Source organism: Camelus bactrianus, chromosome 23, assembly GCF_048773025.1.
Source record: "Camelus bactrianus isolate YW-2024 breed Bactrian camel chromosome 23, ASM4877302v1, whole genome shotgun sequence".
In the NCBI taxonomy this organism is placed as follows: Eukaryota; Metazoa; Chordata; class Mammalia; order Artiodactyla; family Camelidae; genus Camelus; species Camelus bactrianus.
In genome coordinates this window covers 1,296,932-1,546,201 of record NC_133561.1, presented here as the reverse complement: position 1 = coordinate 1,546,201, position 249,270 = coordinate 1,296,932, and the positions used below count along the sequence as shown (strand labels likewise).

General features: G+C 53.9%; 5 protein-coding genes and 1 non-coding gene across 14 annotated transcripts; 5 read left to right on the top strand and 1 right to left on the bottom strand.

The window, feature by feature from the left end:
• The first annotated feature begins 45,347 nt into the window (after positions 1 to 45,347).
• Positions 45,348 to 122,474, top strand: CAMSAP2 (calmodulin regulated spectrin associated protein family member 2). Its single transcript, XM_045517624.2, has 17 exons — positions 45,348 to 46,038; positions 62,570 to 62,829; positions 87,041 to 87,202; positions 88,339 to 88,422; positions 98,445 to 98,586; positions 98,874 to 99,013; positions 104,416 to 104,509; positions 106,156 to 106,240; positions 109,239 to 109,321; positions 109,588 to 109,657; positions 109,923 to 112,098; positions 114,230 to 114,366; positions 114,972 to 115,192; positions 116,732 to 116,804; positions 117,497 to 117,612; positions 118,908 to 119,026; positions 119,626 to 122,474. The coding sequence occupies exons 1-17, from the start codon at positions 45,900 to 45,902 to the stop codon at positions 119,929 to 119,931; spliced, it is 4,407 nt and encodes a 1,468-aa protein (XP_045373580.2). The 5' UTR covers positions 45,348 to 45,899; the 3' UTR covers positions 119,932 to 122,474.
• TRNAA-AGC (transfer RNA alanine (anticodon AGC)) lies at positions 106,318 to 106,390 on the top strand. Its single transcript has one exon. It is a non-coding gene; the product is annotated as a tRNA-Ala (tRNA).
• An 8,553-nt stretch (positions 122,475 to 131,027) lies between the features above and the next one.
• On the top strand, positions 131,028 to 133,741 carry GPR25 (G protein-coupled receptor 25). Its single transcript, XM_074351556.1, has one exon. The coding sequence runs from the start codon at positions 131,622 to 131,624 to the stop codon at positions 132,726 to 132,728; it is 1,107 nt and encodes a 368-aa protein (XP_074207657.1). The 5' UTR covers positions 131,028 to 131,621; the 3' UTR covers positions 132,729 to 133,741.
• Positions 133,742 to 147,494: 13,753 nt separating this feature from the next.
• On the top strand, positions 147,495 to 167,365 carry INAVA (innate immunity activator). 4 transcript variants are annotated; one of them, XM_074351552.1, is made up of 10 exons: positions 147,495 to 147,799; positions 153,431 to 153,579; positions 154,228 to 154,352; positions 154,793 to 154,909; positions 155,416 to 155,635; positions 160,514 to 160,567; positions 161,391 to 161,601; positions 161,758 to 161,931; positions 163,738 to 164,344; positions 165,634 to 167,365. In XM_074351552.1, exons 1-10 carry the CDS (start codon positions 147,639 to 147,641, stop codon positions 165,724 to 165,726), a joined length of 1,911 nt encoding a protein of 636 aa, XP_074207653.1. In that variant the 5' UTR covers positions 147,495 to 147,638; the 3' UTR covers positions 165,727 to 167,365. The 4 variants fall into 4 exon arrangements, with proteins under 4 accessions (XP_074207653.1, XP_074207652.1, XP_074207655.1 ...); XM_074351551.1 differs by having other exon boundaries at positions 147,511 to 147,799; positions 161,761 to 161,931; XM_074351554.1 differs by lacking the exon at positions 147,495 to 147,799 and adding an exon at positions 149,206 to 150,807 and having other exon boundaries at positions 153,516 to 153,579.
• Positions 167,366 to 172,562: 5,197 nt separating this feature from the next.
• LOC105070032 (maestro heat-like repeat-containing protein family member 7) lies at positions 172,563 to 194,835 on the top strand. Of its 3 annotated transcripts, XM_074351548.1 has the most exons (13): positions 172,563 to 176,387; positions 177,794 to 177,942; positions 182,739 to 182,883; positions 183,331 to 183,506; positions 183,899 to 184,036; positions 184,126 to 184,240; positions 187,637 to 187,777; positions 188,307 to 188,483; positions 188,815 to 188,973; positions 189,864 to 189,965; positions 193,073 to 193,175; positions 193,721 to 193,780; positions 194,568 to 194,835. In XM_074351548.1, exons 1-13 carry the CDS (start codon positions 176,283 to 176,285, stop codon positions 194,714 to 194,716), a joined length of 1,719 nt encoding a protein of 572 aa, XP_074207649.1. In that variant the 5' UTR covers positions 172,563 to 176,282; the 3' UTR covers positions 194,717 to 194,835. The 3 variants fall into 3 exon arrangements, with proteins under 3 accessions (XP_074207649.1, XP_074207651.1, XP_074207650.1); XM_074351550.1 differs by lacking the exon at positions 193,073 to 193,175 and having other exon boundaries at positions 194,568 to 194,703; XM_074351549.1 differs by lacking the exons at positions 172,563 to 176,387; positions 177,794 to 177,942 and adding an exon at positions 178,444 to 180,435.
• Positions 194,836 to 198,470: 3,635 nt separating this feature from the next.
• KIF21B (kinesin family member 21B) lies at positions 198,471 to 241,077 on the bottom strand. 4 transcript variants are annotated; one of them, XM_074351544.1, is made up of 35 exons: positions 240,734 to 241,077; positions 228,498 to 228,720; positions 228,090 to 228,272; positions 225,912 to 226,061; positions 225,698 to 225,832; positions 225,256 to 225,423; positions 224,863 to 224,978; positions 224,215 to 224,410; positions 223,000 to 223,189; positions 222,275 to 222,338; positions 222,002 to 222,202; positions 221,579 to 221,660; positions 221,146 to 221,245; positions 220,244 to 220,435; positions 218,373 to 218,572; positions 215,305 to 215,412; positions 214,743 to 214,811; positions 214,155 to 214,387; positions 213,855 to 214,026; positions 213,554 to 213,748; positions 213,363 to 213,464; positions 212,944 to 213,109; positions 212,711 to 212,762; positions 212,478 to 212,535; positions 211,567 to 211,772; positions 211,408 to 211,482; positions 209,788 to 209,898; positions 208,204 to 208,242; positions 206,481 to 206,617; positions 205,471 to 205,651; positions 205,087 to 205,251; positions 204,740 to 204,857; positions 203,737 to 203,907; positions 203,174 to 203,373; positions 198,471 to 202,141 (listed from the first exon to the last, which is right to left on the bottom strand). In XM_074351544.1, the coding sequence occupies exons 1-35, from the start codon at positions 240,772 to 240,774 to the stop codon at positions 202,087 to 202,089; spliced, it is 4,854 nt and encodes a 1,617-aa protein (XP_074207645.1). In that variant the 5' UTR covers positions 240,775 to 241,077; the 3' UTR covers positions 198,471 to 202,086. The 4 variants fall into 4 exon arrangements, with proteins under 4 accessions (XP_074207645.1, XP_074207646.1, XP_074207647.1 ...); XM_074351545.1 differs by having other exon boundaries at positions 213,855 to 214,002; XM_074351546.1 differs by lacking the exon at positions 208,204 to 208,242.
• Positions 241,078 to 249,270: the final 8,193 nt, after the last annotated feature.

The following is a 249,270-nucleotide window of genomic DNA, read 5'->3' as shown; positions in this document are numbered from 1 at the left end:
TATTTTATATATAGTGATGTGTGTCTGTTAATCCCAAACTTCTAATTTATTCCTCCCCCGCCTTTTCCCCTTTGGTAACCACCATTTGTTTTCTATGTCCGTGAATCTATTTTTGGTTTGTAAATAACATCTGTATCATTATTTTTCAGGTAGCCGTTTTTTAAAAAGTTCTTATTTTGTTACTGAAGTGTAGTCAATTTACAACGTTAGTTTCAGGTATACAGCAAAATGATTCAGTTATACATACACATACACATATATGTATATTTTCAGATTCTTTTCTATTACAGCTCATTACAAAGAATTGAATTTAGTTTCCTGTGCTGTACAGTAGGTCCTTGTTGTTTATCCATTTTATATATAGTAATGTGTATATCTGTTAATCCCAAACTCCTAATCTGTCTGTCCTCTGCCCCACCCACAGTTTGTTTTCTGTGTCCATGAGTCTATTAGTGTATTTTTGGTTTGTAAATAACATTTGTATCATTTTTTTTTAGATTTTTTAGATTCCACATATAAGTGATATCATATAATATATATAATATATATATATCATATAATATTTGTCTTTCTCTGATTTACTTCACTTAATACGATCATCTCTAGGTCTATCCATGTTGCTGCAAACGGCATTATTTCATTTTTTCTTAAGGCTGAGAAATACCCCATTATATACATATATATATACACCACATCTTTATCCAGTCACCTGTCATTGGACATTTAGGTTGTCTCCATGTCTTGGCTGTTGTATATAGTGCTGCTGTGAACACTGGGGTGCTCGTGTCTTTTTGATACACTTTTCCCCAGATATATGCCCAGGAGTGGGATTGCTGGATCATATGGTTTTTAAGTGTATGTTTATAAATAAGATGGACCTATAACTTTCCTTTCTCATGTGATTCGTGGTTATACAAGCGTCAAAGAATGACATGGGGAATATGGTATTTTTATTCAGTTCCAGGATTTTAAAATGTCTATTATTTCTTCTTTAAACAATGAGTTATTTAAAGACTTTCTTAATTCAAAATATATTTATATTTATGTTTTGTGCATATATATTTGTTGCATTGTGGCCAGAGAATCAGAGATCCTTGAGATTTGCTGTCCGAGGTAGTCCATCAATTTTTAGAAATGTTCGAAGCCAAGGAAGAATACCGATTCCACCATCAGGTAGACAGGCGCAGTGATGTACAGCAATAAGTCACACTTGCTGTTGAGATTTTCTGTCTCTTTACTAACATGCATGTTCAGAGTTGCCTGTCAGTATGCCCCTCGCCCATTAACAGAGAAAGTGGATCAAACAGTCAACCTGCCGTTGGAACAGTGGGTCTGCAGCCCTGTGGCCCCTCTCACTCGTGGGCCCCCTGTTGTCCACTGTCGTGTAAGCCAATAAACGCCTTTTCTATTTTTCAAAAAGAAAAAAAATGGTGGATTTGTCCATTTCTCCCTATAGTTTCAGCAATTTTAGTTATGCGTGTTTTGGGGCCATTTTATTTTGGAATCAGTATTTGCAAAGCAATCAGGCATTAATATGTCATAGAATCTTAGATTTGAATGCACGCAGGGGCCCAGGCACAGCCTGCACTCCCCGCAGCCAGGCAGAGGGGACTGTGCGCAGCACCCTGCTTCGGGGCCAGCTGACTTATTAAGTTCTTACAGAGGCAGCGCACTTCTTTCTTACCTTACAGGGCAGCCCCCTTCTTCATTGGAGACCTCTGCTTGATTGTAATTACTGTTTAATTAGACTCTCTAAAGCCAGGCGTTATGCAAAGCCTTTCACAAACTTGATCGTGTTTCATTCGTATAAATGGGTGTTTTATCCCCACTGCACTAATGGAGAAACAGGTGATTAAGCACCTCGCCCGAGGTCACACAGGCAGTGGTGCAACAGCAGGAGCTCACGCCCAGCTCTGTCTCCTAAATCGCCGGGACTACACTCCTGGGGTCTTTATGTTGGCTCTAAAACCACATCCCAGAACTTTCAATCAAGAGACCTGGTCCCAACCAGCATTTCCAGCGTTCCCAGCATGTCCTAATCCTTTGGAAACCGCAGAAATAGTTCACGCTGATACGTGTCCCAAAGCCCTACCCGTCTCTCGTCGGTTTCTCACAGGCGCTTTGGGGACTTGCCACGTACATGCCTGTTCTTATTATGACTTTCGGGAAACTAGTCTGTCTTTACACGTGAGATGCTTCATGCTTAATGTGCAGCCTAGTTACAGCCCGTACCTGCCTGTGAGTGAGGCACGCCAGAGGAAGCCTAATATTTAACATCAAGCCCTTCATCTTTCGAAGTTGGTAAGTCAGCCTCAGGACACCACACGCGTGTCCCATGTGGCTCCACCCCACCGGGTGCCCTTTAATAAGGAGCTCGGATTCAGCTTTCTTCTTAGGTCTCACCAGAACCCTGTCCAGTTAACCTAAGCTGCAGCTTCTGCCTTCTTCACAAGACATCTTCACCGACACGCTTTAGGATGGTTGTTTACCTGTGGGACCACGGAAACCCCTCGGACAGTTCACGCGGAGAGTGCAGATGGCGTGAGGAATGCATTGCTGCTGTGCACTAGGCTTTATGGCAGGGAGGGCCGGGACAATGCCCAGGGTGACTCAGTTAGACGAGAGCTGTGGAATGCATACATCCTGCGTAGTCATTCTGAAAGTCTGCCTTCTGCTGTGTCCAGGACCAGCAACGCCGCAGGGACGTGAACGGGCCTGCAGGCGCTTCTCTGGTGCGGCGGAGACACGTTCGGGAGTAGTCACGCCGTCATTCTTTCATCCAGGCCTGTCTGTCTCACACCTGGTAGTGAAGAGCTACCCCTTGCTCCTTTAACATGGGAGGCTGGGAGACCGCGCACACTGCCATCAGGGTGGAGACAGGAAAGCACAGGCTGACAGCATTCAGCTGCCGGAGAGATTTCCCCCCACCCCGCGTCATCACAGTGGCTCCGGCCACCACGCGGACCCTACCATGTTCTGTCTCCAGTGACTTTTTCTTACTAGTAGCATGACAAAGCCTTCGAGTGCTAAAGTTGAATATTTACTCACTGAGGGGACTTCTGGCAGCTATCACGTGGCAAGGCTAGGAATACAAAGACGAACAAGAAAGACCCCACCCCTGCCTTCACCCGGCCTGCTGCGGAGGGTGGAGACAGGTACGTGGTAAGTGCTGTGACAGGGACGTGTGCGAGGCCACAGGGACGTGGAGAGCGGGAACACAACCCAGACATGGGGAAACAAGACAGCCTTCCGGAGGAAGTGAAGCTTAAACTGAGACTGAAGGCTGCAGGGAAACTGGGGCCACCGAAACAGGAAGGGGAAGAGGAGGAGAAAGGCCGTTGTGAGCTTGGCACGTCCGAGGAACTGAAAGAAGTTGGGCGCTGTCTGCGTGGGCCGAGTTACGCCGTGGTAACAAAAGGCCCCACGTCTCAGGGGCACATGGCAACCATGGCTTACTCCTCACTCCTGCTGCCGTGTGGAGAGAAGACTCCACATGTGGGGGTAAGACTGAGGCAGGAAGCTGAGGCAGGAATCCAGGCTGGAGAAGATGGCGGCTTGAACTAAGGTGGCAGCCGTGGAGACACAGAGGAGTGACAGAATCAGGAGATGTGTAGGAAGCGGTGTTACCGGCTCTTCCTGACGGACTGGACATGGCGGGGAGAGGAGGCAGCTGTGGCTGACATGCAGGCTTTGCACTGACCACCAAACAGCAGGGAGAGAAAAGCTTTCGCAGGTGAACTTAACATGCACAATAGCATGATGCATATTTTATTATTAATTTCAGAAACATCTTCCTATGAATCTTGAACACATCATGGAGTTTATGATCTCAGTGATCAGTATTATCACTTCTGCCCGAACTCCTGCCACAGACGTATTCACAGAAGTACATAATTCTTGACAATGAAGGTTTTGGGACACCAAGTTAGGAGGTACCTAGTTAAGACTAAGTCTGTTTTACAACCTTACATTAACCCTAAAAGTTGAACTTACAATGATGTCATTGGATGGTTAGAAAAAAATAGACCAGTTCTGAGCTACTGTCAGAGGTGAAGACATTTTTCTCCACCCTTCTAGGCTCTTCTGGCTGGTCTAAGAATTAAATCGATGTGAAACAGATTAACAGGTGACAGGCAAACAAAGTTTAATAACATTTACAGATGGGAGAGACCCAGAGAAACTGAGTGACTCCCCAAAAGGGCCAAAACCCTTACTTTAAACACCATCTTCAGCTAAGGACAAAAGAAGATGTTGGCGGTAGTGTTCTGGGAATTCAAAGGGGAGGAAGTTAGATCACATGGCGATGGAAAAGCAAGTGTCAAAAGACTTTTGTCTATCTTTTATTTCTGAAAACGTAAGTGAACGTTTTATAGATGTGCACAAACAGCAGATCTGCCTTCTAGGTAGACAGAAGCACAGGACAGTAACTTCTGTCCGCTCAGCAACCCGTCCTGGTGCTGGCATCCCAGACACCTACAGTGGTCTTCACCCTCCCCCGTGCTCCCCTGGGCGTTTGTATGACAGCTCCACCTCCAGTTGACAAATATCCGAGTCGTTTCCACTTCTTTGCTATTGAAAGCAGTGCTGCAATGTACAGCCTGGATTTCAGACACTTTATTAGGCTTTTACAAGTTTGATCATATTTCAGTGAACCTGAAACCCCACTGATTGTAAGATGCACCATTACTTTATGTGGCACTAAAAAAGAGACACACCCTGCCAATTAATTGTAAGATGCAAGTCGATTTCAGAGATTTAAAGTGTGAAAAAAGTACGCATCTTAAGCCTGATGAAATTTAAATCTCATGTCACCCCCACAGCACCCCTAAGAGGCAGGTGCAGGGATCACCAGCTCCACCACGGAAGAGACTTCGTGTTTTTCACCCTGGTTCCACCCCCAAGAACTGTGCCTGGTACAAGTGGACACTTGATACACATTCGTTCACTAAATGAATGTGTCCCCATTTTACAAATATGGACACTCTGAGGAACAAAGTTTAATGCACTTGGCTGAGACAAGACAGTTGTTTACTGGTGGATCCTGGATCTGATCCAAGAAAGTCACGATTCATACCTGCCTCGTCCACCCTACAGGTTCATGATCAGCTACAACTGGATCCTCCAAAGCTCGGTTGCTTTTCTCTGGTCACTCGCACTTAAATTCACAGGAGCAACTACCCAAAGCATGACTCCTTCCGAGCCTCAAGGGCCCCTTCCCCCAACCTCCACTGCCCTGCCGGCGTGGACACCACGTCTGTGGTCTCTGTCTCATGGGCTGCTTCATGAGGTTATTTAATTTGAAATATTCTCTTTCAATGGCAGGTTACCTTATGAAGCAATACAAGTCAATACTTTATACAGGAAATGAAAATAACAGTGAACTTTGAGATTTTCAAGATATGGGGAAAAGATGGTTACTTGTCTTTAAGTCAAGCTATCAGAAAACTATTAGTTTTGAGATGTCCCTCTTTGTATAAGTCCATGTAAAAAGGGGATTAAAATTGGTGAAGACTTGACAATGACCATCCGCACCTGCAGGGAAGGTGTGGTGAAGTGAGGCCCTTGTGCGTTGTTCATCAGCCAGCACAACGGCCAGGTGTGTCAAGAACTTACACATATTCATGCCTCGCGATTCCCACTCTAGGTTTTCCTTATAAACTAAGTACTGATACACATAAAGGTATATTTTGGGGTTTTTAAATTACATATTTGGAAAAAATGTTATTGTGGGAACAGCCTAAATATTAAACAAAAGGGAATTAACTAATATTGTTTAATTAATGGAATAAAATTAATCAACAATGGAATAAAAGGCAGCCATTAAAAGTTATGTTGAATATTTATTGAAATGAGAGGATATTAATGATTTCTTTTTTAAAAAGTAAGTTAAAACCTGTATGGTTGGTATGATCCAATTATTTTGAAAAAATAATAGTAACAGAGAGGAAAAAATTTGAGGAAGGATTCATGGCAAATATTAACAGTACTTACATAGGATAGACTTACAGATCAGTGGAATAAAATTGGAAGTCCAGAAATAAACCCCTCCATTTAGGGTCAGTTTCTCAGTAAGGCTGCCAAGGAAATTCAATAGGGAAGAGAGTAGTCTTTTCAACAAATGGCGCTGGGACAACTAGATCTCCATGTCCAAAAGAACATAAGTGGGTCCCTACCTCACACCACACACAAAAATTCTCTCACCGTGGATAGATTCAAATATAAGAGTCAAAATGTTAAAACTCCTAGAAGAAAACATAGGCATAATCTTCATGACCTCAGGTTAGGCAAAACCTTCTTAGATATGACACCAAAAGCCCAAGAGACGAAAGAAAAAGTAGATACATTTAAAACGTTTGTGCTGGAAACGATGCCATCAAGAAAGTGAAAAGATAACGGACAGAATGGGAGAAACGACTTGTAATTCATACATCCGATAAGGCCTTATACCCAGAGTGTAGAAAGAAGTCTTACCACTCAATAGTAAAAAGAGAAGTAACCCCATTTGTAAAAGGTCAAACGGTTAAATCTTCTCCACAGAAGGCACACAAATGGCCAATAAGCACAAGAAAAGGTGCTCAGCACCACTAGGTATTAGGGAAACACAAGTCAAAACCACAAGGAGATACCATTTCACACCAACCAGGACGGCTGTTGAAAAAAAAAAAATTCAGATGTAACAAGTGTCCTGCAGGAGACCGAGACCTCCGCATGTCGCTGACGGGACTGTGAGGCGGTGCACAGCCGTTCTGGAGAACAGTCTGGCAGTTCCCTGAGTGTTAAGTGTAGCACCACCATGCAACCCAGAAATTCTAGCCCGAGACTCCAGGAGAATTGAAGACAGGTGCTCAAACAAAGACTTGAAGGAGAATATTCATAGCAGTGTTATTCACAGCAATCGGAAAGTGGAAACAACCCATCGTCCGCTAAGAACAGATGAACAACATGTGGCGTGTCCACACGCTGGAGGAGTATTCAGCCGTAAGAAGTCAAGTGCTGATTCATGCTACAACCTGGGTGAACCCTGAACACATTAAACCGAGTGAGAGGGGTCAGTCACAAAAGACCACATACTGTGACTTCACTTTGATGAAATGTCCAGAATAGGCAAATTTATAGATACAGGAGATGCGTGCTTGTCTAGGGCTGAGTAAGGGGGATGTGTGGTGTGGAAAATGGGAAGTGATGGCTAATGGACTCCTTTTTGGGGTAACGAAATGTTCTAAAATTATATTGTGGTGATGGTTGTACAATCCAGTAAATGTACTGAAAAATATTTAATTGCAGACGTAACGTGGGTGAATTGTGTGGTGTGTGAATCTCAGTAGAGCTTTAAAACGTGCTGCTAGTGGCTGTTTCTGGAAGGTGAGCGTATGTTGATGTTTGTCTTCTGTTCATCTGCATCTTCCACAGTGGACAAGTGTTTCTGGTTGTAAGAAAAAAGAAGCAAAGTTACTCGTTTAAATGGTTCATCTCAGCAATGGAACGTCTTAGAATTAAGCACAGAGGTTCATGGGCTTAAGACCTTTCTCAAGTTAAGTAAGTCACTGTCCCTAGAAGAAAACTGCCCAAATCTCCCGTGCCGTTTCCTGCACCTGCTGTAAAAGAGGGTGGGGTTTTTTTTTTTCTTTCAAGTAATGAAATCTGTGGGTGTTCTTCCTTTTTCATTTTGTGCGGTGATTCATTCCAGGCTGAAAGCCTTTCCAGTTTTGACTTTTCATTGTTTGCTGCATCACAAGAACCTTCTGCACTTTTAATCTTAATTTGGACGGTAATACATTCAGTGTGATTTCACAAACTGAGTTTAATACTTTAATCCACTTTAGCACATCATTCCCTTACTCCACGACCAGTTAGCATTTGGTCATAATCCCTTAATAGTAATAAATACAAGCAACAATGAATGCATTTTGCAAAAAAAAATCTTAAATTCAATTTGGCAGTGTAATGACATACTGTGGGAATTTAAATGATTGTGTTAAAATAGATTATAAATAGTCTGAAAGCTTATATAAAAGTATTTTAAAGAATTAGGGATTTTTCTCTTTATTACAGCATATGTTAATATGTTGAGTAATCCTTTGTTGCACGTGGGTGGGTCAGTCAGTAACAGATGATAGATAATAGGGCTTCAGGAAAATAACTATCAACTCATACTTGCTTAAAAGAGATCTACTTAGCAGAAAGCCTGCATTGCTTAAACAGCCAGAAAAGTCCGTGAATAGGTCATAATATCAAATGTTCTTCTTAGACATAGACCATGAAATTAGAAATGACTACATTAAAATTGGGGGCACACAGACCACAAAATCTGATATAATTCATAGAAAAGCACTACCCAAAGTTAAAAGTGTTATAAAATATGGTATTATTATTATTATGTGAAGCAAGAAGATGTATGTTCTTAAAGAGCATGAACATAAGCCTTCACAAGAAATGTCAAGTTTAAGGTTTTTGCTTATGTTTTAATTTTTATCCTTGAAGTCAATATTCTGAAAAACAGTAGGAATTCTGCAGAACTGCCTGGAAGTCGGGGATGTGGGTAGAAGCCTTCAGCTTTATACTGAAGGGTGATTTCACTTAAATACAGGGTCTGGGGCTAGAAAAGAAAAGAAAAGAAAAAAGAAAAAACTTGGAAACCAAAGCTGGTTTTCAGTGACCACTTACATAAATGTTTACATCTTTTCAATATTAACTGTGGGTTGTGACCTGCCCTGAACTCTCAGGTGGAAAAGTGACAGCCCCCACGTGGCGGTGCAGGCAGACCCACAGCCGGGCTACAGCCAGTGTCAGAGCGTTTACTGCGCGCCGGCCCGGATTTGTGCCAAGAGCCCCCTGCCCCCAGACTGTACTCAAGGCAAAAGCCTACTAGTGGTTGGGCCGGCGGAAATGGCGTCAGAAATAAAATATAACCTACTTGATGAGTTTCCTGAGCTCCCCAGTCTCTACACGTCTGATTCCTCAGAGCTGATCCCAGATAATATGTTGGTAGAGGGGACTGCGGCAGGCTTGGCCAGATTGGAGGCAATCTGGTTTTTTGTCTTTGGAGTGTTTGTTTGTTTTTTCTGCATGTTTTAATATAAATGACCAAGAGCTTAGAAGAGCAAATATTTCAAACCAGTGAAGCCATTTGGTGCAGTTTTGACTGCAAAGCAACAAGACAGCCTCCTGGTCTCCCAGGCTCACTCTCCAGATTAATGTCAAGCACTTGAAATCCAAAAGGAGGCAGAAAGGCGTAAGGCCCTTCAACAACATCCCTGACAGGTAACCATCCACTCTCTATCTAAACGCCTCCAGTAACAGGAAGTCCTGGCCCCGGTCCACACGTGGCCAGGTACAGTAGTTAGGAAGCTTTATCGTTGTCTCACCGGGAGCAATCTGCCCCATCTCCCAGGACGGCTATTCAAGTCTCGAAGGCCTTCGGTGCTTCACTGACGCCTGCCCTTGGGAGACGAGCCCGTGAACTCAGCGAAGTCTGAGAATCAGTGATCCGTGAGGTCTGATGTGCTGACTCTTAAATGGTGTTAACTGCAGGCGAGAGGGTTTAACTAAAAGGTACTCCTCTGTAATTACAATATTTATGCCAAAAAAGTCAGAGACGGGGTGGGGTCTGTGATTCTGTCTTTTCCTTTAGTAGAGACAGCCTTCTTAGCAGCTGTAGAATTAAAAAAAAATTTTTTTTTACAATCAGTTTAAGTCAAGAGCCAAATAAGTCTCACATATTACACTTGGTTTCTGGGTCTCTTCTACGCTGTGGGCTCCTCCTCTGCTTCTGTCACCCTCACTTTCTTCTCCTTGAAATGGAAGTCATTTTTTCCTGAGGGTTTATCCGCAGTCTGAACTGCGCTCACCGCACGCCACTGGTGTTGTTTAAAAAGACTCCTCTGTCACCTCTGTGGTCTGTAAACTCACATCCGCAGGCTCAGTCAGGCTTCGGCTCAGTTTGGTGTGACTACTAAGCGGCTCTGTGTGCTTCCGTCACGAAGCCCCAGTACCCGGGTGCCCCTCTCTGTGACGCTGGGATGGCTCCGCGGGGTCAGGCACTCCCAGGCTGGCCCGCCCTCTGTGAAGTCCTCCGCCAGGCTTTGCCCCGGGGCTTCCAGAGCCCTTAGCGGTCTTTGCTCACACCCACCTTTCACCGGAGGGGGAAGCCCTGCAGTGTCTGGCTCCTGTGGGCCTGCTTCACGGCGCAGCTGGACCAGCCCTACGAAGGGAGACCCTCTCATGGCGTAGCGGTTACCGTCAGGTATAGCACAGGAAAGACAGACGACTGTGTGATCCTTTTTAAGTTTTTAGAATTACAAGTTGGTTCCCAAAGGAAAAATGGGGCTACATCTCCCTCCTCACAGCACTTCTGAGGCCCGATGTGTGGGACTTTCCATCCCATTGAGTGATTCTGACAGTAGGTACCCAGCGTCAGTGCAGACAGGTTAGGGGCTCAGACCCCCAAGACCACCCCCACCCTCAGGTGCTAGTGGCCGGTCCCGGGTACCGGTACTTCTGTTCGCCAGCTCCAAGTCCAGGGCTCCCACGCCCTCTGCCCGGCTTGATAATTCACTCGCAGGACTTAGGGACGCGCTGACTATCACCATTTCTCACAAAGGACACGACTCAGGACAAGCCTGGCAGAAGAGACACCCAGGGCCAGGTATGGGGGGTGACGGAGCTACTGGCCCGCCACTCCTGTACCTTGATGTGTTCACCAACCCAGATGCTCTCCAAATCCTGTGTTTAGGGCTTTCTGAAGCTTCATTTGGTAGGCACGATTGATTTCATCACTGGCCACTGGTGATCACGTCCGTGTCTAGCCCCTCTCAAATTCCTTGCAGCAGGAACCCACATAGGTGGCACCAACCTTAACTTCCAAATGGAGCAGTACATCTACAAAAAAAAAAAAAAAAGTAAATAAATAAACCTAATTACCTCCCACCCCCAAAACAAGAAAGTTTTAAAAATTACAGACATACAAACTTATACTTGCCTATATATAGAAAGCAAGTGAGGAAAATCTGCACCCACCATATTCATTTGACTCAGGAAATGTGGCATCTTCACATTTCACAAAATCTAACCCTAATCGCTGAAATACCCAAATGCAAGTAACGTGTGTGAAGGACGTTTGTCCCTGGGTGCCTGACACCCATCCCCTCCACCTCCAGTCACAATTCTGGGTTTTATTTGGGAATCTAGTCTTCCTCTCAGTCCATGTGGTTGGGGCTGGGGTCTCCATTCTTGCATCCAGGGGCGACTTGTGACCAAGCCTAGCCAGCTATTCCTTGGACACCACATTCCCAAGACAGTGGTGACTGGTTCAGGGCTGGACACGTGGCTCATTCCAGCTACTAGAAAAGCAGCCTCTCCTTTAATTCTGGGGCCATCTTGCTACGTGGAGCATGACCATAAAATCTACTTTTTTTTAAAGTCTGGGATCCAGCCAAGTTTGGGGTTTCTTAGCTACAAGATCTAGTAAAGCCTCTTCTCCATTTCCGTTCTGTTCTGTTTTTCTCCTTACACCAGTTTGTAGTGGGTTTCCTGTGACTTGCAATAGAAAGAAACCTAAATGATACATTTGAAGCTATTTCTAAGTCCCCTAAAGGTAACACTACAACAAACAATTTAAAAAATTAAATAAAATAATTAAAAACCAAGTAAGCATCTGACTCGTTCATATATTTAAATGAATGAGCTATTATCAGACAGCCAAGACACACAAAGCATCGCTGTTCTGCACTGCACCAGAACTCTGAAGCACTTGTCTGATTACAGGCGTCAAGAATTCTTTGTCATGCATTGCTAAGTAACGACTATTACTGTAGAATTAAGAGCTTAAAAATTTGGTCATTATAGAGAACTCAGCCGTAAATCTTTCTGGAATGAGGTGGGAATATAAATAAGTTTAAAAAGGCATCAGGCACTTTCTTTCTGTTTGTTAACAGCTTCTTTTCTAGGAAGCCACACTCTCCTTTCTCAGACTCATAGTCTCACCCTGTGGTTCTTAAAAAGCACCCACAGTGCTTCTCCCCACTCAGAGTGAATAAATAATTCAGAGGAAGATGAAACCAGATGGAACACAGAGCCCATCAAACTTCCTCCAAGTCCCTTATGAAGTATTTTCAAAAGAAAACAGTGAAGGACGATTTTATGGATTACTGTATTGTTTCTAATAATATCCAAACAGTAAGAACGCTCATCTTTCACGTTGTCTGGAAAAGTCCCATCTGATCGCTGGTGTGAGCACACGACGTGAAGTCTCCTGTCTTGTCCCCAGTGAAAGGACTCAGGCCAGAGGCCCCCAAAGGGCCATCACATCCCCCCTCTAAGGAATGACCGCATCAGAATCACTTCATCCAAAGGCGGGCAGAGGACGGAGTTCCCTTCCTTGCTAGCAGCCCACGCAGGTATGCAACAAGCCTCACAAGAAATTCATGAGCTCTGTTTTATCCAAACCCTATGGGCTGAAATTCCTCTGTTCTCAGTGGAAATAGGAATCTGCTGCTGACTGTCACCAGTGTGAGACCCCCTTGTGTATTTGGACACTGTAATTAAAAGCTCTTCTTTGTGCTGAATATCTTAACTCCTTTAACCCAGTCATTCTCCCCGGGGGTGACTGTACCCCAGGCAGATTTTTTTGGTTGTTACAACCGGAGGGGAGAGGAAATGCTTCTGGTGTCCAGTGGATGGAGGCCAGGGCTGCTGCTAAACCCCCTACAGAGCACACACACAGGGACACACACACACACAGGGACACACAGACGGACACGCACACACCAGGGACACACACACAGGCGCACTCACACACAGACAGACACACACAAACGGACACACACACACATGGACACGCGCACACACACACAGACACGGACACGTAGGCACACTATCCTCCAAAGAATCATCCCAAACTATTAATAGTACCAAACCAACATCGATGAACTCTGCCACCTTTTAAAATACAGTCTTTAAAAAAAATTTTTGACCACATTTTGATTTGGCTCAGTGATTAATAAACAAAAAAAACGGGTTGTAGACAAGCTTGAAAAGATCCTCTCTCATCTATGCGGCGAACAAATGCGTGTTTGCACTTGTTAATATAGTCTTACTTTCCAGACCTTTAGTAATCATTTGAATTTTCTTTGAACCTCTTCTCAAACTCATGTTACTGCACTTGATGTGGAGTCATGACTTACATGTGAGCCTGATCGTTCCTGCAAATGAAGCAACAGCTACTCCGATTCCCCCACGGTTAACTCCCTTCGTCCATGACACTTAGGGAATAAGCTCAAGTGACATGTCCTGTGTGAAGGCGCCAGACACAGAACTCATCTGGGGATATAAATGACCAGCTTCAAATGCCTGCAGGCCTTTGGATGAGTGACCAGGGCCCCAAAGTTTTACTCCAGTAAGATTATGGGGGTGTCTGAGCCCCAGAGAAGAGGGGAGGGGCCGAGGGTGGGGGCAGGGAAAGGAAGCTCCCCCTGAGCCAGAGCCAGTGGAGTGAGTGACGGAAGCAAGGCAGAGGCCCCCCAGGCTCTCTCTGACAACGCTCTGCCCACCCCTCATCTCCCCATCCCTGCCAGGCTCACTCCATGACAACCAAGACGGGGGCTGGTGGGGCTCCCAGCTTCAGCTGCGTTTTACTAGGGACACTATTTCAGATCACTTTTGGTTAAAAAAAAAAAAGCACTTTTGGTAAGTTCTTCAACTTCTGTACTTTTCCAACGTTTGTTTACATTGAACTCCCCGTTACTCAACCATGTGGAACAATGGAAACCCATAAAATGAAAAGGCTTGTGTCTGGCTTCAAAAATGGCAGGAGTTTCTCCCTTTGAGGCTAATCTTGGGAAAAAAGGAGCTCTGGAAGAAAAAACAGCTGGTCATGGCTAAGAAGGTAGGCAATCTGGGGGGTCCTGAGATCTTCGAGAAGAAATAATACACGAAGGACTGATGCTGGGGTCAGAAAACGTGCTTCAAGTCTTCAGAGATGGATGCTGGGGCCTGCTTTACATGGTGCCTCACTCACGAGAGGACCTAATACACGGTTTTCTGATTTTGATCAGCATTTTGCTCTAGACTACTGCTCTTAAATTCAAATTATAGCTTTCCAGAGGAAAAAAGAAGAAGAAATATGCTGAGGTCTGCACAGAGATCAAATAACCACTCCATCCTAAAACCAGAGATTCTGCCATTTGCTCAGTTTCTAAGCCAAGTCTGACGTTTCTCATGCTTCATGTCCACATATAAACATTCACATTGGAGAGTCTGAGCAAAAGCCATTTGGTTGGTTTGAGTTCTGTAAGGAATGTATAAAATGTTCCTTGAAACTTTAATTCCAAGTATGTTTTTATATTTAGATGACTCACAAAGACCTTACTTGCACACTGTCCATTTAGCGTGAAAGATGATCTGGGTGAATGTGAAAAAATAATTAACTTCAACCTTCTGCAGGGGAGACTGCAGCGGACTGTCTCTCACACTCCCTCCACTACCAGCTGCATCTGCTGGGGCCACTCCGCAGGCAAGAGGGGAGAGAAACACAGGCCGAGTGTGGCACTGTCTTCACTGTGGGCAGGACGGGGGTCGGGGGAGGGTGGGACACATGGATGCAAAGACCTGACAATGGTGGGGTCTAGTAGTTGAACCCCCGATGGGGCCATGACAGTGGGCCTGCCAGCAGGTTGATTTCCGCCCCAAGTACTTGGTATATTCTCATTGACCCCAAGGAGCTTGGGAAGAACCAAACTGATGGAGACCAGGAGAATTTAAGGAGATCAGGGAGCAGAAGTCTGAACTCCTGTCTGCTGCTATGCCATCAGAAAACCAGAGAAGTCTCTCGAGCACCCATGGAAGACTCATCACGGTAGACCATAGCTTGGGCCATAAAGTGAACCTTACCTGACTTTAAATAACTGAAATCACACGGAGTGTATGCTTTTACCATGTAGGAATCAAGTTAGAAATCAGTAACAAATAGACAAAAGGAAAACCTCCAAACATGGGGAAATTAAGCAACATGCTTCTAGATAACCCATAGATCAAAGAGGAAGCCTCAAGGGCAATTTCTTTTTGGAGGTGGGGAGAGAGAATTAGGTAGGTTTGTTTGTTTGTTTGTTTATCTATTTATTTATTTTTAGAGGAGATACTGGGGATTGAACCTAGGACCTTGTGCCTGCTAAGCACGCACTCAACCACTATACCCTCCCCTCCAAGAGAAATTTTTTAAAATATAAGCAATGGAAAGAAGGTAAATATGTAAGACATCAAAATATGTGGGATGCAGCTAAAGCAGTGCTGGGAGGGAAATTTATAGCACAAAATGCTCACATTAGAAGCAAGTAAAGGTCTTAAATCAGTCAATTAAGTTCCAACCTTAAGAAACTAAAAGGAGAAAAACAAAATAAAGCCCCAGTAAAGAGAAGAAAAGTTTTTTTTTTAAACAAAAGGAACAAAAATTAATTGGAAATAGAAAAACAGAGAAAATCAATTTAAAAAGTTGGTTCTTAAAAAAAATCAATAAAAGTGATCATTTCTAGCAAGATTGACAAAGATAAAGAGAGATGACAAAACAGAATATTAGGGATGCAGTTACAAATCCTGCAGGGAATACCATGAACAGCTTTATGTTCATAAATTTGAAAACTTTAAAGAAATGAACCAATTTCTTAAAAACCACCAACTACCAAAATTCAGCCAAGACGTAGTAGACAAAATAAATCATTATATAACCATAAAAAAAATTAAATTTGTAATTTAAAAGTTCCTAAAAAGAAATCCTCAACCCCAGATGGCTTCACTGGAGAGTCTTATCAAATATTTAAAGAGGAATTAACACCAGTTTTACAGAGTCTTTTCCAGGAAATAGAAACAGAAGGAACACTTCAAAACTCATGTGTTATGAAGCCAGTATTACTTCGATATAAAATCACACAAAGAGGGTGGGAGGGTGTAGCTCAGTGGGACAGTGTGTGCCTGGCATGCACGAGGTCCTGGGTTCAATCCTCAGTACCTCCATTAAAAAACAAACAAATAAACCTGATTACCTCCCACCAACCTGCCCCAAAGAAAATCGGAGATTGATGGCCATTCTGACTGGGGTGAGGTGGTACCTCATTGTAGTTTTGATTTGAGTTTCTCTGATAATTAGTGACACTGAGCATTTTTCCACGTGCCTGTTGGCATGTGCACGTCTTCATCAGAGAGAACGTCTTTCCATCTGCTAATCTGACACTGTAGGTGCCCTTTAGTGACATGTTCATTCACGTCTCTGCCGATTTTCTAACTGGATAGTTTGTTTTTTTCATGTTGAGTTCGAGGGAGTCTTTACACATTCTAGATGCTAATCCTTTGTCAGGTATGTGGTTTGGAATTATTTTCCCCTAGTCTGTAGTTTATCTTTTTATCCTTTTCACGTGGGCTTTGGGAGAGCAAAAGTTCTTAAATTTTGATAAAGTCCAGTTCACTAATTTTCCCTTTGATGGTTTATGCTTTTGGTGTCAAGCATAAGAATGCAAAATGGTACAGACACTTTGGAAAACAGTCTGGGAGTTTCTTATAAAACTAAACGTGCAATTACCTTACAGCTCAGCAACTGCACCCTTGAGCACCCATCCCAGAGAAATGAAAACTCATGTTCACAGAAAAACCTGTGCATGACTGTCCGTCACAGCTTTCCCCAGATGGCCCCAAACCCGGAAGCAGCCAGACGTCCTTCAACAGGGGAGCGATGAAACGCACTGAGCGCGTCGGTGCTGCGGACCCCGACCCAGCAACGAAAGGGGTCACCGACCGACACGCGCAGGGCAGCTGGGCTGGTCCGCAGGGAGCACGCGGGGGCCGGGAGGCCAATCCCAAAATGGCACATGCCATATAAATTCGTTTCCATAATGTTTTGAAATGACAAAATTACGGTTTAGTGCCAGGGGTCAGGAATAAGTGAGGTGGGGTGGGCGGGGTGGTTATAAAAGGATAATATAACGGCTCCTTGTGGGGCTGGAACTATTCAGTATGTCCTGCCACCACTTTTATCGAGTGAGCACCTCGGCCGTGACGGCGGACACACAACTTACACATGAAATAACACTGTATGGAACGGGATACAACACACACACACACACACACACACACAAATAAAAACAAGCAACACTGGGGAACCCTGAGGACAAGGGGTAGATTTCACAACGTCAATACCCTGCTCTGATGTCATGCCACCGCTCGGCACGACGTCGCCGCTGGGGAAGCTGGGCAAGAGGTATACGGACTCTCTACATATTATGACTTAAAACTGCGTGCTCACCTCCAATGATCTCAATTAAATTTTCAATAAAAAATAATAGCTTCTAGGGGAGGGTATTGCTCAAGTGGTAGAGCGTGTGCTTAGCATGCATGAGGTCCTGGGTTCAATCCCCAGTACCTCCTCTAAAAATAAATAAATGAATAAACCTAAGTACCCCCGTCAAAAAAAAAAAAAAAAAAGAGGGTGAAAAATAACAGCTTCTAATTTTTTTTCAGGATTTCAAAGGGCACTAAAAATGAGAGAAATACGCATCAATCGTTATTGGAGATATATAGCTATGTATATATTTTAAAGGCATAGTGTCTGCATGAAGAAAGGTAAAAATCTTATTGAAACACCTACAACTGAACAAAATGGAACGATTTTCCATTTTCCAAGTCTTTGTGTGGGAAAGCATTTTAACGACAGATTTCTCAAAATTAAGATAGAAATTCAGTGCAATCCAATTTGAATTCTAATCAGGGTTGTGGTTGTTGTTTTAAATGGGGGTGAAAAGTGGGATCAAAAGACCTCAGTGCTCACTTGGAAGGGTAAAGCTCGGGAGCATATAACATGCAGCATATATAACAACAAAGTCTACCGACAGAGAACCAGCCTCCCGAGGTACCAGGATGCAGCCCCAAGGCCACTGCATTCAAATTTTCGTGCCACGGGTCTGCGACCAGACAGGCCAGGGGAGCACCCTGGAGTCAGGGAACATGATGTTAGGCAGAGATGGGTTTTCCATTTGGAGGAAAAGAATCATTTATTGCCATGTGGTGCCGGCATGACTGGTTATTCATCTGGAAAAGAACACCCCCACACTCTATGCTGCAGCAGGTAAAATTATGAAACAATGAACATTCTACAAGAATAGCTCTGGAGCAGTATGTGAGCTTAATGAGAACTTCTTGCCTGAGACAGGATGTTCAGTGGTGGGTTCCTTCTTTTCTTTTTTTTATGGAGGTACTGAGGATTGAAGCCAGGACCCTGCGCGTGCTAAGCACATGCCCTACCACTGCGCAACACCCCCACCCCCTGACACTGGTTTATAAAAAATACGAAAATTAAAAATGTTTGAATGGCAAGCTACATCAAACACAAACTTGACAAATAAATGGTGGAGCAGACAATCACACTCACAACGCTTACAACAGGAAGAGGGCTAATGTCTATAACATGCAAAGAACTATAACAAACGGGTAAGACACCCCCCACCACACACACACACACACACACACACACACACAAACTCGCAGTGGGCAGAGTACATTCCACTCAGAGAAGAGCAAATACAAGATGCCAAGAAATGGATGCAAAGATGTTCAGACTCACCAGTGGTTGGGGATGCAAATTAAGGTAAGCATTAAATATTCCATTCATCAGATTGTCAAGTTAAAAGGCATGATTACACCTATTTCTGGATGGGCCTAGGGGAAAGAATTATTTCTGGTGGAAATGTAAAGTCTTTTGGAAAGGAATATGGCAATATTTCTTAAAAGTAAAACTGTGCACGTCTTCAACCCTGCGATCCTTTTGGGAATCTATTTCTAGAAACAAGAGTTCCCAGAACATATGTATGATGTGCACTGTGACATCTTTCATAGTGAAAAAGATGTGAAGCAAAGTGAATGTTCATTGAGAGAGGAATGGGTGGATATGTTACATGCATCCACACTGTGAAATACTATACAGCCCTGAAGAAGAAAGCATTAACATTCTGCCAGTGAACACAAAGGGATCTGGATGAGATACTACTGCAGGATAAAACTAAGGGAGGAGAGCAGACTCTATAATACAATCTCCTTTTTGCAACACAAACCATGATTTAAGTCTACATACCTATGTACGGTTATGTGCGTCTGGAGAAAACCCAAATGTATCATCTGGTTCACACAAATTCCCTGCAGGAGAAGAGGGTGTGCAGAGGGCTAGGGGAGGAGGGGAAGAGAGAAGAGGGTGCAAATCAATAAATAAGGGGGGAAGACTAAACAAGGTGAATACACACTCTAGGATGTATTCTCCTGTGTAAAATAACGTGTGTGTGAGAGAGAGTGTGCTTGAAGAAATGAGAAAACAGGATAAATGGGGAGTTCAAGATGTGCAGATACTAACTGATACACATAAAACAGATAAACAACAAGTTCATGCTGTTTAGCACAGGGAACTCTATTCAGTACCTCACGGTAACTTACGGTGAAAAAGAATATGAAAAAGAATATATGTATGTTCATGTATGACTTAAGTATTGTGCTGTACACCAGAAATTGACACAACCTAGTAAACTGATTATACTTCAATAATAAAAAAGGAATTAGAAAGCATTTATAGATGGAGATCTACTAACTTGCAGAGGAATCTGATAAATGATTAGATGAGAAAAGTAAGCTGGATGCACGGCTGAGGGTGCTTGAGAGGAAGTCAGGATCCGGCACCAATCTCTGAAAATCTGGAGCTCTGTGAAGGGCGACAACAGAAGCCCCCTGACGCATCTGAGTACATATTTGTGTATTTGCGTACGTGTTAACAAGTACTCACAGCGCTTACCTCAGGGAAGCGGCAGGGAGCTGGTGGCGCTGGGGCAGAAGCGGGAAACAGGAGATCATTAGCTTTATCTTACATATGTTGGTGCCGTGTTACTTCACTTGTTATTAGACGCATGGGGTACTGCTATAATGTTCAGAAAATCAAATAAAAACTTTAGAAACATGAACCCCAAGTTTTCCCACACGACACCTCGAAGGTAGGCCGCAGCCGGCCGAGAGCACACCTCAAAGGAAGACACCACATACCGGTCCTGGGGCGGCCACGAGGGCTTGCGGCCCGACACGGATTTGCTTCAAGGAACGTACGTTAGGAGGGAATAACGAGGCACCCAAACTGAGGTGCATAAATATTGATTTGAGCTGATTTTGAAAGAATATTAGTAGAAAATAGAGCATCAGAAGGACCCCTGCCGCAAAGCGGGAAGGGCGGCGGCCTGACTGACGAGGCGGGCGCAGGGAGCCGGCGGCGCAGAGACAAACCCGCGAGCGGGGGCTGTGGGCCCCGGCAGCGTAGCCCGCGAGCCCGCCGGCCGGCCAAGGCCTGGCTGCGGCCGGTCTGCGGAGGCCCCGGGGCAGACCCGAGAGCCCCAGGCAAGTTGTAACGAGACAATCTAAGTGTCTTCCTCTTCCTCGGACTCCCCAAGCCCACGTCCGAGGATGCGGAAGGAGATTTTACCTCAGTATTTCAGCCAAAGCCTCAAGGCTCGGACAGCAGGTGACAAATGGGCCCCCAGTTAAGAAAGACGCTGTGAGGCGGGAAGCGCCATAAAAAGACCGGCAGGAGCCCTAGGCAGGGCCGCTGCTCTCCTCCCAGCACCCTCCGGTTCCCTGGCCCAGAGGCTCTATCTCACTTTCTGCCTCTAAAGCGGCTAACTTACACCTAGAATTCTATTGGTTCCCTGAGCTCACTTCTGATTGGTTGTTTCCTTTACTCCTGATTGGTTATTACTCTCACTTCTGATTGGTCCACTTCCCTAACTTCTGATTGGTCCATTTGTAGTACTTTATTTGCATGGAGCTCATTCCTGATTGGACTATTTCTACAAAGCTTGTTCCTGGTTGGTCAACTTCTGTTGTACTTTATTTGCATATGATGTTGCACAGGGTAAAACTGGCAGCCTATAAAAGGCCTGTGTAGCCATAACAGATGAGGCCTAAAGGTTGCGTTGTTAGGTGCTGTTTCCCTGTGGCGTAATAAATCTGAGTCCTTCGTTTCTCGGCTGGAGTTAGATTGCTGTCCCAACTGAGCTGTAACGTTTTTCTGCAACAGTTGGCCACATTTGTGCAGGACCGATGAGGAAGGGACCAAACAGACTCGTCAGTAGTCACCAACGCCCACCCCGCCAGCTCCCAGTATGTGAGAGGTTCAGTAAGGAGCCGCCGGGTAGTCAGCGAGTTCACGTGAGTGGAAAGTGCGTCTCCTCTCTCACCGCTAAGCCCCAGAGGAAGGGACCCCAGACGACTTGCTCGCAGAGATGACGCTGTCGACACTAGAGGGGAGGCTGGTGTCTCACTTCCCAGCTAAAAGTGTTGGCTAACACAATGAAACATAACATTTTGGAGTAGAAAATGTCCCCAGGAAATTGGATCACGGATGAAAGGAGGGCCCGATGTCTACCTCCTGCCCGGAAGACTCATGGATGGGGAGCAGCGCTGAAGCCGCCCCTGGAGCAGGGCAGGAGGCAGCCGGGGAGCAGCCCGCCGTCCCGGGGAGCTGTCGTCCAACTCGGGAGCAAGGCAGTGCAGTTTCCTGTGGACCCCGTGCGTACCACGGTGAGCAGCTGGGAAGGGACGGCCTTGGAAGAACCCACCCAAGAGGGGGGCCTTCCTGGATCCCAGCAGAGGGAGGCTGTGGGTGACAGACCGGGGGCTGGAGCTGTCAGGCCGGGACAGCCTGCGTTAGACACCCAGTGGGCGCACCAGAGACCTCCCTCCCATGCTGTGTGTGGACGCCCGCCGTGTACTAGGGGACGACAGAATTAAAAGCATGATCAGATGTGAGAAACAGCCTTTGCCTCTGTCCCTCTGATCCTTGCTCCACTGCCACCTCCAGGCCTAAAGAAGCCAAGGGCTGTGGTGGGGAGGAGGTGGAGCGGAACAGACCAGACCCCCACCCACAGCCAGCCCCAAGCCATGGGTCTGGCCTGAGTTTGAGGGCAAGGGAAGAGCTCTAAGTTGGATGGATTGGCATATTTATTTAGGTTTAGTAAAAGCGCTAAGTTTTTCCTAAAAACTATGGACACTGCTCCAAAAGTAACTTGGGGGGTGGAGAAGAGGAATCCTGTTTGGGGCGTGGTTCAAGGAAGTGGTCGTAAGTGAAATCACCTCCTAACTGCACCTGTCCAACTTCAGCCCACTCAGTACCCACAAGGCTGCGCGTCCCTAGCCGGCATCCAAGGCCCTCCGCCACCCGGTCCTGACCGCTCTTCGAGTTTATTACTCAACTCATTCCCTGTGTTCCAACCAACAGGAGGACACCAACGCCCACATGCACACCATCTGCCCTTCCGTTGTGGCGCCGTCCCTGCCTTCTTTCTGCTGGTCTGCACTCCGGTGTTCTGTGAAGGCTTCCCCTTCAGGCTGCACCTCCACAAAGTGTAACCAACCAGCCCGGATCCTTAAGAATCACCCTTTTCTCTGAGTTCCATGTTGCTGATCGGCAGTAAAATAAGAGATTCCATCCCCATGAGCACCGTTAGTCCACATGACCCGGATTTCATTTGAAACAGGCGGGCACCACACCCCTAGCCTTGCTAGCTCTGTTGTCAGCTACGTCGTGTTTGTGCCCGGCCCTCACTACCAGCCCCGAGGGTGGTGCGTGTGCCCTCGGTGGTTATTGGTTTGTCTGCTTTGGCCTTGCATCTGCACACTCGGCATGTGGCAGTTTCTCCGGGCGTGTTTGGTGGTGGTGCTGATGTTGGTGACGAGTCAGGGCTTCCCCGCCTCCTGGGGGCCTCCCTAAGCCCTCACTGCCCCTGCTTTAGCTTCCGGACCACCCAACTCTGAAACGCCCCAACACAAATCAGAAAACAAGGATCAGTCATTTCACAATCACTTCCAAAGGCTAGGATGACTCAACTGGATTTCTAATGAAGGAATTTCCCAGCTGAACACACCAAGCATTTCGACACAGGAGAGCCAGGAAACAGGAAAGAAGGCAGAGCGGCCGTCCGCGGGAGGCAGAGCAGAAATCCATGGGCTTGCTTCCTGTTTTGCCAGCGATCTGTGGGCCAGGTTTCTAAAAAGGCTTTGTGCCACTTTCTCTATTTCTGAGATGGGAACAACAATGCACTTCCCTCTGCATAACCAGGGGGCAGGTTAGGAGGCCCAAATGAGATGATGTGAACTGCTTTGCTCTTTAAATCTGATCACACATCACTAGCCCTTTGCACGATCTTTTTGGAGAGATGCAGAAATAACTGACCTAAAAGAGGATACTGGCTTCTCGAAGCCTGTCTCTTTGATACTGTTGACAATTTAGGAATCAAGATTGCAGCCGTTTAGAAATAAAACAGCTGGGCCGTGAATCAATGATGATTCATTCCAAAGATTTAAACAAGGTAAAGAAAACCTTAACCCCAAGGCTCCTCACTCTCTAAAGGTTGGAACTTGCATCCTGATTTCCGTTTTCCAATTCTTTCTCCATGAGTCACAAGGACCCCTCTATGCCCTATGATGGCACAGGCAGGTTAAGTGCAAGATCAACATTTGCTCCCACAAGAAGCAAATAGCTGTGGTTCATCTGTGAATCTACCAAATGAAAGAGGTTGAAATTATATGGTGGGTTTTCATTGCCTTAATAATTCTCTGGTTAATTCAGGAAGACAAACCCAGAAATAGAATTGTCTAGATTGTCTGTCATCACCTGAATCTGAGTTTGCTTATTCCACAGACAAGTCAGCCAGTCCGTTGTTCTCCCCTTGCTCGTTTGAAACTGGTTTGGGCGTTAAGAGCAACGTGTCCAATGTGTGACCTTTTCCCTGGTAGCAGGGGCCGGGCTCCAGCCTCAGCTAAAATCTCGGAGGGCAGAGGGTGCAGGTGAAGGGAACGGGGGCCAGAGGCCAGGGACCGATGCAGGGGTCCTGGGAGGAAGGCACCGACAGCAAAGCAAGATCAGTGCATGTGTGACGACGTTTCATTATCCTGAAGAAAAATTTTGGTAAAATTGGGGTGTCCTGTATTTCCAAATCTGGTGGTTTAGAAAAAGAAGCCCTGTCATTTCCTCAAACTTGCATTTAATCTTACATAGCGACAGTGATAAACCAACTCAAAAATTAATAGTCTCCTTGCTAAGAATTTGGTGAATAAAAACAAGAATTCCGAATTTTTTAGGTAATTGTCGAAAAAGTCAACCACACTCCTGAGGCTTAAGTCTAGTTGTCTGACACCACTGCGTAAAATTAGTGTCCTTTAACGCATTTTCAGGTTTGTACGGTAATTAAGTTAGAGGTGTAGAAATACAAGCTCGGGGTGAAAAGCAGCTATTTAATCCCCGTAGGCTGAGGATATTTTACTTTTATGTCTCATTTCTAAACACCCAACAGCACGGTGCGACCTACACACGTAATCTGAGGAAGTCTGCCTTGTCCAGGTGATTCCAACAAGGCCAAATTTTGCACCCAGAAGGCAGTGCCCCCTCCCTCAGTTCCCATTCACTGCTGATTGGACCAGAGGGTCACGCCTTTCCTGAACAGCCAATCAGGTTCTCTCTTTCAGAGATCTGGGGTTAGGACGCTGGTCAATCTGTCAGACACGTGTAATGAGACGTGATCTGGAGGCAGGGCTGGGAGCTAGTGTTTCCCGATGAGCACAAGGAAAGAGCTCTGCAGAGAGATGAGGAGCTTAGAGAACAGGGCCTGAGCATGAATGCAGAGGTTCAGTATTCTAATTCCTCGTGTTGCTCCATTCTTGGGATTCTTCATAATAAATCCAATTGCTTATAATAAACTCTTTGTATAGTACATTTTTTGAGATAGCTGGAGTAGATTTCTATTGCTCCAAACCTAAACAGATCTAATGAAGAAACCCTGCAATGTCACTGCAGCTGAGTATTTCAAAGCTGATTTCACCCATGACAGTTTTTAAATTTTTATTTTTATTTTTTATTTTTTATGGCAGTTTTTATTGCTGGTGTAATTGGACTTCAGCTCCTTCAGGGGTTTTGGTAGGCCAAGCTGTGTCTAAATGCAAGAATTGTAAATTCATTATTGAAAAGAATGATTATAATTTCACATATCTTATTTAAAAGACTTTTTATAAAATACTTGAATATGTTATTGATTTGCCTGTCAAAAATTTTCTTCTCTGAATATTAGAGCAGTAATTCCAAATTTCCTTTAAAAGACACTTTAGAATTTAGGGAAAACAATTATAATTGATATTTAATTTTTAGGAAAGAGTCACAAAATGCATTAAGATGATTTCCTCATCTGCCTCGCTCTATACTAGACGTTACACAAGATGAAAACCTTTTGACAAGGATTTACTGTCTAGTGCAGGAAACTTCTGTATCTTGTAATAAACTCTAATGGAAAAGAACTGAGAAAAGAATATAGATACATGTATAACTGAATCACTTTGCTGTAAACCTGAAACTACCACAATATGTAGGTCAACAGTACTCCAGTTAGGAAAAAAAGAAATAGAAAGCTTTCTTTTGGCTAATATTAGAGCAATAACGAGTGATCAGTGTTTCATGTCATAGTTGACTTGGTACATGTTCAAATTTTCATACCAAATTTATTAGGAGATATTTGAACGTTTCTGATAAATTCTCTAAATTTAAATAAATATAAAAGTAACCTTACATCATTTACCTTATCCTCTCTGCACATACTGGAGTTTTTCTCCAGGCTTTTGTAGGTGAACAATGCACCTGTGAGTCCGACTCAATATTTTGATAGAAATAACCAGGAAATGTTATACGTTTTGCCATTTTCTAGTTATTAAAAGTCACGGGGCTCAAACAGGTAGAACTGAAAGAATTTTTTTTCATGTCACCAAAGTTTGGGATAAAATAAGGATCATTTAAAATAAAAATAGGGATCATTTCAACTATCCGAGATATTAATGGCGGTAAATAAGGACATCAGTTAACGAGCGAAAAGTCTTTCTGATGTTTCTGCTGTTGGACCCCAGGATGATGAATTTAGGACATTTGTTTTTAAAAACAAGCTTCCTCTCTAACTAGAACACACAGTCGGGAGGGTGCAGCTGACGACGTACAGCTCCATGGGTTTCGGCACCACGAGGAGGCTCCTCAAGGAGCTCTAAGGACAAGGGACCTGGTGCACCAGGGGCTCCCACTGCTGCCATGGCTCTGACGCCTGCGGCCCCCCTCGGGCTGTACCAGTGACAGAGCACAGCGGGACAGCAGAGCCCGTCCCTGGGAGACATGGGCTCCCCGCCCGGCCCGCATGGCCAGCTGCCTGGAAGACTCGCCATCAGCCTGGTGGCTCTTCCTCAGCTCCACGGCCACCTGGGATGCCCCAGCAGCGTCGCTCCCGCTCTTCCCTCCAGTCAGACCTGCAGATGACGACTGTCCCTGTCTTCCCAGACAGCTCCCTGTTCTCTCTCATGGGCGTTCCCCTGATAAACTGCTCCTGTGTGTGTTTATTTCTGACTTGCTGGCTGCTTCTTAGAGAACCCAGACGAACACCACGTGAACCCACCACGTGGCCGGCCCCACGTGGCCAGCCCCAGATCAAGAAACAGAACTAAGGGGCCGAGAGACCCCCGTGTCTCTTCCTTCCCATCCTCCCCCTCCATCCTCCAAGGGCAAGCACTATCTTGACCTTACTTCCAAAGTACAGTCATTTTGGGGCTCTCAGTAAGTGGACCACACAGAACATACTCTTTTACGTCTGGCTTCTGTAATATAAGTTATGTTTGAGATGTTCATCTGTGCAGGTACATCTCATATACTTCAGAAAGATTTGGGGTTTGATTCATTCTAGTTCTTGATAGGCATGTGGATTTACCCCATCAAGGTGACAGTGACTGCTCCTCCCCGGCTCCTGAGTAAACAATCCCTACTTAGGAGCTGCAGCGCACCGGGAACGGATTACCTGGAGCGCCTCGTGTTAAGTAAATCAGGTCCATCCATGTCTTCCTCAACTTAAAAATTAAATCTCTTTGACCCTTACCTTTACATGCAACTAAATCCTTGGAGGACGAATGGCAGGGTGGGTGTCAGGGTGGGACTTCAACTAAAAACAAGATAGGTTTTTTTTTTAAATGCCCTACATTATATAAATACCCCAAATTTTCAATGCAGCATGATTTTCAGCAGCCTGAGTCTATCCCTCCAACCCACTAAAAATGCTCTCGTAAGGTTACCAGTGACCTTATAGTTTGTCCAACAGCTTTGGGTACTTTCCGGTCCTCATTTTACTCGACCTTCCTGCCGCTCTGAATACCACTGCCCGTACTTCTCCTGGAAGTGCCTCTCCGCTTCGCTCTTGAGAGACACACAGAGATGTGAAGGCGCAGGCTTTCAAGCCAGACTGTCTAGTTTTGAGTCCTGGCTCCAAATTAGACAGCTGTGCAACCTGTTTCAAGATAATTTGAACTTTCTCTGCCTCCATTTCATGACGTTCACCATGGAGATCATAACCCTGCCCACCTCAAAGAGCTGTTGTAAGATTCGCATGAATTAATACATGCAAGACCCTTAAAACGGCATGGACGCAGATCAGATAGCCGTGTCTGCTCAGATCAGTCATTTCCTATTTCTGGCTCATTCTGAACTCCTGGCTGGGCCTCAGTTGTGTCGCAGGCTCCCACTTTTCCCCCCTGATCCCCAAAGTTTTTGTTCCCAGCAATTCTCTGCTACACTTTCTCTCCTGGACTCTCTCCCCGGGGCCTCTGCGTCCACAGCTCAGGTTAAGTGAGCCTTCACGGGGTGACCTCCCTCAGGAGCTCCAGACTCACATTTTTTAACTGATAACTGAACAGCTACAGGTCCCACAGACACCCCAAGGTCATTATGCCAAAAAGTGAATCAATTCCGCCCTCGCCTCCAGCTTTCCAAACCTCCACACCTTTCCGTAACCAGCGGAGGAGCCTGGGAGCTAGGGCAGGGCACTCTTTCCACGGCTCATTTAACAGAAGAGGATACTGCGATGTTCACCCTGGCCCGAAGGATGGTCAGCAGAGAGAAGGTGCTTTTCAAGTTGTTTAAAGGGTAGAAATAGCATCCCTTGGAGGTCACAGGAAGGGTTTTGGAGCAAGATATGCGTGGCTGTAAGATACGCTTTGAGAGACTGAGAGGAAAAGCATATGGCGGGGAGAGCGCGAACCCACCCTTCTCTCCTCCTGTGCCCGGGGGAGCAGAAGCCCCTGCTCCCGGCAGCAGAGGCCAGACGGAGGAGGGGACTTGCCCGGAGCCGGGTCAGGCGAGGCTCTGCCACTCGCTGAACCCATGAGAGGACCTGATTCCTGAGGAAGGGGCAGCATGTTCCAGAAACAGGCGTGAAGACCCCAGAAGGGGGAAAGGGTTAAAAAAAAAAAAAGGACAGTGGGGAGAAGGGAGCAGGGCGGCCTTGGAAGGCGGGTCTGCAACCAGGGGTTCCCTGAAGACCAGGCAAGGGAAGTGGTGCCCTTGCTGCCTGACGGGGGCGGCAGGACGCGGGGCAGGGGCGCAAAACCCGTGCCACCCTCTGGCCCTGTGTGGTTTGGGTTTCTCGCTGGGGCTTTGTGTAAAGAACTACTGAAACGCTCTGCAGAGACCAGTGTTTGTTCACTTCAGGAAGCAGTTTTCCGAAACAGAGTGTGGAACACGTGAGGGACGGGCGGCCTCTCCCCCGCGCTGCCGGCAGCAGAGCTGGGTGCCCGCGGAGAGCAGCAGAGCTCCGGCTGCGGTGACCTCGTGTCCACGAGCCCGTCCCAAGGCCCTTGAAGAGGTGGCATGTGCAACTGGCCAAATGTTTTTGGGAAATGCAAAACAGACATCTCTGCATTCTTTCTCTGTGAAGCTTCCCCACTGCCCACTCCTGTAAAATTGCAGAAGCTTCAGCTACGTAAAACCTGAGTCAGACACCCTCCCTGACCCCAAAGCAACAGACTTCTCTTTTTGTTTGTTTGTTTTTTAACGGAGGGACTGGGGATTGAACCCAGGACCTCGTGCACACTAACCATGCGCTTTACCACTGAGCTCTACCCACCTCCCAGCAACAGGCTTTTAAGCATCAAGACAGACTAAGAAACAGAGGAAACACCAGCTCCCTGAGAGAAACGTTAGTCCCTAGAAACACGTCCCTTCTCAGAGAATGGCCTACAGACACATCTCCAGGGACAAAAAGAGAAAACAGAAACAGAAACACCCGTTCGTCCCGGGGGCTCCCGGACACTGGTTAGCGGCGCTGCTTTCTAGCCCATCTCCTCTGAAGGCCCTCCTCCGCCGCCGCGCCCATCCAGTCGTTCACTGGGCCTTGTCTGTCCACCCGAGACATGCACCCCCGCCTCTGTCTCCGTCAGGCTGACCGCACCAGGCCCCGTCCTCCCTGGGCCGCTCCATCGACGCGGGCTGCCATGCTTTCCGGAGCGATCCCGTGGCATGCCGTCCTCCAACGCGGTCTTCCCAGAGACAAGTCTGACTGTGTTACTGCCTGGCTTAAACGTGGTCAGTGGCTTCCAGCACCCACCGGTCAACCTCGTGAGCAGCCCTTCCCGGCCAGGTGTGCCACGGCTGACACTGGGGCTTCCCAAGCATACACAGGACGGTAGGTGGTTTTAATTAGCCGTCATGGGGATGAAATATTTCACTGTAATCATCATTTTCACGGTGTGTGCTCGGAAAGTAAAGCCAGCACATCAAAGCCATGATTTCTTGGGGATGACTGCTTACGGGGGGTAGGGGGGAGGCAGGCAGCACCATGGTAACCTGCCTGTCTCAGACGTCACAAAGCACAGACGTGCCTGTGTCACTGCAGCACGAAGAAAAGATGCTCAAAGTAACTGAAGGAAAAGATAAATTATACCCAAGGATGACAGACTAACGGCAAACTTCTCAGCAGCAGCAGCAGACGCCCCAACGCAGTGTAACGGTATTTCTGAGCTGCTGCGAAACCCAGTCAATCTAAAATTCTATATTCAGGTAACTATCAGGAGGGTGAGGGTGAAATACAGAATTGTTTTTTTCCCAGATGAAAACAGAATTAATCAATCCAAGAACCTCACTGGAAAAACCTATTATTAAGGGATGTCTTTCAGGCCAAAGGAAAGTAATCGCAGAAAGATCTACTTCAGTGAAAACAGAAGCGGCCAGCAAAGACGTTGGCCAGTAAGGAGCTAAGTCTAAACAAATCTGTTTCACAAAAACAACAGCAGTAATTAGATAAAGGCTAATTTAGGAGCATAAACACTGTGGAAATGAAACATTGGACAATAATGGCGTATAAGATGGGAAAGGGTTACCACGACTAACAGATTCTAAGGTACAGTGATCCAGAGAACAGGGGAAACTCGGGACACCCTTGGAGTTTTCAGTTAAAGTATGCACAGCTACTCCTTCACATCTGTGGGTTCCACACGCACGGATTCAAACAAGCGTGGATGGAAAACATTAAGAAAAATAAATTCCACAAAGTTCCAAAAAGCAAACCTTGAATTTGCTGCACACCAATAATATTTACATAGCATTAATATTATGTTGGCAACCATTCACGTAACACTTACAGTGTACGAGGTACTGTAAGTAACCTAGAGATGATTTAGAGTACGTGGGAGGATGTGTGCAGGTCACATGGAGGTGCTACACCGTTTTATATAAGGGTCTTGAGCACCCGCAGATTTTGGAATCTGTGGGGGATCCTGGAACCAATCGAGTAACATAAAGACAACGTGAAAACAAAATGTGCAAAGGATACTAATGGGCAAGTCACAGAAGAAATTCAATTAACATGAAATAAAAATGCTCCAACTCACTTGAAATCAGAGAAATGCTAATTGTAACAAAAATGAGCTAGCATTACTATATGTCAGACCAGAAAAAATGTGAAAGTCCGATGACGTCAAGTGCTGGTATAGACGAGGAATGGGAAACGCACGCTGCGGGTGGGAGTTCAAACTGGCACACTTCTGAGAACAATCGAGAAACAGACGTTTAGTTGAAGAGATGCGTCTTCATGCCGTCAGCAGCTCTCACACGTGTGCCCTGGGAGACAGGCGCAGCAACACGCACTGCGACACCATCTGCAACAGCAGACAAGCAGAAACCACCTAAATATCCGCTAACAGTAAAACGGACAAGCAGATCGTGGTACATTTGTGCAAAAGGATGCTGCACAGCATCAAAGTGAATGAACTTGAGTGAAGTGGGTCAACACGGGTAAATCTTAACAGTGATTGAAAGGGAGTCTGTCAATGTAAAATCTAAAAGCATATGTCGGTACTGTGTTTCATTTATTACACATTCATATGCAATAAAATTATAAAAAGATGCAAAGGGAAAAAACATTTGGTGTATAATAACGCATACGTGGGAGGCAGAGGGTGAGGAGTGGGATGGGGAAGTACACAGAATGTTTTAACTGCACCTGTAATTTTTATTTTTTAAAAGTTGAAGCAAATATAGAAAATATTCAGATTTGACAAAATTGGTGGTCAGTACTTTCTATCATTTCCTGTAACTTTCTGTAAAGTTCTTGAAGTATTTTAAGTAAGTTCCTTGAAATATTTTAAAGCAAAGTAAAACCAATCCTGCTTGATTTATACCTTCAAATAGTTGCATTTGTTGCTTAATCCAGTAACGTTATTCTAACATTTTGAACTTGAGTCGGAATGTCTTAGGATATACTGATTTAATACCAGCAGTTTTTGCTTATAACACAGCAGACGAATAAATCGTTTAAAATCATGCAGTGTTTTTCGAAATCACTTCACGAGGGTGAAAGAGTGAAGACAGTCGTGTTTAATAAAAATGAGGAGCTGTTGAAGGGAGAGTGAGTCAGGCAAAGGGGCACTCAGGGACAGAGAGCAGTTCGCTGAGCAGCCAGGTGGAGACGGGAGCCGGAGAAAAGGGAAATGAGGTTCAAACACACATTCCCAAGACAAGAATTAAGGGAGCAAAATGAAAAGTAATGGAGTGGACAACTCTTTACGTAATTACAGAGACTATTTGAAAAGGCAGAACTAGATGCCAAACGTGACTTCACTTACCTGAGGCTGTTCCCAATGTCATCTTCAATACCCGTTTCCGAGATGGGGAACCTGAGGAGGAAGAAAGCTGCCCGCTGGTCGGTGCAGGGCCGGCAGTAGGGCTCGTTGCCTGGAGGTAGAACGCACAGCGTTCACCCCCACCCCCCACCCCAGGGCACTTGGACGCAGGGATTCCTTCTCTTCTTTGCATCTCCTGACGCACCTGGGCCTCCACCTGCTTTGAAAGGGTGCTGGTGGGGGTGAGGTGAGAGGGCAGCATGGGGGACACACCCTGGGCAAGAAAAACCTAAAAGTGGTGGCAGCAGAGTGACACAGACAGACTGGGTTAGATTTTTAATGCCTGTATGGTGTTCCTCTTGCATTTTTTTTAAAAAAAATTTTGTTTATTATTGAAGTGTAGTTGATTTACAATGTTAGTTTCAGGTGTACAGCAAAGCGATTCACATACATATATACACATACGTACATATGTATACATACATATATATACATATGTTTTCAGATTCTTTTCCATTATAGGTTATTATAAGAAATTGAATATAGTTCCTTGTGCTATTGTTTATCTGTTTTACATATGGCAGTTTATGTCTGTTGATCCTTTTTAAAAACGGTCCATTGGGCATGCTTTTTCTGTTTTAGGTATTTTAATAGACAAATTATATAGAGAATTAAAAATGGGGAATTGAGAATGAAAAATGTTGAGAACTGTTATACTAATCCATTCTTATACTATTTTTATTTCTCTTTTTCCAGCAGAACATTCTCTGTAACTTACTCCTTAAAGTCCACTAGAGAAAGTATCAAAGAGGAATTTCTCTAATTAGGCCCTAGAATAAGTTTACAACCCGCAGAGGAGCTGGCTTATACACAGCTCTGTTATGATTACAACAATTTCCTTTTTTTAAAAAAAATAATAAAGTGCATTATATAAAATTTAAACAGTACACTGTGGTTTTTGATGGTTGTTTGGTCTTGACAGTTAGGAAGCGGCTATGTGCTTTAAGACAGAATATGAAATTAAAGAAAGGAAGCAAACAAAGACCAAATAGGAGCGTGAGACAATGAGTTTGAAGTTTCTTAGATTTTTGTTGAATGGCAAAAGGTCCTCATCAGCTGATGAGATACATGGACCAAAATAACATTTGGTCTATCAGAAGTCCAACGAATGGGCAGGTGCTGGTACATTTTAGCATGTTTCTTTCCATGCCTTCGAGTTTTCCGGGTAGACCTCACTAATGGCTCCAGCAGCCTTGTGTTTAGCTGGTGACAGACTGGAGCGTGGAGTGGCTGCGAGTCTCATGAATGGCTCTTTGTCTGCGTGGAGCTGAGCTGCAGTGACAGCTCCGTCCTGCCCAGCACTTGCCAGTTAAGCCTCCCTTTGCTGGGATTTATAACTTGGCTGGAACACTTTATTCATCACACAACTTTGTGCCAAGGGATTGTTGTTTTTGTTGGTTTTTCTTTTAAACATTCTGAAAACACACACACTAAGTAAAACAAACCAAGCATGTTATGTAGAGCCTGCTTTTCTCCCTTCATGAGCTGTGTTCTCACTTTTTACTTTAAGAAGTTTTGGGAAAGGATGCAATTAGGAAAGTGGGGTTTTCAATAAGACCTTTGATCAAAAACCAGTGAGACTGCTCTTGGCAAGCACTTTTTTTAAAACACAATGAAGTTTTAGTTCCATTTGGGATTTAGAAAGAACTAAGATATTTACCTGGAAAAAGTGTGGTATGCTGTTTACTTTTAGAAAATTTCCTCTGTGAAAAAGTACCTGGGATTCTACTGAATCAGGTGAAAAACACCCGTAGTAAAGACCATGCAGTGTTGTTCTGAACTACTATGGTTAATAGCGACATGTATCTTTTTTAACTTAATGCAATTTTAACCTAATGTAAATCCTGCTGGGTTTTCTTTTGGGGAGGGTAATGAAGTTTATTTATGTAAGTGTGTATATTTTATTTTCGTACGAATGTATTTTTAACGGAGGTGCTGGGCATTGAACCCAGGACCTCGTGCATGCTGAGAACACGCTCTACCTCTGAGATACACCACCCCACACACAAGAATTAATATATTTTTTAAAAAACAGTTTTTAAATGAAACTATGAGGGACCCCTGAAGTGTCGCAGAACTCAAGGACTGAACAAGGCCTCTGAGGCCTCTCAGTCCATCTTGCCACCAGGCTGGACTGCCCCTTCACCATTTTATTCAGCATTTTTGCTAGTCTCCTTGAAATGTCGAAAGCAACACAACATAGTCCTTTGAATTACAGTTGTTAGTCCAGCATTTCACTGAAGCAATGCTGAGTGACTTTACTAAATTGAACGCTGCTTCTAGTCTTTCTTAGGAGATTGAAAACCCAGGCAGTGACGCTGTTTTAGTGTTGGAATTCTGTCTGGGTGTGGGTGTTAGGCTGGTATGCAACGTACAGGCTCCACGGCACGAACGTTTCCTGTACTCAGTCATTATGTTTCAGGAGAGGGCGTTCTGGGTAGAGTCAGGCTGTAAGGAGGACCTGCTGTAACGCTATCATTATTCTGAGGTTTTGTTGCTTATCACGTGCAATTATTCCACGCAATGATACGCTCTCCTTTTGGTTGCTCAGTCGGCAGTGTCTGGTGGAAAAGTTTATCAAAGGAAAGAAATCACCTCAGGACACAAAACGTATCATAGCTGACGGGCCCAGAGGATCTTGGTCAAGAGACCTGTTTTTAATAAAAAACGTAAGAGGGAATTAAAATGCTTTATTTGTGTGAGTGACAGGCGTTCACGAATTGGAAAACTGGTTGTGACATAAACTACAAAGCACCCTCCGCCCTTCACAGACCCGCGCCCGGCCACGCGGGGGCTCCCGGCAAGGCCCGCTGCCCCGCCGGGCGGCTCTCCCGCAGCCAGGGGACAGGCCCGCTTGCTGAAGACCCGAGGCCGAGGGCTTTCAGTACAGCGGGCAAGTCTGCGAGCAAAGTCACCACTCCCAATGCAAATTTTTTAAAAAGTGGTACACATAGACTTGACGTCTGTGTTTTCAGCTGTCCGTCCCATCTCTGTCGGCAAATTTTCTTCTTAGCAAAAGACTGTTAGGGCTTATGGTTTCATGCTCTTGGTTCTGTTCATCAATGGAAACTAAGTATCTAATCCAACGACTTACCATCCCTATTTTTCTACTGCAGTTTATTTTAAACGTCCCCTAAGCGCTAAATAAAATGCGTATTTCCCAAACAGCTCCTTTGAAACGCTGCAGTGCCCACCCACACGTGGGTGGACATTTTAGGAGGATGGAGGGAGGGGTGCGGTAGGTCTCCACACACGTGAATCTGCACGGAGCAAGTGAAGGTTCTGTGGGGGTTACCACATAATCATTGAAGTTGTATTCTAACCAAAAATCTAGGATGGTTTATCCAGCGCTTCCCACTGCGACGTGATCGGGAGGATTCAAGGTGGGGGAAGGAGGACAAGGACAGGAGGGAGGCAGGTGGGGGGAGCACAATGCAGAGGGGGCGCTGGCTGCAGCATCGCTGATGGGGAGCGACTCGGGCCCAGGGGCCCTCCCCAGGAGTCTTCTCTGACCCCGGCCCCATTCACCATCACATCCACCATCACTACTGCTGCGTAACAAGTGGACCCAAACTATCTCACACACTTTCTGAGGGCCTGTCGTTCGCCTCCCAGGAGGCCGCCGGTCTCTTCCGACGGCTTTGCTGGGACTGAAGAACTGCTTCCAAGGTGGCCCGTCCACTTGACCAGCAGCCTCAGTTCTCCACCGGCTGGGCCTCTCTGTACCAGCCTGAGTGTCCCTACGACGGGCAGCAGGACTTCCCAGGGAAAGGGGTCCCAGAGCAGCCAGCAGGAAGCTGCGGCCTGGTCTCCAGGGACCGGGCGGTGGACGCTGCCCCTACCGCTCCTCCCGGCTTTTTAGACTCCGGTCCCTTTTCCAGCCCACACGCCGGGGAAGGGGATTCACACTCCATCTTTCCGAGGAACATCGGAGAATTTGCGGATGTGTTGTAAACCACCAGGTCACTTACCGCCCCTGGGCAGCGGGGGTGCTGCTGTGTTCTCCTCTGTGCTGCGGTGGGCATCGCATCCGTCATCCTCCTCCAGTCCTCATCCAGTTCACAGTGACGATCACTAATAGAAATAACCCACCGAAATTAGAGGCAACGGCCCAGACCGCATACAGTAAAAGTGGTAACAAATAAAAAGTTGCTTGGAGAATCTCATTTTTAAAACAAAACTAGGCGTATAAAAATGTGACCCAGGAAAGCTGAGCTTGTTAAAAACATAGGCCACAAAAAACTTGCAATAGCAGGCTGCTGTTAGAATCGGACATGCCCAAAGATGTCTTGCAGAAAATACATATATAATCTTGGTTGTAAATTTACAATGGAAAAAAATAATGCCAATAAAAATAACCTCAGTAAAACAGCAAAAGAAAGTGAAAAAGATGAGAGTAGTTTAACGGCCGAGTAGAGAAAATTGCTCAAAGATTTAAATTAGCCTAATGGCGCTCCCTTCACAGTCCACGTCACTGGTGTAAGGACAACTAAAATGCCTGTGTTGCCACATAGTGTAAAAATGTTCTTGCGACCAGAGCAGTGGAGTCTCACTATCTCTGCAGACAAAACACCCGTGACCGTGCACTTGCCACTCATATGTGCATTTTTACAACCTTCTGGGTTGGGTGGCAGTGGGGGAACAGCTTTCTTAAGTTTAACATCTGAGGCAGAAACTGGAAAAGAAAAGATTGACAGCGTTGATCACAGAAAAACAAATACATCAAAGAACGCTATGACTAACATTAAAAGAGAAATGATAAACTTGGAAAAATGACTGTACTTGATAGACAAAGAGCTAATATATTTCATATATAGTGTTTCCCACAAATCAACATGAGAAGATGAGTACACAAATGGCTAAGTGGGAAACTCATCCTGTAAGACCAAAAAAGGCAAATAAAATTATGAAGAAACGTTTACCATCATCGGTCAGCTGTGAAACGACCACAGATGGGAAACTAGTGTATGCTCCTGCATGTTGCCGGGATGGATGAAAACTGGTGCAGCTTCTCTGGAGAGCAGCATAGTGCATGCGTCAAAAGACGTAACAAAAATAGATTGACAATTCACATTCAAGAACTTATCTGTATCTAAGACTAATCAGGCAAAGACGGCTGTTCAAGAACATTCTTTATGGCGTTATCATAAAAACAACAATATAGAAATAAAAATTTCCTATAACTGGGTTTGCTTAAAAACAAACAAAAATAACGCATCCAAACAAAGAAATCCTACTATGCATTAAACTGATGTTTTAGAAGAATACTTTCGCATACTATTATGTGAAAGGTACAGGTTATAAATGAGACGTACAGTATGATCTCATTTTGGTCCAAGATAAATGAAAGGATATACACAGCATATCTCCAGGTGGTGAAATTATAGGTGTTTATTTTTTCCATTTGCTTTTCTGTATTTCCTAAATTAAAGAAGCAAATACAGATTGCTTTCATCGTGAGGAAAAAAAACTGTGTTTTAAGGGTAAAAATATATACTCAATTGCAATTAGGAGAATAGGTTCTAATTTGTTTTTAGTACTAATGTAGGGATCTTTAGGTAGTTTGTACTGTTTTCCCTCCTCCTAGTGAAAACAACATACTTTAAAAAGTGCTGATGAAGATTTAAGAACACACCATAGCTCCACCTTTTTCCGACCCCACCCGCACATCCCTGCGGCACCTCTCACCCTTACTCTAAAAAGTTAACCAAATGGCTAAGTGGCCCATGGACGGTAAAGGATGAAATTCACTTCAAATGAAGTAGAAAGCTAAATGATGCCGTGGTGTTGACGTGCTTGAGCGGCGCCCCGGGAACACTGATGTGGATGTGCCAGCCCAGCGGGGAGAGGACGGCTTACTGTGTGCACACGTCCAGGTACTTCCTAGCATTTCTAACCTTATTTACCTACAAATTGAAATCTGGTTTTCTTTACAAATCGTTGTTACTATTCTGAATGGTGTCCACTAATGTAACAAAAAAATTTGAAGATACAGTAAGAAATAAGTTTAAGTAGATTTGAAAAGAATTAAAGCAGCCATGTGTTTCTTCTGTCTTCAGGGACGTTGCTCGTGTCTGGGAATTGTGGAGGTTGAACCTGGCACGTTTTTAGCCCACTGTGCCATTTGTTGCTTTTTTTCCTTTTCAACTCCTTTCATTTGGAAGAACCTAAATGCAAAGTGTTTCTTACACGGCAAAAATAATGCTCTGAGTTATCTAAGTCCCATGAAGAACGTCATTTTGGAGGCCACAGGCTTTTGCCTTTTCAAATTCTCAACCTCAAGCTGTAATTTTCTTCCTCTAGTTTTATCCAGAACCTTTAAATTAACAACAGAAGAAACTAAACAGGAAGCTGCATTTCTCTGATCTAGAAAATGAGGAGGAAGATGGGGAACAGATGAGAAAACTAAACCAGGGGAAGGAAGCTACCCTATTTTGTTTCTGTTAATCAAAATCGTATATTCGCAATCTTCCCAGGATTCCCTGACCCCAAAGATCAAACATCAGAGAGAGGGGCAGTGTATTTTTCCAGCTGTCAATAGGTCATAATGAAAGGAATGGCCATTTCCTACATCCAGAGACAGTTCAAAAATCTGTTTAGAAAGAGGGTCGCAAAAGTTTCAGCACAGCCCCTAAGCAGTGCTTTAGAGGAAGACTGGATTTGCATTTTCAGTGACTAAAGGAGGAGAATTTAGCCCAGACGCCATGACTTGTTCAAATACCAACATATCTGGAATGACAGTAATAACTGTTTCCATAGCAAATATGATACACAAAAATAACAGTGTTTTGCTTTGTTTTTCTGAATGTTATTTGGAGCCAGGTTGTTTAAGAAGCTAATCAGGACTGATTCACTCGGCTCAGCTGATTAGAGCAGAGGCCTCCAGGCGGGGATGTCACCAGCAGCGCTGGTTCCCAAGCCAGTGAGTAAGTCCCTTGGGGAGGAGTGGACGTAGGGCCGCCAGCTTTTCATTTCACCAAGTGAGCGTACGTAAAAGCCCAGCCGTCACCCATAATCACCGTTACTTCATACAAGAAAGGACATTTTAACAGAAAAAAATCAGGAAGGGAATCATCCCATAATAAAAAAGTCCTTCAGATAAAAAAAAAAAAATTTAGTTTATGGAAAAAATTACTACACTTTCTCAGTGCAAATTCTAGTAAAACATAACAGACTAGTACTTAGGAACCACTGGAAAACACGCAGTATAGTGTTAAGGAGATCAGCTTCCCACTGTTAATTCCCACAAAAGCTGGTTAAGTCACACCGATCTGTCTCCCGGCCCTAGAATGTGCGTTAACGAGTTAGCTATTAGTTCGCCGGTTCTTCTCTTCAACAACCTCTTCCCGTGGCCTGTTATGGGTTAGGCCGTGGGGACGTTATGAAGCAGAATTGCCTCTTCTCTTACAGAAAGAGTGATTACAGTTCAAGACAAAACTACCATTAAGGCGCACAGACCAGGGGAGCCCAGGGCAGAGCAGCGAGTGCTTCACGGAAGAGGTGGCATCTGAGGCAGATGTGAAAGATGAGAGAGTTTCGATAGCTCGTGTTGGTCTGGTGGAGGGTGTTCTGGAGGGAGGTTAAAAAAACATCCAAACCAATAAGCCTTGGAAAGGATTAAATTCAAGGTCTTGGGAGTAATTCGGCTCGATACATACTGGGGAAATACAAACACAACGATGGGCCATTTTGCAGAAGCTCCTCAGAGTCAAGGCAAGTGTCGAGACCACACTGAGTAAGCCGGGCAGGGCCAGCAGGCAGGTGCGTGGGCGTGCAGTTTCCTGACCCGGAATTCAGGAGCCACGAGTCCGAGTGTCAGCTCTATTCTTCCCATGAAACCTTGAGGAATTCTCTTAAATCTCTCTGAGCCTCCATTCTCCAGCTGTAAAACGTGATTACTACCCCTATTATGTGATGTTTTATTATTCAATTAAATAAGATGCAGTATATGAAAGGCCCAGGACACTATTGGATCCATAGTTTGAAATCAAAGTTTGCTGGTTGCAACTATTTGTTAAATCATAAAATTCAGGTTTAGGAAGATGATTGCGTTAACCTGTGGGTCAGAAAGTGAGAAACTGCCGGGGAGTGGACAAGAGGAAGTTGAAGGGAGAGATGTTTGGATGGCTTGGGGAGGGGGAGGAGGAGGGCTCAAGGATGATGATATATTTTAAGCAGAGAATGGTGTGGTTAGCACAATTTGGGAGTCAGAGGCTGAGATATTCATTAGGGAGTCACTGGTACTGGGATGAGAAGGTTGAAGCCATGAAGACATCCTCGTGATGCCAAAAGCAGGAGTACAGGAAGGCCGGGCCCCAGGGCTGAGCTGTGCCCGGCTCCTCTGCTAGGCAGGTGAGCAAAGGCGCTTGGAAGGGCAGTAGAGAGAGCAGGGGCACTCGTGAGCACCACATGCCACAGGGGCCAAAGAAGCAGGACCACAGCAGTTGCGACAGGAGCTCGTGAAGGACTTTTGTGAGCATGGGTTTAGTGGTGCGGCGGAAGCCGAAGCCGCATTGCCAGAAAGGAGCTAAGAGGTGAGTTTAAAATAGATTCGCTTGTATTTTTAATAAGTGAATATGCATATGAATCGAAAGCTACCGAAGCACATAAAGAGAAAACTAGGTCTCTCACCTACTCCTGCATTTTCTTGTGCATCCTTTCAGGAATATCCAGGGAGAGCTCATGAGTGTGTATGTGTTTTAAACACCACGCTGAAACCCACTGCTCGGGACCCCTCTTTCTGCCTGACCATCTGATGTACTGGAGATCTCACCATACAATTGTAATGAACAGAATAATTTATTTGATCAGTTTTCTTGACTGATGGTTATGTGCATTGTTTCCATCAAGCACTTGATAAAAAAACCAAAATCTTCATGATGGACGAAGTGACGCTCTAAGACTCTAGACCTTGATGGTGTAAGGGGTGGGGCTCCTGCAGTTCCCCACCGGTGGCTGCTTCTGCCCCTTCCCTTAGAGCTCTTCCAGCTTTGGTTTGGTCCCTGCCTTCCCTGGAGGACCTCATTTCCGGCTCTGTAACCTCCCCTGGCCTTTCCACACAATCCTATTGTAATGTTTTCCGGAAATAAAGAAGTAACTTCTGCTCTAAAGATTTAAATCCTGAACCCCAGTTAGCTGACTGATCTAACTTTGAGTTATGACCTGATAAACTATAGAGATGTCACCCTCCCCTTGCCGACTGCTGGCATGGGAAGTGCCTTCGAGGCTGCCGAACTCCACCCCTTGGTTGTACAGCAGTGGAAAGCAGAGAGCAGAGGAGTGACTTGTGTTCTCTCAAATCACGTGGCCGAACGGTACTGGGCCTCAGGGCCCTCACTCCCAGACCAGTGTTCCTTCTGTTCCCTCCAACCCCCTTACCTGCCGTCAGTGATTCTGAAAATGGTGGAAGCTTTGCCCATTATTGGAGACTCAGGGACCTCAGTTTGAGTCAGAAATAAATAAAGGAAAAATGTCTTAGGGAGTCCTGGGAAGCTGAGAGCCAGGCTCCACCATTCTGTTTAGACACTGACTCACCGTGCGACTCTGGGAAGTTTCGTGGCCTCCCTGGTTTCCACTGCTCCAGCCCCGGGCTTGGCATCAGACCACACAGGCCTTGCTGGAATGGTTGTGAAGGTTGATGAGGTAATCCTTATAAAACTCTGCTGGCCATGCAGATGAAAGCCGCACTGTGTCTGGAATGACGGGGTGCCAGGTATCCCACCCACACTCTCCCACCCTAAGTTGGTTTATCAGATGCTGCTATGGTTCAGCCAACTAAACATCTTGTCATCAGTTAGCTAAGCATTCTACCCGTGCCCCCCCACCCCCGCCCCGGTCGTTCTTAACCTGGTTGATTCAAAGTTCACTTATTCTAGTTCCTTGAGTTTTAAAATAACGTAAAGTCTTCACCATGTACTTAAGTCCTCTGAACCTTGGCTTCTCCATCTGTCAAATGAGGAAGACAGGGCTGTGGTGAGAGTTGAGCCAGTTAATATATGTGGAGCAGGGCTGGACACGCAGAAGTGCTCGGTAAGCAGGAAGTATTGGTGTAGCCGACTGCAAGTGGGCAGCGGCGTATGAGTACATGCATTCAATTAAAGAAGTAACTGGTGTTCTTACTGTAATGCTCCGCGCTTTAGTATTTCTTTGTTTCCAAGGAAACGCACTGAAGATTTCTGTGGGTGATGTACCAAGGCTTCTAGCCTGTGGAGGTAGGATCATGAGAGTGGAGGAGGACTGGGGTGCTCAGACCCTAAGGTCTCTCAGTCTTCCCACCTCAGAATTTGTTTCCTCAGCTGTCTTGTTCAACATTGCGTCCTCAGCACCCAAGTCCTCAATCAACATTGGCTCATGAATCAATGAATATATTTATAAATCTATCCAAAGACAGAGAAATGGAGGATGGCCACAGGAAGCAAGTCTGGCCAACACTGGGTTTTCCAGGAGAGAGGAGGTAAACTTTCAGAACAGAATGGGGAAGGATTAGTGTAACTATTGCCTGATGGACAGATTCCAAGCCTGGGGATTAAAGCATAGAGAGATGGCTGTGTAGTTGGATACAGCAGCCCAAAGAATCATTGGGTTTTGCTTGTTTTTTTTTTTTAACGAAATCAGACAGCTTAAGAAGGCAGTGGAGAGAATTTCTTTTTGACAGCAGTTCTCTGCAGAGATTTCCAGTTGTTCAAAGGGATCATTCTGAAGGTATCACAAAGAGCACCCTATTAGAGTGTCTGTCGCCCTGAAAGTGAATCCTTCTTCTTTGTACTCAGGCTGTTTTTCTGTTAATAATAGCCTCCTACGATGACCCCAAGTTTCACCGCCCCCCTGAAAGTCAAAGCTGCTCTTTGTGTAGGCAGTTTTTCCCGTTCCTGCACACACTCCTCCCCAATCTGGGGTCATAGTTATACTGTCCCCACTAAAGGCAGCACCACTGAATCCAAGGACAAGTCAGAGCAACTGGCCATGCTTCCTTCTCGTCCTCATGGTGTTTATTTAGATTGAGATGGTTTTCAGTAACATTCAACAAGCATTTAGCCAGCACCCACTGTGAGCCAGGCACTGTGCTGGATCTCACACATGCGACAGAGCTGGTTAGATGTGGTTTCTGGCCTTGGGAATCTTACAGTGGCTTGCAGATGGTTACGATGACTGGGGAAATGTTTCAGGGTCTCCCTTCAACTTTTCCGGGCTACAGGTTTCCCTTAATTGGACTTGTCACTTTAGAATTCAGTTGAAGGTGAACTCGAGTACATTAGATTTAACAGACGTCTCTAAGAGAACTTCCCACCCCTCCACCTGGTGTTCCCTCTGCACCTCACCTCTCTTACAGCACTCACCTCTTTCTCGTTGTGCTTACTTATGTGCAAGTCAGCCCCACAATCCGGGGAGGGAACAGACCCAGGACAAGGTGTCCGGGGAGTGGAGCCGGAAGACTTGTGCTTGTTTCTGAAGCCAGACTCCGGTATGAATCAACCATGAAATCTTGGCCATGCAACTTAATGCCTGTGACCCTCGGTCCTGTACTTAGGAATGGAAGATGGTAACAATGCCTATTTCACAGGCTGGATGTGAGAATTAAGGTAGGCGATCAGATGGATGTGCTTTGTAAACTATTACCCATATGCTAATTTTTGTTACCCCCTAAATGATCTAGCCTTGGCCATGAGAAATATTTTATTAATATTCATTAAACTATTGAAAAGTGGCATCACCCTCCCTGTGGTGTGTTCTTCTCAGTCACATTCTCTTCCTGGTCCAGGCTGTTAGCTAGGCCTCTCTCTCAGCCCACCGGGCTCGGGGTGGGGAGGAGGGTATTTGTAGGGCTTGAACAGGATCCAAGGGGCCTGCCTGCCCGTGGAGCTGCCCGTCTAGATAGTGGGGCCCAGAGCCACCCAGCCGCATGCTCCCATGCCCTGCTTCTGTCCCAAGGGCAGGCAGAGCCAGAGAGGCCCTCGTAGTGGAAACATGGGCTTTGGAGTAACGCAGTCCCGGGTTCAAATTCTGAGTCAACTGATTTACTACTTGCGTGATACGGGGTAGTTTTCACATTTTTCTGAGCTTTAGTTTTTTTCATCTGTGAAATGAGGGCAACGCAGGACTGGACAGTAACTAAAACCAGGGATGTATTGAACGGAGGCACTGCGAGGAATTAGAGTTAAATAAGCCAGCAAGAGTGAACTAGCGCAGTGTCCGTCCCCGCGCCGTAGCTGCGCACTGCGCGGGTGCTGGGCACAGACCCCGCCGTCAGCGGGAAGACGGACGCGGCCCGGACGCTGGCGGAGGCGGCAGGTGCTGCGACGGGACCAGGACGCGGTGCTCCGGGAACCGCAGGGCAGGCACCTTCCCGACAGGACAGCCGTGGCTGGGAGCGTGTCAAGAGCCGCCAGGGAAGGCTTCCGAGAGGAAGCGATCACGGCGGGAGGCTTGCGGGCTGGGCAGGAGCGAGCCGAGGGCGCAGAAGAGCACAGCGAGCGAGCACGCGACATCTGGGGAAGGGGCCCCTTTGGGAGCAGGCGGAGCGGCTCTGAGCGAGCGGGGGTGGGGGGTGGGGGGTGTCCTGCGAGGGTGTGTCGATGCCGGGACGCGCGGCTTGCTTCGGGAAGGAGCTCATGCTTTACTAGGGGCACGAATAGTTGTGTCCCCTCACCTAGAGAAGACATCACCACCCCCTAATTTTTAGAGGGGAGGTAGTTGGGTTCACTTAAGGCAAGTACTGAGGCTGGAGCCCGGGACCTCGAGCCTGCTCAGCCCGCGCTCTGCCACGAGAGAGGACCCCGAGGTGGACGCACCCAGCCGAGAAGCGCATCTCGAGGTCATGAAATTCGCACGGGTGTGGGTCCCGGTCCGGTCCCATGTGCGATTTAACCCCTCCCTGCACCCCCACAACTTCGTGGTCGACCAGCGACGACACCCACCCCTGAGGGTCACTTCGAGGACTAGCTGGAATTATTTACGCACGTCAGGTGGGCAGCAAAGCGTGCCACCTAACAAGCAAGTTAATAAACGTCGGTCCTCTTGGCCTAACCCCTGTGCGCCGAAGCGCGAGGGCCACCGCGAGGCCCATCTCCCGCCCGTCCCCTCCTCCGTCAGCGGGGTCAGCCGCGGCCACACGCCCGGGCCGGGACTCCAGGATGTGCACTCCAGCGGGCGCCGGGGGTGACGAGCAGGGCGGCCGCCGCCACTGCGCATGCTCGACGCGCGCGCCGGGACCCCCGCGGGCGGGCGGCGGGCGGGGCGGGCCGCGGAGGGCGCATGCGCAGTCCCGCGCCGCCGCTCCGTCCAGTGCCGCAGCCGGAAAACCGCAGCGGCGGAGGCTGAGGCGGCGACCGCGCGGGCGGCCGCAGGGGAAGCGCCGGGGCAGGGCTGGTCGGGCGGGGCGCGCGCGCCGGGCCGACGCGTCAGCGGGAGGAAGGCGCGGGGCGGCGGCGGCGGCGGCGGCGGGGAGCGGGCGCGAGGAGGGGCGCCCGCGCCGCAGGGACTTTGACGTGGTCGGCGGCCCCGTCCCGCGGCGGCCCGGGCTGCGCCGGGCGGGGAAGCTCTGAGTCGCCGGGCGGGACCCGCGCTCCGGCCGCCGGGCTCCCCCAGGGCAGGGCCGGGAGCGCGGCCGAGCGGAGGGCGGCGCCGCGGGCGGCGCGATGGCGGGACGGCCCCCGCGACGTGACCGCTGAGGACGCCCCCGCCGCGCCCGGCCGGCCGCCGCGCCGAGACAAAGGGGAGGCGCCGCTCGCACGCGCGCTCGCGGGAGGCTTGCGGCGCCGCCACGTTCCGGGCGCCGAGCGCGGGCGGATGCTCTGAGCGCCGGGCCGGCCCGCACCCCACCCCGCGGCCGGCCGCACCATGTGAAGGGCGGCCCGGGCGCCCCGAGCGCGTGGAAGATGGGGGATGCTGCAGACCCCAGGGACGCGAGGAGGACGTTCATTGTGCCGGCCATCAAGCCCTTCGACCACTACGACTTCTCCAGGGCCAAGGTCGCCTGCAACCTGGCCTGGCTGGTGGCCAAGGCCTTCGGGACAGGTACGAGGTGCCCCGCAGGACGCGCGCATCCCGGTCTCGTGGGCGATGCTCGGGTGTCCACGCGCGTCGCCTCGCTCGGCGCAGGGACGTGGTGGGAGGCAGGGCGCAGAAGCGGGGAGGGGGCAGCGCAGGGCTGGTGTGACACCCGGAGCCCTCGGTTTGGGCAGGTGGGATGTGGCCGCGATTCTCTCCTTGGATAGCGAAAGTGGGTGCTGCTTGTTTTCCCGGTGAGTAATTTTGTCATATTTTCACATCGGGTGTCTTAATTTGCGGCATTTTCCTCTCTGTGCTGCGTACATTTCCTCCCTCTCGTAATTGTGACTACACCACTGAGAAATCGGAGTCGGTTTCGCCGTGTCGGGAGAAGGCACACGGCGCTACACTGATTTTGACATTTGTGGCCATGGCTGCGATTCAGGCCCGTAGACTGTACGGCGGCCTCGGCCGAATGCAGTATTAATTTTTGTTGTCATTCTTTCAGCCTGTGTCCTCCCGGACACATTTCAGGCTCTATTAAACCAGTTATTTAAAACCGATATTTAGCTTGCTGACTGTCAGGTGCTGCTTTCATTTCGTGTTTTCAGACGTATTCCCTTTTCCAAACGTTTTGGCTTCGTGAATTAAGAGACAGGAAAACTCCCTACTGTGGGATTTCTCTTCTTTTCTTTCTAATGGAAGAGTTTTTTGAGGGGATGTGTTGTTGACACAAACTGTCTATTGCAGCAGCAAACGCTCCCTCCATTACCCAGTCTTTGGAAAATAACAGGAAAAGGGCCTCCCGTTGTAATTCCTGAGCGGTTGCTTGAGGAGCCCTTGTCGGGGAGCCCTGGGAACATGAGAGAGCTTTCCATGTGAATGTGCTCCGCGAAGGTAATTGCATCTCATAACTTGGGTCATTTTGTAAGATTTCTGTGCCCTACGTAATGAATTTTGGATATGTAAGATATTTATTGAAGAGTTCCTTAGTATTTACAGACTTTTCTCCGGATATTAATACAGGTTTTGGGGGGGGGTGTAGGCCTGTGAAAATATGTGGGTAAATGGCTTAATCCATTCTTACTGTTTAAACACAGACAGCAGAGTACATACACAGATGAGTATCAGGACTGCATGTTTAGTTAACAGTGCATCTCAGTGTTTAGAAGATTATATGAGTTAGTTTTGAGGGAAAGTTCATGTTACCATGATTCTGTGTTTATGACAGCTTTGGTTTTATTTGAATTCTCATGCTTTGATACTGAAGGAGAAGGATGTTAAAGGTTTCAGCACTGGCATCAGGAGTAAATATAATTAAAATTTATTTTGAAATAATTTCAGTTTTACAGATTTTTTGGGGGAACTAAATGTAGAGTAACACATAGGAGGAAGCACCTAGTGTTAGTGTATTTTTATTTTCTGGCATGACTGATATCAGCAGTGAAAATAATATGTGTATTTTGGTTTTAACTGAAGCAGCATACTGAAGCTAATATCCATTTAGAGGAGAAATGAGAGCTATCTGGGTATTAGAAAAGATGGAAAGAGGGAAGTTTACACAGTGACCTGTGTGGGAAAACAGTGTGCAAAATGAAAGGCAGAGAGAATAGCAAAAATATTTTCTTTCCTTCTGAACCTGAGAGGAAACTTACAGTACAGATGTCAGAATGTTGCCCTGGATTCACAATGATTACTAACCGGAAAATGGCCTGCTCGCTGGATCCCTGTCAGGCAAGTTTCCTAGATGGCGGACCACCTGAGGAACACGCGCAAAACACACTTGGAGAGGAAAAGAAAGGACTAGCGTCTACCTGGAGCGCAGTGCCGGGCGCTGTGCGTTAAGTCGTGCCTTTGGGCTCCCAGCAGCTCTGTGATCTAGGCGATGTGGTCCTCGTTGGAAGAAAATGAGGTCACCAGTGCAGAGAGAGGTTGGACAGCTTTCCCGCTACCACACTTTTAGTTAGGGCGGAGATGAGCTCTGATCTGATTGTCCCTCTCCAGAGGGTATGGCGCTCCTGGGGTGTGCCCGATACTTCAGACACAGCGCTTCACTTATTCCCACAGCAACCCTCTAGAAAGATACCGTGCTCATTTGCGGATGAGGGAACTAGCTCGGATTAATTTTACCAAGATTAAACATCTGGCACGTGGTGGGTCCTGCAGGTCAGCTCAGGTCTGACTCCGAAGTCTCTGCCCTTCCCACCACTCTGCGGAGTGATCTTTGTATCTGCAGGTGTGAAAAATGTGCATCCAATATGTGTTAAGTCTTATTTATTTTTTGTCTTTTAAGAATGGGCAGGTCTTAACACACTCTAGGATGGTTTAGCTGAATATTGCTGATAACTTGGTTACGTTTAGTTGGCAACAGTTGAGTGGATTAAAAATCATATTCAAAATGGGGTGAAAAACAAATTTAGAAGACCCGAAGAGTGACTCAGTAATGAGAAATGAATATATTATTTAAAAATGTTATGTTTGTACATTTCATTTATTCTTTCATCAGTAGTCTTTCAAAGTATAAATTTATATGAAGTGAGTAGAAAAAAAGTAAGGTTTCATTTCTTTTGATGTAAATTTTCTCCATTTGCTGAAGACACTGTTATGTGGCAAATGCTAGTAGAAAGCATATTTCAAAGTTATTGCCAAGTGGTTTTCAGTTAATCGTTCAAAACATTAGCCCAAATTTAAAGTAATAATTTACTAAAAAAAACACTTCTTTAAAGATGACATATAGACTCTTCATTCTGTTCACACTGACTTAGTCTTTTCTCCACTAGAGACTCTAATTTTTCACATAAAAAGAAGTCAGTTATAGAACCGTATGTTGGAAAATTCATTAAAAATGCTAGCTAGAAGTCAGTGATGGGCATGGAATGAAGTTACTGAGCCATAAAAAATATGTACCAGCGTTGCGGCACCTAGAGAGCAGATGGGGTGCTTGCTTAATCTGAAGTCTGTGTCAGAGCTTTGAATCATCTTTTCTTACATTAAAAATATTCCAGAAGCCCGAATCTTAACAGTTTATTTTGCGGAAGATTGCAGATACGGTTTTGATCAAATGAAGGAAAAGTTTGTAGGTGAATTTTAATCAGTAAATAGATGAGATCCTCTCTGATTATTTTAAGCAAATTGCAGACGAGGAGAAAGTTGAACGGTGCTGCCTCTACTGTATTTGAACAGCTTAACCCATTTACGCAGTGACGTTACTGAGCTCGTGTTACGTGTTCTGCTCCCTGAACTCCTTTGGGGAAAGGGTGGGCACAGGAGTTCTCATGACACTCTTCCCTACTTAACCTGCTTCCTAGTGTCAGTTTATCATTTCAACTTTAACAACCGTCATTCTCCCTTTTGTACCATGTAGTTTGGTAATATAAAATCATTTGCTATTGTAAACAGACCTTATTACATTTCTTTGTCTATCTCAACACATTTTGTTGTCAAAATCCTGCACAAGACCTGACTTGCGTTGTGAAGGTTGTGATGTCAGTGGAGACACTGGGGCTGAGAGAGACTAGGAGCGGAGGGCTGGTTGGGGCGGTGACTGCAGGGGTCCCGGCGGAGGCGGGGTGGCTGTGACGCCGAGGCTGCCCACGTTCCGGGGGGACTCACTGTGTCGGGCACTGCCCCCGTGTCGGCTCACTCGAATCTCCGTGACGGCCCTGAGAGGTGGGACCTGCGACTCCAGCGCTCCTGGTGCGGAAAGCGAGGTGTAGAGGCTGGGAGCGCGTCCGGAGCCGCCCAGCACGCGGGTTCTGACCCGGGACTCTGACTCCAGCCTGCGCTCGTAACCACCCTGCTGTGTGGGCGGATGTCCAGTGAATGGAAAAGAGGCAAGAGATAGCAGAATGTTGCAAGGATACAATCCCGAGTGTTTCTAAGTGACGGCACTTGGAGTGCAGGGGAGTAGTTTGAGTCTGTCGGAGGCTGAGGTCGCCTGAGGTGTTGAGGAGAATGCGGTTATCGAGCGTTCGTCATTTGGTGGCTGGGAGAATGAGCCACGGTGCCTGCGATTGGCAGAGAAGGCAGGGTTGGCGTGGGAAGTCAGCTTTGCGTGGGGAACCCTGAACTCGACGTGCTGAGCCGAGAAAACCAGTGAAGTTGGAGGTATGGAGTGTGGCTGACCTGCTCAGGCTACAACACAGCGTAACAAGCTGGGAAGCTTCTGGGTATAAAGTGTAATTACAGTTGGAAGTACCTGAGCTCATAGAGGGAGAGAACAGTTTGGAGACAGCATCTAGGGTAGTGAACACCTAGGATAGTTTTGGGGGGTAGTTTGGGGAAAAGGCGGCAGAATTAGAGCGACCAGAGAGCCAGGAAGAGAATTAAGAATGTGCGGTAATACCGCGGCCCTGGAAGAGAGGGTTTCAACGGGGGCGGTCTTGTTAGCAGTGTCGGGTGCCGCAGGTGTCTAAACCGTGCCTTCCCCCTAAGCGCGGCGCCCTGGTCCGGCGTGGCAGGTGGCACCTGCGGCAGAGCTCGGGACGCACGGAGTGGTGTGACCGGCCGCGACCTGCGGGTGGGGGAGGTCGGAGCGGGGGCACGCGCAGCTGCGGTCTGGGAGGGAAGCCTGGGGTGGAGGTGGCGGTTAGAGCGACCGGAAGGGAGGCGGCGTGGTGGGTGGAGGACGTGGTTTGTGTGCAGACATGGAGCTTGAAACCCAGGTCTTGTGAGTGAAACAACAGAGACCCTTGGATTGGAGGAGGTTTTTGTGATGAAGCGGTGGGAGATCCCAGCTTGACAGGTGAGCTGGGACAGTTCCAAGGACTAGGTTAAGGAATTTGGTATTTATTTAGTAGATAAATAAATTATCCTAAGCACGTTGGATTTTAAAAAACTACTGTGATTTATTGAATGATACTTTGTGTTGAGTACAATTTTGAACATTTTAAGTACATTATTTTAATTCCGAGAACAACCTTTTAAGTAGATATGATTTTATTTCGTCTTCTGTAGCTCTGAAGTGAGGTTTCCCAGCCGCAGGACTGTTGGCTGGTCAGTCTGTTTTCTGGGGGGCTGTCCTATGCGTTGTAAGATTTTAGCAGCATCCCTGGCCCCTACCCAGTAGGTGGGTAGTAGCCGTCCCCACCCCCGCTCCTGCGCCGGTGTGCAGCCACGCGTGTCCCCTGCAGTGGAGCTGGTCTTTTACGTATACCAGCTTATGGACCTTTTCTATTGGTGAAGTACAAATAATGATCCGTAAATTAACGTTACATGTTTCTGAGTAGTGATGAGCGTGGCACTTCTGCCGAGGTGATGATTGCTTTCTCTGGTCGCACTGAGCACTTTCCATCCCCTGCCTTGCGTAGTTTCTCCTTTTCTTTTTAAACACGGACCTTTCGTCAGCGTAACATTCCAGGGTAAAGGCTGATGCCCTCGTTCTTTCCAGTTCTTCTTCCATCGCCTGCTCCCCTCTTTGGGGGCTTTTTCCTCGGTTTCCCTGCTTGCTGAATAGTCACGATAATAAGCATTTGCTCTGCATTTTTCAGAAGAAAAACACATGCGTTGAAATGTGAGTTGGTACATCTCACACTTAGGCTGCCTTTGGATGTTCTGTTCCCATTGTGAAATGAGATTTTATTTGTCTAGTAATTTCCAAGACTTCTCTTCATTAAAAATATTTTTTTCACCACTAGGAAAAACAAAACAAGAGGCTGGGATTCCACCACTAGAAGGGAAACAAACTCTAACTCTCACAGCTGCATCCTCAGTGTGATGCCTTGGGTCTTTATGAAGCACCTGAAAATGGCTTTTTGAGATAAAGAAATGGAATTTCAGTTCATTGAGAAAGTGTTCATCTCCCCACTCCATATTCCACAAACAGAGGTTCCTGGAAATGTGTGTGTATGATCTTTAAAGGTTATTTTGAAACTACCGGGTTCCCCCCATTGCCAGCCCTCTCCTTCGAACCATTTTCTATCAAATGGGAATTACAAGCAAATTTTAAGTACTCTCGGCTTTTGAAATTAAAAAATGTTTGAAATATTTCAAAAGAGATTTGTCCTCAGCAAAGGAAAGTTTCAAAGTGGATGGTCTCATTCTTTTCTGCTGGCATTTTACTGTTACTTTCAGGATTCTCTTTCAACTGTGTTCTTGTTTTCCTTTTTTTTGTGTGTGTGGCATTCAAATAACAAGAATTGCTGACTTGTAAATTTATGCATTTTGTACAATTTTGTATTGTAACAGATTTTGAAACAGCAGAAATACTTTTTTCTTTTTTAGCTACTCAGATTTTAGAGGTCTTGATTATAAATTCTTAAAATTTTACTTTTGACACGTAATATTTTTTGAATAGGTGAGCCAGGCACAGATTCAGAAGTCAAACGGTATAAAGGATGGATCTAGCGGAAAGCCACCTTCCTCCTGGACCCTGAGCCGCTCAGTTCCTGTTTTAAACTTGGTGATGTCATCGGAGTCTGCTTTTCAAAAGAGTGCACTTACAGATGGTAGAAATGGTGACTTTTATGTTGTGTGTACTGGACCACAACAGACAAGAAGATCTCTTGGAAACAGAGGAGAAAATGTGCTGGAGGGAGACCACGAGTTGTCAGGAGGAGACGCTGGGAGGTGGTTGTGGTCCAGGCGAGGGTGATGGCAGGGTGGCTCTGGATGGTGAGGATATGGGAAGAGGTGGACAGATGTAAAGATAGGACTTGGTGACTGGTTGGACACGGAGGTGGTGTTGTGGGCAGTGTTGGGATTGATTTTTCTTTTTACTGAGGAACAGATCAGTGGAAGAGGGCCAGGGTGTGTGTGTGGAGCAGGGAGTAGCGCTGAGACTGAGGGATACCTGAGAAGGTGGTGTGAGCACTGGGCCCTTGGACACTGACGTGTGGGCTTAGAGGGTCTAGGGATGAGAGGTGGGGTGGTGATTACAGTGAAAAGGGAGTAACTGCCGGTCACCTTGCACCTTGCGGGAGCACATGGATAGAGAAGGGGCCCCAGCACAGGAGAGGCAGCAGAGAGCCAGATGTGGGTGACCAGAGAGCAGGACGGAGAAGCGAGGGGTGGGACCCCAGGCCTGGGAAGAGAGCGTGCCGCTGGGAGACGTCCCCAGAGCTCCGCTGGGTTTGGTGACGACTTGGCTGGGAACACGTCTCCGGGAGAGTGGAGGCGGGACCCTGGCTAGAGTTGGTCCAAAGTGGGTGGGAGAGCATGTCGGGTCTTCACTTGTTCTCGCGGAAACCCCACTCAGGTTGGCTGGCAGTTGAAGGACTTACACCAGCTCGTGGGGCTGGAAGAGCTCTGAGGTGGGGCCGGCGTGATGGGGGCTGGTGTGACGGGGGCCTGGGTGATGGGGGCCGGCCCACTGCCCGCTCCCTTCCTCCTGCCTCCAGCCTGTGTGCCACCATTCAGAGCTCTGCTTGATCACCATGAAAGTTCCCTATCTTTTGTTTCTTTCTTTCTCGTTAAACAAAGCCATTTGATTGTAGGAAATCTCAAATATGTGTATATAATGACAGAAAACTTCCATGTGCTCTTCACCCAGCCTCCACAACCAGCAACTCCTGGCCAGCCTTGACTTGTGTGCTCCTCCCAGCCCCTCCGCTGGTCATCTGAAGCAAATCCCGGACGTAGTGTCATTTCATCTATGAATAAATTAGTACGTGTCTCTGAAAGTCGGGGCCCCCTTCTGAAGCTTGGCCATCGCTCTGCCATCATCCCAGCACTGCCTTCATCACACCTCTCCGTGTTGCCTGCCGTCTTTTGTTTTCATGTTTTGGTTTTACGGTTCATCTCTTCCAGTCAGCGTCTAGATAAGGGCCATCCAGCCTTTGCAATTGGTTGATACGTCTCTTTAAGCTTTTTAAATACGTAGGCTCCCCCTCCATCTCATTTTGTCTTCCTTGCAGTTTACTTCTTGCAGAAGCCAGAGTGTTTATACAACGTTGTAAACTGACTATTCTTTAACAAAAAATACACATATAAAAAGGAAAAAAAAAACCTAACATCATAGAATGTGATAATAAATATAAAATAAATTACAAAAAAGAAGCCCAAGTGTTTGGTAGTTTCCCAGTCTGGAGCTCCATGGTCCTGCTTGACAGGTTTCTTTTTGTCCCCTGTGTTTCTTATAAACTGACAGCTAAATCTAGAGAATCACACAGATTCGGGTTGGACTTTTTGCAGCTTCAGGTGCGGTGTACTTCCACCAGGAGGCAGTTGACGTCTCTTTATTTCTCTTCCTCTCATGACTTCTTCATTTAAGCTGGAATCCTCTTTTAAGAAGAAACGTCCCTTTAGCAAGTGTTTGGTTACCCTGAGTGAGAGACTACCCTCTTGAGTTGTGGTCTCCAAGTGCACAACCAGGCAAACGACCCCAAGGGTCACGGACCAAGTCAGAGTGCTTACATCATGCGGTTTGTGAAGTCAGTCTGCAGTGAGAAGCAAGGGGAAGAGACGGCTGAGGTAGCACACGTGGGGTGGAGTGCAGGCGGGGAGGGAGGTGCCCTGCCCTGGGCCTGCAGCGCGGTGCTCCTTCCTGCGTCCGGCTCTCTCCTGCTGCGTTTGCCTTCCTCACAGGTGATGTGGCCGCAGGACCCAGGCGGAGTCGGGCAGGGAGGCCCGCAGTGACACAGGCCACACACCTGCTCCATCACAGACTCGGGCAGGTGTGCCGGCCACAGCTGCAACTGGCCAAGAAGTCTGATGGATAGCAGTGGTTTTGTGTTCCTTGGGCAGAGGACACCAGGCCAGAATGTGTGTCACTGATGGGTGCCCGGTTACGGGCTCATGAACATTAGTGCTCACGTGTATTTAGTGTGCATCGCCTGTTGTTTGTTTTGTCTCTTGCATGTTTAATGAGTCATGAATATTTATCGCCTTGTGTATTTTGTGCATCAGGAATAGTTAGCACCTTGGTACCTCGTGGACATTGGGTCTCTGGCTTTTCCATCCCCTCCTGTGTTTAACACACACATGCTGCTAACCACGTACGTTTATTTGATACGTCCTGTGGATTCTGTGACTAACAGACTCTTTGCTTACTAGTACTTACCTGTACTGCAGCTATCTTAAAAGATTTCACACATATTTTACAAACATACGCGTCTTTTATAATAGAATTGAATAGTCTTGAAAGTAAAAGTACATTGTACAAGGAAGGCAGGTTAAATGCTGTGTTCTTTCCCTTTATGGGGGGAAGTTGGACCAAAGAGAATGGATCACGGGCCCCGTCCTGGGCCCCTCCCGGTCTGCAGGGGAGGAAGAGCATTTCGAGCAGAGTGACCAGCATGGGCAGAGGCCGCGTAGCGGGAGGACCTCGTTCCAGGAGCGGCGTGGGCTGGCAGGGACACCCGTCCACGCAGAGGGGCAGGGACAGAGTCATCTCTTCCTTGCAGCTCAGAAGGCTTTTAATCCTTAAAGAACTTGAAGTCACTGAAAACCCCAGGGTTTGGGTTGACGGTGGTGTGTGACGTGGTCAGCTTTGCTCATGGGAAAAAAGCAGATTCTGGCTGTAGTAGAGAATGGTTTGGAGGGGGGACAAGAACGAATGTGGAAAGACAAATTTAGGGGCAAATCAGTAGTTCAGAAGGACAGTCCCGAGGGCCCGGGCAGGGAGATGTGAGCTGAGACCATGAGAAGGGGGTGGCCTTGACAGGGGCTGAGGGAGGGGGCGTCCGTGCTGACTCCCTGGGTCCTGGCTGTGCGTCCTGGCCGTGGTATGCTTCTTTGATGTGGGAACACTGGAGGCTGATCAGGTTTGGGGGAAAAGACTGATTTGGAGCATTTTGAGATTTTATGACTTTTTTCAGCTTAATTTCAAAAGTATAGGAATAGTAGTACAAGGAACTTCTGAACACCCTTTACCCAGAGTTGGCCGTGTTCACGTTCCTCCCGTTTGTTTTATCACTCTCTCCCCGGCCCTTCCTCCCACGCAAATACGTTTTGTGTGTGTGTGTGTGTGTGTGTGTGTGTGTGTGTGTGTGTATTTTCTGTGCTGTTTGAGAGTGAATTAAAGATATTGTACCCCCTACCCCGAATACTTCAGGCTGTCTCCTAAGATGGATGATAAATCTCAGATGATCTCAGTAAAGTGATAAAAATCATGTTAATATGATATTGTTATCTAATCCACATCCTGCATTCCAATTTGCCATCGTCTTAATGTCCATTATGGCTACTTTTTCCCCATTCCCAGACCCAGTCTAGGACTGCACGTTGCATGTAGCTGCCCTGGGCCTGGAACCTCCCTAACCTGGAGTGGTTCTCGAGCCTGCCTTTGTCTGTCGTGACATCGGCACTTTGAAGCCTGAGCACCCCAGCTGCGTGCTGAGCTGTGTGTCAAGCCCCTGCCACGGGCGTTGTTCTGTGCACCTGGCTCAAGCAGGCAGCTCCCTGCAGGGGCCGCTGGGTCTCTGTGGCGTGCCGCATCCTCGTCCTGCCATTGGTCTCCACGACTGGGCTGCTGGGGAGACCCTGGCGTGGCTGCTGGCGGTGTCTCCGCAAGAATTCACCTCAACAGTGTGAGGAGGCGGCGCAGGGACACCCGCCCCCAGACGGGCGTTGATGGGGGCCCGGGAACGGGGACCCTCCCACCCCCAGTGCCCCCCCCCCCCCGGCTTTGATTTTCTTCCTCCGTGTCCTCTGACCTTCTGCTCTCCCTCCCTCCTCCCCTCTGGCGGACCTCCCACCCCCACCTCCAGCAGCCAAGGTGCCTTGTTGCCCCTGCCTGGCCTGGTCCCTGCATTCCACAGGGAACCTGGGCAGGGGTGTCCAGGAGGCACCAGAGACAGTCCATCAGGCAGCCAGGCAGCCCCAGAGGAGAGATCCCCGGACAGAGGAGGGCTGCCTTACCTCTGTTCCTCCCGGGGTCCGACAGCTTGACATCCTCAGACACAGAGATGCCAGGGACGTGGGGTGGGGGTCAAGGGGGAGGGAAGGAGTACGATGTCTGTTCTCGGCGCCCGAGTGTCTGAGCCTGCAGTGTGGAGTTTTTCCTTCATTGAAGTGTACTTTGATCTTATAAAGCAGTGGGCCCGTTATTTTCTGGAGCGGCCCTCAGTGTGGGTTTGTGTGGTGTGTGTTCACGGTGAGACCCGAGCCGTGCACATCTGGCGGGACCACCACAGAAGGGCGCTGTGTTTTCAGTCGGCGTGGCAGGAGCACACGGGCTGCGTTCAGTTGGTGATGTAGACTTTGATCATTTGCTTAAAGTGGTACCAGCCACTTTTCTCCACTAGGAAACTATAAATTTCCACTTTAAATTGATAAGCAGTTTGTGGGGAGATCATTTGAAATGCCCTGTTCATCAGAGGATTACCTGCCAGTTTAGTGTCCAGAGTGGCTCTTGCTTGAGTCAGTTGTCACCCCGTTGACTTTAATCCCACTTTTAGTCGGTATCCTGCTGCAAGGAAGAGTTTTCTGTCTTCCGCGCACTTACATGCTTTTGTGTGCAGTCACACTGCACACAGCCCTTACTTGTTTACATCAGATGGACTCATTCTTGTTTTATTCAGTGGATTATAATCCTTCGTTATCTTTAGTTGTTTATTTTTATTGAAGCACAGTCAGTTACAGTGTGTCAGTTTCTGGGGCACAGCACGGTGGCCCAGTCATGCATGTATGTACCTATAATCGTTTTCATACCCTTCTACGTTTATCACTATTTTGATGTTCAAGTTGTCTCAGATTTGGCCGATGGGATCTCCTTCCGCTGACCCTGTGACCTCTGATATGGCCGCATCAGTTGTTAGTGTTTCCTTACTTCCTGGGACACGTGTGGTCTCTGCTGATCGTGTGCTTTTCCTGCTGCAGCCTGGAAAACAGCATTTCTGGAAGAGCCCTGGTTCCTTTGGGTGGGAGGGGTATTGGAAGCTGAGGTGGAGGTGTGGGGTTGTTGCTGCTGGGGGTCAGCAGGCTGAGCTAGGAAGCAGGCCTGTCAGGCGTCACATGCAGCTGCATCTCTGACAGGTGCGTGTCGAACCCCATGTGTCCCCAGTGACACGTCTCCTCAGCCCGGCTCCCAGAGTTCAGGCTACTCTTCCCCTTTGGGTGTTCATTGCTGCCTGTCATTGCGAAGCCTGGCGCCGGTTTGGGGGGCGAGGTTTCTATGTGACGTCCAGGGGAAGGGCTGTAAGGATCTGGGGCTCAGAAGAGGCGCTTGCTCCCCACAGGGCAGGAGGGGGAGTGGAGGAGGGCCTTCAGCTCAGGGATGGGGCGCTAACACCTCAGCTGACTTCACCGCCCGCTGTCGTCTTGCAGGCCTGGCTCTGCTGAGCACTCCACACTGTGCGTGAACACCTGCCTGCCCGCTGTGCTCCAGGCACTGCTCTAGGTGCTGGTGACCGACGGCTGGGAAGGGGCTGCTCTCCCTGTGGTTATGTAGGGGTGGTGGACATCTGAATGTTGGGGGGGTGGCAGTAACTGTTCTGCAGAGAAATGACAGGCGGCTGACCGGGTGCTCAGGACAGGTGGTTCTGAGGAGATGAGTTCTGAGCAGGAGGGCTGAGCCCGGGAACGCAGGCAGAGGAGCAGCTGGTGCCCGGGCCCAGGGGCTGTTGGCAGCAGCGGGGAGCCTGGGCGCGGCGGGCGGGGAGGTGGAGGAGGCCGTGGCGAGAGCGGGCACGGCTGGCTGTGGAGCCCGGGGACACCTGCACTCGGAAGGGAGCTGCTGCGCTCACCGTCCTGCTCACCTGCTCACCGTCCCCTCGGCTTTTGAAATGCAAAGTCCATACTTCCCCAAAGCTCCCTGTTCCCCACTCTGCCTTCCTGACACTAGTGATGCGGGTTAACTGGAAAAAGGTTTGCCTTTGCGAGGGGGCTGCTGCGGAAGTAGAGTGGCCCGGGGAAGGTGCAGGCTCACAGCAGCGCAAGGAGGCAGTTATGATTCCTGGTGCAGAATCTGGGGGTCCCTCCAGGACAAGGCTATGACTAAAGTTTCAGAAAAGTACTATGAGATTTTTAGAAATGTTACTGACCATTTTTATGTCTTTTGGTTAATTTAGAGTTCAAGCTCCAGGGCCTACTTTTAGTTGGAGTTTTTTGAAACTCAGAAGTTCTGTCTTGGTAATTGTCTTAGAAATAATTTTTACATTTGGAAATAAGGCAGTGCTCCCAGATTGAGTGGTGGTATTTCTAAGTGCTTTCCCCTTGTACCTCCCGACCATTCACCATTTTAGAGAAGTGTGTTGTTGGCTGGTGTGTGGACGCAACTGGTGGCTGACCCAGCGTCATAGAAAACTGCCTTGAGCGACACTTTCTCCTCCCTCGGCCTGCAGCCCGGGCGTTCGGGTGGTGGTTCACCTCAGCGCCTAGCTCTAGTCCGGACTGATAACAGCACGCTTAAGGCAGGCTCTTGCTGAGGTCCTGGTGCGCAAGGCGGACCTGGCTCTCACCCTTCGCAGGTCTGGGAGTGGATTCCCCTGCCCGTTCCTGCAGTTTTAATTTCTGACCTTCTTGTTCTTAACAGGTGAGGGGGCAGGTGAGGCCTCTTATCTTTAATTTTGCTTGTTAATTTTCTAGTATGCTGTTCCAGTTCATTTGTTTTAAAATGTGATACAACTCCAGATTAAAAAAAAAAAGATAATCTTATACTACTGGCAAAATGAGAGACATTTTGGAAGTCTTCTTTTAAGCATATTTAGTTCTTGAAGGCCTGTTTTTCAAAGTGACCTATTTTACAATACTCTTTGCAGTTTTGCATTCTTTTGGGGTGGAATAATCTGTTTTTGCCATATTCTTGGAACATTCTTTGACTTGCTGTGGAGCCCTTCCCTTTTCCTTACGTTCTTTCTAAAACTTACGCTTTCATAACTTAGGTTTGTGAGTTCGTCATTATAAAATGAAAATAGCCCCTATTGTCTTCCACCTTCCAGCTTGGTGATCTTGGCAAACCGTTGTTATTTCTGAATCTCCTTGTGCAGATGGTTTAGAGCTAAGACTCTGCACTCATCACCTGTGTGCTCTTGGGCAAGATAACCTTTCTCGAGTTCCTTGCCTGCAAAACAGGGACAGGGGGATTGTTAGCGCTGAATGACAGATGCACGTCTAGGACGGTGCCGGACACACACAGGTCCCTGCTCAGTACTGTATGTTCCTAGCAGTTACCTGTATATTGTCCGATTTGACAGTTTCACCGTGTTGTTATGAAGATCACGTGTGAGAATGGATGTGAAAGCAGTAAATGAGTATCAGGTGGATGCACCCGTGTAGAGGAGTTTGTAATCCTGTTGATGAGCCGTCCCTTTTCTTGGCACAGCTAACGTTTAGGTCCCAAATCACCTACATGAGTCATTTTTTATTGTTACAGGAAATAAAAATCTATTGTGTATACATTTTATAATAATTATCTTAAAATCAAGTAATTTGTCTTTTAAATTTGTTCCACTAACAGCCTCTGTTTAGTTCCTGTGATGCTGGAGTTTGAGTGCGTACAGCTCCGCATCCTGCAGTTTACAGTGGAGCCTGCGCATCACGCCAAGGCCGCTGTGAAGCTTAAGGCTGGCTCACTGCTGGTTAACACAGCTGTGAAGGAAGGAGAGTGTTTTCAATTTTTAAACGAGGGTGATATTTTTAGATGTCTCCAAAATCCCAAATTGGTACCTCTACTCTTGACCTCTTTCCGGATCCTGTATCCCTGGCTGCTTTTTGGATATTTCCACTTGGATGTTTTTGCTATTGTTTCAGACTCAACGAGTCTAAATCTCGCTTCATGATCTTGCTTTTGAAATTGATGCTTCCTCTGATTTTCCTTTTTCTATTAATGATACACCATTTCCCAGGTAACCTAGGCTTTGCCCTCATGTGCTTTATTCCTGGGTCCTCTGGGCTCGTCTTTAGCCGCCTCTTCTGTCCCTCACTTCCTGTTGGCTTCACACCACTGCTGCTGTGCAACTTCATTTAATCTTCTGACTCTGATTTTTATCACCATCAGTATTGAATACTAGTTAATTGTCCCCAAACGTCACTCTCAGTGTGTCACTTTTTTCCTTTAGAACTGTCAGCAATTCCTTGCCATTACGTATAAAGCTGTATATGTACACATGTAATACTGCTATTACCGTGTAAAGGCCTCGTGCGTTAGAGAGATGACTTTCAGCCTCCCGTCCCAGCTTCGCCCTCTCTGCTCCCCTGCGTGAGCCCTTCTCTCCACCCAGATTGCTCAGTTTGGGGTCTCTTCGCACCCCCTCTCTCTCCCCTTCCCCATCTGTTTAGAAAGCCCCTCCGCTCTGATCCTGTACGTTCCGCCCCGTCACCCCCCCCCCCCCCCCCGTTTCTCTGAGGTGCGGCTGTGTCCTCCCCTGCGGCCGCCGCCTCTGGGCCTGACGCGCTCACTTGTTGGTTCCTTTCGTTTGGTGCTTGATCACTTCTTGCTCGGTACTGCCTCCGGCTTCTGAATTGCTGAACTTTGCCTGTCTGTCTAATCTTTTTGTAGATGATTGGCTCCTTGAAGAAGGGATTATTTCTAATTCCTTGAATTCCCCAGAGCCACACTGGTATATAAAAGGAACATGAAATAATTACAATACTATTGTTTGATGAAAATATTTTTCGAAAACATTAAGGTGAAAATTGCTGAGGAGTCTATTAATACTCGGTGAATACACAGTTTGAAATGCTGGCTTTGAGCAGCACTATTGAGCTTGTATTAAAGCGTCCTGTTCAGGGGGCTCCCAAGATCAGTGATGGTGGGTCGCTGGCCATGAGCCCCTACTTTGCAGAGAAGGCAAGTGGGGGCCTGGCTTGTGTCAGGGTCTGTGTTCACGTCCAGCTGAGATGCCGCCTTCCCTTCCGGAAGGCCAAGCTCGTTCTCGCCTGGCTTTGATGGAAAGCTGAGAGCCTGGGTGAGGAGTGGGAGGGGGTGGAAGAGGTCTGGGCGGGGAAAGCAGGAAACCCGTCGGATGCAAAGGCAGTTCCTGAGGAAGTAGCCACCACAGGGAGAGGGACTCACGCCCCTGGTGGGAGGTGGCCAGCAGAGGAGGAACTGGGACCCTCGTCCCCGCGGGTCAGCTGCGCTGCCTGTCTCCCTCAGGTGTGTCGGTTGGGTGCCCAGGAGGGCTTTGCGGGGAGGATGGGAGGTCACAGTGTCTAGTGTGAGGGACTTGGGGGATAGCACACCCTGAACCACAGCCACGGCTGCCCCTCGGCAGCCCCAGCCGGCCGGGCACGGAGGGGAGGACCCAGAGGCCTGGGGGCAGCGGACTCAGTGAGCAGGCAGTTCTGCTTTGCAGCTGATGAGCTGTGCGGCTCTGGCAGATGATTTTGTGTCCTCAGTGTCAAGCCTGGCAGTCCCCCGAGTGGCCGTCACTGCGCTTCCTGTGAGGGAGGCACTGACGTTGGTTTAGTCATCTTGGCTCATTCTGTGAATTTGCGTGTGTGGGGGACTGCTTCCCCAGAGGTGCTGGACTCAGAAGACTTCTCCCCTTGGTTGCTAGGTGTGCTCAGAGCGGTATCTTCTGTGAAGGAAATTTCTGTCTCTTTTTCATTTTAGATTGTCTGCCAAGGTCGAATAAATCACCTTTTCAGTTAAAGAGTTATTAGAAGGGATCTTAGCTTCTGTGACATAAATAATAATTGTTAAATAAATTGTGCTTCTGTCCCCCCTTAATCTTTACAGAAAATGTGCCAGAGGAGCTCCGAGAGCCGTTTTACACGGACCAGTATGAGCAGGAGCACGTCAAGCCCCCCGTGGTGCGCCTGCTGCTGTCGGCCGAGCTGTACTGCCGCGCGGGGAGCCTCATCCTCAAGAGCGACGCGGCGAAGCCGCTCCTGGGCCACGACGCCGTGATCCAGGCCTTGGCGCAGAAGGGGCTGTATGTCACCGACCGAGAAAAGCTGGTGACAGAACGAGATCTCCACAAGAAGCCCATCCAGATGGTGAGTCTTTACGCGCCAAGGTTACTTTGTCTGACGCGTATACTTTTGAGTGTGAATTGCTTTATGCAATAGAGGGAAGTGGGTTTTACAGCTGGACTGTCATCTCTGCCTAGAGTTTAAAAAACAACTTATTCTTATGAACCTCATTTTCAAATTAAGGAAGGTTGTAATAAGCTATTTTGGAATATTTGGTGACTTTCTAATACCTGGGAGAAAGTTATGTAATTTCCGACTACGTTAAAGTAATTTTTAATCAATTTAAAAACTCATTTTTTCCATCATAGAGACTAGAAGAGATGGAAAGTGCTTCCCTAATTTTATTCTCATTAGGGGTGAGATTTGTAAGTGCTCACTTACGTGAGTGCCTTCTTGGTAGAGTTCTTTCTGCACGTTGGGTGTTGCAGTTTGTTTAACAGGCATTGATTCGTCCTTGTGGAGCGCGTGGGGCTCTGAGCTGCCTGGGGCTGGCGTGCGGGGGCCTCTCTCATGGGCGTCTCTGGGCACGGGTCCAAACGTCAGGGCCACCGTGTGCTGCCTCCACCCGCCCTGCTGCCGTAGCTGGAGCTCAGAGAGCGCCAGGCATCCCCGGGAGTGGTGGTAGAAGAGCAGCGGAGCCGCACGCCGATTGAATCGCGCTCTGTGTGAGACTGGGGTTTTGCCGGGGTTTTACACGTGGAAGAGTATTCGCAATTGTGAAGCTGAAGAGGAATGAGCAAAAACTGGTTTACCGTCTCAGGCACGGGAGGTGTGCACGGCATGTGTGCGAACAGCGCACGCGCGCTTCAGTCTGGCCCGGGAGCGAGGTGTCAGGACGCGCTGTGAGTGTGCGCGGCCTCCGTCTCCTGGGGCCCGGCTTCTGTCCATGGGGTGTCAGGAGGCCCGTGCCTGCCTGCGGCGGCGTCAGCCTTGCCCTGTCACACACGCTGACCTGAGTTTTAAGTATGGGTTTTCAGTCTGTCTTACAGCTTGACTGAGGTTTTCCATTCGCTGTGGAATTCTGATTGATGATATTGGGTTTTTGCGGGGGATAATTGGGTTTATTTATTTGAATCGTGCTACTGGGGATTGAACCCAGGACTTCGTGTGTGCTGAGCGCCTGCCCCACCCCTGGGCATCGTCTACCCCCTGGTGATACTGTAACGTTACTGGCTTTTGAAGACCTATGTGAGAAAATTTCTCAGAGTACTAGGAAAGCTTCGTTTCTTAAGAAACTTTTATTTGGTTTTAGAGTAGTAAGAATTAGTTTCCTTCTTTGTCCTGCTTTTTGAGAAGTATAATGAAAAAGTGTGTTTCATTGTGCTGTATATGTTGATTCCCTCTCCACATCTCCCACCTCTAAATTACCTTGTATGTTTGAGACCTGATTTCTGTATGTTTCCCCACAGCTTTGGGGGGACATATGTGTGGTGACAGAAACATCATTCTAAGTACAAGTCAGGTTTGACTGAATAAATTTTACTAATTTGGGGGCTAGTAGGGATTGAGAGAGGTGCTTTTTTTTTTAATGAAAACACCCATTGGAGAATATGTGCTTTTGGACATTGTGTTTTGAAGCCAATTAATAATGATAACAAAGTTTATTCAGCACGTAATCGTTACCTGTAATATTGCAGGAAGGGACAGTAGTTGTGATTTACCTAATGACTATTACAAACGGGTGATAAAGGACAGATGGAACCTGTATATACAGTTACAGAGTCAGTCACATGTTCTGAGAGTTACATTAATGCGTGTGTCAGCATTAAATGTGTGGTGAGTTATGTGCATTAAAACCACAGGAGAGGGTCCTCAACCAAAAGTATGTTCTAGCCCAAGTCATGTTGTCTGGCAAATTATTTGCGTCCATAAATGCTGGCATCTAGGAGGACTTGGAGATTGAGGGACTTGTAGCGAATGGAGCCAGACGCTAAAAATGACAGCTCTAGAACTTCGTCCCAGAGCAGAATAAAGCTGCACGTGTACTGCACTCAGCTCATCCAGTTGGGCTGGGGGGTTTGAGCTGCGTCATAACCTCTTAAATTCATAGGATTTTGTAGCCGGAAGGAGCCTTAGAAATCAGAAGCCAGCGTGTAGTAGAAAACTTGCCATCCAGCAGGACCCGAGAGCGCGTGCCCATGGGAATGTGAGCACGGATCCCGGCCCTGCAGTCAGACTGCTCACGCAGAACCTTTTGAAGGGGGTGGGACATGTATTTTTAAACAAGCGTTCAGGGTGAGTTTCATGATCAAGAATGTATGGGGAATTTGATGTAATCCAGAGTCATTTCATCTGTGTGATACTTAGAATTGAGAGAGGTTAAGTGACTTGCCTGAAGTAGCACTGTTACTCAGTCGCAAAACTAGAACTCGAATCTGCGCGAGCTAGAGTGTGACTGAGCCCCGGCGCTGCAGCGTGCGGCGCGTTTGGGCGCTGAAATATCTGGACTGACGCTTGCTGAGTGGCAGGCTGGCTACGAATAAACTCCTGGTTGTGAACCAGCCTTCCCGCCATGTTTGCGTGTGTAGGATTTAAGAGTTACTTATAAAACTCTATTAAAGTAAGTTTGCATGTATGTGTATATAGTATGTGTGATTTGAAATAACGAGGTTGAGTTTCATATTTGACATATAAAATATGTTTATTTTTTAGTTAGATCTTGTTTTGAAACAGTCACCATACAAACAAAAGTTTTATTATGAAGTGCTTTCTTTTAATGAGGACCAAAAATATTCTGTGTGCTTAATGGAAATTCAAGTGGACTGACAGGTCATTTGGCAAGTAAGGCATAAAATGTTCTCTCAACGCGCTGTCAGTGTTGTTATAATGGATGTTTCTGAATAGTCAGAAACCGTAAGCTTGGAGGTCTGCGTACATCCCTGCCGCCGGCCCTTGCACTGCTGTGTTATCGTGGAAGGCCAGTGCTTGATGGAAGTGTTTGCTTACCCTCAGGAAGGACACCCCTGTGCGTAAAGAAGTGTTGCTTTGTTCCGCCGCGCTTGTAGCCTGTGCGTTCAGCTGACCACGAACATCTCCGCTTGAATGATGTTGAGCTTAGAATCTAGTGAGGAAGACTGAGGAACAAAGCTAATTGGCTGGGACACGTGCTCTGAGTGTCAGTTTGAGCAGCAGGAACACACTGGTGGGTGCGATGATTCCGCCGGGGAGGACCGGGGACGGCGTTACAGGTGGCTGACAGGGTTTCAGTGGGTGGGACGCGGGCTGGGGGAGCTGACTGACCTGGCCGTTTTGTGCGCGGGGGACGGTGTTGGCAGCACTGAGACGTCAGTTTGAGAAGAGGCTGAAGGGCAGCTCAGGGCCAGCAGCTCCCAGGAGTCTGAGCTGGGGTGGAGGGTCTGTAACTGCTGTGAGGGTTGCGGGACCATAGAATGAGTTTTCGGGCTGTTTTTCTGGGGTTTGTGGTGGTGGTGGTGGTGACTTGTTGATTTTTTTTCTGCCTGCATTAAACAAAACATTGCAAACATTGCAAAACGCTGAACCACTGTGTGAACGGCGCTGCCGTCAGCGTGGTGTAAATCGGAGCCCTTGTCAGTTCTCAGCGCGCCCTGCCCTGTCGTCCGCCCACCCGCCGTGTCCACCTGTCTCGCGTCGTGTGGTTCCGATGACAGCCCTCAGAGGGATGTGTGCCGTCCCTGTCCTCCCAACGAGGAGGCCGAGGCGTCGAGGGCGCGTCAGAGAGCCGGCAGCGCACAGACCGCGCAGCGGAGTGCAGACCAGCTCTGCCTCACCTGCGCCTCCTGCATCCTTAGCCACCACCCCGCCTCTGCTTGGGTGGGGGTGGCAGGTGCTAGGAGGCAGGTGCTGGGAGTGGGTGGAGGGGAGGAGGGGGCTGGGTGCCCCCGGAGTCAGATTCGGTGTGGCCCTTTTCTCAGGCCTCCTTTCAGGGTGATTGGCCCGTGCTGTGCCCGCCTTGAAGTGTCACGTCCTGGGGAGGAGCTGTTCCCTCTGAGTCGGAGGGCTGCTGACGGAGCACGAAGTCAAGTTGTGTGCGTCCTTTGGGGGATGTGGGTTTCTCTGTTTTCGAGACCTGCAGGGCAGCCACCTGGTCACCATGATTTTTGCCGGGTTCACGGAAGGGGTGACCCAGCCGCCGAGCCCAGGAGCTCGGTGCCGTCCCTCTCCTCGTCCCCCCTCCCTCCCAGCTCACTGTCCTGTAGGCGGGGTCGCTCTGGTGTCTGTGGCACGCCCGTCACTGGAACTCGGTGTCACCCCCCTGAGCGGAAGCTTTTACAAAAATCTTTCCCCCTTTAAGAAGATTAAAAGCTGCACTTTAGAGAAGGATTATATACATGTAACGTTACAGCAGTGGTTGAGGAGATTCTGATTTCCGGTCCCTGTTGTGTAATAATGCCTTGCAAACTCACGAGCAGAGCATGTGTGTGAGAAGGTATTTTAGATCCTCGTGGCAGCTGGTGAGCGGGGTTTACCCTCTGTGCACAGAGCTGGGTCTTTCTGTTTCCCGTGAACCGCCCCCCTCACTTGATGCCACTAGTGCGTCAGGGTAACGTCGACACCTCTGTGACAAGTTCCGCTTAGCTTCTGATGGCTTGCAGCCGTGTGGGTGACGCGAGAGTCGGTGCGTGTGTAACAACTTGCTTAGGCCTCCGGGTCGCCTTCTCACGGAGCCAGCGTGGCGCTGGCGCTTGCTTTACCGGGTGGGCTCACAGAGCCCTTATACTTAGGATAAAACTGAAGTCACTCAGGCCACTGTTAACTTACCCAGTTTATCTACGGAGCTCCTGCCGTATGCTCTGTATTATCGCCTGGGATTGAAAAGAGTGTCTGTCCCTCAGTGGCTCACTTTGCACTGGGGATTATAGGAAAATAAGCAAATTATCATCCATGTGTTTCAGGAGTGCAGAGGCCAGGACTCAGTCTGCTCTCCAGCCCAGTCCTGAAGGCTGCGGGTGGTTGGCAGGCGCGGAGGGCACTGTGAGCAGGGCACCTGGCTGCGGGGGTGTCGGAGGGAGTGTGCGGGCCGGTGCACTCGGTTGTGGCTTTAGCCCAGGCACGTGGGGGGGGAGGCGATGAGAACTGAGGCCGGAGGGTTGGATGAGGCACAGTGACCTGTCACACCAGTGCCACTTCATTGCGGGAGCGGTGGGGAGCCACCCGCATGGGGTTCTCCCATCAGACTGTGTGAGACTGTCTCTCTGGTGTCACTAGACACCGCAGAGGCCAGGGGGGCGGGGACCTGAGCTAAAGGAGGCAGGGGATGCAGGAGGAGTGGGCAGGAGGGGTGGCTCTGAGGTAGAATTGAGATGATCTGTTGACTCCTCAGAGTCGGGAAGTGAAGAGAGCCTAGAATAAGGGCAGGCACAAGGATTTCATCCCTCCTGTCAACTCCGGTTACTGACCAGCTGGTGGGCCGTTAGAAGCTGGGAAAACCAGCTTTTGCTTTCACTCTGTATTTCTGGGAGCCTCAGGGTCTGGGTTTTAGCCCCCCATCCTCTGTTGCCTCTGGTGCTTTTGAACCCTGATTTTTTTCCTAATAGTGGTTTAAAAACAAAATTAAAAAAGGGACAGCTTTATAGGTTAAAAATCTTGAACTGATGCTCTTAAATCTCTTATTTTTGGTCAGAAAGGTAAAGGCATCTCTGTCTTAAGTTTTTCTTTTCTTCTTGGTAGCTGTTGGAAAAGATCGAGGTGGATGTAAGTGAAAGGGGGTCTGTGTGTGTACAAAGGAAGGAAATAAGATTGATGTGCATTTTGTTAGAATATCCGGTTTTTTAGTTTGTTATGTTACGCTTATGTATTTACCAAGAGGGTGGATGGGAATTCATTTATTTCATACACTTACTCAGTTCCTGCCGTGAACTCTAGGCAGGCAGTGGTGATAAAGTCGATGGTCTCGGTCCTCGGGACGCTCCTGGGGCCCTGAGAGGAGGGTCTTGTGGGATTGGAGGGTCTGTGGTGTGAAAATGGGGTAGGACCCAGGGCGCAGAGTTGTGGGGGCGAAGTCAGGGATGGGAGTTGAGTGTACTTCACAGGTGTTAATTGCCCACGCAGTATGTGATGCAGGCGGTACTGTCGCTGTTTTATAGACGAGGAAACTGACACTCAGGTGAGCAGACGTGCCCAAGGCCAGACGGGGTAGATGGTGCTGGGGGTCTAACTTGTATCTGCTGGCCCCAGAGTCCCTGCTGAGCCTGGGTATGCCATATGGCCTTCCCCAGAAACCTGACACACACACCCCCACCACAACCCTACTATTTCTGTAGTGTTAATGGCTTATAAAGCATTGACACTTTTTTTTTGTAATAACCAGAAAAAGTAAACAGAGCAGTTTTACCATCTCTTTTTATGACAGGTGAGGAAACTGGATGGATACTGGTTCGCTCCTGCTGCATAGGTAGGAGGGTGCAGGGACAGTGTGGGGTGCAGAGCTGGTTGGCAACAGAGCAGCACCTGGCACGGGTCTTCCTGACCCAGGGCTTGTCCTGCACGGACTCCGCGCTGTCCTGTTCTGTCCTGGTGGGTTTCTCTCCACAAGTGTCAGCCCGAGGCTGGTGTCACCCAGTGAGCCAGTGCGGCTGCGGAGGGGATTGTGGTGAGGGGCAGGTGGGAATCCGAGAGCAGGGAGGGTCTGGCGGGGAGCTGTCTCGGCTGCCCAACCAAAGGGCTGCCTTAGTCTCTCCAGGCTTCTATGCCAAAGTCCTGCAGACTCTGTGGTTTATAAGCAACTGGAATATATCCCTCCCAGTCCCGAAGGCTAGGAGTCCAAGGTCAAGGATTCAGCGTGTCGGGTGTCAGAGAAGGCCCCTCTGGGGGGTGGACTGCCGAGTTCCTGTGTGACCTCACGTCGGGGGTGCTTCCTGGGGCCTCTCTTGCAAGAGTGCTAATTTGATTCCCGAGGGCCCCGCCTTATGACCTGATCACCTCCCAGAGCCCCTCCTCCTCATACCATCACCTGGGGCTTTGGGGTTCCAGCATGGGAGTTTTGGGGAACCCCGGCACGCACATCACAGCAGATGCCCTTTTCTTACATGGGGGTGTCTCGTTTAGTGATCACTGACATACAAAGATACAGGTTTTTAAAAATAGCAATTCATTTTGCAGTAATTTATTAATTTTAAAAACATCTTCCATCACAATTCATTTTCACAACATTGGTTTAGAAAAGTATAACTTTTAATAACCTAACTTTTCAAAAATACATTATGTGAAATGAAAAATGTTTGTTATACCATCCATTCACTATAACGTTCATTATTTTAAGACTTTCTCGTAAATATAACACACATTCTCTTTCATCTGTTGAAAACATTTTGTTTCTCATATTTTCCCCCAACTTGAATGATAAAAGTTGAAGGTGTACAGTTTAATGTTTTAATATACATATACACTGTGTATATCACATTGAACCAAGTATTATGTCTGGTACATAGTGCTTGAAAAAAATGAAACGCTAATTTCTGGCCATAAAAATCAGATATCTTTATGATTTGGGGGGTGGTGGAGAGTTTACTTCCCCAGAGACCACGTCTGGGCTCCTTTCCCTGCCTCACTATTGCTGGTTTACCCCAGGGCTCAGATGCCTGATGTCTGGTGGGCGATCGCATTGTTGGAGGGAGAGTCACAGCACGGGGGTGGGGGTGGGGGGGCCGCCCTGGGAGAGCCCCCGAGCTCCCCCCCGGGGGCTGCTCCGTGTCTGTCCTTCCAGAGCCCTTCCATGGAGTCTGCAGACGACTTCAGTGGTAAGTCCCAGTGTTTGCTGAAATTAGCGTAACCAATTCAGTGGGCTCTGATGCCAGCCAGTAAGAGAAATGGAGCTGAATATTCAGCAGAGAAAAAGCCCCCTTTCTTCCCAGTTGAGGACAGGTTCAACCACAGAAGTAGAGATTTGGAGCAGAAAGGGGCGCTCGCTGTCATCCGGCCTGGAGCTTTGAAGCTCCCTTGACTCTGACAGAAATGTTCTGCTACCAGACACACACCTGTCTGCCTAGATACACGTATATGACAGAAACAAGGTTTTATCCTTGGAACTTGATTTTTCTCTATTCTGTTTGGAAAAAATGTGGACTGTGACTAACTGAATGGACGTCATGCCTGGGTTATAGGGTGAAATGGCAGTGTTGGTGCAGAAAACTGAATACTATACTCACCTTTTTCTTAAAAAGTGTATTTTACTATGCAAGTTACCAATTTGTATCTTTTAATGGAAAGAACTACAGGCATAGAGTTTGCATGTGGACTTGCCTCCTGAAGATTTATTTTATCTGCTTCCTGTGGTTTTCTGCTGTTAGATTAATTTTCCTGAAGTAACACTCTGACATCTGTCTTACTTCCCATTTCAGAAAATTTTAACCGTTCTGTTTGACTTGAAATGTGGTTTACATTACAGATTCAGGTGCATATTCTTTTTTTTTTTTTTAATTTGACTTTTCAGAGCTAGTGTCTAAAGTATGATGTAAGAAGTTACTTCAGACTTGGTCTGTAAAATAGATAACTGACTTTTGAATGATGAAAGCTTTGTATTCTTTTTGTTTGTAATCTCATTTTCACAACATTCAAACTAACAAAAGCTGAGGCACTTAGGAAGTTGCCTGATACCACAGACCTGCTGGCGGTGATGCTTGATGATGGCTGCAGATGAAGTAAACGTGCATTAACTAGGATGCCGTCTTTTACGAAGAGGAGGAAGACAGCTGTGTGTCCAGTGTAGGTGACTAAACTTAAGCAGCTGGTGCGGGAGAAGGTGATCTTTCTTGGTGTGACTCTGTGAGAACACGTGATGGGGGCCTGGGGACTGAGCGCTCTGGCAGGGCGCTGCGGAACGCGGATTTCCCTCACGCGCGGTTAGTCCAGGGCTGGGGTGAACGGTCATGGCGGTGGTTGCAGCCGCCCGCCCCCTGGTCTGTGGTGACCAGACCAACCCCCCCCCCCCCCGCCCCGTGACACCGACCCATCCTGGGAGCTTGCAGGTCATAGTGCTTTCGCAGATTGTCTTTAATCAACGTCGGCAGTGAGATTTAAAGGAAGAAAATAGATGATTATTTAAAGCCTTGGCCAACTGCTCCACGAGGAAGCTTGCCTATGTTTAGACGCCTAGATGCGGGAGCTTCTGTGAAGGAAGGGAGGTCCCCAGAGTGCGCAGACTCCCCCCCCAGCCCGCCGGCTCTGCCGCCGGGAGGGGGGTGTGAAACGAGCCTGTCACAGGCTCCCCGGAGCCGTCTCTGCAGGAAGTTCTTCTGATACACCTGCGGGGGTCTGAGAGTGCTGATTGTTGTTTTCCTAAAGCTGAAAGGTTTAGCTGGTGGTAAACAGTCCAACTAGTAAACAGATGAAAGAGATCACTTCAGAGAGTGGTGGGCCGCGTGGCGGTGCGGGCTCCGGAGCGGGCTGGTCCCCTGTACTGCGCGGGGTCTGGCCTCGCACTGCTCGCCGGCAGGTGCTCATCGGGAAGGCGGCGCGCAGCTCTAGGTGCTTGGCGGCCTGGAGGAGAGGCGTTCCCGCTTCTCCCTGTGCTGGCTGGGTCTCTGCCATAGCTGTGTTCTAGTCCCGTGAAGCTTTCCCTGCGGCTCTTCAGGCTTTAACTTGTCTTTGTAGTTTCTGAAAACCCGGGATGGCAACCTCCGTGTCACCAAGGGAGACATCATGACCTTCTTTCTTCTTTCTCATGGACAGCTCTTGGCAGGTGCACCGTGACTGCGTGGTGGAGGCAAACTAGGGAGCAGCTCCCATTGTTCATGACCTTGTGTGGTTCAGTTTCCTTTTCGGGTAAGGCTGGTACCGTCGGGCGCATTTTTCGTACGCACCCAGCTGAAAGAGATTTGCTGACAAGTTTCCTTTGAGGCAATTTTTTGAGTGTTAAGTGGAGCATTTACTGATGGCTATTTTTATATGATGCAGCATATGCCAGTGTATTATATGCAACTTGTTTTAGATTTTGAGATTTGAAGCAGTTTTTGGCTCAGCATCCATATGCCTGGAAAACTTTCAAAACTGGGAAGCTATAAAGCACAGACCTCCTTTGAAGTCCACCATATGTGACTGGTTCAGCTCTGCTAGGAATGTCACACTGGTTAGCAAATGAAAGGACATGGCTGTCATTTCACATTGTTGGCACAAGGGAGCAGCAATTACGTTGAGTCTTGGTGGACAGGCCTGCGCTGCCGTGTATAAACTGTCGTAAAAATAAATCTTGCCAGGTCACTACGGTTAGGATGTTTGAAAACTACAGATGTTCTGTGCTGAAGTCTGGATTTGTCGGGTGCAGGCATCCACGGCAGTGGGTCTCGGGGCTCGTTGCTGGCTTTGCCCGCTTTCCGTGGCCCGCTGGCAGCTCCACGGTTAGCAGCCGGCACACGAGGGGTGATTTTGTAGAAGTCTCCCAGTTTAATCCCGTACAGTATTGATTGATAGAGCGTTGGTTTGGGAAAACATAAAAACAAATGAGAACAGTGAAGTCTGGAGATTGTCTTTAGATAATAAACGATTCTGTAGAGTCTTCCACTGACTGATGCCTGCTGTCATGAAGACACTAAGTCATGACGGCGCTCAGCAGCTTTTTAGAGAACTTTGATGTGCTCTGATCTCTTGATGCCTCGTGAGGTGAGAAATTAAGTATTATCCACGTTAAACAGATGAAGAGGTTGACGCTCAGTGCAGCCTGAGTGACTTTTCTTTTTAAAAATCAACTTCGTTGAGGCTGAATTTAAATAAAATATACCTATTTAATAAAGTAAATAGTTTGTGTTTTGACAGAGGTATGTGCACATGTAAATCCCACTCCAGTAAACCTGTGAAGTGTTTTTTGACACCTGTCACCTCCGGGTTCCCTCTGCTGCCAGTCCCCGCCCTGCCCCCCTGCGCGCGGCCTCCGGTCATCTGTGCGCTGTGCCTCTTCTAGCATTTCGTGTGATGAAAGCTAATGTGTGACCCTCTTTTAAACTGGGCGCTTTTGCTCATACTTTGTTGGGATTCAATCACCTGCTCTGTGTGGTGTGTTCCTTTTTATTGCCTAGTACCATTTATCCATTTTGTGGATTGCACAGTTTATTCATTACCTGCTGATGGGCTTGGCTGTTTACGGGTTTCGCCCTGTATAAATAGAGCAGCTGTGGACATTTATATGTGTTTTTTGTGAGGACATATATTCTCATTTCTCTTGGGTAAATACCTGGGGGTTGAACTGATGGGGCCGTACATAAGCGTGTTTCAATTTCAGGCACCATCGGGCTGCTTCCCCAAGTGGCTGTAGGCTCTGTTTGACACCAGGCGATGTGTGAGAGTTCCAGTTGCTCCACATCCCTGCCGACACTTCCACTATTGCTAAGTCTGTGATTTTAGCCGTTCTGGTGGGAGTCGGTGTCTCCTTGTTATTTTAATTTGCCTTTCCCCGATGACTAATGTAGTTTGGTGTTTTTTCAAATGCTTGTTGGTCGTTCCTACCTCGTCTTTTGTGAAGTGTCTGTTAAATCTTTTTCTCATTTTCTTTTTGGGCTTTTTGTTTTCCTACTACTGTAAGAGTTCTTTTATATTCTGACTACAAATCCTTTATCAAGTCTATGTATTGCAAATATTTTCTTCTAGTCTGTGGTTTACCTTTTCATTTTCTTAATGGTGTCTTTCAAGTAGTTCTAAATTGTGATGAAGGCTAATTTATAATTTTTTTCTTTTATAGTTACAGTTATTTTGTTCTTTTATGTCCTAAGAAATCTTTGCCCACATCGTGGTTTAAAGAATTTTTTCTTTGTTCTTTCTTTTAGAAGTTAATTGTTTTACATTCAGTTCTGCAGTTCATTTCGGTTGATGATGATGGTGATGATGATTGTATAGTGGGAGGGAAGAGTTGGCATTTGTTTTGTTTTATTTTTTTAACAAGGATATCAGTGGGGGTGGGTGTAGGTCCATTGAGCGTGTGCTTAGCATGCACAGAGCCCTGGGTTCAATCCCCAGTACCTTCATCCAAAAAAAGAAAGAGGATGTGTAGTTGTTCCAGAGCCACTGTTGAAGCCTGTCCTTTCCCCACCGCCCTGCTTTGACATACGTGTTTGCTCTGGTGCTCAGTGTGCAGCAGGCCAGGGCCGCGCAGTCATGATCACTGTACTTCTGTAGTAAGTCTTAACACTGGACAGCGAGGTCGTTGAGCTTTGTTGTTCTTTGTCACAGTTGTTTTAGTTATTCTAGGTTCTTTGCATTTCCATATACATTTTAGAAGCTCTTGTCAATTTCTGCAAAGAAAGCTTAGATTTAGCTTAGATATAGATTGGAGCTGTGCTGAATCTGTAGCTCGTTTTAGGAAGAATTGCCCTCTTACTGGTGTTGACTCTTGCTGGATAAACGTGCCGTCTCCTCCCGTTTACCCGGGTCTTTTCTATTGCAGCAGTCTTGTAGTTTTTAGTGTATGAGTTCTGTACATGCTTACATTTTACTTTATTTCATATTTTTGATTTTGATTATAAATGGAATTGTTTTTAAATTTAATTTCCAATTTAATTTAATTCCTCATTGCTAATTTGAGGAGTAGAGTTGAATTTTGAACATTAATTTTTGTATGTTGCAACCTTGCTAAATGCATTTGTTTCTCAGTAGGTTTTTTGGTGGAGTTGTTAGAATTCCCTGCACGCTGTATCCTGTTGTTCATGATGAACACAGATTTGCTTCTTCCCTTCCAGTGTGTATGCCTTCCTGTTCCTTGTTTCATTGCACACCTAAGACTTCCAGGTGATGTTAAATGAAAGTGGTGAGACCAGACGTCCTCGCCTCGTTGCTGTCCTTATGGAGGTATATTTGGTTCTCATTGTTAAGTATGATGTTATCTGTAGGAATTTTGAGGATGTTCTTTATCAAGTTTAGGAAGTTCCCTCCTATTCCTGATTTGCTGAGAATCGTGTATAGCAGAGCCATTCAGTCTGAGGAACCAGCAGGCGCAGACTTTCTAGGCAAGAGCAAGCTTGTCATAATCCAGGAACAGAAAAAATAGCACGACTCTACTTCGTCGGATGACCCCGTCTGAATGAGATCCAGGGACCAGATTGTATTGCATCTGGCGAATCATGAGGAGACTTTGAATCCAAGAGAAGTGCAAAGTCATTGGGAGGTTTTTTTAGGGGTGGAGGTGATATGATCTGATTTGTGCTCTAAGGTCACTTGGGCTGCTCTCAGGAGGGTGTATTTCAAGAGAAGAAAGTGGGGGAACAATTAGGTTATCACAGAAGTCTGAGCATGAGGTGGTACCACAGAGGTAGCAGTGAAGACAGAGTGAAACGGACGGAATTAGCCGTACCGTGTAACGCTGTTTGTTACAAATAAATATTGAACTGAACTCTTTGGGGCTACTCATGGGTACAGCTTAGAAGAATTTCTTTTTAACTACATGACTGTAAAGTCTAAAAGTCTATCTGAAATCTCTAAAATTCTTAAAGTGCTAGCCTGTGTGGTGTGTGCGTTTTAGACTAAAAAGTTGACTTGTTCTGGGAGATTTAGGTAGAGTGATGGTTACTCTTTTTTATCATGGTAATTATTTTTTAAAGCGTTCTATCATAAGTGAGGTGCCTAACTGAAAAATCACTAGTAATGGCGCCCATCACAGTGGTTTGTGGTGGGAAGGTCATCGGGGCAGCTCTCCTGTCGGCACTGAGCACGTGGCGTGAGAGGATGGGTCTTGGGTCAGTGTGTTTCTTGCGCAGTCTCTCACCCGGCACATCCTTACCTGTTGAGCACCTGATTCGTGTTAACTGTGCGGCTGCACCGCGGGGACACTTAGGTCTAGAAGGAGCAGCAGACAAGAAGGGGGGGGGGGCGGGTGCTTCAGGGTAGCTGCCGCTCTCAGGTGCCGGGGGCCACGCCTGACTGGTCAGTGGTGGGGACTGGGGGTCATGCCTGACTGGTCAGTGGTGGGGACTGGGGGGCCACACCTAACGGGTCAGCGGTGGGGACTGAGGGGCCATGCCTGACTGGTCAGCGGTGGGGACTGGTGTCAGGGAAGATCCCTGGGCACTGCCCTATTTAGTCCACGATCAGCTTAAATTTTTTCTCATGGGTGAAAGAAATAGTCAGCTGATTGTTATATACAAAAGCACAGAAAAGAAGATGTGCATTTCACTCATTGCCTGACAAGTACTTGTGAAATCTTGAAGTAACTTTTTAAGACTTCCCGGCGTGGTGTTCTTCTGGGCGTCTGTGCACGTGCGTACGTGGGCTCATCTGTCTCACACGTGAGCGCACTGGGTGAGAGACGGGTGAGACCTGTATGGGGGTGTCTCTGAGTCCGCGGCCCCGTATCACCGCCTCTTTGAGAGCTTGAAGCATCACTGAAAGTTGAAGACAGCCCATTACGTTTCCAGACTCCTTCCTGTGTTCTCCTTCAAGGGTGTGTTCTGGGGCAGCGACCACCTGTGGCTGTTATTTCCTTGAGAACCCTCGCGGACATTTACTTTTCTTTATAAGCTAGTTAAGTTAAGAATTCAATTAATACTGAACAAAAATAAACTTCTTTTTATTTTAACTGTGCCATTACAACCTTCTTTTTAAGACTGCAGACTTTAGTTAGAACTTTAAACATTCATAAGAAAGGTAAGTTAAATTGGGGAAATTTGGCCGCCCATGTTCAATAATTGAGTACTTCAATTTACTGTGTTTAGCAGTCTCCCAAAAGTCTAAGACAGTGTCTGCTGGGTGTTCAGTGTATAGGTCAAGCTGGTGTGTTTACCTTTATAAAAGCGTTGATTACCATAATTGCAAGTAATCAGGGTTTTACGAGGTTTACTGGAATGCTACTCAGCACTAAAAAGGAACAACCTATTGATAAATATAGCGGCTTGGATGAATCTCCACAGAATTATGCTGAGTATCCAAAGTTTCATGCTGTGTGATTGTATCCATGTAATATTCGTGAAGGGGCAGAATTACAGGAACAGAACAGATGAGTGGTTGCAGGGTTTAAGGAGAGGGAGGGGCGGGAGGGAAGTGGATGAGCTGCAGGGGCAGCCGCAGGGGTCCTGGTGACAGCAGTGTTCTGTAGGTTAATGTTCCAAGTCTTGCCCTGACTGTCAGATTATACTGTGGTTCTGCGAGGTGCTACCCTCGGGGGACGCTGGTAAAGGGTACGTGGGATCTCTGCGTTACTTCTTACAGTTGCATGTGAACCTATAACTACTTCAAAATAAGAAGCTTACTTAAAAAAAGGTGTATGAAGAACGCCTGTCAAAGATTCGCAGGAAATGCTGCCGTGCGCAGCGGACGCGGTTCGTGCCCCTTGCTTGGCAGGCGCTTCGCTGCTGCTGAGGCAGAACTGAAGTGACCGAGTGCTCTGTGTCTCGGGTAGGACGGGCTTGGGTCTGCGGCAGACAGCTGTGACTGGGCGAGTCCTGGAACTCTCCGAGGCCCGGCGTTCTCCCTGCACTGAGGATTGATGGCCTTTGCGCCGCTCCTGTGAGGAGTGAACAGAGCAGGCCTGGCCTGCGGGGAGACCAGTAAACTTAGCCGAGGTGCTCGCCCCACTTCTCTCCCTGAGTGCTAGTCTCTAAGCCAGTTTGAAGTCATCTGTTTAAGCAGGCAGAGTCACAAAAAATAGTTACTAACACGTGGGAAAGCAAAGTCATGATTAAAAGGAATAAAATTTACTTTCACTTCAGATCCTAAGATTTCTTAACGGTGGAATTGTTTGTGGGGGAGTTGCTGCAGGGAAACCTGCCTCCTTGGACGTTTCTGACGACAGGACAGTGTTGACCTGAGATCCCTGTGCCCTCTTGCTCTGGGCACTGATGGAACCATCAAGGGGGCTTATATTTTGCTTTAAACCCTCAGCCGAAGGCATCTTACCCTCTAGGCTTTTCCCCTTGATTTTATATATAAACCTCCTCGGTTTCTGTATCTCATGTAGCAGCAGGCTGGCGAGCGTTGCTTCATTGCGCTCTTGAACCCCCTAATGACTTGTTTACTGCACGGGCAAGCACGGTTTGGGAAGAAAGCCACCAACAACTGCCCGGGAATTAGAAGGTGAACAGCGACAGTCTGTTGAGTGACGGTGCCAGCGGCTCCTCCTTTAGCTAGACTTCACCTGTGACTGCTCTGCGAACAGTTCCGTGGGGAGGAGCGTCAGAAGAGGGTCTGAAAGTTCCTCTTTAGACCGCGGTTGCCTTAGCGCAGCGTCTGTGAGGCCGCGTGTGTGAAATGCACTTACTCGTGTCTGTGCGAAATGGATGTGAGCTTTCTTCGCTTCTAAGTTGCATTTTCTTCAGCTTTTCCAGTTACACTGGAGTTAGAGAGCAGCTTGACGCTCAGATTTGCCGTATTTGCTTCTCTCCCCCAGCTCTCTGCCCGTTTCTGTGCACACGCACACACGCATACACATGGTCATTTAAGAAGCTTACGAAAACAAGCACGTTTTTCTGCATAATCACAATTCCATGCTCGCACCAAGAAATTAAATGTTGTTACTGTAATATTATTAAACACATGATCCATAGTCTTATTTCCCCAATCATTGTGCCTAAAATGTTCCTTATAGTTTTTTTTTTTTACCTTTTTCAAACCAGAAGCCAATCAAAGATCACCCACTACTATGGTTGCCCTGCCTTTTGCTCCCCTCCGTCTAGCACAGTCGCCTCTGCCCACCTTGTTTTGTTCTTAGTTCATGACACTGACACTTCTGAAGAGCGCGGGCGAGCTGGCGCTTGGGACACACTCTAGCCCTGGTTTCTCTGATGGTCTCCTCCTGACGGGACCCAGGAATAGGCGGTGTGTTCTGCTGTTGACTCTCACAGGAGGCATGTCGTGTCCCAGTGCTGGTGCGTCTGAGTCTGACCTCCGTTCCTTCATAGTGGGGAGCGTTGTGCGGGGTGACACTTGGGCGTTCATTGCGCGGGGTTTCCCAGTATTGCGCCCCCTGCTGGTTTTAGCAGCTGCGGCGCTCTGTGCCTGAGTGAGCTCCTGCACTGCTGGTTGCAGTCTGGTGACCTTGAAGTTCTGTCATTGCTTTTACACTTCCTGCCTGGCATTGTTCTGCAGAGAAGGGCTTTCTCTTCCTCCTTCCCCCTTCGTGATCATCACCATGGACTCGAGGGTTCTTTTTGGCCTTGACTAATTGTGTTGTAATTCGTTACTGCCCTCAGGCTTCTGTACTCTTGTGGGCCACGTTTGGCTGGCGGCCCCTTCCGGCTGGCTGCTCGACCTCCGGCATCCCCGTCAGTCTCTGAGCGCTTTGCCCTTTCTGACACAATCGTGCGCTCCAGGCTCACGCCGCGCTTTTCCTCTCTGACCGGGGCCAGCCGTGCCGCGAAGCGCCGTGGGGAGGTGCTGTGTAGGAGCCACGCTCTGGCACAGACGTGTTTACTGCTGCTTTGGTGGTGTCACTTCTAGGTCCTTTCTTCTTCAGGATGGGGCAGGGAAAACATGGATGCACAACTGTGAGTTTTATGACAGCCTCCAATCCCAAACTGACCCCACTGGCTCCCCTGCTGTTCACCTGACCAGGGCTCCCTCCCAGAGGGCACGTCCCCCGCCTAGTGCAGCTCCTGTCTGGGGACAGTTGCACTGCCCCCCCTGCGCCCACCTTAATGTGGCTCTGCTGGCGGAGGTCCGTGTCCACCTGCTGGACTCAGATGAGAATGCAGCCAGCCTGCCCACACTTGTTCTGTGCCGTTTTCAATGTATGCTGTGGCAGCTTCCAGCAGCCCGGCCACCTCCTGGTTACAGAGCGGTGTGGCTGCTGAGGGGTCTGCCCTAGCCTGCTCCTCTCATGGCCATGTGATGTTCAGGGCACCAGGTGCCTTGTGCTGTCATCGCCACGCTGTGCAGAGCGGGTGTTGAGGCACACAGGAGTTGGGGGCTTTGCCCGAGATGACGTGGTGGGTGTGGAGACCAGGCATTCTGCTTTGTAACCGGCCTGCTCTTCGCCTGCCGGGGGACCGCAGGGTTCCATACAGAAGCTGTGGAGGAGGAGACCTGGAAGCTCCATGAAGAGCTTCTTATTCGCATAACTTGGGGCTTGTCTAGTCGGCCCTGGGAAGTCATTCATGGCTTCTGGTTGTGGAGCGAGGTGACTGCCTGTCGTTGTGACTGGGAGGGTCTGTAGAGGTGAGATTCCTGCTGCGAGGCTGTTCGTGGGCCTCCCTGAGGTTTGGGGCAGGAAATTTGTGGTTTCTTGGTGATGATCCGGGTCTGGAAGCACAGCCATCCGCCGTCCCCTTCGTCCGCCGTCTCCTTCGTCCACCGTCTCCTTCATCCACCGTCCCCTGCGTCCACCATCCCCTTTGTCCACCGTCTCCTGCATCCACCATGTTTATCACTGGTGTGCGGTTCCTGCACGTGTCCGCCGGGCAGCGCCTCAGGTGAGCACACTCTCCTGCCCTCTGAGGCTCAGTGCAGTCCCGATGACAAGAGGGAACTGCTCCGGGGCACAGTAGCCCTCTGTGGTCTGGGACTTGCATTTTAGTGGACATTTGGGCTGAGCTGTTTCCTGCATGTCTTCCTTTTGCAATAAAGCTTAATGTCAGTTTGGCTCGGCGTTGTCTTGGGAACAGGTCCACGGGCGTGTGACGGTCAGATTCACCACACGTGGGTGGCAGGCTGTAAAGCGGACGCTCGTGCTGCTGCTGTGGGAACGGCAGGGAGCGCTCGGCTGCCGGGCTGCGGGCACGCAGCGCTGCTGAGACGGGCAGAACTGCATGGCAGCTGAATCGGAGTCGCTGGGCTTGTAGTCATGTGCTAGTAACCATGCCCTCTACCTTTCTCTCTTTACTTTCTTGACACATCTAAGCAGGTAGGTCCCAGTAAAATAGAAGTATCAGTTTTGTGTGGTCACAAGCTTAATGTCATGTTAAGAGATTGAATAACTGAACCGCTTTGCTGTACACCTGAAACTAACATTGTAAATCGACTACACTGCGATAAAAAAAAAAAGAATAAAAAAAGCTTGAATCTTGCAGGCATCACGTCCCTCCTGGGGCTGCCAGCCCCCCTCCCCTGGTTGCAGCAGGGCCGCGGTGGCACAAGGGTCCTGACAGGTTGGATGCGGCATCGCTGGGACAGAACAGTCGTGGGAGGGCTCAGGAGCTCCGAGTGGTGATTTACGAGGAGCTGGCACTGGGAAGGGGGCAGGAGAGCATCGTAAGTTGGTCTGATGGGGTTTGGTAGCAGCGTGAGGTAGAAATGACATACCGCACAGCGCCCAGCTGCCGTGTACAGCGTTGGGGGTTATTATGTTCAGAGCTGTGTGAGCATCACCACAGTCCGCTTTAGACAGTTTTAATCACTTCTCACGTAGCACCTCCTGTGCACCCACCCCCCCCACCCTAAGCAGCCGCTGATCTGCTTTCTGCCTCTATGTGGCTGCCATTCTGGGCATTTTGTGTCAATGGAGTGATGTGCGTGTGTGTGTGTGCGTGTGCGTGCATGCGTGTGTTCACACTTGCCCGCCCGACACCGTTCACTCTGTCAGGATTCATCCATGTGGGGCAGATGTCAGTCTTTATTTCATTTTATTGCTGAATTATATTCCATTCTGAATAGGATACATATTTCATTTTTGCTTATCCCTTCATCAGTTGATGGACATTTGGGTTGTTCCCACCTTTTTGGCTATTATAAATAATGCTGCTCTTATAATTGTGTGCAGATTTTGTGTGGACACCTGTTTTCATTTCTCTTGGGTAGGCAGCAGAAAGCAGACTTGCTGGGTCAGGTGATAACTTTGTTTCCCTTTTTGAGAAACTGCCAAACCCTTCACAGCGGCTGCCCTGTCTTCCATCCCTGCTAGCAGTGCACCCGAGTTCTGATTCCTCCACGTCCTTGCCAACAGCTGTTATTATCTGACTTTTTAATCACAGCCTTCCTGGGGGGAAGTGGTGTCTCAGTAGGGCTATAAGTGCTATTTTGCTTGTATCTCCATGTAAATTAAGGATAAATGAAAATTATGGTAAACCTGTTAATGTAAATAAATGATATGTAAAGTGTTGTTTTCTGAACTGGAATTAGCTTTGACAGACTGGTCGGATGTGTGTGCTGCGTGTTCCGTCTGCGGTGGCTCGGGTGCTTGGTGTTCACGGTGGGCTTGTTACGTCCGTGTCCCCCTGCACCCTGGGGAGGACGCAGAGGTGCCCTGGCTGCTGTTGGAGACCGAGTTCAGTTTAGGAACTGCTTCCTTAGTCCTGCGTCTGCATCTGATATGAGAATAATCAAAGCATGATGTATCGGAACTTCTGTCTGATAAAAGTGTGAGACTGAGTAATAAACCTCTTACCAACAACACTTACGCGCTCTAAGCACTCTTCTTTATTTAATAGCTTTAACCTTCATTTCTGATACATGTGTGATTTATTTTTGTCTAGACTCCACTCGTTGGAGACAACTAGTGCCCCCCCCGTAGCGCAGATCTAGACCCTAACATGGGCCTCGGTGAATGCCCGGGGCTCCACTCCGCCTGCTTTCCGCTCCGCTGGGACGCCGGGCGCTGCGCTGCCCCCTGGCGGCCCCGGCGCGCAACTGCGGCCCCACGCTGCTGCCCGGCCTCCTGCTGTGTGACCTTGCACAGAGGCCCCGACTTCTCCCTTGTGAAATGGGTTAATAATACTGCATCTCGCAGTGTTGTGGCATTAGATGAGTTAAGTATAAATGCTGAAATCATCGCATGGCACGTAGCAGTGTTAGCTGTTATTATTCTGACCTCAGTGCTTTAGGTAAGAAATTAAATCTGTGTATTTAGAGTCATAAATCACTCCACATTGATTGGCTGTGGCCAAAAGTTTATTTTGCACTGTTGTGTATGTACTTTGCTATACGTAATTTTTCAGTTTTCTTATACCTGACATTGTAAAGTTAAAGGGCAAAAAAATCATGCTAAAATTTGAAGGTTCTTAGTTTGAAAGTGGATGGATAGCATATGGAAATAAGTGTAGGCACAGTAGTGGAATTTTTTAAAATTTGTTTTTGAATTTAGGAAATGAAGTAATCAGTGAAAAGGACTTTGTTCTGAAAATGTATTACTAATTAAACTAAGTGCTTGCAACCCAAACTTTTGAAGTAAACTATAGATTTTATATGTATTTTTTTTACATGTTACAACAGAGTCATTTCTAAGTAACTTTTCCTGTTATCCATTCCTTTTCCCTGTTTTATATATATATGTTCAAGGCGTGTGCATATGTGTGCAATGTGTATGTGTACATGTGTGCACACACGCGTGTGCATGAGTACTTACATACGTGTCTCAAACGTTGTTGAAGTGTGTGCTGATTTTCTGTTCAGTACCGTGTTGTGCGTGTTTCCCCTATTGTTAAGTAGTTTAAGGTAGCGTACATTGCTCATTGTGGTTGTAACATTGCTTCCTTTCTTATGTATGGTACTGTAGTGGTCCGTTTCATTCATATAGCTCTTTTTTTCTCTCTTAAATCGTATCTGTAGAATAAATTCAAGAGAAAAAGGCTTAATGAGGACATGAATGGCTTTACGGCCCTTGAAATGACTTCCCACATTTTTGTTCAAAAGAGTTACGCTTTCATGGCTATTAGACACTAATTACTAACAGCTTCCCTCCTTGAAACGTGTGCTGGGAGCGCAGCGGGAAGGCCCGAGCCCTGCTCTGGGGTTCGGGGCTCGGTTGAGGGGGCACAGAGCCGCGGGGGGCGGGCAGCCCCGCGGAGGTGGGACTGGAGGGCGTGGCTGGAGCGTGACGTCACTCTCGAGGCGTGGTTTCCCTCCTTGCGTGTGATGTCTATCGCTTCCAAAACGCGTTTCCTTCTAAACTGAGTGACTTCATTTCTGCCAAGCGCACGGCACAGCGGAGAGAACCCATAGGCTTGGACAAACCGTTTAATCTTCGGAGCTTCAGCCTCCTCACGTTAAGAGCGTACGTGATGCCCCCGTCAGAGAGTTTTGGGGCCGTAGACAGTGAGCATCGCCTGCAGCCTTAGTTCAGAAAGGGTCTGCAGGGAAGAGCCAGGGCGCTGGTGACGGCTCGGCAGGCGGCTGGCGTGTAAGGTAGACCTGACGAGGCGTCACCACTGGCTCACGAGGCCGTGGTCAAGCTTCCTGCTTCAGAGGGAGCACCTGCCTTCCCGAGACGCTGCCAGTCCACCACCTCCGGCGCAAAACCCACATCCTCAACCTGCAGAGGAAAGCTCGCTCTTCATTCTTTAAAGTGACCGGTGGACCAGCTCCCTTCCCTGCTTCAGCCCTTGCGAGCTAGTTGCCAGGTGCCATGTTAGGTGGAGGGACTGTGACAGTAACTGGAACAGCGCCCTTGACCTCGACAGTCTCACTCTGACCTGGGAGTCAGTCCTGCTTGAACTAGCAGGACAGCTGGGGACCCCCAGACCTTCTGCTCTCAGCATCACCTGGGGGCTTTTAAAGTTCTGTTGCCCATGCCTGGCTCTGGATGGTTCGGTCAGGATTCAGTGCAGGCATCACAAGATCTACGGTAACAATCGTTTCACAGCGTGCACACGCCCCGTCGTCACACTGCTCACCTTCAGTGACAGCGAGTGTGTCCAGTATGTCTCAGTAAAACGGGAGGAGAAGGAGCTTAATGCAAGTCTAAGTGATGCTCCGAAGGAGCCTGTACTCTGCAGGAAGAGTGAGCCGTTTTGATTGGAAAGGGAATTGGAAGAAGCCTTTCCAAGGAGGGTGGCAGTCAGACCAGAGACAGGACTCGGTCTGCATCACGAAGGGGACGGGGGACAGCCAGCAGGGGCCTGGGAGCATGTGGATTGGCGACAGCTTTGGGGAGCAGCAGGCAGTCTTCTGAGACTGTTCTGAAGGGAGTGGAGACTGGGGGAGGAAGCGGGAGGTATAAAGCTAGACTGATGGGTCGGGAGGGGCCACCTTTTTAAGGAGTTTGGACATCACTGTGAAGAAGATGAGGGAGACTTGATGAGAGAATGATGCGATGAAATCTCTGATTTGGAGACATCACTAGTCTCTAGTGTACAACATCTTCAGAAATAAATTCCAGTTGGATTTACAGTAATAGAAAAAGTAGAGAACGTTATTTCTGTATTTTGAGGGGGCGTAGGGGAGCCTTTTGTCAACATGAGATGAATTTCAAAGCCATAAAGGAGACCCTGAAGACTGACGGATTTTACCAAGTAAGTATTTAGAACTTCTCTGCAGCACGCTGCATTCTGAATAAAGTGGAAAACCCAAAGGCAGATTAGGGAAAACTGATTGCTGCCTGGGTGACACAGAGCTAATGTACCTGACACGTGATGAGCTCTTAAAGATTGAGAAAGAAAGATGAACATCCCAAAGAGAAAAACGGGCCGAGGACGTGAGCAGGCAGGTTTCCAGGAGAAACACAAGTAAGTGCTAAGCACACAGAGATGTCCGTCCCCATGAATCAGAGAAGCGCAGCGCCTGAGCAGGAGTGGGTGTTGTAACCTGCAGACTGGCATGGCTGATGGAAAGCAAAGAGGACAACATCGAGTGTTGGCAGAAAATGTGAGGGAACGGGCACACTTGGTAATGTTCTTGGGGGGAGGTCAGTTGCTGCACCCTTTCTATATCCGAGCTTAACCCCCAGTGAGAAGCCTTCCCTGGGGAAGCAGAGGTTTGGCGTTGTTGGCAGTGCCAGGGAGCAGGAAACAGCGGCAGGGCCTGCCTGCAGGTGAGCAGCGGGATTTTGGCAAGCCTGCATCCCAGCCGCTCACCCTGCCTGGGGAGCAGGGGCGGGGGTGCTTCCTACCTGATACACGTTGTAACGTGTGGATGTTTTAAGAACCTCCCTGTACCATTTCTGTGTGAAACCCTCCCTCCCAGAAACCCCAGCCAAGGAGAGGCCTGCGTTCCTGGGCTGGAGGCAGGGGGAGAGGCGGGGCTTGGGGCCGGGAGAACGGGCGGAGTTTTTACCCGGTTCAGGTGTGAGAACTGGTGGTGGTCTGAAGGAGGGGCCGGTCGGGAGACGTCTCAGAAGCAGAGGTGGCCGGTGTCCGCTGTGCGGGCGCAACGCGCGGGGCAGGAGTGCGCGGTTGCGGTGACTGCCGGCTGCCAGCTGTGCCCCCCGTGGCTGGGGATGGCGCTGTCAGGAGTCGGGAAGCAGGTAAGAGCTCATCGTTTGAAAAGCATGTGAGCGTGACCTGGGCGAGGGCCTGACCAAGTCGTTGGCTTCCGTCAGCGCGTCTCTGGCACGAGCCGTACATGCTCTCTGCGGCTTGTCGTCTGCAGCCTGTAGGTCTGCTGCTGTGTGACGGGAAGCATCAGTGCTTAAATGCTGTGAGCAGCGCCTTCTAAGTGTGTGTTTCTTTACCAGTGGGTTTTTGTTCTGTGTTTGCAGAGCGCTCACTTGGCCATGATAGACACCCTCATGATGGCCTACACCGTAGAGATGATCAGTGTGGAGAAGGTGGTGGCGTGTGCTCAGCAGTACTCTGCCTTTTTCCAAGCCACGGATCTGCCCTACGACATCGAGGACGCGGTCATGTACTGGGTGAACAAGGTAGGCGTGTGCTCCCGCCAGCCAGCGGAGCCCCGTTACCAGGGAGCTGGCATCCTTGGTTAGCCATCTGGCTCTGCTCTGGACTGAATGTTTGTGCTCCCCCCCCAATTCAGTGTTGCAGTCAGACCCCCCAGTGTGGTGGTGTGAGGGGGTGAGGCCCCTGGGGCTGACAAGGTCACGGGGGCCTGGGCCTTGTGCGTGGGATCAATGCCCTTATAAGAGAGACCCAGAGAGCCCCTCGCCCCTCCTGCCGTGTGAGGATGCAGCGAGAAGATGGCCAGGAAGCAGGCTCCCCGGACACCAAATCTGCTGGCGCCTTGATCTGGGACTCCCCAACCCCCAGAACTGTGAGAAAGGAAACTGTGGACAGGCCTCCCAGCCTATGGGAATTTTGTTAGAGCAGCCTGCACTGACTAAGACAGACTGCGCTACTCAGTCTTAAATCAGAGTGAAAGCGAAAGCTGTGTAACCTCACTTAAAATTTCCCTTTTGACTTAAAAAAATGCTGTTAAAATGAGGAAAATAGATGCCACGATATCTGTAATTACATTTATGATTAATCTAGTTCATATCAGGTTAGTACAGAATTCAGAGCACTCAGGGAGGGAGCTGTACGCTTCAGGTGCTCAGTAAGTATTCTTTGAATCCAAGAACGAAATAAGTTTCTCATATTTCCAATTAGATGATTTTTAGGTGAGGAAACACGTGAGGACAGTCTGGTACTCGTGGGAGTCAGCGAATGTGGCGGATGAGGGTCACATGCCAGAACTTCAGAGACAGAACAGTTTGAAAAGATGAAAATAAATGTGTGAGGGGCCGAAAAGAAAACGTGGAATAAAAGCCATAGGAAAGAAAAAGGCAAAGTGGAGGGTATACTGGAAAAAGAATGAAATGCAGCTTTAGAAATTTAAAATTTTAGTTGTTGAAATAAAAAGTATAGACAGGAGGTTAGACATCGTTGAAGGGGGGGATTAGCCAGCAGGAGGAAGTTACCCCGAGTGCGGCCCGGAGAGATGGGGTGTTCATTTGAGTGCTACTGGCATTTGACATCAGAGATCTGAACACGCTTTTAAAGGTGCACGCTATTTTGTTGTTATTTTGAATATAAATTCAAAGTAACGTTTTTGTATTTTGAGGTAAATGAACATTTGAAAGACATCATGGAACAAGAACAGAAATTGAAGGAACACCACACAATTGAAGCTCCAGGAGGTCAAAAGGTATGTATTTCCAAGAAAAAGAAAGGTGCCTTTATGAGACTCTGTGTTCACACACATGTACTGTTGGGGGAGATGTTAATAGTGGTGCTCATTAAATCATTTTCTGGTGATGTTAACTAACTGTACTCTGGACAGCCTTGTCGTAAATAACAAGTAAGTAGAAGCCCAGAGGAGGGCTAATTGGATGATGGCGTTTACAAAAAGTCGTTAATGACTGGAGCTCAGTTTCTGAGGTTCTTTTGGTAAAAATAATGGTTTTGCCTTCGTTTGGTAAAATATATGAAACGAAAAGTTTTCAATGTGTCAGCTTTATAATCACTTGTAATAAGACTAGCCTTTAAAATTATATTCCAGGAATTGTTAAGTTGTCCGTATGGTTTTTCTGTGAAGGAAGAAGGAACATTAACATGGATTCATTCTTTAAAAATTCTTCAACAGGCTTTTAGTTTTTTTCTTTGAAAATTTGTGTTTGTTGTATACTAAAGCCTAAGGTACATTTTCTGCAGTACAGGAGAATATCTTATGTCTTTTTAAATGTATTACGAGAGTCCTTTGAACATGTTGTCTGGCCTTTAAGTTGAGGTATAAGAGATTGTATTATTCAGAGACTTTATTTTCCATTTGGACTTTTTTTTTTAGTTAATACTGCATTATATACTTGAAATGTGCTCATAGAGAAACTGGACCTTTTAAAAACTTTTTAAGTGAAGTATAGCTGTTTTACAATGTTGTGTTAGTTTCAGGTGTACAGCAAAGTGATGCAGTTACACATGTATTTATATTCTTTCATATTTTTTCATTATAAGTTATTACAGCGTATTGAATATAGTCCCTTGTGCTGTACAGTAGGTCCTTGTTGTATATCTGTTTTATATATAGTAGTTTGTATCTACTAATCCCAAACTCCTAATTTATCCCTCCCCCTGCTTTCCCCTTGGTAACTGTAGGGGATTACCAAAACCATTTGTTTTCTGTATCTATGAGTCTTTCTGTTTTGTAAATAAGTTCATTTGTATTACTGTATTTTTTTTAGATTCCACATGTTAGTGATTTCATATGACATTTTTCTTTCTCTTTCTGATTTACTTTTCTTAGTGTGATAATCTCTAGGTCCATCCATGTTGCTGCAGACGGCATTATTTTATTCTTTTTTATGGCTGAGTAGCATTTCATTTGTGTATATATACCATATCTTTATCCAGTCATCTGTCAATGCACATTTAAGTTGCTTCCATGTCTTGACTGTTGTAAATAGTGCTACTTTGAACATTGCAGTGCGTATGTTTTTTCAAATTAGAGTTTTTTTCCAGATAAATGCCCAGGAGTGGGATTGCTGGATCATATGGTAACTATTTTTAGTTTTTAAGTAACGTCCATACTGTTCTCCATAGTGGCTGCACAAATTTACATTCCCATCAACAGTGTAGGAGGGTTCCTTTTTCTCCACACCTCCTCCAGCATGTATTACTTGTAGACTTCTTAATGATAGCCAGTGTGAGGTAATAATCTCATTGTAGTTTTGATCTGCATTTCTCTAATAGTGATGTTGAGCATCTTTTCATGTGCTTATTGGCCATTTGTATGTCTTCCTTGGAGAAATGTGTAAGTCTTCAGCCTGATTTTTGATTGAGCTTGTTTTTTTGGTATTAAGCTATATGAGCTGTTTGTATTTCTGGAAATTAATCACTTGTTGGGTGCATCATTTGCAAATATTTTCTTCCATTCCATAGGTTACCTTATTGTTTTATTTATGGTTTCCTTTGATGTGCAAAAGCTTTTTAAGTTTAGTTAGGACCCATTTGTTTATGTTGGCTTTTATTTCCATTACTCTAGGAGATAGATCAAAAAAAAAATACTACTGCAATTTATGTCAAAGAGTTTTCCTCTAAGAGTTTTAGAGTATCTGGTCTTACATTTTAAGTTTTTAATTCATTTTGAATTTATTTTTGTATATGGTGTTAACAGAATTTTCAGATTTCATTCTTTTGACTGTAGCTGTCCAGTTTTCCCAGCACCACTTACTGAAGAGACTGTCTCTTCTCCATTGTATATTCTTTTTCCTTTGTCATAGATTAATTGACCATAGGTGCGTGGGTTTATTTCTGGACTTTCTACCCTGTTCCATTGATCTATGTATCTGGTTTTTGTGACAGTACCATACTGTTTTGATTACCGTAGCTTTGTAATGTAGTCTGAAGTCAGGGAGCTTGATTCCCCCAGCTCCATTCTTCTTTTTCAGGATTGTTTTGGCTATTTGGGGTCCTTTGTGTTTCCATACAAATTTTAACATTTTTTGTTCCAGTTCTGTGAAAAATGCCATTGGTAATTTGATAGGAATTGCATTGAATCTGTTTGCCTTGGGTTGTGTGGCCATTTTAACAATACTGGTTCTTCCAATCCAAGAACATGGTGTATCTTTCCATCTGTTTGTGTCGTCTTCAGTTTCTTTCATCAGTGTCTTACAATTTTCAGAGCACACGTCTTTTGCCTCCTTAGGTAGGTTTATTCCTAGGTATTTTATTCTTTTTGGTATGATGGTAAATGGGATTGTTTCCTTAATTTCTCTTTCTGATATTTCATTGTTAGTGTATAGAAATGCTATATAGATTGCTCTATATTGTTAATTTTGTATTCAGCAACTTTGCCAAATTTGTTGATGAGCGCTTGTGGTTTTCTGGTTGTGTCTTTAGGGTTTTCTATGTATAGTTTCATCTCATCTGCAAACAGTGATGGTTTTACTTCTTCTTTTCCCATTTGGACTCCTTTTATTTATTTTTCTTCTCTGACTGCTATGGCTAGGACTTCCAAAACTATCTTGAATCAAAGTGGTGAGGGTGGGCATCCTTGTCTTGTTCCTGATCTTAGAGGAAATGCTTTCAGCTTTTCACCATCGAGTATGATGTAAGCTGTGGGTTTGTTGTACATGGCCTTTATTATGTCGAAGTGTGTTCCATCCATGCTCACTTTCTGGAGAGTTTCTATCATAAAGGATGTTGAATTTTATCAGAAGCTTTTTCCTGCATCTATTGAGATGATCATACGGTTTTTATTCTTTAATTTGTTACTGTGGTGTGTCACATTGATTGATTTGCAGATTTTGAAAGATCTTGCACCCCTGGGACAAATCCCACTTGATCGTGGTGTCTGATCCTTTTCATGTATTGTTGGAGTAAATTTGCTAGTATTTTGTTGAGGATTTTTTCATCTATATTCATAAGTGCTATTGCCTGTAATTTTCTTTTTTTGTGATATCTCTGTCTGGTTTTGGGTATCAGGGTGAGGGTGGCCTCATAGGATGAGTTTGGAAATGTTCCTTCCTCGGCAGTTTTTTAGAACAGTTTCAGAAGGATAGGTGTTAACTCGTGTCTAAATGTTCAGTAGAATTCACCTGTGAAGCCGTCTGGTCCTGGACTTTTGTTTTTGGAGAGTGTTTAAATTACTGATTCAGTGTCATGACTGATGATTGATCTGTTCATAGTTTCTATTTCTTTCCTGTTCAGTCTTGGGAGATTGTACCTTCCTAAGAAACTGTCCCATTTATTCTAGGTTGTCTGTCTTATTGGCATATAGTTGTTCATAGTAGATTGTTATGATCCCTTGTGTTTCTATGGTGTCGGTTGTAACTTCTTTTTCGTTGCTGATTTTATTTATTTATTTTTGTTTGTTTTTCTTTTTATTTGTTTGTTTATTTTGTATTGGGTTATAGTCAGTTTACAATGTTGTGTCAGTTTCTGGTGTGCAGCACAGTTTTTCAGTTATACATGAGCATACATATATTCATTTTCATATTTGTTTTCACCGTGAGCTGCTACAGGATCTTGAATATATTTCCCTGTGCTGTACAGTGTAAACTTGTGTATCTACTCTGTATGCACCTGTCAGTATCTATAAATCTCGATCCCAGTGTGTCCTTTCCCCTCCCCCTCCCCCCCAGAGAATACAAGTTTGTATTCTCTGTCTGTGAGTCTGTTTCTGTTCTGTATCATTGCTGACCTTATTGATTTGGCCCTCTCCCTTTTTTTCTTGGTGAGTCTGGCTAAAGGTTTGTCAGTTTTGTTTACCTTTTCAAAGAACTGGCTCTTAGTTTCATTGATTTCTGTTGGGTTTGTTTTTTTTTAAGTCTCTATTTCAATTATTTCTGCTCTGATCTTTGTGATTTCTTTCCTCTGCCAACTTTGGGTTTTGTCTGTTCTTTCTCTGGTTGCTTTAGGTGTAATCCTGCCCCCAGTTTTGCTCCTGGTTCTAATCAGGAATAAGGTTAAGCATCGCCCTACGTTACCGGATTTCCACAGAAGTCTTGTTTATTATACATAATGATTAAATTCTGTCGTAGTGTGTACACACTATGAACTAAGTAGGGGTTTCATGTGCTGACTTAGGACCCAATAGACATTGTTTCTGTGGAAAGAATGCCATCTGTATTCCAAACTGTAGACTGAGTGACCTTTAAGAAAAACGAACTGTGTGGGATCCAGACAGCACTGACTTTCTCAGCACTTGGCCCCAAGGAATTGCACATGTTAAGTTAAACCAGCATTTGCCGAGTAAACGAATAAATGAATGTGATTCACTTTCAGACACTTGGATTAGCACACATTTTTGTGTTAGCACACACGTAGCATTTATATGTTCTTTCTCAAATGACTTTTATCCCTTTTCTCATGTTAGAATGTTTGTGAAAGTGCGTGGTAGCCTCTCATGGTCTTCCTGCGCGGCCCAGGTGTCGTCGTGAGGAGACCCTGTCACAGTATAGCAGCCACTCCACGCAGGCCCTGGGGGCCTTCCCTGCACTTTTTACAGCAGCCTCATGCTGTTTTGAATGTGTGGACCAAAGATTCTTCAGCCACTTTCCCATGGGCGTCTAAGTAGTTTACGGCATCCTGCAATTACAAATAATGCTGCAAGAATAATGTTGTGTGTCTACTTCTGTGTCCTCAGGTTCTCAGGGTACATTCCCTGGAGATTGGGTTGCTGGACCAAAGGGAAAATGCATGTGTAGGTTCGGTGGCTAGTGCCAAATTCTCCTCCACGGGGCTTTGTACCATTTTACATTCTTATTGACATTCATCACAACTTTTGGACCTACAACAGGAAGAAGATTGTTAAGACTAACCGGTCATGAGGTGACCAGTCACAGCTGTGATTAACTCCTTAAAGAAGCCCATATTTTTGAGGTCTCCAACGAAGGCCACATCAAAGCAGCATCTTCCCCATATGGCCTGAGAGCACCTAGAAGGTGTTCAGACATTATCCCAAGTCCCAGAGGGACAGTAGGGAGCCCAGAGGAAGACAGAGCTACTGGGGGAGTATTAGTAGCGAGTCCTAAAACTCACCAAAGTTTAGGACGAGCCAATATGTGTGATGAAGACAGTAGAAAGGAGGAACACCTAAAATTAGAGCTGTTCCAGAAAACGTGACCCGCCCGCCCGCGTCCATTCCTGCCGCTGGCGAGGACTTGGTGGAAGCTTCTCCGCCTGTTGTTCATGGACTTTTAAAAACTCTTTGTCTCATAATTACTTACATCTTGAACCAGGACGCGAGGTTGCAGTTTGCTTAGTTCCTCCCTGAAAACCAAAAGGAGGGGCAGTTGCCGGTCACCTGAGAAATACAGTTACCTTCAGCGTGGAACTTGCGCTGGGTATTTGAGCTTTCTGAAGCATGGCTGGTATAAATATTTATTCATTCTTTTAGTACATTTACCTTTTTAAGTCACATTTCCTTCAGATATAGCCAGTCTGTATGCTTTTCCTTTTTCCTCTGATAGGATTGCTGTCACGCATTTAGGCCAGCGGAGAGGCAGGAGGAAGGCAAGAGTAGCCTGAATTAGCAAAAAGGTCGAGTACTGAATATTTTACAAGAAACAAAGAGTAAGTTGAACCATTGGAGACTCCTTTGCACGTCCAGTTTTGAATGACCCACGGTGGTCTCTCGTGGCCGTCGGTTTCTGTGTGGTTCATTCTCCGAGTCTGGCAGGTCTGTTGGGCCCTGGGAGCCCGGACGCGCTCGGGGCTCCTGCTCTGGTACGTCTTGTGGCCGCTACAACTGCGGCTGCTGCCGAAAGCTCTTGGTGAGACCGGGATTAAAGTACATGCAGCAGAACTGTTAGGGCCGTTCTTCCCGGTGCAGTAAGAGAGGTTTATCTCTCCGTGGGAAGCTGGTGTTTTTCTGATTCTTACAGTTCTTGAAAATGACTTATTTATATTAGTTTCCCAAGTAATCTTATCCTTATTATTGATTTTTGTAGGAAAAACTTTCTACATAAAAGTTGAATGTGAATTTTAACACAGACCCCATTTCGTTTGGTTTACTTCAACGAATATTTACTTAAGGCTGCCCGGAAATTGTGCTCGGAAGTAGGAAGATAAACAATCACGAAAGAAGAATTCATAGTATCTGAGATTTGGAGTTTATCATACTCACCTGTTTAAAGAAGTAAAATTACGTTCTTTGGGTCACCACTAGATGGCAGAGTTGATAACATCTGTATTCTCCTTATGTTCGCAGCTGCTTGCTTTACAGACCCTATTAAAATAGCAACTGGTAAGAATTGCCAACTTTTCCCCCCATTAATGAAGGAAGTTCTTTACATAGCTGAAAGAAACGCTCGTCTTGTGCAGCTCCGCATCGCCGCTGGCTTCATTTGCGCACTTACTGGGACAGCGTTCTTCCCTTCCTCTTGGGAAGGACGCTGCCTTCCCTGCCCTGGTCTCCTGGTGTCTGAGCACTTTAACGATCGCAGACCGCGCTGTAGAATCTTTCTGCTCCCTCTGTGGTACGGATTTATTCTTCAGTATGGTGTGTGATTCCCAGACCGGGGGGATGGAATTCTGAGCATACAGCACATCGTGCGTGCCCCAGACACGGAGAAGAGGAGGTGCTGGTCCTCATCGCTAGGAGCCTCTGTATTTTAAACTAAATTCTAAGGTCTTAACATTTTTTAAGTGTTATGAGAACTGTAAACTTGGAGCTCCACTATCAGAAGCTCTGCTCTAACTCGTTAATTAACAATAATTCTGATGGATTTTCCCTTTGCCTTTTGCTCTCCCTTTTCTCCTGCTGCTTCCTCTGAAGTCTCCTTCCAAGTGGTTTTGGAAACTGGTTCCAGTAAGTTTGCCCAGTTACTTCAGTTTGCTGTCCAGAAGTGTAACTGTACAGTGGTGTGCTGTGTCTTGCTGGTATAGTCATTTCGTACAATTGTCGGGCACAAGTGGAGATTGGATTTTAAGGTATTTGATTGTAATGTAAGGCAGATTTTAAAACCCTAGCCCAAGTTTGGATTAGATGCTTTAAAAATAATTCGAAGTGTAAGCTAGTCTGTCAGCCATCACAGACCATCAGTGACTGGGGAGAAGAAGGCACGGCCGGAGACCCACACGGTCTTTCACGGCGTTAGTGACAGTGAGTATGAATTGTAGGTGTGGGTTATTTGCGTTTTAAAATAATCTTTTTGAAAAAGTCATTTCCTTCTGGCGAGAACTGTAGAGGACACTTTATGTAATAAAAAAAAAAGCGACAGACTCTGTGTTCCTAAACTACATTCAGTTCTGGTTTGGCTTGAAGAGTTGATCTTTCAGGATTAAATCTGGGGGTTAGACCACTTAACAAGTATTTTACATCCTCAGAAATAGAAATACAACTTAAAAGTATACCATAAAAGGGGTCAGGGTACAGCTCAGTGGTAGAGTGTGTGCTTAGCATGCACGAGGTCCTGGGTTCAGTCCCCAGTCCCTCCACTGAAAAGAGGTAAATAAATGAACCTAATTACGTCCCACAGCTAAATTAATTAATAAATATTTTTTTAAACGCTGTATGCCAGAAACTGACACAACACTGTAAACTGACCATACTTCAATTGAAAAAAAAAAGTACACCATAATGTTGAAAGATAGAAATTATGCCCCTTTCAAATTCCAGATTTCTCAGTTTGTAGAAGGAGCAGGGAATGCTTCCACGCAGTATGTTTGTAAAGCACACAGCATGTGCAAGTGTAAGAGACTGTGACCTTCACAGACTGCAGGTGAACTTTCTGGAAACTGCATGTGACTCACCATTTAAAGTCGGTTTCCCTGATACATCTTCTAGGATAAAATCTTCAGGAACGTGTTTTGGCATCCACTTACAGATCTCTGGTTGTCTGGCCTGACCACAGGCACTACGGCCTCAGCCTGCCGGGGCCAGGGTGTGTCCGTGCCCGCAGAGCAGCGCTCTTGGCAGAGCAGCTGGAACATGTCACACGGCTCTGTGCTTTGTTCCATGAGCCTTCCCACAAAGCTCAGCCCAGCTCAGACTGTAGGCCGAAAACAGGCTGGTCCCGGAGATCTGGGGAATCTGGCACCTGGCCCAGCCAGTTTAGAGGATTTCCAAGAGGCAGACTGTTTTGTTTCCAGCTGGACGAGGAGAGGTGGGTGAGGGTCTGGAAGCGTGCTTCCCGGACACAGGGAAGTAGCTCAAGGCCGGGAGAGGCACCTGCTTGATTCCTTTCTTCCTCTCCCTTCCCCTCCCTCTTCTCTCCACCTTTTTCATGGCTGATTTTTAAACTGATCATAGCAAAATGAGGACATGCTCTAGGGATTATGTAAAAATCAGTAATCAATTAAAGAATTATGTAGTGCATATATATGATTTTTTCTGAATTTGGGTACTCCATGAGTTTGGAACATGCCACTGAACACAGATGTCTAGTCTGCACGGATCAATAAGAACAAGCCCTCTGGGGGTCTGCAAGAGAAAAACTCTCCATGAATCTGTTCTTGAGGAGCCGTGAGAGGGAGGGAGGGATAAACATCTCCTTCATTGCCGTGTGCACTTGCTGAGGGACAGCACTTAAAGGAACTCTGACTTTACCACCAAGTAGTAAATCTTCTCTCTCAGTAAATTATTTTTCTATTTTTATTCTCACAAAAGTATTATATTTCATAATTATATTTTAATTATGAAATAGATGACCAGTTTAGATGGAGTTAGAAGAAAAGCTAGTTTTGATTACCTTTTTTTAAACCCTCTATTTAAATATCAGTAACCACTGTAACGTAAATGTAGCTGATAAAATTCTTCAGCGTGCACTTCATTGAGTCTTCAGCATTGTTTTTCCTGGCTTCTGGAGCGCGGACAGCTGGTGACAGCTGCCCTCTGAGTGCCCCGCTGTGCAGAGCACTTTCTGTCCCGCCTCCTCTTCACCCCTCCAGCGGTCCTGGGAAGTAGGGGCTGTCGTCTCCCGGTTCACAGATGGGGAAACTGAGGAGTGAGAGTTTAAGTGAGTTGTCCAAGATTGCAGAGCTAAGAGGTGCAGAACCGAGATCGGAACCCAGGTGCCCTGACTGAAGAGCTGAAGGTGTATAGCAGGTCTCACTTCTAGAGCGCTGTCTTAGGTTTGTGTCCGGTCAGGCCAGCCAGCCTGTAAAAGCAAAGGTTCCTTCTGTTCCTCTGAGAGGGAGCAGAAGCCCTGACACTTGCTCTGTTGCTGGTTAATGGAGCCTCAACTGGGAGGGTCTTCCCGGAGTTTTTACACTCAATTTTTATTTTCTTAATATTCATATGACAACCCCCTTTGTGGTATTTTCCCGATTCTCAGAGTGACGGTCGTGTTCTCCTCCTGCTCCCGCCTTGGTGACCCTGCTGGTTCTCGGGGCCGGAGGAGCGGCCTTGCCCTCCCACCCGAGAGCTCGCAGTCCAAATTACACGGATTTTATCATCCACTGAAGAGCGGAACTGGCGATTGGGATACAGAGTGTTCAGAATCCGTTTTGTGATGCTTTTATATTTAAGTGTTTAGGCTAAATGAATTTACATAAATGAGCAGTGTAACGTTGTCCTAAGTACTTAGCTCCAGAGCCCTGGTGTGGTTGCTGCATGCTTAGCTTTGGTCACGTGAGCTTTGGTACCGTTCAGAAAAGAAGGACGTTGGTGAGTAGTTCTCCCTTCTCTTGACTTGTATTTTATTACCGATACAGTAGAGTCTACAATACTGGTTTTTCCTGTATGTTGTTTGGTGCTTGTTCATTTTCCTCTTTTTTCTATCGTAGGCTCGTTACAGGAGAGAGCAAACATTGCTGAAGCAGCTGCCTTGCATTCCACTGGTAGAAAATTTGTTGAAAGATGGTACCGACGGCTGTGCGTTAGCGGCCCTGATCCATTTTTACTGTCCTGGTGTTGTCAGATTGGAAGGTGAGTCTTCCGTTGAAATTCCAAGCCATGGGCGGGAACAAACACTTGAGACAATACGTACAGGTAATGAGGCTTCTCTGAAAAGGACACATGTGTGTGACTCTGAGGAGGACAGCTGAGTAAAATGGTGCTTGGTTTCTAAGTCTGTCTGTGGAATGACCACTGTATTTATACGTGAGTGTGTTAAACAGATTCTATGCAGTTGTGTATTTGTATTGTTACTAATTACAAAATGGATACAAAATGCATATTATCAAAATTAACCCTCGCTCCTTTCCTATTTGCAGACATTTGTCTAAAAGAAACCATGTCTTTGGCTGATAGCCTGTACAACCTGCAGCTGATTCAAGAGTTTTGCCAAGAATACCTGAACCAGTGTTGCCATTTCACCCTGGAAGATATGCTGTATGCGGCTTCCTCCATAAAGGTGAGGTAAATCGCCCTTTGCCCTTCGCCCTTCGCCCTGTGCAGCTAGGTACATGAGCAGTCCAGCCGCGTTAAGCTCGCAAACGAGCTATGATTTCAGTCAAAGCAGCTTCTGAAAAAATAGTTTTTGTTTGAGTTTTCTGCAGATTTTATGTTTTGTGATTTTTTTAAATACACTGTTAGCTGCAGGTTTCTTTTTCAGTACAGAGCCATGTCATCAACCCTGCATGCGCCCTGGCTTCAGGGCGCCGCACTCCTGCGTGTGAGGGCGACATGCTGGTGAACCTGGTCGGGGGTGCGGTGCCAGCCTCGGGAGGCCTGCCAGGGGCCCTCAGGGTGATGCTGGCACCTTGTGGGTCTCAACTCCTGCTCTCCAGTGCCTCTGTTTCCCTCGCCCGGTTCTCCTTCACCACGACGTAAGGACAGAGCCAGCGGTGAAGGCGTTTCCAAACAAGCCACCGCTCCTTTTGTCGGAAGCAGTGCCCCCTCCCCACTGTCTGACACATCAGAAGACAAACCTTGATTAATTCTGACTGTCTACATTCTGACGTTTGTACCGAAATGGAAATTAGGAAATACTTCCACGTATACCTGGTTAATGCCTTTTCAGGCACTTACTTGTTAAAAAATTTAAATGCTACTATTGTGATCTCAAAGGAAAATATCATCTCATTAAATATATTGAATTGTAAAATCAGTTACGTTTGTTTAAGTTGTATATCTTGAACTTCCAGTAAATACCGCATAGCCCTGATGTTTAGATCAGCTTAGTCTGGGCGTGATCCAGATACAAAGACATTTTCTTCATTCAGGCATTTTTAAAATAGATAATTGTCTGCAGAGATGACTTTGGTCACTTTCTATATTCTTTGCAAAATTAAAAGAACCACAGCTTTGATTTCAATTGAATATTTTAAGACTCCAAGCCTCCAAGAGGTTGCTCAGTGCATGATGTTGGGCACCTTGCTGTCACTTTGTTAACTAACAGGTGTTCATGGCGGTGTTGGGAGCGAGCTCTCTCTGCCCTCTTGGTGGAAGTGTAAACTGGTGTGGTCTTTTAGAGGGCAGTTTGGTGTTACCTGAACGGATCTAAAGGGCAGGCAGGCTGTATAAGGGCTGTTCATGGTGGTGAATAGTTGGAAGCAATTCATCTTGTAGGGACACAATTAAAATGTTTTGTAATATAGTATAGCTGTTTATAGGAAGGAGGCAGACGTATTTCACTGATGCAGAAAGCTCTCCAAGACGTTGTTAAGTAAAGCAGCAGACAGCAAACAGTATATATAGCATGATGTCATTTGTATTTGCTTAAAAAACCCTTTTTCTATTTGTTTGCAAATGTGTACACATATATAGATGCATGAGAAAAGGTCTATAGAAAGAAAACACGAAACTGCTAACAGTGGTTTCTTCTGAGTGTGATACTGGGATTTGGGCAGAGGTGTTAACGTTTGCTCTTATTTTTCAGTCTTTATTTGTGTTGGTTAGCATTGTTTACATTGTTTAAGAAAGTTCAGATACAGCTGCCTGTCTTAACTAAGAGCAGGAAAGAGAAGCTTTTAATGAAATTAATTTGCTATCATTCCTGGAAAATGGTGACAGATTTATAGCTGTTTAATCATCGTAAATTCAGAAAGAAATTATCTTCATAAGCTTTGATTTCTGGGAAAATGATTTCTTACTGACATCTTGTGGCCAAACACAGTAATGTTTTAGGACAGTTACCTTACCAGAGTGCTTACAGTACATTGTTTCCAGCTTTACTGAGATGTAATCGGCATGTAACATTGTGTAAGTTTCAGGTGTGCAGTGTGTTGATTTGATACACTTACATATTGCAGAACAGTTACCACCACGGTGTTGGCTAAAACCTCAATCACATCGGATAATTACGTTTCTTTGTTGTGAAGGTTTAAGGCCTACTCTTAGCAGTTCAAATATATGATACAGTGTCATTAACTACAGTCACTAGTTCCCTTGAGCCTGTTCATTTTAGAACTGGAAGTTCGTACCCTTTGAGTAACACTCCGTATTTCTCCTGCACGCCGCCCCCCCACCCCAGTCCCTGGTAACCACCACTGTGCTCTCTGTTTCTGTGAGTTTGGCTTTTTTAGATTCACGTACAAGTGATACCATACAGTGTTTGTCTTTCTCTGTCTGACTTAGTTCACTTAGCATAATACCTTCAAGGTCCAGCCACGTGGTTTCAAATGGAGGGATTTCTTTATATACATACACACCGTGTCTTCATCCAGTCACCTGCTGGTTGACGGGCTGTTCCCCATGTCCTGGCGACGGTGAGCAACGCTGCAGTGGACACGGGAGTGTAGATACCTCTTTGAGATCCTGTTTTCATTTTCTTTGGACGTGTATCCAGAAGTGGCATTGCTGGGTCTACTGTGGTTCTATTACTAACTTTTTGTGGAACCTCCAAACGGTTTTCCACATGGCGGCATCACTTTACATCCCCACTAGCAGTGCACAAGGGGCCCCTTTTCTCTTTTTTGTCTTCTTGTCGACAGCCGTGCTGGCAGGTGTGAAGTGATAGATTGTGTTTCTGATCTGCACTTCCCTGACGATAAGTGATGTCCAGCACCAAGGTCCTCAAAATATTAACTAATTTTCTGTCAACAGGCAATTATCGAGCACTTAAACAGTGTCCTTCCAAAAGACATATACAGCTTCCAGTTAACTGTGCTAGTAGAGTGCCGCCTAGCCCATACTTCGTAGTTTTATGCTTCGGCTTTAGAAAGTATACTGCAGAGATAAGCATACAGAGAAAGCACGGGTCACAGTCGTCTTCTCACCCAGAGATCCTCCCTAGCAGTGTTTGATGTTTTGCCAATCACTAGTCTTTCACATTGTAGGTTTATTCCTTCATTATTCATCGTTCAGTAAGTGGTTATTGGGCGTCTGCTTTGTGCCAGGCCCTGCTTTAAACACTGAAGATGCAGTGGTGAGCACAGCTTGTCCTTCTAGACCACAGAGTGGGGAATGTGGTATCAGATGAAGCTGGAGAAAGTAAAAGGGACCCCATCACATATCCTCTGGTAACCTGTAGTCGGTTCCCAAGAACAGGGGCAGGTGGGGGAAGGCAGGTTGCAGTGTGGAAATTTTGTTTGGCTGAAACAAAATGAGAGTAATTATGATGAAGATGGGAGAGAAGTGGGTGGATTCCAGAGATGTTTAGGGTGTGAGATCTGCAGGCCCCGATGTGAATCGGATCTGGGAAAGGAGTGAGGAGGAGGCCCACAGGTGACCCTGAGGTTTCTGGTCTGCATGCTGGGATGGTGGTTGCTGTCCAGTGCGACAAGACTGAATAAGGTTGGGTCTGTGGGGAAGGTTAACTGCTCAGTCCCGGACAGTCGAGGTGCCTTTGAGACGTGCAGGAGGAATGCTCTGTAGGCCGCCTCCCGTGTGAGCACCGTCAGCACGTTTGGAGTCATGTGACAGCTGGTGAGCATGGGCGGCAGCTCTCGCAGGGGGCAGGCCAGGAGTATCAAGAAAAACGACTGAAACCTGCTTGATGTAGTGACAGTCGCTGGCGACTTGAGCAAGTGCTGTTTTAGGGGAAGGGCGCCTGAATGCCAGGTTGGAGTGGGTTGGAGTGGGGACGGCCAGGGTGGAGGTCAATAGAGACGTTTGCAGAGGCACAGGAAGATGGGGCGAGCAGGGGGAACAGTGAACCGTGGAGTGCAGGCCTGGTTTTGTTTTTAGTAGGAGAGAGGTGAGTGTGTGCAGAAGCCGAGTAGGAAGGGTTCAGCTGAGGGGAAGAGTGAGTGTCCGGGAGCAGGAGATGGAATAAGAACGTGAGGTTCCTGCAAGGCCAGCAGGGCTGAGATCCAGCTCCCAGCACAGCTTCAGGGATTATAAACATTCTCATTTCTTTCTTTAGAAAATCACAAATTTTAATGACTGTTTAAAATGGTATGTATTTGTATACAAGTGTTTGAATATTCTGAGAAGTTGTCGTTAAAAGCAAACGCTGAAAGTAGGAAACCTGCCAAGTTCTGTTCACCGCTGTCTCATCCTCGGTCACCCTCCAGACTCTTAGCTCCACCCGCCCGGGCAGGCCCCCTTAAGTGTCTGCTCAGCCTCTCAAAGCCAGTAACTCACGATTCCTTTCACAGCTCTTTCCCCATCTTCCCACTTCATTAAATGGCACTGTCCGTTGCTGGAGAAAACCTGAGCCCCCCTTGATTCAGCTCTGCCCCTCACTCCTGCACACACGGTAGCCTTCACCTTCCAGAGCAGCCAGGGGAGAGATGTGTATTGAAAGTCACCGGCTCAGTACACAGGAGAGAACAGAGAGGATGAGGAGCCCCGAGACCGTCTCTGGGCCCTGAGGGTCGTTGATAATCAGCCAGGAGGAGGTGGGCGCGGCGTGGGGACACTCACGTTTCCAGTGGTGGTTTTGCAAACTGAAATTTCGTGTGAAGTAAGACCTTACTCATCAGATATTAGTCGATTTAACAGCAACAATTGTGTTAGATGCCAAATACCCAGAAGTTAAAAGGTGTGGTGTTGTCAAAAATTATGTAAACAAATTTTGTTGTAGTGCTGTTTTTTAGAACTTACCAAATACCTACAATTAAAATAATTTTTCATGTTTATAGCATTTATAATGTACGCACTTTAAAATATAAGCCTGTGGTAGAAATGTGCTCCTGAAGACCCACTTACACCTTTCTCTTAATTTTAAGCCATTTAAAAAACTATTCACATTTTCAAATATAAGTAACAAATGGCAAATGACATTGTTGACTTATCCTTATTAATAACACTTAAAAACTAGGTGGGTGTATCAAACTGTGTTAACAGTGTCTTTGTACATTTCAAAATTAAGAATTAGCCATGACATATTGATACATTGTAAACTGACTATAACTCAATAAAATTTAAAAAAAAAAGAATTAGCCACAATAGTCTAGAGTTTTGTGTTACTTGTTTAGCACCTGGATTACTCTTGACTTTGGTTATTACCAAGCACATAGATACAATGTTTTTAAACTGGGCACCTGATTACGCTTCAGAGAAATTTCTTACGAATCTGGAAAGAACTTAATTATTCTGTCAGAGTTGTGTGTGTTGACTTCGGAAGAGGAGCGGCTTATACACTGTCTCCATGTTCCACACAGTCCGAGGTGTTAACGCCTGACGGATAAACGGAAACTGTAATAAACCAGGAAAGAGATTTTGAATGGTTGTTGTAAGTTCTACCTACAAGCGCTAATTTTCTGTCCTAGATTTAACACCCTATGGTAGATACACTCTAGTGAAGTGTGAATGATGTCTAAAGCTGCATTTAATTTGCGAGGTAAAACAGAAGAAAATTCTATTTCTCATTACTGTTTGGTCAAGTTCTACCTAATTTTTCTCTGAATTTTCTGAACTCTCTCCTAGAGCAATTACTTGGTGTTCATGGCGGAGCTCTTCTGGTGGTTCGAGGTTGTGAAGCCCTCGTTCGTTCAGCCCCGCGATGCTCGTGCACAAGGAGGTGATGGATCTTTGCAGCTTTGAGTGTGCTGTGAACAGTCGGAGTGGAAAGTTGTGTGGCCTCACCTGCTTGTCTTTGCAGAGGGAAGCCTGTTGCTGTTTGATGTTGCGCCTATTAGCCCTGATAAAGTCTGAGTACTTCAGTGTTTAAAGCCACCAAGTTCTCTGGGAGAGAGAGAGGCTGTGGAGGGAAGGAAGTGGTGAGAACAGCCCTGAGTTGAGAGGCTTGTGTTGTGGAACTTTTAGGTCTGACTGTTTGCCCACTCTCTTTTCTTAGCGTTTTTTACCCTCATCCCTGGCCTTTGTTCTTAGATTCCAAGTTTTTAATATTGTTACCCAGAGTCCACTCAGATTATGGCTTGGCATGTGTACTTTGAATTTGCCATTAAGCCATAAAAAGTTTGTATATATGTATGTATTTTTTTTAAGCATAGTAGGTTTTGTGATTATTACAGTATCGTGATCTGTTGATTGCACGTAACGAGAACACCAGTGAGAAATAAAGGGGTGAGTTACCGTAAAGATCTCTAGAAATAAAGAATAGGAAAGTCTTCCTGCGTTTTCTCTCAAAGCAGATTTTCCATTGGCTTCCATTATAAACCAGGGGTGTGTTTCTATATGGGAAAATGGTCCCACGTTACAAGTTTAGCCCCTGAAGAACTTTCTTCAGCGTGACTCGGCTCTTCCTGCCATCAGTGCCCCCCCCCCCAGCGCAAAACGTGGCTATTGTGCATCCTAACGAGTTGGCTGCTCCCTCATTTCTCCCCACGCCCGCCTCCCCCCGGAAACACCGAGGAAGAGGACGAGATCGGGAAGGAGGGGGAAGTCCGCAGTTGGGTGGGGGGAGGCGTGTCGCTCTAGTGAGCCGAGTGAGGTTACTGCAGTCAGCCCGCCGCACCTCAGGCCGGATTCTGTAAAACACGCAGTGTTTGATCTGGTCTGTCTCCAAGCTGCTTAAGGAGGAGGCCGCATAGCAGTCATGATGTCACAAGGAATACCTGTCAAGAAGTTGGGGTCCTTCCCCACAGCCATTGATGGTCATTAGCAGTTGTAACCGATATTTGTACAACTTTTTACTATTAACATAGAATTTTCACATACATTGCTCCCTACGATCTCATCTATGAAGCCACTATTCAAAATGTTCAAGAGCTGTTACATTAGGCCTCAAAGGCAAAAAATAAATTGAATCTTCCACCAGAGTAGTTTACAAAAATGTAAACTGTACCAGTAGGCTTAATTATTAACCAGTGAAATTCTGTTTCTTTCTTTGATTACTTACCAAAATGCCAGCTATTTCATAAAGAAGCAAAAATGACTATATGTAACTGAAGTTCTGCGAAAGCTTTAGCAAAACTAGACATTTATTTTTATTTTAAATTCTGTATTTATTTTATGTTAAGCCTCCCCCACCATTAGCTTTAATCAAGTGAGTATTTTAAGCAAGAGCACTTCAAGAAGAAATTAAGGAAAGTTTGTCCTTTTGAAAATGATTTTAAAAGAAAACTTTAAATATGCTAAGAATTCTCTATAAGTAATAAGAGAAATTGAGAATAAACTTAAACATTTATTTGCGGTGCAGAGTCCTTGAAATAATGTTGGAAACATGCTAAATGCGTAATTCTGAGATTCTGTCTTTCATTGTAGCTGAGCCTGTGGACGATCCGCCTTCAGTTCCCGTCTTTAATGCTGCCCAGAGACACGCCCTGGACAGCCCTGATCTCAGTCCAGGGTAGGTTCCAGAGTGACTTCATGTTCCCTGTTTTTACCCATTCACTAATAAAGTCAAAATAAAATTTTATAGGGTGAGGAGGGTGTAGCTCAGTGGTAGAGCGTGTGCTTAGCATGCACAAGGTCCTGGGTTCAATCCCCAGTACCTCCATTTTTTTAAAAATTGTTTTTAATAGAGAAACCTAATTACCTCCCCACCCCACTCCCACCCCCCAAAAAAACCGAGAAATAAAATTGTATTGCATTAGAATTTTTAAATTTTCAGTTGAACTTTGAACTAAATCAGTTTCCATTAGCCTATTAAAGTCTGTTTTAACGTCAATGTAATTGAAATGCACACTGAAAAGTGGAGGAATATATTCTAAGGTCCAAATAACTGGCCTAAAACCAAACTTTTGCTGCATAACTTGTTTATAATTGGGATTATATGCTGCTTAAGTCATAGGTAACTCTTAGGCCTTGGGGAAATTTTTAAATTCTACTTGGGTTTTTTAATTTTTTAAAAACAGTTTTTTAATCTTTGAGGCAGTTTTTCCTACTGTTTGTTTGCGGGTTACTTTGGCTATTAAGAGGTCACAATGGAATATTTATTGTAATATTGAATCTTTATCCAGTGCTTTAGTTCTTAGTATCAGAAAGTGAATTGAAAGCAGAGTAAACATTTAATATCAGGATAATCCTGACTTCTGACCCAAATATGATAGAGACATTAATTTGTTTAAAAATGCTTTTCAGCAGATCCTGTAAGCAGCTTTTAATGTGTATTTCTTAGAACCTGAAATGTATATTGACTTTGGACTCAATAATTTGTCTGATTTTTTTTAAGTTTAGAACTGATGTATTCTGTGGGATTTTTTAGAAATTCAAGCAAATCTATTAAAAATATTGGGGGAGGGTATATTATAGCTTAGTGGTAGAGCGCATGCCTAGCATGCATGAGGTCCTGGGTTCAATCCCCAGTACCTCCACTAAAAAAATAAAATAAAATGAATAAACCTAATTACTTCCGCCTCACCAAAAAGAAAAATCTATTAAAAATACAGTTAAAATATACGAGTAAGAAATTAGAAGTACTTTGTGTATGAACTCTTGTCTCAACACAGAGAGCTGTCGCCCACTCCCCGCACGTGAGCAGTTCCCGGCGGCGGCTGCCAGCCGAGCAGAGCAGGCAGCCCTGCAGGGCCGCCTCCCCCGCGGCTCCCTGGGCTCCGTGAAGGCTTCCTGCAGGTTCAGAGGGCGTCTTCCTGACCTACCCTCTGATCGCCACCTATGAATTTTCTTACTTGCCCTGAGTTTTCTCTTCCGTAACTGTCACTGTGGTTTAACAGGTTGGACTGAGGCTGATCTGGGAGCCTCCCTGTTTGATGCCTTGGGAAGCTTTTCCGCATGGGGTTTCCTCTGTGCCTTCCTGGCCTGGCTGTAGGGTGACATTCCTTCACTGGAAATTTAGGAAACAGTGCTGTAGGTTGTTACTCTTGTACTGTTAAGTCTTTAAAATCTCTGAAACTTGCCACCTAGGGGTGAGGTTATTCCCTAGCTGTCCCTTCCAGGCACCCGAGTGGACAGCCGTCCACGTTTCTGACGCTGGAAACTGTGTTAAGAGCCCCTGAAAGACTCGTCCCTTTTCTGTCTCCCAGTTGGACGAGCGGCTCCCTTTCTCCATCTCCCCAGCAGCAGGGCATTCTGCAGCGAGGTGGATGTCTCAGCTATTTTCCTTGAAGAGCCGTTGTGTAATCCTCTCATTTCTGTGAGTTTCCATGTGGGCCGTTCGTGGTTCTCCTGCTGGAGAACTTTGGAGGAAGGACTCAAGAATTTCTGCCCTTCTGAGAATAATGCAGTCAGCACTACAAATATATTACTCCTAAATAATGATCTTATGAGGGAAAAAGAAACAAAGGAAGGGGGCGGCAAAGCAGAGGACATTTCCAGCAGCTGCTCCGTGTCCTGGCCTGCTGCTCCCTCTGGGAGTGAACGCCATGTCCTCTGTGCGGGTGCTGAGCCGCTGCTGGAGAAGGAGAAAGGGCACGTGTTCGAGTAACTTGACCTGCATCTCTGGGATTCCCCTCTGGTCACAGACGTGGGAGAGCAGAGACTTGGGAAGGGACACGGGGTGGGGCAGTGCAAGCACCAGAGAAATCACTGCGGACAGCGGTGGGGGGGGACGCACCTGCCGGGGGAGGTGAGGCAGCAGCTTTGTGTCAGTGCTTCAGGGGTCGTTGCTTTTGCAGAGCTCACGAATGTGGCTTTGTTAAACAGTAAGCATATGATATTGTTCCTTACCTTTGAATTCCTGAGTTGGCTGGTCCTCTCAGTGCGCATCAGCCGGATGGTGCGGGTGGTGTGGTCTGAGAAGGGAGTGTGTCCTGCTGCCCTGGCTCCTCTCACGCAGCAGGGGTGGGGACGCCTCCCTGCCACAAGGCGGGCCGGGGCAGGCTGGAGGCTTAGAAGGGGAAAAGGTAAACTTTGGCCGAATGTCGTTGTAATTTGAGAAATAGACTGTCCAGTCTAGCCCGCACTGGCTGGGATGGGGTGACATCCAACAGAAAGAAGCGGCAGGAAAGCCGCCCGTCTTGACGGGCCCGAGGGCTCTGTTGGTGCTGGTGTGAGTGCGGGGGCCGCGCGCCCGGGCTGCCAGGCTCTTGCAGAGACCGGTTACGCCTAGTCCCTGAGAGGCTTAGTTTGACCACAATATTTCTTCTAACTTCTTTAACTCAGTTTCTCTGCTTGTGAAGTAAAAACGGCGCTCTGTATTTTGTCTCCCCAGGACACTGAGTTATGCATGGAGGTAGGGTTTCCAGCTCTTTGGCTAAGACATAAAATACGTAGAGATTCACGTAGTCCCAGCCATTCTTTGGTTTAAACACTGTATCGATGTTTCCCCAACTTCTTTTCTGCTTAAGATGGGGACTCAGGAGCAACAGTGCAGTTTCTGCCTGAGCCGCTCTGCGCACGTCTGAGAGACCAGGGCACCGTAACCTGTCCCGTTTGTTCCTTTGCAGGGGGGAGGGCGCGGCCTTCACACACGCGCCTCACCACTTGCCCACCAGACACGCACGTGCCCAGGCTCCTGCTTCTGCCCCAGGTAATCCGTCTGGAAAAGCCTAGGACGAGGTCATTTAGGTGGTTGGCTGGGAGATGTAAATACACAAAAATACCCAGCCTTTTTTCTAGGAAGTGTGGATCTGTTTCCCCGTGCTTGCTTCTCTTACAAAACGACCTCTATTTCTCCACATGCACGCACTTGCCTTTGATGCTGTTAGTGAGTCCTCAAATATGTGAAATCTGTTAAATTGTTGTAAGTTAATGTTTTTTACGTGATTTCAATGACTTTCTTTTATGCGTCTGAAGGAGGAATAAGAAGGTCTTCATCCATGTCTTATGTTGATGGCTCCATCGGGACCTGGCCCAAGGAGAAGAGGTATTCCCGGGAGGTCTCGTGGGGGCCCCCCTTGTTGGCCACATCCAGTAGACTTTTAATTAGTACCCACATTTGAAGACAGGCAGGTGAGAGAGGCCACAGGGGCCAGGGTGGCGGGGGTCCTGGCAGCCCTCGCCTCGCCCTAAGGACTGTGATTGGGGGGGTGGAAAGAAGGCGGTGTGGCTTCAGAGAACTGTTGCTCAGCGGCATCAGACGTCCTTCTCTGAGCTTGTTTAGGGACTCTCTCTCTAATTTTTTTTTTTAGATCATCAGTGCATGGAGTTTCATTTGACATTTCTTTTGATAAAGAAAATACTGTACAGAGATCCACTCTAAACCGAGGAATCACCCGTTCTATCAGTAACGAGGGACTTACCCTGAACAACAACCGTGTGTCCAGGAACGTTAGGAAAAACTTGTCCTTCAAGCCCGTCAACGGGGAGGAGGAAGCAGAAGGCCTTGAGGAGGAGCTGAACGCGGGCTCTCACGGCGACCTGACGGCCTGCCTGCCCCTGAGCACAGACGAACTGAATTCTGACGAGAACCTGCATTATAAGCTTCCAAATGGAGCTTTACAGAACCGAGTGCTTCTGGATGAGTTTGGCAATCAGATCGGGACACCGAGCATTGAGGAGGCTCTGCAGATAATCCATGACACCGAGAAGACGCCCTGCCCACCCCAGACGGACCACATCGCCAATGGCTTCTTCCTTCACAGCCAGGATACCAGCATCCTGCGCTCCGGCAGCCCTCTGGGCCGGCCCAGCCCCGAGAGCACGACCGATGGGAAAGGCGCCTTGAGCCCTGTTACTGACAACACCGAGGTGGACACTGGGATCCACGTCCCTTCCGAAGACATCCCCGAGACGATGGATGAGGACTCCTCCCTGAGAGACTACACCGTCAGTCTGGACTCCGACATGGACGACGCTTCTAAATTCCCTCCGGATTATGACATGCGAGGCGGCCAGCCCAGAGACGCGCCGAGCCCCTGCCCCAGCACCGTGAGCACCAGGTCGCAGCCTGGCAGCAGCGCTTCTTCCAGCTCCGGCGTGAAGATGACCAGCTTTGCCGAGCAGAAGTTCCGGAAGCTGCACCACGCCGACGGGAAGAGCAGTGGCGGCAGCTCCCAGAAGACAACGCCCGAGGGCTCGGAGCTCAACATCCCTCACGTGGTGGCCTGGGCTCAGATCCCGGAGGAAGCGGGCCTGGCGCAGGGGCGGGACACCACGCAGCTGCTGGCCTCCGAGATGCTGCATCTCAGGATGAAACTGGAAGAAAAGAGGCGAGCTATCGAGGCCCAGAAGAAGAAGATGGAGGCCGCTTTCACGAAACAAAGGCAGAAGATGGGGCGGACGGCGTTCCTCACGGTAGTGAAGAAGAAAGGGGACGGGGCCTCCCCTCTTCGCGAGGAGGCGGCCGGTGCTGAGGACGAGAAGGTGTTCACTGACCGGGCCAAGGAGAAGGGGCCGCCACGAGCCCACGGGCAGAGGAGCAAGTCTCTGGCGGACATAAAGGAGGGAGCGGAGAACCCTCAGGGCGGGTGGCTGAAGTCACCTGCCGCCCCCGGGGGCCCTGAGAAGCAGTGGGGCCTGGCCAGCCCCTCGGAAGACACTCTGAACGAAGGAGAGCTCCTGGAGTACAGCAGGTCCATCGAGAGGCTGAACTCCTCCCTGCACTTCCTGCAGCAGGAGATGCAGCGCCTGTCCCTGCAGCAGGAGCTGCTGATGCAGATGCGGGAGCAGCAGGCCTGGGTGATCTCGCCGCCCCAGCCCTCCCCGCAGAAGCAGCCGCGGGACTGCAGACCCCCCCGGCAGGCTGGCACCCCGTTCTCCGCGGACGCCCCGCGTCCCGGCCACCCGTCTCCCCAGTCTAATACCAGGAAGACTGCATCTTTCTCTGCTAAGAATCAGAGGACTCCCAGGCCAAATGAGTTAAAAATCACCCCGTTGAACCGGACGCTGACGGCCCCACGCTCCGTGGACAGTCTTCCCCGCTTGAGGAGGTTCTCGCCCAGTCAGGTCCCCATTCAGACCAGGTCATTTGTGTGTCTGGGGGACGACGGAGAGCCTCAGGCGCAGGAGCCCAGGCAGAAGGAGGAGGGTAGAAAGGAGGAGCCAGGGTCCGCAGGGTGTGGACATGGCGCGGAGGGTGGGGAGAGCCAGCCTCTGCCCTTGGCCGCCCCTGAGGGCCCGATGCAGCCTGTCCCAGAGCCCGCGGGCCCCTCCCCTGATGGGGACCCGCCAACCCAACCTGCAGAGCCGCCTTCGAAGCCAGTGTTCCCACCTGCTGCTCCCAAAAATGTCAGTCTGATTGAAGTCTCCCTCTCAGATCTGAAACCCCCTGAAAAGGCTGATGTGTCTGTTGAAAAGTACGATGGAGAAAGTGATAAAGAACAATTTGATGATGACCAGAAAGTGTGCTGCGGATTCTTCTTTAAGGTAAAACGGTAGAATCTGGGTAGTTCCAGGCGTCTTCACTGGTGGGCTTTTTGAGTTGACGCGCTGGCTTCTTTCAGTGCGTCCCTTCTGTTCCAGGCCTGCCTTTGATCCCCAGGCACATTTTAGTGACACTGTACCCCCCGCCCCCCCGCCCCCCTCCCCTGGGGCCTGCGGTACCGGCCGGTCAGGCTCACTGACCTCAGGGTCCGGCTTCCTTTCGTCACGTCAGGTGCGTGTCTGGCCTCCACACCCTCTCCCTCGCCCTCTCCCTCTCTCTCTCTCTCTCTCTCACTTTCACAAAAGTCTTTTAAAAACTGTGTGATTCAAATGTCTTCAAAAAGTTATTGCCAGTTTGCAAAAAGCTCCTAACTTGGCACTGCGTGTAAGTCTGTCTGAGTTTGTTTTCTTAGTCTTGGCCATCTTCCCTCTTACGTTTTGTTTTAAGTCTTTTAAAAATTGACCAGGTGAAGCTGGCAAGGCGAAACATTGTAAAATACGTAGTTTTGCAGTTGTCATAGAGCTAGCCCCTCAACAGCCCTGGGGTGCAGTGCGTGACCCCCCGTCTCAGCCTTGGCTGGGCAGAGCACGTGTTTAAACAGTGCAGCAGCCACCTGACACAGGTGCTGGGCAGTGTCCCCTCTCAGTGGTAAGTCTTGAAATTTATCATAGATACTAGAATAAGGAAAGCCCGATAAAATTTAAAAACTTTTCTCCTAATATCACCCATTTTTTTCATCTTCATATTTTTCAGTGTCTTCCAAATTACCTGTAGGGTAGAAGATGGTTTTTTATAATCAGAAGCGTGTGTGTGTGCTACTCATGTTGCTTTTGTAAATTAAGGGGCTGGAGTAGATCATTTGTGACCCTGAGCAGCTCTGCAGGTTGGAGTCAGGTAGAAAGGACAGCATTTGACGGCACAGAACCCATCATCCCAGACTTTAAATGCAGCAGACGCAGCCCCACTGTAGTCAGAACCAAGATGCTGCAGCGGTCACGGTCGCTGGTTTCCCTTTGGGTCGTGACTCAGAGAGATGGCTCCTTAGGCCCTTCTGAACGTTGAGGCGTTTGAATGTGAGTCGTGTTTTGTCTCTCATCTAGGCAGGACTGCTGTTTTCCATAGAACGCTGCTTTTGTGTCCGGAACGTACTCAGGCGGTGCTGGTGGCCCGGGGCCCTCAGCTGCCTGTGAGCGTCAGGCGCCTCTTAGCCTGTGAACTGCTAGCGGTGCTGCGTCTTTTTAGCCCCAGAGCAAAGGCCTGGAAAACTGCCAAGATACAGACGTGTGTGTGTTTGGACTGACTGCTCTCCTCTGACCTTCTCCATCCAGAGCGCATCTCTTGGGGTTTCTGTGCAAAGCACCTTGTTTGGTCCCCTTCCCCTCCCCCTAAGCTGCCCTGCGGAGCTCCCTGGAGCGCCTGAGGCTGTGCTGTAAAACACTCACCGAGTTAAGCGCGACAAGGAGTCCCTACGGTAGTGAGCCTCCTCTCCAGCTTGTCGCTTTCCTGACTGCGGGATTAGGAAAGCTGTCTGAGCACCCTGTCCCCGAGGGCCCGGTGGAAGCTGGGGCAGGCCCGGGAGGCCTGCAGACCGTGGGCTGGCTCTGGGTGGGTGCGAGGTGTCACACGCCCGCCTTCTGTCTGAAGGAGAGACCTTCAGTGCAGTTCGGAACTCCTCGAGCAGCAGTGGTTTCGCTTTATGTGACACGAGTCTGGGCAGCTGCTTTTCTGGTGCTTTTACTTGCGTTTTCTGTATTGAGCGTGTATTTAAAATACAACTTAAATGCAGGTTTTAAAACTGAGGAAACTCCCCACTCTAAGTTATTTATTAAGGTCCAAAAAACCTTTGTGTTCTTTTTTTTTCCTTTTTTATGTTGCTCTTTGCTAATTTCCTAGGTTTTAAAAACATGTAATTGAGTAAGTTTATGTCCTTTGTTACTTGGTAAGTGTCACCATTAGAATTCATTTCTTCCTTTGTAATTTCTGGGTCGTGTCCTTCTGTGGTGAGGTTGGAGTAAGGGTGAACATACTCAGATTTTCAGTTATAAGAGTAACTACTAAACGTGACTACAGCCGTTGAAAATGAGAATATTGGTACCTAAAACATCTCATCTTTCTCATGAAATTCATTCTTAGGATGATCAAAAAGCAGAAAATGATATGGCGATGAAGCGGGCAGCTTTGCTGGAGAAACGGTTGAGGAGGGAAAAGGAGACGCAGCTGCGGAAGCAGCAGCTGGAAGCGGAGCTGGAGCACAAGAAGGAGGAGACCCGGTGGGGCGGATGGGGCCCAGGGCAGGCGGGGCCCAGAGCAGGCGGGGCCCAGGCAGGAGACGGGGACCTAGACGGGAGACGGGGGCCCAGAGCAGGCAGGGCCTAGACAGGAGACGGGGGCCCAGAGCAGGCAGGGCACAGACAGGAGACCGGGGCACAGACAGGAGATGGGGGAACCAGAGCAGATGGGGCACAGATGTGGGGACTAGGGCCCGGCCTGGTGGGTTCTCGTCGAGTCCTTATCAGCAGGTTTCTCAGAGTTTGCGCGTGTGGGGACCTCTGGACTGATGCCAACTTGGAGTGCCTTGTAAAGTTATTTTCCCATAGTGTTGCTTGATTGCGTATTTTTATCCCAAGTTGGAGGCATCTTAAAGTTCTCCAGAAACAGTAATTTAAAGTAACTTCCCTGGGTTTTACACACACACACGTTTTTTGAAGTAGTTATTTTATTTACTAATGGTACATTCAAATGACCTACGTCACCCCGAGGACATTTTAAAGGAACTGTTTCCCAGGCGCTGAAGTGAGAGCCCCCCCACCACATAAGCACCCCCTGCAGGGCCTGTCTGGCCGGGCGTGCTGAGACCCCTGCTTTCGGTCTGCAGGCGGAGGACGGAGGAGGAGCGGCAGAGAAAGGAGGACGAGCGGGCGCGCAGGGAGTTCATCCGGCAGGAGCACCTGCGGCGCAAGCAGCTGAAGCTGATGGAGGACATGGACACGGTCCTCAAAGCCCGCCCGCAGCCAGCCCGGCCCAAGAAGCAGCGGCCAAAGTCCATTCACAGGGACCACGTCGAGTCCCCCAGGACACCCGTGAAGGGTCCCCCAGGTAACGCGCTCGTGGTGAAGAGTCTGTTCAGGAAGCAGCCTGTGTCACGCTGGCTGCCGGAGCCCTGCTGGACCAGGATGAGCGCGGGAGGCTTTCTGGCTCGGACACAGCCCGTGCGCCCGGCACAGCAGGCGTGGCTGCAAGGAGCCCGTCTGCGGAGGACCCGCTGGCGCGGGGCGCTGTGCCCCACCCAGAGTCTCTCTGGAGTGCTGAGCCCTCCTGCTCCGTGATGGAAGGGTAGGCGCTGTGTCGCCAGGTGGACAGGAAGCCACGTGAGGAGTACGAGGCCCAGAGGGCAGGAGTCCCTCCTTTAGGGTGGAGATGGTCAAAAAGCTAAGTTCATCATTTCTAGAGTAGACAGAATATCTTTTTTTTTAATTGAACATGCATACTCATTTCTTTTTTTGTATTCATTTTTTTAAAACTAAATGCCATGGAAAATTTTAGAGAATTCTTACAGTTATTCTGACTGAAGGAAAATAACCTAACATTGACTGCTTGAAGAGAACTCTCCCTTTTCTAGTCGGTTACATTTTTTGATACACAATATTGGCTGAAATTAAATTAATATTCTAATATTAGGTATTCCTAAATATGTTATTCTTTTTGTTAATTTCTTTTTTTATTTTCTTTTTAACTTTTTTTTTAAATAATCACGGTGTCTTAGCTCACTTTGTTTCTGGAATACATCCTAACAGCAGTTAGTTTTATCATTACTTCCTCTTCTTCCTGCCAGTTTAATTGAGATGTGATTGCCACACAGCACTGTGTGAGTTTAAGGTGCACAGCAGCTCGGCCGAGCGAGCTGAGGTGCGCACGTCATGAGATGTTGCCCGCGGTGAGCTTGCTGACACCCACCACCTCATACACGAAATGGAAGAAGAAGACGTCTCCTCGTGATGAGAACATTTAGGGTTCACTCTCTTGAAGCTCTCAGGCGGTGCGGCCCGCAGCGGGGCCAGCTGCGGTCAGCAGTGCACCTGTCACCCCAGCACTGTTTGTCCAACACCTGGACGTCTGCGCCTTCGCCCACCTTCATCCATTCCCTCTCCCCCCCCCCCCCGGTGACCACGAATCCGTCTCTTTTTCTGTGTCTGTGTTTTGAAATATGACTGACCTACAGCAGTGTCAGTTCCCGTACGCAGCCTAGTGACTCGGGTTTCTGTGCGTTTCAGACCGGTCGCCACGACCAGTCTGCTTCGCCTTGCCGTCCCACGTGGAGGCGGCGCAGTTACTGACGACACCCCCGCTGCGCCCCGTCCCGCCGCCCCCTTGTTCTCTCACTGGCAGTTGCACCCCTTACTGTCCCTCGCCCACTTCATTATCTCTCAGAAGTAGGTTCCTTGCTAACTTTAAACAACTGACACGTGTGTGAATCAAGCATGTTGTGCACACAGGTCGAACCGGAGAGGAAAGGGGGTGGAGCTGCGTGCGCGGGAGTTCGCATGCTGGTGCCGAGGAGCAGGCCCTTCTAGTTGCTCCGTTTAAACTTGTCATTTTGTTTTTATTCGGGATCATGAATTTACCATGTCTTTTCAGTCTCTAGCCTTTCTTTGGCGTCACTGACCACGGCGGATAACGAGAGCGTGCACTCAGGCAAGAGGACCCCGAGGTAAGTCACAGTGCGCGCTCTCGAGGAAGCATCGTTTTATGTCTTACAGCAAATGAATCATGACCACAAATTTTCATAAGTTTTGCTGACTAGGACCGTTTGGGTTTCTGTTAAAAGAATTTGTACATAAAGAGGCCTATTCATCTTCCAGTGTTTTTTGGGATTTTAGAATTGTGACCTTGATGAGATGCTAACTTGTAGCTGTGCCTCAGCCATTGCTGACAGGGTTGTGACAGACATCATGGTCTGCAGGAATGGGAGGTCCCTCATCTATGTAGTGCCAGCCTCTCTGGTTTATTTCTCTCCTTGGAGCACCTCCAGCAGGCTGCCTGCGCCTCAGGCGAGGCCTCTTGTGCGTGCTCTCTTTACTAGGACAGACGCTAGAAAATCAAGACCAGCATTTCACGGTCTTACACTGTAACCCCCGTGAGAAAAAGTGGCAGTCGTCAGCTCTGAGCGCTCATCTCTGTGTCTGTCCTGTTGCATTAATTGCCGGTTTTCACGTGGAAGCACGTTCATTGTCATTCAGCAGATATCGTGGGGCGCCTGCCGATTCTGGGCACGTGGACATGCCTCCCTCGTCTTATTTTTAAGATTCTAGGTTGATTTTGGTTGGCACTCACATATACCCTTCTGACCCCGAATGTTTTTCCTCCATTTAAGACATAAAAAATACTTTGTCTGTGCCTTAGATCGGAGTCTGTGGAAGGCTTCCTGTCCCCCGGCCGCTGCGGCAGTCGGAACGGGGAGAAGGACTGGGAGAACGCGTCCACCACGTCGTCCGTGGCCTCTGGGGCGGAGTACACAGGTCAGTGTCCGCACGGTTTTAGGGGAACAGAGCGACGTGGGGCTGAGGACAGACGCAGGCTGTGCTGGGGACATCTTACTGCCCAGTGATGGTCACTTCCAGGTGGGTCAGTGTCAGTGACATGGCGCCACTCGGAGGTGGCACTGGTCCCATGTAGATTGAGGTGGTTTCCAAAGCTCAGCAGCCCCGCGTCCACCTCACCCCTCTACTTCCCATGGGGAATGCTGGCCGCCTCTGTCATGGTTTGGGTCTGACGCAGTTGTAGAGAGGCTCCTGGGGACCGCAAGGGCTGGCTCCACATCCCCTGTCCCTGGGGTCTCTGGTGCCTGGGGTCATGCGTTTGCAGCAAGTGTGGAGAGGCTGTTACGACTGAGGACAGAGTTGGATCCCGGAGGGCTGGCGGCCTCTGTGGGGTCGGCAGCGTCCAGGCAGAGCAGGCAGCAGGGTGTAGGTCAGGATGCGTCCAGAGGAGCGGCCGGGGCGGGGGCAGGCCCTCCGGTGCCTGGAGCCCGTGCCCTCCAAGGGCTCTGCTTCACTCCGCGGCTTTCCCTGCCCTGTCTGTGGCTTTTCATGCAGCATCCCCCGCCCGTCTGACCGCCTTCAAGGCCAGCTGACAGTCTCGGTTGCTGCCATGAGCCTGGAACTGCGGGTTTCGGTGTTCACCGACCAGCTTACACCAGCTCTTGGACCAGCTGTTAAATTTTTCAGGAATTATGCAAACTCTAGAGCCATCATAGCTTGGGCTCCGCCACGGTAGGGGTAATTTTCACCCCAGAACAGTAAATACACAAATCAGGGCTGATTTCCTTCCTTCACAGAGCACCGTTTCCAGGATGGACTTCAGTTAGTGTGAGGCAGGAGGGAGCCTGTGCGGTGTCCCGGGCACCTCCTTCTGTGCTTTGTGGACCGAGTGTCATTGGGGAAAGAGATACTCACAAAACAGAGGTGTGGAGGAAGAAAAAGGGAGTTTTCTCTTGCCTTTTAAAAGCTTAAAATCCTCAAGGTCCTCTTCCGCTCACCAGTAACCTCACAAACTTGAGGAAGACGGTGAAACGGACCGTGTGCCCCGGCCCCAGGGCAGCCTCGGGAGGCCTCGCCAACACCCGTGAGGGAGGCGTGTCCCCCCGGGGTAACGGTGCTCAGACTGGAGTACAGCCAGCCAGAGGCCATCAGGCACGGAGTTTGGTTTCTGTTACTGTGTTTCATCCGTGTAGGAACGTGACCTCATTGAAGCGTAGTGGTATTTCTGACCGAAGAATGTTATCTTTATGCTTGTTACTAAATTCTTACCATAGGACCAAAGCTCTACAAAGAACCCAGTGCAAAATCCAATAAGCACATAATACAGAACGCGTTAGCTCATTGCTGTTTGGCTGGAAAAGTAAATGAAGGTCAGAAGAAAAAAATACTGGAGGTAAGCACACCTGCCTGACAGAAGTGACAACAGAGTGAACTGGCGGGAGGTCACTGCTTTGTCGGCTCAGAGTCAGAGGACACGTTGCTCGTAAAGGGTCTGTAACCGTGTTCTCATTGTTAGAGTCCGTCCCTTTCAAATGCGAATCTGAAAGACTGCAGATTTCACTAAAGGCTAGGAACAGATTTCAGATGGTACCATAAAACTATAAATCATTTTCATGCCCAGAGTCACTCACTTATGTTGCAAAAATGTAGGTAACATAATTTGCCTTTTTAAAAACGAAGCCGTGTTGCAGAGGAGGTTGTCAGTGCTGGTGAGTGATGGAGACAGCTGAGAAGATTAGCGGGTGCTCGGGTCTCAGGCTTCCCGCAGGACTGTGCGGGCTGTGCCAGCCGCGCAGGGCCAGCAGCCTCCGTGCTCGGTTGTCAGCACGCGGGTCTAGCGCAGCGTGCTGTGCTTCTGTGGGGGCGGCTCGTTTTGGCAGCTAGGGATTGTGTTGTGAGCTCCAAGCCCTAAAGCTGACGAGGCGCGACCTAGCGGCGCAAGCTGACTCCATTGCTGTTGCTGAGTCTCTGCTTCTGCCCCCCGTCCCGCAGGAGATGGAGAAGTCGGACGCCAACAACTTCCTGATCTTGTTCCGGGACTCGGGCTGCCAGTTCAGGTCTCTGTACACTTACTGCCCGGAGACTGAGGACATTAGCAAGCTGACTGGGATAGGCCCCAGGGCGATCACTAAGAAGATGATCGAGGGACTTTACAAATACAACTCCGACAGGAAACAGTTTAGCCACATACCTGCTAAAACCTTATCCGCCAGTGTCGACGCGATCACCATCCACAGCCACTTATGGCAGACCAGGAGGCCCGTGACCCCCAAAAAACTCTTACCCACAAAAGCGTAGGAGCTGGGGGGTGCTCGCTTCAGACACTTGTGGTAAATTTGCACTTCATCTTTCCTGCCTGTAGAAACCTTTCTAATTGCCAACAGACTTTCAGTAATTGGAACTGGACATTCAGCTCTGTGGTCATGACAACTGGAATGTAGCCCGATGTTTGGAGTGGGAGCGGGTGACGGAGAGGCGTTTGGACTCGCAGTGGAGGCTGTGTCGCCGGGTCCTCCTGGTGGCGTGCCCGGCGCTGAAGCGCTGAGTTCTCACGGACACGAGTTGGACCTAGGATTGAAATACGGCTGAGGTTATGAATTACGTGTTTTATTTGTTGCTTCTGTTTTTACCTTTCTGGTGTGCGTGCTTGTCTGCAGGCACTTTGTTTCACTGTTTCCTCCCCTGGGGGTTTGCTCTGGGTCCTTGGTGTCTGGTTTCGCTATCAGGAGAGTAGGAAGCAGGCCCTTGGAGTCGCGCTCACCTTTCCCGCGAGACTGCGAGGAACACGAGTGTTGAGTTTTACAGTGCCCCTCATGTTTTGATGGTGTTAGAGTGTTTGCAAGAATTACTCTGCTCAGTATTTACAATCCTGTATTTATTATTCACTCAAGTATTAAGGTTTCTCCACTAGGTAAGAGGAGGACTTGTGAGGAGAGAGCTGCTATAGGGTCGCTGAAGCCACGTGAGCTTAACGCAGGACATGCTGACCGACGTTGCTGATTAAATCAGTGCTGGTCTCACACCACTTCTGGCCAACTCAGAATAGGTTAGATTGTTCTTTTAACAAAAAGGCTTTCTATCTCTTTTAAAGTCTGTCACTTTATAAGCTGGCAGAAGTGGATGGCACTTTGAGAGAAGTCTCTGAGTCTGAGGATGGGAGACTTCCTGCCACAAGTTCTCAAGAGGTCTTTACATTATATTTATAACTGATATAAAAATTATATTTAGAATTTTTAAACATGTACAAAGGGCTACATTTTAATTTTAAAATAGCTTCACCTTATTTTACTTATATTGAGTTTTTCTTCCTTTTTATTCTTCTCAAGTGGGACGGCTTGGATTTACATCCACGCTTGAACCCTTCTCTACGTGATCTTTAACCGTGTGTACCAGAGGGCTAGTGGGGGACCTTCATTCTCAGGAAAAGACTTGAACGATGCTTGGCCCTGTCCTGTTTCAGTGTTGTGGCGGCTGTGTAGCTAGAGGGGAGGACAGCGTTGTACCTGTACGAGGTGCGTGGTTGGTTTTCTTTCACGGGAAGTAGAGACTGAAATAGACCCATTTCTCTAATGAGTTGTCTGGAGAAATGACTAGTATCTCGTATGATGTATTTACTTATTTTTAAAGAAGTAGGAGTGAGATGTCGCTGAGCTGCACTTTCCTGTTCCTATGAGGCCATGAGGCATCAGTGCATCTGGGTTATCGACATTTTCTCAAATGTTGTCAATATTTTACTGTAATTTATGTTCTTATATTTATGTATATTTGTTTAAACTGTAAAAAAATTTTCACAGATTTTTTTCCAATTCCTGTGCAAGATACGTGTGTAGCTCAAAACTATTTGTGATCTACTGTTTGCATGTAGGAGACCAGGATATGTAACTCTTATATTTTAAGTGTATACATACTGTGTATATAATATATGAAGATTAAAAATGGGGAATTGCACATTTTACCTTTCAGACAACAGTTTCTATCACAGGAAACGATTTTCAAAAACATGTTTAGATTGACTAGTTTAAAAAAAAGTAAGTGAATCTAAACAAAATGTGGTGAAAGTCAAAAGGAGAATTAAGAAGCGTTTTACGTTACTAAATTTGTTCTTTTCAATCACTTAAATTTCCCTTAGCAAAAGCAATCATTATGATATTACTTGGCCGTTAAATTTTTAAAAATTGGATGCAAGACAATGGAGGAAGTAATTAAAACCAGTCAGGACCACCCTTTATCCTTAAACATGTGTGTGTCCCAACAGGTAGGACGTGAACATCGCACGGAAGTCCCTGCTCTCAGTGTAATATTTTCACTCTATTAATGCAGGAAGAACACGGACACAGTTATTTAAGTCTGCAGATTTTTTTTTATTATGGTGCAGCTTTTTAAAATTATGTTTTAAAAATTATACAAATGAAAACTATGCTATTTCGTAAAGTCTGGAGAGTTTCATTGAAACCCACTGGTGCTTCTCATCATTGGAGGTCAAATTCTTAGGATAGTTATTCAGTTCAGTTTGCCAAACGCTTGTCATGGTTACCGGTGCGGCCTGTCGAAGTCTGCTACTTGACACAGCTTGGGAAAGCTTTTAATTCCTCTCAGCTTTTCGGTTTTGTTTTATAAAGACTGTTACAGTTTTTATTTGGCTGTTGAAAGCCGAATTCAGCTTCCGAATTGTGGTTTCATGGACGCTTCGGGCAGCGTGCGGCCTGTGGAGTGTTCACCTGTCCGCTCGAGAGCGCTGCTGACAGGTTTGGTTGAGATGCTGTAAATTAGGTCATGTCTGCTGCTTCCTGGTACCGTGTAGCTTTCCCCCTTCATTTGAATAAAAGCATGGCAGCCAGTGACTCCTGTCTGTTTCTTGAATAAAACATGTTTTTTTGTTATTTCATTTGAACTTGGGCAAACTCATCGTATGGTTTTCCTTTCTCTGAACCTATGTTTAAGTTGGACGCTTTGGATACAAGTCATGAGAGTAACGAGCATGCGCTGTCGTCTGAGCCCGGCCTCGGGCGGCGTTGGTGGCAAGCGTGTCGCTCTGTGCCGAGCTCACACACGGCCTGCACCGCGGAGTGGACGCTGCGCTTGCCTCGCGTCCGTGTGACCTCCCTGCCTCCTGGTGAATCACCAGATACGGCGTCCACCCGTGTTGGTGTCCACCCTCTGTGCCCTGACCCTGAGTGGCTGCACAGCCCACGGTGGTGGCCACGGAAGCCAGTTCTCGGCTGTCACTCTGGACGGTTCACTCTGATTTTGCTGATTCGCCTCGTTCAGACCAGAGCAATAAGAAAGAATCAAAAAACAGTTTAACAACAAAGGAAATCCTCACATGTAACCCTGTGTCTGAAGAGAGAGCTGCAGGTGCCAGCCAGGTGTATCGCCGCCTGCAGGTCCTGGGAGGGGCTGGGCTCTGGCCACATGGGGCTCCCGCTCTCCTTTCTCAGACCTGTAACTTCAGCCTCAGGGTGTGAACCAGGAGGCTCAGGCAGAACCAGAGACAGACCCAGACCACGGGGCCCTGCGGGGCACCCCGTGCGGGAGCACGCGCCTGGCTGGGGACTGGAGGCCTTCGTGGGGCGGGGGGACAGAGGCATGTGTCCCCGCCCGTCTGCACAGAGCGACAGCGGCAGAGGAGCTGTGCCCGGGGACCCAGGCGGCAGGAGGGCACCTCATCATCCCTCAGCAGCCTGGAAAAAGCCCGTCTCCAGCTTCTCGAGGTGGCACTTCTGCTTTTAAGAGAAACAAGTGAGAGAGTTACTTGGGTCATTCGGGTGGTTTGTGAGAGCGGCTCGCCACGCCGGGGGTCTGCCAGCGCCCCCGGTTCCCAGTCCAGATGCCCCGACGACAAGGTCTCCTGGACGTGTTCAGCAACACTGTGACATTTGTCAATAAGCCACCTCCATCCTCAGTGGCTTATATTTACCTCAGAAAGAAAAAATGACTTCCATTGAAGAGGATAAAAGCAATTGAGTTAAATAAATGTTTTAAGTCCCACTAAGGTTTTTTTGTTTTTGTCCTTGTTTTTGGTTTAAACCCGTTACGCAAGGCGGCATGCTGCCGCGACTCCGGCGGTCTCTTGTTCTGCCCCCCTGCTCCCCGGGCCGTTACTTTCGGTGGTGACAGCACTCTCCCTTAGAAGCATCTCGGGGCTACAGACACTCCGGGCAGCCGGCGTGTGTGGCTGACAGTTAGGTCCACCTGCGCGGTCCTGCCCCCCCCCCCCACCAGTGATTCGTGCTCCAGGATTTGCACGTCTACGGGAGGAAGGAACGTGGCTCTCAACCCTGAAACAAATGGAAACCACCAACTTCAGCATTGCCTCATGACGTAGAAGGTCCTTGGACTCGCTCCCTGCGGGAAGGTGAGCAGGAGCGTCTCCATCCACAGGCCTTAAAAAGTCGGTCACAGTGTCCAGGGGCCCAGAGCTGGAGAGGGCCGGCAGCATGGCCGGAGCATGAGCCCCTGGATTCCAAATCCCCTTCCCTGGGCCCCACGGTGGAGAGACTGAGTGTGACAGGTGCGCTGGGTGGGAACGCAGGCTCCGTGGACGGAGATGCACGTGCAGCCGGAGTGGACTTGCTTATCTTGCCCAGGACTCGAGCCAGCAGCACAGCCGCAGCCCGAGCCTGACGGGGGTCCCACACCTGGAACATGTGGGCTCACAAAGATGGGAAGTGGGGGCTGCGGATGCACTGAGAAGAAACTGATCCTGCTCACAGGTTGCTTGAAGGTATCGAGGAAGCAGCCACCGGGTGCAAGGGTCACAGCAGCAGGGCCCGTTCCGTCCAGGAGCCCAGCTGTGTCGAGGCAGGTGCGGCCAGACCCGTGAGCCGGCTGATAGTCTGCGCCGCGAGGGCCGTGCGGACCGAGGGGGTGTGGAGGCGAGCCCTCTTCTGCTGCGCCGAGCAAGATCAGTCTTAGAGCCGACCTCGTGAGGAACACGAGACTAAGCCCCGTGCGCAGGGGGAGGGAGCCACGTGCTACTTCTGCTCACACCTGGATTTTGAGTTGGAGAGACGTCAGTCACGGCGATCAGCAAAGGCGCGTCTGCAAACTGCGTCGTCCTGACTTCCACGCGGGGAGCACACGGACGTGTCTGGACACTGGAAGATCGTGCTTGGATTCTTTATTCTTAATTGGTGCCTGAACACAATCGTGTTCAATTAATATTTGCCAAATGTATGCGTGAAAGGAGGGCTGCCCAGTCCTGTTCCAAATTCCAAAATCAGACCCAGACTCGGCCTGGCTTCTGCTGAGCACCCCCTACTTCCTGCTTTTGATACTTCTGCCCTCAAATTATGAACCCCGAGTTGGCCTCCTGGTCTAACCCCGTCTGGTTCACACACGCTCCATGGGCTGCGGGGGCAGCTTCCTGGACCCAGAATCCCAAGCTGCCGGTCCTTGTGACCGTGAGGCCCCAAGCCCCTTCCTCCCTTCTCTCCCCCATGAGCGAGGGGCCATCTCAAGGCTCCGCCCTCCTTCCGTCATCTGCGTGGACCGCTCCCCGCACCGCCTGCATCTCAGCCCCGGAGGCTCCTGGCTCCACTGTGTGTCTAGCTGTCATCCCAGCCTTTCCCCAGGGGGCTGGCGCCACTCTCTGCTCAGCCTGCTGGAAACCCACGCCCTCCCAGCACCCTTTGAACCACCAAGGCCGAAACCTTCGAGGGTACCTGGTCCTCCTTCCTCTGTGCAGAGACCCGTCTGGTGTGCACCTCTTCCCAGTTCCTGCCGGGGCCTCCAGGGCGCCTCTCCCACAGTGGGACTCATCGTCCCTGACATAGCGCGCCGTCCCCGCCGGTCACACAGCCCGGTGCCGCCTCGTCGCAGCCCCGCCGTTGGCACCCGGCCCTCCAGCCGCCACGGGCTCTCCAGCTGGGTCAGAGCTTCAGGCAGGGGAATACCCAACAGACAGCAAAACTAAGAAAGGCTGGTGTTTCAGGACAACGCATCGGCGTAGCCATGACAACGACCCAGCCGTGAGGATGCTCCCCTGCTTGTTTTATTTCTTTGTTTTAAATTGAAGTCTAGTCCCTTTACGATGCTGTGTCAGTTTCTGGTGCACAGCACGCCGTACAGTCATCCATAGACAGACGTGTCCGGTGTGTCTTTACGGCTTCTGTGTTTGAGTGCAGAGGGTGTCCAGGTGACTGACTGTCACCTCCCCAGCGCTGGGGCCACCAGCGGACCGTGTGCTGTTTATCACGTTGCCCCCGGACACGGACCGCTCCTGGGAAGGCAGGCCTGTGCCGACCCTCCCCCGGGGCAGGACAGCAGGTCAGGGGTGGGGGCTGCCTGCTTGTCGTCTCTCCTTGTTTGTTACCTGGCATCCCCTCCCCCGCCGCAGAGGGAGTGATGCCCTTTCCTGCTGCTAATAACTAGAAACGTGCACGACTTTCCCACACTAGCTTTCTGTGAAATCACTGAAAAAGAATGGCAGGTCCTGGTTCAAAAGCTCGTGTGGGCAGAGGAGTCACTGCTGAGAGCTGTCACTTCCTCCCAGAGTCTGGGGCCGTTTTCCTGCTGAGGGACTTCCCTGCCGCTTGTCTGTACGGTTTCTGAAGCATCTGCGTTGACCTCGGGATGGAGGCCCCGGGGTGGAGGCCCTGGGGTGGAGGCCCCGGGATGGAGGCCCCGGGATGGAGGGGATAGGAGTCTCACTTTCCTTGAAAGCCACCCTCTGCCCCTCACCCTCCGTTCCCAGGGCTGCCAGGAGGCCAGGCCCCAAGACGGCGCCCTGCCCCGGCCGCAGCCTTTCGCTCTGAATCACCACAGCCCGAACGCTGCTCTGGCCCAGGTGGTGCCTTTCCCAGCCTCCCCGCTTCAGTCCCTGAAAGTTTCTGAAAAAGCTGAGCATCTGAAACACACCACTCAGCCCCTGGCACCCAGGGTGGGGCCCTGTCCCTGGTGTGTGCCCACCACCCTTGGGTGAAGAGGCTGCAGGGCAGGGACAGAGCCACTGTCACCACCCTGCCTTCCACAGGCACACGTGTGCGCACACGTGTGCACACAGGCACACACGTGCACACGCAGGACACAGGGGTGTGGTCTGTGAAAACCCACCCTGGCAGCCAGGCAGCGGCAGAGAGCAAACCAAGGCCCCCATTCCCGGCCCCCTACGCATCACCACAGGGGCTGTAGGGGGAGGGTGGAGCTTGGTGGAGTGTGTGCTCAGCATGCGCAAGGCCCTGGGTTCAGTCCCCAGCACCTCCGTTACATAAATAAATAAACCTAATTAATCCCCCCTAAAACAGACGGGGCTGTGGGCCCCCAGGGAGAGGCTTTGCATGGTCTTCCTCCTGCAGGGGCAGCGAAATACCATCCGTCTGTGCCTCAGCCCAGAAGACCCCTCAGCCGGTGGGACACAGCACCCCTGTGACCGCAGGCCTGGTGACGTGTGGTGGCCGAGTCTGGACGCCCCCTAAATGGGGGTGATCTCTGTAGAGTCCCAGTGCGATTGCAAACCATTGCCCGCCACCCACGACGGGCCAGGAAGCACCGTGTCCTGGGTGTGTATGTCGGGAGGGGGCACTAGAGTCTGGAAGCTTCTGGGGGGGGGGCGTGTCCCCTGGACCCAGTCCCCACTGTCTAACAGGACCCTCTCCACACCCATTCAGGGAGACACTCTCACATCCATTCTAAGTGTGGAAACTAGCCCCACAACACACAACCGTCAGGTTATAAAATTGAGGTGGAAGCCTCTCGTGGTGACAACCAACCTGTTTCTTCAGAAGCAGACACCCTGACCCGGTGTGTGAGGCGTCAGGGACGTGACAAATTCCACGTCTTGACACAGAGAGCCAGCTTTTTTATTTATTAAAATATTTGTTAAAAAACTTTTAATTTAATAGTGTTGGGAAAGTTCACTAGAAATTTGAAAAAAATTACACTCTTTAAGTGGAAGAAAAAAGATGATACAAATTGTTTTTTACCAAGACTAGAATGTTTTTGGATCATCAGAGAAAGGAACATTCTGAACTCTGAAATTGCTAAGAGCAATACATTCAAACCTAGGAAAACGTAGAACAAAAAAATCAAAGACAGCTAAGAAGAAAAGACTAGAAAAATATTGGAACCAAATGGGACAATGATTTATCCTGAAAAAACAGTTCACACAAATTAAATACAAAAGATTATAATAGATAAATGTCTGAAGGACGTGCTTCGGCAGTTCACGTAAGAGGAATTATATTTGGAAAGATGGTCATTCTTATTGTAGTCAAAGAAATGTAAATTAAAATGAGGTCGCCTTTTACCTCTTTGCCTAGTGAAGTGGAAAATACATTCTACTGATGAATGTCTCGAACCGTGTTGCGCTGATCCCATGCCCTCCCGCAAGGCCACGTAATTCCTGGTCACTGAGCGTTGGTATCAAGCCCTGAAAACGTTCACAGCCTCTGACCCTCATGGGGGCACTTGTGGATGGAAACACTGTGAAAGAAGAAAAAGTCCTAAGTGCAGTTATTTATGATAAATTTCTACAACAGCAAAAAATACTGCAAGCAACCTGAATGTCCAAGATTAAGGGACTGGAAAATTCAGCAACATAGAAAAACGTGGATTCGCATGACACTGAGGAAAGCAAACTATAAACCGTAGCTTCAGATTACAGACGTGGCTCTGGACAGTTGTGTGAAAGGCATGGGTGTGGACAGTGTCTGCCATGGAATGTTGACAAAACAGAAAGCCAAGAACAAAGGGATTACGCGTGAATACTCTGCTTTTGAAAATGTCCTTCACGGGCTGGAAGGAATGTCCCCAGGATGCTGTGCTGTGGGACCAGGCCTGGGACGACCTTCCTTACTCCAAATTCTTCAATGTGGCTTTTAGGATGAAAGAGGCAAGATAATTTTCAAAAATTTTCCCAAAAGTTTCAGATGATTATTTGTACAGAAAAATTAAAATTGGTAGGGGTTGCGGGGGGGGGTGTTAAGAGCTTAAATATATAGCCCACAAAGGGAAAGAAATAAAATAAACCTACTCCCAGAAGCCATCGAGATCAAAGCATTGGCTGTGTATTTATTAAGTATCTCCTCTGACCTCAGGCTTGAGCCCCCCTCACCCCACGGCCAAGGCAAGGCTGCCGCTGCCCAGGGCTCCGGCCAGACAGAGCGGGGCTGCTGGGGCGGGGCCCAGAGCAGTGGGGAGACGGGCCACCTGCACTGTGCGCCCGTCAGCAGTGGCCAGGGGTCTCAGCCGCCGGGCGACTGCTTCCACTAGCCACTTACTATTCCATTCATTGATTCTAAGCCTGTGGTGGTGGTGGTGGGGGTCCCCTGAGGGGAGAAGGGAGAACCTTGTCCTGGAGTTGGCCTTGGTCTCTGAAGCCAGGCTGGACCCCGGAAGCCGGGCTCAGAGCGGTGTCCCCAGCTCTGGCCCGTGCTGCCTCCACCACCCAGAGACCTGCAGAAAGGCCCGCAGCCAGGGCTGGCAGAGAGAATCCGCCATGTGCTCGGGACCGCAGACTTCCCCGGGGGCAAGGCCACAGCCCCAGGAAGCAAGATTCTCTGGTTTTAATAAACAACCCACTTCTACTTCCCCTCCCCCCTCGCCCCTCGCAATCCCCTCGCCCCATTCTCCTCTGTCACCTGGCGGTAGCTTTCAGAACCCCTGGGGCTCTCTGTGCCCCCAGGGGAGGTGCAGTCTGGAGGCACAGGGCCTTTTCCTGATGGTCTCCAGGCTCCTGCCGCCTCTGCTGGCCTTGGAGGTAAGGAGGCTGCAGCCCCAGGCCTCCCAGGGTGTGCCGGCCCTCACCAGCAGCCACGTGGTCTGACATCAGAACCATGGCCTGGAGTCTCCAGCAGCCTCTCTGGGTGGGTGGGGCAGGGACTCCCGGCCTGGGAGCCGGACCTGGAGGAGGGCGGGGCCAGAAACCACCCCCCCAACCCTGCCCGCCGCCTTTCCCCTCCCGCCTTCCCTGACTTGTAACTGGCCCAGGAGAAAACTTCCCGACAGGACTGGTGTGGACATGCTTGCCCACCTCTCCTAAAGCTTGTCCACTCCCTGGCGCTCCACGGACCAGAGTGGCCACAGCTAGGGTGACCTTTGGTCTCAGTTTGCCCAGAACAGGCCAGGTTTATGGCCCAGATCACTTACCATGTGACCTCTTTTGTTCTCAGAAATGCCCTGGTTTGGGTCATGAATTATCTCATCACCTGACCTCAAATCAACCTGGAACAAAGCACAGCCCTCCCTGGTCCCCACCTCAGGGAACCCACAGCACCTGCGCCATCCCCCGCCAGCCACCCAGGCCCATCGGACTCCTGTCTGCTGAAACCCTCGATGCCACCTTCTCTCTCAAAGGGTCCTCTCCTCTCCACCCCCACTGCCAGTCATCCCTGTTCAACCCCACCCCCAGCCCAACAATGGCAGCAGCCCACGGTGGGGTCCCCCCGGCTGAAGCCTCTCCCCTCCAGCCACAGTTCCCCACTGACCTGCTCAAAGCAGACTGGAGGAGTCCCCTCCTCAAAATGCCTGGTGGCTACAGACACCCGAGTCCCCCGCTATTTCCCCTGCATCCTCCCCCTCCTCTCCCCCTCCCACCTGGGCTCTGCTGCTCGAATTCACACTTCAGCTCCTTTCTGGAAAACTGCATCTCTGGGAAAGATTTCTGACTCACTCTCCCCTCAGAACTTGCTCCCTCTGAGCTCCAGGCAGATTTCGTTCGCACTCACTACAGAAGCCTGACGTCCAGCCTGCCAGCCACTGCATGTCCCGCACGTGTATCTGTCTCCTGAGCCTGAGCAAGAACCTGCCAAGTTCACGCACGGCATCTTTTGCGATGCCCCAAACAGTGCCTGCCTCAGGGAGGAACTCACTGTAATGGGACTGAACTGAATAAAATGGATAAATAATCCACTTCAAATCTTTTAACATCAGATTGCCCAAAGGTCATTCACTCCTGGGGAGGATGGCAGAAGAGGCGGCGGTGGAGGCGGGGGTGGGGTCGGGGCACACACTGTCACATCAGGTCCAACACAGGAGCTCCGGGCAGGGTGTCTGCTGAGGAGACTGGATCTAACTGGAGATGCTCAGTGTCCCTGCTGCACCCCATCTCCTAGCCTCTCCCCAGCCCCACTGCCTGCTTCAAGGCCAGGCATCTCCTACCTTCTCCACGAATCCTTCCCTGGCTCCTTCAGTCCACAGAGGACCTCGCCCGCCTTCTAGGCTCCTGACTCCTGATTTAGGGCAACGGATCTGGTGCTGAGTCAGGTACCATCTGTGTCCTCCCCGGCACTGAGCTCACCTCTGTTTGGCTTACTTCGTTGGTGTTACCAGATGGAGGGACGTGGGGAAGAGCTGGGACTTGAATTCTAGGCTCTGCACCTGTCATCGGCCAGCCTGACCACATTGCTCCCTCTCCAGTAAAGCCTCCGGTGTGGCTCCATGATTTAGTTAAAAAAGCCTCTGTTAAGACATTTAGCCCATTATTTCGGGAGGCTAACACCACTTGAGAGCCTGGTGGCCAATCCTTAACCTATGCAGGCCCCCAAGGGCAGGCTGCCCCGACCCCGACCGGCTGTGCCCAGGTGGTAGGGTCCCTCTCTCTCAGCCCTGGTCACAGAGACAGGCAGCAGCGGGGAGCAGCGGGAGATGAGGACGGACTGGGGCTGTGGGCACTCACCGCCTTCTGCCACCAGCCATCAGACCCCTGAGAGAGTCCACGTTCTTGGTTCATAAACAAAGAACCCCTGCGAGGAGGAGGGACGGGACAGGCTCCCACAGGAGGCAGGGCGGCCTCCCAGGCCTGAGGACGTTCCCACAAGGCCCCAGCTGGGAAGCCCTCGGCCTGCCCTGCCCTCCCCTGCCTCTGGGGCCGGCCCCAGATCCCGCCGCAGGAGCCTCCCCTCCCCCTCCGCCCCCTCCTCCCCCACCCCTTCCTGCCCACCCTTTCGCCTCATCGGTCGGGGTGGCAGGAAGGGAGGTGCTGGGCACCGGCCGTGAAGAGCCAGCCCGCTCACTCGGCGCCGCGCCCGCCCGCCCGGGCCCCGCCAGCCATGCGCCCCACCGAGCCCTGGAGCCCCAGCGCGGGGCCGGCGTCCTGGGACTACTCGGGCTTGGGCGCCCCGGCGGAGCTGGAGCTGTGCGCGGCGGGGGACCTGCCCTACGGCTACGTCTACATCCCCGCGCTCTACCTGGCGGCCTTCGCCGTGGGCCTGCTGGGCAACGCCTTCGTGGTGTGGCTGCTGGCGGCGCGGCGCGGCCCGCGGCGGCTCGTGGACACCTTCGTGCTGCACCTGGCGGCCGCCGACCTGGGCTTCGTGCTGACGCTGCCGCTGTGGGCGGCGGCGGCGGCGCGCGGCGGCCGCTGGCCCTTCGGCGAGGGCCTGTGCAAGCTCAGCAGCTTCGCCCTGGCCGGCACGCGCTGCGCCGGCGCCCTGCTGCTGGCCGGCCTCAGCGTCGACCGCTACCTGGCCGTGGGCCGCCCGCTGGCCGCGCGCGCCTGGCGCACCCGGCGCTGCGCGCTGCTGGCGTGCGGCGGCGTCTGGGCCGCGGCGCTGGCGGCCGGCCTGCCCTCGCTGGCCTTCCGCGGGCTGCGGCCGCTCCCCGGGGGCCGCGGCAGCCAGTGCGGCGAGGAGCCGTCGGACGCCTTCCAGGGCCTGAGCCTGCTGCTGCTGCTGCTGACCCTCGCGCTGCCCTTGGCCGTCACCGTCGTCTGCTACTGCCGCGTGTCCTGCCGCCTGCGCCGCCCGCCGCACGTGGGCCGCGCCCGGAGCCGCTCGCTGCGCATCATCTTCGCCGTCGAGGGCGCCTTCGTGGGCTCCTGGCTGCCCTTCTGCGCCCTGCGCGCCATCTTCCACCTGGCGAGCCTGGGCGCGCTGCCGCTGCCCTGCCGCCTGCTGCTGGCGCTGCGCTGGGGCCTCACCGTCGCCACCTGCCTGGCCTTCGTCAACAGCTGCGCCAACCCGCTCATCTACCTGCTGCTGGACCGCTCGTTCCGCGCGCAGGTGCGGCGGCGCGGGGCCTGCGGGCGCGCCGACAGCGGGGCGCGCGGGGGCAGCTCGGCCTCCTCGCTCTCCGGGGAGGACGGCTCCCCGTTCCGGAGCCCGGCCCGCGGTCGGGGCCGAGCCCAGAGGGAGTACGCGCCCTCGGCCATTCCGTAGCCGCCCGGCCCGGCCCCAGGGAGTGGGCGGCAGCTGAGCGCGGAGCGGCGGCAGGCTTGGCAAGGTGGGCTGGCCTCCCTCCCCGCCCGACTTCCCCGGACCTGCTTCCCCGAGAGCTAGAGCGCGGGCTGCTCCGACGGCACGGTCTGCACTCAGGGTCTCCTTCACCAGCTTTCCCAGAGCCTCAGCGTTTTGAACTTCCCCCAAGCCAGGCCGCTGAGACCAGCTCTTCTCTCCCTCTGCCCACGGGACACCTGGGCTCATTTCCTCCAGTCCAGTGAAGGTCCTGTGAGATGGAGCCGACAGCAACACGAGCACCGTGTAGGGGAAAGGGAAGTGGGCCTTCCTTCAGCACCCCGTTGGCGACAGCACCGGCCAGACCCCACAGAAGTCATCCATGTCTTGGGCTGTGGGTTCTTTCGTCCCTGGCAATGGCACTGCGTTTGAGAAATAATCTTCTCCAGGTCAGGCCCTCTGGCCCCTCGCTTTCCAAAGAATCCTACAGACGATGGAACCGACAGCCATTTACAGGCAGTCATCTCGGTGACTGACATCACCTGTCATCAGTCACCATCAGTTCAGATCTTATCAAAGCTCTCCAAAGCCTGGGAACCAGCCCACTGTCTCCTGCCAGCTGCCCCAGAAGCCCAGGCTTGCCGGGTTTTGTGCCTTCTCCCCTCCTCCTCCCCCCGAAGCGGCAGGACTCACCCTGGAAGCTATCCTGACTTCCCCGGGGCAGAGGGATCTGGAAAGTCCACCCCTCAGCCGGGGCGCCAGGACCGTCCCTGTGAGTTCCCCTTTCTCAATAAATGCTGTTGCTGCCTCTTCTGACACCGTGTCTGTCTTTACTCGGGCAGCGGGAGTGAAATGAGTGTCAGGAGGCCAATCGAACACTGGATCAGACAAAACTCAACCCAGTAGTTGAGGCTGACCTCAAAGTAATGGGGATGTGGTGTGACGTCGGGGGCCGAGGGAGCCAGCGGCCTCTGTGGGCGCAGGAGGCCCACAGGAGGGCAGCAGATCGTTTGTTCTTATTGTTTTAATGGACGGCTCACATTTTGAAGGGTGTGGAGAGAAAAAAAAGATTTAAGGGCATCTGCCAGCCAGGTGTCCCTTCAAAGAGGAAACGTGTCACTGTGATTTTCAAATCGGCATGGGGCCTTTTTTTCTATCCCTTTTGAGACCGTCCAGTACAAAAGTGAGGAGCATCCATTTCCTGACTCTGTGACTTAGCCTCTGAGGTTTCTGGAGGGTTTGGAAATTCAGTATTTATATTTTTAAAAGAACTTGGCCTAAAATGTCAGTCAGTGCAGAAAGGAACTCAGAAATTCTCTCTGAGAGCCGCCTCTCAGCCAGGTCCCCGGGCCAGTCGTGAAGTTCAGGTTCTTGGGACTTCAGCCCAGCTGGGGGCGGAAACCTGGGCATGGTCCCTCTCTGTCTCTGTCTCTCTCTGTGTCTCTATCTGTCTCTCTGTCTCTCTCTCTGTCTCTCTCTCTCTCTCTCTCTCTCTCTCTCTCTCTCTCTCTCTCTCTCTCTCTCGGGCTGTGTAACCTCCCCCCAGTACCACTGGGTTTCTCTTCAGCCTTTGGGGCTGGTGGATTAGTGCAGGCGGACCCCCCTCCCCCCCGTCAGCCGCCCTCGCGGGCCAAGCTGGGAGGAGACACCCCTGCGGCCCCCCCACGCACACCTGAGAGAGGTGGGCCTTGCAGCCCGTGGGGTCACTGCTGCCGCCTCCAGTCCAGGCACTTTGTCCGGGCGCTCAGGTGCACTGTGGACACTCACCACGGCTCTCCCGGGCAAGAAATGAGTGTTTCCTGTGATGAGGCCCGAGGACGGGGGTGCCAGCTCTCATCCGGGTTTGCGTGTGGCCCGACATCAGCTGACAGCAGAGGTGCCTTCTTGGCTGTTCTGACGGAGCCCCCAGCTCTACCCCAGCCACCTTGCTTCTCCGGCTTGCTGACGAGTTGCGCTCCCTGAAGACAGACAGGAAGAAAGCTTCTCCATCCCCCGCCTCCCCAGGCAGTTATCACAACTCAGCATTTCCCTCCTGCTGCTGAGAGGTTGGAAAATGCTGATAAGCTACAAGAAAAAAGGGCGGCAAAGCTGCTTGTGGTAAACACCGCTCATTCGAGCCTGGGGGATGCACCATAGCTACTAGCAGGGGCTTTGTCGAGGCACCACCAAGTCCTTTGGCTAAAAACTATCTTTTGCTCTTTGCTCTCTCCAGCTCTATCGGGGGCTCTTCTCTCTTGGTGGATGTTAACCAGCAGACGCCCGGATGCCCGCCGTCTTCTCTCTCTGCTGCTTGTCCTTCCCGTCGGACTGCGAGTTCCGTCCACCAAGGGAGGGTCTGTTTTGCTGGCTGCTGTGTCCCCAGTGCCTGGAACAGTGCCTGGCAGGGGGCTGTGGCACCGACCGCCCGTGGAGGGAAGGGTCTTCAGGATATGAGATAAGAAATACCGTGAAGGGCAAACGGGAGGCGGTGGCACTTTATGTACGATTTATAGGTGGTGCACAGGAAAGGCTGGGGGGAATACTGTCCGAGTCGAGGGCGGCTGTGTAGGTGGGAGACACTGCAGACCCCTGTCCCCCTCCATTTCTTGGTCTTGAAATTTTTGACGAGTTTTTTAAGGGCAGTGGACACAGAGCTGTCACACTGCCCGAGTGCTGGTGCTCAAGGCAGAGCCCGTCCTGACCTGCTTTCCTGGGGCATCCCTGCCAGGCACCCCCTCGAGCCTCTTTCTTTGTCTGAAGGATGGGGGAGACAGTCATGTCTGTGCCATCGCCTCACAGATCAAAGGAAATCCTGTTCTTGAAAGTACTTCGGAAACTGGTGTTTTGGACAAAGGACCACAGGAGCCAGCCCCTCCCCAAACCCCGTTACCCCTTCTCCATCTCCCACTGCCCCCTTCTCTGTCAGGCTCCCCTCCCCATTGCGGCCAGCCCCTCCCCATCCTCAGCTCCCCCTACCCCGCAATGCCCCCACATCCCCACATCGAGGGTTGCCCCCGTCCCTTCTCAGCCAGACCCTCCCCATCCCTGGGTCTTCTCGCCCCATCTCAGGCTGCCCCCCAGATCCCGGGCCACCCCTCCCCTGTCCCGGCTGGCCCACCCTACCCCAGGATGCCCCCTCTCCATCCTGGCCAGCCCCCCCTTGCCCAGAGTCTGTGGCCGGGAAAGGAGACAGGTGGAGCTGCTCTGGGGTTTTTAAAGATCCGACGAAGTCTGGGCACATTGGCCTGTGTAGTTCTGATTTGAACTTGTGACTAATTCTGGGCTTTCTTCTCACTTCCCTCGACCTCGCGGGCTCTTTCTCAGGGCACCGTGTGGTGACCCAGGGCCCCTGGGTGAGTGATCTGGGGAGTTCAGGCGAGTGGCAGGGCTGGCAAAGACGCTTTTGGTGACATGACTCAGCCCCCGTGACACTTGGGTAGAGCAGGGCTCTGGACACTTGTGAGGGTGTCTGGAGCACTTCTGGGGTCTAGATCCCACCCCACCTCGGCCCGCAGGAAGCCACTACCCCCGCCCCCGTCAGGACTCCGCCCTCAGTCCAACGGGGCGAAGATGAAAAGACCCCGTGGCCGAAGACCAGGATGCTTGGTAGGCGGGCAGGGACGTGGGAGCAAGGACGGGCACCAGCCTTCCTCCCTTTACCGTCGAAGCAGATCTATTTACCGAGCGCAGTGGCATCTCTCATGCGAGCAGGCCTGCGCCAGATCCCTGCTGAACGGCGTCTCATGACTTGAGAGCTGGGGGCCGGCTGCGTGCATTCTCTGAGAAGGACACGGAGGACCAGGGGTGGGAGGTAACATCTTGCTGGAGGTCACAGCCACCGCTGTATCCCTGCAGCACTGCACACAGTTTAAAAAACACACATAGGTGATTTCCTGACCCTCACACCCTGTGGCAAACAGGAACGATCACTTCATTCAACTGAAGATGAAACCGAGGCTCCGGAGGACGGTGGCCTGGGCGCGTGGCAGCGAGCCAGCGATGAAGTCCAAAGCTCTGCCTCTCCCTCCCTCCTCGCCCGGCGCTGCCCTCGCTGCCGTGTGACACTCGGGTGCTCCCCGCTGCACCGCGCTCCCGCCTGGGGACGCCCAGGCCCAGGCTCGCTCTTAGAGTGTAAGGTTCCCTCCGATTATTCAAGTAATACAGTTTCTTTGATTTTTTAAAAAAATAAATTACAGGAAAATAAAATGAAATAAATGGAAAACACCCGTTATTCCAACGGTGAAGCGATGCCTTCTTTTTCTACGTATATAATAACACACGCGTGCATTTTCCCCCCGCTAAACTGAGGTCAGTCCAAAGGAGACCAAACACTGAGTCTGCTGTGTCCCCAGGCGTACACCCGGTGCCCACCCCGGACTGGCCCTCAGGGACCGTGTGGCCTGTGTATCACGTACACGGTGTTGTGGCCTGCCCCCTGCATTTGGCAATGTGCCGTGTTTTACTGTGTCATTAGATCTTGCTCCAAAACATCTCTGCAGGGTTATGTCACCTCATCATGTGAAAGTAACGACATTTATTTCACCAAGCCTCTCACCTTTTCTTCAGTTTTTCACTCTTGTAAGCAGTTCTGTGATCCACCTCCTTGTACCAAAACGGGAACCAAACCCCGTGACCCCGTTTAAGGGAAAAACGACAAAAAATTTTTAAAAATTTTTTAAAGGACTCCTGTTGTTACCCCCATTTTACAGATGGGGACTCAAATGCCCAGGTTGTGGGCCTGCCAGGGTCCCACACGCGGGGCAGGACTTCCTGGGCCACCACTGAGCCCATCTTCCACCTCCACTAGTCTGCTGGCGCCCCGCTTACCCTGCTTCTCAGCAGTTAGCACTAAGGCCAAGGGTGCCCGGGGTCAGGCCGCCATTGCCGGCCCTGCGCGCGGTGACCCACTTCGTTCTCAGAAGAGCAGTGTGATGGTTACTTTCATGAGTCAGCTCGACTGAGGCACCAGCACCCGGGCATTTGGTCAGATACTATTCTGGGTGTTTCGGGATGAGATTAACCTTTGCGCCGTAGACTGAGTAGAGCGGGCTGCCCTCCGTCTCACCCACCCACTGAAGGCCTGAACGCACACAAAGGCAGAATGAGAGAGAGCCCACTGTCCGCCTGACCGCCTGGGCTGGGGCGTCAGATTCTCCTCCCTCGGGACTCAGACTGGGACTGGAAGCCGCCTCGACTCTCCTGCGTCCCCAGCTTGCGGTGGGCCACTTTCTGACAGTAAACGTCTTCATATCCACTCTGCCTCTCTGAAGAACCCAAACACAAGCAGGGTCGCCCCCACCGCCCCCAGGAGACGATGTTTGGGCGTCAGATTGAGGGGGAGCGGTGGTCTTTCCGGGTGTGCTGAGGTCGAGACCAGGACTGGGGAAGTGGTGCTAAAGCCCACACACGCCAGGGGTCCCCGGGCAGCCCTGCCGGCAGATGGGGGACGAGGTGCTGGGCTTTGATGGGCAGAAGCCGGGGGCGCAGGCCCGAGGTGACAGCTGCCTGTCTGGGGAGGCTGCGGTTTGCCCCAGGAAGACGTGTCAGACAAGGGTGAGTAATCCAGCTCACCCTGCTCTGAAAATGACTGTCTCCGGTGCATGCCGCCCACCTCCCCTCACTGCCGGCCTGTTCACCTTCACCCAAACTCCCCAAAACAAGCAGGTCGCCCTGGGCTGGAGCTGAGCCCACAACGTCATGGCCCGAGCAGGTCCCGGGCTTGCTGAACTCTTCCCATCTTTTCGACATTGTTTCTGTTTGTTTTTGTTTGTAACAACCTTAAATCTCGGAGTTTCCCGAAACCGTGATCACCATAAAGAGAGAAGACGTCCTGTTCAGAGACAATAACTCGGGATCCTCCACCCGAATTCCAGTCCTCTTCGTGTTCCCACCTTCTCCTCCCAGCCCTTCCCCGCCCTGCTCCTACTTCGCTGGGATCACCAGGCGCTCTGCTGTTCCCTTCTTTTTCCCCAGAACGCGTTGCAAGCCTTGTCTATGCCGCTCCACAGGGGTCACAGGGTCGCCTGAAGGCTCCCCCGTGGGGCAGCCTCAGCGAAGCTGACATGGAACCCACAGGTGCCCGCCCGGCAGTCAAGGTGCTGGCGCCGGCTCTGATCCACGTGTGCAGGGGACGCCTTTTCCGCCGCGTGCAGGGCTGGTTTGAACGTCAGCTCCAAGCCCCCTGCCGCCGGCCTCCTCTGGGCCCCTGTCCTCGGTGACCGCCACGTCTCGTGGCCTCGCTCCTTTGAGACGAAGCACCCTCCCCTCTCCCGGGACAGCAGCAGCTTGGGAACAAAGCCCTTGGGAAGCAGCCCAGCAACCGCGCAGCCAAGTGCTCAGCAGCGATAACCCAGGCCCCAGAGGCGCGCACACTGGCCGCTCCCGGGGTTCGAGCCCCAGCCGGCTCCACACTGCCCTTGCCGTACCGGCCTCTTCTCACCTCTCAGTTCTCATCCTAAGACGGGGGTAACGCTCCTCATCACGAAGGGAACGGAAAAGGGTCAGCGTGCTGGGGACCGTCTGGCACATTAAGCTTCACGTTTGCTGTAATTATTGGGGTTTAAAAAAACCAGTAAAGACAGTTGTTAAAAGCAATGGAGTCCCACCCTGGTTTTGGATTTCTTTCTCAACTTCACGGACTCAATGCATTTTTCTTTTGCATTTCCTATGGGCCGGGCAGTGTGCAAGGCCACGGGGTTGCAGAAATTAAAAAGGCTCCCAGTTCTCCTCCAGACCAACCCTGACAGCCTGAGCCTCCACCCCGCACAGAGAAGGTTGGAGACTGTGGGCTCACCGGCATCGAGAACAGAGTAAAGCCACGTGGACCTCCAGTTGGGGTGAAGTGTTTTTCTTTTCCTTGTTCTTTTCCCTTGAAACTAAAAGGCATACGAAGCCTTCTGTCCTGTGACGCAGTCGCTTTTACACATCACGGGTCTCCAGGGTCAGCCCATCACGGGACCCTTCAGTGACAGGCTATGAGCAGACCCAGGCGTTCTGTCTCTCTGGGCTGGGAGCCTCCCGCAGAGCCCAGGGCGTTCCCTGCAGTGAGCAGGGCGGAGAGCCGTCCACGGCGACGGCTCTGCTGAGGCGCTGCGTCCCGCGCCCGACCGCTGGGCCGCCCGCTCGGCCCCGCCAGCCCAGAGAGCCCGGGCCCTGGGGTCGGGGGCCCAGCCTGTTCTCGGGAGATTTACCTAGTTTACCGCTTTTTGAAAATGTTTTAAATCTTTTATGAAACGCATTCAGCAATGGCTACAAGCTCCTTTCAAAAGAAACCCCAGCCTTTTCCTAAGTGCAATACTTCCGTTCTCATTTTAACTGAAGTCATCTTTCTAATTCAGAAGCTGTGTTCCTAGGAGGGCCCAGCTCAGTGCTGGAGCGCGTGCTCAGCAGGCATGAGGTCCTGGCTTCCATCCCCAGTGCCTCCACTAAAGTAAATACATAGGTGAATAAATAAACCTAATTATCTCCTCCCCTCCCCCCAAAAAGCAAAACAGAAGTGTTCTTTTTGAATACCACGCCTGGAGGTTAAGCTGATGTTAAAACAGTTTGCAATAAAAAAAATCAGCTTAAGTCATTTAATCATTTAAAGTGCATCCTATAAAAGTAAGTTTCAGAAATTTAAGAGAATTGTGTTTTGCATACCTTCTGTTATGCCATGTAAATTCCTTTTTTCATATGATTAAAGAAAGGTTATGATAAAATGATGGGCTAATTCACAGTCACTTGCAGCAATAACATGAGAATTTGAATTTTGGGTTTGTTCACTCCTGTGAATGATGCTAAAGTTAGGTGAAATTTTCTTTCATCGTCCCCAGACTTGGTCCTCTTTAATTTTTCAGGAGGGTTCAATAAAAACTGTTCACTCAAAAACAACAACAACAAAAGGCTGCAAGCATGTATCCATGAGTTAAAAATGAAAGGCTCAGAGCAAAACAGTCCGCTTACACACTCAACCATGCCGCCCTCCCTGGGAGCTGGCCCATCGGCAGGAGGCCAGAGAGAGACGGACAGCCTACCTCAGGTCCGCAAGTGAAGCCACGCGTCAGGCCGCTTCACGGACGCTTTTGGGCACTGACGAGCCTGTCTCTCTGGGTCCCGCGCTGAGAAGCCACAGGCGCCCTGCGCTCTCAGACGCTAACCCAGGGCGCACAGCTCAGCAGAGCTCGCCGAGGGCCCCCCAGCGTGTGGCATAAACAGGGAGGCTATTGTCAAATATAGCAAAGCAGTGTGGGTGTCTTCTGGGGGTTTTCATGTTTCACAGTCTAAATGTGGAAGACAGCTCAGTAAGAAGGCAGTGGCTCACATCGTATGAAGTTTATTGCTTTTTAAGAGAAAAAATTATTTGAAATAGACATAGAAAGTCTCCTGCTGCAACCTCTCATAAAATAACCGAGCCAGGCCACAGTCCTGGGTGTCTGTCAGAGGGGCGGACCCGAAAATCCCGGGGCGGGGGCCGATGGGAGCTGGACGGCAGCAAGATGGTGGCACGTCACCTCACAGGTCATTTCCAGTGACAAAGGGGAAACAGTCTGCTGGTGGAGGGTCGCCAGCACCCGGAACCCCCGTCAACCCCACATCACTGCCAGAGGAGCCACCACAGGCGAGGGGGGTGGAATGCCCAGTACCACCTGTGAGGTGTTCTTGCTAAATACAGACTCCAGAATCTCTAGTCAAGCCTTTGCAACTAACTTCCAGGAAGTGCAGGGTTAGGAGCAAGTTAAATGCACGGCGAGGAGGCCTCAGGTGGAACACCGAGTGTAGGACGTTGCAAGAGGCCACTAACCTGGTTTCTGAAAGTGACAGACATGATTTTAAAAATCAGGGTGGAGGGCTGGGACCCACACGAGACTCAGAGAGCAGAAGGCTATGTGTGGACCTTACTGGACGCAGATACAAACAGACCAGCTTTGAAAGACAGCGCTGGGGAGCTGGGGAACTTTGAGTGGATTTGGTGTTAGGTGACATTAAGAGTTATTGTGAGAATGGTCACATGATCATGTAAGAAAAACGTCCAGTCTCTTTTCCAGAGATGTACTCTGCAACAGAGACGTGACCGGTCACCAGGTCACCAGAATCCTCTTTCAAACATTCCCCTAAAGAAAAGGTCATCTGTGGAAACACGGGGACATGCGAACAATCGCTAAGTTTAGGTGGAGGAGAACAGGATTCTACGCCACTCCACTCGACTTCTGCTGTTAGAAAGGTTTCATAATAAAGTTTTAAGCTATTTAATTATAGAAATTGCACATATAAACAGAATACGTTTTCACAGCTAGAAGTTCTCATCCCCTCCGCCCCCCGTCCTGAGCCCAGGCCCCTTCCCAGAAGTAACCACAGTTACCACTGGCCGCTCCACGGAGCTGGCTTTTCCCCTACTTCCCCCTGAGAGTGATCAAAGCACCTAGAACACGTTGGTGAGTGCATTTATGCACAAACAAATGAAAACGCATTGCGTGAGTCGCCCGGTCGCGGGCGAGGGTGGGGGGCAGGAGGGCTCTGAGGGACGTCCGAAGGGGTCACACGTAGCTGGGTTCATGGGCCATTTCAATTGCTTTAAACAGTATCTGACCTCAATTTAAACCAGCCTCTCTCCAAAACAGGTTCCCTTCGCATCACCCTGAGTAGTTTAAGAGACGCCAAGGGTATGAGGCACTAATTTCTTTTCAGTTACCCTGGTGCCAAGGACACGGACCCGTGGCCTGGCCACAGCAGGGGCTTGGCCTTTTGAAGCTTCGAGCTGCTAAAACCACAGGAAGTAAAACTTGGTCGCCAGTACACAGGTTTGGAACATGAAAGATACAATTATCATGCAGAAATATTATTATTTTCCTGAGAACTGGGGCATGAGAAAGAAGAAAAACTTTTTTTTTTAAGATGAGGGTTGTGGGAAAAAAACATCTTTTAAAAAAAACTGTTACCTTTTATTGGGAGCTTACTGTGTGCAAAGTACGTTTTATGTGTGTTATTCCAGTACCCTCACCCCAGCCACACGTAGGCCCTGTCTCCCCCATTTCACAGATGACGAGACTGAGGCTGTTTGTCTGACTCCAAAGCACATATTCTTAGCGTCTCCTAAATTCTCTGCCTGAGCCACTTAACATGAACCTGCCAGGTGAAGTGAGGAAAGGGCCCAGGCGGGTCAGGCGCTATTTTAAAGGGCACCTCCAGCCCAGGACTTTAAGAAGGGCGTCCTGACCATAATCCAGGCCTGGCCAGAGCAGCCCCTGCCACCACCTCTCCTGCCAGCTGCCCAGTCTTTAGCCCTCAGGGTCCTGAGGACCAGGATCTGTTCCCCCTCAACCCCGCGATTCTCTACCCCACAGCCCCACGGAGGGCCTGGAGCTGCCTCGCACCCGGGTGTTGTCTGGGTCTAGATGCTCGTCTCTGCCTCAGAGGAAAGACCCCCAAACTCCTGCGTCCCCTGCTTTGGTGTTTAAAAGGCGTTCGTCTTTGCAGTTGTACTATTTTTAACACAATTCATGGCCTTTCCTTAAAGTTTCCAACTGGGTCTCCAGAAAGAAAAGAGACACTGGCCAGAGAGGCCAGGGCGGTGGGGCCGGCTGGACATGCAGACCCACGGCAGACAGAAAGGGGACAGGGGCCGCAGCAGCCGCAGGCAGCGAGGCAGAGCCCGGCTGGACCAGAGCCCAGGACCCGCTGTCTGTTCACCGCTTTCTCCCTCCCGGCGCTTGGAGACCCGAGGGCCCGCCGGGCACTGTTGCCCCCTGGTGGCCGCGGCGGGGGAGCAGGGCCTGGGGAAGCGGGGCAAGCTCCGTGCAGGCGGCACTCAGACTCCGTCCTGCAGCCCCGCGGCCGGGATGGAGCGGCTGGAGAGGAAGGGGAGGAGGAAGACAGGAGGGGCAGGAGAAAGAAAAGAAGGAAGAGGTTAGGCGGGGAGGGGGCGGGGCGGGATCCTAAACTCTGCAGAGAGACCAGCGAGAACCGCCGGCCTGGAAGATGCTGGCACTCTCCTGCCTCACGCTCAGGAGTCTGAGCCCCGGTGATGGGTCAGCCCTGCCCTCCAAGCAGCTCTGACTCCTGTCCAGCCCCAGGGTTGGGGCGTCCTTCCCCGGAGAAGAGGTTGAGTGAAGCCCCCTGGCTTGACCCCCGAGTCGGGTGTCCGCACTTCACAGAGCTACTCACCAGCCTGCGGCCCAGCCTGCGCCCTCGGGAGGGTTCTGGCGACAGAGGCGGAGGCCCGGGTAGTGCCCCTCCTGCACCTGCCCCACCGCAGGATGTGGTCAGGAGAGGATGCAGGGCCTCCGCTCGAGTCACCCTGGAGTTTCCCAAGAGCTTCTGGCGAGGGCATCGGCACCTTCGGGCCTCAGAATCACCGCGCTCTGCCCTGGAGCAGGGGAAGGGAGGGGTTGGGCCAGGAGCCTCACCCACCGCTGGGCCCCAGGGCCAGAGGAGTCGAGGCCCAGGGACCAGGGCAGGGAAAGCCCCCTCCACTGGGGGGAGGCTGGTGTTCAGGGTGCAGACAGGCCACTGCCCAGACTGGAAGTCCATCTGCTGGCCCTTCAGCCAAAGGGAAGGAGAGGAGGTGACCAGACCGGGGCTTGGTGGTCTCTCCCGAGCTGCACCCTCCCTCCATTCCCTCTGCAGTGAGCCAGTCAGTTCCCAGAGGGGCTCAGCTTCTGCTCCCAGGACACCTGCTTCGAAGCCCAGTGTCTTCAGATGCTTGGGGCCTCCTGCCCAAGCCCATTCCAGCTCTGGGCTCCGTGAGGCTGCCGGACGTGGAGCAGCACCTCTCACGACAGCCCAAGGGACCTAGACATGTTTTGCCTGATTCGGTTGAATTTGTAATAAAGTAACCGAAGGTGTAACAATCAGATTTCACATGAAAAACCTGAATTTCCAGGTTTTGTTTTTAAAGTAGAAGCCCTCCACCCTAGAAAATAAACAAATAAAAATTAAAAAATAAATAAAATAGAAGCCTTTTTCTTGTGGCCACATTTGCAGTGACAGCCCCCTTGAGACAGAGCCTGAGTCTTAGGATCTGCCGTGGTCTCCGCCAGCCCCCCCATGCTCACCCCACGCACCGCGCACACTGAGGCCGGGTGGAGGCTGCCGTGACCGGGTTGGCATAAAGCCCAGAACTCTTGTGCCTTCACTTGCCCTGCCTGGTCCCTTTAAGTGTCTGAAGTTTCAACCACAGGTTAAGGCTGTGGAATCAGAAAGGTCTACCTTCCAATCCCACATTAGTCCCTGCTTATGTGCTTTTATCCCAATTATTTGCTTCTGCAGGCCTCAGTTTCCTTATCTGTAAAGAAGATAACAGTATTGCTACAAAGCTCAACCTACAAACTCAGTTTCGCAAGACACATGTTGCTTTCTTTTAAATCAGTTTGATTCTGTCCTGGGCCTGCTGGGATGGCAAAAAATTACATTTTCTCATGTAGAATTCTGGAAGGCTTAGGGGGCCCAGAAAGCAGGGCTTCTCTCTAGGGCTGCCATCCTAGTTGCTCTGGCCCCCAGGGGTCTCTTTAGGCGGGGCTCCTGCCTCCTGGATGCGTGTGATGCCGGAATCTGGGGCCGAAACCTGGGGCCCTGCTCCCCTCTCCCATCCCTGCTGAGGCCTTGCCCCTCCTGAGGCCACAGGAAGCGGTGCGGGATCCTGGCTGCCCAGGGCACCCACCATCTTCTCTCCCGTTCCTGGTCCACCTCACCTGTTTCCAGGTCCTCAAAAGCCACATCCCTGCCCTTGCCCCTCAGGACTGACCCCTGGCATTGTCTCAGTGGACTCTGGGCTGAGGCCTGCAGGAAGCCGCTGCCTCCCACCCAGAGGAATGGTAGGGGTGAGTGGGAGGGGGAAGGGATAGAAATCAATATTTCAATCAATTATTCAATTGGATGAAAAAGAATAATAATGCTTACCTTCAAAGGTACTTTATGCTCTGTCCACCCCTTAAGTGTTCCCAGAATTTCCTTCCTTGGTCCTATCTCCTTCTGCACACCCTTCTTGGGTGACCTCACCCAGTCCCTGAGCCTTAGCTCTGCTGTCACTCCCCTCCAGCCAGACACCCATGTCCTAAAGTGAACACACCTCACCCTGGACTCAAGCCAGAGACCCAGGAAGCACCTCCCCTTCCTCTCTGCCCTGTCTTCAGTCACTTTCAGAGCCAGGCCAGGTCTTCCTCCCAAATAACTCTTCATGCCTCTGCCCCCTCCCTCCCCTCCAGCCCTAATACCTCGTGAATTCAGGCTCTGTCACTGCTGGCCAGGATCACTGTCTCCTTGGTCCCCCTGTTTCTCAGCTCTCCCCTCTCCAATAGCTCACACACCCACGTGATCGAAAGGTGGGGTCTGCCCAAGTTGTTCCTGGATGCAGTCTTCATCATTCGATGGTTAATTTAATGTGTCGACTTGGTTAGGCCATAGTACCCAGTGTTTGGTCAAATGTTATTCCAGATGTTTCTGTGAAGGTTTGTTTGTGAGGGTTTTTTTTTTTTTTGATGATGATGATGATGAAATTAACATTTAAATAAAGAGTAGACTCTGAGTGAAGGAGATAAACTTCCAGAATGTGAGTGGGCCACATCCAATCAGTTGAAGACCTGAATAAAAGAAAAAAAAACCCCACTGACTTCTAATAAAGATGGAATTCTACAAGCAGGCGGCCTTTGGACTCGGACTGCAACTTTTCCCTGGGTCTCCAGCCTGTGGACCTGTTAGCCTTTTGAATAGGGTGAACCAATTCCTGTCTCTCTATATATGTAGACACACACACATTCACACATACACAGAGCAGAGAGGGATCTCCTACTGGTTCTGTTTCCCCAGAGCAGCTCTTCAATTTCAGGATAAAAATCTTAGATCCTTAGCTAGCCCACAGGGCTCCTCAGCCACGTGAGCTCACCCAGCGCCTCTGGACAAATTGGAAAAAGCCACTGCCTCTAGGCACATGTGGCTCTGGCAGAAATCCACACGGCTTGGTGGGCGGAGCCCAGGTGAGCTTTCCCTCTTAGTTTGGTGCACAACCTGGACAACCACACAGGGCGGCTCTGCCTCCTGCCGGCCCCTGGCTGGCCGCTGCAGCCTCACCACTCTTCCTCTCCTAGCCCCACATTCCTCAGCTCCTGGAACCTCCTGAGCTCCTTCGCCACTTGGCCTTCGTATATCCGGTCACTGCTGCGTTGGGTTCCTCCTCACCGCCCTGCCAAGGCCTCCTCTGGGCAGTTCTCGGCCTCGGTCCCGTTGGCCTGTCTTCTCTGATACTGCTGCTGAGTGATTGCTCGGGGATCCCCACGGCCCTTGAACTTTGATCCGCCGCCAGGCCGGGCACTAGTAGGCGCTCAGTAAGTGTCTACTGAACAAGTGAGAACGGGGCGGCGTTTCAGTTGGGTGAGTGAATGAATGACGGGCGGGGCGCGGGGCGCGCGGTCCGCAGCAGGAGGCGCCCGCTGCCACCCCCTGGAGGGCGCGCCTCCCTCTCCCGCCTGGTCCGCCAGCTCTGGAGGAGGCCGGGAGGGGCCGCAGGGAGTCCAGGGGACGGCGGGGCCGCGGCGCGGGGGAGGGGCGGCGGCGCGGGGGGCGCCCGCGGGGGTGGGCGCCGCGCCCCCGCAACTCCTTCACTCCGCCGGGGTCTCCGGGCGCGGAAGCTGCCGGCCCGGCCGCAGCGCGCGGAGGGAAGGCGGCCCCGGCCCGAGAGGAGCCTCCCCCGCCGGGCCGCGGGAACTGGCGGCGCGGGGGTGTCCCGCCGCGCGCGCGATCGGCAGCGGGAGGAGGGGGCCGGCCTCGCCCCGCGCCCGGGTCCCCGCGGGACGCCCACCCCCGCGGGCGCCCCCCCGCCCCGCCGCGCGGCCCCGCCTCGGCTCCGGGCTCGGAATCTCGAGCCCTTCCTGCGTCTTGCCCCTCTTTCCTCTGGGCCTTGGTACGCCCCAGGGGACAGATGTCTTGGGATCTTTAACATTTGGGATGCTGCAAATGCCGAAGTTAAATGAAATACCTTCGGGGAGGGGAGGCCGGGAGGAGCCGCGGGGGGAGGACAGCTGGCCCGGACGAGCAGGTCCTGAGGCTGCAAGGCGCGCGCGGGGGGCGCGGGGGCTGGCGGGCGGCGCGGGACCTCCATGGGACAGGTAAGGGGGAGCGCCGGGGGCGCAGCGCGGTGAGCTGGGGGGATGGAGCCCCTAACCCACGGCCTTCCGCCCTAGCGGAGGGGGCCCTACGGGGAAGGGAGGGGCGGTGGTTTGCCGGGGGGTGGGAATTCCGAGTTCCTACCAAAAATGCCTGTTTCCGCCTGCTCGACCTTTCTCCTCCGACCTTCCTCACGCCTGTGGGTCCCCTGGCCAGGTTCCGGAAAGCCAGACAAAAGGAGCTGAGTCCCGGGCCGCCTGGACGCGGAGGGCGCGGTGGGGGAGGGGAGCAGGGTGGACCGGACAAAGGGGCTTTTTAAGGAGAGCCTAGAGGTCTGATTCCGGCGCGCATTCCGGGCTGTTGTGGAGTCCCCTGTCCCAGCCCACTCCACCGTCACTCTCTGGAGGCGAGCACCTTTCCCGGTGGGAAGCGAGAGAGGAGAAAGAAAATAGTTCAGGAACCATCTCCCACCCGCTTCTCCTGGAGGGTCCCGGGATGTTTCCCACTGAGTCGGTTGGAGCGGCTATCGACTTGTTAATTCTTTAAGTGAAATTTTAGGAGTGCCTGAGACCGTGCTTTGCTGGGTGCTGGAGGGGGTGTGGAGATGGTGCAGGCCCTTGCTTGAACTTCAGTTTCGTGTATCATAAGAAACTTAAAGAAGGAACTTTAAAAAAAAGTGATGGAGAGTGTGAGTCGATGGCTGCAGGATGTGGGAGATTTCTGATTCAGGACTTTCTCTTAGGAAATGAAAACCCTAAAGAGATGCAGCTTTTCTCCCTCTTTCAAAGATCGGATTCCAAGTGCTCGAATGTTATGCAAGGAAACCCCACTTCCTCATCCACTGGAGGTCTTGGTGATGATGCCCTGGGGTTTGGGGTTTGGGGCACTGGCGGGGAGCAGGCTGCTGAGCCCCACTTCTCAGCAGGCCTCTGGAATGCCCACCTCTCCCTGGATATTTTGAGTCGAACGGCGTGACAGATGCTGAGACCCACGGGCTCGGGAGTTCTCGGGAGAGTTGGTTTGCCAGCCCCATTCCAAACCTCAGGGCCTGCTGGGCTGGGAAACACTGCGTGTGAATCTGAGGGGTCTTTGAGAATTGCAGGGGGTCAGGGCAGTGACTGGTCATCTGTGCTTCTCCACCTGCACTCAGAGATGGGAGATGACCTGAGGGCGCAGTTCTTACCTGGATCCCTGGGCACCAGCGCGTCTGTGGCTAGAGTTCAGAGGGTCGTGAACTTAGAGGGGAGAGGTGTGCTTGCCGCCAGCCTTTACTGAGATTTAGCATCGCCTGCAGTCGTGAAGGCAAGGAAGCGCTGGCAGTGCCTGTGGCTTGCCATGGGTAGGCATCACGGGGGGTTCACATCACAGTGCCATTGCTGTGGCTGTCTTGAAACACTATTTCCAGTCGTCACTGCTATGGAATTGCCCACTTCAGGGTCCTGTTTAACATGAATAAAGAAATACATATATATATATATGTTTTTCTGTTTTTAGAACTGTGTTTCAATATAATTGGTTCTCTTAGTGACCCTCTTCATTTTCTTTTGTGCATTAAAAAATATGCTATGAGCTGATTCTAGAAACTTCCATCACCCCCCACCTGGCGCTGGGGGATGGGCAAGGCGGAGGCTGGGTGCCAGCTGTGCACAGAGTCAACTCTTCTGTTTGTCGTGGGGAGAATGTGACCAGCCTGTAGGGGAGGGGGAGGAGACGGCTGTGGGCTCTTAGGGAGACCCAGAGCGGGCCCTCCACTGCTGGCCTCAGCCTGGGGAGAGGAGGAGGTGGTCAGCCTGGAGGGCTCGGGCTAGCGTTGTTTGGAAAGAGGGTGTGTGCAGGAATGTGAAGGTGAACTGGATATGTGTGTAGGGGTGGGGGGGTGTGGCGAAGTCGGGGCAAGATGCTTGGGGTATGACCTCCTCCATCATCCCTGCCCTGGGGCTGGGGAGTAGAGAGGTGGTCCTTGGGGCTCGGGGAGGAAGCCATCCAGAAAAACATTGAAATGCCGGGATCCCAGAGAGTGGGGCATGGCGGGAAAGGCCTGGGGGAGCCTTGCGGGCAGTCAGTAGCCTGCAGCATGCGTCTGTGTTTTCCTGCTGCTAGGGGTGGGCACCCAGGGGCCTTGGTCCTTACTTCCCCCGGTGAAATAGGCTGGTTTCCAAACAGTCCTCCGTTTTCTTGAGGGTCAGTGGGATGGGAGACCTGGAGGCCTTTTTTTAATAGGGAACAAGTTCCGTTTTGGTCTCTGGTCCCTCATGTTTGGGGAGTGGACTTAGAGCCTGGGGTCACAGTGGCCCTCCTGTGGACTGGGGTTCGGGCCAGTGCTCCGTGGACCTCGTTGAGGGATGGATGGAAAAGAGCAACAGGGAGGTGATGGCCTTGCTGATCCATGGGGGAAAATCTGGGATAAAAAGAGAAAAGCCTGGTCTTCTCCGGGACCCCAGAGCCTCCCCTCATGGCATTCCAGCGTCACTGCCCCGCCTGGAGTTTCTAGCGGATTTGGCCTTAGTCCCCTTTCCCACATGGGCGAGCAGTGACCCTCCTGTCAGTGTGCAGGTTTCCGTGGGTGTCCCCAGTGGAGCAAGTTCTGGGGGATGGACCCCAGGAGAGCAGCTCCGCGGGGCCCTGGGCCCCGCAGGCCGGCCTGATCCAGGTGCCTTCTCCCGGGGTTCCTCCGCGGGGCGCCCCAGCTCCCGCTCCCCCGCTGCCCCCGGAAGTGCGGAGGCCCGAGCTGCCTGAGCGGCAGGATTTGTTCAGGGAAGGGCTTGCTCACCCGCTCCTCCCTCTGACTCAAGTCCTAACAAGTAACCTGGCTCCCCTGGCCCGGCAGCCTGGGAGGGACGCAGGCGGGACCGGAGGGAGGAACGGCCATCGGCCATCAGCGTGTGGAGCGGAGCCGGGTCAGAGAGCACCGGCGGCCTGGGACACCCTGAGGTGACATGCCAGGCCCCTCAGCCCCCTGATCTGAGACAGGGGGTGTTTCCCAGACTCCTGGACTGGAACCTGGAAGCAGGTGAGGGCGGGGTGGCCGGAGAGGGGCTTTGGGGCGAGGAGCAAGCTAGCCTGGGATTAGGGGGGGCAGCAGTGGCCGTCACCGCCCCCCACTCGTGTCTGGGGCACTGGTGACAGGGGTGCTGGTGGGTGCGGGTAGGGTCCCGTCATCGTGGTTCCCAGGCCTCAGTTTCCACGGGAACAAGGAAGGAGGGGAGGGGAGAGGCCCAGGACCCGGCTTCCGGGGCCACGTTTGTGACAGGAGAGGGCCCCCAGTGGCTCAGCTGGAGGGAACGTGCAGCGGTGTCCCCCTCCCCACTTTACGCCCCCACTGCCCTCCTTGGCCTTTTCCTGGGGACACTGCTCAGTGGCTGGACTGCTTCGGGGGCCCAGGACTGAGGCTTGGGGTGGGGGGCTGAGGGTCTGGAGGGCAGGGAGGGGGTCCCGTGGTGCAGAGGGGCGGGGATGGTCCTGAGCAGCCTTTATGGAAAGCAGTGCCTTCAACACCTAAGGGAGCCTGTGGGCCCTGGGGCGGGGTCGCTGCAGCTGGAGGGCAGCGGGGTGGGGTGGAGGGGTGGGGGTGGCACATGAGGAGCCTGCTACAGGTGTCACGGGGTCCTACTCAGCTCGATGTCATCCAAGAGGTCCAGACTCAGACGGGGCAGGCAAGGCCCTAGAGGCTGTTCCGGGAGGCCAGGGAGGCGGAGGGAGGCGAGCCCCCTGGATTTCACAGGCAGTGGCAGGCTCCGCCGTGGCCTTCTGACCTGGGGTCCTGCGCTCTTCACCCTGCTTGGAGCGGGCTCGCCCAGCACGGGGTTGGGATGGCGGGAAGCGCCAGTGCCTCCTCCGACCCGCTGACCCTGGCAGGAGGGGAGGGGGTGTAGGGGGGCTGCCAGCCCGCCCTCAGCCCCCGTCATCCGCCACTCGCTGTCTGCAGCAGGCTGGGGGCCTTGAGAAGCCTGGGCTGAGTTGTCACAACTTCCCAAGGCAACTCCTGAGTGGTTAATAATTAATTAGTAAGTGTGACTAATTGACAGCTTCCCCTCCCGCATCACCCCCTCCCCTGTCCACAGCCGAGTGCTCACCAAGACGGCCTCACTTCCTCGCTCTGGCTGGGCCCTGCCCCTGGCTTCTGGGGACAGTCAGAGGCTGCCTGGGACTGTGCAGGGGGAGGCCGGGGGCTGCCTGTCCCCCTGTCGTCCTGCTCTGACTTCCGGGAGAGACAGATCACACAGAGCTAGCTCTCACCCTGTTCTCAGTCCCCAGAACATATGGCCGGCCTCTCTGGCATCTTTGCAAAGGCCCTGCATAAACTTTCTTTTTAATCCTACCATTCATTTGCTAGACTTAGAGAACTGAAATTCCAAAGTTTGCCTACTGTTTTCAGGGCCATGGTTCTAACTGATGCCCAAAGTACTCTGTCTGACAGGACGTGTTTATGCGGGTCTGTAAAGCTGTCCAGAGGCAGGGAGCTGCTGCTGGGACCAGCAGTCTGCAGCACCCCCCCACCTGCCTCGCTTTGGGCTCAGTTTTCCCTGAGGTCTCCTTCTCCCGCCGCCGGTGCCCTGAGGAGAGGCAGGATAAGCTCCAGACAGAAACTCGGAAAGACTTTTGGACTGTTGCTCAATGGCTGACTCAGTGAGGAGGTGGCTGGGCTCTCCTTCCAGGCCGCCTGCCTGGGCCCCGCCCGCCCCTCCCCACCCCACTCCAGCCAGCAGCCGCTGGGCCCTGGCCAGCTTGGACCTGGACCAGGGCAGGGGTTTGGTGAGGAGAGAGGGGATGACCAGCAGGTGCTGTTTTGGTGGCTGGTGCTGGCCGGGTGGACGCACACCTGGGATGGCACCTGAGCTACTCGTGTGTCCCCAGCCCCAGGGTGGCAAGGCAGCAGGGCCTCCTTCCTGTCCTCGGGCAGCTTCTGCTCTGGTCTGTCCCTCCACCCCTGGCAGCCCTGACATGCACGCGCACACACATACATACACGTGTGCCCTGACACACATGCGCACATGCATGTGCCCTGACACTCACATGCACGTGGCTGTGGGGTGTGGGCTCCGGGCCATCTCCCCTTCGAGGGGTCTCCCAGGCACAGTTGGCAGCCTTCCCTGGAGTTGGTTCACACTTTGGGCAGCTCCCTGGCTAGAGTGGCGGCACCTGCCTAGATGGACACCCTGGTGCAGACAGAGAGGAGGACAGCTTGGGCCGAGTGCCCGTGCCCTTGCTGGGTGGCAGTGGGACGGGTCTCAGGCTGCGGTCAGCACCCCACCATGCTGGGCACACACGTTTTCCTCCTTTCTCCTCTTCTTTCTTCTTCTCCCCTTCTTTCCACCCTCTCTGCTCTTTTCCTACTGGTTTTTCTTGCAGTCTCCTGGCTCTTGTGGCCACCTCTGCCGGCGCCCCCCACGTCTCTAGGAAGGAGGCGTCCGGGGGCTCGGGGACCAGAGAGCCCACCGAGGGCAGGTTTGCTGCGAGGCCCGCCCAGCCTGCTCTCTGCAGCAGCCCCGGCACTGAGGACCCCCACCCCAGCCTCACTTCCTGGAAACACGTTCCTCACTCCACACCCCCTGCTCTCGAGCATCTGATTAATAAGCTTTGTTTGGAAGCAAGGAAATTTACATAGATCGGTGTTTTTGCTACTCTTTTAAAAGTTGGGGAAACTGCAGGCCACCTCCACGTCCTGGCCCAGGCTGGGAAGGGTGTCAGCCCTCCCTCCTCTGCGCCCCCTCCCCCCAGAAGTCCGCCATGGAGAGCAAGGATGAGGTCAGCGACACGGACAGTGGCATCATCCTGCAGTCTGGTGAGTGGAGGGCCAGCCCTGACTCCCTGAGTCCCAGGCTGCAGGGCTGGCCAGGCTTGGATGCCCAAGGAGGAGGTGGGGTGGGTGGAGGGGTGCTGCTGGGGGCAGACACTGGCAGGCTGGAGGGTTTCCCTTCCTGGGGGTTGGGGGGTCTGGCCTGCAGCTTCGTCCTGTCTGGAGCAGCGATCTGTCTGCCACACTCAGCTCTGGCCCCAGTGATTACTAACAGGCTGACAGGTCTTATCTGCTTAGTGTGACGGTGCTGTGTCTCTGGCCTGAGCTGGTGGGCCAGCCCGGTCTGGTTTTGAGAGAGGACAGGAGAGAAGGGCATGCGTGTGTGGGGGGGAGGGTGGGGGAGGGAGAGACAGGGAGAGAGGGAGAGAGGGAGAGGAAGTTACCTGCCGTGGGTGGAGGGTGAGAAGCAAGGGGCCAGTTCTGACCACGGTCCTCCCTCCCCCGCAGGCGGCTGGTAGGACAGCCCTCCCCTCTGAGCTGTAACGGGGCCCTGTCGCACTTTGTGGTTGTGACACAGGCTGTGGCCCCAGCTGGCCTGTGGTCCGGGCAGGCGAGGGGCTGTGTGCAATCAGCCCAGGGTGGTCCAGAGGGGTCCGAGACAGGCTTCCCTGAGCGTGTGCCCCTACCCCCCAGGCCCTGACAGCCCGGTGTCCCCCGCGAAAGAGCTGACCCACGCGGTCCGCAAGCAGCAGCGGGCCCTGGAAGAGCGGTTGGAGGCCTGCCTGGAAGAACTGAGGAGACTCTGCCTGCGGGAGGCGGTGAGAGCGGGTGTCCCCTCCACACACACCAGCTTGGGGTTAATCTGAGGGGCCTGAAGCTGCCTTCGGGGACGTGGGGGGCTGAAGGGAGGGAACCTCCATCCTGAGAGAGTTCTGGGGATCAGACCAGTGGATGGTCCCTGGTGTTTGGACAGCTCAGGGAGGGGTTAGTTCGCCCCTACGGGGCCCAGGCACAGGGAAGGGTGGAGGAGGGGACTGCAGGGGGACCGAGGGGATGGAGGCGCCTATGGGAACTGTGTCCTGGCTAGTGCAGGTCCCAGGAGGCGGGGAGCCGTGAGACAGCCCTGGACGTGGGGACGGGGCGGATGTGCTCAGGGGTGTCTGGGAGGGGCGGGCATAGGCCAGGCGGGGCCCGCTGGACAGGCTACTCCTGTCAGGCTGAGGCCCAGACAGCCTGGTGTGACCTCGCTTCCCCGCAGGAGCTGACGGGCACCTTGCCAGCAGAGTATCCCCTCAAGCCAGGGGAGAAGGCCCCCAAGGTCCGCCGGAGGATTGGAGCCGTTTACAGACTGGACGAGCGGGCCCTGCACAGAGAGGTGAGGAGCTGCAGGGCGCCGTCCCGGGGCCCGCGGCTGGCCGCTGGCGGGAGGCGGTGCGGCCTCCGGAGCGCGGGTCTCTGCTCCTGCTCCCCCAATTCGGGCTCTTGGCTCCGCGGGGACGCAGGGCGCCGGCTGACATGTAGCCCACGTGGCTGTGGGGAAGTCGTGGCTGCCAGGAACCCAGGGGGCTAGGACTCAAGGGAGGACAACAGGCTCGGTCCCTGTGGGCAGAGGGTCAGCCGGGAGCACAGGCAGCCAGAGAGGAGGCAGCCAATGCAGGTGGTTGCTCTGGCCCCCGGGCTGCCCACCCCTTTCTCAGCATGGAAGGGGGGCCCTGGGGGTGGCTCGGTTGCTCAGAGCCCTCCTGGTGGAGTGAGGGGTGCGGCACCCCTGGGTCCCTCCCTGCCCGGCTGGTGGGGGTCCGGCCACAGGTGTGCTGGCAGGTGTGCTCTCGGGGCCTCTGGCCCGGGGCCCCGCCACCCGCTCACTCCGCTGTCCCCCAGGACCCCCTGAGCGGCCTGGAGCGGGAGCTGGCCCTGCAGCTGCAGATCGCCGAGGCGGCCCGGCGGCTGTGCCGGGAGGAGAACTTGGGCCGCCAGGCGCGCCGGCAGCGGAAGCACGCGGTGCAGCAGGAGGAGAAGAAGCTGCGGGAGCTGCAGCGCTGCCTGGGGGAGCGACGGCGCAGCAGCGGGGCCCCTCCCGCCGCCCCGGCCCCGGGCCCAGGTGAGAGCCGCCCACTCCGCCCCGGCCTCCCGTGAGCTTCCTGGGGCGCACAGGCTGACAGCACGTTGGGGGAAACCTGCTCCCTGGGTCCAGCTCTACCCAGTCCTGACCCTCGGGGACTCCACCCCACAGCCCGGGGCTGAGACCCTCCCCATCCTTAAGAAACAATCCGCCTCTCCCTTCTACATCCTCCTCCAGGAGACCTCCTGGGCGGAAGGCATCCCAGGCTGGCCTCCAGCTTATCTCAAGGGTTTGTTTAGCCCTTCTGACCCCAGGCCCACAGGGCAAGTGATCTGAGGCTCCTGGGAGCCCGAGGCTCTGCTGTCCCCTGACCCGAGCTAGGCCTGCATTCTGTGCATGTCTGCTCACTGAGCTGCTTCAGGGCCGTGGCTGCCTGTGGATGGTCTGGTTGAAATCCAGCCCCACCAGGGCCACACCCCACCACCCTGTAAGTGTCTGGAACCACCCTGGTCAGGAACAGGAAACTTTGTTCTCTAGTGATTGTGCCTCTAGTCTAGTCCCTGAGCCCAGTGGCCCAGTGACCGCTGGCTGCGGGGCACCCGGGACTGACTGTCAGTGGACATCGCGTGCCCAGCACTGTTACTTTTCTAGCAAGTGGGTCTGGGCCCTTGGGTGTGACTTATCCTTCTGACCCAAGCCCAGCTGCTCAGGTCAGTATCTGAAGGCCTCCTGTCCACCCCCAGGGCATTGGGCCCTGGGCTCACCCCTCCCCCAGGCCTCTCCTGGCTCCCAGACCTCCTGCCGCATCTGAGGGAGCTGGAGGAGGGAGTGGGGCAGTGGCCCTGAGCAGAGCTGGATTCCGGGGCCTCCGTCTGGGCTCCCCAGGCTCCCACCCCTGCCCTTCAGGTCGCTTCCTGCCGAGGCAGCCTCCTGCCCTGTGGGGGATGCTTGTGTGGAGCCCAGGAGCCCTTGGTCCCCAGGCCTTGTGGCCACGCCTCTCTGCACAGTGCCCGCACCCACATGGCGTCTCTAATTTCGGGTAGAAAGGGTGTGTCTAGACACCTCCCAGGTCCCTCTAGCAGCCAGGAGTGGAGGGCGAGGGAGGAGGTGCCTCCACGTGACAGCTGACCCAGTAAACCCAGGAGACCGATGCAGGCGCAGCCGGCCAGCTTCTCGGGGGACAGCTCTGATGGAGAGAGTCCTCTGTCCTCCCTCCATTCCCGACAGGGCCCAGGACTTGACCTCCCCTGCAGAGGCAGCTGCTGACCTGGGCGTCAAAGCCCCTAAGGGCCCGCTTGCTGAGCTGCTGCGGAGCCGGTGGGGGTGGGCTGTACCCCGACCTTGCGTCTCAGCCCCTCCAGTGTCTCGTTGGCCTCGCGCTGCTTGGTGGGCTCCCCTGACCACAGGCCTCCGGTGTGGGGTGGCGGAGGGGGTGGGGTGTCCCTCTGCTGTGGCCACTGGGATGGTGATGCTTCTTGCTGGCCGTGGGGAGCAGGCCAGGACACGCCTGGGGCTTTGGCCAGCCGTCTAAGGAGGTGGGCACTTAGAGGGAAGACAGAGCTGGGGGGACGGAGCCTGGCCTAGTGGCTAATTTCACCCTCCCGATCAGAGAGGCAGCCCTGTCTCCACCTGCCGCCCTGTCTCCATGAGGCCAAAGTCCTGGGTTCCAATGTCCTGTCCTGACGAGGCCTGGGGTCTTGGGTCCCAGTGTCCTGTCCTGACGAGGCCCAGGCTCCTGGGTTCCAGCGTCCTGTCTGGGGAGCCCAGGAGGAGGCGGTTTTGGACAAGTAATTCCTGTCCTGTAGCTCGTCTGCCCAGCTGCACTGTCCCTGTAAGGAGGAAGCAGAGAGGTTAATCATTAGTTAATAGCTTAGGTGTTTCGAATTCTAATTTTAAAAAAAGCAAACAAAATTAACCAACAAAATAAGAAAAATCCACCCACCACCTTGGTCTCCACCCAAAGCTGATTCGGTTTGGACACATAGCTATGCCGGTCCTCTGCTGGTGGCAGGAGAGGTCAGGTGTGGAATTGATGACCACAGGGAGCCTGATGAGAAATGCCCCTAGCAGGGTTCTGGTGCTGCAGATGCTCTGAACGAGTTTGTTGATCGATGGCACCTGCCATCAGCAAGGCTGTCTGGTAGAAATTCTTTGATGCTGGAAAGTTCTAGATCGGCACTGTCCAGTCCAGTGTGGCAGCCACTGGCCACGTGGGCCTGTTGAGCACTTGGAATGGGCCTTGAGTGGCTGAGGAACTACATTTTTAATTTAATTTCATTTTATTACAATAGCCCCATGCAGCTAGTGACTGCTGTGTTGGATGGTGTGGCCTTTGAGAGTGCTCAGCGTTTGGGAGTGTGACCTTTGTGGCTGCCCCTCCACCCAGGGTGTCCTGCTGGCCCAAGAGCTGGGTGAGGTCAGCAGGGCTGGTTGGGGCAGTGTGGCCGAGACTGCGAGCGCTCAGGAACCCCTTGTGAATAAACGGCCGGCAGATAGGTGTGCCAGCCCCCCACCTCTGCAAAGGCAGCGGGTCTCAGACTCCCCTCTTGCATTTAGGCTCATGGAGTTCTGACTGTGAAGACTCGGAATGCCAGGGGTGATGGCTTTCTTCCCAGACCATACATTCAAGCCAAAACACAAGCCTCTAAGCCCACGGCATCTCTGGGGCACAGCAGTAACTGTCCCACAATGTCGTCAACCTGACATTTGTGCAAAATGCAAATCTCTGTTCCCCAGGTTTTTGTTAAGATCAGAAGCTGGGAACCAGAATTCAGTAAGAGGGGGTCTACCCTGCTGAACCCTGAGCCCAGGCTGCCGGGAGCTGAGCAGAGCTCGGGCCGCCCGGCCCTCCCTGGGCAGCCGGCCTCGCATGGCGTACCAGCTGCCTGTCTGTAAAGTTTCTATTTCGTTTAAATTGAGGAGCAGAGGTTGACAAACTTCTGTCAAGGTCCAGATAGTAAGTCTTTCAGGCTTTGTGGGCCCTGTGGTCTCAGTCACAGCTACTCTACATTGTGTCATGAAAGCAGCCAGATGTTACGTAACAGACCTGCAGCTGTGTGTCAGTAAAACTTTATTTATAAAAGCAGCCAGGTAACTGGATTTGTCCCCCGGGCCTGCAGTCAGCCTGTCCCCGTTAGGATTTTCAGATGGCTGGAACTGTTTACTCCTCCTAGAATTTTCTGAGTAGTGACCTGTGCGTTCGTGGCCAGCTAACAGGGAAGCCCCTAAAGGGTGGAGGTGGGGAGCCTCCTCCAGGCAGACCGCCTGAGTGTGACTCTGATGCAGCCACCTTCTGGCGGGCTGACGGAAGCCTCCGCACCCTCCGAGGGACACTCAGGTGACAGTGGAACTCACCTTACAGGGCTGTTACAAGGGTCCCGTGAATTCACGTAGGTAAAGCCCTTGGAAGAGTGTTGGCCCAGGAGAAACACTGGCTCATGTTAACGTGTCCTCATCTTTGTTCTCAAACGTCGCCAAGATGCCTGGTGAGTTCCATCCGGGCCAGGTTAGGCGTCAGCCCGGTATGAAGGTTGCAGTTTGCTCGAGGACAGTGGCGGCAGTGCTCTGGCTTCTGGATCTCGTGGCTGCTGTTTATGCAGAGTGCCACACGCCACGTCATTTGGTGCCACGCCCTGTCGCCAGTGAAGAACCTTCCTGACCCCACCAGACCCTCACTTGGACGGGCCCGCGGCCCCACAGGGGCGCTCAGATCCAGGGCCCTTGAACCGAGCCGCATTTACGGTGTCAGGAGATGATACAAAGGTCAGAAAAATTCCAAGGGGTTCCGAAACAGCTCTGCCTTTCCCTCCGCAGCCTGGAAGCCCTGCCAGAGGGAGCCCTGGCTTTGTTTGTTTGTTTGTTTTAAATTTAATTTTTAAAATTTAATTTAATTTTTTATTGAATGAAAGACTCTAAATTCTATAGTGCTTTACAAGTTTCAAACACATGATTTCTTTTAATCCCATAATAACCCCTTCCCCCGTCCCAGTACTTCCCCCCACTGGTAACCACTGCTTTGTTCTCGGTATCTGTGAGTCTGTCTCTTTTATTCACTCATTTGTTGTGTTTTTTAGCTTTCACGTGTAAGTGAGGTCATACAGTACTTGTCTTTATCTGACTTATTTCACTTAGCATAATTCCCTCCCAGTCCATTAACGTTGCTCCGAGTGGCAGCATTTCATTCTTTTTGTGGCTGAGTGGTACTCCGTCGTAGACACGTGCATCTCACAACTTCCTCATCCCGTCACCTGTCAACGGACACCTAGGTCGCTTCCATATCTTGACTATTGTGAATAACGCTGCTATGAACATTGGGGTGCACGTAGCTTTTCAAATTACTGTTTCTAGTTTATTTTGATATATACCCAGGAATGGAATTGCTGGGTCATGTGGTAGTTCCATGTTTAGTGTTTTGAGGAAACTGTCCTGTTTTCCATAGAGGCTGCACCAGTTTGCATTCCCACCTATAGTGTACGGGGGCTCCCTTTACTCCACACCCTCCCCAGCATTTATTTGTGTTCTTCCTGACTATGGCCATTCCAGCAGGTGGTATCTCACTGTGGTTTGGATTTGCATTTCCCTGATGATTAGCGGTGTTGATCTTTTCATGTGCCTGTTGGCATCTGCATGAACAGGTGGGGAAACAGATTCAGAGCCCTGAAACGCCTTATTCGCGGCTGCCAAGCTAATGGCAGAGCCAGGATTAAAATCAGGTTTCCTGTATCCTCACTCTTAACCTCCGATTTTTTTCTACTTCCAAGTAATAACTTCACTCCATCACAGCACGGAACACACAGTTAGCGTTTCCTGATGAGGGATGCTGTTGGGGAGGGGGAGGGGTGGGGCAGGCCTGGCTGCTGGCCCCCAGGTCTGCAGGTGGACTTCCTCACCTCCTTCTCTCCCCTTTGGCCTCCCCAGAGCTCAGCGCCTCGGATGACAGCTCCCTGTCGGACGGGCTGCTCCTGGAGGAAGGTGAGAGGGTGGTTTAGGGACTGCTGTCGAGGCTGGGCTCCTGCAGGAGAACTCAGGGCTTTGGCGGAGTTTGCTAGTAAGTTCTTCCAGTGGAGAGTGAGTGGAGCGCTAGTGAGCTGGTGGTGCCGGGCTGGGCTCAGCGTCTCCACTCCGCCGGATGCTGGCCTGCCCCGCGCACGCTCTGTTGAGAGGGGGATGTGCTGACCCTTTGCCGTTTGAGATGCTCAGTCATTTTGACGTGGAGGGGAAGGTGAATTCCAGCAGAGCCTACAGGCCGGGGCCTCCCCGCTTTTGCTGGGACTCGACTTTAGCATGCACCTGTCAGAGCCTCAGCCATCTGGCCATGGTCATTGGCCCTTTTGAAAACAAGGTAGCACTAAGGGAGGAAACACAAGTCTGTAGATTAACAACCCTGGTCACAAACCCTAAGGATTCCGGGGGTCAAGGTGGACCAAGAGGGTGGTGCAGTTCTGCCTGGGGGAATGCCCAGGCCAGTAAGGAAACAGCACACCTGGGCACAGCCTGATGAGAAAAACAGGGAAACAGGAAGTTAGCTGCAGACATGGGTCCAGGAGCAAAGGTTAGAAGGTGGAGTCACGTGGGCCAAGGAGAGTCAATCTGGGGAGGCTTCTTGGAGGAGACAGGTATAAAACGGAGCTGTGAGGGAGGTAGGAGAAGAAAGCACTCTGGAGCATCTGGGCCCGGAGCCACGGCTTGGAACAGCCAGACAAGCAGCCCCGGGAGGGGAGCCAGGCGCAGGCTGCGGACACTTGCTGGGCCGGTTCCCCAGCCACTACCCTCACTGGGTTTCTTTCACCTGCAGAGACACCTCAAGGGCCAAAACCTCCCCCAGAGTCCTCAGATCCACCTCCCCGGCCTCTCCCACCCCAGAGCCTCGAGGGGCTGCAGCTGGTAGGACCTGAGACAGGGGGCCTGGAGCGGGCACCCATCCAGAACAGCCCCTGGAAGGAGACGAGCCTGGACCACCCCTATGAGAAACCCAGGAGATCTTCTGAGGCTGGAAGCGAGTCCAGGTCAGGCGGGAGGAAGGGAGGGCCAGGAGCAGGAAGAAACTTGCTGGGGACAGGGGGCACCTTCGCTGTGATGGTGGGAGGTGGGAGTCCATTTCTCTGCACACCCGGAGACCCTGTTCCTGCTGCTGACCTGTCCCCAACCCCTCCAACTTCCAGCAGCCCTGCCACCACCCCGCAGGATGGGCCCAGCGCCTCCAGCCTGTGGCTGCTGGAGCCTGCCTCCTACTACATGGTTCCCATCCGCAGCGTCCCCGGGCAGCGGCAGGGCCGCACCAGCGCCCCCGCCACCCCCGAGATGCAGGGCAGGCGGGGCCAGTCCCAGTCTCTGAGGTAAGAGATGGGCCACATGAGGCAGGGGGAGGGACCCATGGCCAAGCGTGTACATTTGGAGGGTGGTGGCTTCCAAGATTCTGTGGGACACTGGCTGACAGCTGGATAGTGCAGTGGCTTCTCCTCAGGCGCCTTTCTTAAGCACCCCTCAGTAGAGGCTGTGCCCCCAACCAGCAAAGCCAAAGGCAAGTCACTTGTGAAGCAAGTTGTTTCCTTCCAAAGATGCCAGTTTTGTCTTTTTTTGCACAACCGGCTTCAGCTCTCCTGCCGGATTCTCTCGTGGCACGAGGGATGTGTCTCAGTTGACACTTTCCCGGTTGTTTGTAATTGTTTATTATTGGCCACTGACAATGGACAGTTTGCTTTTTCAGCTCATGTACAGTTGATTCTCATTATTTGGGCAAATATGTCCCGTGAAGTCACCGCAGACCATCAGTCTCGGGGATGGAGCTTCTGGGCATGTGTTTGTGCCCTGATCGATATGTAACCTTGTTTTATGGAGTTTCTGTTTAAAGACACCTTATCTAACATGCACGGGTGATCCATTAACACTGACCTCACGGCCAGCAGCGCGAGAACTCACGCCTGAACGAAGCTCCTCTAACGCAGGTTCTCTCCATAAATCACACGCAGACAGCCCTGCAGCACCAGATTGGGAGCCGTTTTAAGCAGTGACAGCAAAAACATTACCGACAAAGAGCACAAAGAAATGAAAAGCATGGCACTGAACAGACTGTGGAAAGGCCACTCGTGTGCAGTGTGAGAGCTGAACCCAGAACTTGCAGCCTCAGCTGGGAAAGCACCTGTCAGGAAGCTCAAAATTTTCACCACCCTGCGTGCGTCCACATGTGACTGCCAAAGGGCTGTGGGTGTTGATTTTGAGGTTTCAAATACATTTTAGCAGTAGGAGAATTTGCAAACACAGAACCTGTGAATAATGAGAATCCACTGCCTGCTACTTTCCACACCCCCTGCTGTTTGGTCAGCGTCTCAGGGGCTGGGTTAGGACGGCAGTGATAGCCGCACCAGGAGAGACAGCAGGCAGCCTCAGGCCAATCCTGGGTCCTCCATCAGGTTAACTTTGCCCATGGGCAGCACTGGGCTGGAGTCCAGCCATGCATTTTATACTTCACATACTGCTGGGGTCATCTTACAAACAGGACCTTTGTTCAAGTTAGTGAAAGTCGCCCCCTCCGGACAGACATGCCTGCGGCCAGCATCTTGGCAGAGCGAGGCTGGATTTCAGCACTCCTGACTGTCCTGGGCTGGTGCCCTTGGGGAGGGCCAGCTGCACGCAGCCACCTTGTCAGAGGTGGTTGGGGCTGCCGTACAGAGCACCACAGCTGGGTGGCTGACGTAACAGAAACTACCGTCTCCCAGTCTGGAGGCTGGAAGGCCGGGATCCGGGTGGCCCAGGACCGTTTCTCCCGAGGCGTCTCCCCTTGGCTGTAGAAGGCCGGCAGTCTCTCCCTTTAAGTGGTTGTCCATCTGGGCCACATGCCAGCTTTACGCCTTCATCTCAGATGCTGGAAGGCGTCCGCCTGGGCAGATTGTGTGTCTGAAATGCCACTGAACACCTCGCACCAAAATGGCTGAGAACAGAGGCAGATGTGGCCTCCTGTACCCACACCCGGGTGCGCAGTGCGGCGGGAGGGTGTGGGGTGCTGGGAGGGGCGCGTTGGGTGCGCACCAGACCAGGAGGGTGTGGGCACGTGTGGCCGAGGCTGCGCAGACGCGCGACACCCCGGCCCCCTGGAGGCAGGGCTGGCTCAGCTCTGGGTCAGCGCGGCCCCTCTCTCCCCGCAGGACGGACCCCTCCCGCGCCGGCCCCGACGGCCGGGGCCGCAGCGCCCTCCCGCGGCGCCGCCCCACGTACTACACGGTGACCGCGCCGGACCCCTGCTGTGCCCGCACCTCGCCCGCGCCGCGCCCCGCCTGCCACTCGTGCTCCGAGGACAGCGGCTCCGACGCCTCCAGCCTGTCGCACCCCACGCCGCCGGGCAGCAGCAGCCCGGACATCTCCTTCCTGCGGCCCCTCTCGCCGCCCCGCCCGCGCGCCCCCCGGCCCCGGCCGCCCCCTGGCTGCCTCCGGGCCCCGCGCTACGTGGTGCTGGCCGAGGGCCGCCCGTCGCCCGGCCAGTGGGGCGAGTGGGGCGAGTGGGGCCCGGGCCGCGGCGACGCCGCCGCCCTGCGCTGGCAGCGCCCACCGCCCGCCCACGGCCGCGTGGCCCGCACGCCCTCGCTGCGCGACAGCCCCGCGGGCCGCGGGCTCAGCAGGGCGGCCGTGTCGGAGGAGCTCAAGTCGTGGCACGAGCGGGCGCGGCTCCGCAGCGCGCGCCCCCACTCGCTGGACCGCCACGGCGCCTTCCGCGTGCGCAGCCTGCCGCCCGGCGCCGAGGCCCCGCGCGCACAGGTACGGCCTCCCCGGGCCCCGCCAGCCCCGCAGATGGGAAGAGCAGGCCCCAAAGCATTTCCCCTTGGCTCTGGAAGGCCCTCTGGAAGACTCCCCTGGGGCCTTCCTAATTTTGCCACGTTTAGCTCAAGAGCACGTGCCCATGTGCGCAGTGGAGATGACGACCCTCCCAGACACCAAAGACACTCTTCCCCTAATGGCTCCACCGATGAACCACAAAACAGACAGGTCGCCGTCTGTTCATAATCAAAGTCCAATCCAAATCACCCCCCAGATTTCCTGACATGAGGGCCCAGGACAAAGGGAGAGTCTGGAAATGTGTTTGCCGGAGCCAGAACCTGTGAATGCCTGTCAGTCAACTTACCCCCACGCCCTACTCCATCCCTCCGCACTGCTGTGATGAGCAGCAGGGTGAAGTGATGGTCAAGTGCCCAGACCCTGAGGTTAGCCTACCCCTGGTCACGTCTCAGCCCTGCCACTTACCAGCGATAGAACTGGGCAAGTTAGTTAACTCTTCTGACCCTCTGTTACTCCCTCCGTAAAAGTAGTAAAGGATCTCTCCTATGTGGGTACTGAGAGCTCTAAATGAGTTAGTGTGTGCAAGGTGACCACGGCGATGCAGAGTAAACACTAGGCAAGTGGAGTTATCGACCCTCCCCGCCCCCATGCCAGGGACCAGGTCAGTGAGCTGCCCGTCTTGTCCGTTAGGGCACCCGGACATGGGGTTGGGTGGCCACCCTGGTTTCTATGTTTCTTTGTTCTGGAAGTGGGGTACCACGCGTGAGCCTCTTTCTGCTCTCTCCCGGGTATGGAGGGCTCTGCAGGGAGCGTGCTCCACGAGCCTCCAACAGGCTGCTGCTTTGAGACCCAGGATTCCAGCTGGCCCAGCTGCCCCTCCCTCCCCCGCCCACCAGTCCTCTGGGCTGCAGCTGGCATCCTGGGCCTGGCAGCACCCTGGCCCCGGTCCCAGGCCGCACCCTCCAGCTGACATGCTCTTCCTTTCCTGCGAGCTTGGACCTGTCCTTGGCCCTGGCCCAGGCCATCCCAACCTGCCTGACGGGGAGGGTGATGGGAAAGGGGCAGGGAGAGGAGGTCAGGGGGCCTGTCAGACCCCAACGACAGCAGGAGGCAATGTGGATAAGGGTGACCCCTGGGCGCAAAGGGCCTCCTGGGAGGCTGGTGCCGCTGCCGGTCAGCGTCCTTATGGGACAGGGATGGTGTGGCCCGGCTTGCCGTCTGGATGCTGCCCGTCTTGTTCACCCATCTTTCCCTTCCTCTGGCCCTGGCAGGTGCCCACAGTGCGTGTGCTCCGGAGATCGCCCGAGGGGGCCCCTGTGCAAATTTTTATACCTGAGAACGGAGAGGTTGTCAGCCAGGTGTGATCCTGAGTTCCAGATGCCTGGCTGGCAGGCAGACGACAGTTTCCCAGCGGGGCTGGGGCTGCAGCCGAGACCGCCTGCCCCGAAGCCGGAAGCCCTCCCCAGCTCCCTTCTCCCGTCGCAGGTCGATGACCTGGAGCTGAGACGTTTTTTTTCACATCAGTTTTTGTTCAGAAGCCTTGGCCTGAGGGTTTATATTTGTGGTTTGTCTTCACCATCCCTGCAATATGACGATGCTCTGTTCCCCAGAGACTGGCCTCCTGGACTCAAGGCCTCGCCTCTGACTGACGGCATCTGTCGCCTTGTGCAGGACACGTGGCGGGGGACGCAGGCAGCAGAGAGGGCCACGGCGCGTTCCTGGAAGCCCCACCCCTGGGTTCTGAGAACTTCCTTGCAGAACAGCCCCGGCCGTGCTGCCCTACTGCCGCTGGAGGCTGCACCTCAGTCCCCCGTTTCTGGCTCTTGGGGCGCCGTCGGGGTGCCTGGGCTAGGGAGTGTGTCCTCCCCTCTCTAATGTGCTCTGTGATGCACGCACCAAGGGCTAGGTTAAGGGTCAGTGTGTCCCGGCGGAGTCTTGTCTGTTTTCCTGACCCCAGGACTCCCCCACAGGGCCCGCAGTTGCTAAGCGCTCCCTGTCCTGTGGGCTCCTGGCATCTCCACAGACCCATGAGCCTTGGTTGGAGGCCTCTCCAGATCAGCCGTCAGGTGGTCCAGGCTGGGGGCTGACCATTTTCTCTGGGCATCGTGAGGACTTGCAGGCCCCGCCCCCTCCCGCTGACATCTTTTTGTCATAGTCCTGAAAAACGGTGCTTCACAGGTGCTTTTGGAAAGGCATCCTCTGTGGCAAGTTCTCAGGACGGGGGCAGTCCTTGCTCCTTCTCCCACCCAGCCGAGCTTCTGCCCTGACAGCGGATTTCCTTGAAGGAGGGCAAGCCCTTATTTTCACAGATGGGGATACCTGCCCTGCAGGGTGTAATGAATTGTCCCAGTGCTGGGCTGAGACCTGAGGCCTGGAAGCTGTCGGGGCTAAGACCATCGGTATCCAGGCTCCTGTCCTGGGGCCTTTGCTGAAGGTCTGATTCCCAAACAGGGATCCTGCTTCTGGGAGAGAGCACTGAGCTGAGGCCAGGAGTGGGGGGCGCCCCAGCTCGGATCTAGCCTGTGCAGAGTCCTCTGTCTGCAGGACAGAGGCCGTGAACACAGCTTGAGGCCGCAAGGGCTTTGAGGCCAGACCTGGAGGAGACACAGCTCTCCGTGCTGCACAAGGCGGCCCGGCTGAGGGGTCGGGAGAGGGGAGCCTGCGTTTCTCGCTGCTCTTACCACGTCCTGCGGCTCCCCGGCTCTGCGCGTCTTCCTGCCCCATCGTGCTGGCTGGCTGTGACTTTGACAGCTGTTCTCCTGCAGTTCTGTGTCTGAGCCTGTTGCCCCCGCGCACAGCCATGCTCTCCCCTTCCAGGGTCCTCCCAGAGCACAGGGCTGAGCCAGGAGACGTCCGGGCACCCCCCACCCAAGCGTCCCTCATGTTAACTTATTGGTCCTGTATGATGCCTGATGCCCCTGCAAAGTGGCTGTGTACTCAGCCTTGGGGCTGTGGGGAGTTTGTGCCCAAAACTTCAATAAAGTCTGCTCTTGGAGAGGCTGAGCTGATGGAGAGTTTCTTTTGTGCCCAGTTTCCTGAGCAGAGGCTCTGCCCTGCCCTTCAGGGTGCAGAGCCACCTGGCCTCCTCAGCTGGTCTGGCCAGGTCCCTGGGGGGCAGGTGGGATGGTGGGGGTGGGGGAGCTCTCTGGGTCCTCTGCAGGATGGAAGCGGGCGTGAAAGCTCCTTGGTACCCCTAGGGCCTGAGGAGCTGGGTTCTGGGACTCATTCCCCAAGAAGGACCCGGGGCCATGGGAGCCTCTGGGGGAGGGGGTCCCGGTGTCCACTGGGTGGGGCGAGATGGTGGTCGGTGATGGGTGCAGCCGAGTCTCCTGGTCCTCGGAGCCATCCAGAGTGGAGGCTCTCATGAGAAACAGCCCCTCTGCTCCAAGGCTGGACAAGGAGGCTCCTTGGGGAAAAGGGGGCCCTTGCCCATCTCTGGGCAGGACCACAGGGCAGGCGTGGGGTTCTCCCACTAGGCCACCTCCTAGCCTGCCCTGCAGGGGCCGCTCTGGGACCACACACGGCGCCCCCTGGAGCCACGATGCTCAGGAGAGACGTGGGCCTGGGGTCTGAGGCGCCCAGCGTGTCAGGTAAAGCGGTCCCTCCTGCTGGCCCTCAGGGCAATGGAGGGGCGGGTGCCAGCGGCTGGGGCGATCTTGGCCCTGCCCACTGCCTGGCAGTGGGTTCTATGGGGCTTGGGTGCCCCATTCTGGGGGGTGGGCCACGAGGGGACACAACCCCAGAGGTTTCTGGAAAAGCGTGGGCCTCCCAACCTCAGACCTGAATCTTTTCCACCAAAATGAGTTGTGGATAAGGGGGCCCGATTCTGTACTTCAGACGACTGTGAGGAGTCAGGCCCAGCGAAACCGTGACTGGTGTCAGGGCGTCCCCAGGGCACAGGGTGGGGGACCCGGGTGGGGGACCCTCCCCGCAATGGATGAGACCAAGTCAGTCAACAGGAAGGGCTGGCGAGGGGGCGGGCAGGCCCCTCAAGGCCCCCTAGGAGCAGAGAGCAGGGTGTGCCCCCGTGTACTGGGCCGGGCAGTGCTCTCCTCCTGGTCCACAGGCAGGTCTCCCAGCCGGGTCTGGGCGGGCAGACATCGCAGGGCTCGGTCCCCCAGCCACAGGGTGCAATGGGATTACCTGGGGCTTCAGGATTTCAGCAGCGAGACGCCCAGAGGCGGAGGGTTCGACACCCAGCCTCTTGAGTCTGAAATGTCCCCAGGCAGGGAGAGCTTCGGATGGAAGACCTGTGAGTCAGGAGGGATCAGGGCTTCAGAGGGTCCCCATTCTCTCCTGGGGAGGTGGGGGGAGCCGGTGGTGGGGCTGCTCAGCCAGATCCCTTTCCTTTTCAGCAGCCTAACCTGGCTCCCGCCCCAGAGTGCAGATGGATCCACCTCCCAACGAGCGAAAATTAAACCAAGTAACATTTTCGCCATCGGCTGACCGCGTCTGTTGGAGTCCTGCCTTGACAGGTGAGTGGCTGGCCCTGGGCCCGGCGGTCTCAGCTCAGGGGGGGCTCAGAGGTGCCGGTGTCTGATTGCCCAGCCCTCGCTGGTGACTCGTGAATGCGCACGAGTCTGCCCGCTCCTGGCTGCCCCATTACAGCTCTGGCGTCTGTGTACCTGTCCCTCGTCAGACCTGCCCTCATGAGGGGCCTGGAGCTGGGCGGGAACAGGACCTCGTCTGGGGCTGGGAGTTAAACCTCACCGGCTCTCTGCTGTTGCGGAGGGCCAGGGCGGACGTCCATACCTGTCTGTGTGTCAGCGAGTCCCAAACCGGCACCTGTGTCCCACAGCCTGTCCCTGAGTTCCGGGCTCTTGCATCCACATTGATGACATGTTCCAGGTGATATCCTGACTTCACTCCCGGCCCCAGCCTGCGCCCCGCCTCAGTTATGCAAGCCAGTCCGTCCAGGCCCCGCGGCCGCCGGCGCCTGGACTCCTGCCGCCTCTCACTCACACATGGTCAGCGCTCTCCCTCCTGGCTCTCCCTTCAGCGTGGACAGGAGTCTGTCTCCCTGCTCTGAGCCCCTGTCTCCCCTCCCCCTGTTACTCTCACGCCCCTGCCGAGCTCCACGCCCAGCCCCGTCCAGTCTCTGAACAGCCGGAGTGATTCTGTTAAAAGTCGGACCACACCACTCTTTAACCCAAAGCCCATCCAGGCCCCCATCCCATTCAGAGCAAAACTCAGGTCCTTGCAGTGGCCTCCTGACCTGTCCCCCGACCGCCCTGGCTGCTTTCGTCACCGCCACTCTCCTTGCTGCCCTATCCAGGCACCGGGCACCTGTGCTGTTCCAGGGCCTTTGCATCGGCTGCTCTTTTGGTCTAGAAAGCTGTTCGCCCAGATGTCTGTAGGGCTCGGTCCTCATGTCCTCCAGGACCACCCAGATTCAGTCAATGCGACTCTCTCTGACCTCGCGCGCGCGTGTGTGTGTGTGTTTGTGTGCACGCACACACGTGCATGCAAACCTGTATGAGCAAACACAAAAGTCTTTCCTCCAGAAGGACTCAGAGCTCACAGTGTCCTCAAAGGGCCCCCTTGGCGTGGAGCCCGTGTCTGTGAGCTCTGCCTGGAAGAGCGCCTTTCACACAGCAGGTGCTGGGTACCTGTGGGCTGAAGGCCTGGATGGATTTCCCCTGGGGCCCAGGCCGTTTTAAATGCTTTATGTGAATGAATGCGTTTAAACCTCAGAGCAACGACAGATCCCGTGAAGGTCACCCCTGTGTTAGGGGAGAAGTCAGCTTGCTCAAGACTGCGCCTTCATTTATCAGTGTCATGCGTTCATTGTTTATCATTATTGCTGTTCATTATTCATCTTTTATGATCTCATTATGTTGCATTAGTTTGTTTAATTCTCACAGCAGTAACAGCTACCAGCAGCCTCTTTGTTGGACAGACGAGGAAGCAGGAGCCGAGAGAGTTTTGCTGCGAGGGTCACAGGGCTCGCAGAGCAGAAGAGCTGGGCTTTGAACTCAGACGGTTGACATTTATCTGCTGTCAGGGGTGCTAACACTGCTCCCACCCCAGGGTGCTCCTTCGCAGGGTGACAGAGAAGGCCTGGCCTCCGGCCTGGTGGCTGGGCCGCTCCTGGTCCCAGGCTGCTCCGCCTCCCTCCTCTCGCTTCCCCTCCTGGGTGGGCAGGCCCTACTCCCAGCCTCACCCCCGGCCTTGGTATCCACACCTGGTCCTGCTCAGGGAGGCCTGCCTCCAGCCCAGTTGGCAAGAGAGATGCTGAGGCTGACTTGGGGGTGCACATCCATTCCTGCTCAGGAGTTGGAGCCCGCCCAGGACAGCTCCAGGAATCTGAGGCCACTGGGGGAACCTAACAGGCCTTCCTCTTCCCCGACGGTCCTCTGCTGGGCCACACAGTGTGCAGGAGATGTCCTAACTCGCCACATAGCCGTCTTTCCACGGCGGCTTCTGAGGCCACTGTCGGCCACAGGCCTGGAGAAGCTAGAGCTGAGGCACCCGCCTGGCCCCCAACGGCTTCTGAGCACTCGTGGCAGAGGGTTGAGGGGAGGCCGTGCTTTCCAGTTCCCCTGAGAGAATCAGCCAGACCCCTCCCAACTGTGTGCCTCTGCAGGGCTGCGCCCGTCGGAAAGAGAAGCCTACGGGTTCATTCTGGAGTTTCTAGGACGAGGACAGGCGGTAAGGCAGCTCTCTGGGGCTGTTTGAGAGCTGAGGGGGGGCGTAGGACAAGACGAGGGCTCACGCCTCCTCGGGACTCGGATACTGGCGCTGGCTTGGAAGCCTCCCGACCTGGCAACTTGGGTGGCCAGGCCACCAGACACTGACCAAGTCTGTATGGGGGGCCCCCAGCCCCACCGCCCCCGGCCCCAGAGGGCTACATGCAGAGGGGCCAGGACACTGGTGAGTGCCAGTAGGGTGTGGGGCTCGCGGCAGGAAGTCCTCCTGCTGATCTGGGGTCCGGGCTGGATGTGGGGCAGGGTCTGGGTGCAGCCAGCCCGGGGTCAGAGGGCGGAGGGCAGAGGCGCGGGCTGGAGTCTGTGTGTCTGTCCATCCTAGTCTGAGTTCGACAAGCTGAGGTTCCTGAGGGCAGTAGAAACCCTGAGTGGCGCTGTTCACGCCCAGGCAAACGGCAGCATGGATGACTACTTCCCCAAAACTGTTCTGGCCCAGAAAATTGAGGTGAGATAGGCCCACCCCTTCTGGGCAGCGGTCCTCCGGGGAGGAGGAGGACGAGGCCCAGCCCAGGGCTGGCGCCTCCCTGAGGAGAGTTCTTTCCTCCTCCCGGCCCTTCTAGACATTAATCCTTGAAGAATCCACAGAGGTCTTGGTCAGCAGTGTGCGCCAGCAGGCCATGCTCTGCATCGTGGCCCTGAGGTTCCGGCTCGCTCTTCCTCCTCTGGGCCCCTGGGTTGGGAGGAAGGGCAAGGCTTGGGGACCTGAATCTGGGGCCCCTGACTGCCACCTCATCTCCCAGCGTCCTGGTGTAGGATCTCCCCGACTTTCCCTATCAGGAGGCTCCCGAAGAGGCCAGGGCCCCCTCCCTGGCAAGGAGGCATTGGAAAGGGTCTGGGGGGCTCAGTTCCCACAGCTTCCCTTGCCTCAGGGAGAGCAGCAGAGCAGGGCTCCCCCAGGGCCCTAGAAACTAGCCCAGCCCCTCACAACTGCCGTCCAAAGACCCTGTGGTTCCCTCGCCGCGCCCAGCCAGGTGAGCCCACCGTTCCACCTGTCCCAGAAGCTGGACCTGATGGCCGCCAGCATCTCCAGGATCATCCCTCTGCCGCTGATCACGCCCAGTCTGGACCGCAAGGACAGCGCCAGCGTCTACATCCAGGTAACCCCACCGCGGCCTGTCTGCGGGGGATGGTCTGTCCCAGAGACTCCCCGTCTCTTCGCTCCAGCCCGCCCTTCTCCCCTGACCCCTCCATCTCCCCAGGGCCGGTTCCTGCTCTTACTCGACCCACAGGCGACTTTCTCTAGTTCTGTGACAGCCTCCGTCTCCGGAGGAGACAGTCTTGCGATAAAGACTCAGATTGTACGGAATTATGGGCCAAAAGTCTTGGCCGAATCTTCCCAAGATTTTTCAGTTTTAAAGATAGAAGTTTCCTTGATCTAACAGAATGCACCTCTGATGGTGAGGGTCCCATGGGGGTTGTCTTTGTTGGCGAGAACTGCCTGGTGCCTACTCTGACTGTTCACCCTCCATTGGAGCTGGCCCTGGCCCAGTCTTCAGTGAGACCAAGGAGGGCCAGGGCTTGGGAAGATCAGAGTTTGGGAGCAGAGCTGGACTGGGCCCCACTTCCCCTCCCCCTGAGGAGGGTCGGAGGAAGATGAGGGTGCCCCAAGGAGCTGTCCATCCTCCTCACTCCACGCCCCCCATTTGCTAGACAATCCAGGCCTTAGATGACATGCTACAGGCGCTTGTCATGGAGGGCAGGGACCCCAGCATGGCCGTGCTGCAGAGATGCCTGGAGGTGCGTGACCGCAGAGACTGGGGAACTAAAGCCTCTGTTAGATGCGGTGTGTTGGGAGGGGAGGGAAGGAGCGTTAGGGTAGACTGGGGGCCGCCCCAGCCAAGAGCCATCCATCCTCCAACCTCAGTGTGCGTGACCATCACCTGGTCTTCAGCGCGTTTTGAATATTCTTCGTTACAATAAGCGGGCACTCTCAGGGGTGAGTTTGAACTGGGGAAAGAACCAAGAGCTACTTGAAACCCACTCTCATGAGCAAGATGGTAATCAGTTAGGACAGTGTAATTTTGAATAAAATGTTAGGTGTGACTAAAGCTGAGACCAGGCTGCCTGGGCACCCTGTCAACCGGCTGATGGGGACTGTGTCTCGAGAGGAGACGGGCCCGTGTGGGGACACGGCTTTTTTGGGATGTAGCATTTCTGGTAGAGTTTCTTTCTTTCCATTTTTAATGATATTTATTGTTTTCTTTCTAATTGTACAAGCAATACATGTTCACGGCGGGCGACTGGAAATACGTCAACTCTGGCGGGGCCCTCCGAGGCCGCCCTCCTGTCGTCTGCAGGGTGGGGGGACCCGCTTGTCTCAGGCAGTCGGGGATGCGGACTGCAGACCGGGAAGGGAGGGGCGGGCTCCCAGCTCCGGGGAGGGGCTGCTGGAGTGTCCTGGCTCCCTGTGCAGATCATCTTGCCGTGGCTGATGCAGTCGGAGAAAGCGCACGAGCAGGCCCGGGCCTTGGGCACGATCTCCCGGACGCTGAGGTTTATCTGCAGTTTCCCTCAGCTGCAGGTGAGCGCCTGGGGGCACGGCGGGTAGGGAGGCTGTCTCCGCAGGCCCCGGGGGGCTCGGGGCCGCAGGGGTCCCTGCAGGGTGGTCAGAGCGCCTTCTTTCCCTGCTCCATGTCTCGGCCCTGGCCAGCTGGGTTGGGGCCGCAGTGCCCACGGGCTGTCCTTCTCCCGTGGATGCTGATTTGGAAGGCTTCCCGTCGCCAGGACAGCGTGGAGCTGGTGAGGCGAGGGGCCGTGCACAGCAAATCCCGAGTGAGGAGGGAGGGGAGCGGAGAGGCTCCTCTGTGGGTGGCAGGGCGTGAGCGGCCTCCTTCCCGCAGCACGCGGCGGAGTCCTCCATGAGCGGGCAGCTCCTGGGCACCTTGGGCCTCTTCTGCATGAGCGCCAACCATGAGATCAGCCTGGGGGCTTCGGAGGCCCTGCACTACTTTTTCAAAATCCTCGCGCTTCACAGAAGTGAGTGGCGGGAGCCCGGGCCACCACGAGGCCACGGCCGGGGGACCCGTGGGCTCTTGGGAGTGACCAGCGCCCGTCTCCGGGGGAAGGCCCCACTTTGCTGGCAGGCTGGGCCCGCAGTAAATCCGTTTATCCGGATGGACCCCTAGCCCGTTGCCGGCGCAGGGCCCTCTTTCAAGCGATTCCGGGAGGTTCTTGCAGGGCAAGGGGAGCAGGGCGGGCAGCTGCCTGTGAGGCCAGGTGGCCCCAGGTGGCCCCAGGTGGCCCCAGGTGGCCCCAGGTGGCCCCAGGTGTGCGGCCGGGAAGAGGACGCTGCTTTCTCGTGACACAAGCTGGGCTTCCCCGAGCTGGACTTTCTCTGCCCCAGGAGAACCCAGGCACCGCAAACACACCTGCAGACGCCCGAGAGGAATTTGCCAATCTCGCTCGAAGGGAGTCTCAGAAACCTCGGCTTCTTGGGATTGAATAGAGCGCGTGCTTGGCAGGGAGTGGGAGTAGGGCACGGGGAACGGGGTGGCCTCCCCAGTCACACTGTCCCTTGGCCGTCAGCCCGCGCTGGGGACCAGGGAGCTCAGCCCAGTCTGCTCTGTCGGGTGAACGGCATTCCGCCCGGTGAGCCCTGCTGACCTTCTCTGAGGTCTGGAAGGAAGGGGAGGGCGCGTTCCTCTTTCCCCATTAAGGCCTTGCCCCTTAATTGTTATGTTTGGATCGAGGTGTGAGACGGAAGACAGAGAACGTCCTGAGGGATTTGCAGAAGCATTTCCGCGGGGAGTGGTTTGCCAGCATGCAGGATCTCACGATGGTAACGCCTGGTCTCCACCGCGGACAGGATGCCCAGATGGGGAGCGTTCGCCGGGGAGGAAGAGGGCTGAGGAGAGGGTGTGGAGGGCTGGCCACGCGGGGGAAGGCCCCCAAAGTGCAGGGTCTCGTGGACAGCGCACTGGAGGGGACGGCTCCTTCCCAGAGCTGCTCCTGGGTTAACTGAAGTCTGAGGTCATTGAGAGAGTTTTCAAAGCAGTACAACAGCCCCACTTTCCCGGCACCTTCTGTGGCCGGGCTTGGAGAATGCTCACCCGGCAAAGGCAGGTTCCTGGTCTTGGATGTGACGTCCTGGTCGTCTGCTCAGCCAGAAACCCAGGCGTACCCTTTGCTCTTTCTCCCCCTCAACTCTTCACGCCCAGTTCACCCTCGTCTGCCCACTCTCCCTCCTGAGCCGCTCTCCAGCCCATCCATGCGGCTCCAGCCCCGCCTGGGCGGTCCCTCTGGGTCCCTGGGGCCGCCTCCCACTGACTCCTGATCTCCAATCCTGTCTCACCACTTCCCGCTCTGCAGTTGGAAGATTACTTCTAAGACGCAGATAGCACTTCGCCACTCCCCTTCAGACTTTGCAACGACTCCCCGCTGCTGTCACACTGAAGTCCAGCCTTCACACGGCCAGAGAGGCCCATCCGATCTGGCTCCGGCTTAACCTTCTGGCCCCATCTGGTCTTAAGAGCCTTTTCCCTCATGCTTAGGTCCCTCTTGTCCAGCTCAGGACACAGTAGCCACTCCAGGCCTTTGCAAGTTCTGTTCCCTCTGCCTGGAAGTCTTTGCCCGTTTCCACCAGGCACGGACTTCAGAGGCACCTCCTCCAGGAAGTCTTCTCTAATCTTTCAAGTCTAACTTCGACGCCCCAGTCTGTCCCTTCCCAGAGGTGTCACGCTGCGCCATGTCTGCCTACCTCCCTGCCCCAACAGCAAGTGCCTTGAGGGCAAAGGCACTGGGCGCTTGTCTGCGTGGCTCCCCAGCTCCCCGCGACAGGCAGGCACAGAGTCGGGACTCAGTCGTTCTGTGCGAGGGAACGAGCTTTCCTGGGGTGTGTGGCCGCGGAGGCCATGGAAGCCACCACCCGCTTTGGAATGCTGTAGACTGGCAAACTTTCCAGGCGGAATCACCTGCTTGTGTTCCAAATCCAAAACAGAAATAAATGCCTTTATCTCAGGACAAATGCAATGTCCCCTATGTCGTGCTGTCTGGACCGCTGATCCCACCTGGGGACTTGCAGTCTGGAGACACCCTGGGGCTCGGCCTCACATCCCATAATAGCCACGCAGGCCGGGCCACCTGCGCTGGTCTCATTGGGGTCCAGAGACTGCAGCAGTCCCAGAGTGGGACCTGGCGCCACAGAGACATGCTGGCCTTTCTCTCTTCAGTTCTTCAGGAAGTACCTGACCCCCGAGGAGAAAACGGCCGTGGTGATGGTGGCGATGGAGGCCATGACCAATGCTGGCAGGCACGACGTCCTCGCGGCTTCCAAGATGCTGGGGATGATCCTGAAGTTCTGCCAGCCTGAGATTGGGAAGGTAGTAGCCCCGGGAGCCTCTGTGGCTCAAGGTCAACGTGAGAATTCTTCCTTCCTGTTCGGTCTTAGAGCCTGTTTCCATTGTGTTTCTTCTGGTTGGGGTTTAAGGGACTGCAATCCTGTAAGAGGAGACGAAAGTAAACGAGGAGTTGTTTGCACTTGTGTGAAAGGCGCTGCGGGGGAAGGCGTGACCCCCGGCCTCCATCTCTGCAAGGGGGGGAGCCCAGGGTCAGAGCTGCAGCAGGAGGCTCCCGTGGGCTCCCGGGACCAGGGGGACCTCAGTCACTCCCCTGCTTCCAGACGATGCGTTAGTTCCACAGGTGCCTTCCTTGTGCCGGTGGCAGGACAGGGGTATGTGCGTGTGTTTTTGTTTTGTTTTGTTTTTAGGAAGATTTACACATTCATAAAAAGGTCATAAGGTACAAAAGAACAAGATAAAAGGTGTTATCAAATATATTTGCTTCCTCCAAATATCTAAACTCAAGAGACACCGACATGAACTACAGATGGCATACAGACCCTTTGCCAGAGGTGGGACTGGTGCTCAGTAGATTTAAGACAGCAGGGTGTCTCTTCCTCTGTCCTTTCTATTCTGCCATCTTGAAAGCTCTGTGGACGGATGGGTTCACTCTCATTTCAGTGACTTAACCCGCCCCTGTCTCACCCGTGACACCCACACAGCAGCCCCTGCGAGCCGCTCCCCGACTTGCCCTTCTCCTCGCCCTGGCCTGGAGAGCCGTCTGAACGCGCTCAGAGCTGAAAGGCGCCCCAGAGGGTGCCCCCGCCACCCACTCAGTGCTCGACCTCCCTGCGGGAGCCCCGATCCTCGCGGGGGCCAGGCTCTGCTGGGAGAACCGCTGGGGAGCTCACACTTTACCCTGAGCTCACGTTTCTCTGTGAACCGTGATCATGATTAGAACCTCCTCCCTGTAGTGAACTGAAATTGCAGCCCTGTGGCTTTGGGTCACCGGGCCCTGCTGGACTCAGTGAGCGTGCAGGTTTCACTGACACCGGTGCTGCACACCGCACTAGCCTCGCTCCTGTGGTGTTGAATTCTTACAACACGTGTGCAAGGAAGTAATTTTCTCTTAAGAAATGGAAAAAAGCTCCAGGAGGGTATGAGCCTTGATAACTGAAGTTTATTGAGTCACTGACGTGACCGACACTTTAGATGCGTTGACTCAGAGCCGTCGAGGTGGGTAAAACTGTTCTCATTTTCTCGACGAGGGAGCACAGAGAGGCTGAAAAGCTCGCCAGGGTCACACGGCTCGTAAGTGGGCACTGAGATGTGAAGCCAGGCAGGGTGATGCCCGGGCCCGCGCTGTTTGCGCGTGTACGTGGGCACCTGAGACCCCGCTGCGCTGGTGTTGAACGTCTGGAAAGACCCTGCCCCTCCCTCCACCGCAGGTGCCGGAAATCATCAAGTACATTTACCGCAATATGAGCAGCTTCACAGAAGCCACAGCCCAGGAGACCATAAAGAGGGTCATCCACCTGCTGGCCGAGAACTACACAGATGAGGTCATCCTGACACTGTTCGAGATAGACAGTTGGAGGTAGGTGACGCCTTGAACGCCGCGGACAAGTCCCCAGACTTGGTTCTTAAAGTGTATCCAGTGTTCAGTACAAGTGACTCCCTTACGTACTGGGGCCGAGGGAATTGTCAAAGTAACACGGGCGTGCTGCAGAGAATTTGGAAAGCATATACATTTTTGAAAAAAAAAAATTAAATCTCACTCAAGGCAATCTCTGCTATCACTTAGATATAATTTATCCACCTTTAAAAAATGGTTTTTACATGGAGGGGACGGTATAGCTCAGTGTTAGAGTGCCTGCCTAGCATGCTTGAGGTCCTGGGTTCAATCCCCAGTGCCTCCATTTAAAAAAAAGTTTAAAAAAGACATCAAAAATAGTAACAAATAAATAAAAATTATTTTTTAAAAAATGTATGGTCACACTCCTGTATATAGCAATTTGTATATTTTTCAATTTAACATTTTGTCATAGCATTTTCCCAGTGGAAGCCCTTTTGTAAACATAATTTTAATGGCTGCCTGAGATTGTACTGCATGGATGTACTGCACTATCATTTTTTGAAAACTTAAAAAATTTACATGCAGTAAAATTGACCCATTTGCTATGCAGACCCGCAAGCTTTCTCAGATGTGGGGTCATCACCATCACTGCCAGAATCAAGACACAGAGCATTTCCATCGACCCCCAAAATCCCCTCGAGCGAATTGCCTACCCTTCTGGAGGTACCCCTGCCCCAACCCCTGGCAGCCCCCCGATCTGCTCACCCTATCGCTTTGCCTTTCCCAGAATGTCACGCCGTTACCGGCATATGGTACAGAACAGAATCGTGTGTTTGAGTCTGGCTTCTCTCGCGTACACCAGGCGCTGGGATCTATGCGGGTCGTGGTGTGTGTTGACACTACACCCCTTTCCTTGCCGAGCAGCATCCCATTGTGTGGATAGACCGCAGTTTGCTTGTTCAGTCCCATCCTGGGTTGTTTCCAGTTCTGGCTGCTGCTGTAAATACTGGTGCATAGGTTTTTGTGTAAACATTAGCACTCATCTTTCTTGGCTAAATTCCTAGAGGTTGCATTTCTGGGCAGTACGGGAGCGGTGGTGCTTAACTTCTAAAGGAACTGCCAGCCTTTGCATTGCGGCTGCAGCGTTTGCATTCCTACCAGCACCCTGTGAAAGCTCTGGCTGCTTCCAGCCTTGTCCGCACTTGGTATTGTCTCTAAAAAAAGCTTAGCCATTCCAACAAGCTTGTAGCGGCATCTCGTCGTTTTAATCTGCACTTCCCCAGCTCAGTTGCAACTAAGACGTTCAGCCTGATTTCACGTTTTTATTTGCCATCCGTTTATCTTCTTCGGTCAAGGGTCCAGATCTTCCAGCCATTTCTTCGTCGGGTCGTTTGTTTTCCTGTTGTCGAGCACTGAGAGTTCTTTGTGTATCCCGAGCACAAGTCACCTCGCAGATGTGTGATTTTCAAATGTTTCTCCCATTTTTGTGGATTATGTTTTTATTCTCTCTCTTTTTTAAATTGAAATATAGTTGGCTTACAATATGAGCTTCTGGGGTAGAGCACAGTGCTTCGGGTACACATATGCGCATACGTTCTTTTCCACATTCTTTTTCATTATAGGTTATTACAAGGTATTGAATATAGCTCCCTGCGCTGTACAGTAGGTCCTTGTTGTTTACCTATGTTATATATAGTGGTGTGTATCTGCTAATCCCAAACTCCCAGCTTGCTCCCCCACCCCCTGTCCCCGCTGGTAACCGTAAGTTTGTTTTCTTCCTGTGAGTCTGTTTCTGTTTTGTAAATAAGTTCATTTGTGTCATGTTTTTAAGATTCCACATACAAGTGACATCATATGGTATTTTTCTTTCTCTTTCTGACTTACTTCACTTAGAATGAGGATCTCCAGGACCATTCATTCATTTTCCCTTTTACCCCCCAAGGTCAACCAGAAGGTGCCCCAGAGCTGACCTGACCTGACAGGCAGCGAAGTCTCTCAGTAAAACTGCCCAAAACTGCCCTCCCGGCAGGACTGGGAGCTGGGAGCCTGCTTCCTTGCTCTGCCCTCCCAGCCCTGCCCTGGGCGGCTCCAGCTGCGCAGTGTGTGTGGGGGGTGGTGGGGACGCAGCACCTGAGTCAGGGGACTGGCGACTCCGTGCACAGGGTCCTCACGTTCCTCTCGTCGTTCTCACCTCCCTGCCCCAATGGCGGACCCAGCTGTGCGGCTGCACTAAAACAAGCAGGAAAACTCTGAAAGCCCAGCTTCCGACAGAGGACCCAGAAAAGGGGTCCCCGGGAGCCTGAAAGCGGGGAAGTCTCATAAAGAAGGGAGCTAGAGGAAGGATCGCCTAAGTCTGCAGACGAGCCAGCACGTAGGTTCTGGGGCCACTCCTGAGCCGCACGCGCCCAGGACAGACCCCGGCGGCGCCGCACGGGAGTCGGGGGCGCAGCCCCGGGTGGCGCGCGCGCTTGGCGAGCACGAGGTCCTGGCTTCCCTCCCTGGCACCGCCATGAGGTAATAAATAAACCCAACTAGCCCCCCAAAAAGACCTGAGGAAATGAGGTTGTTTTTTGAAATTTCCTTTGAGGGGTAAAAGGGAAAACAGATCTGGGAGTGCCACCCAGTAAGGGCTGTTTTTCAAGTTCTGGCTGCCCCCCCCCAGTCCACCTGCTGGTGATAATTTCTGGAATCTTCAAGCAGTTGCCTTTCCCAACAGCCCGAGTCTTCAGCGTTAGTCGGGGGGCGGGGGCGGGGGGAGTGGCTTGCTCTGTCCTGGCCGGCACAGCGCTGAAAGTAGGTAACTTCTCAGCAGGGACGTTCAGGTTGCTTTTAACTTCTGATAAATACTCTTCATCATAATAAGGAAGTTTTTATTTCCACTCTAAATATGCCAAGTTTTTTTCAAATTAGTAATAAATTTTGAATTTTACCAAATGCCTTTACAACTCTCAATGATATATTTATGTAGATTTATACAGAAATTATACAGGTATAGATAAATTATACAGACTTATACAGAAAACTCTAAGTTTTCTTTCTTTAACCTTTTAGTTTCCAAGTGGTTCGATATTTTGGTCATCCTTTTCTGGTTTTATTGAATGGCAGTTGGTGGGCATAATCTGAAAGTCTTTTCCCTTTTAGACTGCACTGAGTTTTGTGTATGTGTGTGTGAGAGAGTGTGTGTGTGTGTGTGTGTGTGTGTGGTGTCTGTGTGTGAGAGACAGTGTATGTGTGTGTATGGTGTGTGTGTGTGTGTGGATATGGCTTAGGAAGACTGTGGCTACCAATTTTACTCTATTTTTAAGAGACATTTGAAATAAATCTGTGTTTTCTGTTACAAGCAAAGTTATCTATTAAATCTTGCTAATTGTGTTAGTAACTCTTCCATATCTAAATTTATTTTGTGTTTCTTTTTAAAACTTATTTGTTTTTAAATTACTTTATTTTATTTCTTACTTATTCTTTTAGTAGAGGTACTGGGGGTGGAAACCAGGACCTCACACATGCTTGGCATGCACTCTACCACTGAGCTATACCCTCCCCCCTATTTTGTGTTTCTTTGTCAAATTCCTGTTACGTTGCTGGGTTTCACCCATTTTATGCGAATATAGCTGGAGGGCCATCATTTTAATTGCCTTGTAATAGTCCACTTGGATTGCCCTGTGCTTTATCTTATCCATCCCTTGTCAATGGTGATTTGTTGTCTCCGGTTATTTGCTGTTATCAACAACATCATGAGCCTTCTTACACCAACACTGTATTTAGATTTACAGGCATATTTATTCGCTCACCATCCTTTCTTGCATCTGAACGTTTCCTGCCAAAATTATTTTTCTTTCTTCTTGAAGTGTGTCCTGCAGGGGTTCATCCCTTAGTGATCATCCATTGTTCTTTTTATTTGTCTATAAATAAGGCAAATCTCTCTTAAAAGGTAGAGTTGCTGGGAGACTGACTGTGGGTTAACACTGATTTTTGCTCAACCCTCGGAAGTCTCACCCTTCCCTCTCCTGCTTTCCCACTGTGGCTGCTGAGAAGCTGGCCGTCAGCCTGGCTGTTCTTTTCTGAAGGTCATTTTTTCTCTGTGGATTCTCCTCTTGTCTTTATCCCTAGAGCACAGGGTGTGTGTCGCCAGCAGGAAACATGTCTCTGTCTTGGCCTTTAATCCCCCTTCATGTCCTCCTTGCCCTCCCCTCCTCCTGTTTCCCAAAGGCCATGCCTTCTTGGGTACGCTGAGCAGAGTTTCCTGAAGCTGCATCAGGTTACCTGTAGGAAATAGTTTTCAGATATAGCCTTTTCCTCTGCATGTGATTTTCTCAGGTCAGGATGAGCAGGGGAGAAATTCCAGGCAAAGGAGAAGATAGAAGTAAGTCCAGGAGAGAGAGTCAGTGCACTGGGGCGCGGCTGGAAGGGCATGGCGGGGGAGGGGACCGGGGGCCAGCGCTGCGTGCCGTGGACTGGACGTGACATCTGCAAGACCAGTGCCGAGGTCCGGGGCTGGGCAGGTAATGAGAGCTCAGAGAGGAGGCTCTTCTGACAGATCTGAAACATCGAAGTCGGGCCCGAAAGCTGTGGCCTCAGATACCTTCTCGTGTCAAGTTTACAGGCCAAGTGGACATTTTCAGATGTGCCTGTGTGTGAGGCGGCAGAGAACAGGGAGGCCTGGAGGTGACGGAAGGAATGGAAGGAGGAGACGGGAGGATGAGGAGAGAGACAACGAAGAAGAGGAAGGGGGAGAGGATGCTGGGATCCCTGGGCAAAGGGGCCTGGGGCTCTTCCCCGGAGGGTGACTGTGTGTGTGGGGGGCTTCTGCTCTGCAGGGGGGCTCACAAGCCCTGGGAAATCCTGGCATCATTCCCCAAAGGCTACGAAGTGATCATGGAGCATCTCCTGCAGAGGCTGACTGCGCGCCGGAGGTCCTGGGCCCAGGAGCCCCGCGGTGGAGTGGAGATCTCCCCGCTGATTGTACGCAGGCGGGTGGGGGGGGGCCGGGCAGGGGTGCCCTGGGGCCCGGGCTCGGCTGTCCTGAGGTCTCTACGGTGGAGGGTGAACGTCTGCACGGTAGAGTCTCGGGTGGGAGGGTTTCCCGACTCTGCCTCGGAGGGGAACAGAGCTGGCTTCTCCTTCTCCGGGGGGCGGAGGGGGGTTGGGTGGGGCCAACGCCCCCAGCCCATCCTGGTCTCTCAAGGAGGGCAGAGGGGGCGACCACCCAATGAGACGAGCACTCTGAAGGCTGACACTGCAGGCTCTGCCCTCTGCTTTCCCGGTTGCTCAGCCTGTCTCTCCTCGCTCGGCAGCTTAGTTCTCTGGGCCAGCTTGTCACAGGGGTCGGTTGTGGGCAGAGATATCCTGGGGTCGGGACCCAAGAGCTGAAGATAAAGGTGATGGTGGCGCCCTTTCCTCCCACCCCAGGCCACCAGGGCCCTCCGCGAGCTGCTGCTGGAGCCCAGCCAGAGGGTGGAGGTGCACGCCTTCTTCTCCCCGCTGTTCGTGGCGCTGCTGCTGCAGGCCTCCTCCCTCCTGGGGGCAGGGGCCACGGAGGCCTTCTGGGGCCAGCAGCACCTGGCCGACTGGACAGACCCTGTCAGGTACCCTTGGTTCCAGGCCATGGCTTAGGGCCCATGTCTGTGGTCCCCCTGCCACCGCATGACCGGGCCTCTCTCACCTCTACTGGGGCCCCGGCGTGTCCCCCATGCACCATCCGACAGGCCTTGCTGGACTTTTTAGAAAAGATTCTTTAATTCTGGCTGTCGGGGCTGATGCAGGGACTCTGTACCGACGTGAAGTCGGGGCAGTGGGTGGACCCACGCACCTGAGCCTGCAGACCGGGACCCTTCCCCAGCCTTCCGCAGCTCCCTGCGTCACTGCTGCCCTGGGCACCCCGTCTGTACAACGCAGCCGGGTCCCTGAGGGCTGTGACGGAGTAGGGTGGCCGCGCAGCTGCAGCTGAGGGAGAGGATGACCCCTCTTCTGCCCCCAGCTGCACCGTGGAGGCCCTGAGAACCTTGATGACAAGCGCAGGCTACGGCGACCATGTGTCTTACATTGAGAAGCTGGGGGGCTGGGAGCTGCTCGCCAGCCCGGAGAGACACCTTGAGGGGGTGGCCCTGCTGGCTAGGTGAGCCTGCGATGCACCCGGCCGGAGCCTGCCTCCCAGGGCCCCCCGCGCATGGCCCAGGCCTGACCGCTGCACTCCCGCCGTCGCAGGGCCATGGTCACCAAGAACTGCTGGCACAGCTGCCCCATCTTTGGCCTCGTAGTTGGGATCCTCCAGGACCTGGACCACGAGAATCACCTGACAGCGCTCACGTTCATGACCGAGGTGAGCAGCTCTGGGGGAGGAGGTGAGCAGGTGGGGGCGGCCCGGGGACCTTGCCTAGGACGCCAGGTGAGCCACCTGGAGTTTCCCTGGTGGGACGCCTCCCGGAACCTCGGCTCTGTCCTGACCTCATGGAACCACACGGCGCCTGCCGGCTGCCCCTCGGCCATTAAAGTCACTCTCCGCTCAGCCCCACCGACTGGTTCAAGGTGTTTCGGACACCTGGCAGAGAAAACGTGTAGAGAGTTTAGAAAACATGGACAAGAATCTTAATTACAAAACTGTGAATAATCGCAATGTCCGGAGGAAACCAGTTTTAGGCCCTGGCCTCAGTGGAGAGGGGTGTGTGTGCCCCCGGCTGGCGCCATGCTGTCACCGCTCGGCAGCCTGCGCTGCGTAAGCGCCACCTATGTATTTACGTGGGGGTTTTGTAAACATCAGTTTTAAAGGAGATGTAGTATTTTATCACAAAGAGGTCTGATAATTTATTGGACATTCTGTTTCTGGTTTTACACTATTGTGAATAACACTGATGAACGCCTCCATGTGAGAGGCTTTGCCCACATTCCAGCTTATTTCCTTAAACATCAAATATAATTAGAGGAAGAGCTGACTGAAAAACATGAATGTCTCCTATGACTTTTGATGCAAATGCCAAATAGCTTTCCAGTAAAGTTCTCCCGATTTATGCTTCCGCTGGCCGTGTTCAAAGGGAGTTTCTGGGTTCCTGACTCCCCACAGCTTTAAATAGCCTCCTTTAAAAGTTCAAGCCACCTGATTTTTTTCTTTGGCAGGCGTGGATTACTTTTGAAATAACAGAGATAGAAAATAATACAGCACAAATCTTAGACTATGAACAACGCTACCCTCGTGCAGCACAGTGTGTTGTGTGCAGGTCACAGGGTGTCGGTCCTGTCTGAAGGCGTCTCCGCCGGGAGCTAACAGCTGATGTGTGCAGGTCGATGTGAGGCACTGCTGCGTGCACTCAAGGGCTTGTGCTGTGTGGGCAGAGCCCCTGCTAAGGATGGGGGCGTGGGCACGAGGGGCTGGAACCCTGACTGGAAGTGGCTGTCCAGCCTCAGTGCACCTCGTTTCTCTGGCGAAGCTGCTTAAATGCAGATTTCCGGGCCCCAGGGACTTGGACGCAGCAGCCTTAGGGGAGGCGCAGAGTCCTCATTTTCTGGAAATACTCCCGTGGTTGTGCAGAACAGATCGTCCTTGGACCCAGCTTTGAGAAACAGCACAAGGCACACGCCTGGGTGGGCAGGGGAACCACCACGATGGAGGCCACAGAAGCCTCCAGAATTTAAAAACGCTAGTGCCAGACCGTTCCGAGACCCCTCTGCCCGCTCCCCACGTACAGGCTCTATGTGGGCAGGTCTGGGGTTGAGTCCAGGCATTGGTCTGATTTAGAAGTTCCCTGGTTTAAAGCTGTCTTCTAGAAATTGGATTGGGAAGTCCTCTGGAAGTTCTCGCAAATGTGTCACATCCATGGAAACCAGTGGGCATGGGAACCAGTCTTCACTCATCTGCCACCCTTTGTGGACTTTGGGGCTGAGAAGGGGGAAGGGAGGCTTGGCCTACTGGGGAGAAGGGGCTGGATGAACCTCACTCTCAGCATTAAAGGGAGACTTGGTTGATACTAAAGTGAAAAACCAGTGGGGAGGGTAGAGCTCAGTGGCAGAGCATGTGCTTAGCATACACAAAGTTCTGGTTCAATCCCCAGTGCCCCCTCCAAAAATAAGTTAATACATAAACCTAGTTACCCCCCCCCCCACACACACACATTAAAGAGGAAAACCAGTGGGGCTTTGGGTGCCAGCTAGGAGAGTGGATGGAGCTCTCCGAAGGAGCGAGGACGGCTGTGAAAACCCAGCTCTTCCCGTGGCCGGCACCTGCCCTGTTTGCGGTTCTCGCCCGTCCCATGACCTGTGAGCGCAGCGGAGATGTTGAGCACCGCCCGGGCCGTGGGCCTTTGCTCAGGGCTCTCAGGGAGCAGAGAGCACAGGTATTTAATTCTCACTGTGACCCTGTGGGAAAAGGGTGCTCCTTCCTCTGTTTCGCAGAGGATGGAGCTGAGGCCCAGAAAGGTAGCTATTAAGCCCTGCAGGTGGGTCTGCCTGGCCGCCCCGCAGAGACGGTGGAGATGGCCAAGCCGTCCACGGAAACGTCCCAGTGGCCAGCGCCACACTCGGACAGACGCCGCACACGCATGCACACAGAGCAGCACGCGTGGCTTGAATGTCTCTGATTTGCTTTTTTCTTCTTCAATTTTATTGTAAATAACATACAGACACATGTAATTTTACACAAATAGACAAGTAATACCAGGTTTGCTATTTTCTTTTCATCGTAGCCTTTTTCTTCTTCCCCGTTTTTGTGTCTCCCTCCCACCGCATCGGTGCCGGGCCCCCCACCTGCATCAATCACCTGTGCGTCCCCGTTGGGCACTTCCTATCTCTGTCCCCTGCAGACCCCTTATCAAAGGAGCCGAAGGGAAGCTTGCAGAGAGGATGGTGACTTCTGGGATGACAGAGTGTGAACTGACCCTTCAACTAAGCTTTGGCCCCTTTAGTTGTTCTTGCAAATCCTTAAGAGTATTTCTTTTCTTTAAAAAAAAAGTGTTTATGTTTACACATTTAAAGGTTGCTTTCTGTTTACAGTTATTACGAAACATTGGCTGTATTCCCGTGTTTTACACACATCCAGCTGGCTTTACACCCAGTAGTCTGCACCTCCCAGTCCCCAACCCCTGACTGCCCCCCACCCCTCCCCACTGGGCACCACTAGTTTGTTCTCTGTGTCTGTGAGTCTGCCTCTTTGGGTTACATTCACTAGTTAGTTGTATCTCTTAGATTCCATGTAGAAGTGATACCATACAGTGTTTTTTCTCCTTTGAGTGACTCATTTCACTTGCATGATGCCCTCCAAGTCCACCCATGGAGCTGCAGATGGCATTATTTCATTCTTTTTTATGGCTGAGTAGTATTCCACTGTGTAGATATACCACAGCTTCCTTATCCCATCATCTCTGATGGACACTTAGTTTGTTTCCATGTCTTGGCTACTGTAAATAGTGCTTCTATGAACACTGGGGTGCATGTATCTTTCTGACTTAGTGTTTCTGGATTTTTCTGGATATATGCCCAGGAGTGGGATTTCTGGGTCATTTGGTAACTCTAGTTTTAGTTACTGTTCTCTGTAGCAGTGGCACCCACTCGCATTCCCACCTCCAGTGCAGGAGGGCCCCCTGCTCTCCACGTCCTCTCCAGCGTTTGTTATCTGCAGACTTTCTGATGACACTGGAGAGCATTTCTTTGCTGCAGAGCAGGAGCCTCAGTGCCGAGTCACTGGGGTTCCCCTGCTCATTGTCCCTTCTGCCTCCATCTCCTCGCACAGCTCCTACAGTGCCCGGACGTGGCGGCCATGGTGGACAAGGTCATGCTCCGCATCCTGGCGAGCTGGCTCCAGTGCGAGGAGCCGGCTGCGGTGAAGCTGCTGCTGCGGGCGGTGGAGGTCTTCGTGAAGCACGGGAACATGGTGAGCCAGGCGGGGTGCAGGGCATGCTGTCGCCGGGGAAGGACTAGAGAGAGCTGGAGGCCCAGAGTGTCCGGTTGTGGACGGGGTGGACCACCCTCGGGGTCAGACAGGGAATCCTCACGGAGCCAGTCCACAGAGAGCAGGGCCAGGATGTGAGCCGTTGGTCTATCCCTCCCCGCGAGGAAGGAGGAGGTTTTCTCAGCATCATTTCTTGGGCCAAGTCAGAGGCTGGGGCTCCGACTGGCCCGGTCTCCTGGGGACAGGCATCGTCACCAGGGATGAAGAGGCAGTGGAGATGGGGCCACAGTGGGGGAAGGAGGGTGTCCTGTCTTCTCCCTTTCCCCATGAAGACAGGAGTGCTGCCCAACACCCTCGGGGCGGCCCCCTCCACCGGCACCCCCGCCCCCGACGCCGCCCGGGTTCTGGGGGAGACGGGGCGCAGTGTGGCAGCCCGGCTGTCGCGTGGGGTGGCATGGGCGAGGCTGGCTCCTGGACTCGGGCTGTCCTCCCGAGCACCTGTGCTCTGCAGGGGAAGCAGCTCCGCGCCCTGCAGCCCTACGTGCTGAACTGCTGCTACTCCGCGGACGGCGGCGTCGTGGCCGAGACCTTCCAGTTGCTCAGGTACCTGGTGGAGCACCTCACCTGGCAGGACTCCTCCTCCTTCCTGATCCAGCTCGCCTTCACGCTCGGGCCCTTCCTGGAGGAGGTGAGTCCTCTGAGGGCCCGTTTCCCTTCTCTGGTGTCCGTAAGGTAAGGGAGATATCGGAAGGATCTCGAAGGCCCCTCCAGCTGGGACCTGGGGCCTCCTGTGGGGCTGGTGGCCGTGTCCCCAGCTCGGGGATAGTGAAAGGGGTCTGGGCAGAGAGCAGAGCACAGCAGGAGAGTGCTGTGGAGCCGGAGCACATGGGGGCAGGTGTGCACGGGGCCTGCGCTCAGTGGAGGGGGGCTCGGGGCCGCCTGTCCCGGAGGCGGGTGCTCAGGCCGAGCTCCCTCCCACACGTGTGTGCGTGTGCGTGTGCGTGTGCGTTCTCACCCAGGAGTCAGAACACCTGCGCTTGGAGGCCTTCGAGGTCTACGGGGCCGTCCTGGCCAAGGTCCGCCGGAGAGTCCTTGTCTTCCCCTTGAAGCACCAGGTCCTCAACTTGCTGGTCCTCCTCGTGCTCCACCTGGAGGATGTGAGCGTCCACGTGGCTCAGGTGAGAGGCCAGGCCTGGAGCGCTCACGGGGTGGGGAAATGCGAACGGGGTCAAGCCAGCCCCTAGGAAGGGGCTGGGGGAGTCTCCTGTCTAACCTCAGAGAGCTGCAGTCAGATGCCTGCCCCGGCGTTTCTCCAGCCCCCGGCTCCCCGGCCTGCCACCGGCACACAGCGGGCAGTTGTGGGAGTGAAGCCTTTTCCCCTCCCTGGGTCCCTGATCTGGGCGTCACTGGCCTTCTCCCCAAGCCACTCTCTACCCTCTTGTCACTGAATGGAGACAGGCTCCCGGGGCAGCGCAGTGGGTGGAACAGAGAGGGCCCAGAACTGGCCATGTCCTGGGACGGACGGGCCCGACTCTGAGCCCGGGAGCCCAGGGGCCTGAACTGCAGCGGAGAAAAGTTGCAGCTGAAAAGTGCTGACGGCCTGCCCGCGACACCAGCGTCCACACCGCAGGCTCCTTTGCCTGGTGGGGTTTCTGAACCAGCAAGTGAACTGGGGTGTTATCTTCGTGGGTGGGGTCCCTCCCAGGGAACTCGGCAGTGACACTTCTGACAGGCCAACCCTGATCAGAGGGGCGACCACCCAGTGGCAGCATCAAGACTTTGGGGACTGGGGAGCCGTGGGGTGGGTGGGTAAGCCAGGAGGTGGGTCTCAGGGCAGTAACACGCAACTGGGAAAATCACCACCACCCTGATTTTTGACTGTCTCGCTTCTGGGAGAAAGGGTGCAGGTGCAGCCAAGGTGCCTGGACCACTCGGCCTTTCTCCTGCCCTGGGTCCCTCCGGGCTCTGAGTCTCCCATCCCTCACCGCCCTCTCTCCTCTCTGTGTGCCCCGCCAGGTCCCTTCCCCACCCTGCCCTCTAACTGGTCTGAGCCTTCCTGTCTCTCTAGATCTCCCGGCCCGCCCTCTGCCACACGGCCACCATACTGGGCTGGTGGAAGCTCAGAGTGATCTTTGCCAAGAAGGATGTTTGGACAATCCTCAGAGCGCTGGTAAGCTGCCGCTCGCTCATTGTCCCGCTCCTGTGCCGGGAGTTGGGGGACGCACTTTCGGGGTTGCTTTCCTGCAGCTTCTGGGATTTGCAGCCACAGCACTGCAACAGTGAGATGCTCCCTGCGTGGGCTGTCTGTGCCCAGCACCTGTGTGTGGTCCCTGCCCTGCCTTCCCCTGCCCATTGCTTCCTGTGTGAGCTGGGGAGCTAGGCACACAGGGAGATCATTTTGGAATATTCTGTAAAGGCTGAGAGAGGAAGGGACTTTGTAGCCCGGTCTGGAAGCTGCAGGAAGGCTTCCTGGAGGAGGCGTCCCCGGTGGGGGTCGGGGAATGGAAGGAGAGGTAATGCTCAAGCGAAGGGGAGGGATCGGAGTGCGGGCGAGGTGCGGCCCTACACGGGGTGTGGAGTGGAGCATCCCCTCCGTCACAGGGACCTGGCCCGCCTGCACCTCATCCTACAGAATTAGGTCCTGAGAAATAAGGGCAGAGGAGCTCGGGGTGTTGGAGCTACCAGGGGCTGGGAGTCAGCGCAGGGGCAGCGAACTTGTGCCTGCGGGCCAGGCAGGGGCAGTAAGCAGAGAAGCAGGCCGGCTGGGTCTGAGGGCGTGGTCCAGCTGCAGCCGCGCTTCTCGGCACCACTGGACACGGCCCGGCGCCATCAGAGCATGGGTGTGATAGCACCCGCTTCCTCTCCCAAAACGAAACGTGTAGGTGACGTCAGCCGCCCGCGCGGACTTCCAAAACAAGTAAATGTCAAGCCCTAGCTCCAAACGGGGAAGCGCTGTCTGCTGGGACCCTGTGTGTGACGCGCGTGTGTAGACGTGTGTGTGTGGCGCGTGTGCGATGCAGCACAACGCTATGTGGCGACTCGACAGGACGTGGCCCTCCTGGCCCAGGGCCCCCGGAAGACGGGACATGGGGCAGCTCGTCCTCAAGGGAACCTGCTGCAAATGCAGGTATAGGACTCGTGTGTCGGGGACCAAAGCGTGACTCAAGAAGTTTGGCCGCTGGTAATGCGGCCTTCAGAGTGATGGCCAGTTTTTGGTGAAATTCTGAACAGCGTGAAGTTCAGTCTGGCTTTGATTCATATCGCAGCAGACGATTAGAAAACCCGGTGTGTATTCGAACTGTGGAAAAGTGCTGTGTTTCTACAAAGGACAGAGCCATGTTCTGGGCACAGACCGTTCGAGCTAGGGCTTGACTGACACAGGTGTGCGGTGGGACCCTAGGCACTGGTGTGCCGTCCGGCATCATCGCGACAGCCAAAGCCGCCCCCAGCTCCCTCGTTCCCCCGGGGACAGTAGAGCCCCTGGCGGAGAGCCAGCCGACTGGCTTCTAGACAGACAGCGGGCTCAGGGCTGCTAGGTGTGCCCCTGTGTTAGGAAAAGCAGGAAATCCTATTTGGTGAGATTTCCCACGTTTATACTGACAAGTAGTTTAGAATGTTTAAAACGTTGTGTGGAGCAAACGAATAGAACCTGCTGGCTGCTTTGGGCTCATGGCTGCCTGTGTGCCATCCTGGCCCAGGAGCACTTAGCAGGAAGTAGGAGGCTGGGTCGCACTGTGTGGTGGAGGTTTGGACACAGGAAGGGGCATGATTTGATGCTGTAGCAAACGAGGAGCTGCTGAAGTGCTCTGAGCAAGGGGGGCATGTGGTTAGATGGCGGCACACTTTAGACAGATCACCTGGCTACAGGCAGGAGGGTGAGCTCTCAAGGGACAGGGCTGAGATTTGTGCTTGGGGGCCAGGGAGAGGTGGTGGGGACACGGTGGGATTGGCTGGTCCCGAAGCCTGATTTGATGCAGAGTGTGCTGGGAAGGTGGACGCCTGGGTTTCTGACACAGGAGTGCCAGTGTTGCAGCAGGAGGAGGAATCAGGTGTGGGGGGAAGCGAGTGGCTCGACTTTGTACATGGCGGGCCAGGACAGTTTGTGGGTCTGCCCCACGGGAAGTCAGAGACCTGTCACTGACGCAGCGGGAGCAGGCTGGGCGGTGGACGGAACGGTAGACGAGCCTGGATTAGCCCACCTCAGGGCTCGCACAGCGAAGGGAGCACGTGACTCAGCACTGGGATTCCGAGAAGCCTCAGTTCCAAGGGTCCCGCCCAGGAGGCTAGGAAGGAAAATCAGCCAAAGAAGTAGAAGAGGAACAGCAGGAGAGGAGGGTCGCGGTCGCCAAAGAGGACACAGCTTCAAGGAGCAACAAGCGGCAGGCAGTGAGCGATGGTAGCAGGAGTCCAGGAAGGGAAGCAGCAGGGCCTGCTGGGCTCGGGCCACGGGAGACACCGTGAGCTTCGCGGGACCAGGGCCAGCGGGGGTGCAGGGAGGAGGCCGGTGTGGAAGCCAAGGTTCTGGGGTGACTTCACAGGATGGGGTGTGCACAGCTGGCTGGGCTCAGCCTCACCACACCTTCAGCGGTCCCGCTTCTATGGGTTTGGGAAGCTGGGTTTCCAGTTCGGATTTTATTTGAAGAAAAGATTCTTCTGCCACGACAGTTTGAAAAACCATCGATGTAGCCTTGAAGTTTAAGAACCTCAGTGCAGAGTGAAGAGGAGAACAGGGTGCAGCTGGGACAGAAGCGTGGGAGACGGGGTTGGGGGTGGTCTTTGCAGAGGAAAGGACCTGCCATCCTCCGGACCTTAACGGGAGGAGCCAGGACGAACCCCAGAGGCTGCATCCCTGGCAGGGAAGGGAGGGCTCAAAATGCTTAATGGCGCGTGGCGCCGCGTGGCCGCTGAACAGAGCAGCGTAGACATGCTGGACTCCTGTAGCCCGAAGCAGATGGCCCTGAGATCGCCACTTCTAAGCCGAGATGGAAATAAGCAAATGGACACTATGGGCAGGAGGGGGAAGTGTGTGAGCGGAGATCGGGGTGAATCTCTCTGAGTTTCAGGCCTTCCCTGGAGAGAAAGGTCCCACCCAGGAAGGCCCCCTAGAGGAGCTGAGACCTTGGGGGCTGGGAGGGAGGGTGCAGGTTAGAGCGTTTGGATGGACTTTGCACTGAGAGAGTGACTCCAGCTTAGTCCCAGGACTGTCTGGAGGAGGCCAGTGGCGGGGACAGAGGAAACAGCTGTGGCGCCTGGCCCACCCGGCTCGTCCTTGTACAGCTGGAGCAGGAGGCAAGCAAAGCCCTCTGGTTCCTGAAGCAGAGCGTGACCCTCTTCAAGAGCCCACAGGCCCCCATCCGCCAGGCGGCCGTGTGGTTTGCAGGTACCGCGTTCCCCCTTCTGGGAGCCGCTGTGTCCTAGTATGGGTCCTCCAGAGAGCTGGAGGAGCCAGGACAGCAGGCAGACAGGGCCTGGGGTGACGACGTTGGAGGGTGGAGGACAGTGTGCACTTGTCCCCCAGCCCCCAAACCAACACCCCCAACTCCCCGCCCTGGAAGCTCCTGGCTGGGCTGGGCTGGGCGGCCTTGCTGCAGCAGAATGAACTGAGTCCTGGGAGGCTCGGTGAGGAGGCTCAGAGCCTGGCGGGTTCGGCCTCAGTCACCCCAGGGAAACATCCTCTGGGCAGAGGGCATCCCCGTCTCTCCCTCTCCTCAGCCCAGTTTGCTTGGGACCCTTCAGAGAAGCAGGGAAGTCATCTCAACTTCACGGAAAAGTCTAGATCTGGGGCTGGTGGCCAAGCAAGGACAATTGTGGGAGGGACAGACAGACAGAGGGAGGGAATGGCGGTGCATGAGGAGAGGTGCAGAGCAGGTGCAGCCAGGCCCCACGGGTCCCCTTCGGGGCACTGAGGTGCTCTTGCCCCCCCAGGCCAGATCATCCAGACCCTGAGCACGGAAGAGGCCCGCGAGGCCGAGGACGCATATACCGGTGAGTGACAGCCCCGCGGCCCGCTCCCTGCTGCTCTCAGGCCCCCTGGTGTGGGCGGGAAAGGCTCAGAGGTCAGGGGACATGGGCGGACGGGCTCACAAATCAGCGCCGGGGGGAGCGAGGAGGGGGCCGTCTCCAAAGCATTTAGCTCTGGGGCCCGGGTCAGAGCCCTCCCGCCCCCGCGCTCACTCACTGACCCTCACCCCCCCGAGCTGTCGTTCATCAGCTGAGAAGTTTCCTAGAACTCTTTGCAGGAAGGACGCCCAGCTTTTTCTCACTTGAGGGCACACGGGGGCTCCCAGCACCCCCCTCTGCCCGGGTGTCCCCCACGCATCCTTGGGGATACGTCCCCCACCCTTCCCTCTCCCAAATACCAGATCCCTGCCTCGCTGGGTCCCAGGAACTGGCTGAGCCCCAGGCAACAGCCTCTCTGAGTCAGGGGACTCATGGCTCTTCTCTGCGAAGAGGAGGGCAGAGTCGGGGGCAGACAGTGGGCAAGACCTCAAGGGCAGGTCCTGGATGTGGTGGTGGGGGGCAGCGGCCACGTCTCCTGGAACCTGGCAAGTGTGTCAACCTGCCTGTGACCGGGGAGTGTGGCTCTTAGAAGGAATTCCTGCTCACAATTCACAAGCTGCCAGTCCCCCATCTCAAGGGCCAGCCCCTCTCTGCAGTCAAGAGCTATACCCGCTCCAGGCCAGCCCCTCTCTGCACAGCCCCCTGACGGGCCCCCTGCCCGGCCCCGCCCGGCAGTGTCCCTGTGTTCAAAGGGCACATGTCTGTGTTACAGCCCTGAGGTGCATGCGGGGAGACCCCGACCCCATGGTCAGCTCCCTAGCCACACAGACCTTCTACGTCCTGGAAGCCATGGGGACGCGACCAGTCACCACCCCCACGTCCTGCTTCTGCTGCAGGAGGCCTCGAAGGGGCTACTTCTGAGCCCGAATGCTGGGCAGACAGGACTGCGGCAGCAGTGGCCACGGCCAGGCAGCTGAGCCCTGCTCTAGACGTGGGGTGTGTCCCTGCAGAGCCTCTCTAATAAAGGGAGAAAGCCGGAACTTCCGTGCGCTCGTGTTCCCTCGTCCCTCGGCCGGAGCCTGTCCCGGCCGGGTGGGGCAGCGCCGCCGCCTCCGCAGAGAAGCGCGGGGTCCCAGCCCGCCTGGCGGGGCCGGCCCTCCGCTCGCGCAGTGGGGGCCGAGGCCGGCGCGCAGCGGCTGTTCTGAACGTCAGCTTGAACTGTGACTGGGAGTTCCGTGCTGTCGGGATCCGGGGGGTGTGCGTGGGGTTCCTGGCTGCAGGCCCCTGAGTCCATGTCGGCTGGTTGAAGCAGGAAAGAGGTTTACTAAAGGGCGTTAGTCAGCTCATGAAGTAGCCCGGGAGATCAGAGTGCGGGTGTGGCTGCCAGGAACCAGGCGGCTCTGCGGAAATAGCGCCGCGGCCGGCCCTGCGTGCAGCCAGACCCCGGCCGGGGCGACAGCACTCAGGCCTAGATACTGGAACCTGGGCCCCAGGTGCTCACGAGAGCTGGCCGTTTCTTCCCGCCACGCTGGGGGTCTGCGGGTGGGCACCCCCTGTCGCCCGCTGCTCCTGCTGGAATCCGTCCTCCTCGGGGCAGCTCGGAGTCCATGCGGGGTCATGGGCTGGTCCCACTGCCCGCACCCCCCCCTCCACGTGGGAGCCAGGGTGACCTGAGTCAGCGGGCCCTGGGCAGAGCTCTGAGTGTCCTAAGAACCTGCTGACTTGGACGGAGTTCCCAACGCAGCGAGGCCGATGCCTGGGCTGGCCCAGGTCGGGGTCCACAATACCTGGCCTCTGCCACCTGCACCCCAGCCCCAGACATGTGTGAGCGCCCCCTGGGTGGCTGCTCCGCCCCCCAACGCCTGCCCTCAGTGCTGGCCATGCTCCTCGCGTCATCTGAGCCTGGGCAGCAGCAGGGTCACCATCACGCCTGAAGACAGACCTCAGAGGCGGCTCTGAAGCCCGAGCTAACGTCTGCGTTGGCCAGAAGGCTATCCCACCCCTGTCCTGGTCACCGGCTGTCACTAGGGGCCCTAGGGCTGACCTGTTATAGATGGAGGTGCTGGGGACGTCACAGACTCAGAAGTACAGCCACGTTCCTCCCTCGCCCTCCCAAGGGCAAGCTTGCTTTGCTACAGCAAACAGAAAAGAGGTCTTATTAAAACCCTGCCAGCAGGTCAAGTGCGCTGGTGTCGAACCCACCGCAGAGACTGTTCTGACGCCCCCACAAGCCCTCCCCCGCCCCCGCCTCCGTCACACCGGGTCAGGGCGCTTGGGCAGACCCCTGCCAGGGCAGGGATGGAGCCAGGACCCTCTCGTCCCGGGACGACCTTGGCCGACTCTGTCAGCTTCTGGGCCTCAGCTCCCCTGGTCTATAAATCGAGAGGGTTGGGGAGACTATCGTCTAAGATGCCACCCAGCCCTGGCAGTGATGGCCCCTGTCACATTCTGAGAAGTGCCACTTCCCTGGGTCTGGGAAAGATGCCTGGTGACTTACACCCGAAACAGAACTTCTCTGCTTGATGCTCATTTGTTCTCCGAATTTTCTATCACTGACAGTTCGTACTTTTGTAATCTGGAAGGAGACATTCCACATTAAAGAATAAAATATGATGTCCCTTAACCGAGAGGTCCCGCCTCCCCACCCTGAGGCCCCTTGGCATCGCCAAGGCTTGAGTTTGGAAAAAAACACCTTCTATGGGCAACTAACTGTCTGGGGGTGAGAGGGAACCAGCTGGCTGAAGTCAGCTCCACAGCCCACTCCGGCCAGACCAGCAGCTCCTGGGCTGCTTCTGGCCTCACCCACACCCACCGGCCTGCAGCAGGCGACGCCCAGTCACCACTTCCCACGGCTGACAGTGGGCTTCGCCCCGTAGGGCAGGATCCTTTGTGCGAGATGGCCTTTGGGGAGCCAGGGTTGGGTGAGACCCGCGGGAGGGTGGGGCGGGAGAGCGGTGGGGCGGGGCTTAGTCAGCTGGCCAAAACAGCCTGCTTCAGAGCCAGACCTGCTTCCCAGGCAGGGAGGCTCCCGGGCCAGAGAGGGCTGGGGCTGCGGGGCTCTGCCCGCCCGCGTCTCCCTCACTGGCTCAGGCCCCCAGCTTGCCGAGGCCCAGAAGCCTCTTGGGAGGCCCCTCCCTGGACCACGATGACCTCTGCCTCCTGCAGACTCAGGCCCTGCTGGCTGCATCATCCGTGGGTCTAGGCAAGCAGCAGGACCCAGGAGCTGACCATGCAGCGGCTTTGTATTTGAGGACCAAGCCAAGAGAGACCCTGCGGCTGTCACAATACGAATCAGAGAGTGAAGCTTCCAGATTGGCCAGGGTGGGGGCGGAGGCCTCCGTGCCCAAGGAAGTTGGTGCATTGGTGCGTGGTTATCGAAAGGGACAGGTAGCTCAGATGTTTGGTGACATCTCGTAACACCACGCCCCAAGGTCGCTGGTCTTCCTCGGCTTCACTCACGCACGTGCTGGCTCCCTAAATGTCTGTTTAGCGTCTGTGGTCATAGGCCCTGAGAGGGAACACAGAAAATACCAAAATGAAATCAACACCTAGAAACAAAGGCGGGTGAGTTTGATGCATGGAAATTGCATCTCAGTAAGACTGTTGTGAAAAATGGTTTCTTAAGATCTGAGCCTGGAAGGTCATCGCATGCAGATCTCATGTGGGGCTGGCGGCACCACGAGGGCCTTGGGAACACGGAGGATGCTCAAGCAGGATCCTGAGTTACTTACATGAGCGTCACTGATTCCTGAAGAACAGGGCGATGATGGAGTGCAGTGAGTTCCAGGCACGAGGCTCGCTCTGGCTTCAGTTTATAGGAACAGCTCTGTGTCTCCCGGGTGAGGAGCTCCTTACAGGGCTGCTCAGCATCTCATAGACTTCAAGATATTTTTATGTTAAAATAGTGGGGTTACGGGAGGGTACAGCTCAGTTGTAGAGCGCATGCTTAAAATGCAGGAGGTCATGGGTTCGATCCCCAGTACCTCCAGTTAAATTCAAAAATAAATAAACCTAATTACATCCCCCCCAAAACCCCCAAAACCAAACAAAAACAAAGAAAAAAAATTTTAAATAGCAGGGTTAATAGAACAGAGATTTTCAGGGCACTGGGGAGGAGGGGAGTGTGAGGTTTTAAGACTGGGAAGCACTGATCTGGAAACAAACATGGCGCCCGCATTGGAGCGGTTTCTTTGTGTGACCATCCTGTATGTGTCTCCTCCCCCTAAGTGGCGAGGGAGGGACCCCGTGTCTGGTGTGCACCCCGCACGGTGCCCACCCACCTGCGAGCAGGCACTGCCATGCTCGTGACAGGAATGGTGCGGGTTCGGTCGGGCTGGTCTGGGAGCCAATCTTAACTCCGCCCTTAGCTGAGTTAGGGGTTCCCTCGCTGAGACTTTCCTCATTTCAGAAAGTGCAAACCCACCTGTCACACAGGTAGTGAAAACCCAAAGAGCGATGCCTGGAACCATGTCTGGGATGGAGCAGGTGACCAGGAAACACTGGTGCCATGCCTCCAGCTCCACACCTGTCCCGGGAGGTGACACCACGAGGCCAGAGGGATCGCAGCTCCCTCGACACACTTCCTCAGTGAGGGCGCTCCGAGCCTGCCCCGCCCGCCACTGGCCCCTGCCCGGGGAAGGGCCACCAGCCCAAGGTCTCAGAGTCACACCACAGACAGCGGTCACTCATGTTTTATTTATGACAGTTTCTCAGAACACACACATCCGGTCTGGGAACAGAAATGTACAGCATGAGGCTTAAATAACTTTCCTACACTATGTACAATCATCGGCGGAGGTACAAAATATCTGCACACCTGTGCGACCCACCCGGAGGAGGGGCGTGAGCCAGACGAAGCCTGCGCCTGGGCAGGAGACAGCTAGAAGAGAGCTGGTGGGCAGGGCAGGGCTTCCCGTCAGGGTTCCTCTCTGACCCGTGGCTCTTCAAACAAGGCCCTGCAAGGCCCTCGGGACAGCAGTTCAAAGGGCTGGACTGGGGTGTGGGGGGGGGCTGGGAGCTCATCTGAGCGCTAAAGTGGGGGAACAGCACAAAGATGCCTTAGGGAAAACAGAACTTCCCCTGTAACTCTATCCTTGCACATCAGAGGGCAGGGAAGGGTCTGGGAGCCAGGAGAGGAGGGCCAGGCCCAGGAGGGCCGTAGGGGGGCACTGGCCATGCCCTAGCTCCTGAGCCCAGAGCAGGAGGCCTCGCCAAGCTGGGAGCAGCATGCAGTTTCCTGGCTGGGTGGCAAAGAGGCAGACACTGGGTTTCAGCCGCTCGGCAGAAAGGAGCTCAGGGTTCTTGCAGGCAGGCCCTGCCCACAGCAAGCCAGTGAGCACACCGGGCACAGGCCGTGGCTGGACGACCAGGGGTGAGCCCGCATCCAGCCTAGACTGCTTCGGGCACCCCGGGAACACGGGCCTTGCCACGGGAGAGGGCAGGAATCTGCAACTCCACCGAACTGGGCGGTGTGAGAAGGTCCCGGGGACAGTCTTCCCTACGGTGGTTTGTGCTTTAAACTGCAGCGGGACTGGACAACAGAGGGCGCAAGATTTCCTAGGCTACACTGCGGCCACGGTGGGTGGGCAGGGAGCCCCTCACAGATCCACAGCTGTCCCCTCCCGAGGGAGAATTGGCACTCTGACCACCTCAAAGGTGCGGGTGTGCTGGCCTCTGCCTCTCCACCTCTCTCCTTCCTCGGCACGCTCCCGGGTCAACTCCAAGTGCTGCCTTCGAGGGGTCAGGCCCCAAAAGGGACGACAACACTGACCTGGTTAACACTGAGGACAGAGGTTGGCACAGGGCCGTGCCGAGAGGCCGCAGGCAGTGGGGACGGAGGACACCTCAGCGCTTGCACGGGGCTCAACCCGGGAGCCGGGATGTGGGTGCAGGCTCGCTAGGCTCCCGGGGCTGGGATGCGCCTGGGCTCAGGTAGAGACCTGGGCCTGCGGGGTTAAGAGGGCAGCACTCCTGGGCCCCCTGCCCTCCTGCGCAGCCTGCCTGCAGGGCCAGCCTTCGGGGAGGACAGGCCTCGGGCCAAGCCCCGTCTGAGCAGGGCGGCCTGGCGTGGGCACCCTCAGTCTACGTAGGACAGAGCCTGTCTTGGGGGGGGCCTCCTGGGCTGGTTTGTCCAGGTTGCCTGCCGCCAGCCCTGCATTGTGCTCAAATCACCACCATTTTGTGCTTCTGACATTAGGGTGCTTGTGCAGTGAGGGGTGCCGGGGGCCTGCCCCCAACCACGATCCCCAACGTCCCTGAGGGAGCAGGCAGACCTCAGCGCTCTGGAGCACAGCTGGGGTGGCTCCCAAGACTTCAAGTTCAGAGTCAGTGCTTCTCCTGGACAGCAGAGCTGGCCCCACCATGAGGTAGCTGGCCCAGCAGAAACAGCAGGCAGCGGGCAAGGATGCCGGGCACCTCTCGGGCTGCAACAGACCCTGCAGCTACGGTCCAGCCGATCCGGTCGCCCCAGGCTGGGCAGCCAGTCTTTTGTGTTTCTACAGTTTGTAAACAGTCATGCAGACAATTCTTTCCAGGTTGCAAGATTGAAGCTTCCCACGGGAGCGGAGAGGGAGAGGGGTGAGGGAGGCTCACACTCTTTTCTGAGCGGCGGAGGGAGCTCCTGGCACCCCCAGGATGGCCGAGTAGGAGGGGCCTCCAGTCCCAAAAACAGACTGTCCCAAGCTCCAGGCACATTCCTGCAGCACAATGGCTCGCTCAGACTTCACCCCCACATCAAGCAGGGGCCCCTCACAGCAGGACGACTTTCTTAGCCTGAGGGGCAGCTCTGGGCAGGGGGACAGGCCGTGTTCCTCCCTCTGCCCTGTGTGCCAGGTGCCCACGCGCTGGGGCCCCGCAGGGCAGGCTCAGTGCCCTGCCGCGGAGGGAGGGTCACCGAGGGCAGAGCCCAGGGCCACCTCCGGAAGACCCAGGTCACCGTGTCCTCTAAACAGAGCCGTGGCTCCCGGCGCCCAGAAAGGCCGGGAAGCACAAGACCAGTTAACCATCGGAAAAGCAGGCGGACAGGTCAGGGCGGGGGAGGGGCAGGCACAGCGTGCTCCCTCCCGGGCCCCGCCTGCCGCTGGAAGGCGGATTTAACAAAGTCTCTGGAGCTGGGAGTCCACAGTCCCAAAGAAACTCAGTGAAGTCCCTCCCTCCGCTGATCTCCTAAAGGGAGAGCCCCATTCCCTGTGCCGGTCAAGGCTTGAAAACGCATCTCCGGAGAAACCAGAGAAAGAAGCTAGGGGCTCTGCCTGGTTGGGGTGAGATGCAGGGGGCTGGGGAGGGGCGGGGCCGGGTGCACCATCCAAGCCACGTCATGGTGGACGGGCCTCTGAGCTGCTTCCTACGTGGCCCACGCAGGGCTCTGGCAGTGGGGCCCCGGCTCTGGGATGCGGGGGCCGTGGGCAGGAGACCCCGTGGTGAGAAGACACATGTGGCGCTGCGGGCATGGCTGGTGTAAGGCTGCCCAGGAAGGGTGCCAGCCCCAACGGAGGAAGGCACTGACACAGCAGGCGGCCAGAGTCGGGGCACTCGAGTGGTCTCCAGGGAAAGGAGGGGGGCAGGCCCGGGCTGCAGAGCAGAGCAAATGGAGGGGCAGCCCTGGAGGGCGGGAGTAGGACCCCCTTTGGGACTCCTGGCCCCCAAGAGCGGAGGGAAAGAAGATGTGGGAAGAAACTTCAAGTCAGTTTCCAGGAGGCAACAGCAAAAGTGAAAATAAATAAGTTAAACCACTGAAGTATCCTGCTCATCTCCCCAAAGGAGGCGCTACAGCAGCTCCACTGTGGTCCCATCAGAAAGGGGCCCAGGGGAGCACTGGGGTCCTCGGGGAGTGGCTACCGGTGGCCGAGGGGCTGAAGGCCAGCTGCACGCCCAGCTGCCGACACCTGGTTTCCACGGTTACCTGAGGGCTATCTTTTTGGGCTCAGAGGCAGGTGCAGTGGCTGGACCAGGGGAGGCAGGGGAGGCCTGCACGTCTGAGGAACACGGTGGGGGGGCTGCCTCACCTCCCCTACAGGCCCTGCCCTGGGCCAAAGGCTGGAATAAGGGCATGGCCAGCTCAGCAAGAGAAAACCGAGGCCAGGGGTGGAGGGGAGAGAGACGACGGGAAACGCCCTTTGGCTTCACAGCTTAATTTCCTCCCGACCTCCCTGTCCCCAAGGAGGGGGTGGACAGTACCCTGTGAGGAGGCTGGGGAGAGGCCGGGGAGCAGCAGAGGGGCCTCTGGCCCCAGCTTCCTCTCCGCGCTGTCCAGGCTGCTGGGTGGAGGGTCGGGCGGCCCTCTGACCTCACTTCTAGCGGGTGCCGCTGGGTAAGCGCCGGGCAGTCCAGAACTTCACCGTCAGGTCACTGGGGTGAGCAAGAAAGGACTGGTCAGCTCCTGAAGTGGGCCCGGCTGGCTGCCCACCAGTGAAGGAGGGCCTGGGTATCCCACTCGCCAGGCAGCGCTGGGCTGGGGCAAGCGATGCTCAGGGCCGGGGTGGCTGCAGGGTGGAGGGGTGCCGGGCAGTGGGCAGGCCTGTCATCCAGGCCCCAGTAGGATTCTCATCGCGGGTTTTCTCTGTTGTTGCTACTTTGTTTTGTCCTGTCCAGGCCTGAATGCTGCCCCTCTGCCCTCTGCCCCGGGCACCCCTCTCCTGGGGGGTCTGTCCCCCATTCATGCTCAGAAGGAAGAGGGCCAGGCAGGGCAACCTCTGGGGGGCGGGGGGAGCAGGCAGGATGTGGAGGGAAAGAAGGGAGGGGGAGTAAAACAATCTCGTACCGTGAAGAAGCAGCTCAGATCGAAGCGGAGAAAGAGGGGAAAGGAGAGGGGGAGGCTGAAAGAGGAGGGGGGCGGACGTTGGGGGGAGGAGGGGGAGGTCAGGGCATGGTGGTGGCTCGGCCCTTTATGGCCAGGACTCGGCGAGGAAGGCAGGGGGTGAGTCCAGGGACGTAATTCCACAGCTTTACCCGGCAGTCACTGTGGGGGAGAGAGGCGGAGGGAGGGGGCGGAGAGAAGGGACACAGTGGGGACAAGAAGGAAAAAGAAGAGACCCCCTGAGCAGCTGCCCAAGGGACAGAGGGCCTGGGCGCCCGTGTACGGGCCCAGAGCTGGGGCTGGAGGCAGGGGGCCTGGGGTGGCAGGACTGCTCTGCGGTCTGAGACTCCTGGTCAGGGGTCAGGACTGCTGGGTGAGATGGGGCGGGGGGTGGGGGGGTCAGTCCCGGCCTGGGGCCCAGCACCGCCCCTGCCCCCATGCCCGGTGGGCGCTCCGGGAAGACTGGCGCGCAGGCCGGGGGCGCCTGGGGAGGGGTGGGCTCCGTCGCCTGGGCCTGGGGGGCCCTGCCCGGGCTGGGGGGGTGGGGGCACCAGAGCAGAGCCCTGTGCCCACCCAGCACCCACCTGGAGGCGGTAAAGACGTGCCGGGCGTTGGTGCAGATGGCGTTGATGGGGCTGTCGTGGCCCTTGATCTCGCCGATGGGTGTGAAGTTGTCCACGTTCCACACCTTGATGACGCCTGCACGGCAGGCGCTCAGCAGCATGGGGCGTCCCGGGACGAAGGCCAGGGCGCACACCCAGTCCTTGTGCGCGGTGGGGATTTGCTGTGGGGGGAGCCAGCCGTGAGGGCGGGGAGTGGGGGAGCCCCCGGCAGGCAGGCCGCACTGAGCTGCACAGGGGCCACAGGGCCCAGAGACGGGTCCTTGCACCCCTCTCCCAGGCTCGGACCTGAGACCCTGCACCTGCGGAGAAGCCTTCGGCCCTCCTCGGGGTCAGCTGGGCTCCACAGTCAGACCCTTCCCGAGAGCCGCTGTGTGAAGGTGGAGTCAGGAGAGCCTGCCGGCCAGTGGGGTGAACCCAGAGGGAAAGAGGGTGCAGAACAGACCGGCTTGGGGGGCTCTGGCCCAGGACGCAGGGTCCCAGGCCCTGCCTGAGGGCCGCCTCCCCCTGCCCCCCACCCCCCACACCTGCACGAGCTCCTGCTGTTCCAGGTCCCACTTCTTGATGCCGTTGTCTCGGGAGCCGCTGAACAGGACGTCCCCCTGGATGGCCAGACACTCGATGCCGTCGTAGTGCGGGGGCTCAAAGTTGTGCGTGGGGCCCACGGTGCCTGACACGCACTCGCCCAGCTCGAACATCTGCGGAGGGAGGGCGGGAGGAGGAGTCCGGGGAGGGGCCGCCAGGCCGCCCACCCACCCTGGGTCCTGCGCGTGGCCAGTCCCCAGGGCCGCACACCAGGTGGAGGGAGGGGGCTACCTGGGGAGGCGGGGAGACTGACTGAGGTTAGCACAGGGGAGACCCGCAGGCAACACAGGGCTGCGGTGGACAAGGGAGGGCTTGGAGTAAGAGCCTCCTGCCGAATTTTTTTACTTTATAGGGGAGGGGAGAGCTTGGTGGTGGAGCGCGCTTAGCAGGCACGCGGTCCTGGCTTCAATCCCCAGTCCTTCCACTAAAACACACAGAACAGAAAATTTTACAATAAATAAATATGACACTGCCTGTACTTTAAACAAAAGCATTCATCGTAATCCCACCATCCTCTCTTTCCTTTTTCATCTGCTCCTTCCCAGCTTCTGACCCTGAACGCGCGTTTCTAACGACGCGATCAGGAAGAAAGAGGATCCGGGCTGCCGGTGCCCTGTGGGTTTTGTGACGTCTGCCACGCAGTGAGTCGCACTGCAACCCGTTCTGTGGGTTTTCCCTCATTTACTCGACTGTTACTCTGGCCTTAGACGTTTGGGTTCGTTCCCCTTTCCACCATTTACAAAACACCGCTGAAATCTCGGCTTTCCGCGCACACCTTCCTGATCCTTGGGAGTAACTTTTTAGCATAAATTCCTAGAAGTCTCATTATTTGTCACGACTGCTCCCAAGGCAACGGAGGGGGAAGGATGAGGTGGGGAGAGAGCGAGAACTGTGAGAATGGACCCCCAGCCCTGCCGGGCCTTGAGGTCAAGGTCTTCTCGGTACCTTAACATAGTGGTCCTTGGAGCCGGTCACTACCAGGTCGTGCTGGCTGGCGGTCTGGGTGACCGTCAGGCACATCACAGGGCCAATGTGGCCAGTCAGCTTGCCGATGGGCTGGAATCTGTGGCAGGGAGGTCCAAGCGGGGAGGTGGATCGGGGGACCCCAGAGCGGGGCTGGGGGGGTCTGACGTGGCGTGAATACCCAGCCAGGGTCCATCCCCCTTGGAGCAGGACGGAGACCCAGACACCAGCCGCCTGTATCCTGGGGGCTCAGCGGAGCAGCCTGGGTCCTGCCAGCCCTGGGGCACCCCCCCCCAAGTCCTGTGTCCCTCCCCTGGCCCCTCCCTGACCTGCTGAGCTCCCAGATGCGGACGGCGTTTCCCGAGGCGGCATACAGCATGGTGCCCGAGGGGCTGAGGGCGATCTGGTTGACCTGGTGCTCCCCCTGGGCGCTGGTGATGCTGCGGGTGGACGCCGCGGCACAGGCATCACCTGAGACCACCTGGCCTGAGGACCTGCCGCGAGGGAGACGCAGGGTCAGAGGTCAAGGCGTCAGCAGAGGCCAGGACACCTGGCAAAGCCACACAGAACTGATGGCCCGCTTCTGCCAAGAAGCCTTCCCCAACAGATGGACAGGAGCCACGCTGCGCCTGCAGGTTCCTGGTCCCATGAGGGTGGGACCAGGGGGCAAGCTCCGCTCAGCCCGCCGCTGCAAGCCAGGCCGGGGAACTTACGTGAGGGTCCGGATGCACTTGGCCGAGTCCCGGATGTCCCACACCTTGATGTAGGAGGTGGACACAGAGAACACGAGCCCAGAGTGGCTGCAGTACTTGATGGAGACCACGTTGTTGGGGTGGCCCTTCAGAGCAACGATCTCCTGCCCCGTGACCAAGTTCCACACCTTACAGCTGCGGTCTGTAAGACGGCCAGTGTCCTGTCACCTCAGGGGGCCGGGAATGCCTGTCCCTCCACCCACTGGGGCCACCAAGGCTGTGAGAGGTGGTCCAGGGATGCCCAGAGGAAGGGGCTCCAGGTCTGGGGGAGAGAAACATGCTTGTGCCTGCTCCCGTGGCGCAGTGTGTGTGCACAGAGACGCAGGACTTCAGACTAGGTTTCTTAGGCAAGCGCCTCAAAACGCCAGAGTTCTGTGGGCACGGCCGAGGGGAGGGGCCGGGGCAGAATCCCTACCTGCTAACAGCTGACCAAGTTAATGAACGGTGGTAAGCAAACTTTAGGGGGAAAACTTGGAATCGACCAATCTGACCTAGACTGACAGCTGTCTCCCTCCCGCCACGCAGGTGTAGATAGCATTTCCCGTTTCTCTGCCAGCGTGTCTACCACCCAGCTGCTGCGTCTGCTGGTGATGTTCTCTGACTTCGTTGTTGTGACTAAGGAATGGTAGCTTTGTAGACTTGTGCTGCGTGGCCATCAGTGCTGGGGGGCATGGGGGGGCTGGGGGCCTGGTGCTCGGGGCCAAGATGAGCAGACAGGGGGCGGCACCTGACAAGCTCCCTGGAGTGTCCGAGGCAGCTCTGAAAGGAGGAGCTGGACGGAGCCCCTACGGCCAGCTCTGAGGGTACCCGTGGAGGGGATCCCTGAGCCCTGGCAGGCAGTGAGCCAGCCGACCCCCCACACTCCAGCCGGGTAGCTGTGTTCACATCTCCTGGGCAGCCCACTCTGGTGAAGGGACCAGGAGGGAAGGGGGAGGCCCTGACCCTACCTGGCAGGTCTGGGCTCCACCCACCTTTGGACCCTGTGAAGAGCAGCTCGTCCGTGGCGTCCAGGCAGAGGATGGGCTTGGTGTGGCCCTCGGCCATGGAGACACACTGCAGCGGGGCCGTCCGCGCGCCCTTGGCTCCTCCCACAGGGATGATGGTGCCCCTTCCCGGGAGAGAGGGAGAGAGGCGCCTGTCAGCCCGGGGACTATGGCCAGGCAGAGGGGCATAGGGCAGGTGCAGGAGGCTCCGGGCACCCCAGCCACAGCCCCCAAGGCCTGAGGGCTGCGCGGGCAGGGGCCTGTGGTCCAGCAGCCTTCCTGGCGCCATGCTGAGCACTTCTGGGAGCAAGCCCCCCAGGCACCACCGGAAGAATCAGAGCATGTGGACCCCACCCTCAGGGAGGTCCCCTCCGATGCTGGCCTGACCTAGACCTGAGACACATGTGCTTCCAGGGCCCGGCAGAGCAGGCAGAGACGCGAGCTGGAAGGGGCGCCTCTGCTGCCTCGGCTGCCCCAGGGGGAGGCGCAGGATGCAGAAAGAGGGCGCTCAGGCTGCCACGCCCACGCAGAGAGCCGCACACGCAGGCATGCACCCCACCCCACGGCCTTTTGGGACCAGCACGGTCAGGCCTGTGACTGCCGTTACAAAGGGCTAAGTCCTCCCAGGGACCCCTCCTCGGCTCTGGGGAAGACATCTGGGCCCCTCTGAGAAACGAGACTACAGGACCCAGAGCGGCCCCCCTCCCCACGAACACTCAGGGTGGCGAGCAGGCTTCCCCTGAGCGGGAGGGCCTGAGGATGAGGCTCTGTTTCTCAGGGAGGCCTTTGGGAACAAGGCCCTGGCTGGGCAAGTCCAGGCCTGAAAATATGTCCTACTTTCCTAGCTCTTTCCAAAGAGAGGGCTGACCCTGACAGTGACACCGTGGCCGAGAGCATCTGAAATGACCGATGTCCCGCCAGTGGCTTCCCAGAGCTCCTGCGTCCAGACTCAGCTGGCCCACCCCGAGGTCAGCGGTCAGAGAGGTCCAGCTGCCCCCCAGCGTCGCACACACACGGACGGCCCCCCATGCCGCCCCACCCCAGCCCCTCAGTTCCGATGCTGGTTTGGGCCCAGCTATGTGGCTGGGAAGGCACCTAGGACAGCTGTGGGAAGATGGCATGTTAACAGGAAAACCCTCCTCTGATGGAGAGGCCGGGGAGGAGGGTGGCAGGCTTGCTGCGGTGGGAGGGTCACAGAAGCGCCACCCCAGGCCAGGGAACGGTGAGCAGCGCTGGGAGCCCTCAGTGGAGGGTGGCCCTCTCCCAGTAGGGGCTCAGGCCCCCTAGGTGCTGGGACGTACTCCTCGAGTTGGGGGGCTGCGTGGAGTGGGCTGCGGGGAGAGGGCCACAGGCCAGGACAAGTGGGCAGGGGCACTCCTCACTCAGAGCCCAGGTTGGGAGGTGCCCAAGGACACAACTGAGTAAAAGCAAGGATGCCGAGCACGGCGGACTGGTGGATCCCCCCTCGGCAGAGCTCAGCCCGGCCCGGCCTCCAGGCTCCGGAGCACCCCCCAGAGCCCCCAGCAAACGACCCACAGCCATGCCTCCCCCCAAACCCCCAGCTCCAGCCTGGTGCAGTCAGAGGCCACGCAGCACCCCCCAAGAGGGAGGAACCAGGGACGAGGTGGGGCCACGAGAGGAGGGGGCCGCATGCTGAGGACAGGGTGCAGGGGGCGGGGGGGAGACAGAGGATGAGCCATTCTGTGTGTACCTCAGGACCTCCGACAAAGAGGAGTCGCTGTCATCAGACCTGGGGGCAGAAAATTAGCTGGATTAGGGGGGAGGGGAACACACACGAGGGAGCAGAGGCGGCAGCAGTGCGGGGAGGTCAGAGGGCGGTTATCTCTGCAAGGGGAGCGGAGAGAGGAGACGGGGAGGCCGGAGGGACAGTGGGAGAGGAGGGGACTGGCCTGGGAGCTGGGGGCGCCCCTTGGCTAACAGGGGGCTGGGGCGGAGCCTCGCCGGTCCCAGGCCCTGGCTGCCTCACCGCACAAGCTGGGGGGCACCCTGCCCCCTCCGAGCAACACTGTGCCTGCTCCCACCCTCCTAGGGCGCTAGTCTCTCCCAGCTGTTCCTCAAGGACTTGCTGGTCACCAAGCCCACTGTCCCTGGGAGCTGCTGGGACTGTGCCCAGGAGCTGGCTCTGCCCACACATGGTTCCTGACACCTGGCCCCTGGACAGGGCGGAGGTCTGGACATCCCAGGGCTGGGATGCTAAAGTCCTACCCAGTGCTGCTGAGAGGGACCTGACAACTGTCAAGGGGTTGGGGGAGCCCTGGCTGGTGTGGGAGGGCCTGGGTGGCAGGGGGACAGCCTGGCTGGTGTGGGGCGGCTGGCTGGTGTGGGGGGGGCCTGGTGCTCTCCTCCTTCAAGGCAGGTTCGTGGAAGGAGCAACGTTTTGACCCAGCAAGGGGAGGGGCTGACGTCAGGCGCCAGGCCCAAGGACCAGCACTTTGCAGCCTGGGCTCCCCCAAAAGACAGCACCATCCCCCATCTAAAAGGACTGAGAAGCCGTTAGAGCTGAGGGGAGCCCTCTGGGGCTGCAGAGAGCTGGAGGGGCAGGGGCCCCAGCAGTGTGGGGAGCACAGGAAGGAACACACGGCGGGCCAGGCCCCCCACAGGCAGAGCCCCGCCGTCAGGACCGGAGCCGGCGCGAGTCAGAGCTCTGGTCTGGGCCCAGGTGGGCCTCCTCTGGGTGGACCCTGGGGCCTCTCTGGGCCTCAGCTCCTCTGCAAAACACGGAACCCGACCCTCGAGGCTGGTTTGCAGTTCACGTGAAATCACGTGTGCTAGCCCAGAGCAGCGCGGGGGCGATGAGCATCAGTGTGCGGGTGAGTGCCCAGTGGGAGGGTCAGGAGGGGTGGGCTGGCCCCACCATGTGGAGGGGACAGGGTCTCCTGCAGGGACGGTTCACGAGGGCACTGGGGCCTGGTCGCAGCGTTAGTGAGGAGAAGGCAAGTTGAAGCTGAAGGGGCTTCGGAGAGGAATTAGAGTCCACAGGAGGATTCAGGGGCAGTTTTGGGAGGCCCCCGAGGTGCCCAACGTGCATGGCCTCCCCTGCCCCAGCTGCCCAGCCCCAGTCCCGGGGCTCCCCTCCTGCCTCTCCTGCAGTCCCGGCACGCCCGGGGCATGGCAGGGTCCTCGCTCAGCACAGAAAGGGCACAGGTGCCGCGAGAGGGTCCAGAACAGCGAGGCCAGGGTCTGCCCGCCGCCCCACCTGCCTGCGGCAAGGACCAGCCCGCAGGCTCCCTGTCCCCTCAGCGCCCCCGCCCCATCCCTGGCCCCTGACTCTTACTTGTCCAGTGCTGATCCTTGGCTCTGATTACTGGTGAGACGAGAGAAGACGTTTCGGTCGTTGCGGGGCCGAGTAGGAGGGGATGAGGGGGGTGTGAACCCATCTGTGGACCTGGCAGGCGGGCGGGACACAGGGCAGCATCTGTTAGCACCCGCACCTCAGCGCGGCCGTCTGTGTCGCTGTCTGGCGCGCGGGGCAGGTTCTCCCTCAGCCCGGCTGCCGCCCAGCCCCTGGGGGCTGCTTTTCACAGTCAGTCCTCCTTCTCCGTGGGTCTGGGAATTCACCTGCTCACTACAGCCTACTAGTGACCCCAAAACAGTGCCAAGGGCTTTCCTGGTTGTTTGCACACATGAGGACAGCAGCGAGAACTTGAGTCCCCAAGTGCACGCGCTCCGGCGGAGGCCCAGAGGGGCGCCGCCCGCCGCCCGCTGCACACACGCAGCCTTCCCACAGTCTGCTTAGCGCCGCGCTGGGTGTACTTTTGTGCCCTTTGTTGGTGATGTCAGGCTGAAATGGTGCTGCAGGGCTGTGGTTTCCTGAGCTCCGGGAAGCCGGGAGTGATTTTTGGAGAAAGTGCATGTGAGAGGAGCTTTGTTCAGGCGTGAGTCCTTGCGCTGTTGGCTGTGAGGCCAGTGTGAATGGAGTAACGACACCTTTTAGACAAGGTGTCCGTAAACAGAAACCCCCGTGATGGGCTGACGAGAACGCTGCGGCCCCGAGGCCCAGCCCTGTCCCGCCTTAGTGGCTCAGGACCACTAAGTCAGTGCTCAGTGACTCAGGAACCGCAGTGCTGCCAAGAGCGGGACCCGACGGTGGGGGCGGGGGGAGTCCCAGACCTCACGGCCCTGCCCCGTCCGTTACCGCGGCCCCTCTCCTGGCACAGCTGTCCTCAGGTTCAGCCGAATCCTCCCTCCCCTGGACAGTCATCGTGAGTTCAGCCTACATCGCCCCCAACCACAAATTCAGCATGCTCCAGGGTGACGGGATGGCCTGAGGGGCCCCAGGTGCACAGAGGTCATTCGGCTCCTCCCACCGGAGGCCCGTTTGCAAGCCATGAGCCCGGGCTCGGCGACAGGAGAGAGGGATGGGGGCAAGCCCTCCGCCGCCACAGAAGGCGCAAGGGGGCACCTGAGCCCTGTCCTTCTCCTGCTTCTCTGTGGGACCCGGCGAGGACACCAAGCAGCTCTGAAGGTCTAGATGAGCTGGAGAGGCATCTGGAGACCTGCAGAAGCCCATGGGGCCCTGAGAGGCTGGCTGGCTGGGGACCTGCCACGGCTCTGTGTCACCTCCTGGCTGTCCTTCCCTTCTAACTCTGCCCACGTGACAAGTCCCTGAAAGGACCGGTGGCCATGACTGGGGCAGAAGCACATCGGTCCAATGGCCAGTCCAGGCCACTGCAAAGCTGCCCACACTGAGCTCCCAGCAGTCAGCAGGTTTCAGCAGCAGGCTTGGTCCCCAGCTCAGGGGGGACCTGAGCTGTGGCTGACAAAGTGGGGAAGGGGCCAGTGGGGGAGCTGAGCGGGCCCAGATGAAAGTGTCCACGGCGGTCTACAGCAGGCGTCCCGCGCCTGGGACTGGGTGGGCAGCGACCCTGCCACAGGGTCTGGAGCTCGCCCTCACCTGATGGGCTGCCCTCGGTCGTAAGACTTCCTCCGGGTCAGCGGGGACGTCTCGGCGCCTCGAGACTGCCGGGGGCTGGAACGGAGGGTCCAGTAAGGCCCAGGCCCACCTCCTGGCTCCCCCCCGCAGGCCCCACCCCCAGCTTGGCCCCCTCCTTACAAAGTGCTCCCTCTGGTGGGCAGGCTGATGGTCCGCGAGACCTTGTCCCGGTAGTAGGGGTCTCGGACGGAGAAGCCCACTCCGTCCTCTTTGATCTCCACCAGGGAGGCCAGGGACTTGGTGATGTTCTTGGTGGAGGCGTCCAGCGGGGGGCCCAGGCACTCGGCCGACACGGCCTTCATCTGGGCAGACAGCGTGGGCTCCCCCTGGGGTAGGAAGGGCTGAGTGGGCCCACTGGCCCGGACAGGACCGCACAGAAGGGGGAGCTGGGGAACTTCCCACGGGGGAGACGTGCCACCTGCCCGAGGCAGAAGGGCTGAGGGAAGGGCCAGGCAGACACCCCCAGACTGTCTCTCCAGGCCCCTGCTGTGTCCAAACCAACAGGAAGGTCTTCTCCGCCCTGATCTGCACGTTGTGAACAGTATGCCCTGGCTGACCTCTGCTTCACCAGCTGATCAGTTTACCCAGAAGCTGTGCCCAATTCACTGTTCCCAGTCCACAGGCTTCCCCCTTCTCCCTTTAGTAAACCATTTCTTGGTTCAGTCTAGCCTTGTAACCCCTCCCTCCACGTCAGGCAGACCCCCTCACTGTTGAATCAGTTATCTGCACGCAGGATACCAGACATCTAGGGTCAGCCTCTGACTCAGCGGGAGGCAGAGTCTAGGGTGGGGAAGAGGGAGGTTTCTGAAAGTGGGGCCTCTGGCTAAGGTGACATCACTCCACCCTCTTCACAGTGACTGGGCTGTCACAGGTCACACATCTGGGCAGCACCACAGCTCCAGGTTAGACCCTTCTTGCACCTGCGTCCCAGCTGGAGGCAATGCTGGGTTGGGGCTGGGGGTGAGAGCAGAGCCACAGGAAGGCAGAGACCAGGCTGCGGGGGGCCCCTGCCCACCTTCTGTGGGGCTCACCTTGAACTTGAAATCGTCATGGCTGGTAGAGCCTTTCATAGTGAACGACTGGGAGAAGCTAAGGAGGAAACAGGGTTGGGGGGTCAGGATGCTGGCAGCAAGTGTCCTGGCTCCCTGGGACTTGGACTTGTGAGTCCCAGAGAGCCCCCAGCCCCGGGACCCTACAGCATCCCCTCGCCCCAGACCCCCGCACAGCTGCGAGCCCACCACTCACTCCCGCCCTGGAAACTCACCTCCCCTCCGAGAACTCGGACACCTCCTCATCTGTGCTGGCGTAGCCGTTCTCTGCGGAGGGAGTGGAGGGGTGAGGCTCCACGGCGTGCGAGCGGGAGGGGACGGCCTCCCTTCCCCCCTCACCCTCTGGGATCAGACAGGGCCTCTGGGGAGCCTGGGGAGGAAAGGGTCTGCAGGGCTGGAGGCAGGGAGCCCTGGGGGCCCACGCCCCGAGCGCTGCCCCGCCCCGTACCCTGCTGCACATTGTAGATGAGGGCCTGCAGCTCAGGGTGGGCCTCCGCCTTCTCCCGCAGGGCGTCCAGCAGCTGGTGGTTCTGGGAGGAGCCCGCTATGTCTGTCTGCCTCAGCCGGCCTTCCAGCAGCCGGATCTGGGCCTCCTTCTGAGCCACCTGCAGCCCCTGTGGTGGGGGGGGCAAGCTCTGGGGTTACCTTAGCTCAGCTTGGGGCTGTGGGGACCCCATCACTGCCCTCCCCAGATCTGCTCCCAAGACACTTGGGGGGCCCCCCACTAGTCCCCAGACCTCACCTGTGCCTGCCACAGACTGGAGAGGCACCCCAGCCCCCTTCACCTTCCCCACACTCACGCTGCGGGACACACTCCCCAAACGGCTGAATCCTCTCCCCAAAATGCACATGTTGATGCCAGCCCACCTTGTCGATGGACGCCTTCAGGAAGTTGTCCAGCAGGAGACGGGCTTCAGCCAGCGAGCAGGAGCTGATGACCACCGACGTGTCTGTGGAGTCCAGCTCCTCCTGGGACGGGGAGGCAGAGGGCCTGTGTCACCAGGACGGCCCCACCTGCCCAGGCGCCCGCCGCCCCCGCCTGGCCGGCCCACGGGCACCTTGGTCTCCTCCAGCTGCACGATGGTGGCCTGGCAGTCACCAATGCTGTCATTGATGTAGTCGATGTTGGCGGCCAGCACCTCGATCTCCTCCGCCAGCTCCTGCAGCCCCTTCTCCTCCTCCGGGCTCTCGGCCTGCAGCCTTTCCCGCTTCCTCCGCAGCGCCTCCTGCAGGAGGAACAGCTCCTCCCTTTTCTGGGGGAGGGAGGAGGCCTCAGGGTGCCGCCGGCCCCGCCCCTGCGCGCAGCTCCCAGAGGGGCTCGAGGCGGAGGGAGGAGACGGGAAGGGGGCGGCAGCCCACCTTGATGAGCCGCTCCATGTCGGCCTCCAGGTTGACGATGGTCATCCTCTGCATGACGATGTCGATGATCCTCCGCTCCAGGGACTGCCACTTCAGCCTGGCAGCCTTGCTGAAGCTCTGGCTGGCCCCCTTCTTCTGGAACTTCTTTCTGAGGGACCAAGGCCAAGGGGTCCTGGCAGGACCATCCTCAGTCTCGGCAACTGCGTGGAGCCCCTGACCCAGAGCTGACGGCCGAGGGGACCCTGGAGCTTGCCTCTCCCTGGGCCTGCCCCCATGGGCCAGGTGCCCCCACTGCCTCACCTGGGAGGGCGGGTGCCAGGCACAGCAGGCGTGGGGTGGTTCCCCAAGAAGTGGCCCATTTTGCGGTCCCACTGACGCACGATGCTGGAGACGGAGCGGGCCCCCGACTCGGCCTCGGACGAGGTGGTGCTGGCCGACACCTCAGCCCCGGAGTCCAGCATAGGCGGCTTCAGGCCCACTCGCCCCGCCACCCGCTCAGACATGGGCTTGGTCAGGCGCCTCAGTGCAGAAACCTGGGGGCCCAGAGGAGGGGGCCTGGTGAGCAGGGTGCCCCGGAGCCCACAGAAAGGCCCAGCTTGAGGGTGCCTGGCAGGCAGGAGATGGGGGCTGCTCCGTCCTGGCTTGGGTTTGGGACTGAGAAAGGGCCAAGGGGTCTTGGATGGGAAATGAACACAAAGGAGACTTCCCTCTTTTAAAACGAGCGTCTCAGGCATTTGGACCAGCGCCAGCAGCCTGCCCCTGGGGCCTAAGCTCTCCTGCCGAGACAGGCCACCCAGAGTCAGAGCACGAAGTGAGGGGGGAGCCAGGGCCACGGGGCGCCCCCAGGAGAGGGGACATGGCGGGCCGCAGGGGAGGGGCCGAGCTCACCTCCTGGGTTTTCCTCCTCAGGACTATTTCCTGCTGCCGCTTCTGGGACTCCAGAGCCCGGATCTGAAACTGTGGGTGGGAGAAGAGGTGGGGTCCACACTCGGGCCCTGAGCCGGGTCTGCACGGGCTGGGCTGGGAAGGCCTGGCCGGCTCTGCGTGTGAGGGTGTGGCTTTCGGGGCAACCCGCGTGCAGCCAAAACTTGTTGGAAAAGGGCATAATGGCCTTTCCCCGAGGCCACCATGTGGGCCCCTTTCTGCACAAGAACTAGTCTCCCGGCCTCTTCTCCCCACTTTGGGCGGGGAGCCCTGGACCAGAGGGCGGGGGCCTCTCTGCAGGGCTGGAAGCTGTACACCCTTGCATGGGCCTGCTGGGGACCTGGCAGCTCCCTGCCCTGAGCTGGGCTCCAGGCCCTGCTCTGAACCACAGGGGGCTGCACCAGGGCCTGCAGGGGTCCTGCCCTTCGGCATCGGACCATCGCCTGTCACCGCTCGGGGCGGCAGGAGATGAGGCCTGGGGCACAGAGAACCTGGGGACCCGGGGGTCCTCAAGGCCACCCCTCACCTCCTGTCGCCGCTGCTCCTTCTTGAGCTGAGCGATCTCCCGGTTCCTCTTGGTCTCTACAAGCCGCCGCCGCTGCTGCTCCTCCCGCATCTGCTTCATCAGGGCCACCTGGGACGGCAGAGGGGTGGCAGGAGCGGTGGGTGCCCACAGCCTCATCAGTGGGGGCTGGAGCTGCCCCCAAGCCTGGACAACTGACCGCCAGGAGCGGCCCCACTGCCAGCCCGGCTGTGCCGGTGCGGCCACCCTGCCGGGTCCCACCACGGCCTCCACTGCTCTGAATGTCGCAGCTCCTGGTGGCCCTCACCCAAAGCCACTGCCTAGTCCAGCCATCCTAGGACTGGCCTGAGGGGCTGGAGGCCCACCCAGATGGAACCTGACCTCTCTCCCACCCACAGCTGAGCTGCTGACCTGCACATGCCCAGGCCAGGTTCACGGTGACGACAATAAAAACCAGCATCGTTTATTGAGACCACGGTCCACGCCAGGCCCCGTTCTCATGATAATCATACAAGAGAGGCGTGATCGCTCCCGCTTTATAAATGAGGAATGAGCTTCAGTGAGACAAAGTGACTTAAAGTAACAAGTGGCCAGACCTCTAGCCCAGGTCATTTTGCCTCAGTTCCTAGCACGGCCACAGGGACGGCATCACTGCAGGTCAGAGCAGAGCTGGCCACCGAGCACAGGGCCTGGAGCCAAGTTCTCAGAGGCCTGGCCAGAGGCACAGAGAGCACCACCAGTGTGGTGTGGCCAGAGGTGACCTGGCCTTATGGGGAGCCGCCCCCCTGACCCTCACGTCCCAGTACCCAGGGCACAGAGTGCACAGTGCACAGGGGTCAGACTCCTCTCACATGACAGTGGCATGAGAATCAGGTGCAGGTGGTCCCTCCTCTGCCACTGAGGCCTCCGACACCCCGGGAATGTCAGCAGGCTGCCCCAGGTCAGTAGGGAGGAGAAACGACCTGGGGGGGGGGGCCTGGTGAGTGCGTTGGCTCCTCCCCCAGGAGGCATGCTCTGTTGGGGGGATCTGCAGAGAGGAGGAGGGCTCCCTGCTGCTGGCCTCTGGGGTCCAGGCTGAATGTTCCCCCAAAGGGCTGGGGACGATGAGAGCAAGTGAGGTGTCAGCTAGGACTGGACCTGAATCCACACACTGAGAGCTGCGTGCACATCCAGACGGTGGCACTCTTCCGGGGTATGGGCTGGGGGCCTCCCAGGGAGGGATGCATCTTTCTGGACAAAGGCCCATCTGTCTGCCCAGCTCTGCATGGGTGGCTGAGCCCTGCTAAGGTCATCACAGGGGTGGTGGTCTCAGGACGGGTAGATACATTCCAGGCACGTGGCGGCACAGTGCCTGAGGCCGGCGCTGTCCTGAGGTGTGCAGAAGACATGCCCCTCTCCCTAGGACACCTGTGTAACTGCAGGGCCTGGCCCTGAACTGTGGCAGCAGGGTCTCGGGCACTGGCTCTCAGGGCATCCAGCTTGGCTTCTGTCCATCCGACAGAGATCCTGGGACGGCCCAAGTATATTCTTTTCAGCCTCTTTCCCAGGCTCACAAAAGCGCAGTGAGCTGGGCAAAGCCGGTCCCCGGCTGAAGGGCCAAGCAGGCTGACACTGAAACCCAGGAACACATAGGGACCCTCTGTTCTTCACACACATCCTGAGCATTATTACATTATTTTTCCAGGCTTCAGAGATGGTCCTCCCTCATAAGGCTGTACCGTAGGGTCACCTCCTACTGAGATAGCAGATGGCCAGCACTGCCGGGGCCACCGTGAGAGGCATTAGCCAGGGAGTCTCCAGGGAGACAGACTGTGGATGCTGGCAGACCCCCCAGAACTGCTCCAGGATCTGCAGGGCACATAGACCCCAAGTGGGGACGACCAAGGCCCCGTCCCTCCCTCCTGCCGCCAGAGGGCGCCCGCTGACCCAAGCCCCCACCACCACCCCGTGTTGTCCTGCAGCCCTGTCGCAGCACCTACAGATGTGGTCCACTGGCAAAAGGCCCCCTAGCGGCCAGCGCAGAACGGCTAGTCTGGGCACAGCAGGACGGGCCCTTCTCCACCTGGCCAGGCTGATGGGGCCCTGGACATGTGGCCCAGGCTGGTTGGGGACAGAGTCTGCCCAGGATAGGTGGCTGCGCCAGATGGCTGAGGGTCCACCACTCAGAGTCTACATCACTCTGTAGCCTCTCTCCTCTGCACACTGGTCAACACCAGCCCAGTCAGCGATGACTCAAGCCCATCAGCCCCAAGAGCACCGGGTGATCCCCTCTGCGGGGGCCGTTCCCAAGGCCAGCCCTCCACAGCTCTCTGGGGTCCCGCCGCAGGGCCTAGCCCAGGGCTGTGGAGGGCGGGGTACATGGGGGTGGGCAGGGCCTGGGCAGGAACCCAGGGGGGTGGAGGACACAAAGGGAGAATGAACCCGAGGGCCTGGGTGAGAATGAGAGCCTGCCTGACACGGAGGCGGGAGACCCAGGAGCCAGACTCGAGTGCCCGGAGCCCCGGCAAGTAGAAAAGCGAGGCAGCGAACAGAGTGAGTCCCAGCGCTGCTCTAAGGGGCTGGACCCGCTCTGAGCCCCAGCTTCCCACATGCAACGTGGGGACCACACCAGAGCTTCCTTCCCGAGCTTCTCCTGGGGACTGGATGTGGTCATGGTGCTGGGCAACTGGCCTAAAGCCACAGCAAGCATCCCCACAATGGTCACAGGTGTTGTTGTTGTTGTTGTTGTTGTTGTTGTTGTTGTTATCATTAGCAACGGCGGCATAGACCCAGGAGCAGTGAAGAGTTGGGCCCTGACAGTGGTTTCACCCTGACGACACCCTGGCTAAGACAGTGTCCGGGGCCGGGACGGGGCTGAACCAGGCAACACCGTGTCAAGATTACCATCCTCACTGACAGTGATGATTATTTTTAACAAGAAAGTGGGTTCTGAAACTACATTGTCCCCCAGCCCATCTCCCCTACCTTGGCCTCCTTCATCGTGGCCCCGCCCCCAGCCACCACCTTGATGTCACCCGCCCCTGCCCCCAGCCCCGACCTGGGCGTCACCCCGGCCGAGCCCCGGCACCCACCTTGGCCTTCTTCATCTCGGCCACCTCGGCCTGCAGCTTCTTCAGCTCCCTCTCGTAGCGAGACTGGTTCTTGAGCAGCCGCGCGTGCTCCTTCTGTGCGGCCTGCAGCTTCTGCAGGTCGCGGTTCATTTCCCGCAGCCTCTTCTCGTAGTCGGCCTTGATCTTGTTGGCCTTCTCCTCCGTGTAGCACTCCATGGTACCTGTGCGCGGCGGGGGCAGCAGTCGGCACCACGGCCTGTGTCTGGCGACTGGGCCGCTGTGGGCTCAGATGCCGCAGGTGGCCCGGGCTCCAGGCTCGAACCCTCCACTGCCTGTCCCTCCATGTGAACCCGGGAGGGGGCGGTGCTCAGACTAGAAGGGACCAAGGCCTTTCCCACTGCGATACTCTGAGGGACCGTGATGGGGTGTTTTCATCTTGAGAGCTCTGAGCCCCTGGTGAGGGTCCCGGGGACTTCCCACTGGCTCAGTTCTGATCCGTGACTGGAGGAAAGGGCTGGGGCAGGGGGAAGGGGAAGAGTGGGCAGGAGAAGCCAGAGTGACGTGAGCTCGGGCAGAAGGAGCAAACTGGTTCTCCACACTTGGCCTTTCCTACCTGAAATGCATCTCCACATGCACGTCCAACCGAAGTGGCAAACAGGGGCTGACCCACCTCCCAGTGCCCATGCCCTCACCATCTCGTGTCCACCATCACGTCCTTCCTGAAGCTCGCCCCTGGAGATACCCTTGGCTGCCCTCTCTGAATTCCCCACCAATCAACCAACAAAGCCTTGTCTCCACCCTCACAATGTATCCACCTCTCACCACCTCCAGGCCAAACCCTCTCCCACCAGGACCTTTACAGCAGTTTCCTAACTGCGCTCAACTTCCACTCTCGTTCCCCACACAGCAGCCAGAGTGATCTTGTCAAAATGCTTTTAAAGCTTACATCCTGTCCCTCAAAACTCCACTCTTCCGTCTCCCATGGAGAATAAGACAAATGTCCTTCAAATGGCTGACACTCCTGGTCCCACACTCCTCTGATCTCCTCTGCTGCTTCTGTCCCCTCAGTGTGCTCCAGCCATCTGCCCCCTCATCATTCTGCCAACCTGCCAGGCACATGCCTGCCTCGGGGCCTTGGCATCTTCTGTTCCCTCTTCCTGCAATGCTCTTCCCCACACTCGTTTGGCTCCAGCACTATCTTACCTCCTCTGAGCTCTAGCTCTGATGTCAGCTTCTCAGCAAACTCTCCCATGACCATCCTCTTTAACGCTCCTACCCCCTCCCCCACATGCCCTGTTCCTCTTCCCAGCTGCATTTTTTCGTAATGCCTATCCCAGCAGACATACTATAGAATCTGCTGTTTCTCCTATTTATGTCTGTCTGTCCTCAGCAGAACACAAACCCCAGTATCTCTAGCATCCAGATCAGCGTCCGCTCTATAAGACGCATTCAACAAAGGTTGTTGAGTCCGTGAATGAATGAGGGAAGGCAGGAATGAACGAGTGGGCTGAGAGCCGTGTAGGATGACAGCCTGGGAGAAGCGGGTTTGTGAACGGGCTCAAAGGAAATACCCCAGGGCCAATTCAGGGGAAGGAGCTGAGGAGGGTTGCGTTCGTGAGCCTGGGGACAGAAAGGATTCTAATAATTAAGGTTCTGGTAAAAATAGTAACAATAAACTGAGAGTTCAGCACAGGGACTAGGGTTGGACACAAGAACTTTCTGACTGTGGGAGGAAGAGCACAGTCCAAGGTCAGAAGGCCTTGCCCACAGCAGGGCTTTGGATGGAGCGGGGCCTTGGGAAAGGGGACGGGACCCGGGAGGAGGGGCCTCATGGAGCGGGGCTGGGCCTCGGGTGGGCGGGGCCTCGGGTGGCTGGGTGGGCGGGGCCTCACTGAGGTTCTGCAGCACGCGGTCGCGCTCCAGTTGCGTGTCCCGGATCTTGTTCTGCAGCAGGATCAGCTTCTCCTCGTACTGGTGCTTGAGCGTCTGCAGCCGCCGCTGGCTGTTCTCCAGCTCGTCAATCAGCTTCTGCTTGATTTCGATCTCGCAGGTCAGGTCGGCCAGGTCCGCCTGGTAGTTCACTTCTGCAGGAGCAGAGACAGGCTGGACCCGGCCCCCGGGGCCAGGGGCCAGGTGGAGGGGGCCGGGACTTCCCCTGGCCAGCTGCCACCAGCCAGTGACCAGCGGCGAGAGGAAATGACACGGCCCACGGTGGGCAGGTGCTGCAGGGGGTGGGGGTGGCACCTTTAAAGAGCAGCCTTGGACGTGCAGAGTCGGGCCCAGGAGGTGGGTGAGGATCAGGCGTCTCACCCCCCCCTGCTGTGCCAGAGCCCGATGCCCACCCACTGTGCACAGCCTGGGAGCCAGCGCAGGTGAAGGAGGGAGAGGACCCAGAGCAGCTGCAGGACTCTGGGGCCAAAGTGGAGGCAGGGCCGAGCTGAGGTGCACGTGTCCTGATTAGAGGAGTGGGCTTCGGGCCAGCCGGACCTAGGTCCAAGGCTGAGCTCTGCATCTGCCACGCTGGGGGAGGTCACCAGCCTCTTCAATGGTGACAAAGGGAGGGATCCTAACACCTCTGCCCAGGATGGCCGTGAGGATGGGGAGGGTGGGGCACGTGCAGGCTGAGCTAGCTCAGGGCCAGGCACACCAGGCACCAGTGAGGGTTTGCATCCCTGTTGTTCCTACTGTCACTGGTTTCCCACCTGAGTTCCGGGCCCCAGACATCCACTGCCCCGAGCAGTGTCTCTGGGCGTGGACAGCAGCAGCCCCACGTACCCCCCCCAGGAGCACACACCCTTCTCCTCGGGGTCCGAGTCCGAGTCCACCAGGCTCTCCTCGCTGCCTGAGTCCTCGTCCTCGTCCTCACAGCCGCTCTCCTCTTGCTCCTCGTCCTCCTGGGCACAGGCACCATCAGGGCGGCTGGCCCTCCGCACTCAGGGCGTCGGGGGTGAGGCATGGTGGGGGCCCTCCGTTCACCCTCCCTCCTGGGAGAGCCCCCCACTCTCCAGCAGCCTAGCCAGAGCCCCTCTGGGGGAGCCTCCCACCCACATCACCATTCGGGGTGAGGGGCTACGGGATGGACATCACCGTGGAGACCAGAGATGCCAGGAGACTCAAAGATCACCTGGAGGCTGGCCCAGCCCCTTCCCCTCCCTGTACAAGGATGTCAGTGGGGGCCCCCACCGCAGCAGGAACGGGGGTAGCATGAGGGGGTGGAGGTCCCTCACCTCCTCAGCCTCATTCTCATCGGTCTCCTCGCTGTTTTCCTGTTGGATTTTCGCCCTCTTTTTGAAGGCCTCCTTCTCTGGGCTGCCCAGGAGTGAAGGGTGGGCAAGTTAGGGGACTCCCATGCCTTAAATGTGTGGGCAGGGCGGTGGGGGGGACAGGAGAGGGAACAGGAGGAGGGTGGGGGATAGCAGTGTCTCGTCCCTGCTCTGCAGAGACCTACCGCTCTTCCCTAGCCCCCAGCCCAGAATTAACGCTGGGGGACTCCACCCTCCCTCCCCTTGGAGGAGAGCACTGCATCAGAGAGAGGTGGGAGGCTTCTGTCCAAAAGGTAGGCCCGCTCAGTGAGTCCCCAGGGCACCCCAGGTGAGTGCTGTGCACAGGTGGCAGGGTCTGGGGGCCTGCCCTGGGGAGCCTCCCCTCACCTCTTTCTCCGCTGCCTGACCTCCTTCTTCTTGAGCCGCTCCAGGTCCTGCTTGGCCCTGCGGATGACCTCAGAGGCATCCTCCATGGAGCTGGCTGGGGCGACCGGGGATGCACCCAGGGAGTAGGGGCCCCTGGCCGAGGCCCTGGAGAGGCTGCGACGCAGGGACTCGTTCATGGCCTCGCTCTCCAGGAGCTTGGTCCTGCAGGGGGTGTGGTGTCAGGTGAGCGGCACTGCCTCGGCCCCCACGGGTCCCGCGTTGGGGCTCACTCACCGCAGCTCCTCAATCTCCCGGATGTAGTTTTGGATCAGAGCACCGATGGCCTCGTTGCCGTCTCCTGAAGGAAGGGTGGGGAGGAGGGGCGGTCAGAACGCGAGCGCAGTGGCGCCCTTCAGCTGCAGGCTGCTGCCTGGTGCCTGTGCCTCCAACAGGGCAGCACACCGGGTCCTCTCCAGGAAGGGACCTCTGCCAAACAGGGCCGCGTCTGCACGTGGATATGCACAAGCGCTGCTGGGAACAGCGGGGTTAGAAGCAAGCAAGTGCCCGCCAGGAGCGGCTGTTACATAAATCATTCACCACCATCACATGTGGAGCACTGCGTGGCTTAAGAGAATTAAGTAGGTTTATGTGTTTTAACAGGGAAGGATTCCTGAAGCATAGTGCCGAGTGAAGAGGAGGTCCTAGGACAACACATATGGTCGCATTTACAGAGAAAAAGAAGTGTGTGTGCACACGCATGCACAAGAGCACACATGCACGCACAGATATTCAGACTCGGAGCGAGCGTCCTGAGCAAGGAGGTGTGCCACACGCTGCCCACCGAGGCTCCTGAGGATAGAGGGGATGAGGGACGGGGGCTTAGCGAGCGAGGACTGTCACCTTCCACTGGCCTAGTGCCTGTTCGTGGAGGCTGTGGTCACAGCATACCCTGGGAGCTGACTGGCGGGAGAGGGCCCAGCCCACCGGTGCTCTGGGCAGGCGCGGTGCAGCCCACTCACCGGCCTTGGCCAGAAGCAGGTTGGCCTCCTGGCTCATGAGGTGTGTGACACGGTTGTTGATGGCGTCGATGGCCTCCTGCATGGCCTTCACTCGCAGGCGCAGCGCCGCGTTCTCCTTCTGCAGCATGGCGTTCTCCCGGAACAGGTCACTGTAGCCCTCGGTGCCGTCCTCCCCCATCACCCTCTTGCCCTGGGAGGAGGGGCGGGCGGAGAGCGGTCAAGAGTGGAGAGCGGTGACGATGCTCTGCCCCAGCTACTGCCCAGGCCTCTCCCTTGCCATAACAGCCCTGCCAGGCTCTCCTGCCCTGGTTTCCCGTCTCCAGATGCTCAGAACCCTTACCCCGGCCCGCATGACAACAAAAAGTCCAAATTATGTGACCAGCCCCTCCAGGCCACCACTGCCTCACTCAACCTCCTTTGCTAATGATCACTTTCCTGTCTCCAAAAACACTAACCCAAGGGTCAAAACCCGAAGGGCCCAGGCAGCTGGCATAAATGAGTAGGTCGAGGTGTAAGCGACAGGGGGTGGTAGGGACTGCAGCAAACAAAGTCACACTCAGTCTGAAAGGGGCAGCACTGGGCCACTCCAGCCAACTTGGTAGCATACGTTGTTAGAACTTCAAGTTTCTAAAGAAAAACTGAAACTCCCTAACTTTCAGAAAGGTTGACAACTACGTTGCATACTTTTAAAACAAATGGCAAGTCAAACCAAAACCAACTTGCATGCCAGGTTTGGGCCGGGGGCCCTGGCTGGTGACTTCTGCCTTAGTCATACGGAACAGGACACCTCCCTAGAGGCCCTCGGCTTTCCCACCTCTGTTCCTTTGCACGGGGCTTGTCGGCATCCGAGGATGCCTGTCCCACTTCCTTCTGCTGGTTCCTCATTTGTTCCTCAAAATCCACACAGAAGGCCCCTTCCTCCGAGAGGCCCTCCCTGAGCAACTAGGGCCAGCCCTCTCCCCTGCAGCAGCCCCCCTGCACCCTGGGCCCCTCGCGTGATCCATCAGCTGTCCTCACTCTGTGCTGCAGCCTAGGGGTCTCATCTGGCCCAACACGGCAGATTCAGCAGACGGGAGACCCCCGCACAGAGTGCCTGCCCTGTGCGTGAGATCTGTGTGCGAGTCAGCAGGTGAGCCCCACACTCCACGCCGGGGCTGGCGCGCAGTGATGCCCCCGAGCGGTGCGGCCAGGCGGGGAGGGGATGGGCCTGCTCACCGCCTTGTACTCCATCAGCTCCATCTGCAGGCGCGCGATCTCAGCCCGCAGGGCGCTGATCTGCTGGCTGGTCTTGTCCTGGTTCACCACCACCTTGTTCTTGATGTTACGAGCCCGGTTGGCGTACTTGAGTGTGTTCAGCGTCTCCATGAAGTCACGGTCCGAGGGGCTCACGCAGGCGATCATGATGGTCTGGCTGGACGGTGCGGGGGGGGGGGTGACAGATGGAGCGAGGGCAGCCCCAGAAGCATCACCTCAGAGCAGACTTCTGCTCCTCAGTGCCCGGAGGCCCCAGGGACCTGGGCAGGCCCCAGGGCAGAACCTGGGAGGTGGGGATCAGGACCACCCGGCCTCGGTGTCCACTCCAACCGTAGTAACCGCGGCGAGGGCGGCTAGTGAGGCGGGGAGGCCGTGCTGTGCCACGGCCAGAACCATGGCCCTGCCTCTCCTGGGCTCCAGCGCTTCCTTCAGGACCGTCCCTCCCTGGTGTGCCGACAGGGAAACTGAAGCCCCCCACACTGACTGACGGTCACGGCAAGCCTTCAGGGGCGGGAGAGCCTCCTGTCCGCGGTCCTTCACGCCCCAGTGTCCCATCCCTGTGCCCCAGCAGCCCTCACCCCACTCCTCGCCCCGATGTCGGTAGGGTACCTGTTGCCGCCCAGTGAGTCCTGGAGGAGCCGGGTGAGCTTGGAGTCCCTGTAGGGCACGTGCACCACTTTCTTGCTCTGGTCCCCCAAGGCGCTGATCACGTTGCCCAAGGCCAGCTGCAGGAGACAGACTTGGCTCTCCAGAGGCACTCGGGGAGAGGAGTGGGGACCCCCCATCCCCAAGCTGTCCACACCTGCCTCGCTGACCCCAGCAGCCCTCCGGTCCCCAAGGGTTTAGAGGCAGATGTGATAGTTGGTGAAGTCGGGCACTGGGGCAGGGGGAGGGTGAAGGCCCAGCGGTGACATATGGTGCCCCGAGAAGGCCAGGACAGCTGTGGGCCGTGGGGCCTGGGGAGGGTCCGAGGCTGAGCTGTGCTGGCCAAGGCATGCCTACCAGGCCACAGTTGATGGAGATGCCCTCCTTGGCCCGCTCGCCGGTGGCCCCCGTCCGCTTTAGCCGCTCCGAGCCGGCCAGGTCCACAAAGTGAAACTTGGCAGTGAGCGTCTCAAACTCACTCGTGGGAGCGGCGCCCTCAGGAAGCCCAGCCATGGCCTCGTTCACCTGAAGGGAAGCCAGCAGGTGACTCCCAGCCCCTGGCAGTGCTGCTGGGGGATTCGGCAGAGCGTCGGGGGGAGGGGGGAGGCCTCGCACACACAGAGCATGGACAGCGAGTGCACGCGTGGTTCTCGGTCAGTCCTCACCATCATGGGGGTATGGCTGCCCCATTGCACAGATGAGGCAACTGAGGCTTCAGAAAAGAGAACCCGGGTGTGCTGGCCCCAGAGCCTGGGCTGTGTCCCCACCCCGCCTCTGGAGATGCACGCAGGCTCCTCACCAGGTCAGGCTGGGCACACACACGCATCTGGCACACGTGGATGGTGAAGATGGCGTGGGAGCGGGAGCTCTGCACATTCATCTGGGTGCTGGCCGTGGTGCGCGACAGGGCGCCCTGCTTCAGGCACTGGATCAGCTGGGGAGGGGGCAGGCATGAGGACCCGGCTGGCCGCGCAGCCCTGCCCCCCGCCCCGGGCGGCTCCCAGGGCGCCCACCTCCTCCTGGGAGCTGACGAGGCGGGAGGTGACGCCCGTGGTGTAGATGCCGCCAGTGGCGTCCTCGTGGATCTTGATGTTGGACCTGCGGTGGCGGGCGTCGGGGTCGCGGGCGCTGTCGAAGAGGTCCAGGATCTCCTCGTTGTAGAGCTGCAGCAGGGAGACGGCTGCTGGACACACGCGCGGGGCCCACGGGGCTTTCTGGTATCACATGCCAGCTCGGCTTCGCAGGCGTGGAAACCAAGGCTCTGGGAGGCTAACTGGCCACCCGGGTCCCCTCTGGGCTTGGGTTCTGGGATTTTCCCCTGGACAGGGGTGGGGCAGCCGGTCCCCGTGCAGAACCATCCTGAGAGGAAGCAGCGCTGAGCGCTCGGCCCTGGCAGGGGGTAAGGGCATGAAGGGGACAAGGGGACTGGAGTCCTCGTGGAGTGAGGAGGATGCGACGGGGCTGGGGCAGATCCCGTGATGCTACCAGGTCGGGATGCGGTTCCCGATGAGGGGAGGCAGGGCTGGGAGCAGCACCCCAACCCCATGGTCCCAGGCTGATGGAGAGCGGCCTGTGGCCCGGCCTCTGGGGGGCATCTGGGGACACCACTGGGAGGGGGCTGGCCTCTGGGGGGGTCTGGGGACACCACTGGGGCCGGCCTCTGGGGGGTCTGGGGACACCACTGGGAGGGGGCTCGGCCAGGGGCAGTTGCCCCATTTCAGATGGTCTCTGCCTTGGAGACGCCTGCATTTGAAACTGTTGGCAGGGAAGGTTTCACCTGCTGGAATTTTCACCAGGCGGGGAGCGGGGGCTGGAGGGCTGGAGCGCCTGGGAAGCTGGGTCAGTGGCCAACAAAGCCCTCTGCAGGGAGGGGGCAGGCCATAGCCCTCGGACATCCGAGGCTTTGATGGCCTTAAAGGGACAGAAACACCCCACAGGAAGGGGAAGAGGAAACGGGAGGGGCTGGTACAGATGTGGGGCCTTGGTGTCTGTCTGTCTGTCTTTTGGGACAGACGTACAGCATCATTTAACCCCTTGTGAGTCCCCCCGGCGTGGTTTTCTAGGTACTGGCCTGCTCTTTGGGGCTCTCTATGCAAAAGGATGGAGAAAGGGAAAAACAAAGAGATGAGGACGCTTCTAGAGACACACAGTGCAGGACACACACACACACACACACACACACACACACACACACACACACACAGAGGCAAACTCTTCCTCAGAAACAAAAGTCCAGAAGGACAGAGAGAAACCCTCGAGTCTAAAACCAGGTTCCTTAAGGGGGAGGCAGCCCCTCCGCACACCCAGGAGGGAGTGGGGGTGGGACACAGAGACCTGGAGAGCGGGGACCACATCCCTCCCTCGGAGGACCACCCGGTGCAGTCAGGGCACAGGGCACACGGGCAGGAGCCCGGCCTCACACCCGGCACGTGCCCCAGGGCCGGGTCTGTGGGCTGAGCTCTTGGATGCTGGGACCTGGAGCTGCCTGGCTCAAGCGTCCCGGAGCAGGAGACTAGGCAAGCCGGGAGCTCACGAGAAGAATCCAGGTCCACTGGCCTTCCGAGAGGTGCTTCGGAGAGCCCCTTGTACAGGCCGGAGGTCCCCTCCTCCCCATCCCCAAGCCCTCAGCTGCCATAATCCCCAGGCTCGGCACCCTGACCTTCTCTCAGACAGAGGCAGGGCCAGTTGCAAAGAGAGGCCCCTCTGGGGGAACTTCCTGTCCTGGGGTCAGAGAAGGCTCAGAGGGTCAGGAAGGACCTCAGCCAGGAAGGGACAGGGCAGGCCACTCTGAGGCTGTGGAGGACCCCTGGAGGCCAGAAGAAGGGGTGAGAACCAGAGTTCTCACTCTGTGCCGGGCTCGTGCTTCCTTGTCATCCCTAAAACCCCAAGGAAATAGGTGTTGTCACTCCCATTCTGCAGAGTGGAGAAATGACCTGCCCAAGGTCACCTGGCTGGGAAGTGTCAGAGCTGCTCAGTCAGGCTGTGAAGAGCTCCTAAAGGCTCTCACTGACTCCAGCCCCATCGGAGCAGGGAAACTCCGGGGTCCCAGCTGGAAGTACTCCAGCTCAGGCTGGGATGTGCCCAGCCGTGGGGAGCTCCTCGCCCACCGAGGCCTCTTCCGCTGTGCCGGCCCGGAGCCTGGCTTCTACAGTCTCACTGTCCCTGTCCCTCCCCGGCCCACTCATAGGTACCTCCAGGAACTGGGCGCTGACTTTGAACTCGGGCCCAGCCACACCCTGCTCCTGTGCCCGCCGCTTGCGCTCAGCGATGCCCCCAAAGAGGTGGGCGATGGCCCTCGGAATGATGCCCTGCTCCTCCTCCGATGTCGTCACATCGAAGCCAGTGCCCATAGTGTATGTCTTCCCGGCCCCTGTCTGCAAGGATGGAGGGACGGCGTCACCCGGCACCCCTGGGGGCACCAGCGAGCCCAGACCCCGGTTATCTCCCAGCCTGGGTCCCCGCCCGCCCGACCCAAAACCGCACCCTGCGGAGTCCGCCCTGACTGCCAGCCCTCCCGCTGATGCCAGCAGTCAAAACCGCAGCTGCTCCGAGGGCGCTCGGGCTTGGAGTGGCCAGGTAGGCGGGGTGGGGCAGCGTACCTGCCCGTAAGCCAGCACCGTGGCATTGTAGCCCTCGAAGCAGCCCTCCACCAGCTTGCTCACGCAGGTGGAGTAGATCTGCTCCTGCCAGGTGTCCAGGTCGAAGACAAAGTCATAGGTGAAGGCCTTGTCCTTCCCCAGGAGAACCTGGGGCTCCCCCGGGGTGACCGAGGTGCAGATGTGACAGCCCTCAATCTTCTCTTTTGACAGCTGAGGCCGGATCCTGCCCGGGGCGGGGAGAGTCCTGGGTCAGGCCCAGCTGCTGGGGGACTGCAGGGCCCTCCTCCCCACCTCTGCCTGCCAACATGCACCCCCCCAGGCCCCTCCTGCCCCGCAAGTGGGAGGGGAAGGAAGGACACTCAGGAGCCCCCTCCCCGAGAATGAGGGCAGCTCGGGAACACTACAGTAACGGCAACAGCAGGAGCAACACCGACACCATCAGAAGCAGCGGCTGCTCACTTTCCAAGTGCTCTGCACGGCGAATCCACGCTGACGGCACTTTACCTAAATGAATTCATGCGTCCTTTACCCGAAACCTGTGAGGTGTGTATTCCTTACCCAGCTTTACAGACGAGAAAACAGAGGCTGAGAGAGTTCACGTGACCTGCCCAAGGCCGGTAACAGAACCTGACCGATCTGACATCAAAGCACACACTCCCGATTGCCTGGGGGGCCCCAGAATTCGGCGTCCCACGGAGCAGGGGATAGAAGACAGCTGTCCCCCTCTGGGGAGGCAGAGCCCAGGACCACAATGGGGAAGGAAGGGCCAGGCCTCCGGGGGCTGCAGGGGTCCTTCAGCTCAGGAGCCCCCTCCCAGAGGCCAGAGGAACATCTCAGGCACAAGCTCTGGCCCCTCTCTGGGAAACAAGGGGGCCAGACCAGGTGCAACCCTGCAGACCTGGTGGAGGTGAAGGTTGGAGCAGGGCGGGGACCTCCAGCAGGGACAACAGCCACAGGAGGGGCCCACATCCCAGACCCTGGGGGCCCCTGTGAAGAGGAAGAGAAGTGGCATCAGGGCGCAGCCATGGACAGGGCCGTCTCCCTCCAGCCACCCCAGGCCCCTCTCAAGCAGCCACTGCTGGGGCGAGGTCCCCATGGCAACCGAGTGGGAGTCAGCGAGCATGCGTGCAGGGCCTGGCAGAGAGCACCTCCCAAGGCCTCAAGTAAAGGGGGCTGGGCGCTGGCACTCACACAGCCAGCCCCTCAGGCACTCACAATGAGCCGCTTGTCAGCCTCCCTCTCCCTAAGCCAACATTTACCAAGAGAAGAAAAGAGCGGGAGGCCCAGCGGCAGGCATCCAGGGCCCAGGGGCGCCTCGCCGCAGAGCCGGGCCCTCCCAGCTGCCATCCTGACCCTGTCCCAGGCTGCCCAGCCCCCGAGGCCCGCTCAGAGCCGCAGGCCAGGTGCTCACCTGAGCCTGCTCCCTGCACTCTGCCGGGTGGGGTTAAAGGAGCCGGCAGCGCAGGGTGGTTAGGACACTAGGCCCAGTCCACACCCATGGATGGTGGCCTGGCCTTTCTTCAGAAGCATTTCCCCTTAGGTGTGAGGGGTCTGCACACCACGGAGGCTGCCAGGAACAGACATCCCAGGAGGTTACCACCCCCTCCACCCTATCCAGCTGTTCCGGGCCAGGTGATAGTTAGAACCCAGCTTCTCAGTCTCCCCCCTCAACTGGCAGCTGGGAAGGGAGCTGGGGAGTCCACCCGTCCTCTCTGAGCCTGCAGACCAGAAACTGCAGATGCGTAAGACGCCAGGGCTGCAGGGCTCCCCCTGGACCACTGGCGGCGGTGGCTGACACACGCCCATGCAGCCACATGCTGAGCGGCGTCTGAGCACTGATGTGCAAGCCCTCACCCAAGGGGGACGCCGCGGTCCCCACTGTGGGCAAGGGCGCAGACGATGCCCGGCCAGTGGCAGGCAGCAGGGGCGGCAGGGGCGCGAGCCCAGGCACTGCGTGTGCTGCCTCCTCAGTGCACCTGTGCTTCTGGGTGGCTGGGGGCAGGGCTCAGCCTGCCAAGGGGAGGTGCGGGCAGCGGCCTCAGAGGGGCCCAGAGACCCAGCAGCTTCACCGACCAGCACCAGCTCCCGGAGACGCCCTCCCGGCTGCGTGGGCTGCTGGCAATGGGATTTCTGGATCCAGTTCAAATACCATTTAATTACATGGGCAGATGGCAATGCTGGCGATTGGAGGAAATCGAATCAGGATCCCCAGAGACAGTGGGAGCAGGCAGTGGGGAACTGCAGTCCTGAGGGTCAGAGCCCGTCGGCAAGGGGCCAGCTTCTGCTCCACCAACCAGCCCCCTCAGAACAAGAGGGCGGGCAGAAGAGAAGACGAGAGAAGGGGGCCCCCCGAGTTTTGGGATCCAGGTGTTGTGGGGTGAGCCAGGCATTCACCCTGAGGTCCTCCGCCCACCCAGCACATCCTGGCATGGGGTCCTCTGGAGTCAGAGAGAGCCAGGCAGCCCCACGCCAGCCCATTCTATGCACCAGCGTGCTTTGCAGGTGCCAATGGGACAGGACTGTGACCCAGAGGATAGGGTACCAGCTGGAGACAGTGGGCATGGGCCCAGGATGAGGCCCTAACTCCCAAAGCCACTGACCTGGACAAGGAGGAGAGTTAGTCCCAGGAATGGGCCCTGATGAGTAACTGGAGATGGCGGTAAAGAGGGTGAAGGCTGCATGAACACGTCCCCCGTGCTGCTGTGGGGCTGGGCACCTGCCACAGACCACCTCACTTAAGGGCTGCAATGAGCTGGGGATTTCAAGCCATTGCCCAGAGAGGGAAGTCAAGGCGGTCGGTTACACCGCACAGTAATACAGGCGAGTTGGGCACCAGTTCCTGCTCTCGCTGAGTCTGAAGCTGCGGCTCCACCAGCGGCTCCTGCCCAGGAAACTCAATCCCCAGATCGATAAACAAACTTCCTCCAGAGCAGCGCCGCTGTCAGAGCCCCGGGGAGTCTGGCCACAGCCCATGTGTGCGCCAGGCTGGACTTGGGCGCTGCCTGGCTTTCAGGGGCCGCAGTCCGGCACGGCAGTCATCCTGGGGCTCCTCCTCACCACAGCCGCCCCAGTGGACAAGCCGAAGCCCGGCCCCACAGGCAGGAGACAGGAGGGCTGGGAGATGAAGACGGGCCCTGGAAAAGCCACTGCCCCACCCTCCTGTGGTCCAGGAGCCCCTGCCTCCTCCTGTGCCACCTGGATGATCCCTTTCTAGTGTCAGCTTTCTAAGAACTTCATCACCCTCCCCTCCGCAGCTCCCCTCCGGGCCCTACCCAGAGGGAGGTCACTTCTGCGGGCTGGGCTGCCCGCAGAGCTCAGTGGCAGTTGGCCAGCACCACCCACCCAGACGACGGGAAGGAGGCAGCTTCCCGATACACAGGGTAGTGGGTCGGGTGGCGTGGTGGTACCCCTCCCAGCCCTGGTCCTCCCTGGTGGGGGTAGGGGGGCAGTCAGGGCCAGAAACCAGGCTCCAGGGTCTTCCAAGTAAACCACAGATGGTAGGAGCTGTGGGCCAGACCCAGGACCAGGGTGAGGAGAGTGAGGCCTTTGCCTCAGGTGCAAAATTTAAGGGAGCAAGAAAAAAACCCAGTCATCAAGATAAATTATGATTTAATGCAATATTTGAAAACTCTAAATTGGCAAAGTGTGCTGCCTGGTTTTGTAAACCCAGTGTCCAGTGTTGTTTCTGTCCAGAGATTCCCCTGAACGTCACCCATGGGCCCCACCCCTCCCAACCTCCCCCCACCCCTTCTCCAGGTCCTGCAGAAGGACTACAGGGCGACAGCCCAGCTCAGAAAGGCCCGGAATCTCCCAGAACAGAGCCCAGTCTATTTGCCACTTGGCAGACAGAGCGGCCGGGGGCGCTCAGAGAAGGGGCCAGAGCTTTTCGGAGGCGGGATCTGGCGCAGGCCCCGCCGAGCTTCCCCTGCTCACTACTGAGCAGGAGCTGCTGCCCGCGGTTAGTGATTTTAACATCCGTCCAGACGCCCGGGGACAGGGGGGCTGCGGGACACACCCCCACACCCGCTCCATGCCGAGGCGGGGGACAGCCTGAGCCCAGGGCTGCGGGAGCGGCTGAGCTCAGCGGTTCCTGGGCTCCCTGGGGAGCCGGGAGGGCAGGGCGGAAGGGGAGGATGGAGGAGACACAGGAGGCAGGCCCTGGGATGCAGAGACGGCCAAAGAGGAAAAGCTCCCTCCTTACCCCAAAGGGTTGCCAGCAGGCCGGAGCCCCACCCCCACCACCTCGGGACTTAAGAGGGGAGGATGGGATTTCCCCTCACCCCGCCCAATCCTTCGTGACGTCACACAAAGCCGGCCAATCATCCCCCAGGGCTCCGCCCAGTAACCGTGGGCTGGGGGAGGGGTGGTGGGTGTGGCACAGCCTCCCAGGTAAAATTTGTCCTGCCAATCAGGTGGCTGGCTCCCTCCTTTGGTCCCCGGTTGGCCTGCCCCCAGATCTTTACCCCCAGCTCCTAAGGATGCGGCCCTGGGTTCTTTCCACTTGAAGAAGTCTTACTTTTCCCTGAGAGGTGGCAGGCTGTGACGTTAAAATAATCAAGAACTGCTCCAGAATTCTAGAAAATTCTTACAATTGTGGTGCAAGGTCTGTGATTCTGGACACCCGTCTTTGCTGGTACCTGGAACCCCGTTACACCTCTGCTGACTCAAAGCCCCAGTCAGCAACAGCCCCACACGTCGGGAGCAAGATGCCTCTTTGCTGGGCACCACCCACCACTTGGCACACGTTCGAAGGCGGGTGTCCCCCCTCGCCCAGCCTTAAAAACGAGGGCTTGGAGGGAAATTCAGTCACTCAGCTCGAGGTCGCATCGCTAATCAGCACACGGTCTTCTAGGGAGACCGCCCTACCAGCCCTGGGCCTGAAGCTTCGGTGCAGGAGCGCCCTGCAGAACCGGCCTGCGAGCAGCCACTCGCCTGTGAGTGCTGTCGCTCTGGGGACTTCCAGGCTGGGAGACACCCTTGCAGGCACCACATCGAAGGCTTTAAGAAGAACCACAGGCCCGGACTAGAATCTCCTCTCAGATGGCCAAGATAACCAAGTAACTAGCCCCTTCCGAAGAAGCCCCAGAGACGTAAGCCCGTTGCCCTGTCTCATCTCAGGGTGGATGTGCTGCCTGCAAGGCTGCCCAGGTCCCAGGACCTCCTCTCTTCACACCAGTGCACAGCCTGCATGCCTGGCTCCAACCACGGGGCAGAGGGGCAGACTGGGCCTGGGCTTTTGTAAATCTCTGTCATGGAATTTGTGTGTGTGTGTACAGTATATGTGTGTGGCTGGGGACACCGAGAGGCACCCCATGACCTCCTGTCTGCCTGGCACACCAAGTCACTCAGCCACGTGTGACCTGCTGGGGACCAGCTCTTCCCCATCAGTGACAGAGCCAGACCAAAGTGCAACTCAGCTACAGAGGGAGGGATTCAGATAAGCTCACAGAAGGAACTTCCTGCTGGAAAGACTGAAGCCCGGGAGTCTGTGGAGTCTTGCTCGTCAGGAATCACGGTGGCTGACAGCAGCCGGGCCTTGCCTGATAAGGTGGATGCCGAATATCTTTAGAGAAGCTGTGCGTGGAGCTTGCTGAGACACGTGAACACATGTCGTGCGGAATGATGCCTGCTTCACTGAGGCTCCGACCAGAGAACGGGAACAAACCCAAAGTCACACGATCCTAGTGCTGGAGGTGGAATTCAAACCAAGCCTGATGGTGCCCAGTCTCGCCGCGTCCTCTAAGCAGCCCTGGGACTGGAGAGAGGTCGGCGCTGGAGAAAGACGATCCTGCCGACAGCTGCCAGCAGGGCCACGCACTGTCTGCTGGGGAAGCATGTTCCCACTTTGGAGCGAAGGAAGCCGAGGCCTGGGGCAGGGGAGCAGGGGCTGAGGACCCAGGCACAGAGCACACGCTCTCCTCCGCGCAGGGCGAGGATGTCTGCATACTTTAACATGCATCCTCTCCCCGCTCCCCCCCCCCACCCCGTGGCAGCCTGCCAGCTCCAAAACCCCTGCTCTCTCAGGGGAGTCTGGCTCCCAGACCCAGGGCTTTAGCTGACTTAGTGCAGAGAAAGTATCTTCCCGTGGAGGCCACTCCTCTCTGAAGCAGGGTGATGAGGTCCAGTCTGGGGTTTTGGCCCTTTCAGCTGCAGGGGTGTGGTGCTCAGAGCCACCCAAGCCCCCTGGCAACCAGAGGGGCTTGGTGTCCTCCAATCAGACCTCATACTGGCCTCCCAGCCCCTCCCCCAGCCCAGCTCTCCTGCCTGCAGGGAAAAGACTGGCTTTGAACCCCTAAACAAGAAGGCTTTGTATGGGGGGGGGGATTCAAAGGGTAGGGGTTTATGAGGCCCTGGCAGGCCTGACGAAAGAGGTCTACCAGCCCTCGCTGCCTGTTGTGTCCCTGCACACGTTCCCAGAGCACAGGAAGGGGTGAGGACGCTTGGAGGGAACCTACAGGGAGCTTGGGGTTCAGGACCCTGCCCCCTCCCTCCTCAAGGGTGTCCTTGACCTCTCGCAGTTCATCCCACTGTCCTGGTCAGTGACTTCTGAGGAATGCCCTGGACATAAGTCTGACAGGGGAGGGTCCAAGAGTCTTGTCCACGCCCTCTCCCCCCTGCCCCTGGGCCTCAGGGCCTCAGCTGGGCCCGGGGAGCCCCAGGGAGGAAGCATCCCACCCCTGAGCAGAGGGGTGGGTGGCAGAGCTGGAGCTGGGGACCCCCAGCCTGCTGTCGGCCACACGGGCTGGGATGTGAGCTGCGGCGGGTCTGACTCCTGGTCTGGGCCTGGGAAGAGGGCATTCCCAGCTCAGCAAAGCCAGCTCAGCTGTGCTCCGGCATCACTCCTGCCACCCACCCTCCCCCTGGGGCATCTGGCAGGGGTTTCCCATGACCTCCCGGGAGAGGCTGCAGAGCCCCAAGCTGTGCCGCATCGGCATCTGGAGGGGGACAGCTCAGAGGAGACTGGGCCCTGGGGACGAGCCGCTGCGGAGGAACGCACAGCAACAGGCGCCTGGCCTGCGGGCTGGCTGTGGGGGCCTGAGCCCCCCCCCCTGCCTAGCGGGCCCTGGCCCAGGCCCTCTGCCAGGCTCTCCTCTGCGCCCCTGAATTCCAGCCTCAGGAAAGACCAGTCCAGCCTAGAGAAAGGACAGGCAACTCTGATGGCAGCTTCCACCAGGGATGGCAGAGGGAGAGGGACTCAGGTGTCTGGGGATGGGGGACTGGGCACGCCATCCCTTCCACACCCAGAGCAGCCAGAGCGGGGACAGGGAGGGCAGAACACTGCAGCCGACAGTCAGCCACCTGCCGTGGGCTCCGTTGCCCCCTCCTGCTGGGACAGAGGGGCCACGGCTGACCGGCCCCAGCCCGCTCCCCTCCCCTGGCAGGGAAGCCTCCTCTCCTCCGCCCCCAGCAGCCTCTCAGGGACCCTGCTTCCTCCCAACAGTCTGGAGGGTAAAATGAGAGAAGACCTAGGACACTTGGTGGGGGCAGGGGGAGCGAGAGGAGACTCGGCTGTCCCAGAACTTCCCGAGAGCGGGGCAAGGCAGCACTCGGGCAGGGAGAGGAATCCCAGAGACAGCTGCACAGACCTCAGGAAAGGGGAGCACGTGGGCACAGGCAGCCCCACAAAGAAGGCCCAGACCCCTCCCTCGCCACATCGGTACGGCCCGGGTGCCTCTCCAGCGCCCTCCCATGGTCACAGTCACAGTCACTGTGTGTAGCAGCATCTGAGGAAACGGGGGCACATGGACGCACAGCAAAGGGCAGCTGAAGGAGGAGCCGTGCTTGAAGTGACAAGGGCCCCGGGTTCAAGTTCAGACTCCTCCGTTTACTGCTGTGAACGTGTGCCCATCTCTACCAGGGGAATGACACCTGTACCTTGCGGGCCCCTGTGGGCTGAGTGGGGTAACACAGTGTGGCGCCCACACTCAGCGAGTGTGCGGGAGACGAGGGTGCTCGGCCCCTCTGAGCTCAGCATCCCTCCATCACAGAGTGCATTCTGCAGTCCACCCACCCACCCACCCATCCACCCACCCATCCATCCACCCACCCATCCATCCACCCATCCACCCACTCACCCATCCACCCACCCATCCATCCATCCACCCACCCATCCATCCACCCATCCACCCACTCACCCATCCATCCACCCATCCATCCATCAATCCACCCACTCACCCATCCACTCATCTACCCACTCACCCATCCACCCACTCACCCAACCATCCACCCATCTATCCATCTATCCACCCAGGGCTCGAGGTGAACTCTTCTTTTTACCTAACAGTCACAATGGCTTAATCCAGAAAGACACCTCCTAGGTTTCCTGTGAGTTTGGACTTATTTTTAAAACAGTTCACTCATACTCTGCTCTTCAAGGTCATATGCCTTAAATGGCATCCCAACCGCTGCTCTCCACAAATGAAAGATGGGAACAAGCCTGCGATTCCCACTCTACAGCGGGTAAAACTGAGGCCCAGAAGGAGAAATGGACAAAGGTGCCATGACCCTGCCAGCGATGTGCTTGGTCAGTCCCCACCCTGCCCGATGCCCCCAGAGCTGCAAGAATGAGGATGCCAGGCACATGTCACCTCTGCCACTTCCTCAGCCCCTGCCCCACCCCCGCTACGAGGTCTTCAAAAGCTAAGAGCCAATCAGGCGGCTGGCTAGGTGGGGTTGGGGGACGGTTTCCGGGGCCTGTGGTTACCACTCGGCTTCCTGGTGATGACATAAGCCCTATTTCTGCCGCTGGAGGCCGCCCCTAAGACTCTCAGATCTCCACCGCCCCCCCCCCCCCCGGAGGCCCTGCCTGGGCCTCAGTGTCCCAGTTCTGTGAATTGGACAACATGTGACACTGAGGGCACTGGTTGGCTCTGACTGCCCTTGGGCTCTGTCAGAGCAGAGGGCACTCTGCAGGCACCACATCCCCACCCTCACTCAGTCTTTTCTGTCTTTGTCCTGAGCCACTAGTCCTCTTGATTCAAAATTTAGACAGACATTGACCAAGACTTCAGAGGAGCCTGGGGGAACTGGGGGCATCACTGCAGCTGGACAACCCAGCCTGGCGGCAGAGAACAGGGGCACCATCTCACACTGTCCCTGGGCCCCTGACGGGTGTCCCCCCTCCCCTTTCCAGCCGCTGCCAGACCCTGGTAGCGTCCAGGGATGGATGTGGGGCCAGCAGAGCCCCTCCCCCTCCCCGGCAGATTAAGGAAGGAAGCTTAAGGAAACCAGGCAGAGATAAGGGGGAGGGGGTTAGGCTACAGTGAGTGCTCCCCTCATGCTGTGGGCCTGGAGCTGGGGGCTTGAAAGGGTCTTAAATAAATGCACCACGTGACTTGGCTTCCTTCCCCAATCTCAACTTTGCCAACTTGCATTTCTTAACCACCACCCCCTTCCCCTTCTCCCCCCCACTGGTCAGGCCTGTGTTTCTGCAGCCTGGGGCAAGTCAGCCTCAGCTCCCCCCAGCGTGCCCCGCCCCGACACCCCAGGTAGAGGCCAGCTCTAGGGCAGCCTCGGCCCAGGCTGCTGAGAGTCCTTATGCACAGGGGACTAATGGATAAAGGGCTCACAGGGCAGGCTGGAGGGCCTGGCCTGGGACTCTCTCAGGGCAGAGTTCAGGGGTAGACACCAGACTCCGGGAAGGCCCGGGTGGGGCTTTGGGGGTCTGCTCACATCTAGAACATCTCCCCTTCTCCCATGGCCCCAGGTGCTGAAAGTTCCCTCCTCTGGCTTTCCCCCAGCTTTGATCCTCACCCTGAGGTGATGCCAGGGCCAAGAGCCCGGGGCCTGGCTCTGCTTACCTAGTCTGAAGCCCCCAGACCCACACACACTTACACACACATACACACTCACACATACACTCATACACCCTCACACTCAGGCACACTCACACACCCCGCCAGACCAAGTCTGTCTCATGCCCAGCCTCCCCGTCCCAAGAGTCAGGCCAAGGGCTCACCATGGGTTATTCTCATGGGGACTCGGCTAGATGTAAGAAAGGACTTCCAGAAAGTCGTGAAGACGGCTGACCGTGCTGCTGGGCTAGCTCTTGGCAACTCCAAACCCTCGGCTCTTCCCAGCACTGCACCTCCCTCCTCCCGCCCATCCCCCGGTCCTCAAAGTGGGACAAGTGATTTCTGGGGGGGTGGGGATGCAGGGTGAAAGGGGGTCCCAAAGCATGGAGAACTCTCCCCTGTAGCCTCTCGCTGGCACCGTCTCTCCCGTCCCAGTGCCAGCCCTAGTCCAGTCCTGTCCTCAGCTCTCTGATTGGAAACTGGGTCCTCTCCAGGCATTGTCTGCCTTCCACGGCCGGCTGCCCATTGAGGTCTGGCGTGTGTGGGCTGGGCGCTCGTGCAGGGCAGGAGGGGAGGAGTGGGCAGAGCCCTGAAGCCCCTGAAGGCCTGGCTCTTCCCATGCTCAGACCTCCCCACCCCTCGGTCCAGATGAGCACCCTGAGACAGAGTGGAGGCATCAGGATGCCATGGGGCAATCTTGTGGGAGCAGTGGTGACACTGGGCACCCAAAGAACTGGGAGCAGTGGGCAGGCACAATGCCCTCTGGGTGGGAAGGCTCCCGGAGCCTTCCAGTGGTGGTAGTGATGGGAACAGAACGCCCACTCTTCCTCACTTTGCGAAGTGTCAAGGCTGTGGGCTTTCCACGCCTTACCACGCCCCAGTCTAGTCTGGGGACCCTGATGGAGGTGGGGGAGGGGGGCTTTGTCTGGCTGTCTCCAATAAGATGGAGTCTAAAGGAAAGCCCCCTGGGAGGGGCACCCTAGGCCCCCTCCTTCCCAGACCTTGTTCAGTTTCCCTTTTATGAGGGGCCTGGACTCAATCTGCAGCAGCTGCCTTATTTACATTTCTCACTCCCACCCCATAACACACCTTGCTGCCCTGTCGACCTCAGCGGGATCCTGCAGCAAAGTCGCCCCGGCAGCAGCCTGGCCCCGCCCTGGCCGGCCCACCCAGCACCTGTGGGGCTTCTCTTTGTCTCTGGCTGTTCAGGGCCAGCAAGTCTGTGCCCCACGATGCTCTGAGTGCAGCCGGGGGTGCAGAGGGCACGGCGTCTCATTCTCTTTCCCTCAACCCCAGGGCTGTGATCAGCAGTCCACTGATCCTCTCCGACCTGCAAAGGGCTGGCCAGGTGTTGGGGGGAGGTGGGGGGACACCTGCCTGGGGCAGGAAGGGAGAAGCTCTTCTATAGTCATCTCTGAGAGGCTGCCCCGGCATCCTGGAATCTGGGTCACCTACAAACCAGGGAATCTAGAGATCTGTCTCAGACCCCGCCTAGACGCAGACCCAGACCCCCACCCCCATCACACAGAGATGGATGACATCCACCTTGCCTGCCCTAGTGACCAGTCCCAGATTGGCACTCTCCCATCAACAGACCCTCTCAAAGAGAAACATCCAAATCAAAACCGGGGAGAGGTGGCACCGTGTGGCGGACTCCCACGCAGCACAAAGAACACAGTGTCTCCCACCCTGCACCTCTGTGTGCCCTGTCCTTTGCCCACCTCACTTTGCCAGGATGTCCCTTCAAGTCCCAGGTAAGTCCATGCGGCCCTCGCAGCTCAGCTGTCTGAGGCCTGAGAACAGGGCATCAGTGTCACAGCCTCCTGCCCTCTCAGGGGTAGAATCTCAGGTACACCCCATCCTCCCTCCTCAGCCTCAGCCCCAGCCCCTCCCGGGACAGGCCCCCCCGCAGGGTTCTCTCCAAAGCCGCTGACTCCCCACGGAGGGCCAAGGCCCCTCCCAGCCGTTCCATTCGTCCTCACTCGATCTTTGTCTGCGGAACCGGCCCCAGGCAGCGTGCTGCCTCCCCAGCTGGACCAAGAGCACAGAACCAGTGGGCTAGGGTGGAAGCGGGGAAATTTCCCCCATCCAACATGCCCGCAAGAGACAGCAGCCCGTGGGGAAGCGAAGAGGAAACAGACGCTCCAGCCTGGGCCAGGGCTGGGTGTGAAATACCGGATTTCCTTGTTTATTCGATTTTCTGATCATTAAGGGCTCCCAAGAGGGACCCGAAATTACCACCCAAACAAAGCCACCTCCAGCCGCCCGCGGGGCCGCCAATCCCTGCAGGGATCCAGCCAGCACGCGGCGCCCTCCAGCCTGGCCCGCCCGACCTCCGCGGGCGCGGGCCTTGAGTCGAGCAGCGTCTCAGGACCCCCGGACCCCCGCCCCACGCGAGACAAAGCCGAGCCCTCCGCGCACGCGCCCCGCCGCCCGTCCTACCTGATGGCCACCTTGACGCAGCAGTCCCCCTGGCCAGCCATGGTGCTCCGGCGCCGGGTCCCGCGTCGTTCAGGGGCGGGGGTCTGGGGGCCAATGCCCCGGGCGGTGGCTGCGGCTGCGGGAGGCCGGGACGCGGGCGTTGCGGGCGGAGGCTGCGGCGGCTGGAGGTGACATGCTCGCGGGCGGCCGGCGGAGGGCTCACCCGCGATCGGGGGAAGCCCCCCGGGCCCGGGCCCGCGCGCCCCCTCGCGCCATCGGGCAGCGGCGCGGAGCCAGCTGACAGCCCGCGGCGCGACCGGCTCCCCACAGCGCGGCACCCGCGCGCGCACCTCCGGCCCCGCCGCGCCTCCAGCCGCAGCGCGAACAAAGGGGGCGGGGGCCGGCCCGGCTCAGGCCCCGCCCCCGTCAGCCCTCGAGCCCGCCCCGCCCAGGCTCCACCAATTGAAGGCCGGAGCCGGTAACAGGGGCGGGGCGGGGGCCTTTAAAGGGACCCCTCGGCCCTTCCACGCGGTCGTTGCGGGGTCGACGGAACGGCCTCTGTGGGCTAGGGGACGCGAGCCAGGGAGCTGACTGGGCCGGAGCCTCGGCCCCCAGGCCGCAGACTCAGCCTCTGTGGGACCCCCATTCATAAATGCGGAAGACGGGACACAGAGAAGGGAACTACCAAGGTCACACAGGAGTTAGTGGCTCAGCGTGGGTAAGAACCCAGGTCTCCCGGCCCAGCGCTGCTCTGCACAGCGTCCCACAGCGACTGGCGGTTTGTATTCTGAACGTGCGGGGAATGCCTCCCTTCTGCATTGAGTCCAGGGAATTTGCCAACCTTTATTGAGGGGGATTCTTGCTGAGTGTCTAACTAGAACTCCCTCCACCCACACCCTGCAGCATTTTAAAGTTCATCTTTGGGTTGGTTCCTGGCCAGGCTCCTAGCCCAGATGGCCCCTCCTTCCTGCAAGACCACAGAGGCTCCAGTGACCTTTATGACCCACAGATGACCCCCTCCCCGGGCCTGGCTTACACTCTACTTGTTGTGGCCGTGGGGGCAGAGGGTCAGTGTGGGAGGCCTGAGCTGCCCCAGGGAGACAGGGAACAAAGGAGGCACTCAGCTCTGGGCACCTGGTAGAGGCTGGGGGGGCAGGTGGACGGGGAAGGGGGCGGGGAGGGCAGCTGCCTTTGGAAGGGTATAAAGGCCAATCAGAGTCCTGGTGACTTGAAATGGGGCAGTGATGGAGGAGACCAGTAACGTGGGACGTCTCAATTGGCCTTTCCTCTGCGCCCAGCCCCTCCCCCTGCCCCCAGCTCCCAACATTGGGGTCATTCATGGGGCCCCTCACCAGCTGCCATCCCCTCCCTCACTTCTACCAGCTCCCTCCTCTGGAAGGAGCCCAAGAAGAGGACCCAGCTGCAGCTCCAGATGTGGAAGGACTTCTCTGGGGGAGTGGGGGGAGGGGAGTATGACTCCAGGCTTCTTGCATCACCCTCAGATGATGAAACCATGTCAGAGATTTGGGCAAGATGTGGGCTCGGGCCTGAGGATATGTCTTTGGTGCCATCCTCTTCCCTTTCCCTCCCCCCTGCCACAGATAACTGCTCCATCCATAGCCCAGATTCCAGTTTGTGGTCAAACCAAAACCAAAGATAATTTCAAGGGCAAATTACAGGGGCAAATCATCACCACTCCATCCCCTCCCCTCCATTTTGCTGGAAAACAGCAGCATGGCCATCAGTGCTCCAGGGTGGAGGAGGGGCGGGGGCTGGGGTAGGTCCTGGGGGCACCCTGCACCCTTCACTGGCATCTAAACCTGGAGGAAGTTCTCTCTAGGAAGGTCACCCCTCCAGGGGCTGGAGTCCAGCAGAGTGTTGAGGAGTCAGGCCCTGGACATTCTCTTCCATTTTCCAACCAAAATAAGGTAGGGAGGAGCTAGCGTGTGTGGGCCCTCTGCATGAACAAGGTGCTTTACGGGCACATTCTCACTTCATTCTCCTGACCTTGTGAGCTAGGCTTTACTCTTTTTCAGGTTTGCTGTTGGGTAAATGGAGTCTTGCCCAACACATGAGCAGCAGAGCCAGGACTTGAACTCATGCATCTGGTTCCAGACTCCCCATGCAGCCTCCAAGCAGCTGCCCAGGGAAAGGGAGCTGGGCTGGCCCAGGCTTGTGCTCCAGACTTAGTCCTCCCGGATGATAAAGTTGCACTTTGCAAAACTGCTCCTCTGGGTTTCTCTGGGCCCAACTCTGGCTTCCTGCCTCCAGGAGATCCCCTCTGACTTCCGAGAGTAGGTGACCCTTCTGACTCATAGCGTCACTGCTGGGAAGTGGCGCCAGAGCCCTGCCCCCGCCACCCCCCTCCCTCCAGGTCACAGGGTATTGAGCCAGGAGGAGCAGGGAGGCACATGGGCTGGAAACTTGGGCCTCCTAGAGATCAGGGTCTCAAGGCAGCTCCCCCCGGGACACCAGGGAGCAGCCAGGCAGCTGGGTGTCTAGACCCTGTCTCCTGGGCGCTGCTGGGGGAGGAGGTCAGGCGGGGACCCTGTGGTAGTAAAGAGGCTTAAACTGCAGCCTGGGGAGACTTAATCAGAGGGTCAGGGAAGGCCTAGGAGGGCACCCGCCCTCTTCGGGGTATGTCCAGCCTCAGCCCAGCCCTGCTTCCCCCTCAGGTGTGTTCCCACCTCCCTCCACCCATTTCCTCCCCGCTGCTTTTCCTCTTTCTATCCCTCTTTTCCAAACCCCAGCGTTTCTCCACATCGGCTGCCTGTATGCATATCCCCTTCCCCGCGCGCGCACACACACACGCACACACACACACAGACACACACACACAGACACACGCTCATACACATGCGATACTCCATGTTTGGCCCTGAGCCCCTTCTTGGACTGGAGTTTGAGCCTCATGTCTTCTCCTGAGCTGAGCCCCACCCCCCTAGCCCAGGCATCTTGGGCCTCCATCTTCTCTCCTGATGGGAGCGGTGGGCATCTGGGCAGATGGGAACCTGCGGGCTGCAGGGGCCCCTCTACGCAGCAGGAAGCACCCACGCCACAGTGGTGAAAATCCTCAGCTGGGGGGGGGGGTGGTGTGGAGTGGGCAGCCATCTGGCCCAGATCTCTCAGGCTCAGCCTAGCTCTCAACAGCAACCCTGCAGTAAGAAATCAGAACACCTAAGAGAAACCCTTAGGCTCTAGAAACGTGCCCAGGGGTGGCCTGAACTTGAGTCCCGTCCCGTGGTTCTTTGAAATTAGCAGCAGGCTCTGGCATTGGGAGGAAATGTCTAAGAGCTGACATGAGTTCTAGGGGTGGGGAGGGCAAAGTCCTGGGCCCCCAGCCCCAGCCCCCAGCCCTGCCCAGCAGCTGTGCCTGGTTCCTGGGAGAATAGACACTGGTCCTCCCTGCTGGCAGACAGCCCAGCCCACCTGGAGACAGAGCCTGGTCCTGGCCACCAGCAGGAGCTCAGCACCCCAGAGAAGGCCTACTGGGGACAGGCACTGAGACCTTAGCTCAGTGGGGGCTCAGCCTGACTTCCTCTGTTACAGTAGGAGACAGACTTAGCCATAGAGGAAACCAGAATTTGTTATAAATAGCAAAAAAAGAGAAAGAACTGCTGTGGATTACAAATACTCTGTCAGTCTTTGAAAACAAAACAAAACAAAACAAGCTATTTTTGGTTTCAAATGTCAGTGAGGGCTTAATGTGCCACAGAACCTCAGACACGGGGTCTCCGTCCATGCTGCTTCTCACACAGCGTCAGGGCCACGGCAGGAGCAGCGGCCGCGGGAGCAGCGGCCACGGCGGGAGCAGCGGCCACGGGAGCCCTCAGGTCATCTAGTTCGACAGCTTCATTTTCAGGTGCGGAAACTGAGGCCTAGAGAAGTGGGGGAACTTGTCCAAAGCTGCACAAAAAGCCGGTGAGCAGGCACAGACAGTCCCAGAGAGGGCAGTTCCCATGATAGCGCAGTAGGACCCAAAGGCTGAACATCGGAGCCGGGGCTGTGTGTGTGTCAGGTTTGCATCAAGTGAAGTCTGTGCAAAGTGACAGAAGACAGCCTGGAAGCCAGAGTGTGGTGACCCGAGTCACGGAGATCTGGGTTCAGATTCTGGATCTGCCGCTCAAAGCCATGTGAGGACTCCCACCCCTGGAACGAAGTCAGTCACACCCACCTGTTCTCAGGGCTGTGATGAGGTGGGAACAGGGGAAGCTGTCCCGAGCACCCAGCACACGACTGCGCACAAGATGGAAACGCATTTCCTTCATTTCCTATGTCTTCTCCACCCCTTCTTCTGAGCCCCCACCTCTGACTGGGCAGAGGGCAGATTTGTCATCAAGACCTTAGGGGACAGGAAGGCTGAGAAGAGTGTGAGTGAGGCTGGGGGCAGGGGTGTGGCGATGAGGTCTCCTGCCTCAGCATCGTGGTTGATGGGGGGCGGGTGGAGTGTCTCCAGCCTCCGCTGGCTGCGGGGAAGTGTTTGCCGAGGCAGGAGGGCCCCGGCGGGCTGGACCCCTGCAGAGTGTGGCCCCCTCACCACACGCAGCCACGCTGATATGTTTGGAGGCGTCTCTGAGCCATGTCTCACTCAGCCCAGAGCTGCCCTGTGCCAAGGTTGTTTCAACCCTCACAATGGCCTGTGAGGCAAATACCGTTATTGTCTTCATTTTGCAGAAGAGGAAATGGGCTCAGAGGTCCCTTGGCTGGCGTGGTGGTCATTAGTGCTTCCACCAAGTATTTCCCAACCCTCTGCCTCTGGCACAAGGCTGGCCGACGTGTCCTCACTCCCATGTTAGGTGTGGCCCTGTGACTCCGATTGACCAGTGAAACGTGGGCAGGACCCAAGTGTGTTACTCGGAGGCGGAAGCTCCCCGCAGCCCGGCCCCTCACCCAAGTTCACGTTGTCTGTAGACTGTGCGTGAGAAATAAACTTTGATTGTGCTAAGCCGCCAAGGTCGTGAGCTTGTATGTCGTCTTGGCGTAGCCCACTCTCCCCAAGCTGATGCTCGAGTGCGGCGCAGAGCCAGAGTTCCGGTCTGTAAAGATGCCGAAGGGCCCAGGGCCTGCCAGGACTCATGGAAGCCTCTCTGGGCTTTTGGTCTCAGGGCTGCTTGGAGCCCTGTGGGCAGGTGGAAGCGGGCGGTGGCCCCACCTGCCTCCACCCCCCATGATGTCTGCGGACTGCTGGGCCCTGGGGACACGTCCCCCTTCTGGCCGGCTGTGCTGAGCCGTCCCTTGGGGCCCTCAGGAATCACCAAGAAGCACTTAGAAAAACCCCGAGGGCCTTCGGGGCCACTGCCCGTTGCCTGCCGATGAGACGGGAGGGTGTCAGGACACACCTATGCTAACCCCAACTCGAAGCCTGGCCCCGGGCACTCAGCTAGTCCCCTGTGAAATAGGGCCACTACCGAGGGTCCAGTGACTGCCGAGACCCCAGACAAAGCCATTTTGGTACTGCATCCATCTTCCCAGAGCCACATGCAGAAAACAACAGCTGCCGTGTCCGAGCATGGTGCTGGTGCTGGGCTGAGTGCTTCAGGCCAGGGTGTCACGAACCTCCAGGAGGTAGGGAGTTACCATCCCCTTTAAACAGGTCCTACCACAAGTGGCTGAGCGGGGTTTGAACCCGAACAAGTGGTTTCCTGCCTCCTGTGTCGGGTCACAGTAAAGGAAAAGTGTGGATGGGCCTTGGCAGCTGCTGAGCTGGGACCGTGAGCCGAGGGCCCTCAGAAGCCACCTGCTGCACAGGGCTACATGACGGCTGGACGTGGACGGTCGGAGCAGCGTTTCATGGCCCCGAACTGGAAACGGTCCAAATGTCCATCAGCAGATGAAGGAATAAACTCTGGGGTATCGCACAATGGACGCTACTCAGCATAGAAGGGGCAGGACCAGGGGTGCACGATACGGTGTGGATGAGCCGCAGAGTAACTGTGCCGAGGGGAGGACGCCGGGCCTGGAGCACACGCTGTGAGTCCACTGGCGGGAAAGTCCACAAAATATGAACTGAGCTACCTAGCTGTGATGTCAGAGCGTGTGCCGCTGGGGGCCTGGTGGGGGGAGGGGCTGTGAACAGAGTTGAGGGCAGAGGAGGGGTGACCAGTGAGCACTGGGAAATCGTGGGGGAGACAGAACCGTTATCTGGATGGTGCTGACAGCTCCACAGGTGTATGCATCTTTGAAAAACAGCCCAGTTGTGTGCTTTGACTATGTGCCGTGTATTAGAAGCTAATTATCACTCAACAAACTGAAAAAAAGGTCACTTGCTCCAATTTCTTTGCTCAAATGGAGGTGTGGAGCGGCTGGTGACTTATCCTGGGCCACTAGGACAATCACCTGGAGTCCTGGCCACCTGAAGGGCAGCTGAGCCCTCTGCCCTGCCCCATGTGGCCTGGTACTCACTTAGGGTCCCCCTCCCCCAGAAGGGGGGCAGTGGTGGAGAATTAGCAGCACAGAGAGGGGCATACAGAAGGAGTGGGGGACACCAGCCAGGAGCCACACTGGGGGAGCCAGAGAAGAGGTGAAGCCACAGGCCTGGGGACCGGGAGAGGAAGCACAGTGCGAAGGAGACCCTCCCCGACCTGCGCAGGCTGGGAGGTCGCCCGCCGGCCAGGAGGAGCCTCCCGTCCGGCTTCAGAAGCCACCCTGCTCTGCCCATCCCTCTCGTTAACACAGAACCCCACCCGCCAGGAGCTATCGATTTCCAGCCCCCGAGGATGCAGCATTTCCTTGGATTTTGATAGATACTCGCTTCAGCTGCAGAGCAAACTGCCAGCAGAGGCACATTTAACACTTCCAAAACCAGAGGCGCTGGAGACTGGGGGAGGGGGGGGGCTCACACAGGATTAACCTCTCAAGTGCCGGCTAGCCGCAAGTGCAACCAGACTGAGGATTTCGTGGACAGTCTTGAATGCCAGCCCCCCAGGCCATGTGTGTGCTGAGTCTCCGGGGAAGATTTTAGGGAAACTTCAAAGGCCCTTTGACCGTGACAGCCTGCACCAGCCCAAGCTGAAATTATCTCTTGAAAAATTAATCTGTGTCCTCGTATTCCTGACCCTTGTAAGAGATGACAGTGGAGAGCTTTTGCCTTGAGGGGAATCAGGGACTAGGGAGAGTGTGGAGAAGCCCGAGAGCACGTTCTTCCTCTTTGACTTCAGAGCTGGGTTGGAGGGTCCAGAGAGAAGGTGGGCACTGGGTGGAGAAGTTCGAAGTCACAACCCGAATTAGCAAGAACAGGATGGGAAGGAGGCCCAGGTCTGTCTCCCACCCCCTACTCCAGACCCATGAGCGTCCCTTGGGCTGGCAGAGGAGAGAGGAGATGGGGGGCTTGGTCTGGGAAGCAGGAAGACCAGGCATGGGGGGCCCTGGAAAGAGAACAGAGGCCTCCAGGAGAGACAGCCTCAGCGTGGCTGGTGCTGGGGCGGCAGACTCTCCTCATGGTCACTGCAGGGGACCTGCGCCTCCCCTCTCAGAGGAAGCCCTTCAGTGATGACACTCAGCTGTGGCCTGTACTCGGCCCCAAAACAACCCTGACCGGACGCCCACCTTATGAGCCCCTCTCTGGACCAATGTGTCCGATCAGGGCAATCAGGACACGTATAAACGGCCCCCAGAGAGGAGGTGGGGGTCCTGCTCCCCAGAGGGGCAGGTGTGGGACTTGGGTGGCACTGGACAGTGGGGAAACCCACCTTCATTCCAGTAGTTAAATTTATAAAATTGCCCATCTGTAGACAAAGGGGATAGAGCATCGGCAACTTCAAATGATTCGACCTGATGCCTGTTGTTAGGCCTTTTGCTTGGTGCATCTCTTGTGTTTGCCCTCCCCCTCTCCTTACCCCCTCCCCCTCTCCTTACCCCCTCCCCCTTCCCTCCCTCCCTCCCTCCCTTCCTTTTTTCCTTGCTGGGGATACAAAGTTGCCTTTAAGAAGCTCACCAGATGCTTGGAAAAAACAAACTGTAGATCCTAGTTATGATACAGTGGGATAAATGCTACAGTAAAAGTTATTGTTGCTAAGAGTTTTCAACTGAAAAAAAAAGCACACAGCATGAGAGCTGAGTTCCGCATTAATTGGGGGCTTACTGAGAACTGTAGCCCGGGAGTCAGGCTGTCAGTAGCTCTGAGGAACTGCTTGGAAGAGGTGGGGGGAGGTCGGTGTCTGTGTGATTTTGGAGAAAGGACGCCTTCAATCAAGCACACATCTTTGTAGAAGGTTGCTGCTGGTTACAAGGAGCAGATGTTGCAGTTAATGGTTTTTGTGCTTTTCTAGATATGAGGAGATGCAAGAATTTGGGCTCATAAAATCTGAAAATAACTGACTGTCTGAAGGCCTGTTCTGACAGTCTTCCCAGGGCCCAGAGTGCCCCATTCCTGATCTCCGTCCTGAACCCCTTTTGGGGTGTATCGAAAGCCAGTGACTACAGTGACTAGTGACTTTGTTCTTGTGGAACCAGGTGGCAAGTGACATTCTTAAGTAGGCAGAGTTTACTGGGGCCATCAGAGAAGACTTGCTTGAGGAGCAAGCGGGCCGAGACGGTGGGGCCGAGGGGCACCAGGTGCA

Coding starts and splice junctions, on each gene's coding strand:
- GPR25 (XM_074351556.1), top strand. CDS start 131,622: ATGCGCCCCACCGAGCCCTGGAGCCCCAGCGCGGGGCCGGCGTCCTGG.
- KIF21B (XM_074351544.1), bottom strand. CDS start 240,774: ATGGCTGGCCAGGGGGACTGCTGCGTCAAGGTGGCCATCAG. Junction 220,436..221,145: donor CTCGGACCCCGAGGAGAAGG/GTGTGTGCTCCT, acceptor CTGCTCCTGCAG/AAGTGAACTACCAGGCGGAC. Junction 214,812..215,304: donor AGGAGCAGCGGCGACAGGAG/GTGAGGGGTGGC, acceptor TCCCACCCACAG/TTTCAGATCCGGGCTCTGGA.
- INAVA (XM_074351552.1), top strand. CDS start 147,639: ATGCTGCAAATGCCGAAGTTAAATGAAATACCTTCGGGGAGGGGAGGC. Junction 153,580..154,227: donor TGGCATCATCCTGCAGTCTG/GTGAGTGGAGGG, acceptor CCTACCCCCCAG/GCCCTGACAGCCCGGTGTCC. Junction 164,345..165,633: donor CCGAGGCCCCGCGCGCACAG/GTACGGCCTCCC, acceptor TGGCCCTGGCAG/GTGCCCACAGTGCGTGTGCT.
- CAMSAP2 (XM_045517624.2), top strand. CDS start 45,900: ATGGGGGATGCTGCAGACCCCAGGGACGCGAGGAGGACGTTCATTGTG. Junction 62,830..87,040: donor ACAAGAAGCCCATCCAGATG/GTGAGTCTTTAC, acceptor CTGTGTTTGCAG/AGCGCTCACTTGGCCATGAT. Junction 119,027..119,625: donor AGAAGAAAAAAATACTGGAG/GTAAGCACACCT, acceptor CCCGTCCCGCAG/GAGATGGAGAAGTCGGACGC.
- LOC105070032 (XM_074351548.1), top strand. CDS start 176,283: ATGGTGGCGATGGAGGCCATGACCAATGCTGGCAGGCACGACGTCCTC. Junction 184,037..184,125: donor GGGGTGGCCCTGCTGGCTAG/GTGAGCCTGCGA, acceptor CCGCCGTCGCAG/GGCCATGGTCACCAAGAACT. Junction 188,974..189,863: donor TGAGCGTCCACGTGGCTCAG/GTGAGAGGCCAG, acceptor CTGTCTCTCTAG/ATCTCCCGGCCCGCCCTCTG.